At 39.8% G+C, this 244,513-nt stretch overlaps 2 protein-coding genes across 2 annotated transcripts; one reads left to right on the plus strand and one right to left on the minus strand.

Moving 5' to 3' along the window:
• Positions 1–52,932: 52,932 nt before the first annotated feature.
• opn4.1 (opsin 4.1) lies at positions 52,933–54,171 on the plus strand. The gene has a single exon (XM_062426205.1). It carries the CDS (start codon positions 53,014–53,016, stop codon positions 54,169–54,171), a length of 1,158 nt encoding a protein of 385 aa, XP_062282189.1. The 5' UTR covers positions 52,933–53,013.
• Positions 54,172–136,338: 82,167 nt separating this feature from the next.
• Positions 136,339–243,409, minus strand: fat4 (FAT atypical cadherin 4). The gene is given in 18 exon segments (XM_062425541.1): positions 136,339–139,391; positions 141,197–141,458; positions 144,639–144,850; positions 146,474–146,598; positions 147,046–147,225; positions 148,449–148,534; positions 152,596–152,903; positions 153,318–153,422; positions 155,005–159,354; positions 159,610–159,860; positions 161,767–161,947; positions 173,332–173,506; positions 175,213–176,135; positions 178,438–178,788; positions 179,549–179,810; positions 185,712–185,843; positions 238,314–242,686; positions 242,689–243,409. Coding segments are annotated over 18 exon segments (14,907 nt in total). The 3' UTR covers positions 136,339–137,481.
• Positions 243,410–244,513: the final 1,104 nt, after the last annotated feature.

Here is a 244,513-nt window from a genome sequence, read left to right on the forward strand (position 1 = left end):
CTTGAGATAGAATAAAATAGAATAGAATAGACTTTAATGTCATTGCATAAAAGTACAATAAAATGTGCTGTGCCGTGCCTGAATATAGATGAGGCTTAGGACAGTAGTGCAGTACCATTAAGATCAATAATAAATATATAAAGTAAAATTACTTAATAAAAATCCTACAGATAAGGAATTACATAACATAACACCAGTATACAAAAAAAGAAAAAAGGAACGTCTGGCCATATTATTTGATCAAAGCACACTGGCCTTTTGTCACCTGTGAAAAGAAGTATTGATAATACTGTACATATGATGCAGCTACTGTTGTTTTACTCTGAGCTGTACTGGCAGCAGTACTTCCTCGAATTCATCAATAAGGCTGGACGATAATTGCCACAGAAAAACCTACTTTTGGTTCAAGCTTGGGATCAATTCATGATTTTTGTTTGCCTGCAAAATGCAGTTCTATAAGGATTATTAAAAGACCTGCACCACCTGCAACAGCTGTCACCATTATACATAAAATACAGGTTATCTCACACGGCTATTATCTGTCAGTATCAGAAGCAGAAAAGTCAGCTTACTAATGTATCTGCTGCTTTTTGTGTTTTTATACTTCCATAACCAGACATAAAACCCAAACCAAGAGGCCAGATCGGTGAGTCATTTTCAGTCTGTCCTGAGGGTAGGCATGTAGTGTAACTAATCACATCTCAGTTTATGGGAATGTCATGACTCACGTAGCAGCTACCATTTTGACCAGTTACTTTTGGACCAAGAATAAACTTTTTCATATTGTAATAACTATTGTAATAACATATCCCACATGTTCAGCTCATGAATGCTTCACTGTGAAAAGAGAAAATATCACAATTACATGACATTCAGTGTTTACATTCAAATTACTCCACAGAAACTTCACTTTCCAATGAAAATGGACTTTAAATACAGGGCATGATTGGATCAAGTCCAATAATTGCTGAAAATAGTTGATACATAGTAAGCTTTTGCTGCTAAGCGAGCCATGTATAGTTTGTCCCTCAGGATCCTCATCGTCAGTGTCAACTGAATGTTCCCATTCACTATGAAATGTAATCCTTGGATATATGTGAAGCAAAGTGGTTTCCTCCCCTTATTAGTGTCCCAGTAAATCAAGCCAATGGGGTGTCCCATCGTGAATGAGGCTGCCTGGTCTGCAGAGCTGATGCTTTTAAGTATTATAGGAGATTATATGGTCTGAGCCCACAGTGAGGGAATGTTAAGCCCACAGGACCGATGTGGTTTCTACCTGAACGTGCCCCACAAAAGGTTCTTCTTATTCACAGCAGCAAACACTAAACTCATGGACACATATTCATTCAGAAGTTTGACTTATTTTTTCTATTTATTTTTTAGAAGGAGGCATGATACTTAAATCCCTGTCTGTCTGTCTTAAAATGAGCTTTTTTGAAAGGATTTAGTCATGTAAACTGAGAGTTACAGAAGAAGTGACAATCAAAAGTTGGACTAATTTGGTAATGTGTGCATTTAAGGGGTTCAATTCCACCAAACAACTTCACCTGCAAATAAAGTTTGTTTTCATTTACAAGCAATCTGCCATTTGATAATATATTTTATTTTATTTATAGTTTTGTCTATAACATATTATACTATAATGAAAAATCACAATTTCCAGTTGCCAAAGGTCTTCAAATAGGTTTGCCTGTCAATTTAAAATGATATAAAACTTAATTGTCCAATCAATAATACACTATTTGTTTAAGCACTGTGATCATATTCAGTGTTTCAGCTGTCGGATTTAAATAGTAAAAACAAATGATAAAAGATGTCCACTAACACAACAATCTGCAAATACTGCACACAGATCACAAAAGGTAGTATCATATTCCAAAAATGATTGTTTATGCAAATTGCATATACATTTATTAGCCCTATCACATGTTTATATATAGTATGTTTTTCTCACATATAGCTCCGTACTTGTTAGTGGGTTTACTCATTATTCCATTGTGCCACCATATCTGTTATGAAATTGGCTTTATTTTATTTGGCTGAGCTGTACAATCATTTCATTAATGAAGTAGTATTGTGTACTCTGGTCACATAAATTACTTTTCTGGCATAGATCACAAAGGTAACGGTCAGAAATGAGAAGCTGGCCTTGTATTTGATAGTAGGTGTTGTGAGTTTCAGAGACATTGATGGCTTCTCATAGTGGATATTCTTAATAGAGGATTCTGTCTCCATTACAGTCTTGTCTCTATAACAGTATGGACATTTTTTCTTAAGTAATCCACTCCGTCCATCATCACAGACTATGTAATTTGGTGTGGCTCCCAGAAAGAGGAGGCTGAGCCGAAAGTGTAGGCCACATTTGTGTATGTGCCTTCGACATTTTCTTTGCTGTTTCCACACTTAGGCTGAAAAGATGCAAAGGGTTTAGGCTTGTAAACTGAATCAATGAAAGATTCAACTTTTCCTGTAACTATTAAATTTAGAGGCAGTTACTGTACCTGTCCAAGTGGTTCTGTGTGTTTATCTAAGTTTTAGATACTGTGTCTGAGGACCAACCAATACCTACAGGAGACAAAGACTCCAAGCCCAAAGACCAGGAAAACTGAATTTCAGGAGTCTGGATCAGAAGAGCAGGTTTTAAAGAGGATTTTCCCACAACATTTGCCATAAATGACAACCCAGAGCTAAAAACGGAGAGGCAAACGGCTCCAAAATGCATTCAAAGGTTTGGTTGCATGTGATCTTAGTGGTTCAGTCATGTTTGTGTCCATACTTTTCACTAAATCCACATCAGACAAAGAGATTTGCAGACGAAGCAACATCGAACCACTTCACTCCACTCTCATTCAAGTTGGCTATCTTAACCTTGGTGACAGCATAATCGTTGACAAGAGCTTTCTCGTTGAGAAAGATGTTGAAAATATTGGACTTCAATTCAATATTCCACTTGTAGGCCAACACACAGATGCCAGCACCAGATGTGCAAAAGACAAGAAGCATTACGAAGCACAGAGTGAATGTGGAGTAAAAAAAAAAAAAAATCTAAATAGCGGCAGGTAGAATTCCTGATCCAATGATTTTGGAGCATCAATCAGATCTGGTGTGTTGTCAGCCTTTTGACAAACAGTCGTTGCATGTTGTCTGCACCATGTTTACCTCCTGGTAGCTCAAAGCATTTCTTGAAGGGTGGATGTTCTCTCCCACAGCTTTCAATATGTTTGGCTGGTTTGCGAGATAAATTATTGGATAAATAACTGTCATTGTTTTCATGTGCTCATTGTCTGCAGCTGTAGCCTCGAAAATTCTCCTAAGGGTGAGAGCGGTTACGGATGTACATACAATATAAGAGATAACTGATATTTTCATGTGCATTTCCTTTTTTTCATCCATATCTAACAGATCATCTACAAATATACTGTGCTTGTGGATGTTTTTATTACTATTAATGAGTAAAATGCTGAACAAGGAGCATTTAAATTGTCAAATGTTAGCCCACATCATGTTGTCTTTATTCAGACATATCAATCTGAACTTAGTAGTATGTACAACCCTCATCAAAATGCATTTTTTATGTGAGTGCGCTCAAAAACGGTTTCCTCTTACAGTCAGGCTTTGCCTTTACTTAACTTTGCACTATGCTGGTTATTTGTTGGGACTCTACTTTCTTGTTCCAGAGCTTGTGCCACTTCTGATGCCACCTCTTCAGGTTTGTCCTCAATCTGTCAGTCCAAAAAAAAAGAAAAAATGGAGATGATGAGAAAACTGTCTGTGCTAATCAGAGCTGGCCAGACTCAGGTACTGTGTAGTTAAGACTCATGGGAAGCCTGGTAGCACAGCGCAAATATCTGCATATATCATAATAAATGCCAACATCCATTCAAGGCTTTTGAACACACTAAGCAGGATCAATCATCCAGCTCCCCTGATGTTTGTGAATAACCATGCTGTCAGTCAAGAATCTAAACTCTGGATGCGCTTCCAAGACGGACACTTAGCATCCTACTGTGTCCATGTGGTGTTTTTCAAATCAACTGGGATTCCCTCTGGCCGGCAGTAAACTGAAACCATTCCTCTTGCTCTCATCAGTCAACTGTCTTGTTGTGACCTAGACATCCTATACGTTCACTGGGGGAGATAAACTAAGGTTCAGTGGGAAGGGAAATGGTGTGAAGGGGTGAACTCAGCTGCAGCACTTCAGCTACAACGACTTTTATAGCTGTGTCTGACACCTTCACTGTTGATCAGGATGGATCGCCCTGGCGAACACGACTACTAATGATGATGTGAGCACAGAGGGCATCGCGGAGGCATCCATCACATTGAATGTGTCGTGATCTTTATTGATTATCTGCTATTGCTGTAATACTTCACACATGTTGAGCTTGTTGTACAGTGGCTGTGGATAACAGAAAGAGCACAGGCCAGCAACATTGGTGGCAGCAGCTACTGTGACCTAATGCCCTTAACTCTTGGAGGACCTCTCCATTTCTTCTCCTGGCCAGCTCATACATCACCTTCCAAAGAAATGCAGAGAGGTAGGAAACAGCTGCCCTTTTAGACAGTGGCTGCTTTATCCTCATATGTTAAAACAAAGTAGAGAGGAGCTGGTGAAAGCTCAGCGGCTTGCTTTAACAGGCCATTTATCCTTCACTCACTATGACAAAATGAATATTGTGGTTCTCACTGAGAGCTTCTTTAGCCTTGAGCCAAAGCACCCTGTGGAAGAAACAACGAAATGTCTTGGCCTAGCAAGAGGTCAGACACAAACACATGGTCTAGGATTTGTACAAATGCAATCTCTGCATGGGGAAGTGTTAAGTAGCCAAGACTGTTGGCAATTAGAGAAAAAAACAAGGAATACCAAAAACAGCCCTGCATTAAAACAACGCAGGGGGTTGTGTTGGTGGGGTTGCTTCAGGTACCACACAGGCACGAACTACAATCCAGGAAGCCCAGTGTGAGAAACGAATTCACAAGTTTGGAGATTTATCAGATGCCAAAACAATCCACTGTCAACTTTTGATTATTTAGACAGTTATCGTGGCAGCATTATTTAATCTTTTGTCATGATGATTGTACTGTGTATTTCTACAGTTTACCCTCCAAAGTAATTTACCAGGAATGTGTAATTGTTTGTGTTTGATTGGCACAAGCAAGCTTTGGCTACCGATAGAAAAACCTGGTTCAGCTTTTTTACTGGACATCTCTGTGTTTTTGCTTGAGTCCATTGGCCCAATATGAGCCCTCTGCGTTTGGCCTCATACTAATGAATGAAGCCCCAAAAGTTTACAGTCGTTAGCAGCACTGTGAGGCACACCAATGCTTTGAGCTAAATGCTAACATGCTGATATAAGCATGTATAATGTTCACTGTGTTCACCACCTTAGTTTAGAGTGTTAGAATGCTAACATTTTAGCACTAGACACAAAGTACAGCTGAGGCTGATGGAAATATCATAAGTTTTTGCTTGCTGAAAAGTTAAGGGATTACTAAAGTTATTTCAAATCATCCTGGAAGGGACAAAGATGACTGTACCATTTTTTTGGCAATCCATCCAGTATTTGATGGCACTAGATGTAAAGTTATCGGATCACCAAAGTCAGCAGCATTCATCCTCTAACCATAACTGTCTGAACAAAATGTCTTGGCCAAACCATTCAGCAGTTGTTGAGATATTTTAGTCTGAACCAAAGTGTGGTGGGTTGATGACTGAAATTGCCATCCCTGGAGCCATGCTGCTGGTGTGGCTAAAGATTGAAATATTAAAATATTCAGCACTGCGTGCAATTGTCAAAAGCGGTTCATTGTCAAATTCCTACTTTTCAACTGCATGAGACACTCTGACCTGAGTTTCCAAGGAGAAATCCTGCTAAACAAATACATACAGTGCTACATGGCACCACTGTTCAGCAGGGTGAACACACAAGAACATTTACACTCAATGAAAGAACATTAAACACAGTTCTGTGGCAATTTGATCGGGCACCGAGACCCAACTTCGTGGTGGTTTGTCGTCACCTATATCTGACGCCTCCCAACATCCGTCTGTGATTTAAAAAAAAAAGAAGTTATAGCTTCACACCACATCGTAAAAGTACGATCATATTGAGGGGGGCATCTCTCCATTAGGTTTCAGCCAGCGATTAGACTAAGTATATCCCTGTTTTATTACTTTCTGAGTGAAAACAATGGTTATTTGATATAGTGTAAGCTGACTTGATGTACAGGCTGTGTTGTGAAATGATTTGATGGGAAAACTGCACAAGGAAACCTCAGGACCTTATGGCACCAAGAGTCCCAGAAGGCTGGCAACTCTCATGATTCAAGATGACACCGCTTCAACTTTCCAGCACTCCTGTCTCATTTTGCCATAAATTTTAATGAGCGAAGAGTCACTTGATCCATTGTAGTTATTTTAATGAACTGGCTGCATCCAGTGACGTAAACAGAAGATTTCACCACCAGACAAATTTAACCCTCAAAGTTATAAAATCTATAGGGGAGGTAAGGTTTATTAGTAGAGGCGGGGTAGGGGTGGGGGGTTTGTGGACTGCAGCTGGTGTGACTAATTGAAAGAATCTGCACACTCACCATTCCCCTCAGTCATAAACACATCTTAATTAAGTTGAAAATTGTCAGGCTATTGACTCCTGCATCCTGATTTTGGTTTGTACAGTAAAAAGGGGAGCCAATCGAGACCAGATGTATTCAAAATTACTGTTTTATAGAGGCCCATCATCAGTACTGGATAGATTGTCCTCTCGTTACACATTCTTGTAAACAATAATCATTCAAATGAAACAATTTAAAAAGTCATAACAATGATTGTAAGCAAATAATCAGAGTGACACATACTTGACTTGTGGAGATATTTTGAAGTTATTGTAGCAGAGGCGATGTTTAAGCAGGAGGACCGTGTTTGTATCAGGAACACCGGTTATTTATTTCAACTCTAACTATGTAAATGCATTCATCTTCTGGACTTCAGCACAGTTTTAATGAATGTTTACTTGAGTAGTTTCATTTAAAGACATTTATTTCACTTTTCAGATGGATTTTATTTTTATTACAACTTATCAGATAGCTACAGTTACTTTACAAGTTAATTTACGCAAAAACATATTCAAGCTAGCTCCATTAACAGTTTTTGGCCACTTGAGGGCAGGACTTAACAACAAGCTGAGCATTAAAAAAAACACATTTGACCCTTATTGAAGTCAATGTGGCTAATGTGTTAGCAAGCAGTTGCCTATGTACTATTCCTCACAGTTTCTCAAGTGCATTTTGGTTACTTTAGTGATATTTCCCTAAAAACAACTGCCTGATGCTGGTGATGATTGCAGAGAGTGAGTCAAAACAGTAAAGTCGCAGGTTGGGAAGAAAAAAACTAACAAAAAGCTAAAATACACTAAAACTCTGTAGAGCTGAAGCAACTGTCACTGCAAGCAAACCCTTGAAGCGTTGCTGAATTAGTGCCCACTGATAAATGGGCCAGATATAAGCACTTTCCAGATATATTGTATTGGCGAGTATATCAGCCTATTTGTAACGTACTGTATGTTTTTTAAATATTATTTTTGGGCTTTTTACCTTTATTGGTGGCAGAGAGGCCGACAGGAAACAAGAGGAGAGAAAGAAAGGGGTACGACAAAACGGTCGAAAGGTCTCTTGCTCAAACCAGGGATGATGCAGGTATATGACATGCACTGTAACCACTCGGCTCTGCATACTGTATGTTTAAAGTAATTTAGAAGCAGCATCGTCAACACATAGTTGGTCCACAAGAGAGCATTGACAAGTTTACTTTTCAACTGTAAAATGTCTGCTTAGTACATATCTTGGTCATAGTCTTTTAAAAAACTAATCTTGGAGATGTGATATGTCCCCGTGTTCTGCCAGTATACCACGATCAAGATTTTAGAACTATCAATACAAAATAACTAGTATCAATTGGGCTGTAGTAAACAGTTTAAATGAGCTTCATATTGATAAGCTTTAGTATCAAAATGTTGCTTACTAATCAATGCATCAGTAAAACTAATAGGTGTCATTCTGTCTAATGAGCACTTTTATTTAAAAAACAACAGCACATTTATAAGTATTATTTCATATTTATAACATATATTAACTTTTACTTTTAGATGGAATATTTGTACAACATTGTATTGGTACTTTTAAGTGAAGGAACTAAATACTTTCACTAGCACTGCTCCTCTTGTTTATGTTATTTCAGTGTGTAGTCAGACAGATCAGGAAACCAGGACTGGACAGTTTGCCTTGCTAACATCTTTGCATCCCGTGTTTGTAAATGACTCCCAGGCGGCTTTCCCTCCCCTGCTACCCTGAGCGGGATTTACAACGAGATTATGGGGCTCCCCTTTGACCCTAGGGGCTGTGTTCAGCAAGAGTCAACTTTTTTTTCCTTCTTTTTTTTTAAATAGACTCAGTGAGAGCTCCCTCTCCCTCCCACAAACTATCCATCCACCGACTGCACCAAGAACAATGGCTTATTCTCCTGCACCAGTGCTCCATTACGGGGCCTGTGGCTTGGCAGTGCAGCAGGCCTCAGATTTCAACCACATGTACTGCACTCAAATCAAAAGAGTCAGCCCTGGCAGTTTGGCTGCATAGCTGAGGGAGACAGACAGAGAAAAACTACAGGCAGAAAAAGAGAGGAAAGGGGAGAAAACAGGGAGGAGGACTGAGAAACAGAGATAGAAAATAAAACTAAGTGATGTAAAGAGAAAATAGTCGAGGGGACAGGGAGAGTGGGGGGAAAAGAGAGGAAATAGAGACAGAGAGAAGTTAGAATGAAAACTTGATGAGCAAACACAGATTATGGCTTTAGTGCCATCAGGGCAGGATAGAGAGCGGCTGATTCTCAAGGGAGCTGTTTTGGAAGGCAATGAGGAATAACCTTGCCCTAACCCCCAAGCTGGCTGTTCTCATTGAACTCTTACTGTAATTTCCAAATCCCACGGACAGTAGCATTTCAATGAAGTCTAAACACATCGACAGCGCTCACCCAGGGAGATTTGTATTTTTTGGGGCTATCTGTCATGTTCCGAATGTGTGTGCAGTCATCTGGGACCCTCAGCAAAAGCTGAAATATTTGCTGAGGGTTTATGAAGAGGTTAAAAAGAGAGTTGAAAATGAAAACACCGGGTGTTGCCAGTGTTTTCCAAATGATTGCTCAGTCGTCTGGCACTGAAGCCGGTGTCTGCTTGGGCCCGGGCCGATACATCTGTGTCTCGGAAGTTCACTGTCAAAGGCAATTTGAACGTCAGAGACGATCGTGTCATTAATGTGACAACCCAAACTTGGATGCTTTTACCTTTCTCCCTCCGGTGTGAAAAAAGAGGAAGAAAGAAACATCACTAACACATCATGATATGTTAGGACATGTGTTTTTTCAATGAGATCTTCCCTGCAAACAGGTCGACCCAGCCGGTACTTGGATGCTTTTTGACATTTGATATGATCTATCTACTTTAATATCTGCTTGCGTGATATAGCTTTCATTGTCCATATTTCATTGAAGAAATACAAAGAATTTACCTTCATATGAAATAAAGAGTAGCGACTTTCCTGTAGGAAAAAAGCCTAGATTATCTGAGTATTTAATCTAACCAAATTGAATGCACAAATTGCAACGACACACGATACCTTTGCCATAAACTTGCTAAGTCAGAGCATTTCTGTTGGAAGAAAAGTGCATTTAGGGACAGGAAGGTTCTCTGTAAGGTATGAACAGGCACATTAAGTCTTGGCCTCAGCTCTGAGCTTGTTTGTAAAACAGTGGACAGTGCCTGGAGGGAGCAGAGGGGCATTTGGAGACCGCAATCTGACACCCCTGCAGATGTTTCAAAATCTCGAGAGATCCTGTTTCCAATTTGACATGATTTACTCTCATTTAATCACGGCTTAATCTGAATTTCTTATTCCAATTTGTAGAAACTGCTAGATTCCTAAGCACTGTTGTTTCCTTGTAGCTCAATCAGACTTAACTAGTTTGAATTGGGGTTGAAGGTGAAGTGCAGTGATGGGGAGCAAGTCCATGAATGCATAATCAGAGGGAACGTAGGAAGAGCATAAAGATGTGCATCCAGCCAGTGTCCTATATTGTGACAATTTGCTGCATCTGCGGCTATGAAATTGCATGCAAGTCACGATTGTTTGATGTCAAGCTGTTTGATGTCAAGCCGGATTTATTTGGATAAAATGTGTCGGCAAAACAGATGATAAAAGTTCACAGCCCCCAAGTCGTAGCTTTTGGTCCATAAATTTGGTGAAAGCTCACAGCAGATAAAGCAAGAGTCACATCTGTTTTCGCTGAATTTTAATCATATGTAATTTGCAAGATAATATAAAAGGTTGTGGTCCTTGTCCAAGTACTGTAGTATCATATTATACTGAACTGTTCATCTGTACACCTCAAAGCAAATAATTAGGGTATCTTGAAATAAATAAAAAGACAATTTGTCCGTCAGGGGCAGCAGTCATATATTTATGGTGCTAGTGATGCCAGCAGGTTGGACATCTGGAGCTGGTTGCACCAGCTGTTTTTAAATTCAAACTTAGCATATTTAGAACATACGTGTTTATTAAGTGCAGGTTTATGCTTCACTAAATCAGGATGGGTTGTACCATTTTTGCATGTGACTGCATGGTTTAATTGTTGTAAAACTAACATTAGCTTGCTAATATATCACTTGTTTAAAGATTAAAAGTCATAAAATGCAAAACGGTTGATATATATGACCTGACACTATAAAATAATGATGTAAACTTGAAAAAAATTACATTACATTACATAGCTATGATTGCAGTTAATTCATTTATGCAGACATGGAGCTCTCCATGACTGCATAAATGAATACAGCACAGTCATTTGCAAAGAGTTGGCAGTTTCATATATAGTTTGGCCTCGATATGACCAGTGATTTACAATACTTCTCTAATTGTCATCAAATCTCATGTGCAGGGCCAAACCAACAATGAATTGATCGTCGTTGAAGTGTTTATGTGTGTATTCAAAGTCTGATATATCTTATTCCTCTCTGTCATAGACCTCAGTTGTCCAAAAACTATTAAAAACACATCAGTGAGCCACATGGTTACACTGGATGACATGTTGCTTCATCATGAAGAGTTTGGGCATGTTAATTTGTTTAGAAACGCCTCCAAAGACTAATAACGGCGCTCACAGCTTTCAGTCTCCAGAGAGTAGTTTTGTGTAAGGCAGACGCCACTGAGCGTGTGCGGGAACACAGTTCTGTTTACAGAGTTCTGCTAGCTTGTTGTGCTACATATCCCAACGTCCTGACTTTGTACTACATTCTACATTGTAGATTCCTTAAAATAGAAGACAGTTGACCAAATAAGCGCATAAATCTAAACAAACACCAACAATTTATATTCTGAATTCTTGGCAAAAAAAAACCCAAACAAAAAACAAAAAAAATCTGTTTCAGTTCAGCTTTAATGTTGCAACTTGATTTAAAGTCACTAGTTTAAAAGCAGCTTGCAGCAACTAAGAACTTAGGCAAAACTTTACACATAAACTTCCTTAAACCTACAAATAGCTGGCACAACCTGATCTTGACCTATAAACTTATAACAAAATAAAGGATAAGGCATTATAGGAAATTGATTAAATCTTTTAAAACACTCAGAGGTTCTACACAACAGTCTAGTGTGACAGCAAAACATAAAGGACCAAATCTATTACAAAAATATTAGGTAGATTTCAAATTAATCCCTAGAAACTCCTGGAGGATAAATTGAATCCCATTGAACTCTGATACCCCCATTCAATGAAACACAATCCAGGCAACTTTTCATCAGCTTAAACAGAATCTGCTTTAGCATCTTATTTCCCAACAGTTGGCCGGCTGAGTGTGTGTCGCTGTGCGGATGACAGAATTCCCATTCTGCTGCTTTCCCTCAGCGGTAATATGTTATGTCTTCAGCAAGTGGCCAGGGACAGTACTCACTATACTGGCAAATCTCCCCCTTGCCCCTTGACTTTCCCTTATTTTTCCAAGCTGGCCATATAATTCAGGACTGCAAAATTAGCTACAGTTTAACATGCTTGGTAAATCTCCATGTCGGACTACCAAGCCCTAATTTCTGACAGACATCGACCACACCTGTGCTGTTTTAACAGCTTTACGTTATTTAGTATTCTGCGGATGTTTCACACCAATGTGAGATTAATAAAATCTGTTTAAAATACCCCGTGTTTCAGCACTGTACAGTGTAAAACAGTAGGGCTTTGTGTCAACGTATGAAAAAGCAAACATTTACTTGAAATGGTAACTGGCTAAAGTTCACATTGGGAGTCTAAATTTTCCCCCGTACAAAGAGTTAAATGTGTGTAATAGCCAGATGAGGGCACTCTGACAGATTCAATTAGGAGGCTATTTTTGACTTGTGTAATATTTGCAGAGTTTCTGACAATCCTCCACCCCCTCCTGACTGACTTAATAATCTGAATTATGTCTTTTCATTTGCCAGGACCTAATGGCGAGCTAGCACAGCTTGAGTTCCTGTTAAAGGCCTGGCCAGAGCAAAAACTAACAAGAGAGGTATTTACTTTTAGATATCTGGTAGAGTACTTCTCCATGTGGCACAAAGGCCTTACGGTAAGAGAAGTGACCCTGTGGTCACAAGGTCGCCTGTTTGAATACACAGAGCAGCTGGTAAAATTAAGCAAAAGAGCAGAGCTCTCCTCTCTTCCTTCACCCTTCAAGTGTTCTTGAGCAAGGCATCCCACTATAGGTCCATTAGGGATGCTCAGTGGCATGAGACTGAAATAAATGAGCAGCTGCTCACAAAAATCAACATGTGCATGCGTGTAACCATCTTTACAACCACAGGTCATTGCTAGAAACAGTGTTGCCAACATAGCAATTTTCTCACTAGATTTAGTGACTGTTTTTTCAAAAAAAAAAAAAAAAGCAGCTATAGCAACAGATCTAGCGACTTCTTGGGCAGACCGTAAGTTGTCTCCCTTGAAGGGAGTCAGCAATATTTCTCAGTGAATATGCTCTCATGTGTCTGTGGCTACACTCCCATACATGCTTTGGAAAATGGAAAATAATAAACTGAACAGAAAGCACTACCTTGGTACTTGTCAGGATGTTCTTTGCCTCCAACTCGTACATTTATTTTCATACATCATGACGCTTTTAACATGTATTATATCTTATTTATTCATTGCTTCTTACCTCAGCACTTTTTGTAAGAGACTATATTGTAGTGTCTCAGTGTTTAACAAAGCCTCACAGACAGAAACCTGGGCTTAACTTTCATTTCATGTTCCTCTCTGTGTTGAATTTATATTCTTGGCATCTTCCTACATGTCTAAAGTGGTTTATTTTAAAGCACAGGTAACAGGTGAACATTCAGTTAAACAGCTTTGGGTTTGTTGGATGTCTTGGCTACAAAACCAGCAGACAAACCCCCGAGCTGTAGTGAAACCATCCAGCAGCAGACTCAAATATGTCCTGGATTTCTGCTTTTACAATAACTGAATTTGTTATTTGGAGCTGCACTCTCTTCCCTGCTGGTGTCCTTAATGAGACCTTCAGACTGGATGATATTTGCTTAAAGGCGCTGACATTCAATAACATCCTTCTTTGGAGCAATAGGAACACCTGAACAGGGCAAAGCAGGACTCCCCCTGTGCTCTTCCTCCACATTTAGTCCCTGTTTCATTAGGGGGGCTTAGACAAACTCACCACACATGGCAACGTGTCGACTGAGGAGGAATAACGGCGGCGACTCAAGTTTCAAATTCTTGACCACTTGTCTTGAACCCCACAGCAGAAGTCCCTCATGAACAAAGGGTGTGATGACAAAATGTCCATAAATACAGCAGGAGGCTAATGAGAGTATTTAGGTTACATGGCCTGGAGAAACACAGGGATACACAAACACTACTCTACATTAATTACTCCCCAGATGACTTGTAAGAAAAAATAATAACGATGAACTTTATTTGAACAGCAAGTTTTCAGAAGCAGTTTACAAAGACGTCATGTAAAAATGAAGTGAACAAAAAAAAAGTGTGTTTTGCTTTCAACAGAAAACAAAACCATTGTTTTCTTGAAATCATGCATACAAAAAACTATTTATTTAGTTTTTTCAGTGTGGTCATGTATTAAATTAGTTTTATTACCGTATGCTCTGCACTGTTAATTATTACTTTATGCCCGTGGCTTTGACTGATGAATAATTGCTGTTGATTTCCATGACGTTTGATAAAGAACACCAAAGCTAATAATTAGCTGGGGAATAGAGAGAGAGAAAAATACAGCTCTGGTAATGCAGATTGCAAATCAGGGGCCACCAACACTCTAGCTTTAATGCAACAACAAAGCTTTTTTTTTAATGGTGTTATTTTCAAATTAAGAATATATAGAATAAGTACAGGTTATTAAGATGTTGGAGCCAGTTGCAGCTTGGCAGGCAGTATTGGGCAGTATTAAAACAATGCACAGGGCAATTATTTTAGGCCCGGTTATTAAAAAGGCTACAGATGTGATTTGTACTAAGCACTGTGATTATGTTACCCTCAATTTTCTCCCTGTTTTCTTCTTCGTCTCCTCCCTGAATAGGAGCCGAGTGCTCTGTTTAATCGTCTCTACCGTTTGCAGTTTTCCTTTAACCCACGTGTGTGTTTCACCCAATAAAATGAAATAAAACTTGTAGTGTGCTTAATTAAAACACGTTTCCTAGAAAAGGAATGGCACCCTGGCAGTATTTTCCAGCATGACTTTAGAAAGCTTTGGCAGGCGGTGCTGTTTACAGGCAGGCTGGAGTTTGTTTTACCGTCTTCTGTTTGTTGTATTTCTCTTTTACAGGAGTGCCCCGTTTAATATACAGTATGTATCTATAGATTTATGTTTCTTTATGTTTCTGAGTGCATTCCTGCAAAAGCAATCGCCGACTTCTGGGACAAATAAAATTGAACCTTGAGCTGTGATATACTGCCAGGGCTCACAGTAGGGTCTCTATATGATAAATAGTGGTCCAGCTTTAAAATTAAATCAACTTTAGGTCTTATTCCAACCAGGCTTTTATGATATTGTTCAACTTCAAACTCTGCAGTGTAAGACAATATGCTGAATACTACATTACTTTTGCATTAGTTACAAAATATCCTTATTTAGACCCTTTTGACAGCAGTGCCAAGAGCAAGATAGATACAATAGGCTTTTTCATTGCTGTGACTTTCCTTTTTACACGGCTTAGTATATAAACATGGTGAAATGATATGTTGTCTACGAATAACTGGTCTTAGCAAAGCAATTTATCATGTTTACACCACTTTTCAGCTTTACTATAATAAACCCTTATTCAGATACAGTAGTACTTTCAGGCTTTGCTGGGGAAATCCCTTAAATTTATATATTCTGATGATTAGATCAGGTTGATTTTCTGTGGCTCAGTTGTTATAAAAACAGTATTTGTTCTATGTGGATTGGTCCTGATGAAAGAAGTATGGTCCTAGAGTCATTAATTGCCTGTGAAACCTCTAAATGTGGAGTTTTGCTTTTCTTAGATTAAGGATTTCTCAGGTATAAAGTTGCAGTTTGAACACTAAACCAAATGACTTCCCTGTTTATTTTCTAATCCAGTGATCAATCTTATGCTCACTTTGTGAATAATGGCATGGCAGAGCTGTGGGTTAAACCTCTCTGGAGTCTCACATGCTAAAAATAAATGCAATAAATGGTTGAAAATATAGAAAAAAAACACAGAAAAGACTGAAAACCAAAATACGGCATGGAAAAAAGCTCCAATGTAAGGAGATCAGGAAGTGAGATTATAATAAATATTTTACTTTATGTCATTTTTAAAGTCATTATTAATGCATGTTATTACTTTATGTGGTTTAAATGATTCAATATTGTTGATAACATCCTGTAGATTGACTTATATCTTGATATCAGTGTAAGTCTCATACAGATCTCCACTCAGAGGTGTTTCATTAACTATATTACTGTATGTAGTTCATTTTTTAAGCTTGAAATACACTGCTTTTTAATATCCTAAAGCTTGCCATGCCTAAATTTACGAATGACTCCAAATGCCAGATGGTAAAACTTATTCCCAAGAAAAACTACATGACCAGTTGTTCATGTCCAAAATGACAGATATACACATCATTATCACATCATGAAACATTTTTCTTTTTCAAACAGCGACGGTTTTTGGAAGGCAGAGAGAAAGGATGAAGTCCTCCTGATAGGGGCAGCAGACCAGAAAACGCTTATATGTGTCGTTCTTAAGTGTGTGGACTAAGGACTTATTTTGTTATTTGATTTGAAGGACTTATTGAATATGGTCAAAGAAGACAGGAAACCTTTACAAAACATTAAGTAACTACACTTGAAATCATGTCAAAGTACAACTTATGAGTTATTATTGCCAGTTTATCAGTAACAATGTTCTTTGTTTGGACAAAACAAATTTTAGTATCAACACAACGTCTTTAAAAAAAACCCGATACTTTAAGTCAATACTACTTTTTCTGATGATCCATCCATCACCAGTATGGTACAACACTAAAAAGGACAAGTTTCAAATCTAGCATACTGTTGGTTACACTTTTATCTAATGGATTTGAGCCATTTAAAGTATTTTTCTTTGGGTTGTATGTTGACTTGACTGATTTGTCGTTGACAGGAAGTGGTGCACTGTAACCAAAGACAACAATAACCACTGTATTTGTTGAAAGGTTTCACTCTGTAAAGCAATATGCCAAAAAACTAAACATAAAAATACAAGCAGGAATACAGAGCAACTGACTACAAGTGTAAGTTTGATTGGCATCACAGCCTGCACCAGTTCAAGGGTTAAAACACCAGAAAAGGTCACTTTGAAATTGTAGCTGGTACTGTCACAGTTATCATGACCCGCTGCAGCATGGAGAGTCTCTTTCTAACTCCTGTGTGCTAATTATTTCTTACCAAAGGTGCAGTTATTTCTTTTCAGGTCTGAAGGTACAGTAATTTCTTTTCAGGTCTGAGCAGTAAAAGCATAAGAAAGCATTTAAAGTGTTGAAGCATCGAGACTCTGCTGTAAAACTGTAAGCCAGCTGGATTCAGCTGGTTTTACAAGCCAACACTGTACCATTAAATTAAGTGCTGTGCTGTATACTTGAAAATATTTTGTTTTAAAGTAATTGACTTAGTCAGGAAAAAGTATGAATCATTGTCAGATTTGTTGAAATACAAATATACAACAAAAATAGCACCTAATCTGCATTATTAAATCTCATAAATTTCTGCCGTTACAGCAGATTCGAGTTGAATCACACACCTAATCTCGCAGGAAAAAAAGCAACACAGCACAGAGAGAGATGCACACTTACTTCCTTCTTAATCTCATTATAGAATAAATGGTTGTGTGAACTAAAACGAAGATAGACAGCAGGTATCCATCTGTAAAGAGACATTACTTCATACAAAACGGAACGTAAAATCAGCTCCAATATTCCATATTTACTGGTGTTTGGGTGAAAACATTCAGGAGTTTAATTGGCTGACCCGATATGGTTGCTGGGTTTAATTTCCAAGCGTATGATGTCACACACTGGTAAACGTCGAGACGTGCCAGTGGTGACAACTCTCAATGACTAATCTTAACACGCTACTGCCAGAAGCCAAGAGAAATAGGTAGCAGAGTGCCTACCAACTTGAAACAGCTCTGAGATTTTCTTGGAAGAGACGTGTTTTTCCTGATGATTCCCACTGGACACTTAAATCAGTGAACTTGTCAGCAAATGTGTCTATGAAGCAGAATGCTGTTGGAGGTATACCAGATATCACAGTGAATTCTGATTTTATTGCAAATCTTTGAAGGAAACCATTTTGTTGACAAGAAAATTGTTCACAAAAAAGATGCAAAGACCAGTAAAAGTGAGCGATAATAGTAGCAGCTGATCAAAACAGAAAACACTGCGTTGATATCCACATGTGAAAATAATTAGAAGGTAAAAAGAAAAAATCGAAACAACGGTTAGATTAAATGAGATTCAACAACAACAAACAGTAAAGTAAAATCAGCACAATGAACTACTGGATATAAAGGTTGACCTTCCCACGTTGGCTCAGATACATACTGTCTGGCTAAATTCTGCTTACTTGAAAGGGGGAAAAATAATTAAATCCTGCGGCTCTTCTCGGCTTTCTAAATGTTATCGGACCAAATGGATCAAATTCTGATAGTAAAACGAGCCTTTTCACTCATGTGTGGTGCTCAAAACGAGTTATCCACAATTTTACAGCCACAACAATAGCAGCAGAGTATAGGCTATACGGTGGAGTTTATGACATGAGCACCGGACAGCTGTGTTCTTGTAATTACTCTATTCGCCACAAGGGGGCAAACAAAGGTTACACAGTCCAGCTTTAACTTTCAGACAAACAGTGCTGCCAACAACATGATACCAAAGAAAAGCTAAATAAGTGATACTTTATAGGATATTTGTGCAGTAATTACCAATTTACACCCATAGCAACAGGATAGATAGTAATGCAATGCACACAAGCTCATCAATCCATCATCAGCCATTTAGCCTCACAATCCAGTCCAACTAGCTGGCTAACAGGGTTTTAACTTTTAACACCTTGAGAGTTTCGTCAAAAGAGGTAAGTGAGATAAAAGTTGACTACACATTACAGGCTCAGGCTCACTGCTGATACGATCGACTGTATATCAATTTAAACATCATGGCAGCTCCCAAAAAGTGAAGCCAAAACATCCAGATTGCCCGCCCTCTCCATGTTAGCAGATAGTAGATGAGCCAAACTAAAAAATCAAAGTCGAGTCGAATCCAATTTTCCTAAAGATAGTTTCTGTCATTTTATGTACGTTTATAAGTTTATACCAATTAGTTATTTGATGATATAAAAAGAGGGTGTGACATCATGATTGACAGCTTTAACAACTGCTTTCAAACCTTTGTCAGACAGTGGGACGGCTGAGGTGGCTCGTCTCACGGGCCGTCATCCCACCACCTGACTCGACTGCGCATACTCTGGCTCCAAATGACATCACACAAGCAAGATGGCAGCTCCCAAAAAAGGAGATATTTTGTCTTCACTTTTGCATAGCAACAGGAAGTGAAGCTGCCTCATTTTTATATCCAGTCATATGGTTGAAACCCCTGACATGATATGGCTTCTTCTCTACATCCTCCACAGACTACTCCTTAATGTGGGAGTACTGCCTGGAACTGTTACTACAACATATTGTACAATTTATCAAAGTCATTGTTATTTATAATTATAAGAGGGAATGTCAAATTCCTAACAAAGCTGTAACAGTTGAATGTATTCAACCCTCAGGTTAATCCACACAGACAATCAAACACTAGAACAGTGTCTAACTGAGGAATGAAATGTACCTCAGTGTCAGTTTCCACATACTCTGACCCAGTAATACACACACACACACACACACACACACACACACACACACACACACACACACACACACACACACACACACACACACACACACACACACACACACACACACACATCTGTGTACGTCCCTCTCCCACTCTTCCCACACTAAATTGGTTTCCTGAAGGTAGGATTTTTCTACCATGAGCTGTAAATTAGGATGAAAATTGTGTGCAGCTGAGGTTACAGAGTGCAAAAACTCAGTTTACTCCTGAAGGGATTTTATTTTTCGAATTTGCAAAGATTAAAAAATATGAGCTCTTCACACCATAATGCTTGCTTTATATCCACTTACTGTGACCTCAGCCAAGACCCAAGCACTGACATTTTAAGCATTCACTGATGAGCAGTGAAGAGCTAGAGTGGATGGTGGGAACATCACGGCTACCTGACGTGCGGCAGATGTAATAAATTCACTGTGATGAGAGTGGAGTCAGTGTGTGTGGCCCCTGGTTTTCATCTTCCTATAGTTTGGTCCTAAAACGATGCAGTTAAGTACTTCTGCTTGAATAAACCATCATCCATAATAAGTGATTTTCAACACTGCAGCCTTGAAGATTAACAGCTTCGTCAGTGATGGTAAACAGTATCGTGTTGGAGTCATTTTTAGCTGCGCTGGTCTGTTTGTTGGTCCACCACTCCTGCTCATACTGCAATAGCTCAACTACTATTGGATAGATTGCCACTCCATTTGGCACACATATCCATGATTTCCAGAGGATAAATCCTACCAGCTGTGGTGATGCCCTGACTTAACCTTTATGAGGTTGTCACTTTTGCTTTTTAGGGAAATGTCTCAAAAACTCAAAAGTCATGAAATTAGCATCCTTGCATGTTAACACCCTCCTAATCATCCTGATAGTGCTGTTAACGGGTCAAAAAGTTATTAACTAAGATGGTAAACATCATACATATGCATGTTGACATTGTCCTTTCTGATCACTAAAAAAAACAACTACTTTTACAGCATATTTGATTAACAATTGTTTAATTTTGCATCATGGCCATGAAACATGAAAATATGATTTTTGTGGGTTAGGGTTATTCAAGCTGTGGTAATGAGCTTGATGATTGATTTGACAAGATTTAAAGAATGACCCCCTCTTAATGTAATCACTTATCGGTGTGTGTGTGTGTGTGTGTGTGTGTGTGTGTATGTGTGTGTGTATGTGTGTGTGTGTATGTGTGTGTGTGTGTGTGTGTGTGTGTATGTGACTGGGTAAATGAGAGGCAAATATTGTAAAGCGCTCTATTGTTCTTTGGATTTTCTGTTGAAGCTGATAAGCCACAGCAAATATTTGTCTCTCTGTAGTATATACATACACCCAATTAAACCTTAACACTAAGCTTTGCTGTTCCTAAAGAGGTTGTATCTTTGAGTGGAACTTGCTTTGTTTGAAATTCACAATACTTTTACTGTTTGATTAAAAATCAGATGCATTTGAATGTATGTGTACATTGTATGTTATATTTAAACCAATCTGTAATGGACAAAATGTTAACAAAATATTAGCAATACAACATCAAATTTGCATAAAATGTATGAGGCATTTGTGGATACATTTTTTTAAAACCTTTTGCATATACACAGTGTTAGTTTACAGTGACAGTGATCAATTGCCTTTTGCTGCACTTTGTTTACAATTTGGAAACCTTACTGATCAGATTGATTAATATTCATTCCACAGAATCCATCAGTGGATTTGTTGCAATATACAGTAATGTGCATTACAAGGCCAGGGAGCAATATACAGTAAATCATGTAAGTGAAAATGTCCTCCGTCATGTCTAACATATAATTATTGCACAATTAATCAAACAGAAGTATTGTCTGCAGCATTAAGACTTTTGGGAATTTAGGATGTTGTTAATGCACGAGAGAGAATTTTTAAACCACTATGGGTGTGGGTTTTCTTTTTATTCAAACAAAGTTTTTGCCCTTTTTGTGATATTATTTATTGGTCCCAATCCATCACTGTCATTTTTAATGATCTCGGGGTCATAAAAAGGTAATTATCAGTGTGATTCTGATTAGACTTTGGCTTGTTAGCGGGAGAGGGAGTTCCCCCCCCCCCCCTTTGGTCTTTATGCTCACCCATTCTCTCTGCAAGCCAGGAAGTATAAAACCCAATTGATTGTAAAACCATCTAAGACATTGCATGTGAGTAGCAGTGGGTTGGCAAAGAGAAAACGTCTCATCTTACCATAATTAGCCGAAATATTCCTGCTACAGTAAACATGAATATAAGCAACATGTTGAATTTGTCAGCACACATTTCAAAATTCTTCTGTTGAAACTGTTCAGGCTGGAGCGCTTTACATAATCTGCAATATTTTCCACCTCCTCCTGTTCACTAGACGGCTGCTGAAGCGCTGAATGATTTTCACACACAGAGACACACACACGTGACCGCAGCACCTTGGAGTCCAGTTACTCTCTGGATGAACTGTTTGAGAGAGATTCCTCGGTGGTGTTTGATTTGGACGAGGTTGACTTTTCTCAGGTTTTTGACAACTTTGATTGATGAACTTCTCGGGATATTCAGTGTCTGGTTAATTAGAAGGTTGAGTTGAGCCACTGGAAAATAGTCTGTGTTGCCTTTGGTTTCTCTCCTCTGTTAGGATACAAGTAGCATTACCCAACGGTAGGGATTTGATCTCACTGCCGTTGGGCAATAAGCCCAGCTCACAATTGGTGTTGCATTTAATCCCAAACACTTAGAAAAAGTCACTCATGGCCACATGTCATTTCAGCAAGTCTTTTAATTACATATTTTAATACAGCCTGATACGTAGTTGCATGGCCTTATCTGTAGAGAACCTGCTGAAGCCCTCACATCCCTCATGGATTGTTACATGGAAAAACACAAGGAATGAAATCACATATTCATTTAAATACATTTTCAATGCATTATTAGGTCACACATCAATTTGTATTAAACCTTTGACACAGTAATTTATGTCACAACTTTTGCCAAACATGATCTTTGATTACTATTATCTTTCCAGATCCACAGCTCCAAACTGTAGTTAGGAGATCTCTTCTAAGATCATTTCCTTCACTTTAGCCGATAGCTAGTAGCTGGTAAAATGACTTTGTGAGAGTCCAGACCAACTCTGCAATGAAGACTAGCAGGAGAGCCGTTGTCACGTTGCAAGAACACTGACTTTATTTCACTTGTGCAGCAGCTAACATAATACACAGCCTCTCAATAATGTTTACGCTGTGTCCTGATCTTATCTGGGCACTTTATTGCTGACTACGGTAATTTAACCACATTTAACGGCATGCACTTCACTGTGGCTTCAGCTAAGCTCTGGTGCTACTCACACAGCGGAGAGACTCACTTCCCACAACAAGCCCAACAAAACGACAGTTATAGAAACAATATCAAATTTATTGGTACTACCATTCCATCTTCTTCTCCGCAAAATAAATACCGCAAAGAAGAACCACTTCCGCTTATATTTTCACATGACTTCCTGTAAACAGATACAGCTATATATCTGCAGGCAGATGCCTCTCATAAAATCTGTCAAGCTTTAATTTTTATCCCTTATAGGATGATTATTTCACCCATAAAAAATGACTGGCCTAGACTGTACATAATACCTAAAACATGCAGATATTGCACTGCACTTTTGGACAATGCTGAAGTTATGCAAGGTGGTAAATGTACAATTTATTCATATTTTATCAAATGTTCTCCAAGACCAACTTAGTTTGACGCCATAATGAGTGGATTAAGCTTCTTTCTAACGTGAGATAAGTCCCTGGATAACCAAGATGTCATTCATCAAAACGTCTGTTTCAATGTCAGATAACAGTAAAGGGAAAATAAATAAAATTAACCTTATACAGCTCCTATTTTATTCAGCTCTTTTGTTTAAGCTCTTTTGGCAGAGAAATGCAACGAAACGTGTCTATAGTCTTAACAAAATTTTGACTAATTAGTCTGTGTAGTTATTGAGTTGTCATTTATCATTATCTGGTCTACATCAAAGAATGGTGGTTCATCAAAATGTATATTTGACTTAATTATATTTCACTTTCAGATAATAGCTATTGGAAAAAAGTATATTTATCTTTAGGTTTCTATGACAGCAACTGCTGAGTTTGGCTGCTGCGATTTGACTTATTGCTTTTAACTCTGAAACAGAAATTATATATTTCTATAGAGTATTATTTTTTAATACATTACAACCGGTGTCAAAAAGTCAGATTGTGGTCTTGATGGTCTTAAAATACAAAAAATCTTGTTGTTCCCCCCACATCTGTTTCCCTCGAAAATAACAAAAGGAATGATTCCTTGCATACTTCACTGTCACCTGTCACCATCTGGTCTATGAAATTACTGACGACAGACAGCCGTAAACCACTTGGCACTGTTCTCTCTCAACATATTATTGTATTCACAAACGTACACCACAAAACTGAAGGATTTATGAAGTGAGACAGAATGAGAAGGATGAGTTTGGTTTTGACCTGTGCTCACATATGGAGTTTACCACAGGAGAGTTACACAATACTGGATACACCAAGACGGAGCCAATAAAAAGGCAATTTGTCAATTTGGTTCAGGTCTTTTTTTTTTTTTTTTCTTTGTAGGAAGTCTGCAGGGGTTCAACAGACTCGGGCATTTTGATATGAGCAGCAGCAACTACATGTCATTAACTCAACTACTTCCTCAGTCAGGCGCAGGTAGGTTACATTCTATTTATTAGTGTCTCATAAATGTCTAATGTGTTAACAGCCTTGTGTATTTGGTGACACTCCAGCAGATACACTTTCCCAAAGAAAATACACAATGTCAATTACAGTAGTAGGTGAAAATGCCGACTTTTACACAGAGCTCCAGAGAAGTCATACTGCTCTCTCTCCTCATGCTGGTGGAAAAAGAACAAATACCTCGGCCATGTGTTACAAATCAAATGGAAATGATGGAATTAAAATGAAACGGAGCACTGAGATAACCATTTAATTAGCGCTTGTGGTAGTGATCAGGATGAAATCCAAGAATAAAATCGTGTGGTATACAGTATTTCCTTCACCATCAAGACTATTGCATGACTGACGCCTCACAAAAAAAAAAGAAAAAACATCCAAACTGGTCCTTTCAAAGCTCCGCAGCAAAGGACTCATTTCACGCCTGTTATAACACTACAGCACCAGGTGCCTGATGGTCGACTGAATGTGTTGGAGTGAGGATAGATTTCTTAAATGAAAATTTAGATTAGGTTGGATTTTAGTAAAGCTTCCTATCCACTCAGCTTAAGACACTGACGCCCAAATAAAGAATGTATTGAGAAAGATCTGCTTCCTCAGATAGCTCACTTCACTGACGTTCAGTTTTTTACACCCGTCCGATTTAAAGAGCCATGAAGGTATTCAGGGATACCGTGGCAAGGCCTGAAGGAAAATAAAGAAATCTTTCACCCCAGCCTAAACATGGGTTCATACATAGTAGCACAAGCACATAAACAATGTGAAGTTGGACCGATCGCACAATTTCAATCAGACTCCGTAGCCAAAACACAAACGTAAGGCCTTCCTGGAGCCGGGGCAGTGCTGAGAGTCCCACTCACATTTACAAAGTGTGTAATCATCACCCCCCCGATGTGATGAAAGGCCAATTAACAAGATGGTGAACATCACGCTCATAATGCAGCCGACACTTATGTTCTCTCATCAATTTCTCATTTACAGCTTCCTCCCTGCTCATGTAACTGTGAAGTTAAAAAGCAAAGAGTAACTATCTGTCTATTAGAAAACAGGAAGTGGTTTCCCAGAGTAGGGATTTCCTAATCTGACAGCTGCCAGACTGAAAGTGTTAGTAAATCCACCAGGAGATTTTTTACTACAGGAGAAAAATAGACTACACCACACTTTGTTATTTAAATGCAAAACATAGTGTTTGTGGTGATGACAGTAGTGGAAGAAGTATTCAGGTATTTTACGTAACCCTTACATACTATTTATATTCTGACTCATAATTAGTCTCTACACCATTTCACATTCATGAACGCCCCATCAGTCATTAATAAATGTTTCATTAATCATATGTTTGATTAATCTTATAGGGAAAAAAACATTCACAATCACTGTTTTATGGTCAAGGAGAACATTTGATAGAATATGATGAATACAACAACATATTTGAATTAAGATTTTTTATTTATTTTTTTAATAAACACAGGATAAACAAATTTCAGCTGCACAAAAATTCAAAAAATTATGCATTTAAAAAAAATGGTATACTGTTTGTCACATTAGGAAAAGGTTCAGCTAAAATAAATGTGTATATGGTGTTTTTACAGCTCTCAAACGTTAAAATGGGTCAAATTTGGCCTTGAACAGTATTTAATGGTTAAGTAAAACTAGGAACACTCTCATCTAAATGTACTCCAATACCATTAACCCAACTCCTGAATTCAAATTGTCACTTAAGTAAAAGTATTATCAAAAGTATAAGTACTTTTCATGCAGACTGACTTCTTAGAGTGTAGAGAGACATTATGTTTTTATTATTAACTAACTAACTAACTAACTAACTAACTAACTAACTAACTAACTAACTAACTCTCGGCCCAGATTCACAATCCGGGCGCATGGATTACATGCCCTCATCTGTTCTTCAGCGAATGGACCTGCCTTGCATGGACTGCGGTGCCCACATCCGACCAGTAAATATAATTTGATCTACATTTAATTGCAGATTAAACGATAGTCAAAGCAGTTAAATTGATTTAGCTTTGTGTTTTTTGGGAGTTTCACAGCTTTTATGTGTAATTTAGCATGTATTGTGTTTTCAGCTGAAAACCAACATTGAAATGAGTAGTCAAACTGCAATCTGTCATTAATCTGCACAAAGATTGTGAATCCAAGTGTAAATCTGTTTGCATGGATTTACAGTTTTTTTTTCCTACCATTTGACCACAAGCGGGGGCCGCGTAGACATTTCTTTAAACATGACAACCAAATTAAAAAGAAAAAAAAAGTTTTAAAAACTATGAAAACAGACTGTGATGCATAATTTCACCAATTTAACATAATTTGGTGGGTTTGAATTACTGTTTTGATGTCTTTCTAACTGCATCCACAACACCAAAAAACACACTTGTAAAACTGCTTGTACTGTGTGTTTTTGAGGCAGATTAAACAAAGAAAAACCTCAAAATATGACAAATCATGGGAACAGTTATAGATATTATTGTCAGATTTATTGAGCTCCTCTGTGAGTCCAGTCCTCACTATTGTCAGGCTGATTTATTGGATCATACTGGCCCTTCATTAAATACTTATATCCATCCATTCTCCATCTATTCATCTATACACCTGCCAGTTCTTAATGTAAATGCAGTAATCAGTTCCAGAGTTTTCCTTCCATCAGAGGGTAAGCCAACTTTAAAATAACTTCATCAGTCTGGATTTCATTGGAAAGTTTAAGTGTCCCACCCATGGCAGTTTAATGCTCTTTTAGAGGCTTTCCATAAGAATACAGTTAAAAGAGAATCAATGAATTCTTAATTATTCCTGGCATGACGGTGGAAAATAAAGAACAATGGAAATATTGTGAATATCAGCACTTTATCAACCCTCAAGTCATCAGTTGAAGCCTCGTCCACACTTTGAAGCAGATGAAGAAATATACAGTTATTGTGTAACTTTATAACAACACAAGCAGGAAGTGTTCAACATTCCTGGAAAGTCAGTAACCCCACTAAATTTTCACTTTGACCTCTGACCACAGGAAACGTTTGCCTATTGTCCCCAGAGGCTGAGTAACATGCATCAGTGTTAGTTTACCACAGTTCATCATGTCAGTGTCACAATGTCACAAATAAAATCAGATTCATGATTCAGTGAAAAACAAGACTCAAACTCAAATTCTGTTTTATTTATTTTGTAGTGGAATTTGGGTGAATACTGCTATCATAAAGAGAGTGTTGCTCCAGGAAGTCAACTCAGTGGGTTCCCACTCATCTTTTTGTTTTTGCATTTCCAATTTGCATCCGAGTGGAAATGCCAAAACATTTAAGAAACCCTGAAAAATCCCAAAAATGTGGAAAAAAGTGTGTTGATAAAAAGCAAAATGTGACAAAGTGCAACATATGTAGACTGGTGAATTAATAATAACCCATATGAGGCATTTGACTTTAACGTCCACTGCATACATGAAAAATAGCAGCAGACGGAAACATCAGATGTGTGTGGAACGATAGAGAGGAAACTGTAACACTCCTCAAATGAATACGTGAAACACACATAAATGTCATATTTCTATCACGTTTTCTGTTTTTCATTTTATTCAGAGGGATATTACATCATCAATACGCCGATTGGGAAGTTAGCGCCAACAGCTGTTCTGATTTTCTGGAAATTCAGTTAAAATTTCTGCTACATTTGGATGGAAACCTGGCTAATGGCTTGACTGTCAGGAAAGATAAGTTACAGCTGAGGGGGTTTATAAAATCATTTTTAAATTAAGTTTTCTGTCAACAGAAGAAAGGCAAAAAAAAATATCTTCTATCCTAATCTTCTTCCTAATCCAAACATCTAGTGATGATAAATTAAAATCACCTGTAGATACACATTTATCTGCCATGATTGTCATGATCGCTTCAACTTGACCATTATAATTTAAAGTCACTAATCACACTGACTCTTTACACTGTCAACTAATTCTCTATAAGATAGAACAAATCTTCATCAATAAACTTTGACAAACTGGAGTTTAAGATAACATGTTAAACTGCAGTGTTAGCATCATTCACCACATCCCCAACATCTTATTCAGTGAGGCACCAAGATGATATCGTCTTACATTTTATTACCTTTTTTACCGAGTTGTGCAAAAACAAAAAGCCATTTTCTGCTTTGTGTGGTGAAGTTTTGGATTGCAGTTCAAGTTCATTCTCAACCTGGAAAACATCCGTTTTCCTCAATTTCACCTCACTGAAAACCAACGAAGCCAACTTGGATGGGAAGTCCTTTAAAGTTCCAAGTAAACATGGAAATTTGAAAACCTATGACTCAATGAGAACTGGGCATTGCATCTACTGAAAAGGATTGTATTATATGATCGAAAGCTTCGGAGCAGCTACTAAATGGACCATGAGGTGAGATTATTTTGTCAACAACAAAATAGATTCCTGCAGCCATATTTGCAGATATACAGATTTCTATGTTATAATAACTGTAACAGCATCACTGAATGTGAATGTTGGCTGCTACAGCGTGTGAAACAGAGCATCTGTTCACTGTACTGTGTAACCATTAATATTTTTCTTATAAGTTCTTGGACGGTTCTGTCTTTCTTGGCTTTGTGATGAAGCACAGTATTTGTCTGGCCAATGTGAGTCGACAAATATTGTGCTGAAATATAACTCTATGACTTTATGTGTTTGATATCGCTTCCGCCGTTGAAAAGCTGTGTTCTGCGATGCTGGCCAGGCCTTCACTTCCTGCTATTGACTTGCTGGCCTGTTGTTTTTACCTGCTTGAACAATAACTTGGCACAAAGGCTTTGACCAAGAGCCGTCAACATGCACAAATGCTGAAGCCTGTGTATGATTAAGGGCTGTACATGCAGTTTTTCTTCATACAAAAAAAAAAGGCAGTAGACTTTAGTCAACACATGATTGATTTCTGAAAGCTGCTGGTGAGGTTCAAGCCTCTGAAATCAATGGAAACTCTGGATATGAGATAAACAGGTAAAATTCCCCTTTTACTCATGTGAACCTAAGTTGTTGTTTACCTTCTTTCTTCAGTTTCTAGCAATAGAAGACTGTGGTTTCACTAGGCAGCACCTAGGTATAAATGTGTGTAATGTCTGTATGAATACAAGGCAGGGTGTCGCTGGAAAAGAGCAGCAGCGCTTTGCAAACCTTTCCTTGATGAACACAGAGATAAAGCTGGAAGATATCCCGCTGAGAATAACACTCCGACTTTCAGAGCTGCAGCTTCCATTAGTTTTGTTTGTTTGCTGTTTGTCGTCTAAGTTTGATTTTTTTTTGGATAAAACAGCATGTGAACACAATGCTGCTCAGCCAGGGACTTTGAAAGCCTGGATATTTGTCTCTCTCATCAGCACATGAATGTACCATCATAGATACGCACAAGAGAAAAACAAAGATAATTGCCCAATTTCTAAAATCCCTGATCAGGATCACCACCAAAATCTAATCAAGTAATCTGCCCATCGCATTACAGCCAGAACCATTTATCATGTGCAGAGTGAAACTGATTAAAAGTAAGTTAAGTTTATTTAATTTATATATTTATATCATTTAATTTATTTCTCACAAATATGCTTCAAATTTCTTAACAGTTCAAACCAACCAAACACCCTCTTTTCTTAGACCCCTTCTAGGAATAAGGAAAAGTAAAGGAAAACAAACACTCAACTCAGGCACATTTTTAACAGTAAAAAACAGGAGTACATTTGTCGAGGCAGCAAAACTATTTATACTTGAATAAAAGTGGAAATATGCATAAAATCCTGTTATTGTTTTTATTACACTATTAACTTTAGGATATTACAGCATTTCCCCTAGGCTGACTACTTACACATAGCAGCCAGACATTTCTCCATAAGAGAAGCTGAGATGTGAGACATGATGTAACCTGTGCACTGTTATTTGACCTTTTTTTTTATTCTAATAATTGGTATAAACTCACCATTTGTGCTTTTCCGAACACTGTGTTCGGAAGACTGAACTTTTGCTGGACTTTTCTTTTTTTACAGCTTCCTAACTGTGTTTTGTCTGTATTAAAATGCAGGATGACCCAATGGAGGTTGATGTAAAGACTGTTGATATAATATTGTTTTGAAATCCAACCAGAAAAAAACTGAGAACAATATGTGGAAATGTGTGAATGTGAGGCAGGATGTGACTGAACGATCTTCTCTAAATCAGTACATTGTGTATCAGAAACCTGTCTGCATTCAAACAAACGAGACAAAGCACTGCAAGCAAATCTTTCCTGTGCACTAAGTAATAACTCACCTATTCACTGATTTGCTCAGAAAGTCCCTACTAGTGCTTCACCACCATCTGTGGTTGTAAGTTTCAAGCTAGTTTCACAAGGCTGGATCATCAACTGGGAAAAATAGAACAACAGAGCGCTGAAAAGGTTGGCTCCATACATTTTGGGTAATTTGTATTATCCAAAATATTGCCCACATTCACATATTCATATTACCTTTTTGTCTGACCAAGAATCAAAGTTAAGTTTACTATGAATGAAAACAGGCAAAGATAGCAAATATTGACATCCGAGATGGTGATACCAGTGAAGTTTGAGCATTCTTGAGTTACACAATCAATCAGTTATCAAAGTAATACAGTAAGACGGTAATTTTCTGTCAGTCAACTAATTGATTAATCCTCTTATCATTTCAGCTCTGAAGTACTACCACCATGTATGGTCAGGATTAACAGGAGCCTAACAACAAACTTTTGCCCCAGGGCCCCATAGGAGGTTAATCCAGTCATGCTGTTGCTTTATTGCACCTGTGACCACAACCAACAGTGACGTCACCGTGTCCTGGAGTAAACTTTCACCTCACAGCAGCAAGGTGAGAAGTTAAGTCACTGCAGGTCAGGAAAAACACTCTTTTAAAACAGTCAACAAGTAACTGATAACAAAACAAGACGCATTAGTCTTACACAGAATTGGTCATATTGTACATTTGCTTTGCAGTAATTCATCAGAGCAACAGTTGGCATGCCTACAAATAGAAAACCTAAGTTTTTACCAATTGGTTAAAGCACAGAAGAAACAAAAGGCTCATTTAGGTGGGAATGAACTTTTATATCATGCTGCTAGTCATTCTGCAAGCTGTAGTTAGTTGATAATTATTATCTGGACATACAATCAGATTACATATTTTAGTATCTTTATGTATTTTTAGACATTACATATGTTTTTTTAAATCTATCTATTGGCTTATTAATCTTACACCTCTTTTTACTGTATTTGTATAATGTGCTGCTACTTTTTATGCTTACATTGAGCTGCTGGAAACAGAAATATCCCATTGGGATCAATAAAGTGACTATCTATCTATCTATCTATCTATCTATCTATCTATCTATCTATCTATCTATCTATCTATCTATCTATCTATCTATCTATCTATCTATCTATCTATCTATCTATCTATCTATCTATCTATCTATCTATCTATCTATCTATCTATCTATCTAGACCAGCTGGACCTGTAGCTGGACAGTAGCTGTTTGTAGTTGTGACTGTGATCAGACAACTATATTTACTGTAGATAGCTATAATTTACTTGCATGTTATGTGTCTGTATACTCACATATGGAGGAAATCCTCAGAGTTGTTAAACTTCACCTTGTTTCTTCATGTTTCTACTTGAGAACAATCAGATCCTCTAACTTGATTACCATAATTGCAGAATAAACAGGAAACAGAATAAATTGGAATGAAACGACTCCTCATTTCATCTCCATTCTTGCATTCGTTCCACCAACTGTGACAATGAAGTTCGCTTGATTCTGGGCCACTTTGTTACAAATTGCAAACATGACATTGGATACGAGTCCCAAATAACTTGCCAATATGTATTCTTGCCACTCATCATATTTCTCTCTTGAATAATTAATCTTTTTAAGTCGCTTTCCCATGAGAGCCATCTGCAGCCGGCATCACATGCGTTTACAGAGTCTGGCACAGTGAGTAGGCAGCGGGGTTACTGAATGAGCTGTCGGTTTTAAGGATATATCACCTCTGAATAAATCAAACCACGTCTCTGTTTATTTTGGCCTGAGATCACATTCGTCTGTAGTGCTGCCATGTAATGTGGTAACACCTATGTAAAGTCGTGTGAAGAGTTCTGGGAGCCATATGTGGATTCTGCACAACATCACGGCATGATTTAATAAAAGGTTTGACTTTTGCTAAATTAATTTTCAACAAATGTGATGAATGGCTTCATCGCCAAGTATCATTTCAGATAATAAACTAAGGCATCTGTGTACTTGATTAGGCTGCTCTTGAATGTGATCCATGCTTTTGCACGCAACTTTGTCTCTAAACAGGTGCTCCAGCGATGCATGCATAAAGGCTGTTTAATGTATGATGTTTTTGTTATTGCATTGCTACACAATGAGGTCAGACGGGTAGGTTTCCGCAATTTGGAGGTTAAGGTTTATGAACCGAGACCACAAAGAAAATCTAATATGATTCTTTTATTATCATCATCAGTGATGTGGCGGAACATAAAACGGTGGGAAAATGCACTTGAAGTTTTAGAAATGACATAAAACAAACAACAATATATGCAAAATCCTATGCACGTAAAAAAAAAAGGAAGGCATGTACATTTACTTTTCCATTGAAGACCCTCCGTTAGAATACGGTAGAATATTCTTTTAAAGTTAATAAGCAAAGTAAAGGAGCTCATAGTCTTTAACCTTTACTTATAAAGATTATGATCACTGGACATCCATTAAAGCCTAAATACTATAGGCTTATGGAATTAGAATTAATTTAACTCACATGCATGGCTGTATTTGCAGAAGTCACTGATTAAATCACTGGTCTCAAAAGTCATTACAATGCCAAACACAGGAAAACTGTATATGCACTGTACATTGTCATCACTAATAAACAGTGATTAAAATGGAAACACAGGACATTCAGAAATGCTTCAGAAATGAATCAACACCAATACAAACAAATCAACCAAAAAACTGAACAATATGATGTTTTTATTGCTGGGTTATGGTACTATAATGCAAGATGTTCCTGTTTCTTGTGATAATTCTCATTATCATTTACCTGTCTACAACAAAATAGTGTTTTATAATAATTTGCTTTGTTAAATGTGTAGAAACATGCAGTAATTCCTGCCTGGATTATTTTCCCTGGCAACATATTTTTTTCAAATCCGGGAGGTGTAACATTTTTATAGTGTTTAATGAGCAGGTTGTAGATGGCAGCCAGGTAAAAGAATAAAAGTGCTGGACTTGGGGTTAGGGTTAGGGTTAGACAGCAGAGATGAAGGTTCATATTATGCACCCTACAAACTGTTAGATTTAGGCTAGTAAAACACTGGTAAAGGTTTTTTTGTTTAGTAATTGGTCCTGTCTCATACTTGTAGTCAGTGTTAACGTTTTAAGTATTTATTGAAGACCACAATCTTTTCATAACCATAACAAAGTCTTTTGAGTTGTCCAAATATAACAATAAAAAACATTAATCACGCTTTGGTTGCCAGGAGCTGATGTTGTAGGAAAACAAATGACGTAACTTTGACAGTGGATTTGTAGAGACGATCATTTGAGAACACAGTTCCAGTTACGCTCATCATAAACTTTTCTTCATGTTTATGAAAAAAATAGAATCCAGATGGCATAATGTTTCCTACAAAATATTTCAGTTTGTAAATGTTACTGCAGGGTTAAAATTTCATACGCAATAGGTCAAAATGTCCTGTCAGCCCATAAAGCAACATAAAACAATTAGAAGTGTTGGTAAACTGAAATTAGGCAGGTTTACTTTCCCATGCATCTATAATTATTAATGGCCTCCATAACTTTGTAAGTCATTATGTTGCCTCCTCTAAAGAGATTAACGCTGCATCAGTCACATCTGCTTGTCGCTGAACTGTGCTGTTCTGCATCCAGAGGAGGCTCAGGCTGAGGCCAGCTGCTGCTGGTTAGTGATAAATGTGCAGGTACCGTCAGTGGAACAGCAGGAGGCAGGGAGGCAGTAATTACCTGAACTTAACAACAATATACACTGGCGCTGGTTCACACTCTGTAAAATATCCTAATATTTACTCCATTATTTCCATCGTTTCTTTTGGAAATTATGACCCTCGTCTCTCTGTCTGAAACTGTTGACCTCCCAAGAGAGGCCTCGTTACTCCCGCAGCGGCTGCCTCCCTACCTTTGATTCCAAATATCACCCCTACGCGACCCTGACCTTTGACCTCAGGCAGTAAATTCTGTGCTTGCTCAGGTACCTCGGCGCCACGCTCCTGTGGGACCCCGAGTTGTGTCTTTAATTGCTTATCCTCGTCTCTGTAAAGACATTCGTGGCATTGCAATTGGTGCGTCGTATAAGTTTGTGGGCTTGGAGGAGGACCAGTGCCAAGGAATATATGGGAGTCTCTGTGGCCTCCTTGTATGTCTTGGACAAGAATACAGTCATGAAGAATAGATGTAGTTGGGTTAAGGGCAGCCTGAATACGATTATTTTTTGCTAACTATGCTATAAAACAACTACTTCACTGTGAAGGAAACACAAATAAGACTGTGACATGTTTTCTGATGGATCACTATCTTCTGCTCTCACTGTGGTTACAATAAAGGGTGAATTATAATGCCATTAACAAAAGGCAACAACTCAAACTTCATTAAAGACATCGGTACAGGCAGTAGCTATAAGTATTCTGCCAGGTTTTAATACAGTTTTAAACTGATCATTAAAATAAAAATAACGTGTAGTTCTCATACTCATGCCAAGCAACTTTGAACCAACACTGCTAGTGATTAGCAGTTCATTTCAGGCTGCAAACAAATAAATGCAGAGTCAGGATTTCAAGTGTGTATTGTCCAAGTTTGTCCAATATTCTGAGCATGCATGTCCTTAATAGTCCTGGTCCAAGCCCCAGACCACACGCTCTTATCCAGGGAGTCCTTTTGTCCAATAACAGCAGCAGCTCTGGAGTCCATCGGTTGATGGGGCAGAGTCAAGGGCCCCATTAGGGACCTCACTCGCTACTGTTCTGCCTCTCTTTCGCCAAACCCCTGGAGCCGACCTTCGTAGCCAGGCTGTCCCGTAAAAATAAAAACTACAAGTAGAAAACAAGACCAGTGAAAATGGCGACAAATCTGTGTCTTTAATGTTACTTCTCATTAAAAGAAAATGCTTTCCCCCTTCCTCCTGTTTTTTCTCAGGGAAGGGAGGCTGAGAAACTTCAAATTCGCAACACTAGATGAGTATATTTTCAGGTTTCCTCAGTTGTTGCCGAAGCTGTCTTTTTCCACATTCAGCAGAGGTTTGGTTCCAGTTTGGAAGGAGCAATGGTACACCGTTCTTTTTCAAATGTATTATCCTAATTGGTGCCAATGTGCAATGGGTTAAGAGGGCAGCATGATGAATTATGCTTGGGTTAAGTGATTTAAAAGTTCTTAAAAATATTTTACTGGTCTGCTTCTCCTATAGAGTATAAATACATACATGGGAGGAGACATCTAAAGGCACAGCTTACTGTTCCTGCATGGGGATACGCATCATTTATTTGTACTTAAGGTGAGCAATTATGAGAAATAGACGAAGTGGGTAGGTGGTATAAAACTAAATGATTTAGGATAAGGTAATTCAGAAATTGCAGATATGGGAATTGCACTTTCCGGGGTTTGAAAGGTAGTTCGAGGAGCGGGACGTTTTCTTGGCTCCAGGTATAAGAAATGAAAAGTGGGGAAGGTTCGGGATCTGCTAAGCTGACATTGATGAAGTCTTTCAAGAAATCATGCATTGGAAAGTCCTGCCCACTGTAGAATACTACCACACACGCACACGTAATCGGAGCTCATGCTGTGTTAGTTTTGGGTTATTTTTAGTTTGGTGGCTGCAATTCACGTTTCCACACATCTGCATTTGTGCCTGTGTTGTTCTTTAAGATGCTAAGAAATGATACATCACTCCCGGGAGGCAATGACGTGTAGAGCTGTCGCCAGTGACTTAACACTAGAGCTACCCAGCGATAAAGCATAAAACTCAAAAAGCTATTTGTGACTATTTTTAAAGAGTTATAGTGATGCTACTGTTTCACTGTGTGGCTTCAAGTGTTGCAGCTGCAATACAAGATGCAGAAAGCTTTCAATCACTGCAGGCCTTGGTCTTATTATAGAGTGAAAGCAAAAATAAATCAGAGTGCGATGTGTAAGAGCATAATTCAGTCGTCAATATACAACTACATTATGGTCAAGGACATAAAAACGCCAAATCTTGACATATGCTTACACAAAATCCAATAAGTGGTGTTTACTGGAACTAACAGCCGGTGCTATTTTCTGCGCCATATGGACATAGCGTGGCCTCAGTAATTTTCATTGCTGTGGTCACCATAGTGGAAATGTTTGTATGAATTTGAATCAAATATGTCAGCTTCACTAATACTACACATTTCCCTGTGCTGATGATTTGGTGGGAATTTTAAAAACCTGGGGGTCGAGGATGGGAAATGCATGTTGACGTATGATTTTAACTTTTTAACTGAAGAGAGTGAAGGGCTATTATTTCTGTTAATCACAAACAAAACTAGAAGTGGAGCTTACATTACTGTATGCTGGAGTCTCTTTCCAGGGTAGCATGGGGCTGACACTAGATGGCAGCAGCACACACTGGTAACTCTCCCTTCAACTGCTTGAAAACTGAGCCCTTCCACTAAAATAGGCGTATGCAGAAAGAAGGTAAAGCCATAAAAATTGCACCTCATTTCTTTTTGAGAGCAAAGAAGGAAAAAGTACTCCAGCTTGGCTACTGCGGTGTGAGAATCGGTCTGACATTGTCACCTGTTGGCTAGACCTGCATGTCATCGCTGAGACTGTTATTGCCGAACACATTTGGGTCACATCCTGATCAGAAACAAAGGAGTGAGCTCTAAGAATCCAGTCAAAGGAAGGAAAGAGAGGAAGAGGAGGAGGAAAAAAGTTACAGGGACAGGGGTTTTACGTCTATCTTTTACACACTGAAATGATGTTTGGAGTGGAAACACCCAGGAGAGATAAGGTGGGACGTCACGTCTGGCTTTCATCATGGCACTGCCTCCTGCGTGTTGTTACCTCAGCGGTGCGAGAGCTGAGAGCCTGGGAGTCACTCCAATTCAGCCAAACTCCCTGTTTCAACAGCACTGCAGGAATCTGAGGTCACTCTCCTGCAGAATGGCAAAAAATATAGCAAGCTGCACATTTTAAAGAAGGCGGATGAAGACATAATAAATCTACAGAAGGTCTCACTAATGCATGCAGTCAGGGAGAATAAACAGCATGCTTACCACAATACTCCAAAGTAAAGGAAAATACATTATATTGGAAAGTGAGAGTAGTTGCACTTCTTGGATTTTTTCAATAGATGGAGAATCACACATATTTGTTTACCTTAAGGGGAGGGCTAAGATTTATGTCCAACTCCTGAAGCTGATTCCCCGGGGGCACAATTCATCCTGACCACTTTTATGGCTTATAATAAAACACGCTTTAAAAGATGTTCCCTTTCCTTTGTCTGCAACTCTGATTTGAACAGCAGAGCTCCCCAGACCAGGGCCTTGGATTGGTTTTTCCTTTCAAATGTGATCACATCCTCCTTGGTGTTCCTCCTTCCACTTCCTCTGTGATTGAATATGTTTTCTTAAATAACCACTTAATTCAAAGTCCTATAATTATTTGTGAGGCTATATAAATAATGTGCCCAAGTTATACCGCAAATAAGATATGTCAATCTGCCAACAAAGCCTTAGTGACAGCTGAGCCACCATGCTGTGAATTATAGATCTTTTACTGCTGTATTATTGTGGCATCAAGCATACACTAATTTATAGGTCGCACATCTTAAAAGTGCCCCTCCCTTGTTGTGTTTGTTTTTAAACTGAGGTAAACTGAGAAGCTTCTCACAAGGCCTGGCCATATTTCATGCTATAGTTGACCTTTGAACTCTGAGAGCAGGTCAAACCCCCTAGATCAAGCTGAATATTTGAGGCAAGTGCCACATGGGCTGTGAGAGGGGACTGTTGAAGGGTTTGTCCATTAATCACAGCCTCAGCTTTGACAGAGTTGACCTCTGGAGTCAAATTTCTAACCCACCGAATCAAAATTGGTAATCGTCACCTGAAGACAAATGGTGACAATGACTATTGAGACTAAATTAGGACAAAAATGTGTCTTGTTTGTTCTTATGAAACCTCATTGATTCTCAGACTTTGATAAAACTATAGTCAGTGGTTGCTTATTTGTTTTCTAATGTTTGAATATATTTACATTAAATGGACCAGTGTGTAAGATTCATAGGGATCTATTGCTGAATGGACATGTGAAACACTGGTTCTAGAGAGGGCCTCTTGTGAGTATGGCCACTGTGAGTTTCTGTCTGCACCCTCACTGTTAGATGCCACTAAATCCTACACACTGCTCTTTCAAATGAGCAGCAACTACTCCTGACGGTCACTTTTTGGGAACCTTGCTATAAACCCTATCAAAGAGTGTTTATGTTAAACCTCTTGCTGCTTCAATGATGAAACTGAAAAAAAAACAACCCAAACTTTTCTTATCACATGTAGGTTTTCAGGGTTGCAACAAATAATTATCTTTATTTTTCTTTTAACTGATTGATGATTTCATCTATAAAATGTCAGAAAATAGTTTTAAAAAAACACCCATCATGTTTCCCCACAGTCCAAGTTGACGTTTTCAAATGTCTTCTTTTGTCAACTAATAGACAAAAATCAAAAGATACTCAGAAAATCCTCACACTGGAGAAGATGGAATCAGAGGCATTTTTTGCTTGATGAAAGTCTTAAATGGTTACTTGATTATCAAAATTGCTGCAGCTAACTGTCAGTTGGATAATTTCAGCACTAGTTTGTGTACTTTTTAGTCAGCACTCAATACCGCTAATACACAATCACTCACACTGAGCAGCTTCACTGGGACAGCTGAGAATTAAGACTGTCCCTGTAACTTTCAACCTCCACTGCCTTTACCATGATGAACATACCTTCTCTGAGACTTCTACTAAAAGTAATTACAATGCTTTGAGAGAAATGGTTAACTGATTTCTGATGCAAATAACCATCAGGTGCTGTTAAGAAGGTGCTCAGTTCTTAGGCCATAAGAAACTATGATAAACTGCATCTCTGCAGATGTGAAATGACTAGTGCTTTAGTCATTGCAATGTCTCTCTATTGGTTGGTCCACCACTTTAATCCAGACTGTAATGTGCCAGATTCATAGCAACACATCCAATATGTCAGACATTCATGTTCCCCCAGAGGATGATTCCTACTGACTTTTGTGATCCTTGGCTTTTCCTCTAGTGCCACCATGAACTTTTTTGTTGTTGAGTAAAATTTGGCACAGGTATTCATATCCCCTACTGGATATATTGTAATAATTGACTTTTGACTATTTTAATTTGTCTAATAATCTGCATTATGACCACATACCTGCAAACCTAGTGCCATCCCTATCAGCTTCAGTTGTACTTTGTGTTTAGTGCTAGTTAGCAAACATGCTAAGACATGGTAAACCTGTTAAACATCAGCATGTTACAGTAGCATGCTGTGCCGCAGTACAGCCTCAAAGAACCATTACAGTAGCATGAGTGTATTGCAAATGTATCTGACTTCTGCTTTAGTGAAAATATAAACTTCAAAAAGGTAAATCTGGAACAGCTTTATCCAATAATGTCAGCCACACCTGCTAGAGATATTTCATATCAATTACTGGACTGATGTGTTATGCTAAGGTTCAGGTGTCCATGTGAAATACAATGACTTCCATTCATTGTAGACAGCCTAACCCAAAATCTAACATGGACCATAACCATAACCAATCCATGCCTCACCTTAACCAATTCACACTATACCCCCAACCCTGACAGGACCTCAGGAATGACATTTAACTTTATTTATTTTGCACATCAAACTTCATTAGGGCTGGACTGTGGTTGCCATAGGGCTACTGGTCCCGACAAGGTTGGTGAAAAGGTTTCACTGGGGTAACAAAAATGTACACACACACACACACACACACACACACACAGACACACACACACAGACACACACACAGACACACACACAGACACACACACACACACACACACACACAGACACACACACACACACACCTGTCTATCCATCAGTATTCTAATACTTCCAGCTGTACAGCTTCTCAAAGTCTCAGTGTTAGCTTCAAGGCTTGCTTTAGTTTCATCCATTGTCAAAATATCAAGAGAATAATGCGGTGTGGACAGGGTGAAGTGGTGAGGTCACTTTTTCAAAGCAAACACTTGACAGGATTTTATCCTCTGCCATGTTAATTTGACACCTGTTTAATCTGGCATCCACAACTCACAGATCCAACATAATCTCTCTGAAGTGAAGGCTGCACCATATCCTAACAGCTTCCAGACTGAGCCAGTCTCTCTACTTGGTATTTGTCAACAGCTTGTAAAGCCAACAAATTATAGTATGTACGTGCGTTGTGTTCTACAACCAATGGAGATGCACTACAGTATTGTGTCTTGAGACCATCTTAAAAGATATGGTTAGCAATTTTTTCAGATTTTTCTTTTTGTCAACAAATCTCATGTGCAGAGCCAAACCAACAATGAATTGATCTATTTATCATGTCCAAAGCCTCATCTTATTCTTCCAAAAACTATTGAAAACACATTAATGAGCCACACTGTTGCACTAAATAACATGTTCCAGTTATGGAAATGAAGAGCACTTTCACTAACTTAAGAAATACACTTATACTTATTGAATATGAAGCTTCCACTCAATAGATCAGGAGGTCAGAATCAAAATCTGATCAATCACACCCTTCATTAACCTTGTGGTATTTAATCAGAGCAGCAGGTCAATACAAAGAAAATATTTTTTGGGGGTTGAGTTGAAGTCTATTATAGTAGAAACAAATCAGTCTCTATCAGCTCTATCAGTCATAGTCAGGTTGGGGTCACTGCTGCAGATTAAACACATTGATTACTTTTGTTTCTGTTGCAGGAGATCCTGTTTTCTCAATTTCTTAGCTTTAGTAAAGGCATTGGTAATAGTATTGGTTTTATAGCCTCTATTTAGAAATGGGGTATTTCCTTTGCCTTAGCTTCAAAATCTTACTCTTGAAGGCAGATTCTCTTGATGAAGATGTTGAAATCGTCCATATGGGATGTTTTTCTTAAGTTTTGGGGGATGAAAGATATCTGCCTGCGGCAATGTGTTTCTGTCAGTTTGCATACAAAAAACAGTACTATGAAAGTGTCCATCATTTAGTTTCATTGTTGTAAGGTCCAAAAAATCAATCTGTTTTAAAGTTATACTCAGTTTCAGGTTGTCGTTCATAATATTCAACTATCCATGAAATAATAATACTTCTTGTTCAATATCTAACAAAATGAATATAAGGGCCACAGACCCAAAAATAGATTGGATAAGCTCAGCACGTAGCAAGCTCCCATAGCTGTGCTTTTCCGTCGTCGATATAGATCATCTTGAAAAAGGTATACATTGTTTTCAAGGGCCCATTCAGTAAATCTTAATATAAAGTCGGTAGGTGGTATACTTCCTGTGGGACGTCTATTCAGGTAGTGAGAGTGCTTATAGGGCTTCTTTGTGGTCTATGTTGATAAGGCTTCCACATGCATTGTGACCAGGAAGCAGGATGTGACCTTATTTATATTAGCAAGTTTATAAAGAACATGGGTGGTCTTTAATAGGAGTAGTAGGTTAGATACAAAAAGGTATAATGAAGTAGTCTATACATTTGGAAATAGGTTCTGGCAAGGATCCATTTCCAGATATTATTGGTCTGCCTGGGGGCGTGATGTAGGTAATTATGCACTTTTGGTAACAAGTAGAAGCATGGTCATGTGGGGTTTGGGGAAAATGAAAAGTTATACAATGCTTCGCTAATCCAGACGTTCTCGTTAGCTTCTCTAACCATGGATGGATGGTTAACTGGAAAAATGTGGAGTTAGCTGCAAGAGACCACTGTTTGCTTCTAGTTTCAACCACGAGTTGGGGCTTTTTTTCAAAAGTATGGAGGTGTTTAATATTGCTATGACGTCAAAAGTTGCCTAACTGTCAAGAAATACTAACCGCATTTCAAGTGATCATTTGAATCCAAACCATAATCTTTTCCCAACCAAATGATTTTTGTGCCTAAAACGAATCAGACCTTGGCAGCGGCTTTAAACTCCTATTTTTGCAAAGCGGCATATTATGCTCCTATGGGTCGTTCTGGAGTGTAAGTACAAATGAATGACCGTTCACTGTATGTAAAGATAGACGTCATGACTGGACCCAAAAGTGAAGCAAAAAGATCTTGATCGCCCCCCTTGCGGTGCATTATAGTTCATAAATCCCACCTCCTCTATGTTAGCAAATGGGACATGATCCAAAAAGTCAAAGTACACATTAAAAATAAGTTCTTCCCAAAGATAATTTCTGTCATTTTAGGTAGTTCTTATCACGCTACATGTTTGTCCTAGTGCTCATTTATCTTATAAGTTTGTATTAATTAGCTGAAGTTATAAAATGGGGGTATGGTTGATGATGATTGACAGCTCTATCAACTGCTCTCAAATCTAAGGCGGGCCGTCATTCCGCCATCCGACTCTACTGCACAGACTCTGGCTCCAAATGACATCACACAAGCAAGATGGCAGCTCCTGACAGATGAAGATTGTTTGGCTTCACTCTTGAATAGCAGTAACAACTGGAGCTGCGTTGTCAATATTTCCACACTGTCAATGCAAGCAACATATGTGGTTGTTTAATTTGGATGAGTTGTCGGTAATTGTACATGACTCTTGGACTTTATCGTAACTTTTATCCACTAGAATCAATATTAATAGTGCAGCAGACACTAAATCCTGCAGGCTCAAAACAGATACAGAGAGAGGCTTTTCTTTAATTTGTCAATTGTACAGATCATATTCTCTTTGCTCAGTGTTTATTGTAGTTGCAATATTTGCCTGCCAGAAATTGAAAAACCAGCTGAAATTTCATTGATAATGAAAGAATCATCAGAGAGCCGTGGCTGCTTCAATGCATCCTGGTTGATTTGTTGGCTAGTTTATAGGAGCTCCAGAATTAATTTATTCCCTTTATCTCCATGAATGCCAAGAGTCATGGGGTTCCACAAGGCAGCCCGTGTACTGCAGTATTTATTTATGTTTTTTGGAAGACTCTTCAGCCATGAGACAATCCATCATGTCATTTTTATCTGCAGACAGAAGAGTTTGAGGTAAAAAAAAAGAAGAGAGAGATTCATCCCCCCTGTTGGCTTTGTACATGACGCCTAAGTAGGCCCACATTTGGAAAGCACACAAAATCTTGATAATGTGGTTTGGAGCGGTTGACATTGGGTTTATGCAAAAACAATCAGTGTCATTAGTGGGAGATAGTCAAAGCCACTGAGCACCCCCCTCCTTCCTCCAAACGGACCTTGAGAACCTCTTCATTGCGTTTTTCCTAAGCTTTTCGTGCTGAAAGACCAGACTCTGGCACGTCACAGGCGGAGGAAACATTTGAAAGGATGCTGTAATATTAATCAGATGGGGCTCAAATCATTCACAAATAATAATCCTAAGAGTTTTATTTTACCCGGTTTACAATATCTGAGTAGGGGTATATAGACAACGAGGGCCTGACATGTAGATAACAGGAAGTATTTGTATTGACTCTCAACAATTTAATATTCCCTCACAATGGCTATTTTTTTACCACTCAATTATTAGTCTGACATTGTCTTATTGTTATAGGGAGGATCTGATTCGCCTTGCTAATCATTAGTAGGCAGCTTCCATCATGTCATTTTCAGTTAACATTAATGCCACAATGGCTAGTTTACAGATAGCATATGTTAGCTTACAACAAGCATAAGTTAGCTATGTTTACAGATTAGTTGAATTAAAGACTATTTGTTTGATTATGCAAGTAATGATGCACAGTGTGGTATATCACATATTTATATACAATCATAACAGTTACGGTAGGGTTAAGGATGTTTGCAACTAGACTGTTTCCTTCAACTAGTCTTTGATCATTTAGAACATACTGTAGGTATTCATGTTGTAACAGCAGCAGGATGTGTTTCAATAACCCAAGACAAATAATTAATACAAAAGTTAATCCAAGACTGTGCCTCCTTTGACTGTTTCACTTGCTTCTCAATGAGTACTTTTTGAGAAAGTGAGTATGTTTTTACTTTGCATTTTCTAAGATAAATTGGCATCCAATGCAACACCTTCTGTTAGAAACCTTTGTGATTTGCACAATTACTGCATGAGACTACAAAAAACTACAGCTCCCATGAAGATTTACCAGCCTGAGTATTTGCATTATATTAATTTTATACATATCTTTAACATACGCTAACACTAACTTGTACAGTAAAGTATCTCAACATTTTAGCTGTACTTTTTGTTGTCTAAAACATTCTACGACATTCAGCACTGCAATAAAAAACAAGGAAATGAGGCCCCTTTTTCACATAGTGGTATTACTGATAGCAACATAGATATCTACAGTATCATAGAAATGTGCCAAGTAGCAACAAAGGCTTGTTTTTGCATTCTTCTAATCACTGCATCATTGAGCGAAAAATCCTGCTCTTTAACTTTTTTGTCACTAAGTGTTTTCTTGAAAACAAAAAACATTTTACTGTTTGATGTGATTACTTGTGGTAAAATATGCAAGTCGAGACTATGTACTTAGCACATTTTATGTTGCAAGCAAATATAAGCAAGCTACCAAAGTCTGGCTGTGTATGTATAAACTTGCATCTGCTACAACTTCTAGCAATACTCTTAGAAAAGAACAATATGTTTAATCTTGATTTTGCTGTTACGTGTGGTCTAATTTGTCTGACTGTGTTCCTGACTGTTTCTCTGACTCTATTCTCTTCAAGTGGGAAGAAAAGCCCAACAAAATTTGGAACGGGAGCGGCGAGTCAAAGGGCTCAAACCAGGCATGAGCTGTAACCGACATACTCTTTAAATATCCGGATGTGTTAACCTTCAGAAGTACATCTGAGCCGCTAATTGTGCCTTTCATTATTAGCTAATATCTGATGTACTACTAACATGTAACAAATGCTCCCATTCAAGTAATTACCACAGATTCAACATGAGATTTAGATTAAATTCCTGGATAAGAAGATCAAAAGTAAAAAAGGGTCAAAGGTGCAGCGCTATTGTAAGAAAATATTCCTTTTTCCCTGCAGTGATCAGCTACGATACAAGCACTGTAAAATGGAAATAGGATAGACAAGATATACTAAGCAGACCGCAATAAATACATACAAATTTATGTAGCATATGGACTTCAGGAGTCCAAAATATCACTAAAATTAATGATAGCATTAACCGAGGACCAGACGTACTACTGAGGATTATCGTTATTTCAAAAATAAGGTAATTAGCTTTCCCCTCAGGGTTATCTGATCTAATTTTGTATTAACTGTTTATTATATCATCAAAAGCAGCTGCTGGGCCAATGCAGGCCTTTTAATAACTATTTCATTCCTTCTTTGCTCTTTCTTCTTTCCTCCCCAAGTAATCCAGCAGGAGCCCTGATTAGAAACGGATGCCTCCTAACTGTTTTCCCCCCCCTTTCTCTAAGTTGAGGTCAGCAGAAAACGCAAAGATGTAACACGAAAGACTTCTGAGTCGATTAGCTTGTACTGACAGGCTGGATCCAGTGCCTGAGTATTGCTAATTGATCGTACCGCTGTTTTTGTTGTGATTGCCAAGAGAATTTTGTTTGTTCAAATCACGGCAACCCTCACAAATGCCACGTGTGATCGCTTTGACTCGAGCTTCAGATTGGGCCATGGGAAAATATGGTTCCCCAGAGCTGGTTGAGCTCTGCAGCTCTATGTGTCATGGTGGTTTTAGAGGAAGGAATGTGTGATGTGTATTACATGCAAATATTCTGGTGGTGCACTGACAGACGGTTTTTCAGCCTCAAAAAGCTTCTCTCTCAAAATCCTACACAGACTTTTCTCTCCATTTACTGTAACATATTATAGATGGTAGTTATTTACATTTATCACTGTTATTATACAGTAGTCATAGTCTTGTACCTCAAATGGAGTTTGAAAAGCCATTTAGAGAGCAATATGAGATTTAATGCCCAAGCTAAAGACTTCTTAAAAGATTTATAAGCAAGTTGGGGACTAAACAAATGATTGAAAGCCTGTGAGTGAATGAGTGAATGAGTGAGTGCCATGAATGAGTTAGTATGTGAATAAAAATATGTACAGCAGTTGTAATTTAGTATTAGTTCCTGATTTGTCTCCTGCTATCTGTATTTGAACCTAATTTAATCTTAAATGATACTTGATTTTTGAGACTGGTAGCAATTGTTTGAGAGTTTAAAAAAAGCAGATGATGATATAGACTGATGTTTTTTCCCATAAACATAACAAAGTAGTCCCAGCTTTCTGTTAAATTAACTTTTTCCCTACAGTATGTGTAGCCATCCGCTAATGATAACATGATTGTTAACACTGTGCAACCACATTATGGTTGTATTAATATTCTGTGGACTTATAGTTAAATCAGACATGTTAAAATGCTCTGAACAGTTGGGTAACTTAAGCCAAGCAAATGAGAACATAGATAGCTTCCACTTGTTGCGTATAACATGGTTAAAACTGGCAACCTAATGGTACAATATGAAATATATTGAGTTGAGTTGGTAAACCGCTCTAATGCCCAGAATAATATGACAAACCAAGATAACAATCAGATAAAAAACAACTCAAAATGTAATAAATAAAGTCAATGTTATTGATATATCCCAATTCACTTATTTACCACAAAGGGCTTTTCTTCCACTTGTACCACATATGACACCCTACATCATTAGATCCTCAAGTTAGATAATGAAGAAAAAAAAGAAATCCCCCTCAAAACCTCAAGACACACAAAGAAGGGATTCCTCTTTAAGAATGAACAGACATTTAATATATTTTATATTGGTAACTTTACGAAGCAACATCTGCATCATCATTTCAAACAGCAGTGTTCAGCATTTTCTTGCTTGTGGTTTTTCCTGTCTGCCTTTCACATGTGAGTCAGATAACCACCAGACCAAACACTGGTCAAGATAACACATATGTGTATCAGCAACAATTGAAAACAGTATGATCACTGGACAAATTAAAAATGAAGTAATGCTTAGCACTGGTGTTCCTATTTATAAACCTTATTCTCACTAAGATTATGGAGTGACACCAATAGTAGCACCAGTGAGTGTTATCATTGGCTGGAAAAGTTTGATAACTGCTGAGTGAGTCAGTGTCTGAATGTGTAGGCAACTGACTTGAATGGCAGGTTTTATCGTTTTAGACAGCTTTTAACTCCACAGTCAACTCCTCTGTGTATTTGACCAATAAGTAATCTGAGCACCATAGCCTGCAGACGACCTACGCACACATACACACAATAGGGCCTATCAAAAGTCGAGGTACAGGGCCTCATCCTGTTACAACTCCTGCCAACAAGAGAGCCAATTCATGCTGGCATCATCAAAGAGAACTACAGCGGCAGGTGAGAGTATTAACATTCTTTGGTCAGAACATGAGGATGTGTTTATTCTCCTCTGCATGTCTAATGACAGCATCTGGAAACCAAAAAATCCACTGGCGAAAACTCTGTTCTTCCTATTTCTGTTCAGTCAGTTCTCACATAATTGGGATAGTAACATTTGGCAATGCTTAAAAGACAAGGGAACACACCTGTTTGTTTCATTATGTCACAATCAGTCAGGCACTTGTGGGTTTTAACAGCCGTGCAACAGCTAGCCTATTTTGTCACTTGTAAGCATTATACCCTTTTCTACTGAACCACCTGAAATATGAGCTACTCAACCGGTAGGGTGCTTTACTCAAGGAAACCATTACGTACAGAATAACCTGTAATCCATAGTAATGTTAGCAACCGTTTGAAAGTGAACATAAAAGAAAAAAAATTGGATGAAGTATGGAGAGATAACTTTTTCATTGTTAGATCCTTTCTGCCAGTGAAGCAAACAATATTTGGTCTAAAGGGGTGTCAGAGGAAAGGAAAAAGGACCCTTAAAATTAGTTGTTTTCCTTTAGCTATAGATATGTAATGTTGATGTAATACACAAATACACAGTGTTTCCCCTACCATTGCCATGGAGGTATGACCCGTACTCCCAAAACAACCCCCCTTCCCCCTGGTGAAAGAGGTGGTGAGGAAATACTGTTTATCTATATGGATTAATGTCGCATTAAAATCAATAACTTATTTCTTCTGTAAAGCCTTGGCAGTGTTTGCATTTCTCCTCACTGTCCCTTCACAACCCCACCCAAACAGGTGTGTTACTGTTACTTTTAGAAAAGACTGGGTTTCGCAGCCACTGCAGGTTCCCCTGTACATTTGAAAGGTTAAACACTTTTCTTTTAAATGCTGGTGTGGTAGCTGTGTGAACTTTCATTTGCACAACTTATTGAATGTAGTATTTCTGGTGAAATCGGACTAATCACCAAGACAAGAGTTGAGGAAACCACATAGATTTGTTTAATGCAAGCAGGCTAAATACTGGTTTAAATCCATTCATATTACTTTGTTCAGTTCAGCTGTAACACATTTGCTGTCCACAGTTATTTATGTTTAATGTTCTGCCATATTTAAGGGGGTCCAGTTCCATTTCCATGCCATTCTCCAAATTCTACTTGACCCTAACCCACTGCTTACTCAACAATTTAAATCCCTTTATAAACTGACTTTAGGAGATTAAAGGACAGACTTCATTGTCTGTTGATTAAACAAACAACATTAATGAAATACACCAATGATTTATACAGCTGCTCTGTTAGAAACAACATTAATCCCACTTTTAGCTGCACATGAATCGCTTCCAATATCCCTCTGTGAGAGAGGCCTGTTGAAATATCAGTCTAAGGGACAGACTATAATGTCCCTAATGTGGCTTAGAGAGCCATTCTGTGGGATTGACAACATTCCAGAGTCTACAATTAAGTCTCTTCTCTTTTCCCACAAAATACAACATGAGTACAACTGTTTTTTATGTAATGGTGTAAAGACGTGCTGGATCATTAAGTCAAGGACGGCACGAAGAATTCAAACAGTCTGCTTCTCACGACAGAAATATACTGTACACTCCCTTAGCATTTTAAAACATTAATTATGATCTGCCATTGGCATTGAATAATGGAAATGATTCTGATCTACAGAAATAAAACCACATTGCATGGGAAGGTTTGATTTATGGAAATCACTCTCATATATGGGCTTCCTTGTTTATGGATACCTGGGGGGGCATTTGATGAGTCAGAACTGACTCATGACCCATTGTTGTATTGGGAAAAATAAACAACAGCAGGGATTTAGGAAGTATTTAGAGTAATAAAGCAGCAATACAACAATAAAAATGCTACAGTGAGAAGTAAAAATCCTGCAATTAGAACCAACAAAATGTACCAAAGTTCTATATCAAGAATAAAAGTACACATAAATTCTCCTTTGTGATGCTATTATTTATGTTAATAGCTATACTTGTATGTATGTCTTCAGAACCAAGTTATTTTTTTCTCTCTAATTGGAAAAATATGTGCATATTGTCATGCTATAATATGGAAATGCTTATTTGATGAAGTATGAGTGATGGCATTGAACAGCATGTTCAGACTACTAAATGTATTATTTACAAGTATGGATGATATCTTTGATTGTAGGTGGGATAATATGTGGTTTGTATGTCTTCTGTAGGGTAGTTTGAGCTACATCATATACACCTATCATATGTTTTATGTATATTATTATTACATAATATACATTGTAACTGGGCTCCCTATCTCTTAAAATAAAAAGTAAACATTTTTTAATATATTAACCAAAACGTTGGCAGAGTATTATGTGTTTACATAATACCCCATAGACCTTAGTAAGGCAGTGATTTAAAAAATAGATTTTTAGGGCCTTTAATAAAGCATCAAATGTGTGTAATGTGAAAAACCCAGAGAATCATCAAACTGTGCAATGTCCCTCAGCTCTACATGTTTTTGTGTCTTTTCTTATTTGCTTTCAACCTTGTATCAGCACCTAGCTGGTGAAATGGAGAAACAGATAGTAAAAAGATCTAACAGAAGATTGAGTATTGGAGTCACATGGACACAAATTGAATTCACATGAATGACAACGTTGCTGTGCCTGCTGGGCATAAAAATAAGGAACAAATAAACAACAACGTAAAGTGATAATCTTGTGAAAAACGTGTTCCACTGCGCCCAAGTGGCCAAAACTAAATCAATACAGTACTTGTAAATGCACTTCTTTCAGTGAATAAAATGACTAAAATAAGACTCTACAGCTTTTAGCATAACCTGCAAGCCACATATTCCATCACTGGCTGACCACGGCCAAAAGAAGTTGGACACTCAAACTTTCACCAGGCAGGAATGTTTTTCCAGAGGAAGAAAAGGTTAAGACCAATTTCAGGCCTTCGTGTTGCTCCTGCTTATTTGGCCAAAGCATCTGTGATAGCAAGAAATGTAGGCCATGGCAGCTGGAAAGCTGGCGGCCAAGAGGATGCAAGGTATTATAAGGACCTTCCATCTAAAGCGAAGTTGCGACTGATATTGTTGACAAGCATCATTAATGTCCCACTGGCTTCCCCTATGCATGGATCCAACATTGCACTATTGTTCACAATATGAGGTGCAGTGTTCTGAAGTCTCTGACAACTGAATGTGTGAGGACAATGCACAGCACAAGTGTATTTACAATCAGTGTAATGAAAATATGCTTTAGTATTGTGTCAGAGCCAGTATAAATATGACATGGGTGTGCATCCAAGACCTTGGACAGGGTTATTGTACTCAGATGTCTGAAAGAACAGTCTGTTCTCTATAAAAAGACATGTTTGGATTTCCACAGGTAGCAGATGAGCGAGGGTGTAACTGAAGCCTATTTTGACCGATAAACATACTAGTAAGATTTGTTTAAGAGGCCTCACCTACGGTATTTTTATACCACAGACAGAAATATCATGAATTTTTAAATGCACTTTTGTATGCCTGCAGTTTTTTTTCTGATTACCTAAACTAGTTGCTTCTAACATATTTTGTTTATGATTAAGTCCACTTCTGGTCACACGTTGAGCTGCTCAAAGTTCAATTGATGTATGATTTTCCCATGTTCAATCAATCAGTATTTGTATAGCACCTTTCTGCAGGTTAGCGCAATTCAAAATTCTTTGCAGATGATTAACACACATGACTTACAGTGAAACTGATGCACCCAAAAAAGATAAAAATGTAATAAAACCAATACAATTGATAATTGTTAAGCAGCCAGTATGACATAACCAACATTTCTTTAATGAAGACCGAGTGCTTGCAGAGCAAAACTGAACAATGCAGAACAAAGAATCCAACAAGACTGAACTGCAAACCAGGACTTAAATACAGACAGACCTAATGAGGGAATAGAGAACAGGTGACAAGGCAAAATAATAGGCAGGGAGCCGATTGGCTGGGGGAAACACAGGGAGCAGGGAAGGCTGACGATGCTGATGCAGGGCAGGCGTGTAAATGGGCAGAGAAGAGAAAAACAGGGTGGGGAGGAGTACAGAACACAGGAGGGAAACAGTGAAAACAGACAACCAGAAAACAGAGAAAACAATAAGGCTCAAGAAAGCCTTAAATGCCAGCAGGCCAAAACGCAAACAAGAAACACCCTGTGCTACACAGCTAAGTGGGCTGCAAGATAATCTGAGACATGCAAACTCTTAAAAGCCCAGAACGTAGATCTGTTCCATTACCCAAAAACTGACACATCACCACTTGGAGTGCGAATTGCAAGATAAGCACTAAACCTGGCAGCTCAGAGAGACCAGCCTGAAACACATTCTCAAAACAATCTGGTCATAAAACAAACATTCTCATTCTTAACCAAGTGAAGGAAAAGTATTTCAGATTTCCCTTCAGTTTGGATTTATTCTTCCAATCGAGCACTTTTATTACGACCAAGGCTGTAAAATGTCTGTTCAATGCAACGTGGTCAATAAAATGTCCTTTTGGACCTTTAATATATTTTGCAATCTCTCTTATCTGTCATTCTCCCATTCAGTCCAGTCTTAACAAACAGGGAAAAACTCTGAGGGCTGGTAGAGAACACAGAGCATGAACAGGACCATGACAATGGTGAAACTAAATAGACAAGAGGGACTAAAACATTTTAAACATGAATACAATACAATAATGGATAATTGTAGTAAATAATAAGATTTTTTTTTAGACATGAGAATAAAACTGTACTGTATTTTACCCAAAAAAAAGGTAAAGCTTAGAAAAAAGACTGAAAAAACTGTGTTCATCACTCACTTGATTCACCTTATGACCTTATTTGGAGGCTTTCATTGCATAAGAAAATGTGTGTGCGTGTGTAAAATCTGACCTGACACTAAATGTTCTGACCTGATTAGTTAAAAGCAGTTTGAGTGTTTAAATGAACCAATCAGATCAATACGCTGTCGTCATTGGTCGATCAGGCCCATATAAAACGCTGCAGCTCAGACGCAGCAGAGCAGCGATGAGTCAGCCGGGTGGGAGCCAGGCGTCTCCGTGCGCTGTGAGAGGAAACTGCCCCCCTCCGACACAGCCCCCCACCAGACAGCCACCTCGCCTGTTCCCCACAGTGGACGTGCCCGACCACGCCCATTACATCATTGGCTCAGTCATCCTGTTGGTTGGGGTGACGGGCATGCTGGGCAACGCTGTGGTCCTGTACGTGTCCTGCCGCAGCCGCACGCTTCGGTCGCCTAGCAACCTGCTGGTGGTCAACCTGGCGGCCGCAGACTTCCTGATGTCTGTGACACAGTCGCCGGTCTTCTTCGTGGCGAGCCTGCGGCGCCGCTGGGTGTTCGGGGAGGTTGCCTGTGAGCTGTACGCCTTCTGCGGGGCGCTTTTCGGCATCACCTCTATGATGACGCTGACTGCCATTGCCGTGGACCGCTGTCTCGCCATCACGCGCCCCCTGGCCCTACTGGGGGGGGTGACCCGGCGCCGGATGCTGGCCGTAATGGCGGCGGTGTGGCTGTACTCGCTGGGCTGGAGTCTGCCGCCATTCTTCGGCTGGAGCGCTTACGTCCCCGAGGGCCTGCAGACGTCATGCAGCTGGGACTACATGAGCTTCACCACCACCGTCCGCACCTACACCGTGCTGCTGTTTGCCTTCGTCTTCTTCCTCCCTCTGGGTCTCATCGCCGTCTGCTACTTTGCCATCTTTCGAGCCGTGAGGCATGCAGGCCGAGAGGTCCGGCAGCTGAACAGCGGGCGGAGCGACAAGGCGTACGAGCGTCTGCGCAGTGAGTGGCGACTGGCCAAAGTGGCTCTCGGCATCATCTTGCTGTTCGTCGTCTCCTGGTCGCCATACTCGGCGGTCGCTCTGATGGCCACAGCGGGCTACGCCGACCTGCTGACGCCCTACATGAACTCAGTTCCTGCCGTCATCGCCAAGGCGTCGGCCATCCACAACCCCATCATCTACGCCATCACGCACCCCAAATACCGCGCTGCCATTGGGCGCTACGTGCCGCTGCTGGGTGCCGTGCTGGGGGTGAGGGAGAAGGACCCCCGCTCCTTTAGCTCCGGCAGCGCCTCGTCTCATCGAACCACACTGACCAGTCAGAGCTCGCAGGCTGTCCGGCTGAGCGCCTACCGACCCACCGGCCGCTGGGGGAGGAGCCGGCTGTCCTCCGCCTCAGACTCATGCTGGACGGAGAGCGAAGCCGATCGCTCCAGGATCGGATCAGTGGCCTTCTGCCATGGTTCCATCGATTTCACCGCCGAAATGGCAGGCCCCGCCTCCCCCAGCTCACCTGACCGGGGGGCTGGAGCAGATACTAAACCGCTGCTGTGACCTGCCCCTGATGCCACCGCTGTGTCTGCTGTGAGTGGATAGGACATCAGGGGGGCAGGACTGGGTACTGATGACATCACACTGCTGTTCCTGAAGACTATCAATATTATTCATTGATCAGTGATTGATTAGCATCTGTAAACAAGGTTCAAACTCCTTTGAAATGTATTTAAACTCCAGGGTACGTCCTGAGGAGCGAGCAGGAGCCTCCCCCCTTCTTGGATATCAGTTATTGATTGGACGCTGCAGCTGATCAAAACATCTCTGATTAAACTGAATGATTGAAATGCTGTGTGTGTGTGCGTGTACAACTATGATAAGCATGGCAAGTAAAAATGGAACTTGTACTTGTACTTGTACTTTATTTTATATGAATTTAGGTCTGCTTGAATTTATTGTCCCATTGGACTTCTCAGCATTTACCTTGGTAACTTGTTGTTGTTGCTGTTGGGAACAATGGCCAAAACTAAGAAAGTAAGCCCAAGTTAAGAAAGACTTGGAAAAGTTAAAAGAGTTAGGAAAAAGACCGTTGTTGTTGCAGGTACAGGTTCATATCATTACTATTTCATTGGACCCTAACTGTACTTTCACCGAAGTATTTCAATGTCAACTTATTGTTTCTTGTGCCTCCTTCATTCCAGGCAGCAACCAGGCTGACACCATCACACTGGCATTTGCTGGACCGTGTTGTCAAAATGTGGGATGTGACTGGTTAGGTTGTTTCAAACTGGCCCATAATTGATCAGCAATTCTGCTTCCATGCAACAAATTCCCCTTGGGTGTTTGTGTGATCTGCTTTTTGTTTGGTGGAGCACCACAGTGATCTGCATCTCAGATAGGAATACAGATGTCTGTCATGCAACCACCCGACTTAAGAGGTGATCACAGTTTACATTACAGCTGTCCAGATAGACGCTGAGACGGATTTCTGCACAAGCAACGATTTGTGAATATGCATAATTTGAGTAATAGCACGTACAAATGAAAGAGAGACTATAAGTGGTGCAAATAGGTCTAATATACATTATAAACTGTTGGTAACAAAGACAGAGGAGTGCACATTTCTTGCATCATAGGCCTATCAGTGGTGATGAGTCATGGAAAGGAGAAAGTCTTAAATGAATTGAAACCAACAGCCTAAAGGAGGTGATCCAATCCCTGGTGAATTTGCACAAAACCTCTTAATGAGTGAATCTGCATAATTTGAATAATGCTGCCTCCACAGTATACGTGGCATGAGACGTGGAGCAGAGCGATCTTAAGATGAGCTGGCATGAAACTCACCCCACAGGTTTCAAATGATTAATTCCCAGTCATGTGTTTCTGATCATCTGAATATTTCCACAGTACTGTAAAGGAGAATCCTACTATGACTCAGATGTGCATGCAGCTGTGCGACCAAACACATCAAGGAGAAAACGGGGAGAATTGGCAAACATGAACAGAAATGTATTGACTTAAGGATACCCCGCAGAGACACCGCAGCCACAGAGTTATATAGTCAGACCCCCTTCTAATGGAACTGCTAAATGTCACGGGACTGTGGTCAATGCTCACATGATTACCACTGATTTAGCGGTGACCCCCAAGCATATAATGAGTCAGGAAAGAAGCTCGCTAACCTGTATTAGTACGTGGTTAACGAGTGTTTCCAAGTCTGCAGACGTGTTTTCCTGGAACACATGCAGCACCAACAAAGGAGCTCGTAGTCAAAAGTTCAACTTGCACTTGCAAGATTGGACATTGTGATGGTGTTTTTTCTCCCCTGCACTCACATGCAAGGAGATAATTATGAAATGAATGCTGTCTGATGAAGTGAAGTTCATTTAACGACTGTAGTTAATGATTAACACACTATGGACCAATGCAGGATGCTACAAATGTTGCAGATACAAAACAAAGACAAACATTTTTTGATATGGCTCAACGCAGACTCTAGTGGGTAAAAGAAAATGTGAAGCAGCAAAATGAAAAAAGCATAGTCCTACCCATTCTGCTCTACTGATCTCTCTGTTTCTTTACCATGTTAACCATCTCCAACAAACTTACCAAGATCACACATGCTGCCTCCAAAGTCATCCACTCCCCTACACCAAACCACTTGGACAACAACAAAGCCATCACACATCTTGTTCTCACAATAGCAAATGCCACTGACCGCCCCCTCAATCCACACTTCCCACTACTGCTGTCAGGCCGTATACGAGATACATGACACTAAAATGGAGAAGAGCTTGCTTTGACAGCAATTTTGTCCCTTCTGCCTTAGTAGCACTGAATAAACTGCCTTGCTGATCCAGTCTATAGATCCAGATTGATCATTGTGCGTATGAGTGTGTAGATATAGGTATATGTGTAAAAGCGGGGGAATGAATGTTATGTGTTTATGTATATCAGTATGTTTCATTGTGGTTATGTGTGTGTACAGGCTGTGAAAACACATTTCCTGCAGGACAATAGAGACTAAAAAACCAACATAACCAACTTGACAGGCTGGTTTGACCTGAATTGCCATCTGTTCCCCTCTGCTGGCACGTTGAGTTTTTCCCACCTCGTTCCCAGTCACTGTGATCACTCTGTCACTGTCACCTTCCGCATTTAATGTGTTTTCCTACAATATCCATTCTTGCAATATAATATCTCCACATGTGTAGACACTAAAGCTTGATTAAACCCTTCTATGATTATGTTTACACACTCAAAGCACTTGGTTTAGGGAAAGATCATGGTCTTGTTTAAATATTGAAGTTGCAGAGACTTAGGGGACAAGACAGGACTAGTTTACTTTTTAAACATATAAAACCACAAACATTCCCTAATCATAACCAATGTGTTGCCTAAACTTAACCACACACCAGATTTAGATGCAGCTATTACGTTTCTCATCAAATTAGCAGTAGACTGCCGAGCAGAATGAGATATATCGTAACGCATCTCATCACCTAATCAATTTAGTCAATAGATATTGTTAACAAATAACTTCCAAAATATATGTCACTTGCTGTGTGATGTTGCATCTCTGTTATTTCTCTTTGAATTATTTAAAATAAAAAGTTAACTTTCATTAATCCTTAACGAAGCTGCAAGTGTTTATCTATGGGAAAAAGACATTCACAATCACTATTTTATGGTCCAGGAGAACATTTTATAGAATATGAAGAATACAACAAATTTGAATTTTTTAAATAAACACAGGTCAAACTTGGAGATTTGCGTATACAAAAATGTGTATCAACTGCACAAAAATAAAAATGTGATGATACAAGATACATTTTTTTGTATATTTGGGGTCAAATTAGGAAAAGTCCACCTAAAAGAAATGTGTAAAGGGTGTTTTTACATCTATCAAATGGAAAAATTGGTTAAATTTGAAAATGACAAAGTGACTCCAATAAAAATATGGACAGAAGTTCTGTACTACTTTTATTACCAGTACTTATATGAAAGATACCTTTCAATGTTTTGTTCAATAAGATGTCACAAAATGAGGTTAAAGACAGGATAAGTTAGGGTGTAGGTGGTCACAGTTGTGAATATGTGTATGTGGGTGTATGTTGGGTGGAGCGAAAAAATATTTTCACCCATTAAAAGGGAGGCACAACAAAATGTTTGGGAACCAGTGGTTTAATTACAGCTCTGTCAAACCAGACTTGGTCACAATTTCACAAACACATGGTGAAATCATTATTGGTTAAGAAAAGAAAAAAAGAGTATCTGGTCAAACGTCCAGGAATTTCTTTTAAATGGTGAAACTGATCCGCCTTCACAGAGATGACTGTATGTGGAAGGCAGGGGTCTGAAATGCCATCCTGCTCATGCTAAATATACAGTAACTCTGTACATTCAGGAATTACACTGAAATCTTTAGAGTCTTTGAGACTCTACATCCCTCCTTCTTAATTTAAAATTCATTTTCGAAGTGTTTCTTATGCTCGGCTGCTGCGATTGATAGCAGCTGTCCAGCAACTCGTACCATATGTGAGGAGTTTTGTGTAAATATTGTACCACGGGAAGCCTGCTTTACATTTCAATTACTACATTTATACAGTCAGCAAACATGATACGCAGGAAAAATGGCAGAAACCTGACTCTGCCCGCCATGAGCGCAATTGATCAGGAATATATTGTCAGATGTTGCAGCGTTGGAGGTCACCACACTGCTCTGGCACACTTCAAAACAATGATTGGCTATCATTCTACTCGATGTGTCTCTTCATGTGAGTCCCTCTGCAGTCACAGAAGGATGTTAAATTAGATTTTGTCAATTTGCAATGCTGCGGGATACAGGAACATTTGGAATGTTGTTTAATATTGGAGCATTTTCATTCGCAGGAGTAAGGATAAATATTTCAGTAAATGTAAAAATGTTTATATGTCCTGCTGTCATTTTCTGTTTAAAACTTTGTCGTAGCTTACAAGAATAAAGAAGAGTTTGATTGCTATCAGACTTTGGAACTGAATATAATCTAAGTACTATTATTCATTTACCACAATTCATTATATTCTCCATTGCCTGTGAAACACACTGTACTTGATTGCAGTCTGTACTGAAACAAAAATACATTAATAACTTTCCCAGTGAATTAACTTTGGCACCTTAGGCGAAGAATTATAAGCCAGCGCTTTCAGAAACACTAGAGCACCTGCAGGAGGGTTTTTGGTTTTGGCTGCCATTTTAAAGATGTCTCGGTATAGCTTGGCCTTTGCTACGAGGTTACTGTGAGAAAGCAGCAAGAACCAGGTTGGTAAGACATCAATGACATCATCCTGCATCAAAGATACAGTTACAGACTGGCAGAAAAGACAACCTGTAAACCTTACAAAAAGAGAAAACCTGCAAAGGAATGCTGACTTTAAAGAAATAAATGATGTCAGTACATCCAGACAGCAGTTATTGAGCTGTAGCTTGCAAGCACAATATTATTTAAACATCAAGTTGAGTCAAATCAAGATATTACCAGGGGTGGGCAGTCTGGATACATCTGCAGTGTACTCCATTTTATACTGCAATATTAATGATGGAGTATATTCTCTGGAAACTCAGTTAATAAAGATTAAATATTTGGCGATTGCATGTTTTATCCTGTGTAATGTCAGTATGACATGATAGAGGACAACCACAGTTTGACTCCAACATAAGGGAGGTGTGATGTGGGACATTGACTAATGTGGGACACATAAGCTCCAGTTGAATTTATCTCTTTTTCTACAACATTTAAGTGAACATGACTGGTGTTGAATCCAAGCAGGGGTGTCATGTAGTAGAAATCATATGACTTTTTGGGGTATGATGTCATAAAGGGAGACAGGAAAATAGTTAAACAGGAAGTACCCCTTGTGAAGTCCACTTAAAGGTAAGTTACAAAGGATTTACACAAAATTAATTCTCCGTTTGGGATATACTGTACATCTGGCATGAATTTAACAATGTTCCTAATTGTTAAATTGTGTTTTTGATGTAGTTGTGCAACAAATGATGCATAAAACTAAAAACTGGAGTCCCATATTTCAGCATGAAATATCCCAGATTAGAAAATCCACATTCTGAAACCATTTGGCACAAGGAACACTAATATATGTGCCATTTTCCCTTCAGTACAATGTCTAAAAAATGTCTTCTGATTAAACAAGGAAACATCTTGAGGATTTCATAAAGATATAAGGTGTTGGTATAATGTATTAGATTCATATGTAAATATTGCACACAAGTCAAAATGGCAAAAAGTGTCCCACGTTACCCTAATCCACCCTATAGTTAAATCTTAGTTCCACATAGACCAACTAGGCGGTTCAGGTTATCAGAACAAGGGCTCCAAGTTAAAGAATTGTGGTGACGGAGCTTTTGCCAGCTTGGCTCCCAGAACATGGTTGAGTATTTGCTTGAGGTCATGTAAGCAAACATTAACTGAAGCATATTGTAATGCTTGTTTAAAAGTGCTAAATACAGGTTTTTCTTACTTAGATCTGACTACTTGCAATTTATTTTTATTTTATTTATTTACTCATTTGATTTATTTAATTGGTGCAGTGTGCATCAATATCACATATCAACTGCTGTAAATGTTCCAGTCAGTTAGTCATGAGTCTGTTTTTCATCTGTAGTCCTGGACAGATGTTACAGTCACCCTAAAAAAGAATATAAGATTTGAAATTACAAAGTTATTGCGATCAGATTTAGAGCAATGATGAAAACATAATATTAATATTAGTATAATAATATGCAAGACATACTACATTGTCAGATATTATTTAAAACATGAGACACAGAAACACAATAAAGAATTCATGTATGGCCTTAATAAAACTACATCATGCTGCATTGTTAGACACTAACTGAAACGTGCAAAGCAAGTACAGACATAAAAAGCACACATGGTACATATACAATACATCAATCACTATTATACAATGGAAGCAAAAGTACAACAAAATGACAAGCATGCTTTTTTGCCTGCTATACGTCACACAAGTCATGACAGACGTTGAGTTTTGATTGGTCAGCATCCAAGGTGTAGTCTGCCATGTCTCTTAACTAAGTCTCAGACCATTTAAATGATGATCCTGTCATAACACAACCTGAGATTTTACAAGATTAGTTATCTTGGTAGAGATGGTAAAGCAAAATATCCATCGGTTGACAAATCTATAACTTCTCACTGTATATCGTCAAATTTCCAAAACCTGTTTCTTATCCACATCCACAAAGAATCAGACTTTTAAACGAATAAACTAAAAGATGGCAAGCAAAGGAGCATTAATCACGCAGAGTGCTAAAAATGTCTGCATTACCCCCACTTATGCCTTGTAAACGATGCAATTTATGATCATATATGCTGTGATAACCAGATGTATGTTATTCGAATCATAAAAATCAAAATATCATTTCCAAATGGCATTCATGTGCATCTTATGCCAAAAAAACTAAATCCAAATGAAAATAATACAATCTGGATACCTGTGCTGCTTCATAAGGATTATTTTAAATTGGAGTAAAGGCATCGCCTGAGTGATGACAACCTGTTTACAACCCAAGAGCACATGTTCAAGAGATTGCTGATATTGCCTTCCTGACTTACACACATGCATTTGAGTTGAATTTTAGTTACTTCTTCCTATTAAAAGTCAATATCAACAGCTCACTGTGACATCTTCAAGCAAGGATGGCATAGCAAGGTTTTAAATTTATAGTCAGTTTTTAAATGTATAAGTGAAGAGTGATATATCAGTATTGAAAATGACTGTTTGTTGTAGGTGTCATCTCACATGCTGTCTCTGTTAAAACACTCTTAATGTTCGGTGCAGTGGGCTGTTTCCCCCTTAAAGACTGCCCAGAGCAGCAAAGGGAAGCTATGTGCACTGCAGCGAAACTCAAACATAAACTCCACAGTTCATATCACTTATCAGCTCGTTGGTAGAAGCATGTTTCTCCACGGGGTTTACCACTTCTTTGTGCAGGGCAGACAATGCTTCCTTGTTGAGCCGGCTGTGCCTGTCAAAATGAGTGAAAGCTTTATGAACGCAATCATAATATTTTCATGTTGCTTTGCAGAAGGGCCGTTTTGGCCTCTTCAACCTGTGTGGCATTGGTGGTTTTTCATGGGAGTGGAGCTGCTGGTTGGTATGGGTGAAGCCCTCTGGTTCCCAGTGGAGGAGTCTTCTCCATGGGTCACAGTAAGGTTTCTTTTCCGACCTGCAGGCTTTCCGGGACCAACGTCAATCCAGGGGATAAACACAGAGCGTTTGTCCAGCCAAAGGATGTCAAAGCAAGGCTGACGGTTTCATAAAAGCAATAAATTGCAGCAGCAAAACGAAGCAGCAATTCCATTATTAATATGTCCACATGCCTGCTTTGGTGCTCATGTTAAATGATTTGTTGTAATGGGATAAACATGACTCAGAGCCGCTTTCACACAAGGCCTGATTCAGAAACAATCTGTTGTTGTGAACCTCTCTGCAAAGGTTAGACTGTCTGGCTCACGGCCTTGGCCGATGCACCTGCAACTTTATGACCAGCAGACGATCACTGTTTTAAAGCGTATCGCTTTGCCTCCTTGTTATTTCCAGAGAGGTTTATAAGTATCAACATTTAGCAGGAAAAAAAGGTTGGGCTGCATTTCTACATCTTTAAAATGTGATTGATAAGCTGTACAACCTGCTGTTTGCTTTTGTTTCCCATAAAACATATTCTACTGTATTACCACATCCAAAATAAAAACACCTGTGGAACAAAAGCAACTTCTTTCTTTTCCTGTACTCATAACATCATTTATCACTGATGTCACAGTATAAAAAAAGGCTCCCATCTCCAATTTTGGAGTTTTTCTGTTCCTCACTTGCATATAAAACATTCATGGTTGATTAAGTGTTAAATATGTTTCATGATGCAGAGGCCAGACCACCTCTGTGTGATTTCAAAAATGTTTTTGGCCATAAATGTGAGAACAGCCAGTCTTTTTCTTCATGCCTGAAGCCATAAACTGTTTGAAGCTGCATGACTTTCTCCTGTCAACAGCGAAATGTTGTTTTACCTTGTCGAACCTTTGTAGCTTTAAGAGCAACTCCTCCCTTATCCTCCCTGTCTGGGATGGGTTTGAGAAGAACTTAACCAGTATCCTAGAGGTCAGAGACCAGATGGTAAAGTGACTAAAGGACAGTGAGTCTTCAAAAACGTCTGGATCCTTATTATACCTGTCAGGTCAGGAATAGCTTTGTCCTCTCCCCTTTGACTAATAATGCTTGAAGCATGTGATGATGAAACTACTTTCAGAGATTTAAGGCGGCAATGCTTTAAAAAAAAGAAAACAGACAACAAAGGCCATTTTGATTGTATATTTGAAAATAGGAACACGTTGGGCGATTTCTTTGTAATGTTTGTTTTTCATTCAGAATGGAGGAAAGCAGTGAGCCATGTAGAAGACAGAAGACACATGACAGAAAACTGTTTTTCCAATGGGAGAACACATGCACATCTGGAGCTAGGCCTTCTTTTCATTTCGAGGTTTTGACTTTGACGCTGCTTTATCAACAGTTAACAACTGTTAGCATCCTTCCCATCAAGTCATGCCATTTATGCATACTTCATATTTGTAAGGGCCTTTAATTTTATCTTACAGCATTTAAAGGTCTAGTGTGTAATATAATATTCATATTTATGTTTTAATTAGTGTAAAATAATAACATATAAGAATGTTGTTGTTACTTTAAAATGAGCCCTTTATATCTAAATAGTGAGCAGGTCATCTTCCACAAAGGCCGCCATGTTGCCCCGCCATATTTCTAAAGTAGTCCAGAACAGACAAACCATTTTTCGTGAGTTTTGTGGCCACTTAGAAGAGTAGTGGGAGGGCAATGGGAGGGATACTTAGTTGGTGGCAATCTGCAACCTCACTGCTAAATGCCACTAAATCTTACACAGTGGTCCTTTAATTAATATTCTGTAATATTTGAGTCCTGCTGACACCAATTGTTACTGTTAGCAACAGCAAGTGGATTTAAATCAAATAGGAGACAGAAGACGTACAGCTGGTGTATCTATTTACAGTACAGTCAAACAAATCTGTGTTGTTTTAATAAAGAGGACGTGGCTAATTGGCCTTTTTCCATCATGCTCTGTACAGCCATGGTCTGATCAATCCCACACAACAGCATGGCAAAGTATCAGGAGTCACTGTGTTAAAAAAAAATGAAAATGCGCTGGTTAAAACGCCTATAAAAGCCTGTTCCTTGCATATCTTGTTATTAATTTGATTACACTTCTCCTTTGCAATGTTAAAAATTGATCTGACATGCACCAAAAATGTATTGTTTTGCTGATTGCGTCAGAGATAACAAATACACATATTTCCTCTGAACAAAAACCCACTCCATAGTTCACCAGCTGAACACTTGAATGTGAAGCAGAAGTAACAGGAAATGCTTTTAATACAGCTCTGAAGCAGCTGTGGCGAGCTGTTAGTGAATAGGGAGGCTTCTATCAAAAGTACAGACACGCATTGTTTCTTTTGAATATCCCAATGCGTTGGTAAGCAATTTGAATCCAGCACCGGCAACTACACAATTCAAAAAAACTGAATGGCAAAAATACTGACCATACACAGTATCAAAAATGAGACTTGATATATTTAAAAAGATGACAACTAACACATTTTATCATTTGATTTCCAATCATTTTCACCAGAATACCCATGTTTGTTGTTTTTTAAAAGGAGCAGATTATTTCATTTTCATTCAGATTGTTGTAGTACCTCCAACAATATATTTCAGTGCTTGTTTTATATTTGCAAAAGGAAGTTATAAAGACATAGCAATGGTCTAGGTCACCACTCTTAACATGCTGATCCATTCACCGACCCTGATGTTTGGAACGTTTTCTCCATCCATTTTACCGTATGTGGTCACTCCCTTTTGTGCTCTTACATTTTGTCTTAGAGGTAACCTTCAACTACATTTATTGACTTTGAATACTGGTACAGGATGTTGTCAAAAAAGAGGGGAACAATTTATTGCATCCAAAAGGTCCAGGTAAGGTTTTTTGGAGGTCACGATTTGCCTTCATGAGAAGAACTTGTAAAACACTTCGGCCCCCTCCGGGCATCCTTGAGAAGCTTGCTCAGCTTATAGAGACAACAGCCCACTCTGCTCCGATTTGTTGTAACTCAATCGCCCAACGAGGGGAAATATTTTTGCAGCCTAGCTATCACAGTTGACATTGGCCCCGATTAAAACCAATTGCACCATGTTACGAGGTTCAGGCAGAGGAAGTGCGTCTCTATTGAAACTTGACATAGAAAACAGGAGTGCTGTTCAGCCGTGAGTGGGCGGCTGTTTTTTCTTAAGGTGTTGCTGGATCTTCCCATAGCACTTCCATCTTTCTGGTTTGGTTATACATGTAACGGATTGATTTAGCATGTGCTGCTGCTCTGTGATTACAAACACAGTTGCAGACTCTTGCTATAGGCTGATGGTGAGAATTTTTAAAAAGTGAGTTTTTTCCTCTAATACGGCCTTTTCTTTCCTCATTAATCAGATGGAAGCACGTGATGACAAGTGACTGGGTTCTTACACACTGTCTCATGTCTTAATACAATGGTATCTTATTACAAATGTATCCCTCAAAACCATTTTCCCAAAGAAAATAAATTTGCACTCCAAAGAAGGAGTCCAAGAGCTACAAAATCACATGCTGTTGCTATACAATCGTTTCACTGTGTTTTAATAAGCAGACCCTCAAACAATAAACTTGTTTCCATCACTTTTGCCTCTTAATTTGAGTTTTTAAGTGCAAATACAGAAAATACTTTTTTCTGACCGTCTGTTTTTCCCTTTGTTTTATTTCCTTACATTCTGTGGTGCAGAAAACAAGACCACTGGGAGAGAAATGTAATCGCCCACATCTTGCTGAAAGTCAGACCTGTATATAACAACTTACAATCCCAGCATTTTTTCTTTTCTTTTTTTTGCTGATTTATCCACCATGTGCACATCCTAGTTCCTGAGACGGCTTTGCATAATATGGTATTTGACAGCCGGATGTGATATGAGGAAAAGGAAATAGGATAAAAAATTCCATTTCAGCTCTGGACTCTGAACTTGGAAGAGCTAATTCTTCTTTTTTTCATCTCCAAATTGCCAGGTGTAAATCCATATTGGCTTTGGGCCTGACAGGATACAGAGGGGGAGGGGCTGGCAAAGTCTGCACAGCTCAAAATCAGCTCCATTGAGTGGGAGTCCTTAAGTGACTTTTGATATGAAGAGTGTCAGTTATATCTCCCCGCTGCAGATGGATGAGGTCTGCTTTGATAGATGAGACTGCACCAAGCACCTGGACTACTTTTCCAAAAACTCAGGAGAAATAAGCTCAGGAGTTGAGTACTTCACGCATTAAAGTCAAAAGTTTTACTTCTGGCTTATGTTTTAATGTCCACCTGGATTCAATGCACAAAACAGTGAAACTCTTTTTTTTATTAACTTTTTAGATGGTTTAAATATGGAAAGTGAGAAGAAGTGCAAATCGTGCACTTCAACAGTCGCAGTCAGAAGCTTGATTCATTGCATCTCCACTCACCTCTATCTTACACAGAACAATCTCACACAGGCTTTTAAATAAAGTTTGAATATTATGAAATATTTTTAATGCGGTTACCTCTGAAATGCAGATTGGTGCCTCTCTGTCTGTTCAGCCATGGCAGATAATACAACTCATGTTTACAATCTAGTTGTTCTTCAAGTCATCATTAAACATATCTGGAAAGTAAAAGGAGCCCGGCTGATGTTTTTTTCCTGAAGGCTGACAGTATATCAAATATCCCATTGAACATTTCTGGGAAGTCAAACTTAAATTTGATCATTAGAAATTGTGAACAAGATATTGAGCAAAATATTTATGATGGCACTGTTTTCAAATGACATCAAAACCACATTTAGATTTTCTTTACAGCCGTCTTTTGTTACTCAGGCTGCTTTTATGCTGATACTGATATATCAGTGATGAGGTTACATCACCTAATTATACTGAACAAAAAGAAGGCTGTTGAAATGTGTATTGAAGCGTCAATATCCGAATACTTTATAATACTCCTATTTTGCAAATTTAATGCAACAGATAATGTGGTCTGATTACCAGGAAATTTGACTTTTCTGTAGACCTTTAAGCTGTATATCAAGATTACCACAACAGCTTAATTTGGTTTTTTGAGTTACCGTTGGAAAACCCAAACATATTCAATGCTTTCAACACTTTATTTATGACTTTTTTGGCTTACAACCAACATCATACAGCTCCCTCCGACTCTCCTTCCTACTCCTCCCTCCCTGATACTGTATTTCATTTTGAGTCATTTCAGTGGATCACATCATGGAAGATAGTGTAGTTCTTAAAAAACATAAAATATGAAACTTTACCCAATAACTGGATCTAACTTGGAATAAAAAAGAAGTTGCAGCAAAAATATTGTTTATATAAAAACTGCAACTAACTGAAAAAATATGGGATCAATATTTAAGTCATCCATAACAAAATACTTTCACTGTAAAAACATACTGTTATTATTATTGGTATTATTTAATGGAGAGATAACCACATAGCCATTCAAATAGTAATTTAAGAGAATAAAAATATCCCTTTGATTATGAAATTAACAAAACTAATACTTTTACTGTATCAGTATGGGAGTGATTTGATAAAACTTAACCCGATTTTTCCCAAAATGAGGCACATTTGTCCCCATAGATCTCCCAAGATCCACTGCTCTTGGGAATGTGTGATGGTATCACAACCAAGCACTTTCAGATGGCGGTTGCTAGAATTGCTTCCAAATGGGTGTGGGGTTTCCGGACCTTATCCCCTTTTCCATACATGTTTGACTTTTTTTCCTCCCCCTTTTTTTTTTTCTAAAGGAGGGAAAACCAAACACTGATTGTAAAACCAGTTGAGGTTATTAGATAACAGGAGTTCCTGTCTTTCTAGTCTCATTTCCATTATCCTTCGGCTTTATAACTGCACCTCTCTACGTGATCTCTCAGAGTTCAGCTGAGAACTTGAGGCTGGGCCTGAAAGCCGAGCAGGAGTCTGGTAACAATATCAAACAGCCGTGGAGCTGCAAAGGAGCTTTTTGTTCCCAGCTCGGGTGTGACCGTGTTGGCCTGCTCTCCAATCAGTGCGCTACCAGAGTGGAACCTTTTCATAGATAGCCAATGCCTTGTGAGGCGCATGCAGGGGTTCTGGCATACGGGTGACATCATCAAAGCTATGTGTGCATTTTTGTTCTGTTCTGAAAATAAATTTGACCGCACAGGCTCATTATTTCACAGCCGAACTGCGGAGCTCCTGGTTGTTTTGTTATGGGTGGTTCTCGGGATCGCCTGCCAGGGGTATCCGCATGCTCAAAGAAAACACAACTGCAGTCCAGAGGATACGTGGCCAATTCGGGCCGCCGTAGGGTTCTCGACTAAATAACAAGATCCAAATGTTTATGAGATACTTCTGTCTTTGTCAAGATTCCACTTGAACATGTCTGTATGAACAATTGATCAGCCATTCGTCATAGGGCATAGTCTAAGGGCAAAATAAACACCCGCCTTTGTTGAAAGATATGCACTTATAGTAGAACATCTGTGAAACATTGCACTCGTGACGGCCTTAACATCCCCACATCTTGATAAATAACTGCTTCAGAGCTGCTTCTCAATAACTGAAGTTTTCTTTCAGTTTTTGAATAATTATTCAGCCTGGACAGTAAATAAATTGACAGAAATATCAAATGTTTATATCCTGAAATAACATAGTTTTTTGGGTGCTTTGTATGCTTTAGGCTTACATTTGTACTTAAGATAACAATTCATATGCAGAGTTTGTTCACTGATGTAAACACAAAAAACATTGTTTAAACAGAAAGAGTCTGACACTCTGTTACGCCCTTAAGGACTTGGAAGCGCATCAAATCCAGTGCCACTAAGAGCAGTAAAATAGCAGCAGCTATGATGCTACACTGGTGATTGGAGCTTTCCCTGTTCAATTGAAATGACCTTTCATCGTTCATTGTTAGCTTAGAACTGTGCAGGAACAGCTTTGATGGTGTGGAGAAACTTGGGGAATGTGGGTCAATCCAGCTCACTGAACACCACTGTGGCGGTCCAAAAAGCAAATCCAAAGTGAACAGCACTTTGCATGAGACTGAAATGGATATACACAAAGCACTACCAATATGCTTCATAAAAATCCTTAAGAAAACAGTTTGGTGACCTTTCCTTTGAAAGGCAACTCTAAAATGTTCAAACCTTTGGTTTGTATCTGTGGTATTCATCAAATTTGATTTGGACTCAAGTCTCCAAAGTTTTTAATCTTCCTTTCCCAGGAAGCAGCTTTTGAATCAATGGAATATTTATGTCACGGCTCAGTAATGTATATAACTTAATAGTTATGCCTTCAAGACATACAGAGTAAAGTTTCAACCATAGAAACAAAAATAACAATTTATATGGTTAATTTAGCTTTTTTAACACATATATATTACACTCTGCTTCTTTCATGGTAAACTGACCAATATAACCAGTCTACAGCTCTCTCAGCACAACCCCACTTCAGCAGCTGGAGATTAAAGATGCCATGTGGAAGGTTTTCTACATCAGAATAGCAACAGAGTGAATCACTGATGTTTGCCTGTGTGTGCAGATGCATCATTCCTAATTTATTTGATATCACTCATTAAATTACAAATTATATATTCAAGAATATAGTATTACATATTGAGACTAAATGTATTTAAGTAGTGAATAGCCCCATACTAATACTATCTTTTCAACAAAATATCAAAAGTACCATTAAATACCAAAACATCTAATCCACCAAAATACCTTGCAAATACATTAGGAAATGAATACCCTTGTACACTGCAATAATGTTTATTAGCAATATTATACTAAACTGCTGGCTTGTTTACAACCTGTATGACCATCTGATGACTTTTCAGCGATGTTACTGCATACATGTGTCTGCAATTAACTCTTAGTGAGTACAATGTTATCATGGCTGAGAAAATAACATTTAAGTTTTTCACTTTGTAATAAAATAACTACTTACAGTGAGGCTAAAGTCCACAAAGTTAGAGCAAAAACAACAAGACAGAAAAGAAACAAGAGATGAAAGTAAATCAGGTAGAATTATTATCTACTTCAGTGGTTGCTGTATGGATGCTACATGTTCTTTAAAGGAAGGGAGCTCATTATGTTGGAAGACAAGTTAATCAGGTGAGACTTAAAAAAGGTGGCACCATTAATACACAGTTATACAACAAGGTAAAAGCTTGAAAACTTGTCTAAAGGCATCTGAAACAGATGTTTGTAAAAGCGTTTATACACTCTCTGACTGTGGTTTCATGCACATGTAGTTATTTCTTCTAATTTGCAGAACACCATGAACCCAAACCCCAGGCAGATAAGGACTGTGAAAGGTACATTAACTGACCATGAACTGTGTCAAAAATCTATGTAATGAAATGTTTCTAGGATTTCATTACATATGATAGGAACAGCGTGGGGGTCAAGTCTCAGATGATACCAATGAATCCCTTGTCTAGAATCAATCAATCTGAACAATATCAACTATCAGATTTCTTCAGCGACTCGTCGAAAACGAACTCATCGGGTCTCATTAGTTTTGACAGTCATTTAATCCTGTCAGGGCCCTCAAACCCAGTCATAATCCCTGTTTAATCAACTGGTCTTTACCTTTCCTCAGTCATCAGTGACAGGATTATCATTTAGGGAGACACATCTGTGGTCAATTCAAGATGCTTGCTGTTATGTGAATGACCCCGTGAGATGATTCAGAAGATAAACCTGCTGCATTGAAGTCTCCTTTGGGCGTAATCCTCTCAGATCTCAGCTCGGAACCACTAAGACGTATCGCATAGCCGCTAATCATTTTCTAAATTGTTTATTGAAAATACTGCTCGTCTGGTAGATAGCAGGTCTGGAGGGAAGAGGGCTTTTCTTTACTTTGCGTCTTGTGCTTGGGGTCATATGGGGCAAATGTTTCACCGATAATAAATGTAGAACCTTATACTTTAAAAGGACACAGAGTGCAAATATATTAGGGCTTGTTAATGGAAACAATTACTGCATTGGCTTCTTTGGTTCACTGACACAAATACCCTCCACAAAACTTGCCTTGTATCAAGTATCTCTCAAAGTGCAGTGAACTTGCAACGTATTCCTGTGAGCCCAGTACATTTAACAAATAAACAAACCATGACTGGAAACATTCGGTCATCTAGGAGGCATATGAGCTCAAAGACAGTGATTTGTTTAACTCGGAAAACATTCATTTATTACAAATCTGCCTGATGCAAGTTGTGATGGCTGGGAGATCCCTCCAAGATGCCTTGGTAGCAGCAGTAACAAAAAAAAAAAATTTCAGAGGTTGACTACAATTGGTTGAAAATGAAATGAACCTGAATAACCTTCCAGCTGGCAGCTTGGGCGTTCTTTACATTTGTTTTGGGGTCAGCTCAAAGCAGAGACAAGAAAAAGGTTGGACTTGACTTCTGTGTTTTACGTTGCCAGCGCTCATGTCGAAGAGTTTACACGGCGAAATGCAGAATCTGCCAACAAGACCAGCTGTACAAATGTATCTGGTAGAAATGTGTCATACTCCTGCTGAAATGAAGTGATTGATATTTAGGATGCAGACAGCTTTGTCCAATCCATTATCTCCACCTTATTGAGAAAGACAACATTTTAAAGTACAAAATGAAAGAGGTCATTGAACTATGGAGCAAACTGGTTGCTGAGTGGTTACTTTGCAAAACCGCAGCATCCCTGGTTCAATTCTAGCCAGGTACCTTTGTATTTTATACCCCTCTCTCTGCCCTTGTTTCCTCTCTGCCACTTCACTATCCTCTATGCAAGAAAATACTATGACAGTTATCTCTCTCTCTCTTGGTTTTAATTTTCTGCTGTCATGCCTTAAAGCCATTACTGGAGTGTCCTGCCAAAACAGACACGGGAATAGCTGCATTCATGTGTTGTATTCCTCACGTCGCCCACATCATAGTATCTCAAATGGTGCACGACTCCCCTCCTGGCTTCTCCCCATCATTTCATACAACATCTGGCGCTGTGGGGCCGGCTCCAAGCTCCGGTGGAGGTCTGTGTCACTGCACGCTGCAACACATCTCTTATAGGACCCTCCACAAGTTGAAGACGGACCGCGCTGGCAGGGCTGTGTCTGCATCTGAGCAGCCCGAGATGTTCGTCATGCATTAACATCTGTCCACAACTCGGCAGGATGCAGAAGGGCTCCTTTTCATTTTCTAGGGGAGAACGGTTGGTGCTCTGTTTTCTGTTTCTCTGTATGGTGAGGAATGGGTGCACTCGAGCTTGAAGACTATGATGCACTGCAGCATGGAAAGAGTTTGCTCCTGCGGTCACATCTTGGTACGAGAACAGTTGTGATTCATGGTTATTTTGCACACGTTTTGGCTGGACTACTGTAACACAGAAAATTCATATTGGTTTAATCTTGTATATCCTTCCCTTTCCTCCTGCAAGCTGTATTCAGTAGTGGAAAGATAAGGCCCAAAAAGGTTTTTTGCCAATAAATTATGTGCACAAATTTTCATTCTTTGGATGTGGGATAGTCAAGTTTACCAAATCATAGGATGTGCGCAATGTCATTTCTTAAAAACCACATAAGATTTATGCTGCTTGGTTAGATGACTGCAAAATAAAACCTTCCTAAAGGATCAGAAGTACCCCCAGTTCCTGAAGAAATTCTTTCCAGAAGTGCTTCTGCAGAAACTACAGCATTGGCAGTTTGTTCACTTGAAGATGCGCTAGTCAATAACAGGTCAGATGAGTACATTTAACGTTAAAGGTGTGCAGTTGCTCTCATTTCTACAGAGTTGCAACTTTACTGTTTTGGTTCATACTTACATATTTGTCTCAGGAGTTTGTGGAGACCAAAACAGAGCTTAAAAGAGAGTGAATTTTGGTTTTACATTAATCAGATACACAGAAACACAACTTAAAATAAATGCTAAGGTATTTCTGTCACCATATCTGCTTATGATGCAATAATATGTCAGTGTTGTTTTCAGCTTGTTGTGCTGCCAACAAAAAGGTCAAATTAACAAAAATAAAAATCTTATATGTGTTTAATATTTTATTTTACCTGACAGGTGAGCACTTTACTGAATGAATGTTGTCTGTTAGAAAAAGCAGAAGTAGCCTAATGTAATAACACTGCAAATACACAAAGTCTGCGTCCTAGAGTCAGTGTTTTTCTCTTTTAACTATGACCATGATCTTTCCTTAAGCTTAATTAGGTAGTCTGAGATGGCCAAACCTAACTAAACATTTACCATAGCAGTGGTAGAATAACTACACCAACACAGTGTCTGCACAGACTGTGTAGTGAAAGCAGAGCAGCAGCTTCTGACCTCCGCCAGTGTCGGCACATGATGTTTCACAAGCACAGCACTGAGTGTAGTCGCCCACATGTTGGCAGCGCTCAGAGCTTAATATATGCTGTACATACGTGCGAAAAACAATAAAATAGAAAAGCATAAATATAAGTTTCGAGTTGTGGTTGTGGTTATGTATATATAGTGCGAGTGAAATGTGAGCCGTTATACAGCCTGTGTAGACAGCTGTATTGATTAGATTATAGGCCTATCTGTTCCGTCATGTACATGAGGCAGACTGAAAATGGCTGAAAAGTTTTCTGTGCAGACAGCCATGCTAGAGGCTCTGTGGGGCTGTACAGTAAGTAAAGCCAGCACTGACATGGCAGCATGCTCACAATGTTGATTCCAACGAGCTGATGTGTCATGATGTTTAGCAGGTTAGGATGCAAGCATGTGATAATAAGCACAAAGTTCAGTTGAGGCTGTTAGAAATGGTATCAGTTTTGCAGATATTTGGTCATAAATTATAGTGCTGGACAAAAATAAACTTTCCAGACCAGGATTTCCTAGCAATCTATCCAAAAGATGAGATACTTCAATAAATACTAAAAGTGTCAAAGTCTCAATGGTGCTAGAGGAAAAGTTTAGGAATTGATTTTATTACATGCTATTTCATCATGAGGGGGATATGATCGCCTGCATGAAATTTCATGGTAATATATAGTTGCGTAGAGTAGAATAGATCTTTATTGTTATTGGAAGTACACAATGTAACTCTGTTTGAGCAGTCCAATGCAGCATAAAAATATAAAAATAAAATATATACACCTAACACTAGAACTTGCACGAGGCCAAACACATCTCACCTATACTGTACCAATGACCACATACACATTAATACCCATAACCATAAAACTTAAATATATGTTTTAATATAATAAATACAGTACTCATTGATTGCAATCCATAGATCCATGCTATGGATGACCATACATTAATTCAGTGTGGTGTCATTTAGGTTGGGGGGCTTCTTGTGCAACTTAATTAACAATCCTACCAATATCTCTATAGACCCAAAGAATGAATTCTAAACATTGGCCAGTTTGTTTTTTATAGTATAAAGAACCAGATATGGAAAATAAAGATGGCGAGCAAGAAAAATACAAAGATGGTAGATGATAGATGTTCACATTTGGTAAAATGCTGTGGTTTCTATGAAAATTTACAAGTGGAGGAGGATTGTCTACCTCACTAGTCCAGTATATTTTTCTCTCTTGGCCCTGTATCTCTCTCTCTCTGTGTGTGTACATGAGTGCAGAAAAAGAGGTGAAGTCTGGTCTTCAGGGCCTCATACGCCTCATTCCAGCACAATTTGTTCCCTCCCCGAATTTAAATCATGGAACTTGGATGTAAATGTCTGCTGCCTGAAATGATGTCCAGGCTTTGATGCCGATTCTACAGTGTAACATGCATGGAGGCATCAGCTGCTAAGTAGCTTCCAGGCGATGAAATGAGATGAAGAAGATTGTCATAACAATTGAGTATTTAAAAATGATGGAAATGATTCTTCTGGCGTATTAAAATATACAATCAGGATCTAGACATGACTGTGCTGGATATGTATGAAAGACGACTTGAAACTAAATGAACTTATGGAGTTTGTTTTAAAGCTTGAAGATGATCCCTGATGTACTTTTTGTGTAATCATTCAGTCAATTTTTTGGAACAGTAATGAAATAAATGGGTAACAACCGTCAAGACTTGACTGCAGTTTGCCAGATCCTTCCTGACACTTGCTAGCTCTCTTAGATTTGAATCAACACCTCCATCATCTCTCCATTTCTGGTGCACTGGGCCTGTGAAATGAATTGTGGTTTAGGTTCTGGAGGACTGCAGTATGTCAAAACCAGGTGGTACACGTCTTAGTGCAACATGGACCATCATAAGCATTCCAGACAAGGACATTGCTCAAAATCGGTCGAGCAACGGAACTACACAAACCAAAGGAAATTATTTATGAAGGAAGAAAGTGACATACATTAACTCAGACATGTCTTTATCTTTAAAATATCCTGACTGGTGAGCAGATATGGGGGCATATCAAAAGCTGTGTCAGTGTTGGATTCGCGAATCCTGATGAATGATTCTTTAATGTGGCTCCTGCAGACCAAATCCAAAAGGAGGAATTTCGACTCGCATCTTTCTCTCTCTGCGTCTGACAGCGGGAGCAATGGGGTAGCCTATTCTGCAAGTGGAAACTTCACCTCATGCAAAGATAAGAAAGAGGAGGGGGGAGGAGGAGGAGGAGGGGGGGAGCGCGGTCTGCAGCTGGAAGACATTACGAGTACCAGTCATCCTCGCTGGAAAAGAAATAGACAAGGAAGAAAAAGAAGAAACAAGAAAATAAGACCTTCAGATATCCTCAGATGTTATTTATTAGAGAGGAGAAGCCCTCCTCCCCCCTCATTATTGGATGTACTTGCCTGGAGACTGAACTGTGCTGGATTCAGTCCTGTTTATGATGTGCTCTGACTCAATAAAGGTTTAACAAATGCTTTCCTTAATTACCACTGTTTCATCACGGTAATCGTGTCATGGCCGAAGGTGATCAGACCTCGAAGATTTGGTATACAGAACCTTCTGTTTTTAGAAACATTGTTTATAAAAAGCTACATTAAACAGGTTTACACCTCCTGTAGCTGCAATAACCCCCAAGAGGTTATTGCATTTCTGGCATTTTAGTTTGTTTTTCCTATTTACTGTTATTTCTGGTCTGGTTTAATGCTTAAAAGGCACTTTATAATACTTATCCACAAGGTGTCTTTTATCATTCTTTCATACACTGCGGTTCAAAGTTCATTCTTGACCTTTGAAACAGCAGTTTAGGAAACAACTAAGCCAAAGTAGATGAGGAGTTGAAGTGCTCAGAACAAAAAGTGGAAACTCATTGACAGCAGTCCAGCCTTTTGTGATTTTCTGCCAGTTATATACTGTTATATTGCCGGATGTCTCGAACATGGTCAAAGTTCCAAAACTTGAGGTGAACATATGTTAAAAATGCCGCCTTCAAGGAAAAAAAAAAAACAGGGCTTCAGTCTGCTCTCGGTTCATGAAGAAAAAGAAGTGAAATCCTACTACTATTGATTTTTTACGTAGCCCCCAGAGCCAGTAGTGGGGCAGCTTCCAGGAGCTACCCAATGAGACCAGAGTGGGCTCATCAGTAGGGGGGGCTGTTTCAGATAGATAAAGCTGGATTGAGGGGCTGCATAAAGAGCCAGTCTAAGTTCATCTTAAAATGTAAAAGGAGCTGGAAATGAAACCTGGAAATCTGTATTTTATGTCTTAAGGCATTTTTGGTTTTTATTATCTTGTCTAGTTAGCACCCTTTTCCATGCTATTATTCATTGTGTTACTCAATTGGTTCATCCTGTTACTGTGAACGTATGTTTTATGTTTGTTTACAGCTGGAGGAGTTCATTGACTTTAATGTCAAAGGATGCATAAGTGATATAAATTTCACCGGAGCCAATCTGACAAAATAAATATCACTGAATTATGGTGCATTGGCTGAAATGTTACAAAGTGACTCTTAGACCCCATTAACACCTGGCATTATTATGCAATCTACATCTGGATATCTCATCTGGTTTAGGAAAAAGCACATGTTAACTGAAGGTGTAAATGCATGCAGAATGCCATTGGCTCATATTGTCATTGGTTCTCAGCCAGGTGTAAATTTATACAGTTTGGTTTAGCAAGCTCCACCTCTTCCTGCTATCTCAAGCATGCATGCAAAAGCTACAGATCAACCCTTTTCCCAAGAAATGTAAAATAAGCACAGCACATGAAGTAGTATCACTTCCATGACGTGAGATGTGCTATGGCAAGAATGTTGGTTCTGCCTCCCTAATTTACATATTGAGATTTGATCAAAATGAGTGAAGCACTGTGATAATGAGATTGCTTATTAATATCAGGTGTAAATACAAAAGCTCACACTAAGATATCATTATCCAAATAACATATCCATCCACAGATATCTTCTCAATACTGGCTGCACACAGACAATTGAAAGAGAGAAAAATTATGGAAGAAAGTGAGAAAAAAATTTCATAATTTAAACTGTATGGAAATACTTAAGTTACACAATAGCCATTTTTATCCCCTCCTACTTAACTCCACTGGGACAGTTCAATATTACCGCATGGCATGCCCATTCTTACAAACACAAACACGTCATATTAGAAAATATGAATATAAAAACTATGAATAAACAAGATTTAAACCGCCCTGACAGACGCTTGAGTAAAGCATTCAGCTTTACTTTACTCCCCACTGCTCCAGTAAAGGTGCACATTGGCCGACAATAGAAACTGTGGTTATACTGGGTTGTTCCCATGTGTGAAAGCATGTAATTATGCATATATGAAGCTGGGTTTAGCTGAAAAAAGCACAACTCTCTTTCTCTAGAGAAGTAAAAGTAAAATGCATAAAACTAACCACATGATTTTAAAGTATAAGTATACAGTATCTGCCTACAGAGCCGTACAAAACTAGAACACTGAAAATAAAATAAACTTAACTTGAAATTGAAGATTAAAACAATGAAAAAATAGATATATGAATATTTTAGTTTAGAGTAGAGTTATGCTATACATTCCATGCTGCCGCTGTGGTAGAAAATACCAAAGTAATGCCATGTCCAGTAACTCCTGCATAACTAATGTAGACCCTTTTCAGACAGTGTCCATTCTTCTGTGGCAAAGAGGAATGGCAGAAATGTCTGAATGTCTTCATTTATAACCAGAAATGCTTTCTATCCCGCTGTGAAAAGTGCGACCAAAGATTACCAGCCTCAATAATAATTCATCTGAATTTGCCTGGAACTGAACTTGTCAGCACACCCCTCCCCTCCCCCCCGTCCCCCTCCCCAGTCCTTTGGAAAGCTCTGCGTTTCCACACTTCTCTCGCCATGTGAAGCTCTCTATTATACGGGTTATCCAGATGTACCCACAAGGCACTGGGAGAGGAAGTGTAACAGCCACGCTGTGATGATGGGGAAGCGTGCGTGGGTGCGACGACGCTCTGCTGTGGCAGCTCATATACTTTGTAACATTTTATAACGTTGAAGTCTTGTTCGCAGTGGAGCCAGCGGCTTCATTTCCTCACAACCGAGCACACTCACTTGAAATCACGCTTATTAGATGTGGGAAAGAACCTCGTGAAAAAAATATCACTTCGTTTTTATGTGGTAGGACATTGAAGAGAGGCCGAAACCTTGACCAGTGTGTTGATTGCTCATGTATGTAAGAAAAAAGAATCTGGCATGTTTCATTTTGAAGGGTTTTCATTCAAAAAACATAAAATGAACATTTACTCATATACTGTATTTGAATACAGCTCTGAGGTACTGGTGCTTTGTTTGAACCATTCAGCTGTAGACTAGGCTACTTTATATTCATACTCTTTACAGTTACTGTTACTTTGTTGATTAAGATTTTTTTTAAACAAAAAAATACAGTTATACAGTTAATTCAACTATTCAACTGTGACCAGCTACAACATTTAAATGCTGTTTACACAGGAATATATCAGTAACAACAATAATAAAATTCCATTCTGTCTGCATTATTAGTTTTACTGTTTATTTTTAAGTACATTTAGCTAATGCTACTTGTGCTCTTACTTAAAATGTGTTTTTTGGCCATGTGAGGGCAGTACACAGGCTAAAAAACATTTGATATATTATGACCTTTTATTTATGCTACTTATTTTATACTACTTTATACTTTAGTACTATTTTATACTTTACTTTACTACCACTTTATACTATCTTTGTATGATTTACAGTTTAAAAAAAACAGAAACCTTTATGTAGCCCCTCGGTTCAGCCTCTGTCTGAAACAGCTTCCTGTCATTTTCTGCTTTATGTTCAGCTATACTCAACTTCAGATTGCGCTTTGTTTGGCCTACATATGGACACTTCACTATATAAATTAATATATGATTTATAAGAGTAATAAACTCTCTAATTGTATACTTTTTACCTGTGTGAGGGTGTCAAAACTCTTTAGTAAAGTGTCAGAGCAGTGTGTACATCTACCACATTTATCATTTTCATATACTTTCTTAGAGAGCCAGTTTTATTTCAGAGGTTCAGAATAAGTCCTCTTTCACTTATGTGTAAAGTAATTATACAACCAAAATATTAATGGAGCTCAAAAAACAAAACAAAAACAACCCCAAAACATAAGCATAAATAAATAATTAAATAAATAAATAATACATAAATACATTTATAATTAAATAAATTACCCTGTTTAAATGTTATTAAGGCTTAAAGTTATGCATAACTAAGGGCATGAATGCCTTGAGTGACAGGTTGGTGCCACAGGCAAATGGCTATGTAACCAAGTTCACAGAGTATAGGCGTAGAAGTATCAGTTTTCTTCCAGTAAACATTTTCTTTTTATAGACTTAAGTGTTTCATTAGCAAAAATTAGCATTAGCATTATAACAGGTACCCATAAACTACTAATGCATGCACTGTGCCAAGCTAGCAGCTCACATTAGGATCAGCTCCTTACTTTCATCCAAATAGGTCACTTCTGGCTCCATATGTCCAAGATGTGGAAGGTAAATATGCAAACTCAGGGAGTTCACAAACCAATGGTTGACGTCACAGTGTCTACATCTATTACTCTTTACAGTCTATGAGCATAGCTAGCTTGTGTCATGTAGTTTTAATAGGGATTGTTTGCTTCTGTCTGATTCGCCAAGTTGACCAATCCTGCTTTAGACTGATGTTAGGACCGTGCACAACATTCAGACACAGAAATATATAATTGTAGAAATACATAAATAAATATATGTAGAAATGTTTGTATAAGTAAGAAAATAATACAGACACACCCCAAATAAAGGTTGCTGTATGGAAATGTAGAAATTACTTAAAGACATTAATCTAATTACTGTCATTTGCGTTGACATTTCTTTCTTTCTTTATGCGTCTGCCTTTTTTCATGCACCATAAACATTGACGTGAAAACAGAATCATAAAGCCAATTTATAATCCATTTCTGTCTCATCTTTTTACTGCGTCTCTTTTTTTGGAATGAAACTTCTCTATTGTTTCTCCTGGAGGACTCGCAGACTGATATGTAACCAATTAGATGATCGCATAGAGGATAGCGTGCTTTGTCATCACCTACTTAACTGACCCAATCAATGTGGATTTAGCGTCATTAGATCATCCCCTGGAAGTGTGCCATCCCTCCAGCATGGTGTCATAAATACAGAGCTGATGGTGAGCGTGATGAATTGCGGTGCAAGGGGCAGCTCCACCTCTCCTTAGTATTTATGGCAGCAAACAATGAGGACACAAGTAGATAAATTCAACAACTTACACATCATAACAGTCCCCATGAAGGCTGTGGTTTGTAGGGTTCCAATTTCCAAGCTGAGTTTGGCGTGGCTGCTGCCAAAGCTTTACCGTCATACTTTGAGGGGACCAAGAAAGGGGTCGACATTTCAAGAAGCTCTCTGAAAAGTTTGGGGGGATAAGGCACATTTGGGAGTCTGCTTTATGACAGTAATGTAAGCACAGTACGAGTCAGATTTTATGATTTCTGATGTCATGTACTTGTGTTATGACTATACATGCTTGTGCCATACTGAACTCTTTTTACAGACCACATTCTCCCTAAAGTTAGAGAAAAATCATATGGATTTTCTGGACCAAGAGCCAAACCAAAATGGTATGATTTAATGGCTACAGTCAGAACAGAAAGGTAGGGCCATCAGTGGAGATCTCATCAGTCACAAGTGTCCTAGAATAGACTAGAACACAGATGAGTTGTCCAGAATGGTGGAAAATGGTCTTTGGCCCAATTGATCCTATTGAAGGTCCCTCAGAAAGATGTTGAATCTTAAAGCCCAGTTCTTTTTGGTAACATCCACCACTTAAAGGCTTTAATATGGTTTTAAAATGCATTTCAGGGAGAATGGTGGGGCTTTCCCATTCTGTAATCATAACCTCAGGATGTTTAAAAAGGATGAATAATATGGCTAACTGAAGAGTTTTAGTTTGGTTATGTGTTAATACCTTCCTGTATGTACACTGCATTAGCTTGGAAATTGACTGTTATGCATGTATTTATGAGTTTTAATTACATCAGTTTGGATGTACCTCTAAAACCCAACTTATAAAACGGCTGAGCTGAGTAATATTATCACAGATCAATCAAATATGTTGTATGATATTTTGTATAATATGTTTCTGCAGGACAGAAAACTAAAAAGTTCTAATGTTTGGTGGATAATTTGATGAAACTGTTTTCAAATAAAGTTGAGTCGATTTTTCAAATGTGAACTGTCACATAAAGTATAGGTATTGGTCACAATTGTTAACCCTACTGACTCTTAAACATTGTTATCAGTACACAAACAAATCCAGTACTGTTTGGGCTGTCGTACCTCCATTTTATGGCACTAAACTTCTGCTATAATGACTACTTTGCTGAGTAACATTGTAAAACATGATTTATTGTTCAAGACTAAACAACAGCACATGAAGTTGTTAAAATTAGTTCAACCAGCTCTGTAGCACTTTTGGAAGGGGCCACCCTGTTCTCACCTTGCTGATGAGAACAGGCTGAAATACATTAGGTGAAATAAACTGCTTAAGCACAGAAACAATGAGATTAATTGATAAATTGAAGAAAAAAAATCTGCAACTATTCAGAATTTAAAATAGTTCAAGTCTGTTTCCAGCTTTTGAAGTGTGAGGATTTTCTTTATCTTATGTAGTAAACTAAAAATCTTTGGGTTATGGATTGTTAGTTGGACAAAACAAAGAAGAAGCAAAGAAAACAGAAAATATTCACATTTGAGGAGCTGGAATCTAAGAATTTGGCCTTTTTTATCATTTAAAATGATTAATCGGTTATGAAATAGTTGATGATTGATTCTATTGATTGACTAATCAATTAATCAACTAATCCTATGAGGTCTAGATCGTACCATGTTTGCTGTGAATGCACCCTGCAGCCTCATTTAGAGAATCAGTGCGTGCTGTTCATTACAAATTCTCGCTGTAACTATTATTTCATGGTTGTTACTTAACCGTTGATGAACTCCTACAATTAACTTTTATGGACTTGTTCAAACCACACGATGCAAGATAAAACATGCTATGTGACGTCTCGAACCAGATTTTGAAACGGGCTTTGTTAAGATAAAAATGAGGATAAGCTCTCGATCTGGATGCCATATATTTTGCTGTGCATGGGTGGGCTGGTGGCTTCATGCAAAAATTACATGCATTCTTCACAGCTGCCATTCACTGTGGACCTGTAACATGGCTTTTATAGGTTAGTCTGACATAACAGTTTGTTAAATCTCCCATCTGGATCAAACCACTTCCTGTTGTTTGCCTCAGGCAGACTAGAGCTGATAGATTGTGATCTTGGATTATATGCTTTCACCCTCATTACTTGAAAATATTGAGTAGTAAGGCTTACACATCCAAGATAGGAAACATGCTAAATAAGGAAACTGTGTGTTTGACACTGCGCCTACATAAAACAGGACAGACAGAATAAATATGTACTGTGGATGGAATAAAGCAAACCCCAAAAAATGTTTTATTTAAGTCTTTATCCATCTTTCAAATATGGTTATATAGATGCTCTCCACAGCTGTGCATTGCATCATGTATGAACATTATTTTTTTTTGCTTCGACCACAACAAAATGCACACGGCTGTATCAACAATACTGAACAATAAAGAGTTTTCTGTATGCGTGTAAGTAAAAGCTTGATCTGGTTTCTGTAGAGGAGTCACTCACTGCAGCAACACCCTATTTAGGCACCAAACAAAGAGCAATGACTACACCAAACAGAACAGTACAGTACAGTATGACTGCATGTTTTATAGAGGGGCTCAACAAGACTCACTCATCATGTCTATAAACCATTATGTTTTTGTTTGACACAGTGCTGGGAAACGCGACTTCCCGACTCTTGAAATAGGATTGCCCAACAACCAATTTATTACCATCTAATCCTGAAGATTTCTATCTTGGCATGGTGCTTCTCTCAAACAAACAGACAGAAGAGGGCGGACGTGGGGGTACAGACCCTTAATCATTCCCTCTCCCGCTGATTCATCTCGTGAAAATGGGGCTCTTCCTCTGTCTTCTCAACACTGTTTAGGTCTTTTGAGGGACAATCCTCCAGCAACAAGTCTGTAATTAGGGAATTGTCTTTGAGGTTTTGAATAGAATAGCAATCGGATGTAGTCACACTAAATTCAAGAACTTTCTCATCCTCAAGAGGATTACTGACAATGAGAAGGACTGCATGCATGAAGGACACATACTTTACACATATGTTAGGTGGATAACACAGAAAATTATTAAATTGAGGAAAGAAAGTATGGTGTTATTAAGAAGTGAGAGAACTGACTTCATATGAGAGGGAAAAACAGCACCAAAAATTATACCAAGGTTACCCCTTCTTGACTTTGGAAATGGCAGTTTGACAATATAATCTTAACGCTGAACTTTCAACTGTATCAAATACCTGCAGACTCTATGCTCAGTAGCACACTTGGACCTTTTAAAAAAAATAAATGAATCATTTAAAAAGTAATCATGGTAGTTCTTTCTTGACTTCAGAACGGTTTGACAAAGAAATCATAACAACTACTGAGCTGAACTGAACCCCACTGATTAACACTGTGTGATGAAAGCAACTGAAACCATGAAAATGGAGCTAGAGTGAGAACTGATTTGTTAAATTGGTAACAATTTGCAATGAGCAGGTAATGTTATGCTAAAAATTATTTTGATCAGTAAGAAAGTTTATTACAGAAGTTTCTCTCAACAAAATAAATCTTCTTATTATTAGTATAGACATTAGTAAATCTAGCTTCTTTTGCTTATGACAAAAGATTCAAAGGAGCAGACTTATGTATTTATGATTAAACTAAAACTGAGCTTTCCTGTGTGTGCATCTATCATTATATGTACTGCCCCAGTAGGCGTTTATCAAACTGGACATTTTGACTTATCATGGCAGTAAAGGAACACGTGATACTCGTCCAAGCAAACCAATATTTACCAGTGCTACTATTTTGCTCACATTGTCTTTGATGTGAGCTTCTAGCATTTGGCTGAAGTATCAAACTGAGGCCTTAATATTAGAAAGTAGATCCAGTATCAGTTTATTAAATTATCTTGTTGCTTTTACTCATCAGGACTAACAGGACCATCACTGCATGAGGGCTGCATTGGATTTCATTTTGGTAAAAAAGCTTCACTAGCACCGAGATTATCAGATAGATTGAGGTATTTCTCTTGTTTTTTTAAGGTTTATTTTTCTTTTGTGTGTTGTGGGACAGTGCTTCCTTCCTCCTGGCGGTTGGTACATGTATATTAAGCTGCCAGGGTGAATATACCCACTCTGTTTGGCTTTCTGAGACTGCTGAAGCTTCTTATTAGTTTCAGTTGCACTTTGGTCTTTTTGCACAAAACAAGAACAAAATGGATTTTATCTCTCATCTTTTTCAGTGTCGCTCTACAAAAGTATCGCTCCAGGGCCAGTATGAACAGCAGGAATGATGACTGTATAAGTCTTTCAACATGCATACTGTATGTCATGTGAGTATTGTGTTAAAGTCTGAACCTATCCTTTGAAAACTTTCTGCTGTATTTTGTCTCGACGAAAAGGAGTTAGGAAACTTCACCGGTCCACGCTGTCGTACGGTACTTATTGCCCAGACTAATAAGCATAGAGGGGTGATCCAGCACAGTCAGGTTGATGAGCTTGTTGTGAATAATAGCCCTCAGTTCAAATGTAGCAGACGAGCTAACAACTGCATCTGACACAATCCAGACTGAGAGGAAAAACTTGGAGTGGAGGGACTTCATGAGGAGTAGCCAGGCAGTAAAAATGGAGCATATGTATGTATTGGCCAACCTTGATTTAGTCTCATACCCATTACATACTGCTTAAGGGCTCTCTTGGGTCAAGTCAGCAAAGCACAGAACACAGTGTTTGGTCAAAAAATACAAAATGCATAAAAATCAGTTGGAAGCTGAAACAATAATTTGAGTTAATTTTGTTGAAAAACGTAGCTAAATTAGCATGTTGGATACAACTCCAATAATTGCCATCCAAGCATAAGATATTTTTGGCTCACGTTGTAGTTTTTAATAAAGTATATGACTGTGTTTTTCTATTTTGTTTATCATATTCATACAAATCTCCCATTAGAGACTGTATTGGATCTGAACTTTAAATGGAACTTGAAGTTGACTTTTCTCAATTATTCATTAATGTGGCAGTAAATATTAAAGCCAATAACTGTAAACCAAAGATCCATATTTCCATTTCTCTTTTCCTTTCTCAGGCTGCTCTGAATGATGAAAAGCATATATATCATTTACACAGCGCTCACATAAAACAAGAGCTGGCCTTAAAATTAAACTCTTAGTCGAACATTATTGATGATGATAGTGATCATTGGCTATTCACTTACAATATGGCAACATTTTGGTGAAATACCGCAGCAGAACAGAATTAAACCCTTGTGAATGCACGTGTGTATTGCAGACAAAGTGAAATAAATTTTGATCACAGTGAAATTAAATGACCTGTAGATGTTTGATCACACCACTGTGAGTAGAGCTTGTTCTCCATCTTATCCAATGATGACTTTTTAAATGTTTTTTCCGCAACATTTCACTCATCGTTTAACAGATTTTCCACCTTTATCCCTCTTCGAGGAAATCACTCGTAGGAGACGAGTAATTCCCAGACAGTGAAAAGTACCCCGAGAAACATGGGACCCCCCGACTAACATCTGCATCCCTACACAACCCAGCATCCTTCTTGATTCTATACAGTAGCTTGTATATCACACAGGTTTTATTGAGTTGTGTCCCATGTGGGCGGGTAAGATGGTATCCAGTTAGTACAGTGATAAACTTCACAGCCAAGGGCAGAAAGTTCGCCACTCGGATCACTGGCCTGTGAGACATTATCATTATCATTGCTCTGGTGAATAACAGACCTTGTCCTTTAATGTGGGTTGTGTGATCACGCCAAGCTGCACAAAGCAGCCGTTCAACCCACAGCAAAGTGTGGTTTCAGAGGAATCCCTTTACCCCCTACCCTAAAGCCTACCCTCAAACCCCCTCCTTCTCTCCTGGATGCTGGCTTGCCATTTCTAGGGGTACTGCAGATGTGGAGTTAGTAGCTGGCACAAGATACAGTATTCGACTTTGTGGCTGCGAAGCCTCACTGTGGCAATCAGGGGTGCATTGGACTGGACTGCAGACACTAAGTGGGCTGCTGCCAGTGCTTTGAACTGTGAAAATAAATACTGAATAGGGCTACGTTGTGCTAGCCAGGCCTTGAGTCCTATAGTCATCTGTCTTGGTGTACACACCGGTGGGAGTGTTTGCCTTGGACTTAAGCCACCGCATGTGGTAGCTGCAGGATTTTTTTCGCACTGGATCACACTTTTTGAGGGCGCATTTAATAAAACTGGCTGCTGAATAAGAGGGGCAAGAATTCAGACTCATTTTGCACATGTGATAACTTTCCCTCATCTCTGCTCTCTGCCCTTGTCAAGGATGGGATCTGCACAAACAGCCAGAGTATCTCGGTGTCTGGTAGAGACGTTTGTTTCAGAGCTGAAAGAGAGATCACTGGGGTGAGAGGATGTGGGCCACTCAGAGGAAGAAGGCAAACGAAGCACCTGGGACAGGTTGATTTGGATATTTGGACATCGAAGGGGAACTTGTCCAGTGGCCAACCCTCTGTTTCTTCACAGATATGAGGGGAACTGACAGTGCTGTGCAGTCCGCTGTACAGTAGTTTAAAGACGAGAGCGAGAACAGGAGATCGGACATCAGAATAAACTGTCCGGGGGCGTTTCGGAGGATTGTACACTTATAGGTCCCCTGTTGTCGTATATTGCTTTAATCTGCTGCAGTGTGAACCAAATCCAATAATCATACCATATTGAAAAGCAGCATGAGTAAGGGGATTAAAATCTGAGTCTCTAACAAGGAGTCATGTAGTGTTTGGGTTTAACGAGTTACAGGGAGGATTATAGGGTATGCCATGCATACTTTGGACTAAATACCCTGCTCTTAGTTTTGATTGGAATAACCCTCTGCACTCGGATGTCAGTTTACTCAGTTTGGTAGCTCTCCACAGGCTGAGAAACTCTTTAGCATGTCATATTAACTGCATACCTGAGTTTGTATGAAGGTCTTGATTTACGACAGTGTGCCATGCTATTGCTCTTACCCTCTGTTCAGTCTCTGTTCATCCCAAAATGGGTTTGCTGACTGTGCATGCACTTTTTAATTCTACTTTTTATGCTGAAAGACATCCACAGTCAGGAGTCAGCCAGTACAACCACATTCTTCTACTGCTGGCCACTAAAAAGCTTCGCTGGAGCAATTGGAGTAATCCTCGACCCAAGTCCTCACAACTGGCTTCATTTGAATTTAAAATGCAGCTGGATGTGCTGGCAGCTTACATGGTGAAACTACAGCAGAGTTGCAGTGTTGTTTATCAGGTGATTTTCTGTCCAACTCAGCTTTTTTCACCTCCCTCTTAATCATCTCTTTCTGGTCTGGTTTTTTTTTGTATCGTGGAAACATCATAAAACCATTTTAATTGTGTAGTGTAGTGTTTTTGTTTAATTATGGAATAAGCATTTTGGAAATTCTACAGAACTTCTAACCTAAAAATACAAAGAGAAATATGCACTATTATCCCATTTTTGGTACTTATTGTGTTCTAACTGCTTAAAAAAAATGCAAAAACATAAAATACAAAACATACAATGCCACAACTATCTGTCACGCTCACGTCCCACATGCATGAACGCCCCCTGCAATTTGAGCCACGAAGTTGCATCCACTCTTTTTCCGAGGACACGAACCTCACCCACTGTTGTGGGAACAGCTATTACTGTTTTGTATGTTTCCATCTCAGAACGCAGACCCCAAAAACTCTGATCTGTCTCTGCTACTGCAAAAACATACCGGCGTAGAGCTTAAATGTCATTTGAGGACTCTGCTTTCACCCTCATGCCAAGAAAAGCCATCAAGTTCAATCAAACGCTGATAGAAAACAGATCGGATCCTAATTGGAGAAGTTCACGTCAAGATCTTTAGTGACATTTTTGGTACCAAGATGCGACGGGCTGCTTTATGAAATTTGCCCGTTTTTGCTTTGGTGCGCAGATCTTGATCCAGAATCTGATTATGACAGCTGGCATCCCTTTTTTCCAGACTTTGCTATTCCCCATATGTCTGGAATCCAAATTTATCCTTTTTTTAGCCATGTGCCATCTCTTACAGTGGACGAAAACTAAAACATATTGGATAAAACTGGAACGTAGTAGTATATAACAACCAGTCCATCTTTCTAAAAAACAGGTGCGGCATTAGTTTTACGTTAGTTTTATACGGGCGTCCTTGTATATACTTTTGGAGGAAGATTGTTAAGTGCTTCTTGTGTCCGCTGTTAAAAGAATTCATGGCAACCCATCACAAAGAGACAAAATGCTCATATCTCTGACATGAAGGTATTATGATAGGGATAAAAGTACCAGATGTTGATAATAAATCTAGATTATGTCAACTGTGTTTCAGCTGGGGAATTTCATTAGACTGATTTTGTAGTGCCAAAGGGAACATGTGCGTGTACAAACAAAAAGATTAATATTAATGTTAATATGGATAAAGTACCAAACATTTTTACCAACCGTTTTGTGCTACTATTTGTCCTAAGTGACATACAGTGTAATGACAGCATACATTGTCTTAGAAAGTCTGGCCAAAGTAGGAAGCAAAGCCTAAAACCTGCCACAGTGTTACTCTAAACACTGTACATGCAGAGCTGGACTGTGCTGTCTCTGTCTTGTGGCTGTTTTGACTCAAACTTGCTTTGGTCTCTGCCAGTATTGGATACTGGCTCAGTGTACTGTATTCTCAATAATCTAATCGAACACAGAGGTCATGCAGATAGATCTCCATGCAGCATATTTCAATAATGAAATCCACATACACATGGATATTTGGTTATTAAGTCTACAAGTTACTACTGGTGTGTTAAATTAAATTAGACATCTAAACAAACCTATATGAAGCTGTAGAAGACACGTGTTCCCCAGAGTCAGCCTTTTAGTCGATACTGTGTGCAACATGAATTGCAATATAGACTTTTTACGATTTTAAAAGCTACCACATTTCCACACCATCCCTTGTTTTGGTCTTTGATGTTTTAAAATGTTTGTGCTGATCTGGTCTGGTATTGGTCTTGATGAGGAATGTGCCAGTGTTGAATTTCTTCACCATGATTATCATAGGTAAAAAATATCATGGTAAAAAGTATTATCACAATAATCATCAAGGTTTCCCTAAGATCTTACTGTCAGTGCTAAAATATAGGGAATAAATTATTTCACAGCATGATCATGTGGGATGTTCTGTGTATTGCAGCTTTGTTGCACTTGAAAAAAGAAATAACATCAAAAGCAGTTTCAACACTTTAAACAACTGTTCAAAGTTCAAGTAACTTGAATGGAAATCATTTAAAAAACTCAGTGTCTTAGATTTACACATTTTGAAACTATGATTTTTTTCTTGATGAAATTGATCGATTGAGTTCTGGAATGCAAGAACTTTGTTGGTAAGTTTCATCATCACAAGGCAGAGCAATTTGTAAACTCACACTTAACTTAATTACAGTAATACTGGGCTCTTACAGGCCACCAGTGCAGCCACAAACCCTCTCCACATCACTACTAAATAAATGCCAGTCCTGATGCTGACCAGCAAGGAAGAACATGATGTATGAGTTTGTCAGGCAGTTAAAATGCAGCTATCACTCTGTGAACTTTACAACTAAACAACAACAAGCCAAGTTAGAAGCTAGAGCTCGACAGACAGGAGTCTGGTTCTCTGTACTGTTATTCTGCCTATTTGACCAGTAGAAAGCTCCTCCCTTGTATCTAAACAGAGTATAACTATTAATGAAAGCAGAAGTGTTGCTATGTGTTCACAGTGTTCACAGTGTTCACTGAAAATGACAACAATTATGTTAATCATCTCAATCCCTTTTAAACAAGGTCTTAGAATTGACTTGGCATTGGTGGTTTTGACCTCAGATCTGCATATTTAGGTGTATAATGTCATTCCACCACTTTAAAACAGGAAAAAACAAGCTGCTGTCTTCAAGAAGAGGAACCAATGTGGTTTTCATATTCACTCACTTAGTGACTTCATACGTTGATTGGGGACACACTTAATGTGGTTCATTACAAACAGTGATGGCTTGAGGAGGGGAAGGATTGAGAAACCTGATTCTGGCATAACAGTAGTTTACCAAACCCTCTTGTCTGTTTAGAATTGAATCAGCAAGCAGCTGTTCCCGTGTTGGGTGACTATTCTCCAGCAGACCGTGGTTGTTTTGCATGCAGGGTACTGAGTGCCAGGCAACGTTTGGCTGAACTCATAGTGCCGCTAACCCTCTGCCACGCACGTGTCTTTGATTCCTACGTTAGGCTTGAATAGCAACATCTTCTTGACATCGCAGATGTTGGTCATTAATAGCACATGTTTGTCATCTCTTTTTTTTCATCACGTATCCTAATAGCTCTTGAACTACCATTTTTTTTATCACTTACGTTTCCTTACTTTCTTGGAGGAACATCTGAGAAAGTGTTAAATGATTTAGTGCCTTGTTTGACTGAAGCTCACATGAAAAGGGGGGTATAATGTTGTCCTTGTGTGAAAGTTACGCCTCTCTCGATGATGACTAATGTCCATGTTACAAATGTTTTTCAAGTTTTGTTCAACAATTAATTACAATGACAAATGATAGGATGTCAGAGGGCCTTTATGGCACTGCAAAGCTCTGGAGAAATGTTTAACTTATTTCTTTTTCTTTTTCTTCAAATTGGTGGATATTGATGTCTTTCTTCTGTCTTTGCTCAATTGTAAACATTGTGTGACAACAGGTAGGACATGTAGGATATTATTTAAGCTTGTCCTGTAGTTCAATATTCACACAGTTTGAAAGCTCTTATTCTTGGGTTGAAAGATGTTTGTTATTCTAAGGAGAGTCGGGGCATATTTTCCCTATTATCATTATCCTACTGGTTGTGTTTACAGCTTTTGCATAATTGGCATGAGGTATGGTTACTTGAGACACCAGCAATCTTAGAAACTCATACACACTGTCTGTTTCAGTCTTTGTCAGGGGGTCTATGCACACGACTGTATTTAGTGTAATGACAGCAGTACAAAAGTAATATGGCGTACTTATTTACTTGGATTGAAATTAGACATTTTCCAGAAGAAGAAAAGAGAAAGAGAAATCATACAAAAGATTCAAAACACATGCTTTGGTGAGTAGCTCCACAGAGAGAGTTTCATACACGGACAGTTGAAGTGGTTTAGAAGTATCATGTCTATTTGCCTAAAAGGTCTGTGCAGTATGATTAAGGGTTTGTGGATGCACACTACAATACGATCAGGAAGTTGGCCAATATGTCCCAGTAGATCAAGTAACGAGATTAATACAATGTGCAAATATATTTAGAAAAACTGGGAAGCCAATGTGATAAAACTGCAGCTTTTTTGGAGAGTTAATGTGTAAAGTCACTGCTGGTGTGTTGGGCTATCATAGAAAACCGCAGGTGTAGGTGTTTGACGTGGATCATATGCTTTTGGCTGCACTGCCATGGGAAAGGAATCGCTTGCGCCCAGAAAGCAGGAATATGATTATGAACTAGGCTTAGCCATGCACTGCTTTTAATTATTTGCAGCTGTCACTGAGGCAAACAAAGCTGAAGTTAGCAGGATCCTGAGTCAAGCGCATGTGTGCCTGTGATTTTCAGCACGGACCACCCCCCTCCACAAAATAAAATAAAATAAAAACCTCATATATACAGTACCAGTCAAAAGGACACGCCTCAGACTGTATCTTGAGTACAAAAACAGCATTGTACACAGTTTATCCAGGTTTGTAGTTGTTTCATGCATGTAGTAGTAAAGTGAAAAAAAGGTTGAAAAGGCAACACAAATGTCTGTACAAAATGTTATAGCAAACTGATAGGTATCAAGATATTCAAGTCTGGAGCAAAGTTGTGCATCAATTAACCAACTCACTTTCACTCTCATGTGGCTAGTATGGCTAAAAATGTAAAAGAGCTGTACCTTTCTTGTTTTTCATAATTCGTACATTACAATAAAAGGTGAGAAAGTCAATGGATGGTGGCTACAATCTTTGTAGTATATCCAATGTAGACAGGATGTTACTTTTAAATCTATCATTGGATGTGATAGATTTAAAGTTGTGTGGCTCCTTTTTTATATCATATTTGGGAGAAATATCAGCCACCATGCAAAGACACTCTTGTTCTTTGTTGCCAAACAAAGCAACACAGTCAATCTTCCAGCTATGGAAAATGGATTAAGTCCATCTTTTTACTTAACCAGTAATGGTAACAGGGGAGATTCAATCTTGGCCAAACTCTGCACCTCTGAAAGGTCACAGATCCAACACAAGGATGTAGAATAATGGGATCTCAGCAGTGCAGCAGTCTGTGGCAATGCCATTTACAACCATTGTATGAAACTATCATTATCAGAGTCAGAGTAAAGTTGCTTGGAGCCTTTTCCCAGATGCATCAGGTTTAATGAGTGGACTTGAGACATGAGAGCTTAGCCTCTTCTGGCACTGTTGTTCTGATTGCAAGAGTACAGGCCACACATAATTCCTGTTTACGTCATCATTTCCACCACTACTCTACCAGGAACCAGGTCAGTAAAGTTCAGGTCAATTTCATCCAATGTGTAACAGGCCTATGTAAGTGAGAAGCGAAAATGGGAAAGACGTAGGTATTCCATCTCCTGTTTATACAAACTTATGTGGGGACTTTTCATTTTCCCACAAACCCTCAGTTTTCTTCGAGGCCATTGGTTTTCTTCACTTCCTGTCGCTCTAAGAAGCTCAATCCTCAACTGCAGCCTGACTAGCTGCAGCAGTCACAGGATTATTATCTGTATCTCTCGCAAATTAAATTTGCTGAAAGGAACCGTCTGACAAATTAAGTTGGAAGCAGCTTGCATTGTGATGACGACACTGGCTTCCTGCCCTCATTGGTTTGAATGGGTTTCCGCTACCAGCACAGGGTGGGCTGTCCTACTGGTAATAAAGCAAAGAGGCACTATGGGTGAGAGGAGGTCACCGAGAGTTGGAGGAAATGGGGCTCTCGTGAAACAAATGGAAAATATGTCAGTACTTAAAATCAGCATTGTTTCAGGCTGTCCTTTTCTCTCTCTGTCCTCGGTTTTTGAACAAGAAAAATGTCTCTCGTGCTGTTGTTTTGTCCAGGTACTCAATGCTTTTCCAGCCGCTCAACACACTGCAACACCTCACACTCTCAGGGATGTTAGAACAACATTGGGGGAGTTATATCTGCCGCCATGCATGAGCCCTTTGCTGTAGGTCGCCAAAGCCTGGTGTGAATCAAGAGGCTTGATCAGGTAGTTATCTAGGCTTAGCTAAATTAAAAGCCAAATATACACTCCAAGAGAGTAAATGGCTTTATCTGCAGCCAAATCCTATGAACTCATTATTCAGAAAACGCATGCCTGCCTGCATGCGATGCCACAGGGACACACGCGCCGTACTCTCTCCTGTATGTGTGCGTGGCACCCCCTTGTACAAAAATAAAGCTTCTAGTCGCTCTGTTGAATAGAGGTTGTGTGCTCATGCTCACTGGGGATTTCCTGTGGTCTAGTCTCCCAATATTGCGGGCTGGGATAAACCCTGATCAGGAGCCTCTTACAATGAAACATGTGAAAGCCTTGGCACGCTGGCTTAGTCTCAGAGAATTGTGTCAAAAACATATTGTTTGGCTCCAGCAAAGATGGCAATAAAGACAGAGCATTATTGTAGTCATATAGTAGAGGCGCATCACGTGCAATGGGAAACACCTGGTGCGTGCAGGCTCCCTTGAGAGAGAGAAAGAGAGGATAAGGTGAAGAGTGGAGCCAGGGTCAACAGGTGGATGCTAGTACACTCCAGAAACCGCCATGGAGGGTTGCGTGGGAATGAGAGAGAAGTGCTTTTCTGCTTTGAGTGACTCTCATCTAAAATCAGTCACTTCTGGTTCCTATTCCACCTGAGTAGTTAACCCTTCCACGCGTGACTTGCATAAAGGGGGCCTCACACAGATTTGGTTAATGGCTCTTTTCTGTTGTCTGTGAAATCAGTGCTTATTTGGTTTCAAAGAGGAAGAATTAGTCGGTGTTCCCATGAATAGGAAAAAGGAAATATGCAGCTTAACCCTTCCTTTGCAGGAATATAATATGTGTGTCTATCTTCAGTGTTTTATTACACAGGTTTTGTGCGAGTGTATAAGTATTCATTGGAGGTTTATTTTAAATTATCCAATTTAAAGTTATAAACTGAGTTATTTTGTCATTTACTGTAGGTGACAATCTGGTAGGACTACACTTTGTCTAAAAAGCACAATAGCATTTGGCTGCAGCTTTAAAGCAACTCTACCAACACCGCAACTTAAGGTTTAATAATATAGCTAACAGTAGCATTATTAACCGTATAAAGCTTCAGTGTAACTGGCTACTAGTATCAGCCCCTCTATTCTTTGTCATATTTCCAGTGTAGGTACTTTAGAGGCTTAAGTAGAATCTCTATATAGAAAAATACATCTTAAGACATTTTTTGCTTTCCATGTCACCTCCTATTTGAGAGCCTTTTTATTCTGCCATGAAAAATGTAAAGTTAGAAGTTTATATTGCAAGGAGGGAACAAGAAAAGTAAGCAAAATCTGACCACAGTTTAAGGGGGTCTTAAAGAGACAGGTGGTAAGACACCCTGTTCCAGACAGAGGATGAACTGAGGGCCTGCATAAAGGGGCCACTATAAGATATTTAGGAGCCCTGAATATGATTATAGCCCTGGAAATGTGCATGGTATTTCACCTTTAATAAATTCTCCAGCAAATTTGCATTGAATACTGTATATAGTAAAGAATTTAAAGTGCTACAAGTACAAATCAAAACTCAATCCATGGCTTTAATATTCCCTCACTTTAGTCTCCTGACTCACTTGATTTATGTGAAAGAAAAAAATGATTTTTATAAGGCACGGCACAGAAGACACATTGTGGTCCTGGGTATCTTGCACCACCTCTATCGACTGCACTTTAGCACATCTTTGGATAGCTACTGTCTCCAAAAATATTCAATGGAACCACAAGCAAACACAACATGTGATTTAATGTGAAACAGGAGAGGTCAGAAGGCACACTGCGTGCATTTCTGATCCCTCCCCCGCCCCCCAAGCTCCATCCCCAAAGCGATATAAAACAAACCTGTTGAAATGTTAACGGCACATGACTTTTTGTACACAGACTTGGTTGAGTCTCCACAGTGGGCTACTGTGCTGTGCGGCGGAGGGACGCAGTGGGACACTGCACTTCTGGGAGTTTTTCAGACCATCCAAACTATATTTCTTCTGTGCTAGTTCACTCAAGCGTGAGCTGATGGAGTTTCATGGAGGGCCTTGTTATCCCTGCTGTTATTAATCTTTGCTTTGAACTGAAAAATGATGTCGAGGCTGAAAGGCACATGTTTGCTTTTGTATGCCACATGTCAGATGTTTCAACACGCACTGTACATTGGGCATTTTATGGTCACTGAAGAGTTAGAGGAGCAGAGGCTGCACAGGTTTTGGCTTCAGAATGTTGTTTGGGGCTTTAAATAATTACAATTATTGAACAATTAAAAGAAAATGCACATGTGTCTGAGGCTTGATTTACAAAAAAGCATGTAGCTTAGATGTTCATTTTCAAAGTGGTCCAATAGTGTTGCACTAACACATGAGAACTGACACAAGTAACTGATTAATCAAATAGTCAATCAACAGATAATTATCCAGCTGCTGCTTTTTTGCCATACATTAAACTGAATGTCTCTGGGTTCTTTCATTTGGTCATAAAAATAGGGAATCTTTAAAGGTCACTAGAAAATTGTGATGAGTATTTTTTTGTGACATTTTATAAACCAAATGAATTGGTTAATCAATTAGTTGATTTTCCACTCAGTGGTCATAAATTATGCTTTCTCCTCTGGCTGTGGACATTTAATTAATTAGAATCTGGGTGTGTTTGGTATGTTACTGCTGCCTCTCTTGGTCTAGTCTAGACATTCTTTAAAAGCAGATTTTTATGTTCATTGGGGCTTTCCTGCTTCAATAAAGTTCAAATTGGACCAGTCTTTGCACTTGAGTTCAGCCAATGGAGTTTCACAAATCTAATCTCATCACACTAAAGACTTTTCCAAACTCCCAACAACACTATCACCCTATAATAACACACCAAATCAATGAATTTACTTTTACTATTACCCCAGATGACACCCACAGACCCCTAAATGGAGGGTTTGCATGTCAGGAGCAGCTGGTGGTTTACAGTGAGACACCTGTGCGGATTAAGCTCCGGTGTCCGGTTGAGTTTCATTTTCCCAGTGGCCCCGAGCCGAGACTGATAAATGACGCCCAGCTTTCTCGACGCATAGCTTACTGACACACATCTCACAGACGTGCTGCTCTGATTTCACAGTGGAAGTGGCCCGGATAGACCTGGATTCAAAATAGAGCAGTTAGGTCATATAGCTGATTTAGGAACCAGAACAATTGTGGTTGAGTATGGACTGGACTTGGATGTGTCACAGTCGACAGAAGACATTTTTAAACTTGTGTCAGTCAAAGTTATTATTACTTACTGTATTATCACCTATCACAATTAACTTTCAAAGCCTCAATAGTGAGCTAGGAAAAGATACAGGGGCTTGCGGTTGCTACAACAAGAGTGCATCTTTAAATGATTGCCTGAATGCCACAAATGTTAGAGAAATGTAGTTATATACTAGATTTTAGACTAAATGATGCTGAAACAATTACTTATTAGATATTTATCACATATTTGCTGGTTTTGACATTTCCAATATAGAGATTTGCTGCTTTTCCTCATCTAATATTACTTTAAATTAGTCAGACTAAACAAGCAATTGGGGAACTTGTGGTAGGTTATTTTTTAACATGTCATAGATTCAATTAGTAATCAATTTAAAATAAATGTTGTTAAATTGTTAAAAATGATGAAAACATCATTGTTGCAGCCCTAATACAAAGCAAATGTTCTTGATAGTTAAACAAATATTGTAAATTGTGTGTGGAGTTTTCTGATTCCTTTGAATGCCATATGTTGTACATAAATAAATAAAATACTGACTTGATTTGTTGTCTGGGCCCAATATATTTTATGCCTGTGACCAATCAGGTGCAACAGACTTCAAATTTAAAATAAAGGGATAGAAGTGTAGTAAGCTACAAACAAAAAGCTAAAAAAACTAAATACTAAATAAAAAAAAGACATCTCCCAGGATTAGTTCCATTCATTCACCCTACTGTAATGCAGCTCAGCATTTATAACTCTTTTCTTTTTTCTATAACGTCTTTAATTAGATACATGACAATGAAAAGCAACAGGAAATATGGAAAGAGAGAACTTGGTTGACATGCAACAAAAGTCCCCGACCAGACTTTAACCCGGTCCTTTATGGTTTCATGGCCTGTGTTTTAAACCACAGGGCCACCGGGACATCGCTTTTGATGGGTTTTTTTGGTGGAAAGAAAACAATGTTTGTCTTTGAAGACTTTGTGCTGTGGCACCAATAATAAGTAATAAACTACAGGGGGTGGCATCTTCACATAACCCACATAGGAAGAGCTGGGAAACAAAAAGTGGAACAAGACACACTATTGGGTTGAGCACTTAACAGATTTTTAGATTTTCTTCCAGAGATATTTGTACATGGTTGCTGAAACAAGTCCAGTTAAAAGACAACCCAGACTGAGTCAAACCGGCGTTACTCCCCAAAATTCACGAGATGTGTCACCTCATTATCTCATTTGGTGGTGGAACAAAACTGGTAACGACAACAGACAGTGGTGGACAAGAATTTAACTTAGGCCTTTATGCTGTCAACAGATACAAGATTAAGCACATGGAACACTAAGAGAAGACACCAGACCAACAGAAAAGAAACTCATGGACCACAAACAGACAAAAAGTTGAAGGGACTATCCCGCTTTAAAGAGCTCACAGCCCTGTACATTTAAGGTGAGCATGGCAGTAAATTTGAGCATTGTCACTGAGCTTTGCAGCTGTCAGTAATGTTGAACTGCTATGGGGGAAACTCGCATGAAGAAGTAGAAAAATGAGCTTGAATCCACCATGGAAGATGTCAGAAAGCTAGACGGAAGCTCGGGAATAAAGCAAAGACGCTTGAAATTTCAGACAAACAGTATCAGTGCCAAGTCACACCAGATAGTGCCACAGCAAGATTCTTTCGTGTCCTTGCAAAATTGGTGGTGCTTAGTTTGCTAATGTGTAGCGACAGCTGGCAGGTTAAACGTATGCTTTACTTCTTTTTGTTCCCCCAAAAAATCCTCGCTGTCAAGACAATTTGTTATTGATCAGCAGTAAAATTTATACACCAGAACTCAAAGTCTGACTTTACATGAAAGCCAAAAAACTTTAAATGCTGGTGTGACTGAGCTTTTAAAACAGAAAACAGTTGGATCTAAAATAGTACTTAAAGCAGTGAGGTATATAAAACCCATGTTAATAGTTTGCAAAGTTTGACTCTCAGGGATGTCACAATTTAACTTATATTAACTGTTTTATTTAACACTGACATCACCTTCCAAGTTTATATCTTTGAACTTGTTATTTCCAAATCCAGAGGTTATGGAGCAACATAATCATTCATTTGGATTTGTGTTTCTGTCCACCTGGTGTATCTTAGTCCAATATTTATCCTCTTTTAGCTCTGTTTTGCTCTCCACCAACTACTGAGGGAAATATCTGGCTCTTTAGCAGCTTAAAATTCCACTATATTCACCAGATAGTTGCTGTGTCTGTCTGTGACTGAGCAGTTAGTGTGCAGTGGGTTTTGTGCTCGCCTGTTATGGCCGAAAACAATGCTATGAAAGCGCTAAGAGTGAACCAAAACAGTAAAGTTGCACTTGGACAGCTAAACAATGAGTTGAAACGTGCTATAAAGCTCTGTAAAGGTGAGAGGAGTTGCAATGTCGCTGATAATTCTCTGTAGATTCATCACTACAAGCGACACCAATAACATAATAGTCATGTGATACATTTGTTATTCTGAAAAATATCGATTTTAGCACCTTTAAGGTAGTCGGAAGCTAAGAGCTCATTATTCACTTTGATGAAGATATCAGTCATTATAAGAATATATCTCTGAAAATTCTTCTTTTTCCTTCCATACTGTTAGCCAGCTGTCTAGCTTTGCATAGGAGACACACTGTAAGCTTTGTATACCAACCCTAAAATGTACTCTAAAGCTAACAAAATTAGTTTCACTGGCATTAGTCACAGTATAACTTTCACATGATGAAAATGCACTGCTGTCACATTCTGTAATCCTATAACCGAGGAATAAAATAATAATAATAATACTTTACATTGTTTTTCCATAATGCATACACTTTGTTTCGGAGCTCCAGATAACTTCATAATAATTTTGCTTGACTGTGGGGTTAAAATGGTAAGCACAGATTTCTTTGTAGTGCTAGCAGGCATTAAGGATGCCTTGCAGCAACACAATCCAGTCAGCTCTAGTGAGACTATAGAGAAGTATAAAAAGGAGAAAAGAGGAGTAAAAGGAATTTGGGATAAGTCCCTTGACTGGCTGCATTACAGTAAAAGGAGTTAAGTGAATAGTTAGGGATGACACATGTGTGCTATGTGAACAATTTTCTCTCGAGTCCCCGTTCAAGGCTGATAAACTGTAAAAGGAGACGTGAGACGGTATGTGTCTTCAGCAGTAGCAGCCTCGACCGAGAATCTCACAACATAAATCGAGCCGGTGATGATGTCATGAGATTCCTGCGAGAGCAGAAAGTATAAATGAAAAATTACACAGCATGAGAGCAGCCCCAAGAGTATATTCCTTGTGTAACGTCTTAATTTCATGTTTCCAATGTGAAAAGACACAGAAAAGCATCCTCCAGGGTTTGGTCCTGCTGGCTCTCCTATTCCAGGATCGAGTTAGAGCACATCTGTTTCACATGTAGGCCAAAGACTGTGGCAAATCATGCCTCGTTATGATTTGAAATTAAATTTATAGTAGACAATGTTTATTATGTATTCTGAATGTTTACGATACAGACATAAATAAAACTGGAGTTGTCCTTAATTCTAAAATAAATGATGACCAAAGAAGTCCTGTTGTGCCAGCGTAAAAGTACATACATTACAAATCAAGGATCTGTTTTTGTGAAACTGAACTTAAATTTGGGACTATTTTCATCCCACAGCATCGTCTGCATTACATCAGATACATTCTTAAGTGTGGCAGGCTATCCAAGTTTTCAAAAATGGAGCATCTACTCTAAAATAATTACAGTAAAACTCTAGGTTGAATTTTTATCTTGAGGCAGTAACTTACAAACCAGCATATTTCAGAGGATGTAATCATCCGTGCTTTGAGCAAGGCACACTGCGGTTGCATTTATGCAACAAAATGCACCTCTTTTTTAGCAAATGTTACTCCATCGGGTGCAAATACTGGCTTTGGTTGGTACTTTTCAGCGGCGGATTTGATGCACTACTGAGTATTTAGGGATGCAGAACAGTGAATGTGGGATTCACTCGAAATAAACTACAGTGCTAATGTTCAATGTCATAAGGAACATTGGCACTAGCAATAAATGTTATAAACACTTCACCAAGGTCCGCAGTGTGGCTCACTGATTTATTTTTGGAAAATAATGGAGACAATACTTGGAATCACTTCATTGGTTTTGCTTTGTTCGTGAGATTTACTGGCAGTAAGAAAAATGTGAATAAGAATATGCCCAGACTTCTCCTTTAACTTATGTCAATTCTCATATGGTAATAGACAGTTCATGTGGTAACCCACTGGTCTAAATGGCTTCCACCACTAAATTAAGACACTGTGTCACTTAAAAATAACACAGCCAGTTTGTGTGAATAATTCAAACATTAGTCATCCTCTCTCCTTATTTTCTTCTCACTATAACTAATTAGAAAAAGAAAGAGCCTTGAAATGCGTTGCTTATAAGTTCCAGTAGTCCAGACTTTAATTTTTGCCCAAGTTAACCCGTCTGCTCGAGTTAGACGTCAGCGTGCAGTTCAGAGGACGAGCCCAGCAGGAGAGCTCCCGCCACAACAGTCCAGCCTTTGAAAGGATTTGAAACAGTTCAGATGACACGGAGGGGGCAGGAAGTAGAATAGTGATGGCAATGCTCTTTAACACTGTAATCCCATTGTCAATTTCAGGGATTAATGCTCTTTAATCATGGTCATTGTTGTTTGTGTGTGTGTGGAGGGCGGGCGGAGGTGTAGGGGGGTAAGGACATGTCGGCAGTTAATGGTTGAACCAAAACAATATGAGGCTCACAGTCAATTACAGGTCAGCCTCTTTGAACCTGTTGCTGTGTAGGATCGTTATTTCTGGTGCACCAACAATACACTGAAAACAGGAAAGAGCAGGAACTCCAAAAATAGTCACAAGGACCAGATATGACCCTGCAGGAAATTCTTTCTTTCCCTCCAGTGAAGACCCAGAGAGGCAATGCACTTAAAGGAATTTTTATTCAGATGTATTTAATAATACATTTGGCTTTTGTTTTATAAACATTTCTTGTACATATAGTGTTGCACTGGAGGTAACAATGTTATGCTTAAATTCATAACTGGATCAGTAATACAGACGTCAAATCCCATGTATGTGATCAAGTTTTTTTTAAATCTTAAGAGCTTCCAGGTTTGACAATCTGGAACGTCATCATTAAAGAATAAACCTATAGGGTCTTATTTTTGCTTTTTTGGAAATTATTTCCATCAATTAAGACGATATTGTAAGTAAATATTATTGAGAAATGGGAACACAGACAAGCAAAAGACGCAAGCAGTTAGATACTTGTAAAGAAACCACTTTAAAGGTGACATATTATGCACATTTATTTGTCTATATTTATATTCTGGTGCTCAACTGAAATATTTTTGTGTGATTCACACTTCTAAAAAACACCTTATTTATCTTATACTGGCCCTTTATACAGCCCTTCAGTTCAGCCTCTATCTGAAGGCCCCCCTTCCTGATGAGTCCACTCTGTTCTGATTGGCCAGCTTCCACCATCAAATACATCCGTACATGTTCGAGCATAAATCAAAACTTTCAGAGAGCATTTTTTCATACATTCCTTAAAAGTTTTTGAACTTTAACATAGACATCTGATGTTATCACAGTACATAAATGACTGAACATCTCAAAAAGCATGATATGTTTCCCATTTAACATTTACATTTTTGGTAAGTATCCCTTACAATGGCATCCAGAGTGTGTGCTGATCAGGACATGTTACAGTTGAAAAATAGACTTATCAGTACTCTCAGTAGACAAACTCTTTAACAGTTACACTGATTTAAATTAACAAACATCTATGACATTTCTGTATCCCAATTCTTCTTATTAACCAACATTTTTTCATAACTTGTCTCATAAAGGCCATGAAAAAAATGGGAAATGCACCATATTACACCAATGTAATTAAGAAAAGAAACTGCAAGGTAACTTTGGATATGAGGTGTGTTAGTCAGTGATATCATGGCCTGATCTACCATATGGGCAATCTGAGCAAGTGCATAAACCCCCCCAAGTGCAAAAAGGGGCCCTCAGTGATGGGTGTGTGCGCTTTTTTTTTTTTGTCAAGCTCCATTATCTTGATGTTGGTCACTGTTGGAAAACCTAGTATGTCCAAAACAAAATATCCACCCAAAGTTTCCACCCAACAGCAGCGTTATCCAATCAGAATAAAATAAAAGTTGTTTAGGGGACATGAGCTCCACTGCTCAGGGGCCCCGGCGGTACTAATCCAGCCTTGGGTGACATCAGTAGTGTTCATGTGGATGTGTGCACTATTCTTGGGTTAAGGTGTTGCAGAGTAAAAATAAGACAAAGGCCAAGCAAAGCAAAAGGATGCTGGCTGGCAGGAAAGAGAGCGAGCCACGTTGGAAGCTGGGATTTTTAATATCCTGCAGAGCACTGAGCCCAGGTGCTCCAGATCTGGTCTTATACTGCAGTCAGCCCCTTTGACACCTCAAAGACAACATGAGTACACACAGTGACAGACGCAGCACATACACAAGCAGGCAGGGGCTGTCACCATATACAATATAACCAATATATTATTAATTAACTAAAACTGTACAATAAAATCTTACCAGTCACTTTATGTAGCTCTAGTATCTCAAAGTCACACCAGATGAAACATTTGACTAGTATGTTTAGTTAGTCAGCTTCTTATACATCATTTGCCAATTCCTACTTTCACATTTTTAAATGATTGAGTTATAGGTCAAAAAGTCAGCGGCTTCAGCTGTGATGTAATGAAGACATAAAACAAAGTCTGGTATCATTAAGGTGAAGAGGGATTTCCAAAACGGGAAAATCACAGTAAGCTATGAGTCAAAACAGGTGGAATGAAATACATTTTAATTTCATTTTGATAAGTCTCTGGAAAACATTAGGAACACTGGAGCTACAGAAATGAAGCAAATCCCCCTTTTCACAGACTTTGCATTCATACTCTAATAACAGAGATTGTTTCGGGGGCCAAGTAGCCAAAATAGCTTTATTATTCAGTGATTCGTAGGAGCTTTGGAAACGACTGCCCCGTGTGCGTTGCAGTCGACTTGCCATGATGAACGTCACCCAGATGAAAGAGGAGGGAACTGTTTTTGTCCGCAAACGAACAGGTGGAAACATTAACTGCAGTTGGCAGGTTGTGCTAACAAGCTGGAGGGCGTTTGGAAGGTTTCTGGGATGTGTGTGTCTGCACTGTGGCTAATTAATCACAGAGTACTGACACAGTTAAATCGAGGCAAATGAGTGCGCTTCTCCAGGAATACAGAAATAAATGGGTGTGTGCTCCGTAATTGATTCCTCATTTTCACAGACTTCAAAAGCAACCGAGAGTTTGAATCAGATTACAGCTCTGGATGATTCTAAATTTATCGGCCAAATTAAGAAAATGTTAAATTTGCTCCTGGAAGAGCATAGATTTTTCTCTTGACAATGTTGGGAATATAATGACCTTATGCTAATATTGCACATAGAAACGACGGATAAAACACTCCCCTCAGGGGTTTCGAGAAATGCTGCTTTGGGTTAGACGTTCTTTCATGTCTTTGAGTTTGTTTTACATTTATTCAAAAGTAAGCAAACTTTTGGAAACTGGAATACTTTCGCAGTTGGACGTTATAGAAAAAAACGGAGCAAAAAACTCGGGAACTCGGATCTCATAGCACTTATTGAATTCCCACTTTATTACTTGGTTTACATAGTTTTAGTGGCAAACATCTGACATTCATTTTAACTATTTAGTTAACAGTGATTTCAGGCTAAACAAAAGCTGTTGTGCAGAGTAGAGGATTGGATGTCAAAGTTAGTCTTGGATGTAGGTGGCACAAGTCATGAGTAAGTACTTTTAATTAGATAGCAGAGATTTTGTAGCAGTGACCAAATATTGCATGATGACGTTCAAAGATAAAAGTTTGTTTGCCACGGTTACAGTGTTTATGTGATCTTTAATATCCCACCGGATTGTTTGTAGCGATTGGGATTCGATTACATCGCTGAGTTTTTACAAAGCAACCCCCTCTGCTGATGCTGGACTACAATCAGGGTCCAGTTTATCAAGCTTTATTTTATGGAAATCCCAGTGGGGGGGCTGGCCTACATGAATAGACATTATCATCCTTATTATGAAAAATCTTGCTTTTCAGTTGAGAAACTTTCAGGCTTCAAGGGCATGATTAATGATTAAGAAGGAAAACTTCTCATCTTTGAAGCTCTTAGAGACATCAAAGCTATTCAGCTTATTGTTAAACTTAGCTATGCTTTAGGATATGAACGAACACTTAGCGGCATTAAAGGGAGTTTCATTGAATTGAGAGGAATAAAGAAAGCTGGCAAGTGAGCAGAAATCTGTCAAGAATGTATTTCATTCAAGTAAATTTACGATACGTATGTATATTCTGTTGGGTTTTAATGGAGTGTAATATTGATATGACCACGTAAATGTTTACAGTACTCCCCAAGATTTTCCCCAAGTAGATGGTAAATGTTTAGACTTATCTTAACCTGAAATACAGGTCAGAATACATACCGAACTTACAAGATGCTCTGTGTCATAAAAATGCTTAAAAAAAGAGTCCAGTGTGGCATTTAAAGAAAGATTTTATAGTCCAGCTCATCAGTCTTTTTACTAAAATTCATCTAAAAGGTGTATTCATGAATAAATGTGACTGGGTAGTGTATTCAAGGATGAATAATAAATCAAAACTAGTACATGTGGGTCAATAAATTTACATTTTGAGGTTTTTCACACTCACATTGTTAGTGTGGGAAATGGTTCAAATCGAGGCAAATAATATTAGATGTTTACTTTAACTGATTATTTTATTAATCATGTCACAGCCTGGCTCTAGGTTGTGGCAACAAAAAGGGGAATCACATGGGTAATCAATGCAAAAGTAAATTTAATCAAAACAAAGTAATCAAAGTTAATACAAAATGACAGATAAGTAGGATGAGTTTGTAAAATCAGTCGTGTTGGGAGTGGATGAGTGAAGGAGTGGTGTGTGGAAACAATGCAGGTGCGTGTCGGGGAGAAGAGAGCTGAATTGTAGATAGAGCACACTGGGCCCAGGTGTGTCTCATCCTGCTGATCAGCATTAGAGTTAATGAGGAACCTCCTCTGCAGACAGAGCACAGTAGTGTTAAAAGCAGCAGAACAGAAGGGCTGTCACATTCAATAAATCATAGGTGCAGTTTTCCAGCATCTCAAATATAATGATGTGTTGTTTTCGTTGGCAGAAATGTGAAGATATCACCTTGGGGTTCAGGAAGTTGTGATGATTGTAATTCAAATAATTAATAATTGCACCCTAATAATAGGTGAAGTCAGTGCTGGATGTGTGGTTAATGTGATGTAGGATGTGGCAGAAAAATAAAGAAAGTCAACCATGGAAGAGACCCTGATGTTATATATATATACTAAATTGTTTTCCCAGTTATGTTGCAGTGGCAAAAATAATAGCTGTCAGAATTAAGTTCATGGGCAAGATTGTTTAACATTGATTAAGCATAACATTTGTGAAATCTGAGGGAGAGGGTAGGGATTGGTTGAGTCCTGCCAGTAACTAAACCATTCCTGAAATTATCATCGGTGGATTTTGTACTGCAAGACTGAATATTTGGGTAAAAGGAAAAAAAAAACGGAACATTTTCACTCATACGTTCAAGTATCAACATTTTAGCTACTTGCCAAATACGTTAGTTCACTTTTTTTTCCATTATGCTGAGAGAAAATATGGTTCAGCCAACATTATGTTCCAACGAAACATATTTGCTGTTGAAACTTAGTCATATGACCGTAAATCTAAGGCAGACGGGGTTGTTAGTGGATAGGGTTTCTCTGAGGGGACACAGTTTCTGAGGTATCTGGAAGCATCGGGCTCCAGTTCTCCCTGCAAATCAGTCACACAAACAGGGAGGCCACACACATCCTCTTCTTTGAGACGCTCATTTATTTATTTCATCTATTTATATACAAGGATTAATCCATTTTTTTTCTCTGAAGCATTGAAGATGCAAACAGACACTGTGCAAACGATGTTTTTTTCTCAGTGATGGCAGTATTGTGTAATATTAAACATTTATTCTAAGATTAAATGATTTGTTGATATGAGAACCTTTTACAGACTGTTGTTTTTTGGGTTTAGTAACAGATCATCTTAATAAACATTATTTTTACCTTTGTGACATTATGAAATGTTTTGCTTTCAATTTCAATATACAATTGTATATTATGGTTTTCGTTTAACCCCGTGTTTCCCTCATATTCATTCACCCATCCAATTAATTATCCATTGTATTCAATGAATAAGTACAATTTCACACAGTCATTAATATCAATGGGTTACTAATGATTTCCAATTGCATACTGTGCATGCATGATAACACCTAATGTTACGGTTGAATTGTTTGTAGTCATCGACTAGTGCATCAAATCCCAGAATCCTCCCTCTCCTCATTCTTCAAAGGACATCTGTGTGAAAGGCGCTGTTATATAAGTAGCGTATCTGCTTTAAGGGCTAAAGCAGGCCGTAATGTATGTGCATAATTTCTCCTATAAGATTGTTGATTTCTTGGTCCCTGGGATTGGGAATGTTTCTTCTGTGAATGCATGTGTGTATATATGTAGGCTTGCAGACATTTTTTCAGCATGAATTGCCTGATGATAAATTAAATAAATTCACCATATGAGTGCTGAGAGTGTGCAGGAGGTGAGTTTTTTGCCACCCATCACAAGCTCTTTGCAACAGTTTGACCCGCATTGGCTGCCCTGAGCTTGGTGTTCACTGTTGACCTTTTGGGGGATGGAACCATAGCAAACCTCCTGAACCCTTGGACCCCCACAATCATCGCTTGTACTCTTGTTTAGTCTCACACACAGACAGTTGGTGTGCTCCCAAACCCATGAAAACTAACAACAGGCTCCATTAAGTGTTTCTCTTGTATCCACATGGTGCCCACAAGCATCCGCACACACGCTGGAATGTGTTTTTAATCCAAAACAAAGAGTCAAACAAAGGTCTCTGTCTGATAAAACTGATATTCATAAAAAACAGGATTGATAGCAGCTTGAAGCTTGTGTCGGAGAGATTGTTGTCAAAGGTTTGAATCTGAAGAGAAATTGAGCAGAGTTATATCTGACCCCTCTTAAAAGTGAGGTACAGTAGGTGTTCTTGAGCAAGGCACTTAAAGGAACAGTTCACCCCACAATGAAACGTCACAGTATCTGTATTTATCTCATCATTATGTGGATTATCTCATGTTTGTGGTAAGTTTAAACAGCCAGTAAACACAGAACAATTTAGATACCACAGTTTGAGCTCACCCTTCTCTCAAACAATTAAAGTGACTGAGATTTGAACCCAGTCCAACAACAGCGCAATAATCCTAGTGTGTTCTCTCCAAGCAATTTCCCTTTGAGTCAAATTGGCTTTCATTTGCTGCATCACAGCGTTTTGATGCCATTAACTGTGGAGAAAACAGCAGAGCGTGGCAATGAAACAATATCAACTCACTGTGATAACTCAATCACAGGACTTTTCTTTATTTACTTTTTTTCCTCTACAACAGCCATATTTTTCTGATAAGTGATTCATTTGCCAAGTTGTAATGCATTTTGTAGCTTAAAATCAGGCTGAATTTTGTTTCACTGTATTCATGTAGCCTGACATCTTGTTGTTTGCTAATTTCTTGTTTTGTTGAGCAAATCAGAAGTGAAAGTTGTATCTGTCCTGCCAACGTCATTCAGTGGACATCAAGTTTACATGCACACCAGTATCTTGGTTATGTTCAGGCTTTTGGAGTGTCCCAGTAATGTGATGCACATGTACATGTATGCATGGTATCCTGGTGCTGAGAAACCTGGATACGCTAGCTGGTGTATTCCAATAGAAACCAGGTCCAGGATACTGTTGCATGTAAAAACCTGTGTGCTGTTCTGCATCAGAGCTTGAGAAGTTAACAAGACGTGCATTTGGCAAACCAACCAGTCGGTCCTCATCCTTTGAGTCTTTTCTCTTCTAAAACCAAAACATATTTGAAAAGACGTCCCAATAAGGAATAAATCTCACCTTCATACAGCTTGTACAAGTTTATTTTTGTCTGTGGAATAGGCTCATTGCTGCCCCTTGTGTCTGAAGGGGGAGAAACACACACTATGACTAAAGGATATTTTTTCACTTCTGGCTTTGTTAACATTTCCACTTCCATTGAAGAGCAGTGGATGAGATATTTCCAAACAGGGCTACAGTTACTTGACATTTTTCATGACGATCAAAGAAATATGCAGATTTAAAATTTGTGCATCCATTTTTCTTTCCTCATTTTTCACAGATGTAGTTAGCTAGCAGATGACATCTCCAGTCTTCCTCGCGTCTATATATCAGAGATGTGGGCAATGATTCAGACGTCTGGAGTCAGGCTACAACAGCAGAACATGTGCTGCACATCTACAATGTGAGAGAAGCTAATTCCTATTAAAGAGGAACATTTAAGAACATTCAATCTTATTGTCAAAAAGAGGTTAAATTCAATTACAATGAAGATCTGTGTTTGTCTTTGTTTTTTCTGTTTTTAAGCATGATTTATAGGTTTGGGTTTAAGGGCTATCATCATCATCAGTAAACAAAAGGCCAAACCAAACAGATTTGTTTTTCACACACAGGCTGTACATCCTTCATCCCCTCTAATCCTGCCAAGCGATGCTGCGTTCGGGTCAAAACATCACCCTTAAACTAAGGAGCCGTTTCCCCAGGGCCAGATCTAATAATAGCCCAGCTTGAGATCACCTCCACATCTAACATAAAATGTGGCTGTGGCCTGGGTTACGATCATATCTTCCCGTTTTTCCACTATTTTTTTGCCATCATGAACCAATCTAAACCAAGCTGGGGAATGTTCCCTGGAATGACAATTAAACGAACAAAGAGCAACCTGTGCAATGAACCAAAACAAATGGGAAGAGCTTGCCGTTGCCAAAATCTATAACGGCGCAGCAGCATTTTATACACAGTTTAAAAAAGCAAAAAACATAATAGTAAGGGTGTGTTTTCATCTTGCATGATGTAGTCTGGAGTGATACGTTGTTAATTTCCTGAACTGTCGGAGTCACACATATGAACACATTGCACCTGTCTCCCTCCCTACAGGTCATCCAGCAATGTGACAACCGAGGTCTTGTTTTGTCTCTAATATTCCTGAGACCTTAATTAAATGATCCAAATAGGATTAGTATGAACTCTTTGAAGTCCTGTGTTCTTTTCCTCTGGTGAAATATCGAGACACTGTGCTTCTTTTGATCAGTGCAATCAAAATCAACTTTGGAGTGGTCCTGCTGTGTCGGATCCAGTCCAGGAATAGGAGCTTCCGCATGGCTTCATCTGCACTGTGAAAGCGAAGGGATTCCCTTATTCGCCATAAAACGTGTTATGAGCTCATGATTATAAAGTGTTCAGCTGTTGTTCCGGCATGTATGAGGTAAGATGCGTCTTAATCACCACATTTAGGGGCATGCATTTAACTGAGGTAACCTCATTGCACCAAATTAGATGTGAACGTTAACATCCTTGTCTCTCAGATTTCTTTTTACAACAACAACATCTTATTCCCCCCCCCATCTCCTGGGGTGTGCATTTGCCCGGACATCTGAGCTAATTAGCGCTTTCTTCCGGGATGGGGGGCCGTGTGTTGGGGTGGTATGAGTTCTCGGATCTATAGCCCGATTCACAAATCTCACCTCTGGGGCTGTCGTGTGTGAGAACCGGCGTTTCAAACTTGTTTTGAGGCGAGTTCAAAGTTATTGAGGAAGGATGGCCCTTTGTATCCCCTTTCATTGCACTGAAGAGACTGAATGGAGTGAAAAGCGTCACCATGACGAGCTCAGTCATCTGTGAAAATAAGTGCCGGTGTATTTTCACTATAGTTAACATGTAGCCACACATTATGATGCAGTAAGGTGTTTATATAATGTAGGATGATGGTCTTAACTTAATAAAATATTTTTTAAAAAAAAACATTTAAAAAACCTGTAAAAAAAAAATATACATTTTATTTAACTTTACTGTAGGTACAAATGGAGATGCGGGGTAGTTTGACAGCTGGTGACTTTAGACTTTAATCGGTCATCTTATTATTCATCTATTCAGATTAACACCTTTGTGTCAAACTCTTTCCACTAGTTTATTTTGAGTCTCACTGAGAACAGAGAATACTGAGGATTCAGACCACATTTGGACTTAAAGTGAAGAAGGGCTAACTTTTGTGCATGTTATTTACTCCAGCTTTGAGTTTTTATGATAGAAAACATTTGACACAAAATGAAACAATAACAAAATGACACAAATAACATGTCCATAATGAAACACCATGGACCCAATCAACTTTTATACAAGCACAAGCCTTGGTTAAGTAATGTACAAGGCTTCAAAATGAGACTCAAATGCTCACACATGGTGGAGTAACTGTGGTAGCTTTTGATGTCCTGAGCATCTTACAAGCTGATTAAACACAAGCTTTACAAGGCCTGTGAAACACTAGAGATGACTCTCCACAAACTGAGCGGCATGTGGTGTTGCAGTAATTAAGTTATTAGGTCCTTGAGTTGAATGTCCATCCTCTGCAAGCTGTTGCGAGGCAAATTTATGGCTCAAATTAGATCCACAGCTTATTACAGCCTGAGTGGTATGGAGCTAATTTAGCATGGAGAGTAAGAAGTTAGGAAAGGCTTCGACCAAAATCTCAACAAGTGTATTTGTCCATATGGACCTGTTTAAAGGCTGAAATGTGTTCCTTACATAGCGCAGCGCTCAAAGAGTTATGAATTAGCCTGTGACATGCAAACAGGTGCACACCGCCAGAAATATCCACCGGCTAAGCTAATGTTTACTCTGAGTGAGTCACACCAGGCGTAATGATTATCATTCCACACCCTTTCCAAGATTCCCCTGTACTGTATTAGCAACATTACCAATCATAGTGTCATGCTCCGTGTTGATATCCAATCAGCTCGTTTGAATAGCATCAAGATGTGTTAATCCCAGATGCTGAGAGGGGACTGAGTTTGAGGGGCCAAAGGCCAAAAAGTGTACCGATATTTGAACTTCCCTTACAATTTAGTTTCTCATTCTTTGTAGTCAATCAGTTTTATTTTGATTGTTACAATTTAGGACAATGTACGTCCTAAATGAAATGATAGTACTTGAAACAGAACTCAATTATCTTATGTAAAACAAACATCCTGTCAAGCTTCGCCATTGTTCAGTCTTTTCATTGTAAAGAATTGAAGGGTTTTATTTCCATACATCCATACGGCAGCTAAATGTTGCACGGAATTTCCACATTTAGACAATAGATCAAGTTTTTCTGTAAAATGTCTTGGATTAAAGTCACTACTACTTCACTTTGTTAACACAAAATGGGAGGAACTAGTGAGTTGTGCTGAATAGATAATCATGAACCAAATCAGGAGCAAGCTTTTTTGAATTTGACACCACAAATGGAAAAATCATGGATAAAGGTGCTGACACATAAAAATGCCACTCCCACAAACATTATCACCGCAATCAATCTGTAGTCACCTGAGGTTAGCTCGTCCATCAGGTCACACACGGCACATAATTGGAAAAACATCAGTTGGGAATTAGCTACATGTGTTTTTTTTTTTAAAGTGGGAAAACCCCAATAAGTAGGATACGTTTATTTGACCTGTGTTTCAATAAAAATGCTTTTTAATACCTTAGTATGGGGAATATAAACATGTTTTTTTGATCATCATTTCTGGATTTTAACAAGATATCTGATGACAGAACAAGTAAACAAACCTAAGAACCAGACAAAGCATTTAGTGCCAACTTTCAGTACTTGACACAAAGGATGTACTGAGCCAATCCACTGGATCAGTATTTGGCTCGTTACCGACCTTGTTAAGCAGATCAGGTACCCGACAGACATGACGGATCCACATTAAACACAACTTTCTCATGAGCAGTATTTCAAAATTCGTTGTCTCTATCAATCACATCCCTAAAGTCACAGTGAGCTGGCAACTCAGCCCCATGAAAAAATCCAGACATTGTGAAATTACATTAAAAATATCCCAATAACTTGTGCACATTGTTGATTACAGATTATACATTTGGGGAAAAGAGAGAGAGAAAGAGAGAGGGGGGGGGGGGGAGAAAGAGAGAGAGAGAGAGATGCAGATACTAGGAGATGAGGTATTTCTTGGGAGAGGAAATGTTGGATTTGTGTGCCCCTGCTTGACTCATTTCAATTCTTGATGATACTGACACATTTCAGATGGTAGTAAAAGAGTATTGAGGTTGATTTCACGGCCATTCACTTTTTCCTTCTCTACTGCTGACTGCAGGATGTCTACATGATGCAGTACAGTCGTCAAAATGATGAAAAATGAATGGTATGTCATTCAAGTGATGTTATCAGAATTTCCTGCTTTCTGTTACCATTAGCATTCTCATGTGCTGACATTATCTCAGAGCAGGCTGACAGGCCAGCTGAGCCGGCGCTTGGCAGGCTGACCCACTAACCCAGACCCGCCCTTGGCAGGACTCTCAGCTACTGGTGAGATTTACTGCAGGCAGAAACTGGCCAGGGCTTTCAGTTTAAGTAGGAGATCACAACTCTGGTCAGCGGATACAGACCTTTGAGTTATGACAAGAAGATAAGTATCTGCTACAGTCTTTGTATATTTTAAATCATACGTGTTCGAAATTGAGGATTTTCGGAGGATTCAAATGCCTGAGAGTCATTGCATATTCAAAGAGTAAACTGTAATTTCAACCACAAAAACTTATGTTGGTGTTTCCAATGAAAGCAGCAAGAACACATTCCAAAAATAATGTGTGGATATTTCTATATCCATTTGGAAGTAACAGATACTGGGAGCTAAAGAGTGCGGCTGTGTGTCCTTCTATTTACTTTTGACCTTATCAATCATGCCAACATCTTACTTCACGTATGCACAGCCGTTGGACAATGTTTTTACTACACGATACTTGAGATCCACTCGAGCATGTACTTTTCATCTGAAGTGAGAAATACCAAAATAAGGATTTAGTTTTAATGTATAATTACTTGGTTGTCATACAGCAATTTGACAAAATGTGCTTCTGCAGCACAGGAATGCAAAAACAGCACTCACAACTACATTGGGAAAGCCTTTTGGCAAGCTTCCATAATTTGGTATTACAAGTGTGCTATTTAACTTCACGGGAGAGAGATGTGATTTGTAAAATGTGTGAAATTGAGGAAATAATGATTTACGGTGACATAAAGACCGGGACAGAAGGAAATGCAGCGTTCAGAGTAAAAAACACGTCCGAGTTTGAAGCCAGAGATCCTGCTGTAAATCTGTTATCTCTGCAGTCTGGTTGACAGAGGGCAGAGGGTTAATCGAGATGATGGAGTTTTAGAGATTGCTGTCCAAACATTATACTCCTAACTAAACTAAACTGATTTGTTTTATCTCCAGGTATCTCTTCCCACATACTTTGGATGTTTAAGAAACTCTGCAGCTAAGAATAAATGTTAAATAAATTGTGCAAAGATATACAGAATGGTCTATGATAAGAAATATTGGTGCTGCATATTTGACTCAAATCTAAAGTGTTATCACAAAAAGTGATCTTAAATTTCACAGCACACAGCAGGAAGGCAAGTCTTCATCTTTTCTTCAAACTGACCAAATATTTTTGAAACACTCTTAGGGTCAAAATCGTTTTTTAATACATTCCCTGACTCCGGCCTGCTCTTCTCACTAAGGTTACCCTTGACATTTAGGGGGAGGTTGTGAAGTTTTTCATGGACTCCTGGGAGAGAGCGACACAGCGTTAGACAGGCACGACTTCTCCAAGGTGAGGGATGTAATGTGTTTTCCAGAAGTGACGAAGTTTAAACTGTAAAACAGAAACGCTGACATGCATAAGAAGTAGCCTCAGTAAGATAAACAAAGTACCTACAAACTAACTTCTTTTAGCCGCAGAGTTACAATGACGCTGTATCTGTGCTGCCTTTGATCTTTTCTCTGCTGTATTTGTGATGTTCTTAGTTATAGCAGATACTTTGCTGGTGCAGTGACCCAGTTTCCCCTCAGAGATCATTTAAGTTTTACTGTGACTAAACTTATCTGCAGATCTGAATAAAAAGAGTGCTGTAATGTATTTTCAGCAGTCTTCTTGGTGTAATTTCAAACCTACGCTTCACTGCTTTAACTTGGGCCCATTTATTGTATTTCAAGTCCTGAAATAATAATGTTTTAATCCAGTTTTAGTCCATTAAAGATCCTGACAGTCATCAAGTTTTCTGGAGGTTTATATATAATTTCTGCCACAGTGATTTGTACTCAAACATTATTCAATGGAAGAATTAGTTCTGTTGTGCAGGAGAGAGAATACAATCTATAAATCTATCAATTGTTGATTCCTGTAGTAGATCTTAATGGCATTTCAGCAGTATACCTGATTCATAAAGCAAGCCGATTGGCCGCCACTGTCAACTGTGTATCATGCATATAAGTTAGTATATTTAAAAAGATTGTCAGATCCAGTTCAGTCAGCCAACTGACATTTTGACATGTCAAAAACAGAGGTATAAATAATAAAAATGACTGATGGCTGAATTCCATTTAGCTGCTATGGTTTCAGGGTCCTGCTGTTGTGCATGCTGGCTCGCTGTCACGGCTAAACCGCTGTTAATGTTATAAGACACACCTGAGATTTCAGTCAAATGTCAAAATGTCTGCTGTGAAAAAGGCAAACTATGTAAATGTATGTACAGGGTTAATACTTGGCGACTAGGCTCTGACCTTGTTGGTCCCCACAAGGAAGTAACCTACTTATCCTTATTTTCTCCAACATGTCCTCTCAGGCCTCTCTTTGCTGGACCATTTAGCCGTCCTGGGACTGATCTCTTTCCCTTGGCTGCCATTTCCAGGGGTTTTGCATCTGGATCTTCATCTTTCAGGAAAATCAGCCTGTAACTCTTGTCTCGCTCTCTCTTCCTTGTGTGCATGGTTTCCTTGTCTCTCCCCTTTCTGTGCGTGTGAATGGTGTGATGTGAGTTTTCCAAGTGCATGTGTACAGTGTGTCTTCTTCCCAGGTATCCATGGTGATGGAGGTCTGGTAGCTGAGGTTCTGTCTCTGTTTGGTGGTACCTGGAAGTTGTTCAATGTCCTCCCAATAAATTCTTCATATTTGTAACCAATTGTCTATAATTTTGTCATTTTGTTTCTCCATCCTGTAATTTTGCTATCTGGTCTTTTCTCTAGACACATGTATTGCATGTCTGTCCCTCCTCTTATGGTCTTCTTGAGGTTGCTTCCATTAAATCCCCCTGTTAAAGGGTTTTTAGTGGTGTTTTTCCTTATTAAAATCAAAGGTCTAAGGATTTTGGAGGACAAGATGTTGTATTCTGTACGGATTGTAAAGCCCCATGAGGCAAATATATGATTTGTGTCATTGACTTGACATGACTTGAACACAACCTAAATGTGAAATGATGCAATTATGTTCATTGACTGGCCAATAATGTCAGCTGCCATTCAAATCTACTTTTGGACAAGGGAGATTTGGACATACACTGGTGTTTTCCACTTTTTTTGGGGGTAGTTTCGATTTCCAACAGTTAAGCATCTGTTTATTTGTTCCCCACAGGAAATGAACTGGAACTCTTTCACTGTGGGTTGGCTGAGTAAACCTGGAATTTACACAATGATGATATAGTAGAAAATGTGATTTCACAGAAACTTCAAAATGAACAAATTACTTGGGATTAGACCGATGCTTGTGTGCTAATAATGGTAAAGGTATATCAGCCATTACAATGGTCAGTACAGTACAATACAATGGAGGCGAGATGAGATTTTGCTTCATGGGAATTTAATTGATTTTTTCCAGGTTTTCTGTTGCCAGTTTAAAGCTGACGATACAGCTGACTACAGTTTGCCTTAAGAAACTGCTAACCTGCCTAAAAAAATGCATTAGTTTGTTTTTGATAGATTTTCCACCCTTCGAAATATAAAATTCTGCAGGAAACAATGAATCCAGAGAACGTCTTTGAAAGTTTATTGCAGAAAGTGGTCAAAATTATACAGAATTTTGGCACCAATTATAAGCATTTGGCAGCTTCAATCGTAAACTATCACTGTCAGTATCAGCTTTCACATGCTATTGGTTTAACAATTACTCAGCCTGGCCTGAACATATAACTTTCCTGGTAGTCTTTTCTGTTTAGTTCCATTATCACAGTTTGGAAGTTGGAAAAAGAGAAGAGCAAGCACATAAATCCTATTGGCTGAAGGCAAGAAAGGCCTTGCTGACTGAGTTTTGCCACTATTTCAGCTTCCATTTATAGTGTGGCAGCACTTCCTGCTATTGTGTGCCAGGAAAACCCGGGCCTCTTGGCTGCTCTCTAATGTCCTGCCTCTCTTATCCAGCCTGAAACTTCACACAGGCACACACCGACCAACACAACCACACACACACACACACATCGAGTTCTTGGTACAGTGCCTCTTACCACTAACCAGATTAGTGAAGAGGGCTCTTGCTTGGACACAGCTCAGAAAGTGCTTTCTTTAGTCGATAAAAAATCATGTTGAACCACTCAAAATCCAACCAGCGGCCAGAGGTCCTCGACCAGGAAAGGTTCTGGATCCCCAAAATCACTCGGGACTATAATTGGGATTGGAAAGTTTTTCAGTTGGGAAAACTTCTGGCTCTAGATATCACAAACAGGCAGCGCTGTCAGACACACTATAGAGGAAGCATTTCATTGCTACACCTCATCAATGAGCTGCACAGAACGCGGATTACAGATTCAGACTCCAGGCTTCACTCCTTTTCAGCTTCATTCACGTCTCATCCATCTGAGCAAATGGCAGCACAGACTCCTTTTGTCTCGGACGCCAAGGTCCTGGAGTTGGGAAAACCATCAAGACACTGTAAATCATCTCAAGGGCTGAGTGTCAGCCAAAGTATCCGCAATTACTGGACCACATCTTCGTGGATCACAGTTGCGGTCGACCTCTCACTGTAAATGTCTTTTAACATCTCTCTCGTCTCTTAAGTGGAAGGTTGGGCCTCTCAGCTTGAAAATGTGTTTTTGGAGATGATCTAATTACTTTTTCAGAAAACTGATACTGACTGCAGAGTGATGAGCCACAGCCGATGAGATGAAAGTGTGTGTGCATTTACATAAATGTCCTGCCCCTCCATTTCTCGAGGAGTAACGTACTTTAAGAGTTCTCCACCAATTTGGCATAGGCACTCCTATAACATTGTCTAGTCTACCTATAGCCTGTTCTGTTCCAAGCAGTTCTTCCTTGTCAACGCTTGGTGCCAATACATCCATTTGGATAAAAATGACCTGAATTTAAGCACATTTTAATTTGGTTAAAACCGAAATGGAGCTGCCCATCAACATTCAAAAGTAATTAGTCCAGTCATGTATAACCACCTATATATGGGTATACATGTGTATAAATCAGCAACAATTACTCAATTAGTTATTTTACTCATTTTTAAGCAAAAATGTCAGCACTTTATGATGTCCTTTGTCCTCATAATAAAGTTTGGGTTGTGGACTGTTGGTTGGACAAAACAAGACATTAGAAGATTCAAAATTGGGTGACCTTTCACCATTTACTGTCATTTTACAGACCAAACAATTAATCAACTGATTATTACTAAATATTGAAAATCATCATTAGCTGCAGCCCTAAAAGTGCAAAGGTTAAGGTTAGTGTCAGTATAACAGAGTAATGTTTTCAATGGCTTATTATAGAAAACTACACAGAGGGTCAGCTTAACTGCCTCTAGAGGTGTCTAGAGGCAGTAAAGCTGAGGTACTATAATCACAAAACCGCTGAATGCTGGAATGCAAAGAATGACCAGCCATTGTGTTATTCTTAGTATTTGTTTTTCTCATTTATATAACCATGAGAATATACTTCAACAAATGCAACAACAAAAAAAGGTAGAAAATATGTGCTTAGAGTCAGTCACTGCTCATTTAGGATTTCTACCCATTTTCATGTCAGACTGGATTTGAAGGATTGGTCTAGAATATCTTAATAGAGCTAAAAAAGTGTCAGGTTTAAAGGGTTAAACGAAGCACAGCAGAGTCTTTGGAGAGGCAGAATAATAAAGCAGTTATTCCAGGCAGCCAACTCGTGGAATGGAATAATAGTGTGAATAGTTATCTACACAGTTGATATTTTTGCGTCTAAGCTCTGGCATCACCACTTTCCACAAGCATACATCAAGCTCAGCACAGCACAGATTGGGGGAACGCTTGAATAAAGTTCTCTCCCCGAAACCCCCATTACACACAGCTCAGGATGCCAGCTATTGTGTAGAATATACTGTGTGTGGGCCGGCAGCTCCAAAAACGACCTGGTAGGCACCGCAGACCACAAAGGGAATGTGTAGAGTCAAGCTGCCATGTGGATATTCCCCAACATATCATCTCAAGCAATTGCAGGACAAAATAATATCTAGTGAACTGAAAAGCATAAATGTAACTGTATACAATCCAGCAGCAGGCTGAGACATGGCAGATATTTTTGTGCACAAAAATGAACGGCTTAAAGCCATTTAACACTGATAAGTAGAAAATGTCTATTTTTACAGTAAGCTTAATGTTGGCAAGCACAGTGTAGCTGCAGCACAATGTGTACAACAGCAGTTTAGATGTAATTATGACATGAACAGTAAAGCAAAGTGACACATAAAACCACTGCTTGTGACTTGAAGTGCTTCTCTGATGCGCCGCTGAACATAAATTGTGTGGGGAAGATGTGAGAGTTACTACATAGAAAATGTGTTAATAGCTATGTTGAGATTCCCAAAAAAGCCGACATCACAGGGATCTCACAGCACTTAAACATTCATTTTCATAGCTCAGCATTACTAAATCAACCTCGTAAAAGCATCACAGTGGAGGTCCGAAGCAACTAGCCAAATTACATCTGCTCAGTCACATCAAGAAAAGCTGCAAACCTCAATTAATATCAGTGCAAATATTGCACAAAGTTTGCATGAGAGCAACAATTAGCAGGCGACAGAGGCCAAAATGTGATATGATGCTCATAATAGTTGCAACTTGAAGTCAAACCAAGCACAAAAAACAGTATCTGAGCAGAGCCAACATCAACTCACAACATGCAGGTTAGCATAGGCAGATAATAGCCAGCTTACTTTGTGAGGCAATAGCAGCTCAGTGAGTAAATCCTTCATGAAGAGGAAATGCAGCCCTGAGCTGCTAACAAGGCCACACAGAACTCCAGTTTCTGGTTTTGAGTGTGTATTTGAGGCCAACAGGTGATCACCGCCAACAGTACAGATTATTCCTGCATTAATGATCCGGAAAAACCTTCACCAGACTGCTGGCTAGCAAAGTTTATCGTTAAATAAATGATAAAAGTGTGTAGGATTTAGTGGCATCTAGTGGAACAGGCTTGGCAGAAATTAAATATAATAGTCACACGTATGTTTTAATTAGTATATTACCTGAAAATAAGGATCATTGTGTTTTCATTAGCTTAGAATGATCCCTTTATGTTTGCATAGGGAGCGGGTCCACATAGCCCAACATGTTGCACTGCCATGTTTGGGCCTTTTGCATTTTTTTTGTGAGTTTGTGAGCACTGTGGGTTAACGATTAAGTACCATTAATACAAAATTAAATCAAGCCTTCTGCCGTGACTTCCTGAAGTCTTCCCTTCATTGCATTAAGGAAATATTTGAAATTACTTTTATTTATTAATCAACATCATACAGTCAAATGTAAAACAGAAGATATTCCAAGTATGTACAGAATCAAGTCCTCTGTCTGTGCTGCTGTCCATGTCTGTGTCCATTTTGAAGTATATTAGGGGTATTATGCAGTACAAATCAGTGAAAGCATGTGATAATATGCTTAAAAAATCATTCTGACTGTATTTCTGAGGGTTTGATTGATTGTTGACCCCTACGTGGACTGGAAAACTATAGCTAGGTAAAATGTCAACCAACTGCAAACTTATCTGAACAGACGTTCAGGGATTTTTTTCCCTGGTTTAATGACTGTGTGATTGATTGGGGATCAGTGTGGTAGTCATCTTTTCCTCCTGATGATTGTTTTTTCCTACTTTATTTTCTTGCGAAATGATTTCTAATCCATCGTTATTCCTGTCTTTTTAAAGACAGCAAAGTTTACCAAGGTTTGTTTGATGGAAAGTGGTAAAACAGCATCCAGGTTGGAAATGGAGTCAGACGAAGTGGTGAATAGGGCATGCATGCTAAGCAAAATCTTTTCTGGATCAACAGAGATTACACCACAAAAAAAAAGGTTCATTCAGTTCCTTGTTCTGCAAAACTTACAGCATTAATGCTGACACCGACATCTACTCTCTCCAACTTTGATTACTTCAATATCTTCTTGTCTCTGATGAATTATTTTGTTTTTGCCAACAAAAGTAGCTTTCCATACTCATAGCCAGGGAAGACTTTGCAGGACCTGTAAACCTATCACAATCTATTATATGTGCCCTTACTCAAGATAATGGCATGAAGCGCAGGAATTTAATGCTATCTGTTAACCTCGGAGCCACCTCCGTTTGCAAAGTAGTAAAACTAAATGTAGACCATCCTGACTGTGTGACAGATGGAAATTCAGGCCTACGTGAGTTTCTGCATCCATGCTATCCATCTGATCAGATCATGTGATTGCTGACACTGTACAGTAAAGACAGGAACCATGTGAAGAAAATTTGGTGCCATAAGTCCTTTGAACCGTTTCATAAAAATACCTGAACACTATCCAAGATTGACTTGTTCAAGTGATGGGTACAAAAAAAGCATTAATAGATCCCATAATTGTTGCTATATAGACTGTATGGCTTTCTGTCTCATTCAGAGCTGTTAAAACTTTTTTGACAGGCCACACCCCGCTGCCAAATCTCAATAAATCTTTTTTCCAAATGGCTTAGAGGGCTGTCTCTGCGCCTCACCTCACCATCCCCGAAGACAGTTTTGAAATATCAGCGTGTATTTTATATCTCAAAGAGCTGAAATCAAATAAGAGGAAGATGCAGTATCCAAAGAAAGCAGATTGTGAGGATGGAATACGAACCAGGTGCAGAGTTTGGAGGGTCTTCACAAGACTCTCACCACTGAATTTAATCGCCTGGAAATATTCAGGCAAAGCCTTCTCAGCTGACCCGGTGAACTCTCAGATGCAGCCCCTTACGCTCTACTCTCAGAGTACTTATGAGCCTATTTGACATACTTTTTGTACAGTATGATATAATTATACCATTCCCATGGCTGCATACGTGTGCACATAATTTAACATCAATCACTGCACACATATGTTCAGCTGCTGTAAAAGGAACAATGTGCTGCGTTTTGTTTTTTATATGTTAATAACTGCCCATCATAGGAACCGGAGCTGGAAATTACCTTTGGCTTTGGCTTAGCACACATGTACAGCGCATTTGCAGTTTTCAGGCCAATACACCAGTATGAAATTCTCATGTTTGACCCTCTCCAAAATTCCTAGCGTTTTGATTTATTGCCGTTATTGTAGCACACCTGCTTCTGTTGGGAGTTTTAGATGCCAAACCTGTAACCTTTCTCTAACCATTACAATTTGGGAGTTTTTTGAATTGCTCCAAGGTCAGGAAGTTCAACTCACAAGCTACTGTAAGCAAAGACACCACACAGCTGCTTACTCATAAACAAGCCAAAGCTCCCCCAAACAAAAGTAATATTAATATTACGAGAGAAAATACAAGTAACATGAGAGTAACTGTCTTTAGAGCGTATGCATCGTGACACTGCCATGAACCCAGATGAGATTCTGAACACACTAGTTTTGTTTTTTTATGTGTTTCTGCCATTTGAGCATCATGGCAAGTGTCCATCTGGGAAAACACTGAGGTTGTATTATTTGGAAGTTGTTTTTTTTTATGTTGAATTTTATCATTTGTTACATAAGAGTTTTATTAGAGTGGAAAAAGTTGGTTGAGAGAAATTAAGTATCAACAAAAAGGAATCTTGTCTCCTAGAAATGATGTTTATATACTACTGGTTTGCAACAACAAATACATTGAAATAAATATGTAATGTCATCTCATCTAAAATACCTTTTTCATTAACATAATCAGGTAACATTTTAACATCCACTGATGCCATTTTACATTTATTTTCCCAACAAGACTATATATATATATATATATATATATATATATATATATATATATATATATATATATATATATATATATAGATAGATATAGATATATAACAAGTAAAGCACAATCACTTGCAGTTGCACTCAGCACTCAGCACAGGAAAAGATTGTGGTCTAATTGTGATGATGATGAAGATAATGATGATGAGTCAAAATTTTGTCAATGCACAAGTTGATTTTATTCACGTCAAATTATCATAAATGCAATATATTAAGATTATATACAAAAAAGAAACCTGAAAAAGATAAAGGGTAGAAAGTATGAAAACTATGAAGGTAAACTTAATAATACTAATCAAATTATTATTTTCATATGTTACACATACCACAGATCCAAACACATACACACAAACTTGAGTTAGTAGTGTTGAGACCACTCAACACTACTAACTCAAGATTTACTTTATTGTAGATGGCATAAATCCTAATATACAGGTAATATATGTCTGCCTCACCTAACAAGAAACATGGGAAGCAGGTTTTCCAGAAAGCATCCCAGAGTTCATCAAACATTTCCCACGTGTTTCACTCATACAGCGCAGTATCACGTAACCTGATGTTGTTTACAGAATTTCAACTGCAGCCTTTCATTATAACGTTACCCTGGGCCACGGCTTCTGATTTATGGTTTGCTGTACTTGTGCGGAAGAAAAGTATCCAGTTGCAGGACTTACACGAGACTGATACCTTCTTTCAAATTGTAAAACCTTGTATTAAGGAGCCACGGAGGGAGTGAGGCACAGAGGGAGATTTTTTTTATTCTGGATGTCATTTTATAGATCTATCCAAAAGGCTCTCTACTCTTGGAGAGAAGAGTGAGCTTTCCCAGCTGGAGATATAAAGGGCTCAGTCCAGCAGGACCTGCAGTAATTGAGCTAAAGCTGTTGTGGCAAACTGTGTGGGCTCTGAGTCAATGCTCAGCAGAGGTGAGTGCATCAGCGGAAAACCTGGGTGGTACTCCAAGAAGGAAGAGGAGTGCTTGTTTAGCATGAATTCCATTACTTATTGACTCTTCCCTCTCTTGAAGTATCACATGCAGGATAGCATTATCATCCCATGCATAAATAAGAGACTGAAAGCGAACCCTGAAGAGGCATCTGCTTACATTGGCAGTGACTACTAGACAGAAAGGAGAGGTTCAGTGGCGGGTCAGCCATGATAGGAGCTTTTGAAAAGCAGGCTGAACTTCAGCATCTGTCAAGAGAGGAGAATCTTTTCCCCTTTATGCATGATTTCATGGTGGCTGATGTGAAGGGAGAACAATGTTTGTTTTTCTTTGATTGATCAACATGGAGAGGTGGGCTGGATTCAGTGTCCTAGATGCAGACACAGTTAACCTCCACTCAGACTCCCCCTGACTTCAATCTCGGGACGCATACAAAGACAACTCTCTGCCATCTTTTTTCAATACACACTCTGAAGAGGATCGGTTCCCAAAAGGTTCTTTAATCATGTTTTTTTGTTTCAAATGTTGCTAAAACGCTTCTGATTAAAGTCCAAAAGCTTTAAATGGATGCTTTTATACTTTTAAAACCTTTTGTGCTTTTAGTCTTTTTGATTTATTTTGTAAGCTTGACCTCATAGCAGACAGGAGTAGTAGTCAATGTACAGTAGCCAGATGTGCTGTGCTTGAGAGTAATTGTAATAAAACTGCTGCATTTCTGGACTACAGACATGTATCAAAGCTGGGAAATAGGACGGTTGTGTATCCCGATGCATAAATATACATCCTGATGCATGCGATATGTTACCAGTGTCTCTCTGGAAGCAGCATTAAACAGTTGTTTTCAGTGTTGAACACAAGTAGATGAACATAATGCACACATTTGCCATAATACAGCCCTATAAAGTTGGTATTTCTAGTGTATTAACAAACAGTTTCCTAAATGCTTTTATACATCCAGCAATGGAGCAACATTAGCGCCCATTTGGAGTCATTCATTTTGTCACCTTAAAAATGTAAAACTAACTATCTCTCTCCTTTTATTTTTTCTTTTGTTTTCACCAACTCCTGAGGGAAATATCTATCTCTCTAGCTTCTAAATATTCTACTATGCTCACCAGCTAGTTGTTAACTTTCCCTTTCACAGTCATATGGTGCTGGGCAAGTAGCGGATAGTGTCTCAGTGGCTTTTATTGCGTAAAACAGCTGCCTGCTTTTGCTTGAAATGGGGTTGCTGAGAGGAGGGTTGGAAACCAGAATGATGAGCTGAAAGGCACTAAAACACTTGACTTCACTGAGGAGAACTGCAGATAAAAGTGATCATTCACTCGTTCCATTGTTTTTATGAAAACATTGGTTAGTGCAGCTCTATGAGTCTACAATTTTTCTTTTTGACTGTTATTAGTTATGATTTTTATTGCATCAAAAGGAATGTTATAATTTTCTGTTTTCATGAATAAAATAAAATGTGTTTTAGTATTTTGCTCCGAACCTGTCTTCTATTTGAATTTATCTTTTCTTTGTTTCTTTATTTAAAAAGCTCTGGAGTCTTTGGTTTTATACAGAGAAGTGATAAGTACCAAATGACCAGAAAGAAAGTTTATAAGATTATTTGATTGCAGGTTTTCAGTGAGCAAGAATCAATCTGATTCTAAATCTTACACAAAAGATGACAGAAGTTAAATAAAACATATATAATTTTGTCATATTTTTCTTTTTATTGTCCGCTACTGCCAGAAAAGGTCCTGAAGGCATATATTCTACAGAAAACCAAACCAGCCACTTCTAACCCTTACTTTTTTATAACCACAGAACCGACACCACCCAAAACAACCTTGTGCACTAATCTATAGGGACACTTATTGGAAATCAGCGTGCTTTCCTTCTGCAACTTGGATGGAAATTACAATTAAGTCATTTTTTGGCATTTTAATGGTCCAATGACATCAACAGTGACCAAGGAAAACATTCAAAGTCAAGAGAAGTTATGGCTTATTATTGTAACCTTCTACGCCCGAGACTGACAATTATGAATTGGAATTAGATGAATCCGAGTGTGTAATAAAAGCTAAACTAAAAACCACAGGAGAACAAAAGATGTCTTAAAGTCAAATGGCAGGCCGAATGTCTGGCCCGACTTGTTGAAAGTGTGTGGGAGAAGACAGTAGAGTATCACTGCGTGTTGAGGTTTTTAACCCTAAGGCGGCATAATAGGAAAGCTAGTTCTCATACTGCATGGCCATGCCATCTTAAACCACATTATAATTATGCCTCTCTGGTGGAATAGATGAAACTGTAACCAATGCAATACTATAATAATAATAAGGCAATACACTGAATTCCTAGACATGTAGTGCACATAGATGCTGTATAAATGTCATTAAGGGTTAACGTGGGAGAGAAGCGGTGAGATTTTGTTTCCATTTCTGGAGATCCTGGTTTGTGTGATCAAAAACAATGTTTCAGGAGACGCTGGGAAAGAACCGTGATCCAACCTGATCCTTGCCGTCTTGTTTCTGTATTCCAAAGTGACTTCATAACCCAAACCAGACAGACCAGACAGGCTACCCATTATGAGCACCATCACCCCGTCCGGCTGGAAACCAAAACCTCTCTCAGGCAGACGTGTGAAAGTAATTCTGGACAGTGTGTTACAGCACTTTCCCTCAACTCCGCTCCTATTTATAGAAAATTCAAAATCAGTAGATCTGTAATTTAATTGGCAACTACGATTCAATAGAAATTGTTCATAGCTAAATAAATGCTGATGTTGACCATGACATTAGAGGTAAAGTAAAGTCATTACTTTGAAATGTCACAGGCGCTGCGTTGACAGTTTTCTGATATGGATCAAAATCGTACACTGATGATATCAGGATCAACTGTTTCTGAGATAACATGAAATGTTTCTTTGTTTTTCCAAACAAAAACAGATGTGGATCCTGCGCAAAAGCAAATATTTATGCACCAGTTTTAATTAGCACAGCAATTTAACTATGAAATTAAGCATCTCGATCATAACTCAAGCACTCTAATGCTGTAGCTTGTACACACAATACACAAAAAAATCCAGAAAATGGGGAGAAGAAATGATGTAAAAATAGCAACAATGTGGAAGCAATTTATGCTAATTAGGCTTTTATTTATGGTCCAATAATTGGGCACATTTGAATTGTTGATGATGTTTTTTCTCCTTATTTTTCTCCCCCTGTGTTCCCCCATTGCTCCCTCTCTCAGAGAAGATCAAAGAATATGCACTTGAATAGATGTTAATGGTGCATGGCTGTCGTCTTAGTCCTGAGTGGTTGAGATCTCTCCAGCGAAAGAAAAACAGCCAATTTGGGGTCTACGTGGACACAATTAGCACAATTTATGTGTGCCTTTCACGACAGTACTCCCGTTTAACCTGCATGAGGGGCTCCGCATTCATGTCGTTACTATGATTTTCATAACCTTTAATTCCTTTTGCCTTTTCGCTGCATTGGAGAACTATAGATCAAACTGTTGGCATTTGAATTGAAAGTGAAGCAAATTCACAAATAACGGGTATGATACGGTAGCGCTGCAGCATGACATGATGAACTGTGTGATAATGTCGGCACGGAAAACTTGTAGTTGATAAATGATGTTTTGTCTAACAAAACAGCAATCACATGCAACTCATCCTTCAAAATGTCCCACTGGTCAGCCCACCCACAGTAATTTTCCTTCAAAACAGGGAAGCAAATCAATTTTTTTTTTTGTGCAAGTTGCTTTGCTCTGCATCACCATTGCCTGAGGCATTGCTTTTACAGTCCTTCTCCCTTCTGAATTTAAATGAGCCAAAATGGTGCAGCCCAGACTGAGCAGAGGAAACAAGGTGCATTATGTAGGTGGGAGGTAACCGTGCCATTGAGAGACAATTAGCATGAAGCCCAGACCTTTGGAAATAGCGCAGAGGCTGCCGAGCGAGGGCCTGACAGAATGAAAAGATTAAGACTTAAGAAAAGATAGCAGGGCATGGGAAAATCCAAAGGGAACTGGGCGACTGAAGTAGCCAATGAGCAAAGGAGACACAATGAGGCAATGAACTTTCTTTTTTTTTTTTTTTTGGTGAAAATTAATGTGCTCCTATCAGCTGTCAAGCACACATTCCTCCATACCTAAAAAGTACCATTTGTTTTGTACATGACTTTTGTTTCCCGCTGCATATACATGCAAGGCTGTCAACAGGGTGAAAGACAGGCGAAGTGGAGGCCTTTGCAAACTATTCAACTACGAAATTCCACCAGGTGTTAGCAAAACTGGGGATCTGTTGGATTGGATTGCGGTTAAATGGCTGTCATGTTCCAGTGAGGAGCCCATATTGTGCTAATGGTTTTAATGAGCCGTCCTTTCAGATGTTACAGCCTTTTCTTTTCCGCGTGGAATTCCTGTTTGGAGGGGCAGATAAATTCAATCTGTATAGTTCCATAGTATAACAACGGGCACAGCTCCATCAAAATGCTGCCAACTCCTAAGCCACCCAGCACAGCCAATTTTAAATTTAGGAAACAGATTATCCACGCTGGTGCTGTGGATTGTGACATTTAGCCTTTGCCATTTCCTACAGGCATCACGACTAATAACCATCCAGGGTTACAACAGGCCTAGAAACAAACACAAGAGGAAAAGCAGAAAAGGTCAGAAGGAGCAGTTCCAGCTGTTTTTGTGTACAGTGAGCTGTGTGTTTACTGTATGTGTGTACACCTGTGTGTGTAAGAGTTCATGTCCGTGCTTCACACAAATTCACGCCTTCGCACCAGCATGCAGGCAGAAACACTTGGGTTGTATAAACATCCCAACAGCAGGCTGCAGACAAATATGTTGTAATTACATGTAGTGTAGAGCAGCTGTTTCTGTGTTTCCTAATATGCTGTTGCTAAGAGAAGACATTACTGTCACATTTGTGTGTGGGTTGCAGTGCCCGGGCTGTAAACTGAAGCGAAAATGAGGAGAAAGTGTAGCTCTACATAGTTTCTTTACAAAGACATAAACTATTTTTAGGTGTGTGATTTCTTTTTTATATTTTAGGCTGTCCTAGTATCCAAAGAGTTTGCAGGTTATAGCAAACGGTGGAGTTTTTCCACCATTGGTTGTTCTGTAGCACAATGGGTTTTGCTTGTGACACCTTTATATGAAGAAATGTCTACTTATAGGTTGGATATCGATGAGCTGCTCAATCAAATACCGATTTTCCTTCATCAAACTTATCTGAAAACTGTACAGCATTTAAAAGAAAGAAGCAAAGTCTGAAAAGTAAGCTTAATTCTGTGTAGCAGACTTTTGTTCTACCTACCACCCTACCACCAGGTTTTAATTAATGTATCATTGTATTATTTGTATGTCATCTACACACTGGCATTAAGCACAAAACAGCTGTATTTAGTTCTGGGTAAATAAAGCATGAAGACTAAAGGATACAGTCATGCTTCAGCTGTGTGACGCTGTAGTTAGGCACAGCAGTGCTTTGAGCTAAATGCTAACAACCATGCTATCAGTTGCAATACACACAAAAGTATTACTGAGGCTGATGGGAAAGACAGTTTTGCAGGTATTTGGTCATGAACCAAAGTAATGGACAGATTAACATTTTGACCTTATGATGGGGTTATACACAAAAAGTAAGGGGAGGATATGAATGCCTGTGTGTTAAGTTTAATGGCAATCTATGGAATAGTTGTTGAGATTTCTCACTAAAATAAAAAATGTTAACCTCACGTTGATGCTTAAGGAAAAGTCAGGAGATCACCAAAGGTCAAAGTGTTCGTCCTCTGGGGAGCAAACATGTTTGTAGAGAATTCCCTGAGATATTTTTCACTCTGGACCATAATGGTCACTGGATCAACCAACTGGCATTGGCATTCCAACATAAAAACCTTTGACACTATATGACCTTTTTTGTTTTTTAGAGTGCCCTGTCATTCTTTTACATGTCTTGTTCTAATGGAGAAAATGTGTTCTGGACTGCAGGTTGTTTTTCTTCACTGTGGTTGGCCAACAGGGCAAACTGGTAGCAAAGCTGATACTGATACAATATCTATCTATGCAAAATATATACTTCTTCATGGAAGAAGAAGATGCCAGCCAGTGTAAGTAATGCAGGGTGCAAAATCATAAAATTGGCCTCTATAAGTGTTTTATCAAATTCAACATGTTTGTTCAACCTGAAGGACACAGACAGTGTGTTTTGGAAAAAAAACAACCACATTGAGTGTTGTTTGTTTACAATGAAAAAACTCCACTGGGTACCTTTAACAAGAGGCTGAATCCCTGCTCGCTGCTGCTGCTGCTGCTTGTTTCTGTGCTCTGATCCTCTCAAGTTGAATTCATCTTCATTGTCCCTGTGGGGAAATTCTCCTTGTAGCAGATGCATAAAAGCATATAACACAAATACACAAGGCGTAATGCAAGACTCCAGAGCCATAAATTCCTGTGTTCCACATCTATTAAACAATAAAATAAAAATAAAATATTAACAATGTCCTTCCAACTAACATAATAAACACATTTATGAAATGGCAATGGAAATAAAAGAGATCTGACTAGATTGAACTTGTCTGCTGGAGAAAACAAATTTAGATGAAAGAAAACTTGCATACATATGTGCAGCAGGAGAACTACAAATTTCTATTTATAACATGTGTGACACTGCAGTTGAATTGTTTTGATATTATCTAAATTTGAGGTGAGGTATCTCTGTACCACACTGCTACACATGTGAAAAAAAAATAAACTTTTTTTTTTCTCCTACTGATGGTTTCTGATTGTGGTTTAGACTGAACAACAACCTCCCTCAGTTCATCACGGATGTTTGTTTTGCTGAAGTAAGATCTTGGCAGAAGAAGCAGCATTGTTTTCAGTTCTCGGTAATCTTTTCCCTAACTCAGCACAATAAAAGGAACGCTACTGTCCTGACCAAACCTGTTGCCCATGAATCCGCTGTGAGCTGCAAAAATCCTCAGGAAATGTGCCCCCACTAAGGTAGAAACACACTATTCACCTTTAATCTAGAGAAGTATGGAGGATCATGTGGCATTTATGTTAATTGTCATCATTACTGCAGTATTTAAACATTCAATTTAATTTCCTGAGTGACCACTGCAGTTGGAAATATTCAAGATGTTGATATAAAAGGCAAAAGTTCAATTAAATAATCCGCTTTATCAATCAAAGAACATGAATGACTCATAATCATGATTAAAATATCTTGCTCTGTAATCAGGATTATAAGAAATAATCATACATCTTAAAGCTTTAGACCAGATTGCTACCCGCTCAGCTTTCAGTATAAGTTCTATACACAAGTTTTTTAAACAAAAACAATTTCACGCTTTTATGTTCTCCATTAAACTGCAGCTGAGATCTTCAAAGTCGCTTCTGCCGGTTACATCGAAGCAGTGGCTGGAGGAACAGTAAACATTTAGATAGCCAGTCCACCCACACCACACATATTTAGCTTCATGGAGACTTCTGTGTGTGTTTGTGTGTGTGTTATATTATATACTAGTCCTGGGGTTTTGGCACTGCCTGTGCGATTTGCTTGTTGACCATCATTTATGCAGTGTTTTTGTGTGTAAGCCACGGATCTCGAATGATTTGTAGCAGACCCCTCTGGCCGATTGTTAGCAGGAGTCGTGGTCCAAATGAACTCAGAAACTGTAGTTCAAAACTTTGATAAGAGCTGGAATGAAAAATCCACCTGTCAGACTGGTCTGCTGTATATAAGTATAATGACATTTATTTGTTCAGCACATTAAAAAGCAAATGCACAAAGTACTTAATAATAGAACAGACAAAACAATAAGCCAAAACAATAAAACAACATTAATGATTTGGACAGTATGACCAATGCTGAAATGTTGACCTTGTAATCCATACTCAGACTGTTTTTCTGAAAAGTTAAGACAGTTAATACATCAGAAAAGCGTATAAATGTCTTAAATCTGTGCTATATAAAAATGAATTCATAAAATTTGATTTAGTCTCGTCTAGTAAAATCTGCATGTCCAGTGGAAATGAACACTCAAATTCAGACTGTCTGGAGAGCAGGTGTAGATATTCAAAGGGCACATATCAGTCTTTTTGTGATTTTATTTTACTTTATGCTGCTATAATGTAGGAGGTGTATGTTATAAATGGTCAAAGTTCCAAAACATGAGGTCAATGTATTTAAAAAGTCAAAAGCCAGGGCTTCAGCCTGCTCTGAATGCTATGTTTAGTTTCCTTTTATTCCCCATTGAACTAACATTAGATTGTGTGCAAATGCCTACAAAAAGCCATCTGTTTTGTAGTCTTTGTTGCTAAGGTTATTGCTAAGGTTGCTCCACGTATTGTTCACACTGTCCACTTGCAGGTTTCAGATCCGATTTTGCCTCAAACATGTACATATGGATGTATTTGAGCAGTTGATATTTTGAGTAAAGGACAAGAAAATAAGTTGAATCCTACTACTATTGTCCATTTGTGTTAACTCTGGAAGATAACCGATCAAGTGGAATGGGCTCATCGGGAAGGAGGTCTTAAAGAAACACAAGACAGCCTGTTTCAGACAGAGGCCTTAATGACGGGCTGCACAAAGAGCCAGTAGCTATAAGAAAAATATGTAAATAATGTAAAGATGTTCGAGTAGAGCCTCAAATATAAATATATTCATGGAAATGTGTGTGATATGTCCCCTTTAAGTGGAAAATACACTGAGGACAACTTGTGGCCTGGTGTAGAATAGCAAGGTGTGAAATAACAGATGGGGTTAATGCTGCTGTATTGTAATGAGATCATGGTCAGGCGAAGATTAATTTCTCCAAAGAGCTTAGGAGAACTGCACTTAAGGTTAATCACTAAGCATGTTTTTAAACGTTCATTTTATTTTAAATCGGGTCAGTGTGAGCAATAGCAGCACATCTGTTGCTTTGTGCAAAGCAAAGCAAAAGAACCCGGTGGGACCAGCTGGGAGTATCCTTTTCTTCCCAAAGAGTCCATACGGAGTGATGGCTTTGCCTGTTACCAAACACAGTGAGCTAACCAGAACTTAAGTCAGCAGCATCTCCCTAAATTAGAAAACAAAACAAAGCTCCGAAATCGCTGAAACAGCAGGATGTCACACATGGGATCAGAAGCAGATGTGTTGCCTGTGTGGATACTGACAGAGTGGCTCCCTGACAGCGCAGTGACACTCGACCCAGGGGTCTCATGATGCTGTTGTCTGTTTAGCATCCATCACACACTTCTATAAATGTTCCCAAACTGGTGGCAACCAGGCCCCGCTTACTCCAAGCACTCAATGCTGGAGTCAAACCACGGTTTTACGGTGGCAGAGGAAGAAAGGCCCTTTTCCAAAGATGGGACAGTCGTTGTCTTCCTCACACACACACACACACACACACACACACTCACACACACACACATACACACACATCTATCTTTCCCTTTCATTTCACAACAACTTCGACTCTTTGAAGCTTTCATGTGTGTTGAAAGGCATCGGCTGGCTGCAGTACACACAGCATTAAAGAACACTTATCGAAGGCGAGCCTCGCAGCTTTGATGCAGATGTGAAATTCCGAGCGCCCCTGAGATCAGGCGATAATTTGTAGAGCATTAATGTTGTTTCACATGTAAGCCTTCAGAGGATGAACAGGTAATTTGTCCATCAAGCTCCAGCGCTATATGAAAACTCTGCTAATAAGTGGAGACATACTGAGTGATTTTATGAGAGCTGAGAATATGGGTACATAGTGCACAGGGTGAAAAGGTGTGAAAACTGTGACCCTGATATCTCCCACTTAGGTATGTTATGTGCACATATTTTTTCTTACCAACTTGGCAATTAATAAACTGAAAATTGATTGAAATTATAGAAATAAGAAACTATTCCAATAATGAATGAATGGATTTGAGTCATTTTGTTAAAGAAATAATGCTAAAATGATGTAGTTACAGCTTCTTAAATGTAAATATTCCCTGGCTTATTTTATTCTCCTATATATAAGTAAGTGAGTAAACAATATCTTTGGGTTGTGGGATGTTGGTTGGAACAAAACAAGATAATTAAGGTTGCAACATGGGAACTTTTCACCATTTTCTGACATCTGAGTCTGAAAATAATCAACAGATTTACTGATAGTTAAAATAATCGTTAGTGGCAGCAGTAATCTTTGCCTCTATTTTGAGAGCTGGCAGTACAGACGGTAAAAGGGAGAGAAAGGAGGGATGACATGGTGCTCAGCCAAGGTCAAATTAGAGACTTTGTACTCACATGTTCAATATCTTAACCTCGTAAACCACCAAGACACTCCAATTGCTAGAATAATTAATTCTAAATTTATTAGTCAGGACTTATTTATGTGGGATAACTTTATTTTACAATTTACTTTGGCACTGATGTTGATATTGAGTTGTTCACGACTCTATATCTCATACACATGCATTTTTATAATCAACTCAAATATCATTGGACACTTACCAACGAGCAATGTGTTCTTTGTCCATGCAAGGAATGTGCTTTAAATTATTAGCCATTCTAGTCAAACTTGGGGAGGCGCTGTAGCTGCATGAGGACACTGGGGATCAGAATAATCAATCTCTATAAGCAAACTTTTGGGAGGATTTTTGTATTTCGTGGAAGTCAATAGCAGCTCAATACCACATCCTTTTATAAATACTGGGGGAAGTCTTGAGTCAACATGGGAACCATCTTAATGGGAATTATGTTTTGATGACATTTGTGGATTCAAGGGGGAAAAAGGGCAGAACTCCATGTAAGCTCCATGGGAAATTGAACAGCGCCTCTTTCACACCTTCATTGAAGATGAATACATTCAGTGAGAAGATCTGCAAAACACATTACGGTGGACTTGTCAGCACAACAGTCAGTAACGCATTTGGAACTCGCTTTGTTCCATGTGAAGTCTGAATCATCATTATTTTATGAAGCAAACACATGATTACTCTGCTGCATGGTTTTCCAAACTGCATTTTATCACGTGTGGTTGTGCATGATACAATAATATGTTCCTTGTTGTGTCTTTACTAACACAAACTGCCTTTTGCTTACTTAAATAGCATACATCTGACTCAACAGGAATAACATATGCTGTATTTTCTCAACGACCATGTCCTATAATGTAACATGCAATGTTCACACTTCAGATAAATACTGCAATTAATCTTTAAACACATCATAAGCTCCTCTGCCCTTCGGTGAAGTCCAGCTGCCATCTGGAAAATTTCCAAAAACAGCACTTGGGGGAAAAAGGGAACACTCCAACGTTCCCCCCAAGAAAATCAGGAAGACAGATTCATGTCAGTCCTCATGAATGTTTTACATCCTACTGTACTGTTGAACAAAGTGTCCTTTGTGTATACAAGCCTCTCCTGCTTACCTATATGGAGGTTGTGCGGGGTTTGCTGCTGAAGTTGCGGTCTCCTCTGCCTGATATCTTTTAGACCCTTCCATGTCACACTAGACGAGATGCTGTGAGGTTTATTTGAATTCATCTCCTATTTACTCGAGATACTTTCCTCCCACCCACGCTCTCATTATCATTGTGAGTGTTATTATTATCTCAGCATCAGCGTGGTACAGCCTTTGGTCAACAGAGTTCTCTGCAGGACCGAGCCCCTCCGCGAGCCCATAGTAATTTACCCAGATTCAGGCTGTCACTCTTCGCTGAGTTCACGGCTCCCTGGGTTTTCTCTCGTGGCCTCTCTACCCTCGATGACGGAAAAGATAAGCATGTTGCATACCGAATCACTGAGCTATGACAAAAAAGGGGTTCTGCTCAATAAGGCAGATGTAAATAATTGTTGAAAGCAATATAGTGCCCTGCGTCGTGGAGTCCACTTGATGTTTTGCTTGGCTGTGAGTGAGGTGGCTCAGTTTCATTCGGGTCCTGAAATGCCTTTTTAAATGTTTTTTTTCAGACCCGGTATCATTTAAAGACAGAATATTTTACCACCCAAATGATTTGGGATGGGAGGTAATCCGAGCCTGAAGGTGACTATTTTTAAACAATTCCCAATGCTTACACGCATCTTAATAAGTTGCAAGCTGCAGGAAAAGAAAAAGTAAGCAGCTTTTAAATAAATACTTTTTTATTCTGTTATTGGCTTTTTACAGGTACAAAGCATACAGCATGTTATAGTTTTATCAAAAGTGGAAAATACTGATGTTACATATGTAACAAATGTAAAAAATAAGTCTTTAATCTTACTTTCCCCGAAAGTAAGAACATACATTTCAGCATATGAAAATATCCATAAAAACACAGCTTAAGTAATTTAAGTTAATAAACAGTACAAAAATGTAGAAACCATACATGTCAAAATAATGGACAAAGACACCAACAACAAATGATTCCATGATTTCTCATGAATTAACAAAATGTACACAAGTTCATAGTGTTTTAGTTGGGGTCATGTTTATAGGATCCGTACATCATCATCATCATCATTATCATCATTTTTGCCCGAAAAACACTTGGCAGGTCGGAAAATGCTAACTCGCTTTTGTGACAACCCTATCCCCCCAAAAACCTCCTCTTCTACTGAACTTAGGCCAGAAAAGGAGGAGGAAAAGTCCTCCCCCAAACTGAAATCCTCAAATGTCTGTAAGGCAGGGGACTTGATTAATCCTCACTCTTGGAGCGTTTAGCCAGTCTTCTGTGAGAAAACACACCAGGGAAAAAACAGACAGAGAGAACGGGATCATAACATTGGTGGGGTTTGCAATACCGTGCGAGTAAAATGGTGCACTTACTTTCACACCGAGGGCTGCATCCTGTCACCTACAGGTGCAGTCCGATCAAACACACATGCTTCCTTTTAAGTAAATTAGAAATTGACCCCTAAAAAGACAGAGAACGGGGGTTTTCTTTGCTCTATGGCCCATTGGAATTCTCTTCCTGTGAGTGTTAATTTTATCTATCCTCTTATCTCCCAGCTGTGAATGTGATAGAAGTTTTTGGGAAGGAGAGGCAATATTGTTAATAAAGAACAGACATGTTTGATCAAGATAATGTGAATGGAGCTAAATTGAATAAAGACGTGGATTTCTTTTCTTTCTTTTTTTTTTCTCCTTTTTTGAGCCATTCGGTGTCAATGGATACATTGTAATGAGGCCTCTGAGAGATGAATGCACGATTGTACAGTCGAGTTTGTAGCTAGAAAAGACTGGTAAACTATTCCAAGGTGGCTAATGAAAAAATCTGTAATGACACAGGTGCCATTTTTCTGCCTTACTGCATTGAAAGTCGTCTTAAAATTTTGAATAATGTGAAAAACATGTAGTCCAATGTTCTCTTGAAATATACAGTCTTCTTCTTTTTAATGGAGAACATCACCATATTCTACATTGTAATAAATAGTCTCATACATATTGTTCAGCTTCTCCTTCATTTAGAATGGTCACCGAGCCATCCCCACTGTTCATTTCAATGTCTCTTGCTGCAGCGTTTTCGGGAAGCAAGGCTAAGTCCTTGAACACGTCTACGTAATGCCCAAAGCCGGGGCCCCAGTTCAACAGATTGTCCCAGTTGAAGCCCCCAGCTTGCTGGCCTAGTTTGTGGGGCAGGGTGTAGTGCTGCTCAGTAGGGGGCATCTGGGAAACACCAGGCCCTCCTTCTGCCCTCCGGCTTGAGTACCGCCTCTGCTTGAGCCTCCCGCCGTAGTCCTCATCGTCAGCGTCTGACTCATTGACTTGCGAGAGCTTGGGAACCCGGGAGCTGTAAGACACAGGTTTTTCCCGGTCGTACTCCATCTCAGAGCAAGTGAAGGAGTCATGTGAGTCACTTTCTGAAGAGGACTCTGGTGCAGGGATGCCGTCAGCGGGATTGCGGACCCGCGACAGTGGCCTGCGGCAGTCCTCTTCTGAGCTGGAGCGCCCATGGTCAGCGCTGCAGATGCTGGGGTTGCGTGGACGTGGAGTGTTCAGCCGCTCCACCTCCTCGATGGACAGCCCCACAGGAGGTCCTGTCTCCAGGGGGATCTGCTCAATTGGCTGTTTCAGCCGGCTGCCGGGCCTTGAGGTGTGGCCGTGGCCTGCCATGGTCTGCGGACTCTTGCTGCGCCTCCCCAGCCGGGTGGCGTAGTTGAACATGGGTGGTGGCTGGCACATGTCATTGTGCAGTTCCAGCGGGCTGCCCTCACGGCGAGCCAGGTTAAGTTCTCTGGTCGGAGTGTTTCGGTAATAGGAGGAGGGCTTGGTGAATGGGGCTGGGGAGTGCCTGGAGAGCGGATTCGGGGTTGGGCAGGCTGAGTGGGAGTGGCTGAGTGGAGTGGACCTCAGTGCTTGGGTGTACTGAGGCTGGTAGGTGTAGCTTGTTGCTCCCAGGGGTAAGGGGGACTGTCTGGCGAAGCCCAGTGGGCTGTGTCTCTGGATAGAGAACTTGGGCGTGTGGCTGCGGAACTGCTTGTAGTGCTGGATGATGTCTGCATCTGAGGGGGCGATACTGCTCGCATTGTCTATGTCATAGTGCTCAATATCTGCCTCCGGGCCATTGCAGGGTGCGCAGGGTGCGCTGGGGACTGTCTCATTGTTGTGAGGAATGTCTGTTTCATCATAGATCAGATAAGGGTTCTCCCTCTCAATGATGTCAGGTTTGGGGTTTCCTTCTGGTTGTTTCCGTACTGTCATATCATCTCCATATGGTGGGATATTATCTGGGTCGTCAAACGCTACGTTCTCGCTACCCTTCTTCTTTTTCTTTTTCTTCTTCTCCTTAGGTTTCTTCTCCTTGGGTTCCTTTGGCACTTTGGTCTTGTTGCGGTCCTTGCAGTGGTTGCACAGGATCAGGCTGAGTACCACCAAGGCTAGGACAGTGGCACAGCTGCCAACAATAGCGGGCACTGCCCAAATAGGGAGGACCATTGCCTCTGTTGTTGGGCTGGGGCTGCAGACAAACCCACCGTTGTTGGCTGTTTTGCAGACGGTACCTTGAGGGCACTGGACGCCCAGACAGGCCACCAGGGTCTCACAAGTCTTGCCTGTGTAGAACTCAGAGCAGATGCAGGTGAAACCTGAGTGGGGATCCGGCACACAGCTTCCGTGGTTCTGGCAGGGATTAGAGGCACAGTCGCCAGGCGGGACACACTGGTATGTGTACCACTGGTTGACGCACATCAGGCCTTCCCAGCAAGGGCTGCTCTCGCACAGGTTGGGACCTCTGCAGCCGATCTTGACAGATGAACTGGTCTTTGTTAAGGTGACAAGACTGTGGTCCCCAGTAAATGGCAGGTTCTCCCCATTGTACTTCACAAAGGCCAGGCAGCCATCGAAACCTGCAAATGAATAAGAGAGAAAACTGGTTCAGATAACAAGAAACAGCCTTCAGCAGCTGGAAGGACATAACAGTGACCTGGAGGGGAATCATTTCCGTTTGTCACCAGACTGATGGGTTTTCAAAATGTCTGCTGATGCTGGATCACTTCCTGGTAAATAACAGGAACTGGGAGCTATAATCAGAGCTAAAGGAATTTTGTTTAGACGGGTAATTGGTTCAAGCTTAGGACAAAAAAAACAAGTGTAATTTTCTTGTGGAAAGCACCTCCTAAAAATATAAAATTTTAAAAATGGACCAAATCTATCACTGGCCAGTTTAAGAGAAGAAATATGAACTATTTCTTAAAGCAGAGAATCCATCATCAGAGCCATTATAGCTTCAAGACGTACATCTGTGTTGAATGAATGTCTCTGTGTCTAATTCAATCTTTTGCTTTGTGTATTGCCTAACAGCACTGCCTCACCGATGTAAATAGATTTTTATTGAATTTATCCCAGTGCAGATTAAATCCATTTGTGTCTTTTCATTAGCGCTTGAAAAGTGAGTACACAACAGCATACAACTGCTCAGACACACATTGAGGTAAGGGTTGGATAACAGGCAGCCTGCCACAGATCTGCGTGCTCAGAATATGTTTGTTTTGAAATATGCCCCGGTCCTTGTGTAAAAGAGGTCAACAAATCATTCAAATTGCTCATTTTTACCATATTAGTCCATAGTATTATGTTAGTTTTTCCCTCCCCTGAAATTCTGAAATTTACTGTGTTGCATTACCTCCCTCTGGAAAGCCTCTGTTTCACCTCTTCCAAACTGTTCTCAACTCATGCTTGAGGATATCTGATCTCTGATTTGAGCCTAAACTAAAATGAGAGTCCACAGAAATAAGATGAAAACACCAAAAACCCTCAAAGGCAGACGCTCCAAGACAAAGCCAAATTAAATTAATATTAGTTATTTTGTCCATAAATGATACTCTGATAGAGAAACATTTACTCAACTACTGTACATTCATAGCAAGTAAATCTCTGCAGTGTCAAAAAGAAACAGATTTCAGGCCAGTTTCACAGAGTCTTGTTGGACAGCCTCCAAATATGGTCAGCAGTTTGAGAAACAGACTATTAATTCATGTGGTTAAAAAAAAAAAAAGTACTGGGTTTATAAGGGCTCACAGGGTCATGAGCACTGTGTCACATACATATGTTGTATGTGAATATGCACACGCATGCTGCATGTTGAAGAGGTTTCCATAATATGTAAAAACACTGCTGCATTAGCCAACTACAGAGGGTAAAGTGAGGGTGTGTTTCTTGGTCAAATGCCAGTTTCTGTGGGGTTCAGCATGTATGTTTGACACTGTGCATAAATATACATGTACATTGACACACATACATGTAAATATAATTTACATTTAAAACAATTATTTGACTTTTATGGTTAGTTTTGGAGATGGAAATATCCAAACTGAGATGTTTAGACTTAAAATATGACAAATTAGTTGACATAAAAAAACGTCTTTCTTATGTTTAAAACACCGAGATGGTGTTTAGATCTTCATGGGACACTAAAACTGTCTAATGTATCCTAGAATTATGAAATTCATTGTCCCTACTGAGGTTTTCCTGCTGGTCCAAATATTAAACTGGTACCCCTGCAGTCATAAAGGTTTTTAACACTCAATTATAGACAGAAATGATGATGTTTTTTGCACTAAAGTTGTTCCACAATATTTATAGTTATAATTTAAACAAAATGAGTGCGTCTCTGTCCCATTCCTCCCCCATCCCAAACAACCTTGAGCCTCACCTGCTGCAGTCTTCTGCTGAGCAGGTCCAGGTGGGATCCCTCCCAGGGAAAAGGTCAAAACGCTGAGACCTCCAAAGTCCTGGGTGGCATGCTGGATCACCCTGGGGTGGCTGCCGTCCACCTTGAGTACAGTGGCTGAGCTGTTCTTGACCAGCTGGAGCGTGTGCCACTGGCCGTCCGACATAACTACGTCTCCAACGGTGCGCTCCACCTTCCCACTGAGACCAGCATCTGAGATGTAGTAGATGTTGCCGTTCCTCAGCTGAGGGAGAGAACAGAGAAGGAGATTGAATACTGAGTTGATGATGGTTTCATGGGTAATTTAACATAATATAAAATATGAAAGTAGACCAGTGAACTTTAGGTACTTTGAATGATTTTGTTGGCTAAAGTAAATGTATCACTTGACACTTTGCCTCACAGCGGCAAAGCAAAATGGTTGTAAAAATGCATGAATAATTGCTAGAATATATTTAATATTGGGCGCTACAGACATAATTTAATATATAAATTATTATAGCAGCTATAACTTAATATTACTGATGCTAAAATGTTCATTAGAAAATACTTTGCAGCTGCTTTGCACAGGTCATTTGTGTATGAAGGTTTTTATCTTAAATCAAGTAAGTAGAGTGAATGTAAACATGCACATTAAACAGCATATTTTCATAGATGAGCAATGGCTACACAGACAAATACCAGATAAATACTTGATAAGTTGCTCACTTGCTGAATGTGCATACCGTTTTAATTCTTAATTTCAAGCATACCATAAACAACATTTTTGAGGTGACTAGGGTTAAAAATGCTGTTTTTCAGATTAATGCAATGAGTTATCATGTAAGCATCAATCATGATTAATGAAAGAAAGTCTCCCCTCAGTTTCCACAAAACTGCCACTGCAGTGCATTCAGTCTCTGGTGTTGAGGTCAGAGATCGAAAACAAAAATCCAGCTTGAAGCTCATAAATCTCTTTCCCAGCGGGACACACCGCAGTTAATCATGGTCTGCGAACTTGTGTGTAACTAATGTTATTCAGCCATAATATGATCCGAAGATGGTTAACAACAAATTCAGAGAAAACACCCTAATTTAAACGCCTACTGAAGAAGACCCTCTCCAAAAAATGAGAAGACAGAGTGCCATCTTCAAAATAAATTTAATCAAACTAATTCTGGCATAGAGAACATATTTGTGGCTTTAACTGTGTATGGCAATCTCATATGAATACTCCCAACTTCGATGGAAAAGTAATCCCCCTTTTTCAAAGACCCCCAAAATCAGCAATGATAAGTAGCTTCCGGAAGAATTGATTTAAAATGGGAAAAACGGGAAGTCCCCTGAGCTGAAAAATACGGTGCGCTCTAAATCTGGAAAATCAATCACATGGTTTATCTATAAAACATGTAGGGTTTTTTATATCTCAGTATATATAGTTCTCCTTCTCAACACATGTACATATACAGTATGTATTCCCTTGCCGCTCAACTTTTTTTTTTTAGGCGTCATAGCATTTATAATACTTTTCTGTTTAGGAAGCTGTGATGGTGATTCAATATGAGAGAGAGGAGAGAGAGAGAGAGAGAGAGGAGAGAGAGAGAGAGAGAGAGAGAGAGAGAGGAGAGAGAGAGAGAGAGAGAGAGAGAGAGAGAGAGAGAGAGAGAGAGAGAGAGAGAGAGAGAGAGAGAGAGAGAAGAGAGAGAGAGAGAGAGAGAGAGAGAGAGAGAGAGAGAGAGAGAGAGAGAGAGAGAGAGAGAGAAGAGAGAGAGAGAGAGAGAGAGAGAGAGAGAGAGAGAGAGAGAGAGAAGGCAAAGTATGACTGATACAAAAAAAAGTGGGGAAGGTTGCTGGTGGCGGTTGAGGGAAGGGTATAAAAGGAAAATTGAAGTGGATGAATGAGTGTTCAGGCCTCTTTTGGAAGCTGCCCAGAATCAGTTGGAGGGAGGGGTGCTGACCAGGATGAGAGAAGAAAAAAAGAGGAATGGGACTAAAGGGAGGTGGCTGAAAAAAGACCCTTAGAATTCTTAAAGTTTATACTGGTAGAGAGCGTGGGGGATGATGATCTGATGACTATGTTCAGATTTGTAGACATGTTTGTACACCATCTCCTTCAATCTTGCATAAATACAGAATAAAAACTCATCTCGGGAATAGATCCAAGCGTTCAGTGGGCGATACAGTATCAGTGTGTGTACACAGAGAAACAGACACAAAGCTTTTAGTGATGCAACATACGTATCATCTGGCAGCTGTATTGGAGGTCCTCGGCTCTATCATCTGAAGTCATCAGATGCATGAGACAAAGCAGATTTTCTGTGCTGGCACTGTGCTGGCCGATGCTAACTTAACACTGGCTGCTTTGCTAAACTAGCCGGCCAATTGGCTAACTGACAGCGCCAAACCCAAACCGGCTGCCAAATTCATCTGATTCCTCTGCTGCAATTTGTTGTGCTTTTACTAGTGATTGATGATGGGTGCATTTCCTGTATCACAATATCCTGAATTTGGACCCAAAGCTTAACAAGCAAATCACTGCACATTATTTGCATAGATCCCATTTCCCACTGAACCCCAATGAAGTATAAAGTTTAAAGAACATGGCTGGTGATTTTCTATATTTTTCCAATTTTCAACAAATCTCATATGCAGAGCCAAACCAACAGTGAATTGATCTACTTATATGCATTGTGTGAGTATCCAAAGCCTGATATTTCGTATCCCTCTGTGGCGCAGGGCTCTGTTGTTTTTCAAAAACTATTAAAAACACGTCAGTGAGCCACACAGCTGCACTGGGTGTTATGTTCCTTTGCCCAGAAGAGTTCGGTCACTTTAGTTTGTTTAGAAACGGCTCCGAAGACTTTAAAAAAGCGATCACGTGTTCGCTCTTCAGAGAGTAGTTCTGTGGAAAGCAGATGCCACTGAGCAACTGTTTACAGAGCTTTGCTAGCTTGTTGTGCTACATGTCACAACCTCTTGACTTTGTACTGAAGTTATTTATCATTTACAATGTAGTACAAAGTGAAGATGTGCTTTCAATAGTTTTTCCACACAGAGAAATAGATAAATCAAGTTTTGGATACACACACAATACTTGTTAGTATATACATTTATTTTTGGTTTGGCCTTTTTGAACATTTCCCTTGTTTGTATATTTTTATAGGGAGCTGTTCTCTGATCTGCTCCAGTTTACCATGTTAATTTACTGTTGCTTTTGTATGCTGATAATGCAAATTCCCGACTCCCTTGAATGTTTTTTTGTCAAGCTTTTACTATAAAACCACTACCGGAGCTGTGTTTCATTAGAAGTAAAATCAGTCTGGATTTACCCAACAATTTGGTTAAAAGCAGAGAGTTTATGACTATGATTGTGCTTTTTTCTTATTTATTTCTATGTGTGCTGCCACATGCCATCAGCACTCTGCTATCACTTCCTCTCTCTCACCTTAACAGTGGTGTAGTTGCTGCTCTCCTGCACATGCATCAGAGTGCCGCTCTTGCTGCGAGTCCTGAACTTGACCTCCAAGCTGCTGGGACCAGTGGGTTGCGAGCCCTGCAGTGAATGTCTCAGCAGGACGTCACGTTTCGGGCCCTGCTTCATGGAGTAGTCCAGGCGGCCTGTGCCGTCCAGCGACAGGGCAGTGTCTGCTGTCATGTCTGTGGAAGAAAGACAGAGAATATCAATCTGTTCCCTTTAACAGTCTGAAGTTGGATGGCGGACTTTCAACCATATATTTCCACTCTGCAGCTGGAGGACAAACAGTTCCAAATGATTTTCCTAATCTGACTGCCATAACCACAAATTGGTCGGTACATTCTCACCCGTGGTTTTAAATACCTTCCCATAACTAAGAGATGTATGTCAATCCCATCCCAGGAACAACGTTAGTGCCCTTGAGCAAGACACAGAACTCATGCATACACCCTTTTATATAAGGTGGTTTAGGAAAACAACTTCATTCAAATGACTGAAATATAACCATGATCCAAGATGTATGATTGTTGTTTAATTTAATACATAGAGTGTGGTTTTATTGTTAATTTATTAGCTGTGTCAACCATAAGTTTGGCAGGTAATGCAATTTTCAGTCATTATCTAAAGCAACAATTTAATAATATGCTATATAAACTAAACAAAGTAAACAATTTCATCTAACAATAAACTTTACCATAATCTGGTTAACCTAGTCTTGTCCCTCACAAGCACTAAATCTGTAACCAATAGAAATGTTAATAAAACAGAGACACAAAGAAAGTTTCCAAGAGTGAAGAAAGATGAAGCTGTTGCCTCTATTAAAAGACCCCTCTCATGTTCCCTCCAAAACTGGATTGATGTACAAAACTGACATGAAGGAAAATACTTTTAATGGGTAAGTTGAAATAATAGATGGAATTCAAGTGTTATTTATGATGTCATCTTCTAATGCTCCTCATTATACTGCACAGAAGAGAAGCATGGAAATTGTACACCTGCTTTTATAATGTTGAATAGCTGCAGTTTAATCAGTTCATTTAAATGGAACCACTGACATCTGTGAAGGGTGCATGTTTGGGGACAGTTAAAAAATTCAACTAGCTTGAAGCTTGAGCTTTGCGGTGCCGCTTTCTGGTGGTGCACATATGCTTCTTCAAACATCAATTTTCAATGCATCGATATTGAATTAACCGTGATACTTTGTTAAAACTACTGTAACCATAAAACCATTGTGAGAGATGACTGAAAGCCTCTTTAAACCACTGCAATTATTACTGTCGGGGTTGGGGTTTTACAAAATTTAGTCATTTCCCGTAAACATTATCTGAATAAGAAACACACAATTCAGAGAAGCTGTGCCTTCATACTTTTCGTGTCATAAGACAAAACAACAGATTCACCACAAAATCAAACCTGATGGCAAACAGAGATAAATACATTCTTCCCAGTAATGGTTTTCCAGCAATAATACAAAAGCATCAACATAAATGTGGTATTGATTATTAGTAAAATTGCTAAACATACTGTAGCACCTTAAACAGCAGCTATAAGTTTCGGGAAGTTTTTGTGAGCTTCAAAGGTTTCTGCAGTCTGTTTTAATTCTCTGATGTTGGGTCTGAGTATTTATATAATTAAATACGCAAATGCTTTGAAATAAAGCTCAGAATGCAGCAGTGTGGCCTATATTAAGCTACATGGCGCAGTTCGATGACTCATGAGAGAAGAATCATAAATAATCATGACAGAATATTCCTGAGGAAGTGCAACCTCAGCAATAAAAAGACACTTCAAAGGCATGTACTTACATTTCTCACAGAATTTGCCAGTGAAGCCATCCACGCACTGGCATTGCTGCCAAGACCAATGGTCCAAACAGGTGCCCCCATGTCTGCAGGGGCTGGCGGTGCAGGCTCCTTCCAGTCTTGGACATCTACAGACACAACGACACACAAACTGACAATCAGACAGTCAGTTTGACAAGTCATCCGCACAGTCGGTAGCCGGGGGGTCAGCTGAAAAAGAAACTCTACAAAAAAGGGGCAGATGAGCTGTGATTTCTCTCCCTGTGCGGCAATACAAAAAACCTCATAAAGAACCCCAGAGAATTAGCATATTAAAAGATCTGTCCTCACTATTCACCATCGAGACAGAAAAGAAAAAAAAATTCAGCAATTGGTTTCCCTCGTCAAAAATCTTCCATTTGTATTAAATAAAAAAACATCTTTTTAAAAACTCTCGAGAGGGTTTGAGAGTGTGAACAGATGTCCCACAGCGAGAGTTGAGGAGGTTAGAGAAGACGGACAGATGGGAAGAAGAGGGAGAAGATGGAGAGCGGGTGAAAAGCGGGGAGCAGGGGGGTGTGGTTGGGGGCACGGACCTGTCAAGGATGCCACGCGATGCCAGCGCCTGACTGGGCTCCAGCGGGCGGCCGTTGATGGCAAACTCCATGATGCAGCCGATAAAGTCGTGGGTGGCGACCTGACCGCGTCGATGAAGGACGGGTTCTATTGACCTGACGCCTCCCACCGAGAGCCTGTTGGGCTGCACGTCCAGGATCCTGCAGACACACACACACATACATACAAAGTCACACACAAGACGGATGAACAGAAGCACACAAAGCCTCAAATGCATGCAGACACAAAAGCACATATGCGCAGAATTCCCAAACCCTACAAATGCATATATTCAGAAGTATGCACACACACAATCACGCTCACTAACACATACTTACACAGAAAGACACTGCGGGTCAGTAAGTTTCACAATAACATGGTCCCGAGAGACCCTTACAAAATAAACCTTCTGCAGACCTCTGTGGTCCCCATCTGCCAAATCCATCTCTCCCTCCCTCTCACACACACAGTCACATACTGTACATACACACACACACATCCAAATACACACAAAAACACATGCACAGTCTCGATTTTTCAACCCACGAGGCCTGGCACAGGGCTGTCTGCGTGTTGAGTCAGTGATCATTTTAATGAAGGTTTACATCATACATATTTACAACAGATGACTTAATTTTGACTTTGAGTCATTTTTGCATTATCATTGTGAAAATATGTATCAGAATTCCATATACCAGTTTAGGCAATTGGCACATACAGTAAAGCCATAAAAACAAGCTTTGACTCTCCGCAGAGCTGCATCAGATTATGTAGTCATTTTGTTTATTGTCATTTTGTTCATCATGACAAATATGAAAGTAGAACTTGAGTAAAATGTAATTATATTTAATACAAATCAGAATTTTTATGTTTTAGGAACATTTCTCAGAAGCAGAGCTGCTACAGAAGCAGCCAAACTTAGCGTTAAGAAAATAGAGTTTTTTAGCGCAACTTGGCTACTGAATAACTGGATAAACTGAATTGAATGAAAACTCTGGTATGGTGGTAATAGAATCAGGATGAATCTGAGCTGATACGAGACATTTAATACAACACAAAATAAAAAGAGGAATGATTTCAGCTTAGTAAAACGATATTCACTTGTATTAAACTTTCCTTTAATCTATACTGTTTTCTTAAATCAATCAATCACTATATTTATAGATGATTTATAGTAAAGTAAAACAACGTACGGTAAAAAATTGTGATCATAACAGGTTGACAACAACTTTTGGTTTATTATTATTTCTCCAGACATGGAAAATGTCATTATTCGTCAAGTTTTCCAGGCCTTGGAACTGAAAGTGTCAACACTATTTTAATGTATACATCATAGAAACAGAACAGCTGTGTGTGTGTGTGTGTGTGTGTGATTTTTTCTCACCACTCAGTGTGAACTGCCACGTTGCTCACGGCACAGTAGCCTGGTTCCTGGTCATCACCGCACAGGTCCACTGTCAGAGATGCAGCCTGCGTGACGAGAGGAGCAGCAACACAAACGCGTCATGTGTGATTCTCTTTTCAAGACCAACAGCTGCTAAATCACACTGTCTGAGACTATTATTGTTCCTGGAGGAGTCTCAATGTCAGGAGTTTTTTTGAAAGATTGTGGTTGCAAAACACAAGTCCAACAAGCTGTGTCAGTCAGTGTTGTTTGAGGCAGATGTTGACCCGTCAGACACTTAATCAATGTCAGTCAGTCTGTTTCTTCCTGTTAATGAGTGTTGTCATGTGAGCATTGGACTTACAGTAGAAACGCTGTCAGACTTTACTGTTTGATTCCCTGCGTAGCTCAGCTGACTGGAGTTTAGTTATATGAATATTTATTGGAGGCATGCACAATTTCTTTGGCTGGGTTCCGTTCAGAAAAGAGCCAAAGGAAACACAATTTACAGTAAGATAAGTAGTCTAATAGTGTAGTTTGGTGATGGTGGAACAGTGCTGCTATTAAGTTAAGTATTTCTCCAGCTTGGTTGAGCTAGATGTAGATGAGGTAGTTCAATCCCAAATTAATGATCAAAAAATTAAACAGTCATCTTATATTGGCTCTATTTGTTTTGTTTTTTTAAAGCCATTATGAATAATGAAACAAAAACTATTATTGATGCTTGGAGTCATTCAGCTGTATTACTCAGTTTTATCTGATCTGAACATAGTTTATCTTAAATTATTAAGATAAAAATGTAATATTTCAAATTTATTATATAAAACATAGAGTACATGCCTATTAATTAATAAAAGCAAAAATCAATGTCGTGTTTCTTTTTGCCTGTTTGACAGTTGAAATGTGGCTTTAATTCTATACTTATTTGACAGTTTCATAAAGAGATGTATTTGCTGGATTAAGATTCATAAAACAGACTAAATCAAACATGTATTATTAACAGTTGAGAAAGGTCTAATGTAGACAACAATGCCAGTGTTGATGATTTGTCACAATTATCTTCCAATAAGTCCAGTATGGGTTTTTATCATCTACATGCTTCTACCATGCACACAATGTGTCCAGACTAAATTTTAAAATCCCTAAAAGCAGATACTGACCACATGTCTAGAACTAAAATCCCATTACTTTAGACAGATGACTAAATTTGAGTGTCTAAACTAGACATAAGCTAGACTAAATATCTTGTCATGCACTGCAGGCATAACCTTCACTCTAAAAAATCATGGGTCATAGCTCCACCCACCGAGGGATCCTTCTACTTTTATTATTATTTGCTGTCTAAGTATTTGTATAACTATGTCCTGTTCAATGATTAATGTTCACCAAATGGTTATTTTTCATCATTATTTCACAATGGTTGATAGGATGGTGGCATAAAAATGCCATTTTTTACAACAATAATATTTCCTATTTCCCGTTAACAGCACTAAAGCTTTTGCACAGATGTGTGTTATTCTCCTGCTCTGACAGGGAATGACCCTACAATGAAGAAAAGAAATGGGCTGGTGAGGAAACTGTCCGGAAAAGTGTGTGAAAGTGTTGAAAAGTCAGGGCAATCACGCTCCACCTCTCCTGGATCTTAAGTAAACACGGACCACACTGGCCCGGATCTCCAACACAAATCATCCACGAGAGCACGACCCCACCTATCACACACACACACACTCCAGACACACACGCACACTCTCTTTTCTATTCAGTACACTTGAGTCACACTAGATTTAGACATGGAGACATTGACATAACCAAATTGGAGTAAAAAAACACAGAGAAATACACCAACACAGTGACAAAACGATCCCTTGGACTCGTTCGTGACTTTGTCTGAAGCACCATAAAAAAAATGTCCAAACCACATGAACATTGTATTAATGTCTTTTCCTGTGATCAAAGGCAGTATAGTCATGCTTTACATGCACTGCACTCACTGTCAAGTGTCTCACACTGTGGTGGGGGAAATATGTTTTTCAAGAAACCCCCTTGAAAATGAATACCGAATGTAACACGAAAAAATGAGGAGCGTGTTTTTGTGCTTGGCTAACACTGGAGGAAGAAAGGAGGAAAGAGCCACTGGAGATCATTGTTTTCCCCATGACTAATATAATGGGAGGACCATAGCATTGCTCTCTATTGTGGTGCAGGCACTGAGTAACTGCTGTTACATATTTGTTTTGTCCTTGTTTCTAGGACAAATAATTCAGCTTATCAAAAGCTTGATGATTTGCCACTGGTGCTAATCAGCTGCAGCGAGATATAATCTGTCAAAATTTGCATCTATTGAAGGGTTTGTTGTTTGTTCTGACTTGACCTCTTGCATTGATGTTCCCAGCAGTGATCTTACTCAAACGGTTAGGGTTACATGATGACAATAATTGTTGTTATATGTGTCATTTCACCCAAATTACACTTATTATTCTCCTACTAACCCATGTGGTATCAAGCTATGCAGATAGTTGTTATTGCCCTGGGTTTTGAGACTAACCTCATACAATGGAGGAAAATGGAAATTAACTCTGCTGTGCTCTAAAGCATAAAAAAATGACATCTAAAAATCACAAAAGTACAGAGCCTGTGAGGTGATATGGACACATGCACGCTTTATTAAAACAAATGAAACAAACCCCTCCATGTCACCTTCTGGGCTCAAGACAAAAGCGACCTGTGATTGCATCTAATTTTAGCCATGAACCTTTTTCATTAAGCAAGAAGTTTTGTGGCATATAACTTAATGTCAAACCTTTTCCTCTTGTGTTGATATTTAAACATTATTGCAAGTATTTGTTAGCTGACTTCCAACAGCATCTGACACTTTTGATACATTTGGTGATTGTGTTCATGTCATCAATCAGTACTGCTACTGTACTGTAAGATAAACACTGGAATAATGATGCTATACTGTTTTTCTGAATTTTGATACTGATGTGTTATCCAATTTTGAAGCTGGCAACAGCTAAAATGATGTGCCAAGATCTGATCGTGGTTTTAATAAATGCCTTTAAACAGCATTACATCGAAACCTATAATGATAGAAAAACTTTTCCTTGTGCATTCCTAGACACATTGGCAAGCTCAAACAAGTTGTGTCACATTTATTGTATTTGATTATTTAAAAGATTAAAATCAGATGGTGATGATGATAATGACAACTGCAATGGCATCTGTGAACTTTCTGCTGTCTCTGATTACTTGGTGCCTTCATGATGAAGCGCTGCATGACCTGACATGTCTGTGGTTTCTGTCTGCCTTTGACACTGGCTCAGAATTCGGGCGCAGCAACTGAGAGCAGACCTCGAGCCTGACCGCTGAAATAACCCACAGCATCTTTTGCAAACACAGTGATTAGGTTCACTTTACACTGCCTAAGGGAGTTGGCACTTCAGGCATGACACACGCATTTTTCAAGAGCCCTTACACGGCCGCCTCCGCATAATATTCACACAGCACTAAATGCATACAGAATCACAGTTCTCAACGTGTGCTGTATTCCTTTCCATCCCGTCACTCTGCACCATCTCAAAACTGACAATTTAACGATTTTACCAGCTTCCTATGAAACTCCCAGTGCACGGTGGGAAATGACAGATTTGAAGTCCAGCAGGAGAGCTACATTATAGAAGGTTTGACAGGGCCTGGTTGGATTTTTTCCCTCCTTCCTTGCCACTGAATTGCTGGCAGGGAGAAGCTGCTCATTCAGAGCGCAGGAGACAGAATTTCAACTTTCAGGGCCATTTTGGATCCTTGTATTGTAAATCACAACGAGCAATAAAATATAATTACAAACCATGAAAACCATAAGCTGAGCTACCCGTGATTTGGGGGAGCTTAATTATCTTCTGGTGGTGCAAAAAAGAAAAAGAAAAAGGCCAATCTGGATGCTACTTCCAGCTATAAAAGCGCAGGACATAAATGCTCTTGAAAGTCCATGTGTAGTCCATATAATGTGGCATTTCTCTGATTTTCCTAAATGTCTTGCTACAAGACCCTTAAGAACTATTAAGATGTTCCATTAAGTTTTTCAAGAATTTATTATGAAGAACATGACCGATATGAGCTAATTTCTACCATAAACAAATGTCGTTCTTACCATCCCAGCTCTCCTGGCGATGACTGTGTGGAACTCCCCATCCGAAACTTTGATCATGGTCATCAATTTATAAGTTCCACTTCCCAAGTTAAAGGAGAAGCGCATCCGTCCCTCGAAGATCTCCAGAGCCAGGAACTCAGCTTTGTCTCCGGTCTGGTTATCGTGGTTGTACATAAGCAGTGCATTGCTCTTCAGAGTAGCAAACTTGATGTATATGTAGTTATTGTTGGGATCAAGAGACGGAAACTCCATGAAGGAGAGCTCCTCAAAGCCATAGCTGTTCAGTTCGCAGTGTTTGCCGAAAACCCCTGAGGACAAAAACAGACCAAAAGAGAAATCAGAGAGGAAGCCAATGAATGATTCACAGTGCTGCTGTTACAAAAATATCTAAAGATAAAACAGAGTCTCTATTTGGCAGTATTATACTGTACATTCTGAAAATAGCTATATCAAAGCAAAAATCTTCTATTATTATCTTCAAAAAGTTATAAACACCTCATTTTTCATCACAGTTGGACACTTATTCATGACAGAAGCAGTACAAGCCATGAAAATGGAGACACAAAATGAAATGACAGTGTCCACATTTGTTTAAGAAATCACGGATAAATAATGGAACAACTTTCTCTTCTTTTGGGAGATTGCACGTCTGAAATTGTCCATCTTGCTTTTCAATTTACTGGGGCTAACTAATACCCTGAAAGTTTCCTACTATTACTTACCAAACGGACAATGACAGTAATATCCATCCACCCGATTCTGACAGGAACCGCCATTAAAACAAGGGTTACACTCACAGTGATTGATGATGGAATCACACGTTTTGCCTGGGTTCACAGAACAACACAAATTAAAATGGATGGGGTGGCAGACAACACAGAAGGACCCGGAGGGAACACTTTCCCCATAGGCTAAGTCATGCAGATCTTTCATCACATCACAGTTGAGAAATGCACTGCAGAAAAAAAAAATCTGGGCTCTAACAAGTCATTTAACCTTTCACTGAGTTTTAAAATGCAATTTTGTGTTGGAAAAAGCATAGTGTGCATGATAAGACAATGTAATTTCACCTGTTTTTAGTGCAGTTGCACTTTTTCTAATATGTCTTGAAAGTGATGCTATTTTCGAATAAAGACCACTTGTCCAGGATGACATCATTTGATCCAAAACAACATCTTGAAACTTTCATAGGAAAAAAAGAAATGATCTCACACAATTGGCAGATTCTTTGCAGTAAGAATAATCAGATTTTCAAACTCATTGCAAGATCACATTACGTTTCGTTAGAGTTTTTTTTTTTTTGCAGTGCAGAAAGACAAACAGTAGTGATGTACATGAATTACGGAAATTCATATAAGCAGTTTAACATCATGAACATGCAACATCATGAACATAAGGAATGTGATATTGATAATAATAACAAAATCAGACATATGATACTGATAATAACAATAATGGACAGGGCAGATGGTACAGTACAAATGACAATGAAATGTTGTAGATATATTTTGGGCTGTAAATCCTGAGAAAAAGTTGCTTAATGGAGATTGATTCTGCTGCCAAAAAACAGGCGGGGAAAACAGGAAGTTGAGAGTTCACTGTGGGGACATGCAAACTACTGTAAGTCAATAGGTGCATTTCTTCAGGAGGGTCATTTATCATGATGAAAACTCAAGATCTGTGGTCATTTTTTATCGTCATAATAAAAAGGGACAGTAATGACTTGACTTGAGGCAAATCGCCTGCTACAGCCTGCTTTGAAAATGTCTTTCAGATGCTGCAGTCAGTGACCGGACAGCATGCAGAATTCAAATGACTTGTTCAAGTAATTACACTTAAAATACACTCCCCTTTTATCAGGGGTAATAATGCAGTGTATTCATTACATTTCCAAACTAAAAGGCCTGATTGGATCTTTTATAAAGCTGCTCATTTGTCATACAATCCAAAACAGAGCCAAATGAGAAATCCTTGATTAAAAAATCCTTCTGTATACAGCTGGATTAGAAATGTATCTGTGTGTGGTCATAGCTGTGTGCACATGAAGGCACACAATGAAATGTGATACTGGTGAACTGTGTGTGAAGTCTGCACTCAAGTCCTGAGTGGGGTCAGCTTCACATCATCCTTTTTATTAAAGCAAACATGGCAGGCTGATATGCATCACAGCTGATACCCCCCAACTATTAATCCAAAACCCAAACTGTTTTTGGCAGCTATGCTTGTATGCTATGGCTACAACACCTCTTGGAAAGATTCAGAAGCAAATATTTTCCTTGGACCAAAGGCTGCATGTGTAAGTACATTACTGTATGTGTGTCAGTGTGTGTCCCCTCATACTTTTTTTCCAAGCCTAACATCAGTGACTGTGTGGTCAGACATAAAATGCAACTCCCGTGTGTATATTACCTGCAAAGCCGGATTTGCAGAGGCAGTTGAAGCCGCCGGGGAAGTTCTGGCACAGTGCTCCATTCTTGCATGGATTGGAAAGGCATTCGTTGACATCCCTCTCACAGGCCATCCCGGTGAAACCTTCAGGACAGGTGCAGGAGAAACCCCCCACCAGATTATGGCAGGTGCCGCCATTGTGGCAGGGTGAAGGCTGGCACTCGTCGATGTCAGTCTCACACAGAGCTCCTGTGTATCCTGGTCTGCAGCTGCAGGCGTAGGGCTGCAGGGGGTGGTTGGAAACAAGGATCACTGGGACACTTTCTTCTGTTTTCATATCAGGCCCGACACTGAGACGCCTCTTGCAGCTGCCTCCATTCTGGCACGGGTTACGTGTGCAAGGATCATGGTCCACCGCATCTATTTGCACCCCACTCTGTCTATATAAAATGTCTTTGATACTCTGGAAGAATGTGGCTACGCCGCTGGGGTTAACATATTGTCCCTGGCCCCGTTTCACAGCTGCCATCACGAAAGTCTGGTTGTTGAGCTCAAACACTCCATAAAGCAGTACCCCTGTGCCTAGTCCTGCTAGCTGAGAGTTGGCAATGCGTAAGAAGCTGAGGTAGTGGTTGGTAAGGAAGCTTTTGACTCCTTGAGAATGGAGTCGGATAAGGATGCTGTTGTCCACTGTGGCATTTGTGAAGCCCATGAAGAGGACTCGGGCTGTATTGCTGACTGGCCCATGGACACCATCACTGCTACGGACTGTTAATTCAAAAGTTCCATCTGTTGAGCGGGCTTTTGAATTGAGGTTGCATGTTCCAGTTGGGATACTAAACAGACCGGAGGAGGGAGGAATGAGAGAGCAGTGGAACCTATCCTGAATGTCAGGATCTTGGGGTTTGACGTCTCCCAAAGAACCACCCGGAAACATGTTTCCAAAGTAGTGGACAAAGATTTCCATTGACCTCGGCTCTGAAGGGTTGTCATTCTGATCGTTTATTTTGACGTGAATTGTTCCTGTGGAGGACATTTGAGGCACACCAGAATCCTTGATCACAACAGAGAGGTAAAAGTCGCTAATCTGTTCTCTGTCGATTTCTCGACTGGTGGTTAGAACTCCGGCTGGACTCATGCTGAAGTAGCTGTTCCCAGAGCCAGAGCTGTGGAGGCTGAATATGAAAGGACCTTGGTTGGGTGGTAGATCTGGGTCAGAAGCTGTTAGTGTTGTGACGGCAGTGCCAGCTCTCTGGTTCTCCATTACCTCAGCGTATGCAGTTGTCAAAGTTGGACCGTTATCATTGATATCTTCCAGATTCACAATCACAGTGGTGCTTCCGGTAGCAGGAGGTGTGCCAGTATCCACAGCCAGAACGGTTAGATTATACACAGGAGTTGTTTCTCTGTCTAGCTCTGCTGACACAGACACTTGGCCAGTTTTTGGGTTGATAGTGAAAACATTTTTATCAAAATCTGTTGCAATGGAGTATGAAAATCTGCTCCAGCTTGGTACAGAGTCTGAGTCCTCAGCACTAACAAAGGTAACCAGACCACCAGGTGAGAGACCTTCACTAACCTGCACATCATACAGTTCTTGGGTAAAAACAGGAGGATCATTAGCATCAAGGATTGTGATGTTCACAAATACCTCATCAATATCTGCCCCGCGGATGCTTCCTGTGTTTTTAGCCAACACTTTAAGTGAAATCTTTTCATCTTTCTCACGGTCTAGAGTACCTGTGACATAAATCTGGCCTGTTTTCTTGTTGATGCCAAAGCCCTTCTTTCTGCTCTTCCCGAAAATGAGGTAGTAAACTACTCCATCACCTCCTTGGTCTCGATCACTGGCGAACACTTCCCCCACCACTGTGCCTTTTGGAGCAGCTTCAGAGATTTCAAAGTAGTACTGTTTGGAGACAAAGCGGGGTACGTATTCATTGGCTCCTTTTAGCTGAATGTTAACATTGGCGAAACTGCAGCGCTCCTCGTCTGGGACATTGAAGGCTTTTACTGTTAAATGGTAGACCTGCTTAGCCTCGTAATCCAAGAAGCCCTGGGTGGTGATGGTGCCCGTGTTTGGGTCAATAACAAAGAGGTCACTGTCTGATGATTGTATTACGTAAGCCATTACAGCGTTAGCACCTGAATCGTTGTCTGTTGCGTTCATTTTAACCACAGTGGTACCACTAGGAACGTTCTCCTGTACAATGGGGAAGTACTCATCAGGATCAAACACAGGAGGGTTATCATTCACGTCAGTCACATGAACTGTGACAGTGATATAGCTTGTTTTTGAAATCCAACCTCCATCAGTGGCTGAAACTCTCAGCTCATGTTGCTGCTTTTCTTCAAAGTCAAGAGGGCGAGCAAGGGATAACACTCCAGTTTTACTATTAAGCACAAACAGACTCTTGTCATTGCCTGAAGTAATATTGTATGTGATAAGGCCATTCATTTCTTTATCTTTGTCTCTTGCAGATACAGTCCTTATTGCTGTTCCCACAGCAAGGCTTTCAGGTACCGTAGCTGAGATTTGGCTTTGTGAGAATTCGGGTGTGTGGTGGTTTTCCTCTGTGACCGCAATTCGCACTGACGTTCGTGCAGACAGAGGAGGATTTCCTCTGTCACTAGCTGTGATGTCAATGAGGAACATTTTATTCATATCAGATGTTAGGGATGAGGCAACAGTTATCCACCCACTCATTTTATCTAATCTGAATTTACTAGAGCTGTTTCCACCTGTTATTAAGTACTCAACCTCAGAGTTAAGGCCAAAGTCTTTTTTGTCATGAGCTAGAACCCTAATCAGTTTGGTCCCAACCTTGACACTTTTAGTGACAGGTGTAAAGTAGCTAAGCGAATCAAACTCTGGAGGATTATCATTACTGTCTACAGTGTTTACGATGACTGTTGTCTCACTCATTAAAGGCTTGACTCCACGGTCTGAAGCTGTGACAATGAAGCTGTGGCGATTGATATTTATACTACTAGCACCTGTCGAATTCAGATATTTTAACTGCTGCTTCACAAATATCTCTCCAGAACTAGAGTTAATTCTGAAATACTCTGACTGGGACCGAATGAAATAGAATATTTTGCCATTGAAACCCTCGTCAGGATCGGTGGCAGATACCTGGGTGACCAGAGAGCCCACCTCTGTGAGTTCAGGGTAGTCCAGATAGTAAGATGGACGACTAAATCTGGGGGCATTATCATTGATATCTGTTATGAATATGGTGACATCTGTGCTCACTGTCCAGCCAGAGTCATGGGCAGACACTTTGACAATGTAATGATTAGTGTCTTCTCTGTTGAGTGGCCTACTTATTGTTATGTCTCCTGTGTTTGCATTAATACTGAATGGAAGGCTGGTATCTGTGATTGAATATCGGCTAATGGCATTTGAACCAGCATCCTCGTCTGTGGTGGTGACTCTGGTGACAGTGTAACCCACTGGGGCATTCTCGGCTACAGTAGCACTAAAGATCTTGGAAAACCTAGGGGCGTTGTCATTTACATCTAGTACATTGATGAGGACTTTGACAACAGTGCTTTTCGGTGGCAACCCCCTGTCAGTCGCTTTGACTTTCAAAGTGTACTGAGCAACCTTTTCCCGGTCAAGTGGTCTGGTGGTTCGTATCTCACCATTGGCTCGATTTATGCTGAAACTGTTCTCTTTATTGCCATCAATGATGGCATATTCCAGCTGTCCATTAGGTCCATTGTCCAGATCCACTGCAGAGACCATAAGCACCCGCTGTGGTGACAGATTCTCCAGTATCTCAGAATGGAAGGGATCCTTATCAAATACTGGGTGGTTGTCATTCACATCCAGCACATTGATGTCCACTTTCTCATAAGAGGAATAAGGTGGAAAGCCTTGATCTCTGGCCTCAATCCAGAGAACATATTTCTGAATGTGTTCATAATCCAGCGGATGCCTGATAGACAACTCGCCTGACAGCTGATCAATATGAAAGGAGTTATCCAGGTTGCCACTGGCGATGTAGTATGACAGCGGTCCACCTCTCATAGAAGACCCAGTCACTGTTGTGACAACGTGGTTGGTTGGCTGGCTCTCAGGGAACGTGAATACACGCTCCTTCAGCTTGATGACAGGGAAGTTTCCTCCAGTCACAAATCGGACAGTCACGGTGGTTGTATCTGTTTTGGGGTTAGCACCACCATCTTTTACTCGAACTGTGAGGGTAACCTCTGAGTTTCCTGTAAGTTTCTCATTGGCAGTGATGGCACCTCTGACAGGGTCGATCTTGAATTTATCAGAGTTGCGTCCCATCAGGGAGTAGTGCAGCTGAGCGTTGGAACCTGAGTCCTCATCACTGACAGTAACAGCAAACACCAAGGACCCTGAAAATACAAATGTTAATAATTTATTATTAATATCATTTTTTCCCCCTTTTTTTTCTGTGTGATTGTTTTCATATTAAATATAGTGGCAATGTGCCATCAGAAAAATTGTATAGTAAAAGTAAAACAAAATGTTGGGAAAAATTACTATAACAATAATTCTCTTAAGTCTTACTTCAATATGTGATGTGCTCACTACATTAACATTGAAAATAGCTGCAAACCATGACATTTTTCACCATGGCGTGTACTAACCTGCTGCAGTGGAGGCGGGGATGTGGGTGACGTAGGGGTGGTGGTGGAAGCGGGGAGGGTTATCATTGATGTCAGCCACCGTCACGGACACAGTGGCGGAGCTGGACAAGCCCTGGGGCTGACCTCCATCTGTTGCCACAACCAGCAGCTGGTAATTGGCCCTGTCTTCTCTGTCCAGCAGGGAGCTGGTGATAATCTGTCCTGTAGCTGGGTTGATAGAGAACTGGCCATGTCCTCCGGTTAAGCTGTAACTGTAAGAAATATAAAGGAGGACATGTTTCAGAAAAAAACATTTACTTCTATGCCTTTTGTGTTTCAAATAAGTTAATAAAAATGTGAAATTACACATAATCAGTATTTTAGTCCATTTAATTGTCATACACTCATTAGAGATGTAAATTATTAATATCAGTTGCTAAATATGCATTCATCATTATCAATATATCATTCCCTTACAACAATTCCACATATTATTTGCTGCATACCCAATTACTGTCAAGTCTTGTTTAGTGCTGTCACAATGTGGTCTATAGAGGGCACTGTTTCAAACTTGACAAAAGCAGATTTAATAGAAAAAACATGCATAAATATACTCAGTAATGGTCACCATATTGTACTGGCGTGACATCAGATCAGTAGTCAACTTCAGAAACATATTCTTTCAAATGCAGCCACTGTTTTCAGCTTATAGCATACAGAATGTCTCTGTGCTTCAGGTTGCCTCTTTTGCTGAAGTTTGAGAACTAGAATTGTTTATCCAATTTATCTTACTTTATTGTGGAGCATGGTAGTTATAAAACATCAAACATTATAAATATTCATTTAAACATGATACAGTACAAATAAACATAGACATACAGAACATACACATACTGTACATCACCTAAAATAAAACGCATCTGTCGGGCTGAAGGGCCACATTTTTTTCATTTTCAAACAAATATCATGTTTCATCCCCCTATCTCACGAGTCTCCAACAGGACCCAGACACAAATGTAAACTGACACATACATGTACACATCGCTGCATATTTTGAAAGCTTCTTGAAAAAGCACACACCCCCCCCCAGGGATGGGACGACAAATCACAGAACAAAGTGTGAATGCTGAGTGGTCGCAAAGCTTGTTTAGACATCAGCAGCAACAAACTGTCCACAGGAACTTGTGGTTTGAACACAGTTCAGAGACAAGTTCAGGTTTGGGACTTCAAGTCAACGGGCTGTGAGAATCGAAACTAATAACTGACAGTAACCGGTTCTGGTCTCCTTTAAGGGCCTCGAACCCCTTGGAACCCCTGATGGGCACAACTCATACTGTCATAGACAATTAATATCCTCATTACTATGTTTTGGGAAACTGGAGCACGCTGTGGTACCCCCCAATGTGTACCCAGTGGGGTTACTGAGGAGCGAGGAGGGGTCGGACTTGAGTGAGCGTCCGGCTTGAGAGAAGCCGGCCAGAAGCTCTTACAAGGTCCCCCATGGAGGGGCCTGTGAGTGTGAAAAAGCTGTCATCCAGCTTGAGAATCGTAGCCCAAACAATGACTTTGGGTGTTGACTAAAACTCTACACTCTCCTATACTGCTGTCATCAATTGCAACATCGGCCTGGAATTTCACAAAGCTAGTGATGAGGTAAAACTTTTCACTGAAGGCGAGAGGCAAGCAAAAACCCAGTCATGTATGGCCCTTGAAAGGGTATTTCACACCAGGGAATCAAATCAAACTAAAACTGACCTGATTACTCACAGTAGTTACTGGAACTGTAGAGTGTGACATAGATCTCCTCTGAATTGTAAAAAAAATGGCCTCATTAGTCTTGTGCACACAAAATATATTATTCCTGTGTAAATCTGTCTTTAAAGAAATCAGATTTGAACACACCCAGTGTACATTATTTAATGTTCCCTATAGAGGTCCATGAATGAAAGCTAATTAAATTATGTATATAATATCTAATGGTTTATGATTTTCTCTTCTTCTAGATTTTCTACTACTTTCTTTGTCCTGTCATTGAAAACTGAGGCACTGGTAGAGATTTTAGATTAGATTGCAATTTCAGCAAAAACTTTAGGCTTTTTTTGGTCAATTAAGGAAACAACATAACATTTATCCCCAGAAAAAAAAGGGGAAAAAAAATAAAAATGAGGTAAAAGCTACCTTATAACACCGTTGGCGCCTACATCTGCATCAGAGCTGTTGACCAACAGCACATCGGACCCAGTCGGGGCATCCTCCGTGATAGTAGTGTGGAAGGTTGAGGAGGTGAAAACTGGGACGTTATCATTCACGTCATCCACCAGAACTGTCACTGTTCCTGTTCCGCTCAGAGACGGAGAACCTGGAGACAGATGATGAGAGAAATAATAATTAGTAACAATAGCAGTTACATTTTCTTACAGCTCACTCACTCAAAAGAACTGAGGGAGAAATCGCCTCAATGGCCAGGACGGAAGTCACTCATCACACTTTCCATTCACATGACTGACCTGAGCATGGAGAATTATTTTCTCACTGACAGAATTAGAAGCTACTTCTTGTGCTATAGCAAAATGGTAGAGGGGACACAGTAACATGTGAGCACATGTGAGCACTATTAAGACTTCCATTGACTTAACACACGTGGCAACTTATTGTACATGACTTGTCATTCGCAGCGAGATGCACACTGAACCAATTTATAGTCTTGTGAGTGCTCAGCCACAGTGTTCCTGCTGAATTTAATTCAAGCAAATGTCTCTGGCCACTGGTTTGGGTTTCCGTCTGCCGTACTGCCACATCAACTCACATCGGCACAGAACACATCAAAAGGACTCAATGTCTCTGAAACCAAATCTTTCAGGCGTCCTTCCTGGGGTCTTGGACACTCATAGATATAATCTCCACAGCGAGGTATCTATTTTAAGGTGCACGGCACAGAGTGAGTTAGACTGTGGAATTTGAGCGAGGAGAAATGCTATTTTCAGCAAAAATCTAACCGTCTTTCTCCCAGAGCGGGTGACGAAACAGGCTCACAGGGCCCGGGGGGATGGATTTAAATCAATAGCAGATGAAAACGAGCCGCAATGCAGAAAAACCTGAAGAAGAAAAAGATTCAGACATCTGCCTTGCTAGAGTTGCCCTTTATAATCCTTCCATAAATGGCACAATGAACTGCCTGATCTATATTCCAAACATAAACAGAAGTTCAGCCTCGTTACTGAGAGCCACAATATGGGATTTGGGGACATCTTTGAAGGCTTGGAGGTTTTTTGAGTTCTTAATGATTTGCATATGTTTACAATATTTATAAGGGCAAGGAGCACCTGAGGATTGAGAAAAGCTGAGATCTGCAAGAGGTATGAGACTTTTTCCACCTCTAACATAGTTGTTCCCTCCTGCAGCTCTCCACAGGAATCTATGTGAATGTGTCAACTATAATACACCCAAATAAAAACATACACAATCCTGAGCTCTAGTCTTCTGTGCCTGTGTACTCAGCTGTTGAAAACATCAGATGGTTGAACTTGCGTACCGTGGCGGCCTGGATTAATAAGAGATAATAAAAAACATTTGGATGGTGGCCACCAAAATTCTCTCTTTATGCGGTGCCGTGAAAAATCAAAACATAAGGAATTGAGAGAAGAGGGTGTTGTGGGGTGGAGGGTCAGGAAAGAAAGCTAGAGGGACATGACAGCTCTATTGCTCAGCCAGCCTGGATTATCTTATAAATACGATAAAATCAGGGCAGCATGCTCATTATATTTCGTGCCAATTCTTAATGATCTTTTCCAGAGTAAAGCCTCCTGAGAAGAGATAAAAGTAAACTGAATCTGAGATCACTGAGATTGACACGTCCAGCCAGCTTTAGTGAAAATGGATTTTAACACACAGGGCAAATATATGAAGAAATTTAATGTCATACTGAATGAAACCAAAAGATAGTAGTGGAGAAAAAGTGAGCACTATGAAGTTGAACTTCTTGCACATGTATCAGGGTGAGCTATAATCTTATATTGTTTAAATTCTATTGCCTATGAGATATCTCATACTGATACATTTTATTAAACAGAACCATTTGAGAAGTCTGTTTGATAAAAGACAAACATGTTCAAAAAATACTCGATTGGTGATTGGATGAACCAGCTGTATATCATTGCCTATGACCGTGTTACCATCCTCATAGCACACAGTGGTCCGAACCAACTGTGGACAAGTGCATAACGTGTCCACCGACAAGATGGATTCTAGTGTGATCTTGAGATCTTGGGAACCCAGCTTCCTCAAAAGGTAAGACCTCTGTAGCCCGCTCCTCATCTCTCTCTCTCGGCTACATGAGCTGCAAAACAATCCAGAATCTCTGACCAAATTTCTTAAAGGAGTGTTCCTGAAATTTAGTACTGCACTTCCAAAAGGGGACTAAATAATAATTAATCGTTGAGCAAGACATGAAATCCCCTTACAAGCTCTACAGCTATTGTTAAGTTGCTGATGCTAAAGTCTGACCGCCCCGTGGGCAGAGTGGAACATTTCGTTATGAACATAACAAATTTGAACATTATTGTGGGGTCTGAATACCACAGCAGCTTCTTTCAGGAGAGCAGGGGATTCCTCCCAAAATGAGATTTGATATAGTTTACTGTAACATCATTTCACTGCCTGGCTTTATTATAATAAACAGACATTCGACCTTAAGCTTGTCATCTATCCGGGTTTTCTGGTCAGAACAGAAGTGGCTAACATGAGCGTTCAGAATAAACAGAGCTGAATTCCAGAAGCAAAATAAATGATACAAACAGAGGTAACAGTAAACAATTTTTTATCCGAGAAGAGGCCCAGAAACCATCCAACACTAATCTTTACTGACTCATTACCAAAGTGAGTCATGTCAGTCCTCTGCAGTTCTAGCTACGACCTTGCTGACTTTTGAAAGATCCTGTGTTTATAACCAAATATAGGCAGTGTTGAATTTTGAGGTGATTATGTATTTCCACCTTTACAAATATTTGTGAATACTGCTTATAAACAAGGTATTCCAAAATCATTGGCGATTTACACAGGGACATCCAATGATACATTTGGTGTTACATGCAAAGAATTAACATCAGCAGAAACACAACCCAAGCAGAACGTAAATTCTGCGAATGTAAATTGTGGTGTTCAATTTAGGTAGCATCCAGTCCATTCTGTATCATCATGGGACTATTATGCAATCAAATAACCATAACATGTGGCTAAGTGTCCAAACAAATGTAGTCAGCAGGATTACTTAATTAACATCGAACTTGATTGCGGCTGTCTAATCCGCCTGTGCTCGAGCCTGCCGTGTCACACATTCACTGTGATCGTATTGACATGAGTCATCATTCAGGAGGTTGTCATGGCAACAGATTAGAGTGGCTCCTGCTTCTCAGGGGTTGATCCTCTTAATTAATGGGCAATCCAAGTCAGCGAGGTGTCTGTATCACTTTAAGTTAACCGGTGCAGAGCCACTGCTGCCAGGCAAAGTGTGTTTGATAGTCAGCAACTCGCTAGGACTGTTGTTGATCAAAGATGTTCTGTGCAGGCTGGAACTGCTGGGCTGATAAGTGGATCTGAGAGGCTCAGTGGCTTTGTCTGCAAAAGCCATTAGCCCCTACCAAGAGACTGAGTGAATGAAAAATATTTGTTTTTGAGTATCAAGCCAACTGCTATATTTTTCTGAACTCAAACTGCCTTCTCTTACACAGTGAGTGCAGTTGTTGCATTTCAATAGCATTGTTTTCCCCACTAAGAGAGGAAGCAGGCCAAGCTACAAGAGTAGCGCTGTGTGTGTGTGTGTGTATGTGTGTGCGTGCGTGCGTACATGTTTAATACACTGCCCTCCTTCCAGGCGTTTCACTTTTGCACAGGATGTGATGTCACAACCTGTTTACTGCCTTGGGAGAACAGACAGCCTCCTCCACACAGGCTTGTGCAACCTTTGACCTGCAATGCCTCTGTCACCAATGCATCAGGGACTCTGAGGTGCCGGACACTGTTACCCCAGCTAATCCTTACTGAGCATAAAGCAGAGGCTCCCTGCCCCCTATAGTGAAGACCTAAACTGGGCTCAAATACTCCCAAAGCCTCTTGACGCTCCACTGCGACCCTGAACCTATACTGACCCCGCCATTGTCGACAGGAGTGTGATCAATCGGAGCATTTTTTACATCTTTCTCGATGTATCACTTGGCACAGCATCATGCGCCTCCGTGCAGCCTTAAGACGTGCCTTCTCAGCCTCCTGGAGCTCACTGATATCACATAACCCTTGGCAGCTGTTTCCCCCCAAACCTGCTGTCCAATGTGTAAATAGTTCAAATCTATCTTGTTACATCACGTGTGCTGACAGATATAGTCATCAAAGAACACTATATCTTGGCAGGTATGCAAATGTATGTAAATGACAGTTGTTTCAAATAGTTATGGTTAGGGTGAGACATTTTTAAGATTCATATGACGGCGGCTGCTAAATAAGGAGGTCAACATCGCAGCTGAGCATGTCATCTGTTTCCGATTCTTAAATTTCCTCTGGATACCGTACCTGTAATAGTAAGAAAAACAATCCCAGCACACTTTTTTATGTACAAAAAAACCTCCATCGACTTCTTCTATTTTTGGAAGGAGTGACTCAACAGGATAGGAATGCTCTCCAAGAGTGCTGAGAAATGCCAGCATCTCCTCAAAACAGTCTTTGCTGGAATCTGGCAAAGCCCATGAAGAGTGTCAGGGTCAATGATTTAGAGGACTACAAGCGAGGCGGGTGTCACCTCATGCACCGTCGCTCTAGCCGAGAGAGGGGGGTGGCAGTGGGGATATAGTAAGGAAATATGCCTAAATCTGGCAGCGCACAATCTGGCCCACTGCTATACGACAAATGACATAATTTTGCCATGGAAAGAGAGCTGGTGGAAATTTGCTGCAGGAAGTCAGCTGCCTACCGGTGGCTTCCATGCACTGTGGTTAGAAAAGAATGTTTTCCATTGGCCTTTATTCTTTTTTCTTTCTGCAGTAGTTCTGTAAATTTTACAGTCTTTATAAGGTTTCTACATCCTCAGCCTGTTGCCTGTAGATTATGGATGTTCATCAGGAAAAGTGTGAGAAACTGTTTACATTTCTGTTCCTGCAATGACTTAATAAGTAATTTGTTGATCACTTGTTGCCCGAAACAGATCACGGTAATCAAGGCACTCCCTCACCTCTGTCTGAGGTCTGTGGTGTGAGCATAATCTTATTTCAGGGGTTAATCTTTGGTCACTTAGGAAAGGAAACCGCCATCATACTAGTCTCGACCTGACACTACTCTGCTGGTGATTACCATGATTCACATCACTGGTATTTAAGTCATGCTGAGAAGTTATCAACACCATTGCTCGGATTTCAAGATAAACTGTGTATTTGCACACAAGCGATTTTGCTGTGGCCAGAAAATTGTTTTGGAAGCAAATGCCACTCATTGGTTACAGTTTGCTCACTGCTTAAAGCGGAGTAAGTGTGTATGTGTGTGTTTGATCTAAATTCATTGGTTATTATTGCACACACAAGGAAATGGGGTTTGAGTCCAGGGAAGCATGCTCCCTCAATCGGTAAAGAAAATAGAAGACCTTGTGGTACTATGTTTCCATGAGGTGGTTTTGCCCAAGAGAGCTGTGCTGGAGTCACTGAGCTCTGAAGTGGTATGGATACCATAATGGATAAGTCCGAGCTAAACCCCGGTGATAACCTGTCTCCAAGACTGAGGCTTTTTATAAACGTTTCACCACGAGAAGACATCAGACTGATGGTATTCAGATAACTGCTTTTTATCTTATGAGCAGCCATTACACTGTGGGATACAGTAGAAAGACACTGGCGTCAGTGCATCTCATCTCACACAAAGCAGCAACTCAATCCGTTGGGGAGCTCAAAGCACTTGAGCCACATGAGGATTCTTCCCTGATTTAATTTAATCTAGAAACGCCATTACCATTTAATTAAACACAGCACATTCCCTTCAGATCTGGGAATGACACAGTTGGGGCTGTGACAACCAAAACAGAGCCCCCTGTTTGATATTTCACAATAATCCCAAAGAACTTAAAGTGGTTGTTAAACTAGTGGTGGGAATGATATTCAATTCTGTCTGCTAATATTTCATTGCTGCATCTAAGCTCAGATCTAAGCGGTTCATTTCAGTGTGGATCACGTATGGAGAAAATGGGAGAACCCAGAATAACCCCAAAGAATCAGCGTCTAAAATAACAAGCTTTCAGGACCCTGGGACTAAACTAGACCAGCTGACCATCTGTTGCCTCCTCTTCCATCTTAAAGATCCACAGACAGTTTTCTCTGTAAGCCTCTCAGCCCGAAAAGCATTGTCTAGCATAAGCATATGGCAGGGTCTAAGCACCTTATTAGTGTACATTACCACCGGACAAATGACATTAACCTCAAAGGAGGTGCCGGGACCATACTTTCTGAACCGGAGGGGGTACAAATACATGTGTTAATGACGATTAAGCTATGTGTTTTCTGACCACTGCAGCTGCTATGAGGGTATACACCGCTGTGAGAGCTACGCAGGGGGTTGATTTGAATGAAACAGCAGCACCCATCTCCTGGGAAAGGCTGCAAGTTGCCCTGAGTTGATCACTCTAAGCTGTGTTAAGAAGCAGGTTTGAGTGTTTCTGATGGCACAAGAGCTAATCCTTCCCTTTAATATATGATTGACAATTGTTTTTTTTATCAAAAACCAGAATAGATCTGAGCTGCAAACAGGAAGGATAAGGCTGGGATGTTCAAACAACTGGGTTCATTAAAGTGGAAAGTCCAGGACAGGTTGACTTAGGGAAGACGGATGAATGTGTAAATTTATGAGACAGCCCATCTGTAGCCTGAAGCTTAAGGCTAAACGGTTAATTAAGGTTTATGGACTGCGGCTAGATTGTGCTCTTAAGGGACAGCGTAAATAAAACACATCTTTACTCAGGGGGGAGAGAATTGGCCGCCATCAAGGCAAAATTGACATTTTTCTGCCTCTGAGAACCTGTTGCTTTGCGACAAAGCTTCTTTTAATGTGACCCTGTCCAACACCCATGAATGGCCTCGGAGGAGCTGAGTGCAGGGTGCGAGCTGTCCCACTGCACAGTTTGCCAAACATAACAGAGTAAACAGAGGTTTTCTCACAGTTAACAAGCAAAAGAGTGAAAGGGATATCTCAGAAGACCACTCAAAGCTGCTACCCAGTAAGAGAGAGAGAATATTTCTAATAATGATCTCAGAGGCATTCGTCAAATTAAAGCAAAAATGTTATACAGCTTGCCAGTTATTTATGGAGTGCTGTGCATGAATGCTTTTGCTAAATTTCTTTCCCATATGTTACAGATAGAGTTTGGTGGTTTGCAAACAGGCGATGAATGCATATCTTCGGACACAAAGTGTTGTTTTTTTCTCATATTTTAGGGCCCGTGGTGAAATTTAATGAAGTGATTTGCCTTTTGTGTTTTTATTACAATGGCGCTTTTATTTGCTGTGTTGTTGAACATTTGGAAATCCCTATTTAGCAGTGCATCTGTGGACCATTCACTGACTGTTTTCCATTTTATGTTGACACAGCAATACCAACCGATCATAACCAGTGTGAGAGGTGGAAAACATACACTGGGAGTGTAACTTTCTCATTATACAACTCAATAATGTTCATACATTGCCCATATAAACTGAAATATGAGTTTGGGAAAGTATTTAAGAGTCAAAGTACTCATACAGGATCACACACAAATTATATACTACGACTTATTTAAATTGAATACATCGGTTATGAACAGCTACAGCTAGTTACAATATAAAATAACATTGTGAGAACATGATGTGCTAACCAGGAGAAACAGAGAGAATAAACATCATTAAAAAGTGTATCTTGCCAGGCTGAAGGACTAATCATCCAACCCACACCACCTTTTTAAAACCTGTTATTACTTACCAAAGCTATTTACATAAACATCCAGATCCAGCAATTGTTAAAGGGTGTACCAGGGAGTGGAAAAGAGAAAACAGGCGATAGGAAAAAACTCTGCAAGACCACATTGTTACTGCAACGTTTTTTAAGAGCTGATCCAGAATGTTACTGCTCTGTTAAAGTTCATTTGAGGAACCTGATATTTTATTTGGCTAAGTCTTGTGTTGCCACTAGACTGCAGACTGGCTGAAACCTTCAGAAATGGACCCCATTAAAGATTTATTGTGGCGAGCATTGGACAGTGATCTAGCAATGTCCTGGCCACGTTTTAATACTGCGTTATCAGTGTTCGTACAGGACTAAGTTTGTTCTATTTTTCAGACAGAGATAGACAGATATATGTTCAGGTACAGTTCTCCTTATTGTTCTCACTCATTGCTCAATGACAGACTGGAGACTGACATATCCTTATTTAATTTATCAAGTCAGTGGAAAAAACTAAGGAAGACTGGGGGGTTTACACACTAGATTCATGGGAGCCATTAAAGAGAATAAAAGATCCTGCTTTTAAATAGGGATGGTCATTAAAATTCTTTATCTGCTAAGCGGTCGTTTAGTAGCCCCCCCCCCCAAAAAAAAAAAAACCCTCCAATACTTCCCCTCACCCACCAGCCAAAAGGCCATATACAAACAGTGTGGCACTATGGAGTGATGTGCTGGAGGGATGTGAAAGACATGGGATTTCTATGCGACCGTATCCGCCATAATAGGCATGGGCCAAGGGATTTACTGTGCCTTCTCTTTAATAAATGTGACCAAACGTGGTGCATGTCAATTCGCCCTGAGGACGCTCTCACCACCACACGCAGACTCACGCAAACTCTCTCAAGCAAGCACAAAGCACACACAAATACAAATGCATAAACACACAGCAAAAAACAAACAATACGTGCCTGTGCATAAATGAGCAAACATGCATGAGTAAATGCAGACACATACAGTGCACACTTACACACAGTTCCTAATCTTTCATCTTTTATCTCAGTTTCTCAATCTTAATCTAAATTTTCTAAAACTTTGCATGGATACTTTAATTTGACTGGATATGATTTATTTAAGGATTCTGCAAAATAATCCAATGTTTGACAGTGAGGACTCTTACTGTAGTTCCAAAACCATCTTAAATATTGGAATAAAATCCCTAAAACCCAAATTATACCAGTTTAAAATGATCCAGAGATTAATACCCATGTCAAAATGTGAAAATACAACAATATCAATCATACATTGATGACTTAATAACTCCAAAGAAAACAGTCTGTTCGGAAAAAAGGTGAAATATGTGTCTTAATGTCATTAAGTTTAGGAATGCTGAAAGAAGGAGTATTGTTTGAAGAATGGAAACAATTCTAACACACTTCTTAATCCTCATAAAAGATTCATTGTGCAAGAATACAAAGCTGAACAGCTGTATTATACAAAAATATGTTTTCTACAATCACAGATGCCCACTTAAAGTCATTCCAGCAACACTGCGTGGTTAAGTGTTTTACTGTGCAACTCTGTTGGAGATCTCATTGATTTACATTCTTCCATGGGGGCATAACTGCTGAGTAGTGGTTTACAAATCTGATTTGCCTGCAGTGAATCCCAGATGTTGGCCCAGCAGTATGATCAGTCTGAGATGCTGCAGCCCTCAATATCTTCCTCAATCTGCACAACTAGTTAACTCAGAAATGATGCAAACAGCTTTCCATAAACAAGGAAGAGAAAGAGAAAAAAAAACTGCACTATCCCAAGTCTGATCTTTAATTTTCCTCTCAACAAAACTCCTTGTAAAACACCTTTATACAGCTTGTATGGATGCCACATTACAGGGGCTATGCTCAGTATTTCAAATAATGACAGAAGTCTGCCAAATTCTGCTGTTTGCTCAAGCCAGAACTCATTATGAGAACCAGCACCCGGTGAGCTCTTTTTTGTTTCCATCCATTTCATGACAGATTTCAGTCAGCACAGCAAAGACGGTCCTGAAGCTCTGCTCAGGCTGAGATTAATGAGTTTACCTTCTCTGAAAATGCTGAAAAGCCATTCCCAAATACAAGGAAGTCAGTCTGTCTTCTCACATAACAAGTAGAAAACTAAACTGAGGACAGAGACACATCTGCCTGGTCATATTTCATGCAGCACTAGTGTTAAAACACAAAAGTCTCTTTTCTGCACATGATTAAGTGTTTGTTTGCACAGAGGCTGCTGCCTGAACACCACATATGACAATACAACATGCTTTCTGACAGACAGATAGTTTTGTCTGACAGAATAATGCTTTTGCAGAGTGAAGACACTGGATGATAAATCCTCTCAAGTATCTTTTTTTCTCTCTCTGTAACATGATGTTTTGGAATAGAACTAGTCAAATGCCTGAAGATAAAGGCAGACTTTAACATGTGAAGATGAATGTCTGCGGTTGAAAATAGGTCATGGTAGACAGCAGACTTGGAGACATGTCTGCACCATCCACCTTCAGCTTTTCCTGCCAGATAGTGCCTGGGAGAACCATTTCCCCCGACCGTCTCAGCCAAGGCCTCAAAAATGTGAGAAAATGCTGCTGGGTAATTTGGCCGGTACTATGATTATGGGGTTTTTGATATTTTGATATTCTACCCCAAATCCTTCTTTCTGCCTCTCACCAACATTGTACTGAAACGTCTTGTCAAAATATTTTGGAATTGTTGTCAGGGCTCTAAATATGGACTCCTCGTGAAGCGTACAAAAAAGGGATCGAATCCTAATTAGTATGTTCGCTTGTTGGGCAACTTTGTCCATGTGGCACAAACCTCTAAACAGTATATGAAGCAAGAAAATCTAAACATAACATGAAGAAAAACTGGACTTGATCATTTGAATATGATAAATATTATAATCAAAATTTACTCAAAAAATCACCATTGTCCAGAAAAATGCACATTGACTGACAAATCTTTTAAAATTTCCCCAAATTTTTCAAAAACAAGATACTTCAACATTGTCCCAATTCTCACCAAAGCCTGTGCATAGTCAAAAATACACAACGTTATGAATGGTCACATGGTCAGTCCAGGAATGAGACAGAACCACCCTCAGACCATGACGGCCGTGCCAGAGCAGCTCGGGGAAACATATACTTAACTGGGATACCATGTGATTTGGCTGCAACGGGGATACGCATGTACTCCTTTAACTACACATTAACTGGCCTCTATGCAATAACAAGTTAACCTTTTATCTGGCTATAACAAGCTCTACCGCTGTATCCAAATAAACAGAGGATGCTATTCAATCGAACCCGCTGAAAGGACTTCTGGGGAATAGGTCAAAAAACACCCACTATTTTGCAAGCTAAAAACTCCTGAATGTTTAGGTTATTGTGCCACACAAAAAGATTCTTGTGCACACTGTGAAATAAAAAATGCTGTTTGTTGACATTGCTGTTAGTTTATGAAAATATTCGTTTTCGGTTCGGTTTTGCTGGCTGATTACAAAATATGTTGGAGCTTTGCTGAAATTCAACAATGTCCATGTAAGGACATATTACATGGTACTCAGTCCACACCAGATACGTCAGATCATGGATGATAAGTTGAGCAAGCTTAATGTGGTGCAAGTTCAGACATAAACAACTGATTTTGGAACACTATAAACTGAAACATTATGCTGCAATACTAAAATTGTCTTTTACTTAAACGCTGTTAAGCATTTCAAGATGGTGTCAGACACCCTCACAGCTCAAAACCCCCACTGCAGGCGTACCTGAGTCGGCGGCTGTGATCAGCAAGATGTATTTCCCCTGAGCCTCGCGGTCCAGAGTCTGGGTCAGGCTCAGCTGGCCACTCGATGACAGGCTGAACGCACCCTCGTCGTTCCCACCACTGAGCATGTAGCTCAGCTGACCGTTGGCACCTTGGTCATCATCTCTGGCAACAACCTGGACAGAAAGAAGTGGGCTATTAGAGATTTTGACTAAACTTCTCTTTTTTGTCTTGCACAAAAAACGTGTTTTCCATTTCCAGCAGTAGATTAATAGTTGGTCTGGAATTAATAGAAGACTGGAGAGATAGCTCTAACTGTAATATCATGGTAGCAACAAAACATACAGAAACACAAGCCTTGCGCCATGCTTAAAATTGTGATAAATATGTTATTATGAATACACATTTTTTTAGTTTTTGTGATGTAGCTTTAGAGAGTATGGACGGATGATGTCCTATACGGTACAGATTGTTAAACCCATCAAGACAGAAGTGGAGGATACAGTCAAATCACTTACTTAACAATATCCAAATCCTTAATGCAGCCTAGATTTTACTTAAATAAACTTATAGAAGTAGAGTTTCATCAGAAAAATGTAGTTACATTATCAAAAGTATAACCATAATTGCATAACAATCCCTTTGACAGTGTTGTATTACTAATTGTATTATATAATTTGATCATTATTATTATTATTTTGATACAATAACACATTATCAGCTTATCAGCAACGTTGAAGGTTGTCATGATGGAGCTAATTTTATGCAGAATGCAGGAACACCAAGGCCATGACTAATATATCATGTACGAAAATAAAACAATTACATTTTTGCAAACTAAAATTATAAAATTGTTTTTATTCCTGGAGGGGATGTACTTTAGCACTCTTGTGAGGAAAATATTGCTCAATTCAGACAACCACACTAATTCAAACCTAGCTAGGAGTAACCCTTTTCAACCTCCATCTTCACTGAAGCAGCTGAGGGTTAATTACCTTCATGGTGCTCACCGGCACCATGAAAGTAATTGTTGAGGGAAGGAGGATCATTACTTATTCACTTTGTCTAATCAGACTTTCTCTGGGAAAAGAAATCAAGAAAGTCACCAGAAAACCAGAAATGTGTCTACTACTCTTTAGGCTTTTCCTGGGATTAAGGACATTCATTTAATGGCTTTCTGAGTATGAAACTATTAGCTCTTCTAATTTTTCCCTTCATGCTGCAGCATTAAACCACCCCGCTTCACTGGTGTGCCTGAATGCATCGTGGGCTTCGCAGCCCTTCCTGCCGTGCATACCTCAGACAGGCATAGAGAGGTTAGCATACAAATGTGTGTTCTTGTGTGGCAAAACCGACCGCGTCTGGACCCTTTCCCACCACATAACTATAGCCTCATTTCCTTACAAGGTGCACAAGCAAAAGAAAATGGAATCACTCCGTCACTGGAAAGCAGTCCTTCCCCTCCATTTTTTATATATGGCTCATTTAAGTCACTGGGGTGGTTAGGATGTTAATTGCGGAGTCATGCAATTGAAGTTTCATATTTCTGTGAAATTCTATAAAGCTCCAATTGTGCAGAGTTAATTGCCGTCATATATCATATCTTTATCATTTCTGTCAGGTATTTGTCATGGCATTTAGCAAAATTAGACCACCCCAGTCAGTGGTTTCGTACACTGATACCCACCACATACCTGGACTTATTAAGTTAGTATTACTACAAATTTGGTTAAAGCATTAAATAATTTAGGGTTTTAGGACTGTCATTCAAGACACAGCTTTCTTTTCACTCGGGAGGTCCTGTCTGTGAATGTTAATGACATCCTAACTGCTTAAGTTTCAATGAATGTCATGACAAAAGAGCAAAAGCAAACATACTAACCTGCAGAATGTTTCTTGGTAAGTTCTCCAGGTTCTCCTGAACATTTACAGTGTAAGGAGAAAGCTCAAATTCAGGTGAGCAGTCATTGACATCCAGCAACACAATGTTAACTGTTGCACGGTCCACCCTCGGGCTGCTGCCGCGGTCGGCAGCTTGGACAACCAGTGAATAGGACGACCTCGCTTCACGGTCAAGCTGCTTGGCCACTGAAATCACCCCTGTGACTGAGTCTATCCTGAAATCAGAGTTGGTGTTGCCTCCTGAGATAGAAAACCGGATCTGCCCGTTGGTGCCCTCGTCTGCATCGCTGGCAAACACCTGGATAACATCTGTCCCGGTCAAGGTGTTCTCCTCAATCTCAATGTCGTAGATATTCTGTGAGAAGCTCGGCGTGTTGTCGTTGACGTCTAGAATCAGCATGGTCACGTCCATGGTTGAAGACAGCCGAGGCTCGCCTTTATCAGTAGCTACAACTGTGAGGGTGTAATTGGAAAGCTCCTCTCGGTCGAGCTCCCCTACCAGCCTGACGTCTCCATCGATTGTACCGATGCTGAACTTGTTTCCGAAAGGTCCTCTGAGGGAGTACTCGACATAGCTGTTGGGCCCGCTGTCAGCATCGGCGGCTCGGGCTTTGAAAACTACTGTGTCCACCGGTGTGTTTTCTTGAATGTAGGTCATCTTCTGGGAGGTGAAGGACGGCGAGCAGTCGTTGACATCTAGGAGAATGATCGACACCTGGGCAGTGCTGGTGAAGCGGTTCATAGGAGGTGGAGCCAGGTCGTTGACTGTGACCACCAGGTTGTAGAAGGACTGGGTTTCTCTGTCCAAGGCCTTCTTGGTTTGGATAACTCCCTCTTTGGTGATCATAAAATGGCTCTGGGAATCACCTGATGCAATTTTGTAGAGGAGCTGGGCATTTGGACCTGGAAAACATACCAAGAGGTAGATAATCAGTAAAGAGTAATGTGGGATGACTAAATTCTGTACATATATTTGAGTAATATTTCATTCATAGTGACCTCTTAAAGCTACACTACAGGCAGGTAACCTTACATGTTGGTTACACTCATAAATCCCGTAAAGTGTCATCAGCATTTGGCAACTAGTCAGTTTAAGGTGCTTTAAATCACAAGATAAACAACAGCGAGACAGACAGAAGGTCTAACATCTAAACATAGTGCTAACTCCTGCTCTGTTAAATTGAGTTTGCATTTTGCTCCCAGGCTTAAATGTGTTACTTTCCTTGAGTGGAGACTTAACAAAACCTGGTAGCAAAATGTAATTTGTACAAATAGGAGGAATCTAGGCAGGAGCAGGAATAAAGTGGAAGCATCTTTCTTGTTACATCCGCTACTTATATTTAGAGAATCACAGTGTATTTATAAATACAATCTTGGCTGGTGATAGAGTGCCAAAAAGACATTCTACAAGGACTTGTTTAATATTACCTTGAATTAAAAAAAAAAACCCAGATAACAAACACATAATACAATATAGTGGAGGTCGAACACTGAGTGGCATCCATTGTTCTAGATAAGATTGTTACATATGCTGTATGTGTCTGAATTAAGCATTTATATGCGTTATCAACATCCATTTCCACAAATTGTGCATGTACAACAGCTGTAGCTCTGGCTGCTACTCATGTCCTCCAAGTGGATGATCCATTTATGTAGCATGACAGATTGCTATCAAAAGAGAAACACCATGGCAAACCACTTCCGAAACTGATAGTGCGGTTGTACAGTTTTGGAAAATTCCTCCCAATTGAAACATTTATTTGAATAACACAACTGCACTGTGACCGAATGGGTGGATGCAGTAAATTATCTAACCTTGAAATCTGGCCTAATCCACAGCACTCCCTTGGAACTGGGGGTTAAAATGAGCTTAAATTGAGCGTCTGTAATTCAACTCAACGGGGTATTCATGTGGAAAGCGCCGGCACCTTCCCACACTCCAGCGTGTATTTACAGTACACAAGTAATCCCTTATCAAAAGCATGAGTGCTACTTCCATCTGAGTTTAGGCTACTCCGTCTGCAGACAAAGTCTGGGGGTCGCAGGTCAGGGCTTAGGAAGTGCTAACAATGGCAGGGTTTTATTTTGACGGTGGAAAGCGGCAAAACTATATATCTGAGAGGACGGCTCGGTCAGATTATGTGGACAGTGGAGGAAGAAGCCAGACTCTGGTTGAGAACTAGGCAGCATATTTCCCAGGAATGTAGGTCACAATAACCACATTAGGCCTGGATGAAGCGGTAATTACAGCAGAGGAGAGTAGCGGTGACTGTTCAAATACCACATGGCACTTCACAAACACGAAACCCACCACCTGAAACGTAAAAGTAACTCAACCCACTTAATCATACGGTGAAGATGTTGTATTTCATCAAATCATTCGTGCATAAAATAAAATATAAATGAAAAATAAAATGTAGGTTTAAGAGCTTCTGTTTAACCAACTGTCATAACAAAATGACAGGCCTTCATTAAATTAATCTCCTACGGCTAACTCACACTTGATTTATATACTTCGAAAGCACTTTACAGCCTTTAAACTTTCTCACAGAACAGTTTCTAATACTGTGATGCTTCTGGGATATTTAACCTGGATTTAAGTTAACTATAGTTTAAGATATTGGCCAAACAACAAGTTAAAGACGCTTAATGCGTCTTTAACTGTTAAAGAAAATGTTTGCTTATTGGCTGCAAAATCCCCAGATGAAGTCATTTTAAATCTCCATATAGAGTATAATCAGAGCCAAATCTGCCACAGTCATGCTAACATTTTGATTGTGTTGGTTTTTTTTGTAACATTTCATGATTGTCAAACTGTCATAAAACAATAACAAAGGTATAAAATCTATGATAATCCTTAAAATTTGAAAAATCAGCTAGTACTGAGAAAATTAATATGTTTTATGGAGTGATGAGAGACTGATTGATAAATTGGCTGGTTTGTCACAGATAGATAGCAGATATATCCGTGTCAGTATATATGTGGGCAGTTATGCAAATGGATATTAATAGAAAATATTATAGACTGCATTTTTAGGTATTTTTTTACACTTACAACATTTTAGTTTTATACATGTTTCACGTGTTTATTTATATCTACAAAATCAGTTAATTTTATAATTCATAGTATAGATTATTTTTCTCTATGATATTGATATCTCAAGTATCAATCTGTCTAGGATATTTAAATCCCATATATACATACCATCATCAGCATCACTGGCCCCGACGGTGACAATACTGGATCCAGGCGGCAGGCTCTCCGAGACAGACGTGCTGTACACAGTGGTGTTAAAGATGGGCGCGTTGTCATTCACATCCAGGACATTGAAATACACTCTAACTGTGCTGGCCTGCCCTCCTCCATCCTGCGCCTTCGCAGTCAGAATATAGTACTGCTGAGTCTCATAGTCCAGTGAACGTGTCACGTTGAAAACTCCCGTCACTGGGTTCAGGAGGAACGTCTCGTCCTCGTCGTCCTCCTCCAGTGAGTATGTGACCTCTCCATTGACCCCTGAGTCAGAGTCGCTGGCCAGGATCGCCGCCACGATGGAGCCTGTGAGAGTCAGACGGGCAGTAACACAGAAGCGAGAAGTTAAATTTTACTGCACAAAATGACTTTAACATATCTGCAGGGGGTTATCAGAGTTGTTTATTAATACTGGTGAGTCAGTGATCGCTCTGCCAATTGCTAGAATAACAATTCTTTGGTCTGTACTGTTTTGGAACTGAAACTCCTCCATTCATTAATGTTTACTTTTATATGAAGATACAGAACAAATAGCTAATGATAAAATGTGTTTTTTTTTATAGCACTTAATCATATTTTTTTGATTTCTCATGTAATTGAAAAAACAACATATTTGTCTCTTTTATTACCGAAGCAGCTAACAGGGATGAAGGTTTTGAGCCAGACGGTTGTCAGCATTGTTGTAAATCCTGCTGGTCGCTGATAGATTTCCATATAAATCAAATATCAGTTAATGTCACTTTGATCTCTTAAACTCTTGATCTTCCCCTTAAGGAAGATTCAGAGGGTTTGGGAGGACTTCAAGGGTCATAAAAACATATTTTAAAAAATGTAAAAAAGAAATAGAAACTCTTAGAAACTACTACAGACGATCTTCTCCTAATAATTTGGGGCTCTTGATTACCTTAACAGAGCTGTCTAAATCCAGTCTAAGGCCTTTTGCAGAGGGCAAAATAATCACTGCCCACAGTCTCCTACTGTATGTCTCCGGTTTCGTGTCTAAAATGCTGCATTGCATGCCTCAGATTGCAGTGGGATGCTTTATTGCGTGACACTAAGATTTTACCTGCTGCCATATCTTCAGGGATATCAAATGAGTATGTGGCTCTAGAGAACTTTGGCATGTGGTCGTTGACATCCTTGACGGTGATGTTCAGCATCATGTCAGATGACTGTTTTCCATCATCTGCACGCACAAGGAGGGAATATTTTGAACGGCGCTCCCGATCCAGCTTCTTGGTGGCAATCAGATCACCGGATTCAGGGTCGATCCTAAAACTGTCATCCGCCCCGCTGATGATGGTGTATGTCACAAGAGCATTTGGACCCTGAGGGGGAAGATAGTAAACAGGTGATTATGATACAGTCAGCTACTTCTAATGGTTATGATATATAACATGTGGATTTTTTTGCTTGGAAAACGTACAAACTGTTGTGTCTACATGTTCATTGTTTGAAATTTACTGACAAATCAAACCAAACTGTCAGTCAACATTTGGTCGCTAGGCTCTCTGGGACATTATTCTAACTCAAGATCTCGGGATGCTGAGCATAAAGGAGCCAGTAGGTTAGATGAACTTTGCTGAACTTTGTCTCAAATCTTAAGTTCTCAGGCTACGGACAGGAAGAGCATCATGATTACAAGCATCAAAGCAACTCTATCTGGTAGGAAATCAGATTGTTTACCACACATGTTGTCATGTGTCAAGTCTCCAGATCAAACTACTGACTTATCTCACATGAATGAAACCCTTCACTGTGACTTCTTCACAGATACAGCCCATAAAGATCAGGTTTAGGATTTAGAAAAGACCATGCAATAGATTTAAAAAAAAAAAAATCTAAATCAAGATACCAAAAGAAGAGGAACAATAAAACAGATGTAAAGGTATGACACCTAACTGACAAAACTAACTACAAACTAAGATAAACTACTGAATTCAAAGTGGATGTTGGATAGGATGTTTGTGTCATTTTGCTAGTGTCAGTAGCATTTTATTCTATTAGATATTTGTGTGAAACATTATCAACATTAGCCCAAGAAAAACATGTTTGTGTTGTCACAGTGAACTTGATCTTTGGCCATCACATTCTCATCAGTTCATCCTTCAGTGGATGTTTGTGCAAACTTGGAGAAATCCCCTCAAGGCATTTTGAGATATTGTGTTCATGAAGATTGGATGTTATTATTATTGGAATTAATCCCCATGTTATCTTCTCTTTAAATAAATGAAAGACAATCTGCCAGTGCAGTAGCATTATTTCAACTGTTTTCTGATAAAGAAAATCAATTTATTTTCTGTAGAGAAGGGTGTCAGTAACACTAAAATAACATACAGTAATTTGAGTTTTTGCATTACATATAATGTAAAACATCACTTAACTCAAAAAACACATATTGAAACAATTTGATTTGTAAAGGAAACCAATTACAGACAAGTTGCTTGATATGACAGAGATTTTAGATTTCAAACACTTTGAAATCAATCAAAAACCAAAACATAAGCGTTATGCAATTTAAAATACACATCATTCATAGAAGAGGAGAACGTAGACGAGCACTGGTCACACTGAATAGAAAAAAAAAAACTCAGAAGCTGAGACTGTCTCTTGGTCTTTGAACTTTTGGGGGGTATAGTATTCCTCTATAAATGCAACTAATAGATCCCCTGTTACCTTGGACAAGTACAAGCGCAACCACATATGTGATGGCTATATAGCAAGAGGCTTTGGAATAGGAGAGGAGGACTAAATGTGATATGACAACTGAATGAGGCCGGTGACAGAGCTTGACGTTTATATTTGTGCCCGGGACAATAGAAGATCAGACAACTGTCTCACCCTGTGTCTTCTGCCAAAAAAAGAAAAAGCAACATCAAATAGCTACTGCTATTCAGTGAGATGAAGCGAGAGCTCTGGTTACAGCTGGTTAAAAGCTAAGCTAAAAGAGACTCTTTCAGCTATGCCTGATGTTTGTGTGATGCTTTTTGATCCTCGAGGACCATGGGAAGGTCTCTAAAGAGAGGCGTCGCATTAAGCTGTTTCTGCATTTCAACACATCTACTGCTTTGGTTTGACAATAGCGCTATTAAATATAGCATCTGCATGTTAGAGGTACTGCAGAAGGGTAGCATTAGCTGCTGGAGAGAAAGCCTGAGCTGGCCTCACTGTGCAGTGACTGTAGCTTTCAGGTATGTGTTTGACTTTGTTTTACTTAATATATTCAACTCCTACTAGACGATGAAGTAGTTTTCTGTAGGGTACTTTTTGTAATATTTGTTTAGCTTTTCTTAAGTTCCATTTTTCTCATTTCCTTGTTGTTGAGCTGCTGGCTGCTTCTTAGCATCTTTGCATATCTGAGGCTAGTGTCTCATAGCGGTTCCCATTGAAAATGAATGATTTGTTGCTTCTTATGTCTTTTTAGCTGCATGTTTTTTGCTGTAACTCTCAGGTGTTTTAAGGGTTTTTGATACAGGTACATTTTCATAGTTTTAACAGTCTGTGTGAGTTCTACATCGTGCTAACATCCCACAGGCAGAACAGTAGACGGTTACAAGTTAAAAAAAAATGAAGTGTTTAAGCAGTAAACCAGATCTGCTACAAGAAAAGTTTCTTTCTGTCACAAAATCAAGTGAAGCATTTCTTTTCCCTATACACTTCTACAGAGACAGACTTAAGGCCGGTCGCCAAAAGCTTTAGACGAAGTCAATATTGTAAGGCCAAGTTCATGACTTGCGCTCATCTCTTTCCCTTGGCCTGTTTTTACGACAGATAAAACCTCTGTCTTCTTGACCTTGTCTCTCATTGCATTACCAGAGACCCGTTCTGAGATCCAGGTCCAGTAAAAACCAGGGAGAAGAGGAGGCCGGAGTGAGGCTCTGCTCATCTAAGGACCCTGCTGTCATCAATCAGCGGTCCCAGATCTGGCAATCCCATCAGCCACCTGGGCTGCAGTCCGGAACCCAACACCCATGGTTTGCCAATTAATTTTCTGATAGGGTTCAAAGGCAGAGCAAGGAAGGTGGGAGAGGCCGAGCAGGGGGTCCATCTAGGCCACAGTCCAACACACACACACACCTACCCATGCAGATAATGAACACAGGCAAGCATTTACACGCTTATAAAAATACAGTAGGGACCACTTTCTCATTTACTTGAATGGGAAAGTGATCCCTCTCAGAGTCTCAACCCTACTTTAATGCATCTATTTGTCTGACTCAGTCTCATCTTTCTTTTTTAACTAAACAACAACATTGATTAAGATCTTGCATGCACCCAAACACACACTCACACACCAACAATGGTCACCCCCTTGACCTCCACTCAAGAGTTTGACTACTTTACAGCTCTCCAAAGACACAGTGGGTTGTTGGGGGGGGGGAAAAAGAGGGCTGACCAATTAAACAGCAGTGTTCCAGGGAGCAAAGAGTAGCAGACTGCAGCAGAAGGAAACTCATTTAGCAGATGAGTGGTTTTTGGGAGCACGCAGTTCCTATGAGAAGTGAGAGGTGCGAAGCAGACAGCGCCGGCGGGGATAGTGAGCTTCCTGTATGCAACAGCACCGAGCGAGCAAGCCAATCATAACACAGACTTTTGAAAAACAAGAATTGTGTTGTCATTGAGGGCTTAAAAATAAAGCCTTTGAAAGGTAGAGATGGCCAAATCGGCTACACTGATGGTGTGTAAATTTGTTTTGTGTGTATTCACTACTGCAAGAAGTGGCTAGAAATATGCTTGGACTAGGTTGACGCCTCTGGAACACATTACCGTTCATTTTGAGGCTACGTTTACTTTCAGAAAACGCTCCTTAAACACCCATTGTTCCACTTTTTTTTCATTAAGAAAGCTTTTTTTTTCTTCTTTTTACCTGTGACATATTTTCCACATCAGGTCAGAATTCTAATAAAACATTCACATTCTTTCCAAAAAAGCACAAGAGGCAGCAAATTTCGTTCAAATGAGGTGAGAAACATTTTCAGAGAGGCCTAAACCTGCATTAGACAAGAAAGCAAACTTTTTATATTGATTTTCTTTCAACCCTAATATAACCCCTTCCTCCTTATTGGTGTGGCAATGCACGTAGCTAAAACCCCCCCAAAAACGGATGCGTAGAAACAGCATTTTAATACCCTCACACATGAATCCCACATGTAGCACTGTTAAACATGGGATCATTATGATGTCTGAATTCAGCCCATCAGCTGGCCAACAGCTTGCACTCTTGGCTACTCTGCACTGCCTCACACATGTGGCTTTCTCAACAAGGGCTCCAATGCGTTCCGTACGCTCAGTGTCAGCGCAACTTAAGTTTCCTGCGTAAGGATGTGGGCAAAAACTTGGCTGGCCTTATATCTGGCTCCGAGTGAGAGCTGGAATGAAATACAGACTCCTATTTAGCAACCTATTCATGGTAGGACTATAGTTTGGAGTAAACATCTCTAGAATCTGTAGTTCCTAAAAGATTCCTCTAAATTTTTTTTACATGTTTCTATGTTTTCTTTTTTATTTGAATTCCTGGTTAAAGCAGAATCTTGCAAGAAGTCCTTTGGTTTGATCATTTTGGAAGACATACACGTAGGCATATATGGTCTGTATCAGTTTTTTTCTTCTTTTTTTTTTTTTCTTTTTCTTTTACTAATGACCAAATGTGTGCTGCCTTACAGTAAGTTTCAGCTTATGGACTGCAGCTCAGACTGACGCTCCTCTTAAATTCAGATATGAGGAAAAAGTGAACAACTGCACAGTTTGATTTCAATACCATATGCTAAACCTTTCAAGATCAAAGCTGTGAATATTCTGGCGCTGAAAAAAGAAAATAATCAAATAATGTCCTTAAAATCCCCCCACTGAAAAGACTGACCTGCCTCCAGGTCTGAGATTTACAGTCAATATACTGTACCGATAAAAGAGAAATGGCCAGAAGTGGGACTTTGTATGACTTTTCTCACATTGGGAGCGAATAGATGGGGGTGAGGCAACAGCTGTGCAATAAAAGACGTGTGGCCTCATAAGTTACCATTAAATTTGAGTCCATATTCCCTCTTTCTAATCTCTCTCCCTTCAATGCCCTGACTTCTTCCATTCACTTCAACTGTGTCCTTTGGCTTAGGTGAATGACCGCAGACCTTGGAGATGCCGGCAGGGCCAGCGTTTCTCTCACTGCAGGATATAATGTCAATATCCTGCCTAAAGCAGCTAAAGATGGAGCCTTTAAGTAATTGAGAGTGATGCCAGTGATGTAATGTGAACTATGTGGACCGCGGAGGGTCTATCGGAGAGGCAGGCCGAAAAAATCAATCGCTCTCCTCGAGGCTCTGTGACACCAGTGGCCTCCACACGTCTCAGATTACATCCAAACTTGAGACAAAAAGACAAATTCTTTATGTGTGTGTGTGTGTGTGTGTGTCTAGGGGACAGAAATATAACAAGACAGAGTAATGTGTTACTGCGCTGGACTAAAAGAGAGCGTAATCTGTCTTGGCCACTTTGTGTCACTGTGTAGTGTTACGTGTTGCTGTACTCTTAAGCAAACTGTATGATTATTTTTATCATTTCTCAAGCTTTGGATTGTTTTTTTAAATTAATTGTTAAGTCTGTTGGATGTCATCTGAAAAATGTGTGACAATTTTGCCTAATTTTACCATTTAACATTTGTTGCCTGTTTTTGGCAAACAGTCCTCTATTTATCATGCTCTAATCAAAGTCAGATGCTTTCACTCTTTTGTTTTGGTATTTCTGTTTTAATTCCATTTTGTTCTCATGCTTGTTCCTATCCAGTCTGATATTTTGTCCTCAGCTGTTTTAATGGTTAACTAATTAGGAAAGTGCTGAATAAATATATCTGTGCTTATTCACCACCCTCTCCTTCATAATGAATATAACAGGTTGACCGGTTGAATATAACAGGAGTTTAGCTAGTTTCCTAACATGGTCTAAATGGCTTTTCTGTCCTGAATATTTGACATTTTTGGCATGAAAATGATCCAACGTAAAGATACTAAATGTCAACTTAGGAGGGAGCAGTTTCATGTCAACACTGACAGCTGTATAGCCCTCATAAAACCAGTTTAATCTGTGGTGGCTTCTACACTATAGGAACAAAAATTTAGAGCATATTTTTAATTCAAATCACTCCCATGGTATCAATTCTGAAAGCACTGGAGTGGAAAACGGGCGCAGAAAAGTACAAAAACACTGTCAGACAGAATAGAAACTTGGGGAGTCATTACCTCGTCTGCATCCGTGGCTGTTAGCTGCATTATCTTGAAGCCATCTCCGACGTTCTCCTCAATGGTCACATCAAGAATATCATTAGGGAAAACAGGCGGGTTGTCATTGACGTCCTGCAGCGTGATCTCCACCTGCAGAGGAAGAATAAACACCACAGTTTCCGTTAAAGGTCTGCCAAACTGGGCTTGCAACAGATGTTAAGATCACTGCAAAGAAAAAAAATGTGTCCATCTGCTTGGATTTCAGATGATGATGATGAAGCTGCATTAGAAGGGGGAAAGTTATCAGTCTCTGACTCCAGAGAGGCTAGAGAGGAAAAACAGTGAAATAATGAAGGGTAGTAAATTAATTATAAAAGTGAAAATGTAAGGAGACTGAATTATTGTTTTACCCCAAGATCATTTATTTAGATATAATAGTAAAACTAGTCTACTTTAATCTGAAACACAGTGTGTATTTGGGACAGAAAGTAAAAACAGGAATCATAACTTGTTGACATCTCACCTTAATAATTATTCATTATGATTATGCCATAGAAATGTGTAATTTATGGGGGGAAAATAGCATAATTTCCAGTTACGAGAACAACCAAACTATAGTGACTTCTAAACTGCTTATTACGGCTAGAAGATTAAGATTACTTGAAGCTAATTTGCCCACATTTTCCTGAAAAATACATTTTAAACCTCCAGTATCTTTGCATTTGAGTTTGTTAAACCACTATACCATAAAGCAGAATCACAATGTTATTATTATGGTGAAAAAATGTATCACTACACATCTTCAGCCTCTTACTCTAGTGAAACTGATGTGATTTGATGTGGTTAAGATATTTTTAAATGATATATGTAATACATGAACACATTACACTTGAATGAGTAAGAAATAAAACAGGAGGAGAAATAATAAAATATTGAATAAAATATGTTTATAGATGCTCCATTGTCCCTGCACTGTTTAGATTGTCCAGATACGAGTGGAACATATAAATCTATAATTGGGTTTTATGTAAGGTTTGTGGCAATGATTAACACTTAGCCTAAAAGGCATATGATTAAGGTTTTACAACTAATATAACTGTTATACAGTGCGGTTAAGAACCTTCAAATTTCATAACCCTTTTTTTCTCATTTTCACTGTTTCTGCAACTCTCCGTCTTTTTAAAACAAAAGAGGGATAAGGAGCAATAGTCCCAATAAAATACCGACATCAACTTTCATAAACTGGTGTGCTTAAGAGATCTGCACTGTGGGTCCATGGTAGACCTCATATACCCCACTGTCACTAGAGCTGGATGGAAACTATACACTTTACAAATTGACTTGAGGCTCTTTTCCATAGAGACTTACTGAGTGTAACAGTAGAGCAAACTAACTGGAGCTCAGGGATTTTCACTTTCATGTCTTAGAAACCAAAATAAACACACATTACAGTAGACCACAGACCCCCCATACGCATAAACTTTGTTCCATACAGTGAGATTTGTTCTGATAATGTAAATTTAAGACAGACAGTCGTGGTGAGAGTGAAACCCATGATTATACTGCTTGTATATAGAAATTCTGTGATTTGAAGTAAATTAGAGTAACATTTAAATATTTCTCATTTCACACAAGATCATGTGGAGCCCACTTAATGATCGGGTTGTCCAGCCACACTTGGGAGAACCCTACATCACAGTCCTAGCATGTGGCTGATACACTAAATGGCCAAAAGTACATGGACATCCCTTTTCCACATACTTCATACTTGTGAGGTTTTGTATTTCATGGTTTGGGCTAGACCCCTCACTTCCAATTAAGGGAAATCAGAATGCCATGTGCTTCCAACTTTTTATGACATTTTGGTAAAGGTTCTTTCTCTTTCAACATGATAGCGGCCCCCATACACAATGCCAGGTCAATAAAGAACTGGTGTTCAGAGGTTGGTGCAGGGGAACTTGGGTTGCAGAGAGAGCCCTGACCTCAACCCCATCCAAAACACCTTTAAGATGAACTGGAATGCCAAATGCAAGCCAGACCTAATCACCGTACATCAGTGGGAGACCTTGCTAATGTTCTTGTGGCTGAATGGGAGCAAATCCCTGCAGCCAGGTTTCCAAACTCTTTTGCAAGGGCCTGAAGAATGAAGGCAGTCATAGCAGTACATTATTGCCCGTGATTTTGAAATAAAATATTCAACAACAATGTAATATTTGGGTGTGCAGATACTTTCGGCCATAAACTGTATTATTGAATATTAGCATCAGAGTCATAGTTATCTGACAATATAACATTTAGATGTTAAGAAAATAATTGGTCTTTATATGATTTTTTTTCTGGATGACTGGATGATGGAATGTCCTGTGCCTTAATTTGTTTTACCTACAACAGTCTTTTAAGCCTGAAATTGAATTATGAATGACATTAACAGACTATGACAGCTCTTGAAAGCAAATCATTTTTTTTCAATGGGAATCAACTCAACCACCTTTAGAAAGACAATGACATGTTACACAAGCGCCATTATGCTAATTTCTGAGAGAAAGTGGAGACCCAGGAGACAGTGAGAGTGAGACATTTATGGTTTCAGATGTTCTGTGTCTAGTGAGGGGTATTGCATTTCCATTCATATCCCACAACTTAAACTACGATCCCCTCCGCCTCATCCACTAACCCAAATATGCATTTCAAAGTCAGTAAACACAGCTCGCTTTTGAATCATAACAGACATTTTGCTGCGCATTCTCTGTTTATTGCTTCTATAAATATGGAAAAGCCGTGTTTAAATTCTCCAGTGATAGGATCTCCATTAATGTTGACAGTGATTATGGTAATTCTTGGGCCAGGCATCACATGATGCCCCCACCTCTCTTTCACAACCCCCCAAAAACACATACAGATGAAGCTACGCAAGATTAAATAGGAAATGGGAAAAGAATAGTTGTCACACGTCCACAATGGGTGCAGTTTTTTAAGGCGGCAAGGGTTTCCATGTGGACAATGGACGTCAAGGCCACACGACAACCGAAGTGGGGAAGGCCACATACAGTAGTCTATTCATACCCTATTGACAGGAAAAGCAGACTTCACATGCCCCCCAACTCTTTTTTGCAACCAACAGTAGCAGGAAACTCTTCCTAATAGCTGCCACTGACTTATTGTGGAAAAAGCTTCATTAAAGATGACCCAGAACAAAAAGCTTTAGGGAGACATGGCTGAAATGGTGTCAGAGTCTGACTGAATTAAACATGCATTGTGCTGTTTACCGCTATGACACCAACTGTAGCAATCTGTATAAGGTCATAATTACAACAGATCTCATCACTGAACTCTTATTCATCTGCTCCGCGTGTGCCTGGCTGAGGATGTTGTCCACTTATTAAACCGACTCTGGGTTGGTGTCTGCGTGTCTGCATGAGTGGAGATAATTACAGAAGAACAAGACAGATTATAGCCTGGGCACAAGCGATGCAGAAGTCACATAAACAAGCCACAGTGACAGCGGCTCTAACTCAACTTGCGCCTGAGCTGAGGGACCGGGGCAAAGTCAACAAACAATGAATATTTATCTCCCACCCTGCGTGTCCCCTTGATGTGTAAATAATGCAAGGCCCACTTCTGAAGAGTGTACTAATTAGGGTAGAAGTGCAGTTTTGAGAAATAATTACGCCTCACGCTTCCAGTTTGCATTACCCATGCTCTCATGGGAGAGGGATATATCAAAGCGCTTTGGTGAAAAATTCATCGGAGGAAGAGGAAGCAAGGTCAAGAGGGGGGAGGCTGATAGAAGCAGGAAGAGAGGTTTTGTTCCCTCCACCTGTCTGCGGCTCATAGCGGGCAGGCGGCGGACCAAGCACCCCAGCCGAGGCAGGTGAAACACATTAGTTTACAAGGTAAAAGATTGTGTTTCACGAACTACTGTTTCAAGTTGCAGGTGCTGCTAACTGGCTGCCAGGGTTTTATTATTTATGGGAAGGTATGAATGATTCACGCGTCAAGTGGTTCCTGAGTGCTGTCGATTATGAGACCTTAAGTGATGGAAGGTATTTGTCCAAAAGGTTGATACTGGAGCTTGTACAGAGCAGTAATAAATTATACCTTGTTGCAAAATTCCCAGCGCTTATATGGTATACAAAGAAATGAAAGGTGGGATAATTCAAATGTCGGAGCTCATGTTATGTAATCTAGCCTCCAGTTTTACTCAGTTCACTCATATATATTTTTCCTCAAACCTCTAGTAGTGTCTAGTAGAGCAAATATACATTACTGCAGTGACCCCAGTGTGAATGGGATTGTCTGGGATTGTCTTTCCTGTAAAACTGTCCTGTTTATTTTTTGATAATTCCCAGACCTCTCTGGAACTACCTTTTTTCTTTCCAAAGAAATAGTGCCTATAAAAACGGTTGAAGGTCAGGTCTGTGGAATATCCAGAGTGACCAAAATATTGCCTCTGGAAACATATGTTGTTATTTCTTTCAGCACATTTTTCTGTCATTCTTTTTCCCATTCACTTCCAAAGTATCCCACGTCAAAAGAATAAGGATTTTAATTTGAACTGCTCAACTTGAATCACTGCATTACAAACTCAATTTGAATCACATAATTTGAAACCCATTGAAAAAATGAATTGAAAAACTGAATCTGGGCATAAATTGAAATTGAATGTAATAGTTTGGAAGTGAATTCCAATAAACAAGAAACTGAATGAAGGATTATGAAACTAATTCTAGTGACACATATTTCTGCCCATACAAAACTTTCATAGGCATTGGCAGACTGTACCAAAACTTGTTTCCCTGGCTGTGCTTACTGTAGGTGTTAGAATATGCCTTTTTGCAGTTTGAGTGAACCAACCCTTTAAAATCATTATACCAGTGTCGATGCGTCAAGCACTTGCTGACACTTCACATTCTGACATCTTTAAAAAGACTTGTGAGAACTTGTGGGAACAAAAGAGACTGCAGACATCAAAGTACAGACATTTCCTTCAAGAGTAACAGAATATACCAAAATAACTTCCATCCTACCACAATGCAATATTCTAGGTGAGAACAAGCATGAGTTCTGGTTACAGCTGAAGGTAAAAGCATCACCTGCATCCCTCAACGCAAAAACAACTGTGGCCATTTTCCCCACATCTAAAAAGTGGAAGTAGCACAGGTTTGCATATGTTTCCCACTTAAAACGTCTTATACTTGCAGTTCTGCCAAGTTCTCTGCAGACAGACAGACAGGGGGAGGGGTCACTGCAGGAACCAGAGATCTATTATTTGAGCAAAATCCCATATAGGCTACACACATATTTTGTCAGTTACAGAGTCAGTTGTTTTTAATAACCGGTAGAGAGTCTGATTAATTAAGTGAACAATGGTTTACATTACAGATGAGTAATACAGTGCATGCATGCTCCATTGAACACCATGAAACTCTGAGTGAAAAGTTTAAAATTCACATCATTAGCACAAATATTTCTTCCAAAGCAGACCTTACTGAGAAAGAAAAAAAAGGTGACCTCTGAGTGCATCTGATGCAACAGTTGGCCTGTAAAAGCTGAGCTCATATGATCATAAAACTGGAGCAGGGTGCGCCTCATGCAGGAAATAATCATTCAAAATGATTAAATATCTCATCAGATGCTGTTGACGACTCAGGGTCAAGGGTTGGTAGAAGCACTGACTTCCAGCTCTCATTATACTTGGCCTCTGAGATTGAATGATTCCACTTTGCATCGTCCATTTTCACTGATGTACATATGAGCCCAAGTTTGACCAAATGTGTCAAAAACTGGGATCACAAAGCAATTCCAAATATAACACTTCATCACAGAGCCAGAGCCAGAATCATATGCTGTTAAAAGAAATTACTCAGGCTTTGGCGCAGTATAAACATCTAAACGGCACAAAGGAATTTTTGTAATGCCATAAAAAAAGAGTCAACACTAAAAAGCTTTGAAACATGCTGATTCTGTTGACGTATTATAAATAAATAGCCAATACTAATCCAATCTGACGTATAATGCACTGTTTGTTTACAATGACATGATGGTTATCCAAGGTTACACTTGTCTAATGCTTCAGCCGGGCCTTGTGAAAGTGAGGACAGTGCTTTGAGACTGAGAAGAAGGGACGGCTGGTACAGCCTGGGCTGCTTAGCAGAGTATTCCAACAGAAGCAGAAAAATATGAAGGATCCAATTGCTGTGCTTTCCAAAAGGAGCCGGAGAGTCATCACTGAGCTTTCTCATATTCAGGTTACATCCCTTCCAACCGCTGACTGCGAATCCTTCGAAGAACCGCACCCAGGTCAGTAAGGACACCCTAGTTAATTCCCACAACTTCTTCAACAATAGATCAAACTTCCAGAGTTTTCTAACTAACTCTCTGCACATTAGAAATTCATACTTTCCCCAAAGTTCCTGTACTATTTAAGAGCCACTGTATTGTATGAAGGAATCTGTCATCCACTCTGCTTTGGAAATGGATTACCGACCGTCTAGAAAAAGCCCAGGCCTCGGTCTGTGTTTGGCTTTCTTAATCTGAAAACCGTATGGCATGATCTGCGCACATCTGATGAATGCTCTGCTATGTAAGAGAAATTGTAAAGTGGGACCTGGGTGATAAAACGCCACATTCAACATAATTCATTTCCTGCAACTCCGGAGACACACAGACAAAGACCATCCTTATTTCACTCCATCTTCACATCCCTCTCTACCTCTTCTTGTGGTTGTTTCAACTGTTTAGATGAGATGTCACAGACTCTTGGCTCCAGATTTATGGAGCTTAAGAACTGATGGGCTTTGTGAGTCAAGGACAGAGGTAAAAGTGCCATCACAAACCTGTCTTTTAACAACAAAAGGAAACACAACTAAATAATTAAGACAAGGTCAAACTGATCTATTCCATACAGCTTCTTTAACACAAGTGCAATTGCAACTGGCTCAATCTGTCAAACAATTGCCTGCAGTGTAATTCATCTTCCAACCGCAGTCATCAGGCTAAGCAAAGTGCACGCGCGCTCCGGAGACAGGAATTTGAGCGAGCCGAAGATGGGAATGTGCCCGGGAAAAAGCAGACAAAGCTGGATGTCAGCCAAACCTCAATGCACTATGCAAGAGAGAAGTCAGGATACGATCATATCCCCCTCAAGTCCCCCCAAAATCTTCTGCAGCCCCATGGAAAAAAAAAGAAGCAAGAGTGAGTAAGAGAAAGACAGACAAAACAAAACAAAAAAGGAGAGTCTGCAAACGATCACAAAGCACCTTGGCCTTATGTAACCAACAAGGAGTGAGAGAGGAGAGACAGTGTCGGACAAGTGGTTTTAATAAAGGGGATCACTGTCCTCTCGACGGACCACTTCACCAACTGTTAAAAGATTGTTTGTCTACACAGGCCCCTTCAAGCCCCCTGCAAACTCTTGCCAAGCAAGGTTCCCTCTGAGCATTTCTGGTGGGATATATAATCCAACAAAACGAATAACCCACCAGGTCATCTGGACTAGCATATTCTTTCAAAAACATATTCTTTCATGAAAACAAAGAGCCTGTGCTTGTCTAAATCTCTGCACACAGAAGAGAGAAGAAAAATCATGATGGATAGCCATTTTTAATGGTGCTGTATCCGGCCATGAGCGTTGCAAACTGAGGTTCTTCTTCACTATAAACAGACATAACTCTTTCCTTATTAGTCCTACCTGTGAGAGTTAGATGGAAAGTTTAATTAGACCTTGTGCAAGAAATGAGTACAGCTAATGGAAGTGAGACAAGATTTAGCTCTCCTTGAAGCTGAAACACAATTCAAAGCCATCACTGAAATTACCATAGCCTATTAAATGCAGCATGTTCTGTATCCCTGAATTAGGAGGTTAAAAGAACATCAAAACAAGCATTTTCTCCTTCTTGTGAGAGATGAAAGGTAAAAAACAAAATAATTAGCCTATTTGTGAAAAGTATGCTTTGAAGATGTTAAGAAAAAAATGTATTTTATTTTTATCAGTTGTATGTCTTTTTTAAGGACTTCTTAAAAAAAATGGAAGGAGACCATAACCAGAGTCAGCCGTCTATTGGTCTCCATGTTGGTGCCACTGACTCTGCGTGAGTCTACGGCCTTATCGCTCCACTTTCTCCACAATTACCTCCAATTACGGCATTCAAACCTCGTAGACCATGGAAAGGGGAGAAACTGACAAACACAGTGCATTGTAATTGTTTTTAAAACCCTCAAAATACATCAAAAACAAAGATTTTTGACAACTTTGACACTTAATACTACAGAGCTAAGATATAAACAACATTCAAAAGTGTACCAAACCTACTCAAGTAGTGTACTGTCAAGTACTTGATATGGGAATTTCCATTTTTGGAGACTTGACCTTTTTGCTCCAGTACATTTCAGAAAGAAAAAAAAATGTTTTCTTCTACTTCTGTTGGCTGTAGTTACCACTAACTGAAGAAAAAAATAATTATATTCAAAGTGAGAAAAGTTCATTTATGCTTCACAAAGGAAAAGAGGTTGGACAATGTTCTCCAGTGTGTAGCAAAACATGTTATTCTTCAACTGATATTGAAGGGAGAAAATCTCCAAAATTGGAAATACAAGCTTCAACGTTCATCTGACAAGTTCAATAAAACACAGTGGTAGAGTGTAACTTCTCCAACTATATACTGAAGTAGTCAGAGTCAGCACCACGTAGACCAAAATTGAGTAAGTATATTTGACTGCTACTGTAATGGAGTAGTTTTCCAATGTGGAAAAAATAATCAACGTCAGAATCTTGGTGTAGGCTTTTGTAATTTACTCTTATACTAAGATGAGATTGTTTCTCAGTTAGAGAATTTTGGAAGGATAATCATTTTAATGACGTTGGTTTTCCCTGATAATGTCAGATACCGTGGTGACCCAACCTTGTCCAGATGAATCAAGGATACACCAATCTGTTCCAACCTGCTAAACCTGCTGCTTCCTCCCATTTTAAAATTAATAATAAACCGGGCCACTAAGATACGGTAAAATGGTTTGATGACCAGACCAGATGGAAAGTCTAGTCCAAGCATGTCTGGAGTAAACTCAGTTAGGAATGGTGCTGGGTATCTACCCTCACAGTAACGGGGGAACCCTTGGATTCATAGGTGAGCTTGGATCTGTCTTCTAGGTCAGCGAGAACACTTGGTTTTCAGTGGCCAGTGGAATTTCTTTTAAATTCGTCATCTCATCCTCCAAAAAGTCTAGCCTGTTTTCTGCATTTTCAAGGTGAGTAATGGCTTGAGCTCCGTAAAGTTTATTTTCTATGGAAGCAGTACATTTCTTTATCTCACCAAGGTTCAGTAGCCATTTCGTTAACGAGCATGTGGATACTAACAGACTCCTCAGGTATGCTGGCTAGTGACTCGCTTCCAGATGTTCCAACAAGCTTGGCATCCTAAACGTGGTCCCGCAGCCTGTTTTTGGAGGACCTGACCGTTTATAATTCATTTTCGTGGAATCCCAAGACAACTTTATAATAAAAAGTTACTTTAATTGAGGAATCATGAAGAAATCAGGTGCTCCTGAATCAGCAGTGGTGAAGTGCTTCTCCATTTCACAGGTTGTAGTACATGACACCCTCACATCCACAAATATTGGAGCAGTATCGCTTCTTCTAATGTAAATTTGATTTTAACTGTCTGAGCTATCATAAATACATGTAAGATGTGGAGATTGGTCCAAATGGCCCAGTTTGTAACATCAGGCTTTTACATCAGTGGGATTTTAACAGATAAATACTAAATCTAAGTGATATATAGTACATATCAGGCATTTTACTCTAAAGCCGATGTTGGTTTCCAAGACCCTGGATGGGCTGCGGGAGGCTTTAAAGACTATTATGGCATCCATTTCATACTTTGTGTCAACCAGTGATAAATGCATGAGATTTACAAAAGCTGGTGGGATGAAAAACACATTAGCGAAAGATCTCTGTCTGTATTTGACCTAATTATTAATAATTCACATCTGTGATGACATCTCCCCGTTGCAGTAGGCTAATTCTTTAACCAAAAAAATCTAGGTTAAACAATTAGACTACTGTAATGATGTTTGCCACTGATTTCATTAGATCTTATTTACATCATGGTTAACGTGAAGGTTGGAAGTCCAGATAGCATCAGACAACATGTTTTTCCCAGAGAGAGTTCATCATGGTGAAAATAGTGTTGAGGTGAGAATTAAATATTTAATTGCTGTTTATTTCATTTAAACAAGCGTGAGTGAAGAAGGGGAGGATGGTGAGTCAAGAATGTAAGTATGTGTGTATGTGCGAGTGAGTGTGTGTATTTATGTGTGTGTGTGTGTGTGTGTGTGTGTGTGTGCGTGCGTGCGTGTGTGTGTGTGTGTCTGAGTGAGTGGTGGTGTAGAAATCAGCTTTAATCCAAAACAGGACTTGGATTGTTGTGTGAAAAGCTCCAGGCACCCCCCGCAGCCGCTGTTTATGTGAAAAACCCCTAAAAACATTAACGTTGGGAGGAGAAACAGAGTGGGGATGGGTAGGGTGTGTGTATGTGTGTGTGTGAACGGGGGAGATCAAGTAGTCGGAACTGTGTTCAAACAGGAACTACCACCCAAACCTCCTGCTGACAAAACTAAAAATAATAGTAACTTTTGTGACAGCTTTGATAAATGGACAGAAGTTAAGATTTTACATCTGCTGCACTTTTGAGCACTTTTATGTTGGATACAACTATAGTCTTGCATCATACTACAGATCTGCAGCATTTTAGAGTTCAGAAACAATAAAGTTAAGACGGGCAATTCTGAATGAACTGATTCATATATGTCCAAATAAAAACAGCAATTTCTCACATTTAATTTAAAACTTTAAAAGCCCTTTTTGAAAAGCTTGACATTTTTTTAATTTTAATTAATTAATTAAAGTTCTGTTAATTGACTAACTAATCATTGCAGTTCAAATGCTGTGATACCACACTCTGTATACACACACTTCAGTGGTTAGTTTAGCTTTGCATTAAAAACTGGAAACGCAAAAAAGAGATGTAAAAACAAATTGTTAATTAACATTAACTATTATCCCTCTGCCAAGCATTTTGCCAGTTGCCAAGCAACCTCACTGTGACGACAAGAAGTTGTTGTTCGCTAAGTCATTGTTGGGTCCACAGCATGAAACTCCCCCTAAAACCACAAACTGATGTTTTTGTTTCTGGATTTTTAAAACATGTCATGCTATTCCTTTAGTTCAAGCTAAATACTGTTACATCCTGTAGATGGTAGCAACAAATAGAATGATAGTATTTCCTTTTAACAACTTTACAGGTCAATAGTTTGTCAGCTGTTTTTTCATCTGCCCCCTAGTGGTCAAACTTTTATTAATGCAGTTTTAAAATAGATACAAAAGGCAAGTCTAGTCAAACCCCTGTAAACACTGCTTAACAATATCCAGCTTGGTTATTCCTAATCAGAGAAGTAACCTTTTTTTTTCTTTTTGTTTAATCATAATGAAAGCTAATGCTCTTTTTGGTGCACCATACATCTGCCGTGGCCATTTAGACCTCAGCAGGAAACTGTTTGCCAAGAAAACCTGATCTGAAGACATTCTGAGGGGCAAAAAAAAAAAATGACAGGGAAATGTTGATGAATTTAACATGAGGTGGTGTAAAAAAAGACTTCTGCCAAATAACTTGACAATGAGGGACAGTTTCCCCCTGCTGAGGCCATTCATGGAAACAGACTGGAGGGCCTCGAGATAGCTGTGCCTTTCTTTTCTCTCTCACACACACAGATACAAATAGGTGAAAATGCACCAATCACACGGTGGGCTACGACATGCTCATTCATACATGTGTAAAAAAGGCACCTTCCCCCCAAATACCTCACACATACTTCCATACGTACTTCCACACTACAAGGAGGTCTTACAAGGCTTCACATGTTTAAGTCTCTCTTATTATCATGAAGATGGGCTTTTTAGATGTACCATCCATCTTAATTAACAAGCCATTTGTATGCACTTCAGCCCCTGAGACAAAATAGCATGGGAAGAAATCCGGTAGCCAAAGACGAATTCTAGGGCTCTAAGACATCATTAGTGGATTAAAAAAAAAACATCAATAGCCTTCCCATGTTGACTGCACATTTCATTATCTCCCACTGTTCATGGCAATTCCCAGCTTCATCCTTGGTGTTTTACGGACGCAATCGAAAACTTTCTCCATGGAGCAAGATCCTCGCTTCCCATTCCTTTAGAGTTCCACATAATTTGAGGCACTCTCTTCATGATTTAAAGCCCGGCCGTAACATCAATGCCTCACTGTCTGTAAAGCAAAGACGACTGACGCGTAGCATGTCTTTCTGCGGCTACTGAAATGAGTGAATATAATTTCTGACTTCAGACGTCAAGTACGAACAAACAACTGTCAGCCTCAATATGATCTGTTTTCTCTCACCACTTCGGGGTCTAAACAGCTAGCAATAAGAAGAGCTGTTGAAAGATCACTATTTTAAAGTGGCTTTGTTTTGTCAGATGTCTGGCTTACGAAAATGGCGACTTCACTGTGTGGTGTACAAGTGAGTGAGTGCACACAAGTGAATGGGGGTCTTCCCATAGGGCCTGTGTCTGCAAAACAAAAAGGAAATGTTTCAAAAACAGCCTTATGGGTAATTCACTTTCACAGCCTCCGCTTTTTTTCTTTCTTTCTTTCATTCTTGTATTATTTTTTTTGTCTGGCGGCACGCTTGAACGCAGCTGAATAGCCAAGAGACAATTCGTCTCAATTCCCCATTCAGGAAACCTACAGAGACTATTAATTGTTAACTCATAATGGCCCCATAGATGCCCCATGAGAGATAAAGCAGCTCATACTCTCAGACTTTTTTTTTTCTCACTCTCCTCCTCCTTTCTGTCCGTCTCTACTATCATCCATAACACCTTTAGCTTTTCTCCAGGGTTTAGAGGGTCAGCGCGCGAGTTCAAAAGGTGATGATTAATTCCTTGGAGCAGTTGCATTGTGGGAGCCCTTAGTTACTCTGAGGTCAAACCCCCAGTTTAGCACAAGGATGTCATTTGTTAGTTGACCTCTCCTGCAGCTCTGACAAGCATTTTGTGACTCAGGACAAGAAAAGAAGAGAGACTAGACAACTTCTGTTCTTCATTTCTATCACTTCTTGCTTAAAATAAATCCCCCAGACTTTTACCCTAAAAATGAGACAGACCGCCCAGACAACAAGACTTGTGGGTATTTGAGAATTTGACAGCAAGAAACACTCAGACAACAAAAGAGTAGTGCTGGTCCTATCCTGTTCTGACTTGGGAAATGAAACCACTCAGCAATCAGCAATCACTCCAACAAAGGACTTCTTTAAATGACGAACACTAAGGCCAGTGTTTACTAGTGAGGACATTGTTTAGTCTAACAACAACAGTAACGCCAAAATTAAGTCATTATCAATATATGTGTCAAACAGCGGGGGATGAAACATAAGATATACAGAGTGTCTTAAACTCACTCTACACCCAGGCAAACACAAAAACAGACTCCTGACAAGTGACAAATTAACTCAACATTTACACAACATTTTAAACAATGCGTCCAGAGAAAGGCAGAGTGTGTTTAGAACCTAACTCTCTATGAGATGTGTTTAGAGTGGACAGCTTCGGATAGCACAAATACTCTAATGTCTTGTTGGGAAACAAGCAAAAGAGACAAGATCTTATCCTTCCTGACTGTGGACATTGTTATAAAATCAGATCTGCTTTTATTTTCCCTGTTAGTGTTTGGGACAGTTTTAACAGGATGTCAGCGATGAATCTTTGTAACAAAAGCAATATTTACCCACAAACTGTCAGTACTACTGTCATGACTTTTTGTGCACAGTTTCAGGAAAAGCATCCATGACCACAAACTGTCCCAGTATCACTACCAGACAGCCAGTCGTGGACGATATGTCAAAAAATCAAAGCATCGGTTTGACGGTTGCGCGTCATCCAGGGCAGGAGGGGGGGAAAAAAAGCTTCTAAGCCGGAGGACGTCTGGCCGCTGTCAGTCAGTGCAGGGAGAGGATTTAAGAAGGCCTGCGCCTGGGTAAAAAGGCTTACAGTGTCACATACGATCTAGTCACCGACAGGAACAGTCACCACCTCCACCCATCTACCCAACCCCCCGACATGCATGGACGAAACCATCCACTTGGCACTATGGGCCTGAGAGAGAAGGGGGTTAGAGAGTGGAAAAGGGGAATGAGGGCAGCAATTGAGAGACCAGAAAAAGACAAGTGAGGCCCTAAAGTCAATCGGGCCTCTTGTCTCTCCTCTCTTCTCCTGCTTCTTTTCTCCCTTGACTCTCCCCTCCTCTTAACCTCCCCTTCTTTTCTTGTAAACTCCCCCTTCACACGTTTTTCAGTCCTTCAGTCAGCTGTCCTGCTGGCTTTGTTCTACAATGTCCCATTGAGGGTTAGACCAATATGTTAAGCCGATTTCACTGAATATCAGATATCAGCCTCCATTTAATTAATGGTAACTGTATTTATATGCCACTTTTATCCAAAGCACTTTACAGTTTTGACTCTTATTCATCCACTTACACACACATAGACTACCATACAAGGCAATGGCCAAACTCTCAGGTTCAGTGTCTTGCTCAAGGACACTTTGACATGTCGTCATAAGGAGCCAACCCTGCATTTAGGTTGTTCTACCTGCTGAGCTATAGCTGCCCACAGATATCAATGGTACTGATGTGACAGATGTACTCTCAAAAGTATCCAGTACATTTGTGAGGTTAATTATTCACTTTAAAAGCAATATTCAATCTCACTGCCACTGTTAAAGTATCTGCTAACCCTTAATGAATTATAATTAGATTTTAAAGACCCCACTCACTTTTTAAAAATGGGAGGTAACATCTTGAAAAGCATTTTTGTTGATGACCTCATGCCACACTGAAAAAAATCCAATAAAAGCCATTGTATCTTTTTAAACAATGCCATCTCCCCCGGCCTTCAGTCAAACTGACTGGTTAGTTTTTAAGACTAAGTCCTTATTGTGTGTGTATCCTGCCCCCACATCCTCTATCAACAGGAAATGCATCACATTAAGGAAGTAATACCTTTTCTTGTAACCTTTTAAGGGGCACCAATTTTACTCATATTTACCCTTTAGTACTCAGCCTGTGAAATGAGTTTAGTATAATGTCCTCTGTCGCTCCAGGGGGAGAGCCACAGAGAGTCATAGGGCTTGTTTAGGGTTTATGTCATAATGCAAAATGTAGGATCCCGTGTTTTCAACTTTGAGCCATTTAAGAGAGTGAAAGTCAAGATAAAAGAATCTTTTCCTTTTTTGAATCATGTTTTGTGCATTAAAGTGCTTGCTTTAAGACCCCATGAGGGTCTAGATGATGCAACAAATGATTGACAACAATTAAGTTATTAAAGAATCCCTATATAGAGCATGTTAATGAAAATAGTTACTCAAAAACGTAAGAGGTTGGCAATACAAAAATGTTAAAAATATCCTTTATCAGTCAAAAAAAGTAGAATCCCTCCAGTTTTACTTTGTCCTATCCTTAAACAACCCTCACAAACAATAGCATGAGTGTTAGGAAAAATAATGGCACGGTAAATGCTACTGTATGTGTATGTCTCCATTCTGTGAAGTAGTATAGCACACCAGACTGTCACACAGCGAGAGCTTTATTTTCCATTACGGTGATATAATTTCCATCTGACATAAGTCTCAGTCCATCAGTGAACCACTAAATTCTCATCTTTCTACCCAGTGAAGAGTTTTGCTGAGCACACATTCAAGTAGTCTCCTTCACAGTCATACAGTTACACACATTCACACCTGGGAGCTGCTCAGAGTGAGTGTAGCCATCTACTGTTGGCAGCTATGAAGCTTCATTGGAGCAGTTGTGGCTTCAGTGAGTGGTTAAGTGCCTTTCTCAAGGGCACCTAAATGTTATTTGTTGAAGAGGTGTTCCTCATGAAAGATCTTCTCATGTTTTCCCAGCTGGTCCAGGTTCAAACTGTGGACTTACTGGTTGAACACTGGAGTTTGTTGTAGCATTGTTGTATACACTTTGCTAACATTTAGCATCACATACAGTCAAAATCTAATTGAAAATATGAAGTTGTTTTACCTATTTATAAGCATATGATATTGCAATAAGAGCAAGCTAACTGCTAACCTCACTTTGATAGCTGTACAGTAGGCTAGAATGGCTTGTTTGAATGTAAGGTTGGCAACAAAAAAAAAAAAAAGCTAGAGTGAGTGCTGTTTCTCCTCTGTCCACTTTATTTTTTCACAGGACTCAGGATATTATGCAAGAGAAAATGATTCTTTCTGTATTTATAAAGCTTGAACTCAAGCAAAAAATTATACTTCCGAGGCATGTTTTCATAGTTAAGACTGTCTCTCACAGACAGTCTTTCTAAGCTGTTAACTACCACCTCCTGTACGTCTCCACATTGTCTAGGAATGCTTTTGCATAGCAAAATGGCCCTAAACCTTGGTAGGCCAAAAAATGTTCTCCAGGCCAGATGGTTTGGCTGGACAGCAGAGACCTGGATTCCCACGGAGGAAACACTGAAGTTAGAGCTTTTTCAGTAACACTCTGAGCACCCTGCAGTACTCTGTAATACCGTGATTCAAACTCATTGGGCTGCATGATGTTTAATTGAACCACAAGCTGTTAATCCAAGGAAAGAAAATCAACTAATCCAGATTAAGGTCAGCCAGACGGGGAATGGAATTGTCAAAAGCACTCCCCGGCCTGCTGGGTACTTTTAAAGACTAGGCTCATTACTAGAAAGCCAAACATGCTCACGTGAAACAAACACCAAATGGACTGGTGGGTTTTTGTCGTGCCGTGAGAAGATTTTGACATAATCTCACAGCAATGACTGCTTGTTTGTTTGTTTTCTGCTAAACTAAGGCAAAGATCTGTGTGAGAAATGTGTGACTGGACTGATCCATGAATGGAATTTTAACAAGAGAGTTGTTAGGTGCAAGAGGCGAGCAGACGGAGGGGTTATTTGATAGAGTTAGCAGATGCAGTTGGCGAGCAGTTTCATTGCATCAAATTCACTCTCTCCTTATCTTTTTGCATTGAGACACACTTTCTCACTTTCTCCTATAAACACACACACACACACATACACATCTGAGTATTGTATGCATACCACCATCTCTCTTTCACCATCCTTCTTATCTTCTCTCACTTAGGGAGTGTTCTTGCCAACAACGTATCTTAATGAACGCAGCGTTGACAGGCAAAATTCGTAAATAGTTATCCGTTGCTCTGGTGACAATCCCATTCTCAGAGAAAGTTGCAAGATTATGTCATTTTCCGTTCATCGCATCAATGCAACAGCGGGACATTTGCTCAGGCTCACACAATACTCTCTGAATACTGATAAAGTGTGTGAAAGTATTAAAAAGTGAATACATTTATACAGCTGGATTGTTCTTTTTACATTTGAAGGGGACAAATTTGCTTTGATAAAATGCACAAAAAGTCAATTATGTGTAGGTTGTGCACGGGAATATTGATGAGTAATCCACCTACCCAAATGCATTACATTTAAACTGGATAAAACACCCACTCAAAAAGTAATGGTAAATCCCAAATCAACACTATTATTACAGTATTAATTTTTGTTTGGTTTTTACCGTCATCTTAGAGACCTCGGGCTGCTGCTGTTGGCGGCTTGTAAAGCTTACTAAAACATTGAATGATACAATGGAAGTTCAGTCTTGACCGTGGAAATAATAATTTGACAAAACAACGCCAACTCCAAGTCATATTTGCGGCTTTTACAATGAAAGGAGGATCAGCAGAGAGTTTGCTAAAGTCTCACAGATTTTGTGGTGATGTGATGGTGTGCCTACTCTATTTCTTATTTAGACCTGTGCAGTAAGTTCAACAAGTGTAGCTGTATTTCCTATGAATAGCAATGATGAATTTATGTTGATGTTTCAGATGAATACATTTGAGTTACCGCCTCACTGGGTCAGTCTGAATTACTGTGGTCCATTGCAGTTCAGTGAGTATGTCATGCACACTGGGGCAGGTTCGTAAAGGTCCCGTGGCACTGCGAGGTGCTTTGGATTAAACTCAAACAATGACAAATGCCATTGAGTTCTGTCATGCACATTCTATTGCTAACACTGCATACCGGGTCCAACCAGTAAAAGACCTAAGTTACAGGGAGGTAACCCCATACCAATGCAATGTAGAGAACAAATGTAGACCTTTAAATGTAAATCTAAAGATTACTCATGCCAGTAATCACAATGTTTTTTTTAAAGATTGCAAAACTAGTTTAAATACAAGACAATTAAGTCTGAAAGCCTAAGCTACAACTATTAAATTATTTTTCAGCTGACACTTCTGTACATGTTTTTACGTCTCTCTCATAAAATAATTTAAAGGCTTTAAGGGATGTCAACAGATGGAATTACTGCTCGATAATTTACGGTCGAGGACGGTCAAGCGTTGTTCCAGAGGCGGACATGGATAATGCATCCCACACTGTATCCCATAGGCCTACAGCACCTCTCAATACACCACTGAGTGATTTCAGGTGGGACTGGACACTAACATTTATCCACAATGTCTCCGTTATTCTTGGGGCAGCGGCAAAAAGGGGGAAAAAAAGGATCCAAATGTGACTAGGCAGCTGTGTTTGGGAAGGGAAACTATTTATCAAAAACAGGGAGTGATATATGCTAGCCTCTCTGCGCTCTCCAGAACTCTACACGTCGCCTCATCTGCGACCAGTCTCATCTGCAACTGTTCTCAGAGATCCATCACGGCCTTAAAGACAGATTCGCAGTGCTCGGAGGCCTTAGCAATTAGTGCATCGACAGCTGGAGAGACCATTAGACACTCCTGGGTGTTTGCTTCATCTCCTCTGTTTAGAAAAGCACCGACAAAAACAGGACACTAATGAATGGTGTCTGTCACTGCGAGTGGGAACGCCTGGGGTAGAAGCTGGGGAAAGTTTTTAAGGGCACAATGTAAATTTTGGGGCAAAAAAAAAAAAGGCAGGGGAGTGGGCTGAAGTGACGTCAAGCAAATTGTGGAGAGCCGTTAGGAAAATCTTGTTAAGATGTGTAATTTTTGCAGATGTTCATTATACTTTGGCCAGGGTTAAGAAAAGTAAGTGGTATTACAGTTTTGCCATTTGTCTTTGGAGAATAGATCATTGGCTGGAGCTACGAATATGAGCCATTTGAGGCCATTGTAGCGTATGCAAGGCAATCAAACCCAAATGTGAACTTAACGCTAGACTAATGAATACTGTGTACTCTGTGACCATGGAGTCCTACTTTGGAGAATATAAGTCATTGACTGGTTGCCTTACTGTCCGAGTATTGCTGCTTACAACACTTTTGAGTCCAATTATGTGCAAGGATAGCAAATTCCCATCGCTGACACTAATTCACACGCAGGTAGGATCCAAAGCAGCAAACATGGAGAAATAGTGAGAGTGTGGGAGTCTGAGAACTGTCCACCTTATCTTAAAGAATTAAGATAACCCAGAAGTGAATCACTCAGCATGGTCTAAACTTAATCTAAGCCCTAGCTGACGTATTCTGCATTATCTCACCTACACTCACACACCAGTTTGCACTCACACACACACAGAGACAACCACACACACATATAAAAACAAACACAGATTACATATGCCATTTATCCTCTATAAGTCAAACCTAGGGCAGCGTCCAGTATATGCACAGATGATAAAAACGTTACCCCAAATACCCTAAATGTGGTAAGTCTACTTTTAGGAGGTAGCGGAGGACTCAGGGCACCCTGAGAGATAAGGGCAGAGTGTTTGCACCATGCTGTCATGGCCTCCAAGAGAGTGACAGTGATCTTCTTTTCTTTTTTTTTTTACTTCTTTTTTTTTGGCAGAGTTGAGCAAAGGTTGTAAATGTAATCCATCCCAGAGAGGAGTGAACTCTCTTTGCAACAGACTCCCCTCGATGTTGTGTTTGGCAAACGCCCTAGTGCTGGCAATTCAAAAGAGTGATGCTATTTTCTGTTAGACACGTTCCCTCTGACTTTCTTTACATCTTTCTTTTTTTTTTTTTTTTTGTTTGGTCTCTCTTCTCATCTATTCCCGAAATGTTATACAGTAAATATGTTGATTCTTTGGTCAAGTGTGGGCTAGAAATCGAAGGCCTGTAATCAGTTTTCCAAACCTCTCCGCCTTCGCTTGGCCAGGCTGTTTATTTCTATCTTGATGACATTGTCCAAAGTTGGTTCATGCTGAAGTATGAAACATCGGGACTTCCAAATCCAAGCTCTTTTATTATGATTAAAAACTATGTCAGAATAGGCCTGGTTTCTGTTAAAAATTAAATATAAAGCAGCATAACTACAGAGTATAAAAATGAACTTTCTCCCCCAGTCTGATCAAGATCTATTTGCTGAGTATGGGGACGTCAAATTTTAGGGTACTATATCTTGGTCATTTCCACACATTCCACAAGTGTAACACAAGTGTATTTATGCAGCACAGCACGTTGGCCATAACCTATGACATGAAAACGAATGGGATAATTAAACCACTATTGACACTAATTAAACGTTCTCCAGCATCCAGATTTAGAACATAAACAGAGCTGAGCCAGATTTAGTTCAAACTGTAACCGACTATGGCCATTATGTCTGTAAATCAGCTTTACAACTTGTATGTGGGATTTACTACCAAACCAATGTTACACACCACTGGGAGCTATATATGCTCATATAAGACATGCTATATGTGTGAAGATTAACAGAGGACAATAAAAGGTTTAATGATGCAATGCTACAATTAATTTTAAAGAAAATATTATTTTAAATTCATGGCACGTTTTGAGACAACAGCTGGCCCAATTATGAATCACATGACTGTTTATAATAGACAGAATAAGCCAGTAAGTCATCCGTTTACTGTGATGTCATGTGTCATTAAGTCCTAAATTTTCAAATGGCGGATTTCTTCATCTCAGAAAGGCTTCAAAGGAAGAAAAGCTTTTAGCAGACCACTTTTACAAAATACTTGGAAGAACTCTAAATGGAAAAAAAGATGCCTCTGACTCAAGTAAGGAAGATCTGAGAATGTACCAAAGAGTTTCCAAGTCATACTGTAGCTCTGCAATAGGAATAAATAGCACATAGAACAGAAAAAAAGATACCTTGACAAAGAACAGCTGAGACTAAATAAACGACTCAGCTCACAACAATCCAGAGTGCTGATATGTTTTCTTTCTGTTTTACTGTCTTTTTTTTTTTAATAGGCAATACGTAAATTGACTCCTCTAATACTTTTCCTTTTTTGGTCTTTGCTTCTAAATTAGGAAAAAATTTGAGAAACAAACAACCTCTGAGTCACAACGTGATCGAAACAATACCCAGCATTTGCTGTTTAGTGTCAAACCACTGCGGGCCTGGTCTGACCGAGGCGACACGAGGCTGAAGGAGGTCGTAAAGTTAAGTCAGCAAAAGAAGGGAAGGAACGAAACACAAGGGTGTGGATTGTTGGAATTCTAACAGCACAGCCAACACAGCTTCCTGTTATTTGTTTTGTAGTAAATGCTGAGCCTCAGGGGGATATGACTGGCCGTACTGCTGGACACAAGTCGCCGTCTGTCAATGGTGTGTCTGTGTGTGCGTGTGTATGTGCATGTGTGAATGCATGGGTTAGAAGGAGAGTTAATTGTGTACATGTCTATATGTGTTTGATTTGAAGTGTTTGTGTTTCTGATTTGCTTGTGTTTGTTTGTGGTGAGTGTGTAAATTAAGCACTTAAGTACAGCTGACAAAGATTGAATTGAGTATTTTTTTTTTTTTTAACTGATGAACTGTCACTTAATGTCTTCCACATACTGAAATGTCACCTCCAGACTCCAGTTTGTATACACAGAGACTGAAGAGGAGAGAGAAATGTACTGCTGCAAGACAGCACACATCTCAGTCTAACTAAGACTTAGCTATTCATAGTATGGTGTTTTTGAAACCAAAACTACATAACTACATGTCTATGGTGGGAAGGTTTTGGTTTTTTTGTTTTGTTTTGTTGTTTTTTGGGAGGTTTTTTTTATTGGAAGTTCATTTATGGAGGAGCTACTGTAAACTCAGTGAACCATTACACCTAAACTGGCTGATCAAACTGGTATCAAGGGTGGAAAACAGACGATATCCAGCCAACACCAATCCCTGCACTAACTCTGCAATAAAGCTGTACCAGCTGTGGTAGCATATTGCATTTGCTTTTCTTCTTGTTTACTGTGGTATTGTAGAGATTGTGAAAACTGAAGTGTTGAGGATGATGTTTTGTATTTGTTATTAATCATCTTCATCATCATCTTTCTTTTTTGTGTTGTCACACAAGCAGCACAGCTGGAGACAAAAGAGCATATTTCCTCCTTTCAGAAGAAGCAATTTATCCTTTATCTATTATTTTACTCAAACAAAAACAACTTCCACAGAAGATATCCCATCTAAATAAACATAGTCTTTATTACACTCCCTCTGTTACACTTAAAGTCTTCTGAGGAAAATTAATTGCATGCAGTGCAAAAAAAAGTGGTAAAATCTACTTCAGGCATGAAGAGAAGTAAAATCAATTCAATTCAATATTGATACCGAAGTTGCAATTCCAATACCGAGAAAACACTGGCGTGTATTTTCAGCAAAGAGGTTCTGTTGTGTCTGTGACTGAATCAATGTATTGATACATTTATCAGCAAGTGATTTGACTCGACTGTCTTCACAAAACACAATAACTCAATTTTAACACCGTAAAAAACACAAGTGTTGTACAAATCTGCTGCTCGCCTCCATCGAACGCTAATGGCCCGAGACCTTTCTTCGCCTCATTATCTGGTTCTGCTCCTTCTCAGCACAAGGAGAGAGAGAGAAAAACAGACTTTAAAAAGACAGAAAGAGATTACAAGAGCATGAAGGTAAAAAAAATATATAGAGAGAAAGCATGAGAAAAGAAACAAGACGAAACGGAAAAAGTGACAAATAAAGAAAAAGAAATAAAGAACAGAAAGAAAAATGAAAAAAATAAAATAAAACAACAAAGATGTGAGGTGAGAGCAGGCTGGGCAGGAACGAGCAGACTCCATGGCGTGAGTTTTATTGTCTAACTACTTAATTGTAAATAACAGGCCTCAGAGATGTGAACGACCATTCATTCGCCCAGACAGAGTGATTAATCCATGCTGGGCTTTGGGAGAGTGGGCAATGTGTGTGTGTGTCTGTGTGTGTGTGTGTGTGTGAAAGGAAGGGAGGGAGAGAGAGAAACAGAGAAGGGTCTTTCTTTCCCTTTCTTGTCTCTATCTCACTACCCTGCAGGTCCTAATTGGTTAATTTCATAAACTTCTCAAAGGGGCGCTCACTGAGGCCCCCCATTCCTTTTATTGAAAAAACCGGACCCAGTTTAGCATCACTACCTGCAGCTCCTCTGGTCTTTGTTGCAGAGGGGGATGAGAGTCAGACAGTGACCGCAGGGGTTCCTTCACTGGGAAATACAGCAGGGAGATAATGGGCAGAGTGCTAAGTCCAGACAGGGAGGGAGTTATGTGCCTGGCTTGAAGCTGGTCACTTCCCAGTGTTTTGTCCATGGGAAGAGTCTATGACCTGCTCATTATTTCATTAAGGGGTGCCGCAGTGATATTATAGCTTCCAAGCTGGTTGGGGAGTTGAGTAAATCAGATGTCGTACCTTGAAAAGTGATGTTGAATGCGACGCTACCTGTTATGAGTTCATATCTTTTGTTCTAGATGCACACGTTTGCTGTTTCATCACACTGAAGTTCAAGAGTTGGCTGCATCAGCTCTTTGAAACTTCAAACTTAGCCTAGTTAAAGCATAAATGTTTAATAAGCAGGTATTTATATATCACTGAGTTAAAACACGTTGCACCATAGAAAGATTAGTAAGTACATATATACACCCAGATACTGCCAATTGCAAATGTAGAGCTAACCAAACAAGCTAACAAAACAAGAATTACCTTGTTAATATATGACCTGCAAAAGTGATTCTATGAAATATTATCAACATATCTGACCTGACACTTGATCAAAATATGATATTCACTGGAAAGATATTAAATTACTTAACACAAAAATAACATTAACTCACAAAATGTTATGCTTACAAGGTCAGACTAATGCAAGTCACATTAGTGTGGTCAAATATTTCCCCCTCATTGTATACTATATGAAAACTGCTATAAACCATAAAATGTTTTCCATGTATTCATATAAATATAACAAAGTCTTAAATACACTAATAAAGGATTGGCAGATTAAACAAGGCCCCCTAAATCTGCTACTTTTGGAAGTCATGCTACAACTTGTGATGCTTCAGTGACTTTCTGTTTGTTGGTGCTGCACCTTTCGTTGCAACCGACTTGTAAGATATTTCTTGTTTTTTATTGGTACAACCTGACACAGTGTATATAAGTTAAAACCACTAAGTAGTTGCACACTAGCTATACACATACACAAATGTAATGCTACAGCAGTAATTGCTTTACAAATAACTGGTGCAGCCCAATCCAGGGTATTCTTGTTCTTGCACTAGTGCCACCACAATAAATTCCTATCCAGTCTATTTCACTTGGTAACTAAAGTGACTCAGATTCTAATTTGGTCAAACTGCATTATTTTCATGCAAGACAGTAATTTGGCTTTGTGCACAAAAGTGTTAATGTTTAGTGCCAACCGACCAGGAAAGTTGTTTCTTCTATATGAGGCTGAAAATAGATTTGATACGCTTGAAATAACATTCAATGAATGAACCATAATTGTGCATTACCAAAACAGCCAACTATAATCACTCAATAATAACTGCATTACATGGGCCGCCTTCGAAATTGGTGCAGCCAGACATTGAAGCGTCTACATCAGTTATTCTGCCCGCAGGAGTCGCCACGCAAATGCTGCTCTCTTGGAAGAAAGGCATTATGGAAACCTCCCTATCAAAGCCTGGGATCAGAGTTTTTAAAGTGTTTTGCCCCTAAAATGAGCAAGCGAGCCGAGGCTCTGAGGTCATGTTTACACTCCTCCTCCGTGGAAAAGTGGACCCTGCATGTATGTCTGGTCCAGAGAGCAGATACTATCGATACCCTTTTTTGTTGCATGCGACGGGCGTACTGCTAAGTTTCCACCCACCTTGACCGATTATTCCTTTCATTTATTTATTTACGTGATTCTGCACTGCAGTATCAAGCTTTTACGAGTGGAATTCCAGCCTTTGTACGGTGGAGGGCCCTTCACAGCAGATAAAACCCAAAGTATAAACACGCTCCCATTAGGGAACTGGCGGCCAACCAGCCTTTACCTCAAAGGGATCTGTGTTATCTGCAAAGCGGCTTCGGTCTGAGTCCAAATGATTCACTGCAGGGACCGCTGCAGAGGACTTTGAGATGAGCCAGGACTAGGTACAGCCACAGTCTAAAGGCCAATCTGTCTCCATAAAATTGACTTGTTCGCCCAAAATGAAAGAAAAAAGGGGTGTCAGCATGTTTGGCTCCATGTGTATCTTCCCTCAAAGCAATCCTGCACTTGCTATGTGTGAACTTGGGGTTTTAAAGGTGCATTAAATCAACAAGTATAAGGCTCAAGGACCATTAACAGTGCAGCATTCTCATGAAACAGCAAGAGAAAAATCCTAAAAAGAAGGATTTTCCCACAGGTGGCATTTGTCTTTGGGCTGTTTCACTTAAGGGTTGATAAATATCATCCTCGGTTTGGTATTGAAGAGGATTTTAAATCGACCCCTTCTGTGGTCATGTGCAACACTAGAGGTACTGTACTGCCGCTGCAATCCATCAGCATCACCAGAGCAGTTTACAGTTCTATAAAAGTGTTACTGTATCTTTGCCTATCTGTAAATCAGGTGTATAGAAGACTGACATCATAAGTAACATTAGACTAATAAACCAGCAACTAAATCTGAAAGACTTTCATAAATAACATATATTAAGAAGGTAGGATGGCAATAAAAATGGAGACTGGTGCACCATGGGAATGCTGTCCTGCTGCTGGGGCAATTTTTTTACTCCTTGTAGAGACTAACGGAAGGATGTTTAAAGATTTCACTTGAGTTTGAAAGTGCAGAGGTTTATCTAGTGGTTGCTTTGAAAAGAGGCAAAGTTTTAGATAAATGGCCTGTAACATCAGAACAAAGTTTTCAGGATGTGTTTCAGTGAGGGAGCAAAAAAAAAAATGCAGAAACACAAACATTCGCATATGCAACTTTCTTTCATCTTAACTTTCCGTGCCGTTAGCCATGACCACTGTTAACATTTGCATTTACATATACGACGCTGCAAAAGCCATCTTAATTTTTGCTTATTGAGGCCGCTTATCTGTTGCTGTTCCCAACCCAGCATAAATCCTGAGGATTAAAGGACTTCAAAAAAAAAAGAAGTTTTTTTGGAGGGTGTAGGGGGGTGGGGGGAAAAGTGGGGGTTTTTGGGGGGGAAAAAGCCGACAGGATGAAAAGAAGTTGGGGGCCCATAGAAATGCTAAGGAAGTGGCCCTCTTTTTTTTCCCCCCAAGTCGCTCAGGGGTAGGAAGTTCCCAGCTCCGCCACTTCATTAATTCATGCTATTTAACAAGCGGGATTGTGGTGGGGCTTCTTCGGCCCCCCTCACACTGGAACCAACAACAGTGCCATCAGTAACTGACAACCCCCCGGGCGGAGGGGCTATGGCCTCCGGGGTCCACGCTGCAAACAGAGCCACGGGAAGCAGAACCTTGCCATTCAAGAGTTCAGCCTTTATTTGTCATCCCTGGTTTCTCCCCACCATACACATCCCCAATCATGGGCCTCCGGGGGTGGACAGCGGATTGGAGGATGAATCTGCCCTGTTTCCTATTAGGACAGAATAGAGTAAGGGGGGAGCGGGGGGTTGCTCATCAGAGGAATCAGTATGCTCATCCATAACTTCTTAACGTTCGCTGACCACAGGGTTTGTGAGACGCTGGGAGGGGAGGAGGAGAGTAGAGGTGGCAAGTGCCAAAAAAGAAAAAAGAAGAAAGAAAAAATAGCTGTGCGCCTGCAGCCCGAAGCATCCAAAGTTTTGTGGGCAACTTTGCTATGTTTTTGTGGGTAAATGATTCAGAGGGTGTTTTCTGTTCCAGACGCAATGAAAGAACCAGAGCTCTGTGCAACAGCAGCACAAAGTCATTTAGACAAATCTTCACAGATAGATCTAACCATGTCCCACATATATTCTTATTAACTACTGAACTGTGTTCTTTACGTCTTCGGTTGTTGATATGTTTTCTAGATTGGGTGATGTTGGTAAGGAACTAAATACAATAAATAAATAACAACTACTCAAACTATAAAAAGAGACTAAATTAAAAATAGGACAATTATCAGTGGGGTTCAGGAGCTTTCAAGGACTCACAGAACCAATTAGGGATCATAAAATGATAACCAGAGTATGAATACAAAGGGAAAAACATGATAGTAGCTTTTTTCACTTGATTAACCTTTTGTCAATTTATGTCTACATCTAAGCTCTTTTAAAATAATAATTTAAACTCTCTAAAAGGTTTTTTAAAGGAAAATCATCCTTAGTGAACAGTTCTATATATTTAAGGAGTGATTACAAATTGACATTGCTCAATTTTAAGAGGACACAAGCCACAAAAAGGTTGGGAACCACTGCTTTAACTCTAAATATGTACAGAATATACACTGTTCAATTATAGTGCCCAGTCATATAGTGTACATATGTGAATTTCGTCCAAAAACAGGTTTGTGCAAACACGCTAAGAACCCCCAGGGGAGCCTCGTAAGGACGTAAGCTGACAGATACTCATGGCCATGAAGACAGGCTTGTAATTTAGCCTGAAGAAACCTTCACATGTGAGTTTTACTATGATTATGAAACGAAAGCTGGGTTATCCTCTTGGTGAATTAGGCAAAATTAAATTGCGTTAAGGCCTGTCTGAAAGAATGCTATCCAGAATTCCTCATGAGATCTTGCCTGGGCCCCACATCACTCACCAAGCTTAAAGGTGTTGAAATCAGGGGTAAATTCCCATATCTGTAACCTCAACCTCTAAATTTCAGTTGCCCTCAGCTGTTCCACAATCTGCTCATTTATTATCTTGCGCAACTGCCGAGGGACGGTGACTGAAAATAAACACAGTGCATGGTGTTATATCATGAAGTGACACTATCTTAAATCTGTTATCTATTATGGTGAGACCATAATGAATGAGGGTTAAAGAGTACATGGATGATGTCTTCTCACAGGCCATTAAGCCCGGCCGCAGTTGTAATATCTGCGGAGATAAGGGAAAGAGGGGGACAATTTGCGAGGGCGGCTGTAGGCTCCGATTGCGGCTCAGTCTCGTCTCTTAATTGCTAATATAGTTATTAAGGGACGCCAAAGGGGAGACCACCGGAGTAGGATTGTCCCTGAATTATCACAGTTGCCTTTCAGGGGCCGTGGAAATCCTCTAAAGGCCAGTGATTCAGTGTCACACAAAGCTTTTATCGTCTTCACACTGGGCCCCGCGAGGATCCCCACTAAGACCCACAAAGCATCACCTCAACCTCATGCACACACACACAGACTTTGCTTTTACATACACGACTTCACAGACAATTATTAGCATCCACGTACAGCCCCTACAGTGATCTATGAAGCGTCAAGGGTTTCTGGACTCGCTGAGGGACTAGTTGATTGACAGAAATATAAACATAAACTATTTTGAAAATTAATTGTTGAAGTTGTTTTTTCAAGTGAAAAAATAAACATTTCTTGTCACAGATTGTAAATTGTGAGGATTTGCTGTTTTTCTTTGTATTATGTGATAATAAACTGAGTTTATTTGGCTTTTGGAGTGTTCATCACACAAAACAAACATGGCATTATTGACTCTTTACTTGAATTTATTTGACCCGGCAATTAAGTGATCATTGGTTATCAAGATCATAATTTGTAGATTAATCAATAATGAAAATAACTGTTAGCCACAGCCCTGTGTTCATATTAGAAAAGAGACATAATAAAGTAAACTAAAAGATGTCAGTATGCAGACACTACTGCTTAAAGTTTTAATGTGTAGGACATTATTGTCCTGCAATGTAATTCAAAATCGAAATGAAGATATTTATTGTTGTGAGAAAGCAACTGGAAAATGTAAAAAAAATCTAGAATTAAACATTTAATCCTCAGAATAACATTTTGTCCTTCTCTTTGTAAAGTTATCACTCTTTTTCGAAAGTTATAATTGTATCACTTACTGTTAGAAAAAGTAAAACAGAAAAGTACGTTGATTACTTGTATGCTGTGAAAATGAGTTCATAGTACACTGCATATTATTTTGTGCTATAATTAAGACAAAGAGCCTGTCTTTTCTCCCCATGAAAGAGGTGGGACCTGCAATAGGATAGGGATGTTTAGTTATGAACATAATTGCCACAGACATCCAGAACTTTCTAACAGGCCAAACCATCAAAGATTCAGACAAACAAAACGCTTATGCGTCTTTGTAGAAGACAGCTAAAATTAATGGCACAATTTCACTTAAGAGAGGTCATCTTTTAGCTGAAATAGATCTGAGCAGAATCAAAAGTGCTGTTTATTCTTCAGATGTACACAGAACTGAATGGAAAGACTGGCAATTAATACATACATGTCTCTTCCTTAAGTAAACTGTATTCCCATTATAAGAAGGTAAATGTATTTTGACAGATGTAAAAAAAAAAAAAAAATGTACCATTTAGATGACAGGCCTCTTCTATCCCTTTTGCTTCATGTCTCCGTTTTAAAACATTTCCCAGGATGGGACACATCTTTTCTCAATGAAGTAATGAGCTTGCGCACAGCAACCTCAATCTTTTTTTTTTTTTTTCAACTGGCTGATGACTTTAACATGCATGGTTGGGTAGAATGGGTAGACGCTACTTTTTTCCCTTAGCCAAACAAGGGGAAATGCCTGGGAATTACCTGTTGGACCCAAGAGATCTTGGCAGGTCCCATGCCAGGGCAAAAGGGCTGCAGTGAAAACAAAAAAAGACAGAGGCGTCTCGGGCCTCGAGGGCAACATTCGCTCATTAATTCCACTTAGCGCAATTTTGCATGGTTTTCAGCGAGCACTGACTGACAGAGTTTCTTACAAAGACAGCATTGAGACATCTTCACTTCTGTGCTGAAAATCGTTAAAGTTTGATAAGGCTACTGTCACGCTGTTGGAGCAGAGAAACTGTGACTTTGACCGCTATATTGGCAGGGAGAAAGTTTCCGATCCGCCTCTTCTTACTACAACTTAAGCTCAAAGAAACGAGTCTTTAACACACTTTTTCCAAATTAAACACAATATGCCGTTACATCTGATTGCTGGAGCAAGCTTTGCTCAGCTGGGTTAAGTTAACCATCAAAACGGGTCGGTGCTTTTTAATGAAACTTCACTGCCAGGAAGGACAGCAGCCCTCAATTAATTGTCAAGGGAAAAGCGGAAATCCTGCAGTAAGAGTATCTAGGACGGTCCTGTCAATAGGCTGTAAAATGGAATGGAAAAAGAAAGAAGAAAAAATTTTGGCTGAGAAGACACAGTTCATGACTTCTTTCTCCTATTTCTGCCCTGCATTGTTTCATTTGAATAAGTGTGATAACTAATGGTGGAAAAGACTGACCAAGCTTCCCTTTGAAGGCCACAAAAGCCCCTTGGGCCTGTGACATCTCAGACTGGTAACACGTAATCTCAGCGGTCCCAGGCTGTGCCACTATTAGCATGGCAGCAGCGGTGTGCAGAGAGCCGGCCTCTGTGCTTGCTCAAACCTCGGCTAAATCTGTCTGATTCTCATCAAACACCGAGGCGGGGGGGGGACTGAGGGGGGAAAAAAAAACTCCGGCCTAGACTCAGTACAGACACTGCACCACACAACTCGCCTGGCAGGCAAAGCTGTCACCATTCAGTTTACTCCAGTCTTCCAATGAGGCAAGCCAGCTACAAAAACAGTCTGGTGGTGCTTCGAATCATGAGAATTAGTGAGGATACAGGGAAAGGGAGCGACAGGGGTGAGGTAATCGCAGATTGATGGAATATGATAAGGAAAAAGTGTTTTTTACAGCAACAGGTCAGGATGACAACTGAACGAAGGGCGGTTTTAATGGCATTATCTCAACCTTTTTAAGGGCGGAGGTAATGGTGTGTAAGAAGAATCCTTGACCTCAGTTTCTGGGACGTTTCACTTCTTCTCAAGTGGGACAAGATATTTTTTCCACCTTTCATGTGACCCATTTTACCACCCCTATCCGTCCATTACGCTTGCTCCGACTGCTTTTGTATTTTTACCCCACCCCACCCCCTCCAGCCCCCTCTCCAAGGGTTTAACCTTGGGTCACCACGTACTTCTTAATCAGTTCAGCACATGACCATTCCTTTCAATCCCCACATACCAGGAGAGAAGCACTCCCTGATACAGTAAATTACGATAAAGAGCTCACGACCCAAAATCGAGGGACCATATCCCCATATGAAAGCTGGGGCCCTGATACATCAATAGACAGATTTGGGTGTGGGGCGGTGGGGAGGCGCTGCGAAGCACTTCTCCAGAAAATCCACACTTCAAAAGAAGGCAGTATTAGACTGAGGGGGTGAAAGGGGGGAGGAGGGTGTGTAAGATGTGTGTGGGGGGGGTGTGTGTGTGTGTGTGTGTGTGTGTGGAGGATAGAGTCCCTCTACAAAGTCTGCCATGCCAATCCACTGTGGTCACCAAGAGAAAAGAAAGAAAGAGGAAAAAATCTGAAGGGAACCAAGATGTTAATGTGTGTGTTCTCAAAATTCTTTGAAGGATACGGGCCAGAGTTTCAAATAGCCTAATGGTTACCAGTTGGCTTATCATCATTTTGATGTCTCGAAACAAAAATTCATGGACTGTGATCTCCCACTGTCAACACTGCATGATTTCAGAGCATTAGACTCTCCATTGTGTTCTCATTACCGCTCTTTCACCAAATGTCGGAAAGGATGGTACTGAAGGCTGCGTGGACTAGTTGTCAAGGGGGCCGGGCAATTTCCTGGGTTAGCCAAAGAGCCCAAAGGTGAGAGGTCAAAAAGTGCTCTTAAGGGTTGGAAGCCAAGTCAGGAGGGTTAAAGTTCAGCCTCCGTAGTTGTATTTCTTTTTTCCTGCTAATAAAACCTGCAGGGTCAACCCACCCCCCCGTCCCCCGCCCTACCCCCCACTTTTTCTGCTATAAACGCTAAATGCAAAGACTAGCAGGGTCGCCTTTCGTCTCAAACCATCTTCTCCAACCATGTAATTCTTTCTGCTTGTTGTGTTCGTTTAATCTGTGTGCAAGATTACAGATTTAGCTGTGAAAGAGTACAACATAAATAACCCTGATTTGCAATGTCAAGCCCCAGGATTATGCCAGGTTGATGACAAATGTCCGTTTGTGTAATTTGTACACAGTTTAACCTCGAGTTCTCTATTTTCAGGTAGAAACATCAAGACTAAGGCACTCTGAGGTCTATAACTGAACTGTGCTGTGCACCCAATAATGTAGCACTGCATTCTTCAGCATCAAATCAGGTTTAAAATTATTTTTGGCAATCCATGGCAATATATTAGTTGCTGTTTTGGAACACATTGAAACACGCACCACCAGAAATTATTCCATCATTCACACATGCTGGACGTCTGCCCAGACTAAGCCCACATACAGTATTTATCAGGAGGGAAACAGAGCCAGGGCTTACTTCAAAGAGAGGCTTCGATAAGAGTGACCTGATAACCTTAAACCTAGACTAGTGTACTACAGCTCTGATGAGTGGCCAAGACTCTCTGGCTAACATGGACTTGTAAAAACAAGTGCAAGGGCTTGAGAGAGGGACTTTACCATGATCCTTAAATCACTGTTTTATACAAATGTTTTTGGACAAAGCTGTTGATATGGTGTTACTGGATCCATTATTTTGAATGTAGATGATATTTTATTATGTATATTATTAAGTTCTATGTAATAGATATTTTGGAAATTCCAGATATTCACACAGTCAAAGGATTTTGATTTTAAGATTATCTAAATGTTCTTTCAGTGGAGCCTTTAAAACAGCATTTGTCCAAAAGATACAGACTACTTCAGGATGATTTAAACCTAGATCATATAATGTGGTGAAACAATTAAACTCAATACAGTTAAGGCTAATAGTTCAGTTTACATTTACATGTCAGGCTTTTTAAGGTTCTGGAGACAAATACTCATGAAGCTGTTGAATCATCACCTACATCATCACCGGTGATGATAACTTTTGATCTCTTCAGTATTTTTTAAGGTGATCAAATGTTTTGTAATCTGTAGTAACTACAGCTATAAGATAAATGTGGAGTTGTGTAAAAAAATGTTTCTCTCTAAAATGTAGTGTAGAAAGTACCAAGTAGCATAATTGATGTAGGCCACTATTACCACAAATCTGTACTTACAACCTATTTAAGACTTCCAACTACTGTACAGCTGTATTTAGTTTTACCCTATACCCTGACATTAAGTATAAGAATCAGTACTAGAAGACAAAAACAGCATGATCAGTGACACTGGCAGTTACATTACAGTAAAAATCCCAATATCAGCCAGTGGGAACACCAGCGAGGCCCCCCTGTATGGTCCACGATAGATACAAGTGAAGAGCCCTCTTCTGCAAATGAAGATGACAAACAACCTCTGCACTCAGAGGCGATGCGACTCAGAGGGAGGGTGTCAAGGGTCAGAGAATGAAACGGCAACACCTCTGCAGCCACTTGACAGAATGAAAAAAGAGCGGGAGACGGGGGTGGCGGGGTGTTTCAGAGAGGGTGGGAGTAGCACTTGAGGCCAGAATGGAAGACACAAGCCTCCCAGCAGCAGCAGTCAGAGGCAAGGGGACACAGGGGCTACTGTTCCCATTGAGGTCTTTGTCTCCCAGGCGCTCTCTTGTTTTTCCTCAGCAAACCGTGGGTACAATGAAGGCGGCATGCTCCCCTCCCCTTGCGCAAAGGGCTGTCAATACTGGACCTATCAGACCCTGAATGGCCGAATCAGCCTTCCCATGAAAATCAAGTCAATGACCTGCTTCCCCTGGCTCTCCTCCTTGTGAAGTGGGTGACAGCTATAATTTCAATAAGTAAAACAGAGGGAGAAAGAGAGAGAGAGCAAGGGCAGAGTAATAGAGAGAGAGAGGGAGTTTTCTCACATGTTGCTGAGGGGACTTTGCCTCAATCTCTGCATCCTCATATAAAATGCATTAATTCCTTCGCTGTGAGCTCACCGTAAATGATTTGATTGTGGCCAATTCGACATAGTTTTCTGAGCTTCCCTGAGCGCAATAAAAAAAAGAAAGGAAAAACATGATGCCGGGAATGCTAAGACAATTTTGAACCAAACATTTAACTTCAGCCTTCTGACCCAATCAAGTGGAAGAGAAGACAGGCTTTGTCCACCTTGGCCCATCCAAGAAAAGTTAGAGAAAGGAGGGGGAGAAAGGAGGAAAAGAAATGTAAAGATTTTGCCAAGCTTTTGTCACGCCTTAAGGACTGGCTTAGTCAATTGCTGTCAGATCAAGAAGACAGAAAGAAAAACAGCCGTGGTTGCCTTATATAAAAAAACACTTTCTCTCGCAGCCAAGTCGGGAGAGTCCCCATAGACAGAATTACACAGTTACTTTTAAAGGATTTGCATTTAAAAGATTGCGTACAGGCCTGAATGCGGGTCGTTTCCCCGTGACCATAGAAACACTAGAAAAGGTGGAAAATTCAGTCCGCTGAACTTTAAACGACTTTATTAAAGTGTCACTAATCAGACGTGAAAGACACAAGGTTTTAGTGTTTGGGCAAACTTACAGAAAAACTAAAAGAAAAAAAAAGCTTAATGACCTGTTAAGAGCATTACTTTGGAAAGCCTTGTTGATGTCCCGCTCCATAATAAAGAAAGGGCCGTTGTTCACGTCGCAAAAAAAAAAATTAATACCCAAAATATTCCAAGAATTTGACTTAAGCATTGTGTTAAGGAATTCTGATATCAGGCCAGCAAAGCTGCAATAACAGTCTGTTAATACCTGCCTCTCGTCTCATTTTATAACCACTTTTACGATAATTAAACTGTTTTTTTTGCTTCACACAAAGAAGCATGACACGTTTTTACATTTAAATAAAAGGATATTAGCGTCTCAAAGAAATAAATAAATATTGTTCACATTGGATCCAGAAGACAACTGAGGAAATCTTCTTATAAGTCACCAGCCCTAGGAATGTAATTTACGATTTTTACAAATTGCCGATGATAAACGGTTGATTCAAAAACATTCTGGCATGCATTTCCCTCAAGAAAAAGCCAAATTCCTAAGCAGAAAATTGCTACCATTACAGCGTAATGGGATAACAACCCGAAGAATAATCCCTTGCTAACAATGGCGAGGTTTGAAAAGACTCCTGTGAGTCTGTTTGGTGTCTGCCAGCGTAGCGCTGCATTTTACAGCCACCAACCGGCGATGTAATCTCCGCTCAATGGAGACCTGGAGAGGGAGCCTCCACACTGGGGTCTCTATCCCCCTCAATCCATCCATCCACAGATCTGTCCATCCCATCTCTAAAGAAATGGATAGACCTCATTTCCATCCTACACAAACCGTGTAGGTTGTTGGGGGCCTTATAATCGGAAAGAATAAAACCTCAACAAGACAGGAAGGGATTGAGAGAGGGAGGAGAGCTGTGGAGTTGGGGTGGGGGTTGTTAGATGAATTAACATCGGTGCTACAGAATAAAAAGAGCCTCTGATCTTCCAGGCTGGTCCTAATCATATACACCCTAAATGAATCATCCTGGGATTTCTTCCAAGATAATTTCGGTGCAAGAATGAATTAAAGCGAGCGCGAACTGATATATGCAGAGCAGCGGAAAAACAACAATGTAAACAACACCAACAATGGGGTAATGATTGCATGGGGCTAATTTGTGTCGTACTGATATGAATCTGATTTTGTGAGATGAGCATGATTAATGAGGGAAACAAAAACGCTTTTTCTTTCTTTTTTGAAGATGAGAGGTTTTCAAATGATGTGGGAAGGATGTTGGTACTTATTTCATCTTCTTAGCATAATTTCTGAATAATGCACTCCAGATCATGACACACTGCAAGAGGTGCTTAACTTCGTCCTCATCAACTGCAACACCCACATCATCCTTTTTTCCTCTTTAAGACTACATCAATATGTTTTAAGTTTTATCTTTTCAGAAACACATCAAATAAACTACTTACATTTCAAATGCAGTTGTACAGTTGTTGATTTTGGGTAGATTTGTTGCAGATATCCGATTCTTGGTTTCTGTATGGTATAAAAATCAATTAGTAGACTCTTGTATTTTCTCATTAGTGACGAATACGTTTACCCGTGTTTGCATTACATTACCAGTTTCATTACCATGCAATGATATTATAAATTCGGCAAAACCTAGTGATGGATTACACAATTCAACGTTCAAGAGTCTGATAACCAATTTAAATTTAAAAGGAAAGAAATACAAACAAATAGCTGTCTGGAATGATAGAAAAACTACAGTCACATCTCTAAAACTAAAAAAACTCCCTACCTGGCCCTAAACAATAAGAGAGAGGCTTTAATTGTTTAATTTTAGTGAGAGATGTGGAGCAAAGCTGTCATTGCTGTGATGTTTCTCTACCGAATTCCACTTGTTAATCAAACAGTGTGGGCTGTACTGAGTTATTATTATTATTTATTTATTTATTTATTTGCTTCTCAGTAGGTGTCACATTTTTATTTGTCTGCCTGGATAAAGTGGCTATCAGCTACCAAACTACTGTTACCAAAACACATTATCTCCCTGTGCACCAGATAATTTACTCAAGGACTTCCTGCGAGCAAAAAGCAACAAATGTAACCAAAAAGCAAAATACGAAATTATTTGCATGTAAATTGTGTGGATTACGCTACGATAACAACAGGCATGTACCAAGAATTCAAGAGAGGAAAAAAAAAAAAAACTCAAATATTTTGTCATCATTAATGTCAAATCCACTTCATATTTCAACATTTGCCTTCTTAGTCATCAAACCCTCATGTGGGAGAGAGGGGAGGCAGACATACAATCCCAGCTCTTGTCAAAGACTGGAGCCGTTGTGTTAATACCTAAAAGCACCATGTCCATGCAGCCTCCATATGGAAGTGTAAACTGGGGGCAGACTGGGCATTTGACAGTGAGGGGATCAAACTGGTTCCATATGACCACAGCTGGCATTGCTGCAGGCCTGGAGCAACCACAGCTTCCTCACAGGCAGAGCAGAGGTCTCATGCAACCCAACAGCCGCGTCATATATAAAGCTTGAGAATAAATCTTGAATTTCAAAGACGATTTGAAATCGGATGCCCATGCCCTATTACGCCTTGATTCCACTGGGGATGGCTGAGTCGCTTTCCGGCTGTGACGAGGTTTTGTTCCATCCTCCACAGGACTTCATACCCTACTAGGAAGGTTTCAGAAGCGAAGCATTTTGCCAGAGAGATGAGAGCTCCCCCCGCCCTCTACCTGGAGAGGAACCAGGGACTGGGATGTCTCATAAATAGTTTTGATTTTCCAAGAGGAACCTCTTGTCGTCCATGGTGACAAATATCGTCTGCAGCGCTTCTAAAACCCACTGCTGCACGTCTAGTGGGATAACAAGAATTGTCTAGAGTAGCTCCGACGATCAGCTCCGACAGCCGCATCACAGCCGCAACACGAGGCAAACACGGCCAGAGGAATCAAGCCTTCACTGATTGATTTCCATATGGACACTTTCATTCTTAAAGAAATTAAGTAGAATTCAAAATGACAAACCTCTTGCTTTAGAAAAAGAACAAATGACATCACCTATATTTAAAGCCACTTTGTGTAGAGTTTTGAATTTTATGATGGCATAAGATTTTTTATGTCCTAAATGAGGCTTACCTTCATGAAAATGCACCATAAACATTCAAAAATGGCTTTATTTATGTCAACTACAATATTTACTTGTAAAGGAAAAAAAGACAAAAGATAAAACTATAACTTTTGAAGTAATTGTTAACTGATCCTTTAAAAAAATGTCATTATACATTTATAGCATGTTGGAACAAATGCCTAACAACATGTTCTTATCTCTTAGCACTTCAGCTGTAAAAGATGAACATTTTTGTATTCATGTATACATTTCCAGCTGCATTAATTAGGGGTTGTTTTGGCCTCTGGGTGGCACCAGAACAAGCTGACATATAATCTTCTTATAAACTTTCTGGCCACCGGATGAACTTAAGTCCAACACTCTCCATTTAGTTCTGCTGAGGTCATTAGCAACTTATATCTGGCTAAATATTCCAGTATGTTAACAGCTGGTCACTAACTTTGTAAGTCTGCGGCTTGGTGCTGATCAGGTTGAAAGCAGTGGCTTTATTAGAGCTTTTTCACTGAAAACAGCTGCCTACTGCAACAAGATATGCAGTGGTGAGAGTGAATCAAACAGTAAAGATGCCGGCCACAAAACCAAAATAATAAGCTGAAAGAAGCTAAAACGCTCTATAGTTTGTTTGTTTGTTTCTCGAATATAATTACAGGCTTATTGTTTAAAGAGGTCAATTTTTCTTTACTCAGTGCAGCTTATTTAAATCATATCTCATTAAAAAATACAAATAACTTTTTAATAATATAACAGACATGTGAATGCGGCTACATGAGTGTGACAGTGTCTCAGTTGAGTAAAAACACTTCATAACAGAGCAGCGTTGAGGGACAAAGAGAATATACTGTGCTGTTTTAAGGCTGGCCTGTAGCGAGGCATGATGGGAAGTAATAACCACATCATTACCAACAGCGCCTCAGCCTTGTCAGACGTCAGAGGAATAAAGGAAGCATGCCGAGTTCACGCCCGGGCTGCCAGTCTACTGCACTGTGGGACTCTGTCACACATATGCACATGCTCGCACACAGACATACACAAACATTTATCTGCCTGATGAAACACAATCACACACACCCAAACACTTAGAGACACACACACACACACACAGACAAACATTTAGAGACACACACACACACACACTCACACACTTAGAGACACACATAGCTGGTTGTTTAACAGCCAAGATTAGAGGCAAGGCTTCCGCTCAAGGTCTGCCAACTCAGGTCAAAGGTTACATGATTCACTGGGAAGTGAGAATGAGAGCGTTGCTTTCCATTGGATCTCTTACTCATTATCAAATAACTGCATCAGATGGCATGAAACTTCTGCAGGATCATGTGTAAATCTGCAAGAGGAGGGATTAACACAGAGGCAGCTGGCATGCCTCAAGACTGCAGCGGTTTTAGGGTAAGATGCAGACACACACAAAGTCACACACAGTGTACACAAACACACGCCTGATTTCGCCCTCATACACATGTAGGGCTGTATATTCTGCTACTGCCTCTCTCACTCAAATTTACTTGATGGTCATTTGGTCTATGTGATGAGATAATGTAATGTTGCATTGCAAAAACATCTTTTCCTGTAATTGTAATTTCCCTGAGTCCTTCTCAAGCACTTTGGTATTTTACTTCCTTAATGCTGGCACAGATTTTAAAAGACTTATCCAAATCACAGCAGCTGAGACAGATATATCCTGATTTTTACTCCCTCGTACTGGTCAAGCTCCAGAAAACTGATCCTAGACCTCCCATCATGCAACTGAGCGTCATCTTTGATTGGATCATCCCTGTCTAGTAAAATTAGACTTTTTAAGAAAATAGAAATGTGTCTCCAAGTTTCAGATAGCACCGATGACATCAGTAGGGTTGATTATTCTGACCTGACTAGAACCAGAAAAGAGACTGTGACATTAAAAGTAACATTTCACAGACTGAGAAGTACTCCAAATGACAAGTAAAGTGATCCCTGTATGAAAAATCACCGGAGTTTCCCTTTGAAATCTTATTTTTGTAAAACAAGTGAAAGAATCTGCCTGAGTTGTTTAAAGTATTCATGTTTCATTGTTCTTGATTCTACTCCAGCAATCTGCCTTACTCATTCTTTTTCAAAATTGCTGACATTAATTTCTAGAAAAAAATTGACTTAAGTTAATTTTCTATTGAAAATAAGTTGAAATTACTGTGCTGGCAGTTTTTCTTCACTTGTTTGAGGAAAGAATGGAGGATTCAGGACTGAAATTGGTACTCAGTTGCAAAGAGTAAAGACTTTACAAGGTGAAGATTTTTCTGTGTGAAAATAGTATGAGGCAGATTTTGAGGGGGCTAAGCACAGGTTTCATGTACTGTGTTGCTATTGTTTTACACCCCCTCCTCTCCATCTCTCTCTCTCATATATCCACAGGCTTCTGCATGAAGTTTGCAGACCTCAATGTAAGTGAAGCCCCATTAGCATAAGCCCCCTGGAGGAGAATGAAACATATTGTAATATCTGATCACCCTTAATGTAATATCATAAGGACACAATGTCCTGGGAGGAAGCCTTCATTAAGGTCTGTCCGTCAACAGCAGGGCAGCCAAGTTTAGACAAAGTTTGGATGATTCATTTTTCAGTTGGCTGGTTTTTTGGAGTTTTTTTCCATCTTGGTAAGCTACGTGTCAGTGCCAGACACGCCAAGTGGGATAACCTCAGGAAGATGAGAAGAAGGTGCCAAGAGTTGGTAGATTGTGCAAAAAGTATACAAGAACAGTACTGTTTAAGACTGAAGACATGTACATGAGAAAGCAGACACGCATGAACACACATACACAGTCATCCACTCATACAAACAATGCATACAAAGTCTAAACAACCGAGTGTTTGAAAGGAAAGACCATAAAGTCAACTTTGAGAACAGCTGTTAATTTAACTGTTAAATGACACCTTCACAATAGAAGCCGCTGAAATCAGGGTAATTCACTCTATTTGCATAGGAAAATCACAGAGTGGGCAAAAAGAGAAGAAATAAAAAGAGCAAAAGCAGCTCATTGTCAACGAATGTAATCAAAACCAGAGCCACAGCTTTCTCTTTTGCCCTTTCAGAGCTCCAAACAGTCAAACTTTCCCTTCCAGCTTGAGATATCACCAATTTTAATAAAAACATGACTTTTGTCTTACAAGAGAAACAGGGAGGGCAGCTCAGGTACCCCGAACGAGAGCGAGAGCCTGAGTCACGTTGACTAGACGCTCACATCGCTTCCCAGAACCCTCGCCAGCTGTTTTCAATTAAACAGGCCCAACTGCAAAGGGGAGAGGAAGGCCACATTCACCAAAATGGCTAGCTATTTCAAGCCAGGAGCTCTTTGTGCTCTCAGTTTCTGACAGCAGATCAGTTGTTCGAAATTTGTGTAAACACAGTGTTTTGTTTGCTATCGAGAGCCAACCTCTGCGAGCTGCCATGCTGAGCCATATACCGTGCAAGATGGAAATGTTTGAACGCAAACCTTACATCCAGTGTACTATATGATATTTCAGTGAAAAATCTGCCCTAGGATCATTGCTTTGGAAATACAGAGTAGCCGTGCCAACATCAGGCTGACTGATCCAAGAATCTCCTAGAATGAGATAATAATCCTCCAAAGTGAGGCTCACGCTCAGCTTATTGTCTTGGTGACCACAAGCTATTTTCCCGAGACATTCCACCCGACTACATTCCCCAACAACCACAGTCTTTCTGAAAAACGACCCACAGGAGCGTTGATGTCACTGGTCAACCGTTGATTGGTTAGCCACAGAGAATATATGTGACCAGCGACACATGTCAGTCTACAAGTTATATTGCACACTAGGATTGGGTTCTGAACTTGTTACTTCACATCAGATCAGTCGGTGCCAATTTTCGGTACCTTGTGGGACTAAGATTAAATGCAGCCTGGAATAAGTTTTATAAACACACATTTACTAACCGAAGCATCCGACATTGACAGGAGCGCCAACCAACGGACACAAAGAGACAAGACAGATCCATTTCACCAGCTAGACAAAATATTAAAACAACTATAATAAGAGGAAAAACCCATTAGATCACACTAGATAGGTCAACCATCTTTAAGGTTTAAGATTTCCTGTTTGATATTATTGGCAGTTTTCATTCTTCAGTCATGCAAATAGTGAATGAAGTTCGATGACGTGAACACAAACCAAAGCAGGAAAAAGGGTAGACAGTAAACATGGTGGGGACCTCCAAGGAGGCGCATCCTTGTTGTCCCCATTCCCTCAACCAGGGTCGCGTCTGCGGTGTCTGCACAACACTGCAACACAAGGGCTGCTTCTGTTACATCTATTGTTCAATTTTTTTCTTTTTCTTTTTTTTTCTTATAAATTTCCACCAGGAGGAGGATAGGAAATAATCTCAAAAAGAATCTAGTTGTAGTCTGTAACCCTGTAAGATCCCCAGTCTTCATGACACTCTGTCTTTAGATGTGAGAGGATGTCAGACATTTTCAGTCTTCTTCTAATGTATGGCAGGTAAAACACTCTTTTGCATGATTTAAATACTCTTGCAACTTGCACAGAAATTGAGTGCCGGAAAAGTCATGCAGGGACATTTTGAGAGCCGAAATATTTCAATTCCGAAATTGAAAACAGCTGCAAATCGACTGTGGCTTGGCTTATTTTTTGAGTTAAGACCTGCACAGCACAGAGCAAGGAAAAGCACAGGATTTTTTTTTTTTGCAAGCTTGAAAAGAAATATAATCACAACAACACATCTAGAAAACACAAAAAATAAGTTCTGTACAAATGCTTAATCACAATATGGTTAACCTCTGAATAAAGCTAGAGTGTCTGCTGCACATAGAGCAGGAGCTACAGTGGATCTCCTGATGGAAAACTCATAAAATAAGAGGGGAGATAACAATAACATGGGCTCTCGCTCTCTGGTGCCAGTCTATCTTTGCTTGTCTCCTGCCTCTGACACTAAAGCCCTACTCCAGCCTTCCCTCCCAGCTCCAACCTCAGCGCTCTCCCCCCTCCTTCCCTCCCTCTTTCTCTCCCTCCATCTCCCATCTAGCTCCTAAATTATCTGTCCGGGCTGTGGGAGATACCCCTTCCTGCCTGGGGTCGCTTGTCTTACCGCAAGCTTGGGGGGGGGGGTGAGGTGTGTATGCATGTGTGTGTGTGCGCGTGCGTGTGTGTGCGTGCACATGAGAACACTGCATACGATGCAGATACGCACATCCTCTCTCTCCTTCTCGTTTGATGTCCCTAGAGGTGGGAGAATCTGTGAAGGAGGCGACTGCACTAAATGTCACTTTGGAGGTGCCGTTGATGGACGGCCAGGGGAAGTGAGATGTGCAAAAGAGCAGGAGCAAACTCTTTTTTTTCCTTCTTTTTTGAGACAAAAAGCAGAGAGGCAGGGCAATGAGGCACCATGGTGAAGTCTGAGCTCTGAAAACAATGGAAATTTGCAGTGTGTACTTCTGCATGTGGATGTGTTCGAGTGTTTGTTGATGCTAGAGAGCTCAGTAAGTCACGTGTAAGAACAAATCATTCTGTAGCTGGGATCCATTATTACCGCGGAGAATATGTGCCAAAATCAACCCTCCACTCTCTCTCTCTTTCTCTCTAACCCCCTTCGTTTTACAAGTGAAAGTAGTGGAACATTTTTTTTTTCAAAGCTGGACAGACTTGGGCATATTTTATGGTCCCTTCACAGTCAGAGCAGTGCAGAGAAAAGTGATGAAGAAATCTCTGGGATGTAGTCATACTCCAGGAAAGATTTATTTCCCTATGTAGCACTTGCTCAGGGAAAATGCATGACATCAAATCATAGCTATACCTGATCATTCCCACCTCAACTACTCCCAATCAACCTTGCTGCGGCTGAGTGACTATAAAGCTTGGAAACTTAAGATCACAGCTTCTGATGGACCTTTCTGATTGCATTTGAAGAAACCCCCCCCTCTCTCCCTCTACAAAAACGGTAAACAGCTCCCTTTTGATCACGCCTGATTCTGCAGACCAAAGGAGAAAGGCATTCCCGGCGGCGATTAATACTATTTCAGTCGCACATTTGGTCGGAGCATGTGTGCTTAAGACAGAGCAATGACCCCTCCCAAATGAGGCATGACAATCAAAGTCACAGAACAGGAGAAATGTATCTCTGATGTGAAAATAAACCTGATGATGCAAAACTCTGCAGAGCATGCACAGCTCTGGCCACATGCATTTATTATTCTAACCGAAAGTTCAGCGTTGATTTTGCATGAGGCAGAAACGAGGAAAAAAAGAAAAGAAAAAGGCAGCGGACGGTCAACCGCAGCGCTGAAAGAGTTTTCTTTTAATATACATGTATATTCCCTTTATAAACAGAATTTCGCGGCAAACCAAGTTTAAAATAGAGTGTTTAAATAATTTTTTGTCTTAACCTGTTTAGAGTAGCAACAGGGAGGGGTTACCACACCAGGACAATTCAGTTTGCCACAAAAAACAATACAATGAGTGTTTGAAACTTTAAACAATGCCATTGAAATCTCAAGGTGATTTTGTGTATTTTTACTTGTTTACACTTTTACTGCATCCAACAATATCTAAAGTTTCCTGATGCAGTAAACCTCAAACAGGTCTGGGGCTGCATATCAAACCTCAATACTTTCTGGGTATGGACCAACATGTGTTGGAAACTGCCAAGTACCAAAAGCTGGATCTGGATGTCTAGTCAGATTTGTAATCTAGCTTACTTATTTTTTGTTAGTCTCTGATTTAAATTAAAATTTGGCCAGTTTTTGATTATTCTATTTAAAAAAGTAACAGTGATGAAGTAAAGCTGCTTATCTTCCGACAACATTTAATGTGATGTAAATTAATGTTTGTAGAAAAACATATGTGAAAAGTATTTCTCAAACTAAGGCAGCGGTTCCCAACCTGGGGATCAGGACCCCCAGAAGGGGTCATAAGACAAATCTGGGGGGTCACAAAATGGTTCACGGAATAGGAGAGTTGAAAAAACATTTCTGCTGCACCAAATTATGTTTAATTGTTCAGATGTTCCTTTGATCTTTGTTTTTAAAATGTATTCAGTTAAAACAAGGAAATAGTCGTTTTTTTCACAAGCCTCTCCACTCTCAATTCAAAGCCTTTGTTTGTTTCTGCATATTATCTGTCAGTACTGGTGATTTTTTTTTTTATTATTTGGATTGTCAATGTATGATTTTAAACAAACAACACATGCTGAACATGAGAAACAATCTGGGCAACACTATCATGTAACCTCCTACTGGTGGAAAATTATGCCACAGCTCTTTAAATTGTCTACTCAAACAGCTAACCAAGCATGTCTAAAGATTTGAATGTCTTCCAAAACTCTGGTTGGTTGGTAAAACACTGAAACTGATTGGTGAATTGTGGGATCTAACAGCATTTGTGGCCCATGGCCAAAAAAAAAAAAAAAAAAGGTTAGTTTTGCTCTTTCATTACTAACATGAGGCTTGGCTTAACTTTATAGAACATGGCACAGTGCAAGAATATGACCTTGCTTCTGACCTTTCAGCCTGAGTTTGACATATGTGTATAATGAGCTGTGCCAGTCAATGCTTTCTAATGAGAAAAAAGTCAAACTTAGTGAAATGTGAAACAGCTTTTTGTACATGTACAGTTAAAACCTGAAAAGACTTAAATCTATTTTGGTGACTACGAGCTCTGTAGAAAAACACAGTAACTTCTATATTCATTTGAACTGCTAAAATGAGGTGGAAAGCAGCTTAACACTCTTCCAAACAGTTTGCCGCAAAATGAAAGGAAAAAGACAAACACTAACAAACAGTCTCATATAAAAAGACGACATAAACCGCTGCCTCCATTAAAAAGAAACTATGCTGATTTTCAACCAGCATTGTATCATTACAATGTGAGTAGTAGATGAAAATGAACAATGTTTAACTTCCCTCCATGTTGCCTGAGATCAGAGCTCCCCCGCTCATTACGCAACAACAGTCCACTGTGTGACGAAAAAAACGTCATTCTGCAGAGTTAACCCTGACTAAAACAGACCATAAACTACATTTCTGTACTTTCTGTAGTGGTGCCTTCAAGACCATAAAAAGTAATAGATGATAGTGATAGGGTAAAGCAGACACTAACATCTGATACAATTAAATACTTCAAAATATAAGTATATTTGGAAGAAAACTAGTTGAATCATTCAAGGCAGAGTATCATGCAGTTGAATCAGACACAACAGAGTCTGGAAGAGGAAGCAACAACTAGACTGGAGCGTCATAACTGCAGCCGAGCTAAGCTGCTAAATGTCTCTGTGATTTATCCAGAAGAGATTAATCTTACACAAACAAACAACTAGCTTTACTACTTAAAGTCAGAGTAGACGTGTGGCACAATTATTACAATTAATAAGGTTGAATATAGTGAGTGGTGTGTAATCAGACTAAACAGAGTATGGAAGAGGAAGTGACCACTGGACTGGAGCTACATTATATCCGCAGCCTGACTTTAGCTGCTGACTTTCTTTGTGATAACACTAACACAAACAACATAATGTAAGAGCAGAGATGTGGCATTACTATTTTAACTTATGAGAAAGAATATTGCACCGTGGATGATTGTCAGGAGAATGCAAATAGACAGAAAACTACACGCTACGCTACAACAAACTTTGTATCTGATTTTGTTTTCTGACAGGATATTAAACTGGACTTTGCCAACACTGAACTACAGCACAACAGCGTCTGTGCTACCAGTAACTTGTGGCTGAACTGACTCCTTTTGTCTAATGATTATTACACAACGCTACGGTACATCCAGACTTGATAAAAAAAAAAACATAATCCTCAATAAAGAGACATAATGCTGCTTTGTCTCTGCTAACTGTCTGAGTTGCTAGGCTGGCCATGAACACACCGTCAGCAGATTCAGTTAGTCTGATTGGACGAGACGCGGGCAAAGCATTTCTACTACATAGGTGACCTAGTTTTAAGAAATCATTTTATTCACAGTGGTGAATTTTTCCTTTAAGGCTCATTTTAATTCAGCAGAACGCGAGTCACAAAATATCCCGATGATCTTATTTGACAGTAATGTAATCAAAATAATCTAAATGAAACTGAATTATTTTGACTGTGGCTACCATTTAAAGTTTTCCTGCACTTGAGTGTGTGTGAGTTTGAACTTGACTTGTGGTCAGTGTGTGTGTGTGTCTGTGTGTGGGTATGTGTGTGTGTGTGTGTGTGTGTGTGTGTGTGTGTGTGTGTGTGTGTGTGTGTGTGTGTGTGTGTTTCTGGCAGCGTTTGCTTGCACACATCTACGCATGAGCGAATGTTTATCCAAGCTTTATGGCGATTGTCTCATAAAACGGACAGGCGCTCTGAGACAAGCGGTACTACTCAGCACTGGTTCACCCACAGGTTCACCCAGAGCGACCACCTACCAGGAAAGCAGATGCGTCACCTTCCTGAATGACCATATCAAAAACCCGTGTCCAGCTTGATTACTGCGTGACTTACAACCTAGGTTACAGCAGGAGAGGACCGTTACCACCCTGCACCTTTCTCAAGCACATGTGCAAACCAAAAGATACAGTCAAAATATTGCAATTAGACCATGAATTACAATACACAAGGATGCAGTTTGTTCTGCATCGTTCTTCATCCAGTTCTTGTAAGATATCCCCTCTGAGGAAAATAAAATTTTAATACTAAGCTTGTGTATGATTCAAGTGTAATCAAATCCTTTCTTCTGTCCGGTTTGATTCGACAAAGAGCAGTAAATGCTTCGCTTGAGGGGATATCTGTAACACTGTTCGACCTTCCTCTTGAATCTGCTATCATCAACATTTCAGTTTTTATTAATACTCATACAAAGACACAAAAACACACAAACCAGCATCCGGATCGTATTGTCCAGAGGTACATGACCTTCTCCTTCCCGCTTCGTTGACCTGACTAGATTTACAGGTTTTTATAACTCAGCGAGGCTATATCTTTTCCACACAAGGCAGCCTCAACACCGCCTCTGATGCCTTAATCACATTTCACTCAGAGTTCGTGTTGAAGGAGGTTCAGCATCACCAAAACACAGAGAGAGCAAAGAGGGAATGAAAGAGAAAGCTCGACTTTGAAGTTCGCTGCCAACGAGATTTATGAATCAGACTGATCCACAACACAGAGACACAAACAAACAGCTTCCCAGAGACTGAAAACAGGCCGACAGACACAAAAGAGATGCAAGGGAACTGAGAGATTCAGTTTAACCAAGGGGAAGATGAATTTAACTGAGCTCAAACTATCCATAGCAACAGAAATCAACACCAATTTCTCAGTCATCTGCATTCCTTGACTATGGTGTACAAAAGCTCTGGGGAGGCACATTAAGCACTCTTGCTCCCACCTGCTCAGGACATGATCCAGAGCCCTGCCATTGCCTCTTCCTTCCCATAATACCTTGCAACACTGCTTGTGTCTGGCACTTTCAGAACCTTCCTAAAATTGTTTCCACCACCCCCACCCCCCACCCCCCTTTCTCTTCATTAATTCCCACAACTCCCAATAACACAGTCTGACAAGTCCTGCACCCTCCCAAAACACCCTTTTCTTCCTTTCTTCAATCTCACAACTCCCGTCAGCTCTACTGTATGTCCCTCACTGGTGAGGAGAGGGGAGGAAGGCTGGCTGACAGGGGCATCCATACACACTCCTAAATCTGCCAAAGCAAGACGCTGGCACAGACAAAAAAATAACAAAAGCCTCCCGAATCATGGCCGGGGCAGCACACTACTTTATCTGCAATGGCAAAACAAAGGAAGGCCTGTTGAACACTCCGACTGTGTTTACTTTCAAGGGGGGAACAATGCCTTTAAGAGGAGGGGGCAAGGACTGATGTGGCACTTGAGGGCCTCTCCAAAAAAACATCACTTCATTTTGATTCACAGTGAGTTTAAGAAAACAAGAGTAGCAGTCCAGACTGTAGGGGTTGGACTCCTTGAATGTGAGGAGGAGGCAGATGGAGGTAACATTATGGAAGATAAGAAACAGAGATAGTCAAGGTGGAAATGACAGGAAGAAAGAAAATATTTTGTGCTTGTTCTCTTTTATTTCTTTATTATTCTGTTTATTTATTCCTATAAAGGAATTTTCCAACAGAAATGTTCTTTTCTGAAAGGTGGCTCTGAAAACATTTGCAGGTCGACAAATGTGAACAAATGCCACAAATGAAGCTGTGTAATATAATTGTGCTGCTATTCATTTATGACCCTCTCAGAAAAGATATAGATCGCAACCATGCAGGCACAATGAAAGTCACATTAAAATAAAGTATAGTCAGCCATACATTTTCCATTTATTCATTTAGCAGATGCTTTTTTCCAAGGCGACACACAAATGAGGTTATGCTGAAAACATACTGAGCATACTGAATGACAGGGGATATGTGAATTGGGCTGCATGAGTGGCTTCAGAAGTTTAAAATGACTTTTTGATGGACTTTACTTTCTACTGTGAACCCATGCTGACTACAGTCTTTCAGGACTGCTGGTAAAGAGCGTTTTATTCTAACATTATGGATTTTTGTGGTGGAGAATTCCTTTAAGACCTCAATATCACCCAGGATCTGTCTGGAACAACAATATTCGCTCTGCTTTCAGATTCAAGCTTAAATGATTTGTCAATTATTCAACTTTTGCAAATTAAAGCTTCTTTAATGTGAGGATTTGCCAGTGTTCTCTTTTTTTATCACTGTACTGTATATTTTGGGGGTTTTGCACTGTTGTTTGGACAACATAGTTTAAACTATTTTGTGATACTTTATAGACTAAATGGCTGGTCAATTAATTGGACCAGCTGATAGTGAGTCTTCAGTGCTGAGCATGTGTTTATATGGTTAATCAAAGTAGATCATTCTGCTGTTTGAAACCAACAAATGAAACCTAAAATTTCAAAACAGTATGATCTGCAAAATCATGGCAGACATATAAAACCTCCCTTAACATTAAAAAAACAAAATTCAAGGTTAAATCCAAGCATAAACCTTCCTCTTCTTTCTAAAAGTTAAAACTTTCCAACATAATGCATTTCTAATCACACGCCAGATTGATTAGTGCAGGTGTTTGATCTTCCAAAGCTGATAGGAAACACCTGCTGTCACATCACTGATTAGGTTGTGACCAAAAGTGGAACCAACACTTTCAGCCCTTACAGAGACATCTGCCCTAGGACAAGCAGTGTGGATTGACTCAATATGAAGGGTGGGGGATGAACTTCTCTCCACCTCTTAACAAGGACATTGCAGGATGTGATGAATCAAAGCTTGGAGCGCAATTAAAAACATCCTCCATAAAACTATGAATGGAATCTGGATACTCCAACAATGGATGAATCTGCTCCAAGATATATTTTTTCTGCGCCGTAACAGCACAACAGGAAGAAACAAAAAGATTTCTGGGTAATGAAGTCATTTGCACACCATTACAAAATGTGACTTAGAAGCTGCTAAAGTGGAACTGCCAAATGTCATTGTCTAACTTTCAGCATGAAATGCCCATTGCACACATACATGGCCCATATAGACCATTGGCAGATCTAAATAACAATCACTGACAATCACACTTTCCAAGAAGCCAAGAAGGTTTGAAAAAATCCCAGAATCCCCTCTCGCCACTCTCTTCACAGCAGGCCAAGCAGGGCCCTGAGTTGTTTAAGATAGTGATTGTCGATAAAGCATGTCCAGCCAAATTCTCTTTGTTTGAGTGTTTCCAAAACATCACACATGGTGCATACCAGATGAAAAAAATGCCAGCTTTCCCTCATGCTTCCAATCAATGGGGAGAATGGGAAATGGAGAATGTGAAAGGGTCACAACCCCAGGGATGGAAATAATCCCCCAGTTGCTACCGGGTATCTGGTGTATAAACACTGCACTGAAAAAACATTAGTCTAAGTCTGAAGGTTTACACTACTGTACCACACTGTGCTTTGAGATCCCATTGACAGAGTAGAGATACAACTAGTGTGATATTTGGCATTTTAGCAATAAAAGTTGAAGCCATAAAGTCGACTGCCCTGTGCTTTGCAGCACAAAAGTAGACCATAATTCTAAATGTGGAAGGTAATTTGAATTCCTACCAGTTATTAGATCTCACGCTTCTCAAAGAGGAGAGATTGACTACTCAGCCAGGTGGTATGGTAAAGTCATCTCTCCATGGGGTGAGAAAGTTCAAGCTTAGCATGAAACCAATCTAGAGTTTAAGGTTTGGGAATGGAGCACTGAAGCACTATATTCTCTCATTAGTCCGACAGTAGAGTCTGTAGGAAAGCAGATTGCCATCTTTGCTGCAGGCAAAGTGACAGAACATTTGATATTCCCATTTGGCCCCAGCAAACCTTTAAGTTAACTTAGCTAACACGATTTTGCCAAGTAATCCTTGATTTCCATAATATGCGAGTTTGTCTCCAAATAACTGATTGCTATATTGGATTACAGTTTCAATATTTGCAGTGGTTGAAAAGGCATCAATAACAACTGTCAAAGGCATCCTGTTAATCTTAAACTCAAATCATTTCATATGAACCACTTTTTTAAATGCAGTAAAACAAAACATATTTCTTTGGAGGAGGAGGCTCACACCTTTTTTTTGTTTTTGCTCTGAAAAGTCTCATTTTTATGCAGTATGTGTGTCATCAAGCTGTAATAACATGGAATTCCAAGTCCTGGTTTGAATTTTCAAAACATATATAGAATCACATTTGTTTTTCATTTGTCTAGAGGCTAGGCCTTAGCCACCCAAAACTGGGTTTAAGGTTCCTGCATTACACTTCAGAGAATTTAACTCCCTGAAAAATCCTGAAAAAGGTACATCACATAATGCAAACTCAATGGACAGCTTAAGTTTCACTCTCTCTGCCCTTAGCATCTTTTCACAGAGTCTTAAGAGGTCACCCAATTTTAATGGTCACTTATTGCCTGTGGAGCAGTTACTGGTGGTATAAAGGTACCCCAGGACCACCCCAGTGCCAAAACAGCCTCAGGCTCAAAGGCTCAAAGTAATACTGGCACTGATGACGCATACCTGCACTGGAAGACCTTATGAATTACTCTATTTTTCATTTCTGCTTGAGACACTGAGGAAACCATTGTGGGCCTTGAACCTGAAACAGCAGACTGGAATGATTTATGTCTACAGTGGGGTTATTAAAAGAGGTCTGTTGATAAGAACATTTCAGTGCATGAGAAGAGGAGGAGAGGAGCTTGTGTAGAAGACATGCAACACTTATTTCCCCTTCCCAGATTGCTCAAATATTAGACAAGGCACATTCAAGATGAATTGCTATGGCTAGTGTGTTTTTGGACAAAGGAACAATAAAGTTATCATGCCAAAGAACAAGGCCTTCTTTCTTATATCCAAGTAAATTATGATTTAATATAATGCAGATCCATGCATAAAAAAGGAATGTAATTAATGAGCAGACAAATGCAATAGGTGGCTCTATATTATGTGTGATTTGGACAGTCTCACTCCCTTTTTTTCCACTTCAAACCTTGATCTCATTACACTTATTCTATCCAAATGTCTCTAACAAATGCCAGTGTGTGAGTTCATGCCCTCTGCCTGCCAAACAGATCAAATAGACCAATACAGCAAAATATGAGGTGGCTTTCCAATACCTGTAGAGAATAGAAAAGTCAGCAGTGTACTAACCTCAGCATGCTGTGTTCTGGGCTGGCTGGCGTCTGTCTCGATTGCATACACATCCACCAGGTAGAGGTCGGAGCCTTGTTCTCTGTCCAACTCGGCAGCCGTCTGTATCACTCCAGTGTGCCGGCCAATGGTGAAAAGGCGTCCCACTGCTTTCCCACCGCTGCGAACCGCCACGATGAAATACTCCACTCTGGTCGCAGAGCCCCGAGGGCTCGAGGCATCCAGGGAGATGACGTTGGTGCCTGGTGGCTGGCCCTCTTTCAGGATGGTAATGTATTTGGGCTGGTTGAAAACAGGACCATCAAGTCCTTGGAGGATTATGGTCAGCTCAGTTCTGGAAGTCTTCCTGGTGATGCCGTGATCAGTGGCTGATACTGCAAGAGTGTACATAAGCCGGGATGGTACCAGCTGGGAGGCCAGACGAATATCCCCGCTGTATCTATCCATGATGAAAGTGTCTGAGTCCCCTTCCACAAGCTCGAACTCCACGTCTCCATTTTCCCCCTCGTCAGGGTCAAAAGCCACCACTGTTGTCAGAATGGAGCCGATGACTATGTTGGGCTCAGCCACAAGGGCGTTCTGGGATATAAAAGTGGGAACATTATCATTCAAGTCTGTGACCCATATTGTGACATTTTTTAGAGCAAAGCGGCGGAATTCAACTGGAACTGCCTGGTCAGTGGCTTTAATTGTCAGCTCGAACATATTGGAAAACTCCCTGTCAATTTCCTTGTTAGTATATATAAGCCCACTGCCTGGGTTAATGCCGAAGTGGCTTCCTCTGGGGATCTGCTGAACAATGGAGTACTCCAGCTGCCCATTTATGTCTGCGTCTGTGTCATGAGCTGCAATGACCATGACCGAGGCAGCAATGGGAAGATTTTCAGGGATGGATTTAAATATATCACCAGGGGCAAAAATTGGAGGGTTATCATTAAAATCTCGGACATGAATAACCACAGGAATGGATGAAGAGCGGGGTGGCCTGCCATTGTCTTTTGCAGTTATGTTGAGTTTGTAATATGACTGAGTTTCAAAGTCCAGCTTTTTAACCAAAAAGATGCTGCCAGTGTTGGGGCTGATACTGAAAGTGCCATGGTTGTTTGTAGCTGTAATGCTGTACGTTATATCTGCATTCTGACCCGAATCTGCATCCGTAGCAGTCACAGAGGCCACCAGCTCTCCAATCCTCATGTTCTCAAGGACGTCCACAGACAGCGAAGATTTAGGGAAGGAGGGGGAGTTGTCATTCTCATCCATAATGCTAATACTTAGCAAACATGAAGAGGACAATGGAACAGCTCCAGTATCGATAGCTATGATTTTCAGAGAGTAGGAGGATGTAGTTTCATAGTCCAGCTTTCCATATAGAGTAACCTGTCCAGAGCTGCTATCAATTTTAAACTGTCTCTCCTCATTGCCCTCTGCGATATGATAATGAACTAGTCCATTTTTGTTTTCATCCACATCGGAGGCAGAGACCCGCAGCAGTTGTGTCATGTTTGGAGCTGACTCTGAGATAGAGGCCTGGTAAATGTCTTTGGTGAATTTAGGTAAGTTGTCGTTGATGTCTTGAATGTAAACTTGCACTTTGGCTTGGTCTCTGAGGGGCTTGGGGAGACCCTGGTCTGAAGAGACGACCGTGAAGCTGAACACAGCGGCGCCTCTTTGTCTCATGAGCGACTCGCGGTCCAACTGCAGCGTGCTGGTCAACTCCCCTGTGATGGCGTTCAGCTCAAAGTTGGGCTGCGGAGTCTCAAATGTATATCTGACCTCACTGTTTGGGCCAAAGTCCTTATCCTCAGCAAAAACCAGCCCAACCGCCGACCCTCTCTTCTGCTCTTCCTCAAAATGAAACACATAATTGGTGCTGTTAAAGAGTGGACGGTTATCATTTACGTCATCTAGAATCACGCTGACATTGACAGTAGCACTTAGCGGTTCCACTGCTCTGTCTGTGGCTACAACCACTAAGTTATATCTGTCCTGGATCTCTCGGTCCAGCTCTGATTTGATGTACAACTGCCCGTCTGGAAAAATGCCAAAAACATCACCTGTGTTACCACCAGCGATGTCATACATAATCTCTCCATTGAGACCAGAGTCTTTGTCGGTGGCCTCCACTTTGAAAAACCGACTGTTGACAGGCTCAGACTCTAAGATGATGACCTCATATGAGAGCTGATCAAACACGGGTGAGTTGTCATTCACATCATAAACGCTGACAATGAGGATGAGGCTAGAGGTGTGCTGGGGGACCCCCATGTCTGATGCTATGACCTCGACCTCGTAGGAGCTGGTGGTGACCTCCAGTGGTCCAGTCAGCGTGATGAGGCCATGCTTCTCATGAATATGAAAAAGGCCTTTGGGGTTTTGTTTGAGGCTGTAGACCACCATGCCATTTGTCCCTTCATCAGGATCTGAGGCTTTGGCCTGGAATATGACATGACCTGTGCTCCAGTTCTCTACTGCGCTCACATGCTCCACAGCGTGAATAAAATGAGGAGCATTATCATTTAAGTCTTTCACAGTGATGTTTACAAAGGCCTCTCCTGTGATTTCTCCAGCTCTGGCTACAACTTTCAGCTGATAAAATCCCTGCTCCTCTCTGTCAATCTGGCTTGATGCTATGATCTGACCTGCACTGTTAAGAGCAAAAACCCCCCTCTGGTCTCCTGAAGTGATTAGATATGAAATATTTGTGTTCAGATCTACCGTGGTAGCTGACACTGTCCCTATAACTGTTCCAGTTCCTACATTTTCAAACATGACAAAGCTGTATACTTTCTGACTGAATACTGGTGGGTTATCCTGTGTGTCTATGACAGTAACAGTCACAATGGCCGGGATGTGTGAGCGCAGGCTGCTACCATCTGCTGCTGTCACCTGCAGCTGGTAAGCTGTTTTCTCCTCTCTATCCAGGGGCACGAGCGTAGTAATCTTTCCTGTGTTACTACTGATTTTGAATTTGGATGAGTCTCCAGCTGTAATGATATATTTGACTGTGCCATTTCTACCCAAATCGGGGTCTGTGGCTGAAACAGTGGTCACATAAGAGCCTGAGGGTTCATTCTCTTTAACATTGGCAAAATACTGCACAGGGTAGAAAACTGGCCTATTGTCATTGATATCCCTCAGGGTGATGTTGACTTTTCCAACAGAGTGTAAAGGGGGGCTGCCTGCGTCTGCTGCCTGGATGTGGAGTAAGTAGGAGGCCTGATCCTCCCTGTCTAGCTCCACGGCTGTGCTTAATCGCCCTGACACGGCATCCAGGCGAAACAGCTTCTGGACGCTGGCTGGAGTTTCTGCATCAAATGAGAACCGGATAGTTCCATTGGCCCCTAGGTCGTCATCTGAGGCAGACAGCACCACCAGCTCAGTGCCGGCAGAAGCATGCTCCACCAGGGAAACATGATATGTGTTCTGTGTAAATGTGGGGACTTGGTCATTCACATCAGTGATGTTGACTATCAGCTTTGTGTAAGAAATCTTGGGCTGTAGCCCCTGGTCTTTGGCACTAATGTTGAGCACAATTTCAGATGCTTTTTCCCTATCCAACAAAGCGGCGCTGGTAACCAGACCACTGTTTTCACTGATGGAGAACCAGCCCAAAGCGTTTCCAGACACCAGGGAGTAGCGCAGGTTGGCATTCTGCCCAGAGTCACCATCTGTTGCAGAAACCCCTTTAATGTAGCTGCCTTTTGGTATGTCTTCACTGATATCTACTCTGTACAGTGTTTCCTGGAATATGGGTGGGTGATCATTGATATCATTCACAAAAATAACTAGACTGGCAAAAGAAGACCGGGCCATAGGCTTGCCATTGTCTGACACAGACACAGTCAGGTTATAAGATGAAATTCTCTCTCTGTCTAACACACTGGCCACTTTGATCAGACTTAAATTGGGCACAGGAGATGTATGCACTTCAAAGTGTCTCTGCTCGTTACCTCCTAAGATTGAAACAGATATGTTACCATTAGCTGTAGAGGAGTCTGAATCTGAAACAGTGAGTAAAGCCACAACCGTGCCAATTTGTGCATTTTCATCAACAGAGGCAAATTTAGAAGTGGTTGGAAAATACCTAAACTTCACTACAGGGTCATTATCATTCACATCTAAAAGTTTGATAGTGGCCTCTGTTCTGCCTGACAAAGAAGGCACCCCATTGTCTACTGCATGAATTGTCAGGGAGTACTCTTTCTTACTTTCATAATCCAAACCCTCTTTTATGATAATAGTACCTGCTTTGGGATCAATTTGGAAAGGTGTTCCTTCATCTAAATAGTACCTAATTTCAGCATTGGCTCCCTCATCCTGATCTGATGCTGTAATCTGCATAATATTAGAACCCACTGCTGCATCCTCAAAACACTGGTTTGATATTGGTCTTGATCAAAAATAGGGGGGTTGTCATTTATGTCTTGAATAGTGACGTTTACTTGCATGTAGCCAAACTTTTTCGGGTCTCCTTTGTCCTCCACTTCAATAAGGAGCTGGTAGAAGGGAGTAACCTCCCTGTCCAAGCCTCCTGTTGAAACAAGGTGCAAGAATGCCCCCTCTCCACTAGGATTGACTGTAATATCCAAGCGGAATTTCCTCTGGTCGTTGCCTTTCACTATTCTGTATGTGGTGTGATCAACTCCGTTACTTCCTATGTCTGAATCTGTAGCAGTGTCCAGGATCACTTGCCTGCCGCTGCTGGCGTCCTCCTTAAAAGACACGACAATTGACGCGTCTGGAAACACCGGGGAATTATCATTAATATCCAAAACTACAATCCTGACCTCAGTGGGGTAAGTGGGCTGGCTGGACAGCACCACGACGTTGATGACATCACTTTGCAAAACCTCTCTGTCAATCACCGAGGAGGTGTAAATGACTCCCGTGGTGCCGTTAATTGCAAAAAGTTTGTGGTTCTCGCTGAAGCGGTACGTGAAGCTGGGCTTGGTGTCTATTGTGCCCACGTAGGTGCCGATGGGCTGCTCCTCCAGGATCTGAAACTCTTGACGGACTTGGCTGGATGCTGAGTACTGCGAAAGAGTCCATAACATCAGTAAAACCAACTGAAACCGGCCCCTACCTGTGAGCGCCATGGTCAGATAGCCAGTCCACCTTTCTCAGACAGAGTCCATGCCTATGATGCATCAACTTTACTGAAGTTGGACGTGTCACTAAAGCATTGTATTCCAACAAATTGTGCAGAGAAAACTCAATGGGAAACCCAGTAACGGCTTTCTCCACACTTGTTCGGTGTCCCAAAGTAGTCCAGAAGTATTTTATCCTGCGCAGCGCTGCGTTTCAATGCAACGAAATCCTCTGAATGGAGAGAATGATTCCTGCAGGTCAGGGAAGTTTCATTTCAACTCCTCAAATATGCATGTTCAGGACGGAATTTAACAATCCCTCTATAAACAGAAAACAAAACAAAAGTTCCCGGCTCCAAGGGAATGCGTAAAAAAAAGTTTATCCAAAGTTAGGGCGCAAGTGAGCAGGGTTATGAGTGTGCAGGCGGCAGACCTACGCACCGTCCCGTGGAATAACGGTGCAGGAGCTTCAGTCATATTGTGCTCAGGAGTCCCAGTAAGTTAGGACAAAGCTGGAGTTCGGCAAACTCCCTCCCATCACTAATCCCATTGGATAGCGGTGCTCCTGCCCGCCCTCCCACCGCCCCCCCTTTCATTGTGCAGCGCAGCCCGCAGTCTCCGCTTGTTGAGGAGGATGTCAATCAAAGAAGACAGGTAACGATGCCCTGAGCGCTCCTAATTACTGCCATAACACATTTATATGTGCTAAAACTGTCTTAATGAACTTAGGATCTGAAAATCGCTCAGTCACCCTCGCGAAAAAAAAGAAAAAATTGAGACGCTGTGATGGAAATACTCCAGAAAATATCAGAAGATGTTCACAACACTGAATAATACAACAATATTTTCCAAATACGCGGGACAACAGGAGATAAGACTAAACACAAAATGTAAATAAGACACTTTCAAACACATTTGGGCACTACAAAATCCTCATGGGAAAGTTTTACACTATTATAGTGATACAATAAGAAAATTAAAATATACTCAAATATCGTTTTGATGAAGTCTAGATACTATTTTTATAGTTGTAATTTAAATATATTATTATCATGTGATATAATGTATAATGTTACATGTGGCTGTAGAAACAACCGTACATTTAAATATAAT

The sequence above is a fragment of the Scomber scombrus genome, chromosome 9 (genome assembly GCF_963691925.1).
Source record: "Scomber scombrus chromosome 9, fScoSco1.1, whole genome shotgun sequence".
Classification (NCBI taxonomy): Eukaryota; Metazoa; Chordata; class Actinopteri; order Scombriformes; family Scombridae; genus Scomber; species Scomber scombrus.

Coding starts and splice junctions, on each gene's coding strand:
- opn4.1 (XM_062426205.1), top strand. CDS start 53,014: ATGCTGGGCAACGCTGTGGTCCTGTACGTGTCCTGCCGCAGCCGCACG.